We start from the raw sequence: 262,976 nt of genomic DNA, 5'->3' as shown, positions 1-262,976 counted from the left end.
TATTGACTGCCTATAAACTCTAATGTCCCAATACTCCATTCCTGGTAATGTAGGGGAGGGTAAACTTCTAGTTAGGAAGTGGTTAAAAAACAAAAATAAAACAGGACTCTCTGGGTGACATGATGAAGCCTTCCATCAGAGCTATACACCAGGAAACTCCTTGATGTATGCCTGACAGAAAGTTTAGACATGATGTGAATAGAGCCTTTATTTAGCTAAACTATAAGTTAGTGCAGCATATGTATTCACTTCTAGCAAAACTGCCCCCCGTTGCGGCATCTCGCTGTTTAGGAGGCATCGGTTTAAAGAGCCCCTCCTTACCCTAGGTTGCAACTGCCATACAGCCCCTGGTCTGGTTTCTTGATTTGTCTAAGATGAGTCCCTGCTGTGATGAAACAAATCTTCCGGAGGAACAGAAGTTACGGTCTTGTTGCAGTTCTACGAGGACTCGCTTTGCAGTTCTCATAGGACTGAACGGAGGAAGTGACTTCCGGTTCAAAACGAAGTTCTGTCTGATTCTGCTAGTGACAATGGGGGTCACATGGGACAACAGATGGGACCAGGTCTCTTTAACTGCCCTAGTAGGTAGGAAAGTAGAAATGTGTGCTGTACAGCGTCTGCCAATAACTGAAAAGCACTGCGTGGGCTTAAGTGGAGTTATGGTTATTTCAACAGATCCAGGCATACAACAGTATCAAAATAGAATGGTATAGTCGGATTTTCTTTTTAATACGGAGTTGACAAAAATAAATTGCAGCATGCCCCAATGATTGCCATACACTATCCAACCAAAAGTAATTGGACACTTGAGAAAATCTAAAGTAGTTATTTCCATATGTGTTACTACTTAGTGGGGCTCATGTGGCCCCAATGCCATCAGATACTCTCTGCGGTATACTTTCTACTAATGTCTGATACACTTCAGCTGATATTGTCCTCCATCCTGCAAAGATGGACGCTGTGCATATTTCATGACCAGACCATTTTACTTTGTTTCAAAGATGTTTAGGACGGACTCTGTGCAGCCGCTCCAATCGTGGAACACCCATTTCCTCAAACCAACGTAATAGTGTTGGATTTGTGACAAGGCGTGTTGGCTTGTTGGAAGTATGGCCGACCATTCCCAGAGTATTACCACATTGTCAGCAGCACATTATTGTCTAGAATGTCAGAGTACACCTCCATGTTCATGGTTCTTGTCACTACAACCAACGGACCAAGACCATGCCACGTAACACATCCCCAGATCATAATAGAATCTCTGCCGTACTAAACTGTTGGCAGAAAGTATTCCCCATCATCCTCCACATCCAGGGACCTCCATCTGATGTGAAGATAGTGTAGTGCGATTCATCACTCTGTAGCACGGTCTCCCATTGCTCAACTGTCCCAAGAATGACACTCCTTGCATTGTAGACGGGCTAATGCATCTTTGAGAAAATTTGGCAGATGTTTGCAGGATAAATGGAGGGAAATACCAGCTGAAGTGTATCAGACATTAGTAGAAAGTACACCATGGAGAATATCTGATGTTATTAGGGCTAAAGGAGCCCCACTAAGTAGTAACATGGGGAAAAAAATACTACTAGTGATTCCTGCTCAGGTGTCCAATTACTTTTGGTAGGTAGTGTGCATCAGGCCGTGTTTGCCTCCAATTTCAATACTTATAAAGAATTTTTTTTAATTAAACCCATTTAAAAATTATAATTTTACTTCACAGAAAGGGGAGGAAAGGGCCTTGTTGCCTGTTGAATGGTCATCTGACTTTCTACAAAATGGCGGCCCTTGCTGTGCCTTTGTGAAATCAATGGTCCTTGATAGAAATTGCTATACACAGGGCCCTGTAAATGACGGATGCTATTAATATGGTGACCAGCAGAGGGCGCCGACACCTCACATCTTGTATAATGTAACTTTCGGAATAGAAATCTGTTCAGGTATACTACATTCCCCCATCTCCCCCGCATGGATACCTTTTATTACGCATACAATACATACAAAATGTACTACTTGTTGGCTAACTTGTAGGGGTATATGCTGTATGATCATATGGATGAAACCCTGAACTCATCGAAACTGCACACTGTCTCCTCCTCATCTGGATAGCAGAGCAGCAAGTGCATTAAGGTCTCATTAGCATTCGACAAGGCTGAGACCTGACTGTACTGCCTCCTTTGTCTTCCAGATCTATGGCATCCAATTCACAGTTTAGTGGGCTGTCTTAAAGAAAAACTGAAGCAACTGATTATGAATAGAATAACACCCCCCCCCCCCCCCAAAAAAAAAAAAAAAATATAAAAAAAATAATAAATATATTATACACCTAAATTGTGCTGCTTTTTTTGCACTAAAATCCTTACAAAAGATGGCTGGTTCCACCATGTGCTCACCGCCTCTGGTGCTTTTAAAGTGCTGTGGTCACCTGGGTGGGGGGTAGTCAATGCTGTCTGCAGGATATTGACACACAGTATGACCTCCCAGTCTTTCCCTGTAACTGTAGTAGGCAGAAATGTGGTACCTTGTCTCTCCCAATGATAATAGCCTGCTACTGCTTTTCTGGTTTCCCTGGAAATAGACAGATAGTGCTACCTCCCTGCCTCTTCCCATAAATTATGTAAGTACACTTCCAGTCTCGCTCTGTAAATAATGCATGTACAGGTGTAGCACAGATGGCACTGCTACCCTGTTTCTCCTTAAAAATTATATAGGCACAGATAGTACTGCCTTCCTCTTCTTAAAAAAAGATGTAGGTACAGCTAGGTGGTAGTACTAACTTATGTTAAAGTACCTTTACACAGGGTGACTGCCGGGTGTCATCTCACAGACTATTGCTCCTGCGCTCACACAGAATGGATTCACTACAAGCAGGCAGATGTTCATAGATGAGAAACTGCCTGTTTACACGGGTCAATAGCTCTAAAAACTAAGCCACTCGCAACAAGTGAGCAACTTCTTGTTCAGTGCCTTGTCGGCAATTGCATGTATACAGGATAACTGATGCCCAAATAGGTTGTTTCCAGCAATTATTTGGCCAATGGTCACACTATGTAAATACTTTTATATAGGTACAAGTAGTTCCGCCTCCCTGTTTCTCCCTATAAATGTAGGTACAGAAAGTAGATAATACTGCTTCCCTGTCAATGATGTAGATACAGCTACCGGTAATACTGAATCCTTGCCTCGCCCAATAAATGATGTAGGCACAGATCATATCCACACTCTCTCTAAGTAAATTACAGATAGTACTGCTTCACCCTCTGCCCAATGCAGGTGTACAGATAGTACTACCTCCCTGGCTCTCCCAACAAATGATGTAGGTATACAGTACTGTATCACCTATTCTTATGATAGAAGTTGTAGAATTTACTATATACAATGTGACTGTATATAAACATGTCACTGTGCTGTCAGGATGATACCCCATTCCCTGAAAATAAGACCTAACCTAAAAATAAGCCCTAGCATGATTTTTCAGGATTTTTGAGGATGCTTGAACTATAAGCCCTACTCCTAAATTAAGCCCTAGTTAGTCAATGAAAAAAGTAAATGTAAATAGTGTCCAGGCAGCTATACATGTAAAAAAAAAAGTTAAATCTTGTGGAGCAAAAATTAATAGACTTATTTTTGTGGAAAGAGGGTAATGGAATATGCATATCTTTGCCTACGGACTGAAAGAACAGTGACACGTTAATGTCTTAGAAACCTTTGAGAATCCACAATACGCGGAAGGTATCCAGAATGTTACGAGATCCAGCTTGCTGCAGATTATTGCTCAAATGCAATAGAAGAGATTTGTATTTTGGACCCCCCACCACCACCCAACCCAAACAACACTCCAGGATGCTATATATTAGTTAAAAGATGAATGGTGTTATAAATGTACTCCTGCGTCCCAGGCAGAAGGAAAGCTGTACCCATCATCCTAGCTAATGTTATGCGAAAGAGAATTTATATAATGGCATATAGTTCAGTGAGAGCACTCAGCCTCAGGGTCCCATGTCCACGGGCGGGTCTGATTCCGCATGTGGGGGCCCACAGCAGTATCTGATCGTGCCTATCTCTCTGGGTCTTCACTGCAGATGTGTGCAGAACTACCGGCCGGCGCACAAGGGCAGTAGACATTTTTTCTTTAAATCTCCTGCTTTCCCGTGGAATCCGCGTCCCGTCCGCAATTCAATTGGGGATGGGCCGCAGATAGTACAGCTCCCATTGACTTCAATTGAAGTCATCCGCTCCCGAAGCAAAATGGAGCATGCTGCAATTTGTTTTCTGAAACAAAAGGTCCGCAAAACAAATCTGCATGCTTTAATTCAGTTGCTGACGCCCATCTCTTCCTATGGGCGGCTTGAACTGCGGATCGTCCTGCAATTCAAATTTGCCCATGGACCTTGGGCTTTACACTATTGTACAAGTAGGTCATTCTGATTTCTTATGTGGCTTGGAAGATTATGGACCTCAAAGATGTTGGAAACAAGGTGTGATTGGCTTCTCTAGAACCACTATTACAAGGGGAAACACATGCTGAGGTGCTGCTACCAATCCCTATGTGAATCCTCATAACAAGCAGTTCCGAGGCCGTCATTGTATGTAGGTGACTGGTACTTTATGATTTCTGTATATAAGGAGATGTGTAATGATTAACTGTGCAGAGCAATCTCCTATCTTGTGCAAACATGAGCATCAGGTACTTAAATGGGACTCCATCTGTAGTACCATGCTGGGCCACTGTGTGATGTATGGAGCAGTCTGCTTATGGCAACAAAGTAGCTCCGTACAGTTAGAACACCAGCCTTGACAATCAGAAATCAGTTGGTGGCACAGGTGGTAGATCCCCAAAGGTCAGCTAATGATGACCTATCCTGAGGATACAACTTATTTACATAATAGGCAAAATGTTACCATTTTATTTCCAATTTAAACGATATCCTACCAAAAGTATTTGCACCCCCCTACCCATAGAATGGATCATTTTTTATTAGCATATCACGTATCCTAAACCCTACCACAAAGGATGTAGACCCTTGGAGATGTCAGCCATAGTTTGTGACGGGAACTGCACGGTATTGTTTAGGCTGCTGCACACAAGCCGTCCATCGTGAAGCACAATGCACAGGACCATCTATAATGGGGCAAGGAGCGTAGTCATTGGACAGTTGAGCAATAGAAGAACGTTCTATGGAGTGACAAATCACACTGCTCCATCTTCACATCAGATGGAGGCACTTAGGTGTGGAGGATGATGGGGAACGGCTTCTGCCTGAGTGTGTTGTGCCAACAGTGAAGTACGGCGGAGGTTTCATTATGGTTGGGGATGTGGCATGGCCTCGGTCCAACAACCATGAACACAGGTGAACCCTGGCATTCTAGACAATAATGTGCTGCTGACAATGTGGTAATACTCTGGGAATGGTCGGCCATACTTCCAACAAGACAACGCGCCTTGTCACAAATCCACCACTGTTTTATGTTGGTTTGAGTTCAGGTCCCAACCTGAACTCTACTGAACATCTTTAAGATTAACTGGAACATTGTCAGGAAATATGCACAGCGTCAATCTTCTTTCAGAGGACTCACTAGACATTTGCAGGATGAATGGAGGGAAATGCCAGTTGAAGTGTATCAGATGTTAATAGAAAGTATATCCGATGACAAGGCCAAAGGAGCCCGCCTAAGTGGTATTTGATTCTTGCTCAGGTGTCCCAATTACTTTTAGTAGGATAGGGTAAATGTCTTCCAACAATTCCATATTTTGCAGCAGTTCACATTTTTTTCTCAGGGATTATCCCTTCATTCTGATCTTCCTGGTTCACTAGTATGAGTGGCAGAAATGTGGAAGCGGTAATGAGAATTTCAGCAAATAATACTTTAGACATCTATTAAATTCATAGAAAGCAGGTGGCGCTCTTGTGGGCACTGCCACACGACCTCCACCACAGCTCCCGTAGGCCCCATCATACAGGAATATCATGGTTTTAAATGTCAAATTTGCCTATTGATAAGGAGCGAGGAATGTCTGCGAAGTTGGTATGCCATTCAGGAGTTAGTAAACCTGGGGGAAGCTGTAAGGGCGGTAATACTGGGTGTCACCATGGTTTCCTAGGAACAGATAAACCACATAACTGCTTAACAGAATTTGTAATAACGTCACAGAAGTGGGCGACTCAGACTTATATTCATGTAGTGAACGGAAGCAGCGACAATCATGTAATTGGCTACCTGAATGACTTCCAACGTGTCCTGGTCATCGGTGCTAGACTAGCCGTGGCCGGGATGTCACTGCCAGCATTGTGGGGTTTTTACGATTGTAGCGGTGTGGAGAGTATACAGAGGATGGCGCAATTGGGGAAAAACATACAACGGAAAATGATAATATGGATGAAAAAAAAAAATTCATTGCCGAAAGGGGTCAGAGGAGGGTGTCAATAGCAGGCGCTGCATAGTCAAGGACATTGCAGCTGAATACAACACTGCTGCTAAACTAACAGCACAGATGACAGCAAAAGACCAGCACCATTGTGTCTAAGGCCGGTGTCACACGGGTGTAAGTGCGTTTACGCAATAGCTTTGTGTATTTGTACTTGTATCAGTGAGTATATGGCAGCTCTCTGGGATTTAACATATGTGTAGTTTCAGATCAACATTCTAAGTATCAGAACGACTGAAATAAAATAGGAAACCCTTTCTAATTCTGTAGCGTAAAGAACTATTAAAAAGAAAAAAAAACTTTTTTTTTACTTTTTGTACACGTTACCTCTAACGAAGAAAAAAAAAATCTAAATAAAAGGTATTTAAAAATTGCCATAAAACCTATTTTGGTAGGCCAAGAAATCAAAAACAAAATTAGAGCCGTTAACCCACCGTTTCCACAAAATCGCTAAAAAGTGTCTGGTGATTTAGAACCAAATCGTGCTGGTCATTAAAGGGTTAAGCGAGTCCTTATATAAGGAAACCTAGCATGGAACTCCCCTTTAAACTGATGTACCTGCTGTGCCAAATGTTACACCATCTCTCTATAATAGCAATGGCTGTGGAATTCCCTACACAGTGTGTCGCTGGGGCTGAGACATCACATGTCGTCAGTGCATGAAAACAACATCACACGAGGGACGAGCGGAGGACGTCTCCATCCATCGCAGCTTCCCTTCAGGAGGGGGACATGCAGCAGAGCCCTCCGGAGACTTGTCAAGGTGACTACGCTGCAGTCAATCACTGCGCCGCACTATTCGCTTTTCTCATTGTTCCATCTCCAGAGCACATGTCGGCCTCAGCAGGGATTCCCAGGAACATGTCCAGCTGCCGCCGCCGGTGACACCGTGCCTTCTTCCGTAAGCTCTGTGTCTGGGAACCCTCATGCATCTTTATCCTCTAGAGGTAGGTGATGTTTCCCTGGGCTCTGTGCCAAAACGGTCCTCATTTGCATCCAGCATATGTAGATTTCCCTTGTTTGCACCTAATGACAGCTGCCAGAGATTCGTCATGCTGGGTGATTGTCAGTTGGGATGCGGCCACAATTGGGTGGGAACCATGAGGTCCAGTTGTTAACTTGCACCCCTGCCCCTCTCTGTGCTGCCTCTTTGGTGGGAAGATAATACCATGTGGACGTAGATGGGAGCTTCATTAGACTGAAGCACTAGAAACATATGGATGTATAGAAAGCTCCTCTCATGGTCTGGAAATGTATTGGTTGTGATTAAAATTATTCGCTAGCCGTTAACGATGAGATGAGAATTTCCTGCAGTCAAAGTGATTTCTACCCTTCTTCTGATTGTTGCAAAATACCTTTGGATGTATGATATATTCAGGCAGACATAAATAATGACTCTATCATACGTCTACATGCAGTCGGGCACCTGGACAACCCTTTCCCATATATCCTATTAGCAATCATAAAGGGGAACCTCAGTCGAGACGCCCCCATCCATTAGCCAGATGAATAAGCTGCTGCAAAGAGCGTCTCCTGCTCAAGCAGACCCGGCAAGACCATGTGCTGAATGGCCGTCTGCTCATTTGAAGAAGTACCCTTGTTTGCACCTAATGCCAGCTGCCAGAGATTTGTCTGCTGGGTGATTGTTAGTTGGGATGCAGCCACAATCGGTGGAACCATACTATATACTCCCAACAGCGCCCCCGCAGGAAAGATAAATATCCAACATCAGTCTCTTCCAGCAATCACATCTGATTGTTGCGGTAGCTTCATCCCGCTGTGATCAATGGGATATCCTTACATCGAGGCTGACTTTTATATGTGATGGGCTCATCTGGAAACTTCTTTCTAGACGCCCGATTGGGTCATATGGACATCGTAGATGAAGGTTTCAAACTTATGGACAACTCTATTCGCTGGAGTAAAGAGCTCCTGTACTGACATTTGGCATGACATCACAGAAGACTATATCCCCCACTGAGCTAGAATAGAGAGCCGCTTTGTATGAACGCCTGGCTGTCTACAGCTTCCCCCAATCAAAATCATCTGTTTCCCCGGGAGGAAGCGGGAGCAAGACCTGATTGCTGCGGTAGCTTCATTCTGAATGGGGTTGTTTCTGATGAGACAACCCTTTTTAAAGGGGTTATACCAAAATGACATTTTATCCCCTGTACATAGGATAGGTGATAAAGGTTTGATCAGTGGGGATTTCACCACTGACTACCCCACCAATCCCAAGAACAGAGGTCCTATTTCCCTGTCGTCCTCTCTGCAGGCTCGTTGCACCCCCCACAGTGAGGAGGAGATTGACTGAAGCGAAGGCTGCGCATTCGCAGTGCTGCTCCATTCTTTTTAATGGGATTGCCTGAGATAGCCGAGTACAAAAGCTTGGCCATGTCCATCAACCCCACTGAAATGAATAGTGTTGGCCACACATGCTAGTCCACAACTCCATTCACTCTAAAGTCACTGCAGCAGGGAGCCTCAAGCCTGCAGTGACAGAAGAGAGACCTAGGACCATCGATCGGTCAGGGTCCCAGCAGTGAGACTCCCACCGATCATACTTTTGTTGCTTCTGGTACAACCCCTTTATCTACAAGGTCATTCAGCGCCAACACCCAGGTTGGGGCCAGCTTCCTATAGCAATTGCCAGGTTGGCTTGGATCTATGAAGGTATTGGTCCAGTTGGACCACCCCAAGGTAAACCTTGTTGGAGTGGTCATCAATAACCAATTAATATTGATTATAGGTGCCCTTCCAAACAGTGAATTCAGGTAATAGCTGTCCCGTGTACACACGTCACGGATATGGCACTGAGCGAGAAATTGATCACTTGTCGGAGTTGCTTGGTTTTTAGCAGAGTGGAGTCGTATAAAGAAAGTTGTTTGTCTTTGAACGACTGCCTATTTGCAGTGAATGGAGGCGGCGACTGGAGCGATCTCTGGCAAGCTCCGCCTCCATTCTGTAAATGACTGTCGCTTACATATGAAAGCAAAGGAGTGATAGTCAGTGGGACAGCTGTTGGGCGCTTACGAGCCCGACAGCCATTCTGTGTAAAGGGACCCTATGGCTAGGGCAGCAAGATTCTGATTGGCTGCTACGCGTAATATTCCCTTGCACCACCCATAATATAAACAGGCCCGTATGATGTGGGTTTCTGGCACCAACGCGTTTTATGCTATGGGCAAGGATACACAGGTGATTTTTAGCGATGTTCTGCTACACAATATAATTCCATAACCCGTAACAACGATTTGTAACTAATTATTTCCAGTGAGGGATTTGTAATCACAGTAACGTGTAATGATCATCTACAGCTGCCCCGCGTTACAGTGTAATCTCTTCACATCAGCGTTGGGCAATTACTCCCACCCATAGAGTATAATGGGATTGAAATTAATCAGCTGTCCCAAGAGGTGTTTTCTGAATAAACGTTTAAAGAATACCTGCACTTTCACATTCGGAATACTTTTGCGCCGTCGCCCGTTTTCGGCTCCTACGGGCAGCTGAAGACGGCCATATATAGCGCTTAGGACTATATGGGGTCATCTTCAGCCTCCGCAAGGCATGGAGCAGTAAAGGTACTGTTTGAATAGAATATACTGGAAGTGTTTTTTTTATTTTACAAGAGGGAGAAATAATCCCATAGACTGACTTGTATCAGCTTGGGTTTAATTGCCATTTTCATAAGATGTTAAGAAATGATATGGACTGTATAATTCGGGGAGGGCACCCAAAGACTTGTTTTTGATAGTTGACTGGTTGAATCCTGGGTGGAAGCTGGGGATGATGACTTTCTTATAGTGCAGCACCATGCAGTATTCTCCATTTAGGCCCATGTCAGGGGTTATAGCTGTATAATGGTTTGATCTAGACCATAAACAGGGGTTTTCCGGTTTTATATACACACTGATCAGCCATAACATTATTTGGTGACAATGGAGCCGGTCAGGGGTGAGATATATTAGGCAGCAAATGATTAGTCAGTTTACGTGTTGGAAGCAGGAAAAATGTGCAAATGTAAAGATCTGAGCAGCTGTGACAAGGTAAAAAATGTGATGTGTAGGCGACTGGGTCAGAGCATCTGGAAAACAGCAGGTCTTGTAGGGTGGTTAATACCTACCAAAATTTGTACAGCAAAGGGCAACAGGAGAAAGGGTCATCATGGGCACCCAAGGCTCATTAATGCACATGGAGATGGAAGGTGCCTATCTGCTCTGATTCAACAAAAGAGTTGCTGTAGGAGAAAATGCTGAAAACTTTAATGCTGGCCACCCCCTTTCGAGGCCTTGAGCAGTCTGTACCTTGAGGGGTACAGAGCTGTTTTGGCAAGGCACATGGGACCTACACAAGTAGTTTTGCAAGCCAAGTTCCCACTGAAGTGAATAGGAACTTTGCCTGTAATACCAAGCCAGGCCACTGCACTTGGAATGGAGCTGTCTGCTTTCTACAGAAATCAGATAAGTGCACAAGCACACTGGCTCGGAAAACAACTGATCAGCAGAAGCCGTGGACAGCAGAGCCCCGTCAATCTATTATTGATAGAGTATCCTGGGAATAGACCCATCAATAGTTTGCAACTGCACAACCCTTTTTAAGATAAAAAAGGCTTAAAAAGAATGCCAGTGGCTGCTTATATACCTACATATAGTTTGAGAAGGGGGTTCAGAAATTAATCTTTTTTTTTCATTACCAGAATTTGCTTGGCCATTGACAATAATGTAGACTCTTAAGAAAGCCCTTAGGTCCCAGTGTACAAATTAGGCCATCAATAGCATAAAACTCCATCATGTTATCAATATCTGCAAATAGCCTATAAAATGCCCAACTAGACATGCAATTTTGATTGGCCAAAACAACTAAGTGAAAGGGAGCCGTTTTATTTTTGCCACAAACTAGCACTGTGGCTAGACTTTTCTTGGGGTGCTGATGCAACCACTTGCTTATTTTGATGATATCTCATAGATGCCCTGATAAAAAGGGCAACACATTACCTTTAGCAAGCAATAAGCCTTTGTACAGTATTTTAGAGGTTGTTTCATGCCATATCCGGGCATGGGGACTTTATAGAGGGGAGTTCCCTGACCCCTATGAGCCAGAATCAAGAGTCACTCTGAACAACTGGTTCATATCATGGTGGAGTCGGGCCAGTCTGAATGCCCACTGTGTAATACTACATTTCTTCTGACCAGCCATGGATTTCCCAGGCAAAATCAGCCCCTTCCCAAAGCTGCCACCCTGGAGCCCTCATTCTGAAAGAGAGACAACCACTTTAAACTGTTTTCTTTGATAGGTCTATTCTTTGTACCAGGACACCGTGGTTTCACGTTACTGATTACTCCATCCACTAATTATATCTTGGCTTGGCACAGTTGTGTTCTAGTTCTTAAACTTGTCTCTGGGCCTCACCACCAGCGTATGTGTTCTGGATCCTATCCAGAGTAGAGGTATAATAAGAATGAATGCCTGGGGCCCAATGTAGACACATGGAGCAGACATTCCTTTTTTAACTCGGTGATATAATACGTTTTGAGCTATGGGTTGGCTCTTATAATTCTTAGTTTACACAGATGAGAAGTACTTATAAAGCTCTTAGAATACTTAAGTATCTGGATAAATCTGAAGAACCGGAGGACTTTGGTGTCCATGTAAAACTCAAAAGTGCCCTGCAGAATTTATTAAAGCCTATCTCCACTGAATAATATCACATTTACTTCTCACGTTTCTCTTCTCGAGAACCTCTTCCTCAAGATGCCTACAGGCTAAAAGACTTCAGGTTCAGAGAATCTGTAGATGCCCTAAGCTTTGATAGTTGGACTTGTGGTTACACAAAAGCTAGAGGTCGGTTAAGCTCAATCTAAGGTCTACTATGGAAATGTTGAACGCACAGAGCTTGTATGCTGGTACATTGTGTTACGACAGTTCCATATTACCGCATAGGTTTCACTGGGGCAGAATTAGTATAATTAGAATATTAGTATTAAACAGCCCTTCATAGTATAGACAGTAATTAAAACAAAATGTTATTGATCTAGTTAAAAAATAGGGCTTTGGAAACAAATAGATACCACGTTATCCCGATATTTGATAGTCAACGACTAGAAGAAATGATAATTGAGGAGGTAGCGTGAATACCTGGACATACATGCAACATAGAAACAAAAATTTAAGAATAAGAAAGTAGGTAATGTCCCCTCCAAACCAGCAAGAACTTGGTAGTCACATATGAGCCCGAGATGCTCTGTAGCGTGTTGGTATGGGGAGGTTGAGGTTCCCTAGTTATAGGGTTGATATTGAAGCCCTACCTGGACCGAAAGTCCAGCTGCCCCTTTTTGATCAGGCAGAAGTGGCCAAGGTGTGGGCACAGGAGTCTAGCCTATATACCAGTAGAGAAAGACCTGCATCGATTTAGTATTTTCAGTAGTTCAAATAGTTAGTTTGAGTTTTAGTTGGTTCCCCTTATTGTTATTGGTTCACTATAGTTTGATCTTGTTGGTTAGTTGGTTCAACGCGTTTTCCTGGGGGTAACAGTTCATCAGGAACCTTCATGAGCATCTTTAAGGGGTTCTGACATGAAAAAAAAAATTTTTACTCGCCTTGCCTGACCAGGACCAATCGCCAGGCATGTCCCCCTCCATCCGGCATCATCTTCTGTGGTTTCTAGAAGCAGAGCAGGAGCGGTCAAAATGACCGCTTCCTGCTCTGCTCCGTCCGTCAGCCACTTCCGAGGTGAACAGACAGGCGCCACGTCACAAGCAGTGCTTGCTGTGGGCGGCCCGTCCGTCCTGGCTGAACTCCAAGATTCTGCGCGTGCGCAGTGTCAGAGGGCACCTCTTCACTGCGTATGCGCGCAATCCCGGAGGAGGGATACAGAGGTGCTTTCAGCTAGTAACCACTAGGCTCTCTATACTAGTAACACAAGGGTGCAATAACTCTGCCTAGCAAAAATCCACTACCAAGTGTCACCGGTAACCAGTCCGTTCTTTATGCTATTGTAGAGACAGGTGTAATAAGCTGACCGCGGACAACCAGGTCCTGTCAAAGAGACTGTATTAAATAACAAGAAATGCTTTCAGCTACTGACCACTGAGCTCTCTATACTAATAGCAAATGGGTGTAATAACCCTACCTATCGTAAATACACTATTTTTTTAACTATATCAATAAAATTTAGCTCTAATACTGTCTATAGTGTGAAGGCATACTACCACATACCTCCGAACATGAGAAGCCATACGAGCTGATCACTACGTGGCTTCATTTTAAAAATGGATTATCTTGTGAGACAATTCATTAAAGGATCTGTAATGATCTGTATACACTAAAGGACCACTGCATTAAGAACAGCTGACACGTGATATCGTGCGATCAGTAATACATGATGGTCGTGTCACAGTCTGCTCTCAGATAATGTGCTGACCTCTCCTCTGCGCAGAAGACTACTTTTGGCAGTCATGGGTAAACGTGGTGACTTGAGTGACTTTGGCCGCAGGCAGCTCGTTTATGTCCGGAGGTGTTGTGCCAGTATTTCTGAAACAGTTACACTTGTTGGCTGTTCCAGAACCAAAGTATGAAGAGTGTATCAAGACTGGTTGAACCATGGACAGACCTCCGACAGATCACACAGCGGCACGCCACGTGTGGCTGATCCTAGAGGTGAGCATCAGGTGGCATGTTTGGTATCTCAGCAAGGATGTGCCACAGTGAACCAACTGACCCAGCAGTACAACAGCAGGGAAGTTAGGCAAATATCCACAAGGACCACGTTGCGTACCTTGCATCAACTGAGGTTCAGTAGTCGAAGGCCGAGAAGAGCGCCACTGATGACCCAGTGTCAATGTACCTTTGACACATGACAGAAGGTCATCTGGAGTGCCAAGTGTCGTTTCCTGCTGAACCATATGGACAACTAGGTCCACATCTGGCATAAATAGAATTAAGCCGTATCTGATTGGTGCACTGCTAGGGTTCCACAGGCCGGTGACAGTCATGTCATGGTCTGCGGAGTGTTTTCCTAGCATGACCTAGGACTGTTGGTCATCATACCACAATCCTTGAATGGTGAACGCTACAGAGCTCCTCTGATTGTCTGCACCCATATCTTCAGGAAGTCTTCCCCAACCACAGTGCCATCTTTCCACAGAACATTCCATGTTATTGATCTTGGTTCACTAAGAAGTGGTTGGAGGAATACAACAATGAATTCTCCATACTGCCTTGGCCTCCAAACTCACCAGATTGTAACCTCATTGAACATGTTTGGGATCTGCTGGAAAGGGCTGCAAGATTTGCTTCCCCTCAGCCGCAAAACATGCAGCAACTGATAGTTGTGGCAGCGGGCAAGGGTCGAGTTGAGTATAGAAGATTTTCGCCACCTTGCGGAATCTATTCCCCACCTTCTAAAAGCTGTGATTGCTCAGTATGTAATGCCTACATGAAAATTTTAGCAAATGGATGTACAGTGAGGACACAGATTTTGATAGCTGCTTTATTATAGATCCGTAAAACGCAGATTCCGTAATACAACTATATGCGTAAACCCTAAGGCCTCTTTCACAAGGGCGGCAGCGATATCGCATTAGCGTTATGTGCGATATCACTGCGGTTTCTCGCGGTGCTATCACGATTTTGTGCCGCTTATCAACCAACGAACGAGTGTTCGCTCATCCATCGGCTGTACAATGTTGATCTTCAACGGTAGTGGAGGGAGTGATTGCCGGCCACATGGGGGTACCTTCAACCCTCATGTGGTGAAGAGATGGAGGAAAAAGAGAGGTTTCCTGAGTGTCCCAATGGCAGGAGCCAATAACAAGTGAGGAGAAAGAGAGAGAGTGAGTGTGTAGCAAGAGTCTGATCATCGTGCAGAGGTACTGTTCTCAGCTTTTGATCTGTGGCGAGTCAATCCCTTCCCCCTTCCAGGAGTGGTCCCGGACAGATAACTAGGACTGTCGGGTCGGTGTCATCCTGAGTCTTCCTTCCAGGAGTGGTCCCGTACAAATATCAAGATTGTAGGGCCAGCGTCATCCTGAGTTTATCCCAGATCTTCTTGTTAATGTGTGACCTGCATTGGTGTATCATTATACGTGTGTACCCTGCTTTCAGTTAACTACAGAAAAGTTTGCCAGGCTCTGACCGTTCTCAGGGACTGAGGTACTTAATCATTATTTCATGTCTGGACTCTATTCTTTACTGCTGACGGCTCATACTGGTGGAAAAGGAACAATGGCGTCACGAGTGACAACCCTGCTATCTATTTATAATAATAATAATAATCTTTATTTGTATAGCGCCAACATATTCCGCAGCGCTTACATAGACAGGGGGAATACAGAAAGACAAAAAGTACAAAAATTACAGAACCACGGTTACAATCGTAATCAGTTGGTGGAAACAATAGGGAAGGGTCCTGCTCCAACGAGCTTACATACTACAAGTAATGGGGGGATACAAAAGGTAAAGGGCTGGAGATGTGCACGGTTTGGCGGGGTGGAGAGTGAGGGATTCTATACACAAACAATGGTCAGATGTTTGGCCGTGTGACGGCAGAATCGGTATGACTGCAGGGGCAGTTTATGACAGCTAGCAGGGATTGCAGTCAATAGGTCAGGGAGCATGTTATCAGGTGGCATACAGAGGAGTCGGTTTAGGGTATGCGGTATGCCTCCCTGAAAAGGTGCGTTTTTAGAGCACGCCTGAAGTTTTTCGAGTCCTGGATTGCCCGGGTATCCTTTGGTAGTGCGTTCCAGAGGGCTGGTGCTGCTCTGGAGAAATCCTGGAGGCGGGAGTGAGAAGTTCGAATTAGAGGGGTGTGCAGTCTAGTTTCGTTTGCCGAGCGGAGAGCCCGGGCTGGGCGATGGATTGAGATGAGGGAGGCAATATAGGGGGGCGCTGCACTGTGGAGGGCTTTGTGGATTAGGGTAGTAAGTTTAAATTGAATTCTGTATTTAACGGGCAGCCAGTGCAGTGACTGGCACAGGGCAGAGGCGTCCGAGTAGCGGCTGGACAGGAATATGAGCCGGGCTGCGGCATTCAGGATGGATTGGAGAGGGTAGAGTCTGGTGCAGGGGAGGCCGATCAGCAATGAGTTGCAATAATCGAGTCGTGAGTGGATGAGGGCAACAACAAGTGTTTTCAGCGTGTCTATGGTGAGAAAAGAGCGGATTCTTGCGATATTCTTGAGGTGCAGCTGACATGTTCGGGCGAGAGATTGGATGTATGGGGTAAATGAGAGACCGGAGTCGAATATGACCCCAAGGCAGCGGGCATGCTGTTTGGGAGTTATGGTGGTGCCACACACTGAGATGGAGATGTCAGGATGAGGTCGGTTTGTGGAGGGTGGAAATACCAGTAAGTCAGTTTTAGAGAGGTTTAGTTTTAGGTAGAGAGAGGACATAGTGTTGGAGACAGCAGACAGACAGTTGGTGATGTTTTGGAGGAGAGGTGCAGAGATGTCACGGGAAGAGGTGTATAGCTGGGTGTCGTCAGCGTAGAGGTGGTATTGGAGGCCAAAGCTCCTGATGGTTTGTCCAACAGGGGCTGTGTAAATAGAGAAAAGGAGGGGGCCGAGGACTGAGCCTTGGGGGACCCCAACAGCAAGGGGAAGAGGAGGGGAGGTAGAGCCAGCAAAGGAGACACTGAAGTAGCGGTCAGATAGGTAGGAGGAGAACCAGGAGAGGGCAGTGTCCTTTAGGCCGATGGAGCGAAGCATACTGAGAAGGAGTTTATGGTCGACAGTGTCAAATGCTGCGGAGAGGTCGAGGAGGATCAGTAGGGAATAGTCGCCCCTCGATTTGGCTGTCAGTAGGTCGTTTGATACCCTTGTAAGGGCAGTTTCTGTCGAGTGTTGGGGTCGGAAGCCAGACTGTAGGGGGTCGAGGAGAGAGTTCTCTGATAGATAGCTTACAAGCGATGGGTAAACCAGCCGTTCAAGTAGTTTGGAGATAAAGGGGAGGTTTGAGATGGGTCGGTAATTGGCAACATCAGTCGCGTCAAGAGTCGGCTTCTTTAGCAGTGGGGATATGATGGCGTGTTTGAAAGAAGAGGGAAAGATGCCAGAGGTCAGAGAGAGGTTGAATATAGTGGTGAGATGGGAGATGACCACTGGGGAGAGAGATCGGAGGAGGTGTGAGGGGAGAGGGTCGCTAGCGCAGGTGGTGGGGCGAGCAGACAAGAGCAGTTTGGAGACTTCTTCCTCTGTCGCTGGTCTGAGTACAGACAGTGAGCAGGAGCTAGATGCAGTGCTGACAAGACTAGGGTCAGGGCTAGTCTGGGATTGGGAAGTTATTTCCTGACGGATGTCATCAATTTTCTTTTTGAAATAGGCAGCCAGCTCTACAGCACTGAGATCCGTCACAGGGGGCTGTAGTTTAGGGCCGAGAAGGGAGTGAAAAGTATCAAAGAGCCGTTTAGGGTTGTGGGATAATGAGGAGACGAGAGAGGTGAAATAGACTTGTTTGGCGTGATGGAGGGCGAGGTTGTAGGTTCTGAGCATGAATTTGTAGTGGAGAAAGTCTGCGGATGTTTGCGATTTCCTCCACAGCCGTTCAGCACTTCTCGAGCACCGCCGGATGAAGCGCGTTTGAGGCGTGAGCCAGGGTTGCCGTGGTCTACATCTAAATGTTTATTGGCCATCTCTATGCTAGGGGTGTCCAGAAGAGGCCTAGTGGCACTCGGGCTGAGGTTGCGTGTAGCCCTCCAGTAAGGAGCCTAGTAAGTGCCACTGTGACTGCTTTGCCCTCCCAGCTCCTCTGCCTTGGGTACTGAATGGACCATCCAGGTCACCACATGTTCATGCCTGATCATCAGCCCATGAAAAGGGCCTGTTTAATGGTCACATTCGGTCCACCCATTGCCATGCACTTCATACACTTCTATGTAAAGAGGAAGGGTAGCTACCTGACATCAATAGCGCCACTATCTGGTAGCAAATGAACATGAGTGGTCGGGGTCTGCTGGCATCTGTACCACAATAGCATCTGCTGAAAAAAACAAAAGCAAGTAATGTTTAAGGCCGATTTATCAAACAAACAGCCGTTAGAATATCATGCCATAATAAATATAGAATTAGAACCCCAAAGGTATCGGATGTTTGTATCCTGCACCTGAGTATAAATCTGGCCTCTGCTTTCCAGGGTATACATCATCCTCACAATTAATTTCCCTGGAGGTACTTCTGTTCTAGCTGCACTTGAATCTGGTGTTAATAACACAACTGCTGTGACTTCCCTCAATAATCGGCGCATAATAAGGTTTTTGTTGTTGGCTTTTTATTTTATTTTTTTATAATTTTATGCCATTCTTTGGAGGAAAAATTATTTTTCGTTGCTTTCTCTCCTCGAGAGCCTGACTGCATACGGTTGAGGGAAATCGGAATAATGATGGGTAGATCCTGCCTGCCAGTCTGAATCGAGTCCTACCCAGTCTGCTCTGGCTTTAATCGCCTCCCCTTCATTAAAAAGTCTGGCCGAGTACCAGGGCAAGTGGGGACACCTCTCCTCCTCCCCCTCCCCATAGCGTCCTTGAGAGACTGCAGCTATATAAACATAGGAAGGTTGAATAGCAGCCTGTGTGGGATTGTCAGCGGCAATGCAGTGTAATAGAAGATCCAGAAAACACAACTGTGGGGCCAGGGGCGATCGCAGAAGGTTACAGCCCCGTCCGGTGGGGACCAGATGCCCCTTGCAACATGCAAAAAAGCAGTGTGAAGGTGCAGCCACTTGTCGTGCTAATTGCACATTGATGGAAACGTACAAGATGGGGCGATCTTATTACTATAAAGCATATTACATAGACCCTGTACATCATGGAGGCAAAACATAGGGGATGTTACAGATGTCGATTGCTCTTAACGGGACCTAATGTCCGCAGGGAATGCTGATTCTTCTGAGCAAAACATATCCTTGTCAGTTGGCTCTTAACCAATTCTTTTAGTTTTCCCTCGAGATAAGTGGCGTCAGAGGTGTCTGGTGAATGCGTACCCTTCCTGTCTCCACCTAAAGTCAGCAGCTGTTAATATTATGCTCACATATATACAAATGTTACTGGGGGATTTCAGCAGAAGCTGGAGTCACGGTAGGGACCCCAATGCTGGTGGGTCCATAGGGCTGCAGTTCCATTATGGGGGTGTTGTGGGTACACAAGGACTTATCAGTATGAACACTTGTTATATTGTATATCCACTGAATGGACACCATCTGGTACTATGTTGGACTTCCTTTGGCGTTCGGAACCGCAGAAATTCCTCGTAACATTGATTCTAATAGCTGTTGTAGCCCATCTGTGCTAAGGAATGACGAGTTTTGTGTTCGGACATGTTGGCTGGAGTACCAGCATTGTATTCGGCTACAGTTTGCTTGACTGTACAGCGGCTGTATGTCAGAACGATTCCCAACATCCTCCTCCGACCCCTTTTGAGGATGAGTTGTTTACGTGCACAGGATCTCCTTTCACTGGATGTATTTCCTTGATCATATTCTCTGTATACTCTCCACCCCGCTGCATGAGAAAACCCCAAGTGAAATCCTGGCCCCGGCTAATCCAGCACCGATGACCAGCCCACGTAGGAAGTCGCTTAGATTGCTGTAATGTGGATTCAAACTGAAACTGATTCATGGAAGACTTGTCACATGATTTCATGCTGCACTCCGGGGTCACGGGATAATTTCCATGTAGGTAGGCTTGAATCGTGAGAGGGTCGGGGTCTCTAAGGGTGGGTTTACACGAGACAACTATTGTCCAAATGGTCGCTCGATAAAGAAAATGTGCCATTTGTTCTGTGTAAACAAAGTCACAAATCGAGTGACGAGTGAGAATTAAAGGGGTTGTCCCGCGGCAGCAAGTGGGTCTATACACTTCTGTATGGCCATATTAATGCACTTTGTAATGTACATTGTGCATTAATTATGAGCCATACAGAAGTTATAAGAAGTTTTTCACTTACCTGCTCCGTTGCTAGCGTCCTCGTTCCCATGGAGCCGACTAATTTTCGCCGTCTAATGGCCAAATTAGCCGCGCTTGCGCAGTCCGGGTCTTCTTCTGTTCTCAATGGGGCTCCGTGTAGCTCCGCCCCGTCACGTGCCGATTCCAGCCAATCAGGAGGCTGGAATCGGCAATGGACCGCACAGAAGCCCTGCGGTCCACGGAGAGAGAAGATCCCGGCGGCCATCTTCAGCAGGTAAGTAAGAAGTCACCGGAGCGCGGGGATTCAGGTAAGCACTCTCCGGTGTTCTTTTTTAACCCCTGCATCGGGGTTGTCTCGCGCCGAACGGGGGGGGTTGAAAAAAAAAAAAAACCCGTTTCGGCGCGGGATAACCCCTTTAAATTAGTAGTTGCTTTGTTTCAGCTCACCTAAAAATAGTCTCTGATTGATGAACTATCATCTGGTGAAAGCAGGTAATCGTTTGTCTTCCAACGACTAGCCAATAGCTTTGCAGAGAAGGTCAACATGCTCCTGTGTTTACGTATACAGTCATTCGTATGCTCTAGCAACTACGGTTTTTCGAGTGCCCAATCAACGATAGTTGTCCAATGTAAAGCCACCCTAATAAAGGCTATTTGATGTAGAAAGAGAGAAAATCGCAACACTATGCTGCGCCGCAATGTTTAACTTAAAGGGGTTGTCTGGTTAGCCGACAACATGGTTGCTATAGCGGTAGTTGTCCTAAAATAAAGAAAAGAGTAGTAGTTCCCCCTGCTCAGCTGCAGGAATCCAGCACCGTTGTCCCACCACCCTCCAAATGATTGCTGTAGTAGATTCAATCACAGGAAGTCACCTGATCGCTGCAGCTCCTCCATTTTGAACTCCTGGCATCATGGCGCCACGGATGTGAGCGCTGATTCCAGGAGAACGACCTTTGACTGGCTGCAACGGTTTGTTGACTTTCTGTGATGTCATCTTCTACAACGATCACCGAGAGCATGGTGGGACAACGCCGCTGGATCCCCACAGCTGAGGATGGATGAGTATTGCTCTGTGTCTTATTTTAAGACAGTTACAGCTATAGTAGCAATGTTGTCCTGTAACCGGACAACTCCTGTAAAGGAGGTCAGTTGAGGGCGACGTTTTGCACTGACCGCAAAAATTCACATGGTGAGAATTCTTGCGATAGTCACACAATATTTTTTTCCTATACAATCGTTTGAGTGATCTGCATGATAATTGTTAGGTGAGCAGCAAATAATGTCTCATTTAGACGGGACGACGGTTGTCCAAATGTCGGCACGAGTGCTGACGTCACCGTTAAGGTCATTAGCGCTCGTGCAGAGCGTTTAGACAGGCAGAGCTCACTGCTGGACCGCGGGTTTCTCGCGCAATGCTTCACCTTCTATGTGAAGCACTGAGAGGGGAGCGTTTACATGCAACGACAAGCCCGCGATCAAGCAATTGTTTTTAACGCTGCCTGAGAGTCAGCGATAACTAGAAGTGAACGAATAGTAAACTTTTTTGCGCATTTACACTGCATGATTATCGCTCAGTTTTGTTCGTCTGAACAACTTTTGAGCGATAATCGTCTTGCGTAAATGGCCCTTGAGTGTTCACTGATACATGATTAGATTGCTGCTGGTTGGATCATCGCCATTCGTGTGCTGCAAATCCTTTCGTGTAAACAGGCGTTGTAACAATTTGCTGAATAAACAGCAGTGGTAGAAGGGTGACTAGCGGTGCGGTTAGGATCCAGTGAACGATCAAAACGACCCAACTATTTTTACGTGTAAAAGCACGCCAAGCCAACTACGTACCATCGCTATATCCCCGCTGGTTGCACACCCGTTCCAATTTATCTTGTCGTGTAAGTCGCTGGGCAGTGAACCGCTATGATCTTCTCTCTCATCCGATTACAGGTCACTCCAGTCTTCTAGTCTTTAACCTGTCATTATTGATCACAGAGGACAATAGACCTCAACAATGATACGAACGGCTCTTTTATAAGCTTTGTATTTTGGGTTTTATGGTCCTATAAAACAAAAGAGGTGGAAGCCTATAAAAAGGATGAATGTCCAAGAATGCAGTCATGAGCAGGATGTGGGCCCGCTGTGGGCGAGGTTAGCATTTCCATAAACTATATATATAGGTGCACACACATGTAATACATACATACATACAATAGGATTCAGAGACAATCCTACATCTCTATTATGGCAGTTGTGGCTATTGCTGTAGACTGATGCATGCTTCTAACGCACCCTTTCCTCAACATTGTTTCTCCCAAAGTCACTTATTTTCCTACCAATGATCTGCTAGAGAGTCAACACCGTTTATCTCCATTCCCACAGAGGATTAAAGAAACCCTGTCTCCCTAGATACAGCGAACGGGGAAGGTTGTCATGGCAACACATAACTGAGCAGTGTCCTTGTCTTTACCGGACATATGCTGCAAGAGAATGGCTTGTTACTGCATGATGCCAACAAGACTGTGTATGACAGCCCCACGTATGGTTACTGTCACTGGAGCGTTGGGCGCAATCAGCTGCCAACGCTGGAGGTCATGCATGAAGGTGGAGACAGTCCAGACTACTGGTCTGCGAGCTGAACAGTAAATGGCAAGAATTAGAAAAGATTATGGTGCCCTTTCTTACAGATCCGCGATTGGTTAAAACCTCAGTGATTTGTGTGTCTATATCTGCATTAGGGCTCATTCATACAGGCATATGCAATTTCAGTATGTGAAAAACGCAGTTTTTTTATGTGTACAGTATGTGCGTCTTCAGCCTGGGTTTTTTTCTTTACGTCTGTTACATCCGTGTTCACTGTGTTTGTCACGCGTGCAAAAGAAAAATGAACAAGCCCTTAGGTAGCTCACATGGCGTTTTCCCTGCCAGGGGTTAATGCCCAACTTGCTGATGGAAAATGGGCACTCGATAACTAAAAAAAGATCATGATATTTTGTTTTTCAGCGTCCTATAACATGGTTTGATCTAAGGGTGCAAAAAGTGGCGATTAATGAAATTGGTGCTCGTTACTTGGTCTTCACACAGGCAGACTCAGAATGTATATAACCGTATGTCCTCCATACATTTCATCATGGTCAGCAGCACATCCCCTCGTTCACAAGGGGAGGTGTGCTGTCAACAATAGTTTTTCAGGCGTTGAACAAGCAGTTGCTCATTTGTTGGCTGATTGGGTGCAGCTTCACATGGCCCTATGGTCGGGCACACATATGTTCCTACAAATGTTCCAGCCCGATCATTGGGTCGTCTAAAAGGCAGCGGCGTAACCTTAAGCTCTTGGAAACAATATACAAGGGCCCTGAACCACCATACCACTTGTAGTACTAGTTTTCATTAACATTGGGAAAGGGGCCACTGCGCACCCAAGCTTTGCACCCTGCCTTCTAGTTACAAAGCAAAATAAAGGTGTTTCCAACATACAAGGAACCATTTCTACAGCTTTTATAAAGCACTCAAGTTTTCAATTAAAGGAGTTCTCTGGTATGGACAATTCCTTCTTGTTAGAAGGGTCTCTTGATAATATGCTCCTTACAGTGTCCTCCTGCTGGGAACCTCAGAAATAATTTGGCAGTAAGTGTTCAATTTCCCTGCAGCACCCCCACTGGGGAAATTAAGTATTACATAGGACCGATTTACATCAATGGGTTGTCTGTGTAATGCAGGACAGGACAGGAGAGACACTCTTTATAACCACTCTGGCCAAGAGCGTAAAGCTCCTATCGAAAACATGAAAATTTAGCTGTGTAGACTTTGAAAGATACCTTGAATGGTTCTGGTATTTCAATCTCTCATAAGAAGTTTACAGGAGTATCTGACAGCATGAGACACACCTGGCAAATTGGGCAAAATTCTTCTTAGGCAAATGAATGCCACCCAAAGCCGCTCCTGAAAAGCTTTTAGGCAGGATAGCTATTAACTTCTGTCAGGAGAAGAAAATGTCAGCAAAACATTGGATGTGCCCCTTATGTCAGTGTTCCACCTCCTGAACCTCAATTCAGTTGGGGCCTCTGTAGGGGAGATTGAGTGTTGGGACATTAGATTTTCCGTGGCCATACACGGTAGACAGAAGTAGATGGATGGTTGAACTACCGTTGAAAGAATGATGTTCCAGTGGACACATTTTAGTCGATATTGACCATCACAGTCCTTCAAACTGTCCATACACGTTCAATGACACCATCGATGGACGAAAGATCTTTCATTTGACTAGCAGACGAACATTTTAGACATGACTGTATCGTTTCCAGGCGATGACTTTCATCGGTCGGCTGCAACGAGTGTTCATTGTTAAAGGCTACGGAAACCTTTGTGCATGAAAAAATCAAAACACACATATCTTACTAAGTCTCTGCAGAAAAAAATTATGTCCTTATCTGTTTTTTGGCATTGAGTTTTCCTTGTGATTCATTAAGAAAGCATCATACTTGGTTTGCAGGCTCTCCTACATTTCGGTTTATGGCTGGGGAGCGTTCCCAGCACTGATCAGCTGGTCTCTCATATGAATACAAGCTCAGCTCCCTATTCTTTCTCCTCTTTCAGAGGTTGTGTAGCATGCTCAATACATCCACTCAATACTACACAGCTATCTCTCATCTTATTTATGAGTAGCTGTTGGTCCCGTTCCCCCTCCCTATTGCTAAGAGCAAAAAATTCACCTGGAGTGAACTACAACCCTCTGAAATAGTACTTTTTTCTGCTCTCTGTACTCCTGAACACTTCCATCATCCACCGGCATTGCCATATAGCCCTCTGTAAGAGTAGCTTTCTCTGCTCTTCTCCTCCACCCCCTGGCACTGTCATGCAGGCCTCTGTAATAGCTCAGTGGAAAGGCAGTGAATGTAATTTCACAACAGCTAGGGGAGGAGCCGTCAACAAACTGACAGAATTAGTGAAGATTTCAGTCCTCCAGTCCGCAGTGCCTTGGAAAACGTAAAACAATACAAGCATTAAATTAAAAAAAATCAAACAATCAGAAATTCTTAATGAAAACCAATTAAAAAGGGCTTAATTTCCAAAAACTCATTGATTTAAAAAAATAAGAGTGCAAAAGCCTTTACATTTCACTCGACAAAATAGTTTTGGTTGGCATCATTAATATTCATCCCCTTTCCTAATGGTATAGGCAGTTTAAGAGTTTTCCTCGTTGGTAAACCAGCTGTATTTTTTGGTATGATGATGACCTGCTGACTCTCTGTGGCAGACATAAGATTAAGGCTTGTGACTTGCTATGCTCAGAGGCGACTCTGTATAAATAGACCCTGCTGGGGTATTTGCACCTGCTAAAATATATCTGTCTGGAACTGCTGAGTGAAGGACTCATCATGACTGCGAACACAACCCTCCCTACAAATGATAGTAGCTGCTGATCTCTGGAGCAATTATTCTACCTACAACCCTTTGCTGCTAAAAATTCTATTCTGTCACCCGCCACGGGTTGCAGCCCCAGCTTCATTTGACGCCTGAATGCCAAAAGTTAGACAATTACCTTTATAGAAATCCGGAATGGCTAATTTGTCTACTTAAGGAAGGACTTCCAGCTCCTATATCAATGCTCAATTAAGTTGCTATTCTAGGAAAGCCTGGTAACAACCCCTATGGGAGCTATAAGGGTCCTCTGCCGTTTCTTGCTTTACTGACACACTACGTCAGGAGCTCAGCGGGATGACTGGGGCTGTGATGAAAGAAGATGCGGGGACACAGTTGTTGTGACATTTAGAGGGAACGCACTATAGAAGTGTGAATTAAAGCTACCAGGCACACAGCACCCGTATCAGTGCATCGCAGAGCAAGGTACACAGCAAATACCCAGCGCCACATTTGGCAGCGCAGCAGAGGTCATGCACTTGGAGGCAGCGGATGGTTCCATTTCTGTAATCTGCTTCTCGCTGTTGAACAAATCATTGTGTTTGGTGAAAGTATTTGTCCTGCATCGGGCGCTTGTTTTGCTTTATGTAACACCAAGTACATTGCCTCCATTTTCTGTGCTTTTTGTACTCTCTTTACTACTTAGGACTTTTTGTTTTGGAATGTGATGGCATGAAGACCTACTGAGCCTGTCCCTAAAATTATATTACTGCTAACAGTAGGATCATCATCTTCTTGATGCCAATTTACACTGAACGGACACTTTGTTAGAGACCCCCATCTAGTATCATGCTCAGGGGTGTAACTAAAGGCTCAGGGGCCCTGATGCAAAAGGTGAGCAGGGCCCCTCCTCTATCTGTACCCGTACCCATACCCATACCTAAACCATGCTGCACAGAGGCATAACTTGAAGCTTCTGGGCCCCAATGCAAAACCTGTAACAGGGCCCCCAACTATAATGCTTTATTCATAGTACAGGGCTCCCTATATGGAGAAGAGAGGCCTTATGGGCCCCCTAAGGCTCCTGGGCCCGGGGGCAACTGCATCCCCTGCATCCTCTATAGTTACACCCCTGATCATGCTTTGTCCTTTGTCCTTCAGAACTGTTGTATTTTGTCGTGGTGTAGATTCCACTTAGTGATTAATTGTTCTATAGGAATATCGGCCCCTGTAGTTGCTGCGGATTTGATGGAGGTGCTGACATATTCTGTACAGCTGACAGTATGTGGGTCATCTATTCATGCTGCTTGTGCCAAATTCTGACTCCCATCAGCAACAGAAATCTGGATTCATCTGACCAGGAGATGTTTTTGCATTGCTCAGTGATCTAAATTTTCTTCTCTTTTGCCCCTGGAGTCTCGCCTTTCTCTTAAACAGCAATTGTCCTGGAATTGGTCATCTCTTATTATAGCCCATCCGTGCTAAGGAACGATGAGTTGTGTGTTGGGACACTGAAGCACCAGAACTGTATTTGACCGCGTTGCGTGACTGTGCAAGCTCCTGTTTGTCAACACATCATTTCGGTAACAAGTTCTGTCCACAGGATCTCCTTTCGTTGGATGTTTGTCATTGATCACGTCATTCTCTCTATACTCCTCATACAACACGAGATAGTTATTAGTGTATCTTGACACCACCGAATGTGGTGGGTGTAGCTAAGTGTTAGGGAGCTTGACAGCAATGTTACACCCCCAGTGTCCGATATGCTTACCCCTCATCTGCTGTGTGTTCTGCTGGCCTTCACAGACTGTTTCCCGGTGGCTGCAGAGAGTAAGGGCAACTCCTGTTCTCGCCCTCTCCCCTCAGCTCCAGCTGTCTCCCCTTCCTGCAGTGGATTCGACTCCTCCTCCTTACAGGTGCGGCACCCGCACTGTCAAATCCGCTGCTGCTGTATGCCCTCGGCTCCTGCTGTAACCCCCGGCACAGTGTCATCGGCTGCATCTCTCTCCCCTTAGTCCTGCCTCCTGCAGTGTCCCCTTAGGTGAGGCGGCCAGCAAACTCACAGCTAGCGTCCCTGTGCTCCGTCCCTTGCATCGTTGCTGTGATGGGTGCTGGACGGCAGCTAAGTCCTGTTCCATCCAGCCCGCCGCCTCTGTGCTCTGTCACGGGCGTGGCAATCTGCCTTCCACAGAAGCTCCTGCTGCCGCAGTCCTCAGGACAGCACTTCGTGGAACAAACACACCCCCAGCCAATCCTAAGTTGGGGGCGTTTACACTTTTTGACAGTGCAGTATTATGTCGCTAAACCTAACTTCCGGTGGCGACATAATACACTAATACCCACAAGATAACTCCACGCAGTGACATTCTGGTCACTGTAGTCTAGCACCGATGACCCAGCTCCGTTGGAAATCGCTCGGATTTGGATTTACCAATCTAATGTGGATTCACACTGAAACTGATCCACGGAAAACTTGTCATGTGATTTGCACAATTGTGAATGGGCCGGTGTCTCTAACACAGTGGCAGTTTAATGTAAATGCAGCCTTTACCATGTATTATATTCCGATGCTAGTAATAGTGCTGGGAATTCGGCAGCTGAGGTATTAAATTGTCACATGAAAGTCCTAGCACGTAAAGCTTTACGAAACGCCTCGGATATAATCAGCTTTTGTCGTTTAAATTGAACTAATACTAGATTTTGCCTGATATACATGTAAGGCAGAGCCGTGTGCACAAAGGCTGGATGAAGGACCTGTAGCTATGTATTCTCTGTGCCTCCATACAACATGTCCATTATTTTAGGAATGTGTGCAATGCAATATGGCTCCTTTTATTTTCTTGCATTATTTATAAGAAACCTTCCAGAAGAAATCCTTAAGGCTCCCATGCCCGTGCATGGATGCCCCTACTCTTCTTCGGTATGGCTCTGCTTTTATGCAGCTGCTTATGGAGTTTTTCTTGCGGGATTCCATAGGAATTTAACAGAAAAAATGGCGGCATATTCATTTACCCGGGCTGAGAACCGGGCCGTTGTAAGGAGCAGAACTCGACAAAGCATTCACTGCTGTTCACACAAGGCAAATGATTGGCTTTCTGTGCATAAGTGATCAGTAATACGATTGCTTGTCTCTACAGAGCTGTCATGGTGGGCTGTACATCACACAGCGAGATGTACCGTTGACCACCGAGCATATTTATGCTTACAAAGCGAGCTGATCCCTTGCACATTTACATGGGCAAATGTTTGTGCCCAATAATTGCCCCATCTTACTGCACCTTAAGGCCAGGCTCACACAACCGGATCGGATTCTGCAAGCAGGAGGCCCGCAGTCGGCCACTGACCGTGTGTACGGGACGAACCTGTATTGAGTATGGCCGCCTAGGTTCGCAGGGAATCACGCACATTACATTTTTATTTTTTTTCCCTTTTGTTTGCATTTTCCACACCGTCGCTTAGCGATGAAACAATGTTAATTACTTATAGGCTCTGGGTCAATGAAATCGATGGAGGCCATCTGCGCGGAGTCCATGGCAAAATAGATCATGTTGCAATTTTTCTTCCTCGCGCGGAAGAGGCAATTTGTATCCGAGAGTGTGAACGAAAAATCGTAAATGCATGCCTTTCAATGCCTGCGTTTTACCGCAGATCATCCCTGCGGATGGCGATCGCAGAATTCGCAATACAAATCTGCCCGTATGAGCCCGGCCTAACTCTGTACACACAATTCAACGTGGCCTGTACTCCAGCACATGGAGGCCATATGGATCCACATTAAGGAACCACACAGCTGCTGTGTTCATGTTTCGGCGTATGTTTCCGCTTTTAATAAAATATGCATAGAAACATAGTGATCGGTCGTAACACTAAAACCACCTGGCCGTTATACAGCCCCAATTCCAAAAAAGCTGGGACGCTGTGTAAAATATAATTAAATGTAAAGAAAAAAAAAATGCAATGATTTGGGAATCTCATATTGCCATATCATATTCCCAATAGAACACATCAGAAGGTGGGGGATATTTTTCCGTTTCATTTTAAAAAATTACCTCCTTTAGAGGACGTTCACACGTAGCGGAAGAATCCACAGCAAATTCCATAGCATTTCCGCATAAAGCGTCAAATCTGCATATTCGGTGTGGATTCAGACCAGGAATCGGCTACATATGTGACCTCAGCAACTACAGCGCTCCCCCTCACCTCCTAATACATCGCGCCCCGTCACATATCACCCGGCAGCCTCTAGTGAGGGCTAAGCTGCTGCTCGGGGGGTGCCATTTCCAAATCCGATGTCACACGGGCGTAATCACATTAGTGCAATGGGTGCTTCGTATTTGCACGCACATGTCTGTGTTTTACGGTGCTTTTTGCACGTGCAAATAGTGCGCACTTCTGCACGCAAAAAAACTTACAACCAAGCTTCTACTCATTGAAATGGGAAATTACATTAATTATTTCAATTTGTGCTATTTTTGTGCACAAATGTGTTGGAAAATAGAGCATGCTGTGTTTTTTCTTTCTTGCACGAACAATTGAATTACGCAGGTAAAATACGCTTATGTAAACGAACCCAGTGAAATCAATGGGATGTATTTACTCAGTACTGCGCGCTTAAAACGCTGCACAAATACGTTTACATGAATCCAGCCCACATACCGCATCCATCACAACCCACCTGCGGCCCAGACCTTCCACCAATAGGAAGAATGTGGTGCATTATGAAATGAAAATCCGGCAACGACGCCCCAGGACTGCTGAGCAGCGAGAATCCTACATCGGACAAGAATGGGACAAGGTTCCTCTCCCCGAGCTCCAGCAACCATTCTCTTTACTTCCAAGACTGTTGTAGAAAGCAGAGGGGACGCTACACAATGGTAGACATGGCCCAACTTTTGTGAGATGTGTTGCTGCCATCAGTCTCTAAATGAGTTAATTTTTTCTAATGAACTAGAACAATCTCCCCCCCCCCCCCCCCCCCCTCTGATATGTTCCACTGAGAATAACAAATGGTTATAGATTTCCAAATCATTGCATGCTTTTTTTTTTTTTACATTTCTTTAAATTTTACGCAGCGTCCAACTTTTTTGGAATTGGAGTCATAGTACACTACACGCCTATATAGAGCGAGCCGCAATGTCCGGGGAGTCGTGACACTTTTATGTCATTGCCAGCAGGGACTATTCCAGCAATTTGTTCTCCAGTCACTCTTCTGTCAGCCTTCACTTCGCACACACATCAGTCAGCCTTGGGCGGCCATGACACTGTCACCGGTTGTCCTTCCTTGGACCACTGTATAGCAGGAACACCTGCCGTTTTGGAGATGCTCTGATCCAGTCATCTTGCCGTCACAATAAGGGCCATGTCAAGACTCGCTCAGACCCCATTCATACGGGCGCAATTTCTGTCCGTATTCAGTATGTAAAAAATACAGCAGCATGTCGTATTGTGGTGCAGATACACGGCCCCAAATCAGCCGGTAAACTCCATGGGTGCATTAAATAAATGCAGCAAACACACATCGACATCTGTGTTCACTGCGTTTCTTCTTTTGTGCACGCCGTGTTCTGTTGGCTGTGACAAAACGGATATCATTTGGGCCTTCTTGTGCGTTTTAAAATCAGATGCAACGCGGACGTAATAAAAACCTGCACATGTGCCGCAAAAATGCATTTAACACGCACATGAAAACGCTGTATTTTTTTACGGACCGAAATAGCATACGCTCCTAGGAGTCCGCCATTACACTTATCCGTTTTTTCTGCGTCCAATACAACTTCAAAAACTGACTACTTATTTGCTGCCCAATACATCCCACTACAGACAAGCGACATTGTCACAACATGATCCATATTATTAACCTCGCCTGTAAGTATTTACCGTTCCGGCTGATCGTATACACTGTAACATTTCTATGTAGGCCAAATAAGTGCCTTTTAAACTTCCATATCTGTTCTATGTCACACAGGGCAATTATTGTTAAGAACCCTCCATACTGTCAGGACCCGAGCAATACTTGTCTAACGGGAACACAGCGCCCTGAATGAACTCCTTGGAGAAGGGCTATTTCTTTTGTCTTGAACAGGAAGCACTTGAAGGCAGACACCTGGCATTGTGCATCCACTGTTCTCCCGAGATCCAGATTTCCTGCAGCACCCTATAACGGATAGGGGGCTGTTCAAACCAGAAGTCAGTGCTACAAATACAGTAACAGGCCTTTTACACGAGCCGATGATCAGGGGCAAGAATGTTTGACCATGTGAAGGTGCTGATGAAGGAGCAGTCACTCGCTCCTCAGGTGTTCCTCATTTTTGGCAGCACAACTCCTCATACAAAAGGGGAATGTGCTGCCAACAACTACGAAACAGTATGTGGGATGAACGATCATACGATTGATCATTCATCCCCATACTGTCTTTGAATCGGACTGTGTGACGGCCAGACAAACAAGCGCCGATCTCATAGATCCTAACTGTCCATTTACCTCCCCCCACATAGAAGTGAAGGGTAAAATGGGTGAAGAAGTATCCTTGCAGTGACGAGAAGAGGGGGACACAGGACCCTGTTCTCAGGATCAGTGGGGGCCTCGGCAGTGGTAGATATGGATAGCTGATAAGTCTATTTTGGTACAACCCCTTTAATCCAACATGCTTTGCAGCCACGGCCTCTGACTATCACAACCTCTCTTTTGTTCATGCTCCCCCTCGTACCAGCTGTCTTTCGATTTGGCTCCCGGCACTTGGAATGTGTCCAGTGGGTGATCCCCTCGATTGTCGATCAAATCTGACATTTGCCATTGACAGTGAGTGGTGAGGACCGCGCACTTGACACATTTCAAGTGCTGGAAGCCGAGCCTAAGAATAGCCCATATGGAGGAATGGGGGCGAGTATGAACAAAAGATAGACATCATTGGAGGCATCGGGGCAGTGGTTGCAAGTCTATGCAACCGGCCATGCTTCCACAAAGTCATGACAGGTTCTCTTTAAAGGGGTTGTCTCATGAAGCCAACCCCTTTGGTAATAGAAGTCGATTGGCGTGGGGGCACGTCTGGCCAAACATGTCCTCTGCAGGGGAAATGTAGCATTACATGGTTAGTTAGTTATCTCGCTTGGACGACGAGGGTCCGTAGCGCCGATCCAGAATGACCACAACCAAGAGCATTGTTCCATTCGGTGTTTATTTTGGAGGAGGTACCATTGCCTATCTGTTGCACCCACGAGTGCCGTGGATGACCAGGGGGCCTCCGCCATCCGGCAGGGGGTCGTCTCTCGATTTTCCTAGCAATTGCTGTGGTTAGAGCACCGTGGGCCGGAACAGCTTCTCACAAGTGTGCAACATGACCAAAAAGTGCAAGTCGTCTCCTTGTTATTGTTTTTGTGATTGACTCAAAGCCCGTGCAAGCCTGTATCTTGCTGTTTCTAATGAAGTCAAACCAACGGACACGGAGAATCTGGCATTGGCATCGCATGTGAAAGGACTCCAGACGCTCGGTGTTATGCGACAGCAAGGTCCAAGTCTCTGAGCCATACAATAATATTGGCATAACGCAGGTCTGGTAGAATCGAATCTTAGTCCTGAGTGTTATGTTCTGCCTCCGCCAGAGTTTATCCAGGGACCCCCAGCGCTATTCTCCGCAGGATGTCTGGAAGCACCCTCCCATCTGTGTGATGAACGCTTGCGAGGTACACGAACTCACTGACAGCATCAACTCTCTGTCCGTTTACGTCTAGGTCCGGAGGGATTGCGTCGGCTCCTAGATTCTGCAGCTAGTTTCAGCATTACATGACAGGTATTCAAATGGAATTCCACATGCATGGACAGCTTGGGTTCACTAAAATGTTCTATAGAATAGCCTTTTGGGTGTAAACTCACTTCATTTCTTTACAAAAAAAAATAAAATAATGGTTGACAAAAAGAAAAGTGAAAAAAAAACCAAAACATGCCCAACTAAATACACAAGGGTGAACGCAGCCTGACCTCTGGCTTTTTACGATTGTCATTCGCTGCGTTGGCCTCGGATTTAATCCTGTGATATGACACACAATGGATGTCTAAATTCTGCAGGCTTCAAACGGCAAAAGGAAAGAGGAAAAAAAAAGGCAATTTTCAAGGACACTACCAACCACAATGCGTTCACAAAGAGGAACTGAAAGGAGTTTCTCCCTTGGCGAATACTCAATGTAATCAAGCAAGAAAGCGCAGTATTTATATATAATGTGACAGGAGAACAGGAGCGCCCAAGGCTGCAACCTCACAGCGTTCGGCTCCGTTCTGATCTCATCCCAGGTAAACTCCGAGGGAAAACTAATTATTTTATGTACGGCGGAATCATATAATGCAATCACAACTCTTCACAATGCAGAGTTAGAGGAAAGACTAAAATAAAGCCGGTCCGCATCATCAAGTTTGCTTGTAGGACTCTACTGACAATCTAATGTCTATTTTACAAAACTAAAAAAAAATCCAAAAATTGATTTGAAGGGATTGTTTCAGGTTGACAACTTTGCTTCTAGTTGTACAGGATCAGAAAAACATAGCTGGTTTCTTTCAAAACCAGCGCCACACCTGTCTATGGCTGTGTCTGGTATTGCACTTCAGTGTATCAATTATATGCACTGAATAGTCACTTAATTAGGGACCCCATCCCTTTCACAACTAGAACTGCCCTGTATGGAAACTCTCCCCGTGACCCCGGAGTGCAGCATAAAATCATGTGACAAGTTTTCTGTGGATCAGTTTCAGCGTGAATCCACATTAGATGGGAAAATCCAACGATCTGAGCGACTTCCAACGAGGCCGGGTCATCAGTGTTGGACTAGCCGGGCTGGGATGTCACTGCCAACTGCTTGGGGTTTTCTCGTGTAATGGTGTGGAGAGTATACAGAGAATGGTGTGATCAAGAAAGACTATCCGGTGAAAGGGAATGTTGTGGATATCAAAAACTCATTCCAGAAAGGGGTCAGAGGAGGATGTCAAGAATTGTTCAGACTGTGCACACTCAAGAAAATCGCAACCACATGCAACACCTGTCCGAATCTACAACTCATCCTTTAGTACGGACGGGCTGTACCAACAGATGACCAGTTCCAGTGCCAAACAGTAAGGTGAAGCTTCAGTGGGCAAAAACATTCAAAAATTGTATCACTGAGCAGTGGGAAACCATCCCCTGGGTATATAAATCCAGATTTGTGCTGATGGGAGGGGCAGAATTTGGCGCAAGCATCATGAATCCAAGACTCTTTGCCGTAGGCTGGTGGAGGTGATATAATAGTGAGGGGAAGGTTTCCTTGGAACACCCTAATACCTGTGGATGGCGCCATAACGAATCGCTGCAGTTGTGAAGGTCAAAGGAGCTCCAATGCACTACTAGATGATCGACTCTAATGAAGTAGCCACTGAATGTATGGAAGTCCGTTGAATATTACAGTATGTACGTTTACTAATACACAGTTGGAATTCGCATAACATCATGTACAAACAGCAGATTTCTATAGAACAATGGATGTCACGCTGTTCTAGAGAGAAATGTCAGATAAAACCAGAATAAGAGCCGGAGAATGTCCCCGCGCGGTGTCCCCTGAGCCGAGGCTTCCTGTGTGCTTAAAGCCTATTGTCACTAACTGTGTGCCTGACTGGAATACACATTGACAGCGCTGACAGACTAATTCCCAGCCTGCAATCTCACCTCCAGGGCCGAAATGTACTGATAGCGAAGGCGAATGCAAAGACGCAACGTCTTATTTATTTCGTCTCTGCTGTGTTGGTGGGGAATATTTGCTGCTTGATAAATATGGATGAGGAGGGATGAAAGGACGGGGGTCCGCAGCGTTGCTTTGTCTAGCTGCAGATGTTACACTTCTCTTAATGCCGTGTGATGACTGGATAGGAAGCGCTACAAATGTCAATAAATGCTACATGACAGGAGGAGCGTTCTTCTATTGTTCGCTTGTCAAATATTCTGTTCGGAGGGATCTGTTTCTGGGAAAGCTGGGTGACAACTGATATGTCGCACGCCGTTACAGGTTCCCCCTTGGGATGTCATTTAATACTCTGGCGGTATATTGACATGCGGCAGGTTTGTTGTAAAGGTTCCTGCCAATTAATATCAGTGTCATTCATCTAAATGAGTTGTTTCTGCGGTAAGCACGTGATTTCTGAAAGCCTCATTCAGAACGGAAGGGTTGCAGAAAAGTCTACAAGTCTGCCGCGTGTGAATCTATTCAGAGGTGGCCGTAAACGTTAGACGTGTGCTGGTTGAATTCGCCCGTTTCGATGGGTCTAGCTGATCATCTAATGTGCATGGTAGCCAACAACTGTCCCCCGATGGCAGAGAGTGCGGAACGTAAAGATGGGGCAGATGGATTTCAACTGCCTGATCCTTTTGTTCTCAGGAGATGAGCAGCTGCCAGATGTCTGGCAGCGCTTTTCTCTTCTTCATCCAAAGAGAACACATTCACATCTGGCTGAACCAAGCATGCCTGTAAATGGGGGTGTAAGAATATTCAGCCAACAGCTATGTAATGTATATGGGTAGCCTAATGCTAAATCCACACACAGTTTTTGGTGCAGTTCTACTAGGTTGATTTTAAGCCAATGACTTCTGCATCCATGGCTCGCTATGGCTTGGAGAAAAAAACTGCAGGTGTGAATCCAGCCTAAGAGTACTGAACAACTAGGAGTGCATCACTGTGTAAAACTGGGTCGATTTACTGGGTTATCAAAAAAGTTACCCTGGTATATGGCGGATCAATGGTGGGTTGTGTTGGACCTCAAAAATTACCTGGGAAAGCGGACTATCCTACCAAAAGTAATCGGACAGCTGAGCAAGAATTAAAACTAATTTCCATTAGGGGGCCTTAATGACATCAGATACTCTGCGTGGCATATTTTCTATTAACATCTAATACACTTCAGCTGGTATTTCCCTCCATTCATCCTGCAAACACCTGGCATGTTCTCTTAAAGAAGATGGATGCTCTTCATATTTCCTGACCTATAGTTCCAGTTCATCCCAAAGCTGTTCAGTAAGGTTCAGGTCGGGCCTCTGTGCAGCCGGTCCAATCATGGAACATCCACGTCCTCAAACCAATGTAAAACAGCGTTGGATGTGTGACAAGGCAGGTTGTCTTGTTGGAAGTATGGCCGACCATTCCCAGAGTATTACCACATTGTCAGCAGCACATTATTGTTTACAATATCAGGGTACACCTCCATGATCATGGTTCTTGTCACTACAACCAACAGACCGAGACCATGCCACGTAACACATCCCCATCTATAACGGAACCTTGGCTGCACTTAAAGGGGTATTTTGAAGACTGCGCAAAATTTCCCTAACGTTTCCACTTATTCCAAAAGTTCATCTAAATCGTCTAACTGAGCTCAAATACTTTTTTTCCCCAACCTGCGCTACCGCTGCTTTCCAGCCAGCTTTAGATTTGCACATTTTTATTTAAAATGGCTGCTGGGAGTGCAAAAACTACATCTCCCAAAAATGCCCCGTTGCCAGTTACTAATGAATTTGTATACACAACAAACGGCGTTGTCATTACAGAGTTTGAAGGCACAGAGTATGCCTGACCAGTAAAACTGTGGATCATACAAGTCAGAACCATTGGATACAAATGGAGAAGTGGGGTGGGTGGGGGCACAGGTAAAGTAATATCCCTGCACCTTTAAATTAAGTCAGAATATGATATTGCAAAATTACGTTATCGCCTTATGAAGCATATAACTTTCACTTTGACACACTCTGGCAAAAAGTGTTCCCCAGGCATTATCCACACCCAGGTACATCCATCTGGTGTGAAGATGGAATAGCGTTGTTCGTGACTCCATAGAACATTCTTCCATTGCTCAACTGTCCAATGGTGACGCTCCTTGCACCCTTGTAGACGGGGCAATGCCTCTTCTTTTGAGAGAACTTGATAAGACATTTGCAGGATGAGTGGATGGAAATGCCAGCTGAAGAGTGTCAAAAGTTAGTAGAAAGTATGCCACGGCGAGTATCCTATGTCATTAGGGCCAAAAGTAGCCCCACTAAGTAGTAACATATGCAACTACAGTAAATACTATTTTTGATTTTTGCTCAGGTGTCTAATTACTTTTGAGAGGACAGTGTATTTAAAGGCATTACCCCATCTACACTCTTAGGCCTCGTTCACAAGACTGTTTTTACGCAGTTAATTTAGCCATGATAAAAAAATGGCGACCATGTGAAGCATCCAATGCAATCATTCACATTGGCGATTATTAGTCACATTAAAACATACGGCCGGCGAAGATAGGACATTGGCAATGTTTTGACGTGGCCGGAAAAGATAGGTCTTGCCCTATCTTTCAGCCACGATCAGCTGGCGACTTCCATAGGCTTCTATGGGAGCTGCTGGCAAAGGGATGGAGAGGGAGTTTAGCAGCGGCCAGCACTGCTAAACCATGTCAGCTGGCTCCATTTAACTAAAAGAAGCCATGCTGAGCATTTATGTGGGCCAGAGGAATTCTGGACTGCAGCATATATACGCCGTACCCGGCCGTGTGAGTGGGCGAGAAAATGCGAGATTTAGCTGAGCCCTCCTCTTGTTCATGCGACTTTTGGATGCGATGCGGCTGGCATAAGACTGCAGTGCCCATGTGAACAAGGCCTTAGGCTGGAATCACACGTCATTATTGCTGTTTTTTTAGCCAACGCCGGGAGTAGATTCAGAAGGAAAGGGAAACATAAAAGAAGGTCTTATACTTTTCCTTCCTGCTGAAACCTCTTCTGGCTTTGGTTCAGAAAACTGCATTGATCTGTCATGTTCTCAAAAACCTGCAGCTGTCGATACCAGTTCCTCAGCGCCGCTGCACTGACCCAGTTCTTTTTTTTCCCCACTAGTCTTTCCCAATGTCCTGATATCAGAGCCATTTGTTTCCATGCCTCAAAAACCAAAAGGAGACTGAATACCTGAAGTGGGCAGACACTGGCAGTCGGATACCAGGGGGAGTGTGCCTTCCATCTTCCATACTCTCCAATCAGTGGGAACATTGCCACAGCGGCTACTGGAACGTGAACTTGTGAGATCTAGGCTCTGTCACAAGATCACGCTCAGGGTGGACATTTGGTCAGACACTTCTGAGTCCCTCTCCTCTGTTCCGGCTCATCAGGGTAGGCGGGCAGGCTGGCATATTGGCATTCTCCTCTCCTCTGGTTCCTAGTGGGAGTGGGTGGGGGCATGCAGGCAGCTTGGCATCCTTCTTTCCTTTGCTCCATCTCCTTCCTCTATGCCCCTACGGCTCCGCTGTGTTGGACCGCCGGGGTGTCCAGGCCGTCCTCCACTGTTTTGACAACATAGTGTGTGATCTTGTGACAGCAGCTAGATCTCACTATCACACCCCAATAGCTGGACTTGAATGGGACATGCAAAGTATCGTGTCTGTACAAATTGGACAGAACATGGACGGCGTACATGTGCTGTCAGATGCGACTTATGCCAGAGGTTCTCGGGTGCAACTTGCAATATAGCCATGTGAATCCAGCCTAAGCCCTAAAAATGGAAAACCCATCTGAATGAGAAGTGTACCTATGTTCTGTGTTTAGACCCGGCACTCAATACAAATTGCCAATGCAAAAATTGTCTATTGGCATTGTGGACCAAAGGGCTCCAAAATAACGGGTCTTCACCATATACCCCAGTGCCGAGTGGGATGAAGCTCATGTATTCCCATTCATGCTTCATATTACGGAGTCGGGAAGACGGGTATAGTTTTTAAGTGCAGGAATTGTCTAGTAGATGTGAGGAGTCTTAAAATGCCACACAATACTCTTCTGGGAAATTTGCTATGCAGATAGGAGATGGTACAATGCCTCTGGAGCGCCACCTATTAGTAGGTAGCTCTCCTACAAGTCAATGCCAGACCTTTAAACAAGCCTAGTAACATGACTGGGAATATAAGCCAAAACATGAGTCTTCTCCAGAAGGAAACCATAAACCATACACAAACAGACGGCTTTGGTGTTTTGCCCTCGTCACTGTACAGGATAGGTGATAACTACGATATCGGTGGGGATCCGACTGTTGGGAGCCCCACTGATAACGAGAATGGGAGTCATGAAAGTCCCCAAATGGATGGACCAACAACTGAGCATGCGAACACCACCCTTTTCAATGGACCTACAGGAGATAGTCAAGTTCAAATGCTTATCTATCTTAGTCAGTCCCGTTGAAATGAATGGATCGGAGAAGCACATGCATGACCATCGCTCTGTTCATTTAGGGACTTTCAGGAACTCCGTTCTCAAGCAGTCAGAACCCCAACTATTAGTTACTTAGCACTTATCCTTTGGATGAGGGATAACTTAATTTTGTGCGACAACCCCTTTAAGAGTAGTCTTCATATATACTTTATCTTTAAGAAGTATTCAAATTAAAGGGGACATTTACTATAGATGACCTGTCCTCAGGATAGGTTATCAATAGTTGATCAGCGGGGGTCTACCACTTAGCATTCCCACCAATCAGCTGATCATCTGACCTGCTGTTAGCGCAGCTGAGCTAGACAGCCACACTGGGGTTGGAACTGGAAGTATAATAGTAGGCATCGCCCCCAATAAAATCTATGGGAGCAATGTCTTCTGTTATACTTTTGGCTCCAAGATCAATGTGGATATCCAGCTCAGCTGCACTGACATCGAGGTAGAGGATCAGCTACCCAGTGGGGATCCCAAGAGTATCCTGAGGATAGTTCATCAGTAGTGAATGCTCTGAAAACCCCTTTAAAGACATGTATCTCCTTATGCACAGAATAGGAGATACATATCTGATCGCCAGGGGCCTTACTGTTGGGATGCCATTGGTTCTGACATCTGCGCTCCCTGAAAGCCCCATGTGAATGAACCAGTGATGCACATTCATAGCCATTGCTCCATTCATTTCTATGGGGTGGAGGGAGATTGGTGCACTTGGCAATCTTTCTCTGTTCCGTAGAAGTGAGCGGAGCTGTGGTCATAGATACACACCCATACTTGTTCATGGAATGACTAGTGGCAAGCGAGAGGACTTTTCGCTCAGTGCCGTTGGGGGCTGTATTTACATGGGGCCGTCAGACAAAGTCACTCAACTGAGCGATTATTTGGGTGACTATTGGCCATTGTAAAGGTATCTTAAGACACTGCTAGTTTGAAGAACTTGATTGAAAACAGTAACTCAAGTGCTCATGATGTATACACCCGCAGCAGTCATATCACGCTTCTTTTGTTACGATTTACCAGGGTTGTAGCAAAACTGGAGCTTTTTGTCAGGATTCTGCAAAAACTGTTACATTACTGCGATGTATGAACAGACCTTTACACTTGGTGACTGGCAAGTTAGGGAGAAAAGGTTGGAAAGGTAAAGAAAAAGTGACTTTTCCATAGAGGGCAAAGTCGAAGCTGAGCGCAAGGTATTGCAGGGCCTCCTGAGGACTGGGAGTCACAGAACTTGGGACGGCTCCAAGCACAGCGATCCTATTTTCCAGCTGGCAGAGTTCCCAAATACGGTTTAGAAGAGCAGCGGCGCTCTACCCACCCTCAGTCTTGTACCTCATCGGGCTTCATTCTGGAGCTCAATGTTAATCTGCTATGAAAGCATTACAACACACAATGTTTGTGCCTTTTCACTGAAACCTTCATGGTTAGAAAAAGGACAATATTTGTTTAAATGCCTGCAGACGGGTTGGAACAGAGAATGACCGCAATCACCGCAGGGGGCGATGAGGATCCAGTCCATGGCTGTAATGTAAAACAAGTATTAGGTCCCACGTCGCAGAGGTTTGGCCAATTTCCCAATAATTTCCAGAGCCCCAGATTTGACAGATCTAGTTGCAATCTGGAGACCGATGTAAAATCTACCACTTTTGCGGGCATGTATACTACGGAGAGAGCTCCACAGCCGGATGTGTACATACTACACTGCTCAACACAATTAAAGGGCCTGTCTGGGCGTGGACATTGTTTTAAAATTGGCTGGAAGTGTGTTAAAACAAAAAAAGCAGCCGACTTACCTGTTTGTTCCCCCGGCGATCCAGTGCTACAGCCCCTGCGGTCCTACCCATCTTTGTTTACCAATGGCTACCGTTGTAGCCTATCAGAGTCCCGAAACAGGATTACGGCTCGTTCACATCGGTGTCGGAGGTTCTGTTCAAAATGCAAAAAAAAAAGCAGCACGCAGCGCTATTTTTCTTCAATAATATGCCAGACATCATGATGGAAATCCAAAGAACTTCATTGTGGTCAATGGCATCTGTTGGTGTCTGGCATATGCTGTATCCTGCCCTGCATTGGAGGGAACCTGTTACCACGTACATACTGTCCGAACCACAGGCGGCGTGATCTTGGGACGGGCAACCACTTTACAGCTGTGTATGATTTATTCTCAAACACCAAAACATACAGAATGGGGCTTGGAGTCACGGGACTAGAGACGAGCGAGCATACTCGCTATGGGCAATTACTCGATCGAGCATTGCCCTTAGCGAGTACCTGCCCGCTCGAAAGAAAAGGTTCGGTTGTTGGCGGCGGGCAGGGAGCTGCGGGGGAGAGCGGGGAGGAACGGAGGGGAGATCTCTCTCTCCCTCTTTCCCCACCGCTCCCCCCTGCTCACTGCCGCAACTCACCTGTCACCCGTGCCGGCAGCCGAACCTTTTCTCTCGAACAGGCAGGTACTCGCTAAGGACAATGCTCGATCGAGTAATTGCCCTTAGCGAGTATGCTCGCTCGTCTCTAGTCTGGACATGGAACGACTATTGGTCAAAAAATTTAAATCGCCAGATTTGAACGATAATTGGTCAATATAAATGAAGACAGCGATCAAACGATGAGCGATAATTCGTTCGCTTAGCATTCGTTTCCTGCAAGCACGAAAATCATTGTTGGCTTGTTCGCTAATCATTTGGGTTAAAGACTGATCGTTCAGTCGTTCTGGTTCGCTGGTACTGCGAATGTGAACGATTTGTGAGCAAATCTGCCTGTATAAACAGGCTGCACGAGCGGACTCTGATATTGTTCACGCTACAAAAAAAAAAATAGTTCTATGTAAAAGCCCCCTCACCTAGACTAGGAGATCTCTCCCTGCCTGTGTATAGAGATCAGTCCGTCTAGGTGATCTGGACAGGAAGAATGCGATGGATCCCCACCCAGTGACTCCCGGAGGACTGTCATAGTATACTTTTTCGGAGATAACAAGCAGTCATGCAGGTTTTACGATTGTAACTTCTGTTTTTAAGGTTTTTTTTCCTTTAAATTCATTCCACTAACTATTTTGCAATCCAGACTTCTACTCTATTCTTGCGCCTGCAGACTCTGTATAATTACTATACGTTGGCATATAAGCTGTACGGGTTTTCTTTATAAGACTTTGGAACCCATATTTTAAAAAAAAAAACAAAAACTTTTGGAATAAAAGAAATGTATGCCTATTCTGAAACGCCATAGCGTGTCAGGGTTTGTTCACATGTAATGGGTTTTGGTGCGGATCCACTCCAAAATCTGCAGCAATTTTTTTGCTGCCAATTTTGGTGCAGAATTTGCTGCGAATCTGCTGCTGACATCACCCTAGGAGTCAGTCAGGACTCGATGCCTTACCTTCACCTTACCGCAGAGTTCACCCTTCAAAGGAGTGAAGAGGGCTATGGATCTGCATCAAAATATGCACCAATAGTGCGAATATTCCACTGCAGAAAAGCCAAACCAATTTCATTTAGAGTGAATACAACATACATGACTGCGATGTTACTGCCTGTCCAAAGTTCAGGCTGCCCGTGGTTCGACCAGCATGAACCTGATTGATGGCTTATCCTCAGGATAGGTTATCAATAGTTTACTGGCAGGGGTCCACCGCTCAGGATCCCCACCAATCAGCTGATCACCGGATGTGCTGTCAGTGCTGCAAGCAAATAGCGCTGTCCATATTTCCGCAGCCCGGGTTGGTACTGCAGGCGCAGCTGCCGTTGAATTCAATGAGAGCGGCGCCTATAGTGCCAACCTGGGCTACTGCAATATAGACAGAACTATCAACTTCCAGCACTATTGGCATTGACAACAGGCGCCTGCTGTCCACTATTGATGGCCTATCTTGAGGATAGATCATCAATAGTAAAAATCCTGAACAACTAGTTTAACCACTTCCCGCTGCAGGGCGTAAGTTTACGTCCTGGCAGCCTGGTACTTCCCGCAACAGGGCGTAAACTTACGTCCTGGAGATAGCGCGGGATCACATATGATCCAGCGCTATCCCGCAGCGGGAGCCGGCTGTCAGTCACAGCCGGCGTCCCGCTGCAACAGCGGGGGGGCATCGGAGTTGCGCCCCCGCTGTTAACCCCTTCCCTGCCGCGATCTAAGTAGATGTCATCGCGAGAGCCCGGCCTGTCACCATGGCAACAGGATGCCAGACACTGGCGTCCTGTATTGCCTATGCCTAGGATCGCTGTATAAGCGATAAGGCATGGGAGAGCAGTAGCTCTGCCATGCCTTATAACAGCGATCATCAGGGCAGTGGTTAAAGTCCCTCAGAGGGACACAAACAGTGTAAAAAAAACTAAGATTAAAAAAATGAATTAAAAAAAATGTAAAAAAAAAGAGTAAAAAAAAACATTTTTTTATGCTTTTTCTCAGATTAGCATAAAAAAAGGTAAAAGAAATATAAAATCCCACATATTTGGTATTGTCGCGTCCGTAACGACGCGTACAATAAGTTGCACATGCTTTTGACTGTGCACGGAAAAAAACGCTAAAAAAAACGCTAAAAAACTGAGGCAAAATGCTAATTCTTAGCATTTTGCCTCACTAAAAACGCAATAAAAGTGATCAAAAAAGCCATATGTACCCCAAAATGGTACCAATAAAATCTACAGCTTGTCTCGCAAAAAATAAGCCCTCATAGAGTGCCGTACATCAAAAAATAAAAAAGATACAGGACTTTGAATGCAGCGATTTCGAAAAAAAAATTTCCAAGAAAAAGGGTTTTTATTGCAGAAAAGTGGGAAAACCTAAAAAAAATGTAAGAATTTTGGTATCGTTGTAACCGTACCGACCCGCAGAAAAAATGGAATGTCTCATTTATGCTGCATGATTAACGCTGTAAAAAAAAAATAAAAAAATCTATGGCAGAATTGATGCGTTTTCTCTCCCTGCTATCATTAAAAAAAAAAAGTTTTACAATATAGTCTATGTACCGAAAAGTGGCACCGAGAAAAACTACAGTTCGCCACGCAAAAAACAAGCCCTCATACGGCCGCGTTGACGGAAAAATAAAAAAGTTATGACTTTTGATAAACGGAGAAGAAAATCCGCCAAAAATTGTTGCGTCCTTAAGCTCAAAATAGGCCATGTCATGAAGGGGTTAATTTCATTGCTCTGCTACTACGATGAAGCAGATGAACGTAAAGTTGTAACACCATGCAAACACGGATGTGAAAGAGCCTTTAGAAAAGGGATCTCCTTCATTCCTGGTATTGCAATTTAGCTGCAATACCAGAAACATCCTGTGGAGAGAGTGGCGCTGTTTCTAGCGGGGGGGGGGGGGGGAGAGAAAAAAAAAAAAAGAGTAGATGCCACTGTTTTTACACAACACCAAACCTGTGACTGTAACCCTGCTGAACAATCTACCGCGGTAGAGAGTGTTGGAGGAATAAACTTTGTATACCCGTGGCTCTCCAGCTGCGGCTAGACTACAATTCCCAGCATGCCTGCGGCCGCAGGTTAGGGTGCGCTTGTCTGAGCTTGTGTTCCTTATCCGGCGAGGTATTTTCTCCTTGCAGCCGATTAGCAAGAGCGAGCAGCCGCCTGGAATAAAGCGGAGATGTATTTGCATAACTTGAAATGAGCGCTGTATTTGTGTTTACTCAGGACACGCTGTGTGTAATTTACTAAAAGATCTCAGCGTTTCCCGAGGTCTTCGCTAATAAGAAACCGTAGCGACTCCTCTCTGTAGAACACTTCCATGTTCACACTGTGATTATCTGTATTAAAATATTAATGACTTGCTGTTCCACAACTAAACATCGACCTGCCAAGAGGAGCTCATTAGTGGCGAGTGTCAGTCTCTGGCGCGTCGCCGCCACGCACTGCGCTGTCTGACTTACCTTCCATGCCTGTTATGTTCAGCCACAAAAGAGCCCTTGTCTTCGTTAAGTTGCTTCTATTGACATGCGGGGCTTAAGACACCTGCGATGGCGTTCCTTCCAGCAGGGAGTCTATTATACACGATTAAGGGGGGTTGTAGCAAGATTAGGGGTTATCATCTATCCATAGAATAGGAGATAACTTGCCGATTGTGGGGATCTCACTACTGAGCCCCCCACCGATCTCCAGAATGGGGGTCCCCTGTCCTCCTTAGTGCGGGGCTACTGAACCCCCTGCAGTGAGGAGCAGACTGGAGCGCTGGTCACTTTTAATGGGGCTGCAAGATAGCTGAGCAGTAAGCGCTCAAGTATTTCTGTCAGCCCCATTATAGTGAATGGAGCGCTGACCGTACATGCTCGTCCGGCACTCCCTTAATGTTGACGTCACTGCGGGGTCAGAAAAGACCCTCACACTGACAGGCAGACCGGGACATGGGAGATCAGATAGGAGACTCCCACCGATCAGCAAGTTATTCTCTATCCTTACTTGTAATCTTGGTACAGCCCCTTCAATGAAGACTGGCGCATTTTATATTATGGCGGCCTCCCTGCTCCAAACTCTCCTAAGAATATGCTATCTCAGGAAATACTCCATTAAATCAGCAAGTCCCTATGAATAGAAGTCATTAAAGGGGGTTTATTATCTTATAAAGTGTTGCCAAAACTTTATGATTGTGAGCATCTGACCTCTGAGACCCCCCCATCGCTCCCGAGGGTGAAGGGGCCTCAGTGCTGATTTACCATTGGGTCCTATCACAGTAATTATTGGGCAGCGGACAAAACTATAATGGGTGCGTTGCTGCATCACCACTGAAGCCCCTTCTCTCAGGATCAGCGGGGGTCTTAGAAGTCACCTAAAAAGCCTCCTAAAGAAATATGGACCAGCCCAAAGAAAAACGCTTAGGGAGAGCTTTAATAAGACAAATGGTTCAAACAGCCGATCCCCTTCAGAGCATGAGGCCCCTAATACAAGGACTCCCAACTAAGGTGCCCCGGGGTGCCGTGGGAAAGAGAGCGAACGAAACGGTGAGTGTGAATGAGAGAGAGCGCAAGTTAAAAGGAGAGTGAGAGTGAAAAGGAAAGAGAGCAGGAGAGCAATAAGAGAGAGAGCAAAAAAGAGCAAAAAGGAGAGAGAAAAAGAAAGAAGGCGAGCAAAATGGAGAGAGCGAGAAACCGAGCAAAAAGGAGAGAGAAAAAAAAAGAAGGCGAGCAAAAAGGAGAGAGCGAGAAACCGAGCAAAAAGGAGAGAGAAAAAGAAAGAAGGCGAGCAAAAAGGAGAGAGCGAGAAAGAGAGCAAAAAGGAGAGAGCGAGAAAGAGAGCAAAAAGGAGAGAGCGAGAAAGAGAGCAAAAAGGAGAGAGAGAGCGAGAAAGAGAGCAAAAAAGGAGAGCGAAAAAGAGAGCAAAAAAGGAGAGAGAGAGAAAAAGAGCAAAAAGGAGCAAGAAAAAGAGCAAAAAGGAGAGAGCAAGAAAAAGAGCAAAAAGGAGAGAGGGGGGGAAAGAAAGCAAGAAAGAGAGCAAAAAGGAGAGAGCGAGAGAGAAAGAAAGCAATAAGGAGAGAGCGAGAGAGAAAGAAAGCAACAAGGAGAGAGTGAGAGAGAAAGAAAGCAATAGGGAGAGAGCGAGAGAGAAAGAGAGCAATAGGGAGAGAGCGAGAGAGAAAGAGAGCAATAGGGAGAGAGCGAAAGAGAGCAATAGGGAGAGAGCGAGAGAGAAAGATAGCAATAGGGAGAGAGCGAGAAAGAGAGCAAAAAGGAGAGAGCGAGAAAGAGAGCAAAAAGGAGAGAGCGAGAAAGAGAGCAAAAAGGAGAGAGCGAGAAAGAGAGCAAAAAGGAGAGAGCGAGAAAGAGAGCAAAAAGGAGAGAGCGAGAAAGAGAGCAAAAAGGAAAGAGCGAGAAAGAGAGCAAAATGGAGAGGACGAGAAAGAGAGCAAAATGGAGAGGGCAAGAAAGAGAGGAAACAGGAGAGGGCAAGAAAGAGAGTAAAGAGGAGAGGGTGAGAAAAAGAGCAAAAAGGAGAGGGGAGAAAGAGAGCAAAAAGGAAAGAGCGAGAAAGAGAGCAAAAAGGAAAGAGCGAGAAAGAGAGCAAAAAGGAAAGAGCGAGAAAGAGAGCAAAAAGGAAAGAGCGAGAAAGAGAGCAAAAAGGAAAGAGCGAGAAAGAGAGCAAAATGGAGAGGGCGAGAAAGAGAGGAAACAGGAGAGGGCGAGAAAGAGAGCAAAGAGGAGAGGGCGAGAAAGAGAGCAAAAAGGAGAGGGCGAGAAAGAGAGCAAAAAGGAGAGGGGAGAAAGAGAGCAAAAAGGAGAGGGGAGAAAGAGAGCAAAAAGGAGAGGGGAGAAAGAGAGCAAAAAGGAGAGAGCGAGAAAAAGAGCAAAAAGGAGAGAGCGAGAAAAAGAGCAAAAAGGAGAGAGCGAGAAAAAGAGCAAAAAGGAGAGAGCGAGAAAAAGAGCAAAAAGGAGAGAGCGAGAAAAAGAGCAAAAAGGAGAGAGCGAGAAAAAGAGCAAAAAGGAGAGAGCGAGAAAAAGAGCAAAAAGGAGAGAGCGAGAAAAAGAGCAAAAAGGAGAGAGCGAGAAAAAGAGCAAAAAGGAGAGAGAAAAAGAAAGAAGGCGAGCAAAAAGGAGAGCGAGAAAGAGAGCAAAAAGGAGAGAGAAAAAGAAAGAAGGCGAGCAAAAAGGAGAGAGCGAGAAAGAGAGCAAGAAAAAGAGCAAAAAGGAGAGAGAGGGGGAGGAGAAAGCAAGAAAGAGCAAAAAGGAGAAAGCGAGAGAGAAAAAGAGCAAAAAGGAGAAAGTGAGAAAGAGAGCAAAAAGGAGAGAGCGAGAGAAAGAGAGCAAAAAGGAGACGGCAAGAAAGAGAGCAAAAATGAGAGAGAAAAAGAAAGGCGGCGAGCAAAGAGGAGAGCGACAGGGAGAGACAAGAGAGCAAAAATGAGAGAGCGAGTGTGTGGGAGATAGAATGAAAAAAAGAAGAAGTAAGAGAGAGAAGGTGAGTGTTTTTGGGTCGGTGTCTATCAGCATGGCACATCTTGACTCGGCAATCTTTGCCCACTTTTCCTTGCAAAAGCGCTCCAAATCTGTCAGGTGGCGAGGGCATCTCATGTGTAACGCCCTCTTCCGGTCACCCACAGATCTTCAATGGGATTCAGGTCTGGGCTCCAGCCAGGCCATTCCAAAACTTCGATCATCTTCTGGTGAAGCCATTCTTGTGGTGATTTGGCGGTCTGCTTTGCTCGTTGTGCTGAAAGGTGAAATTCTCCTTCATCTTTTTAGCAGAAGCCTGAAGGTTTTGTACCAAAATGGGCTGATATTTGGGACTGTTGATAATTGTGTCACTACCGTGTATGATGGGCTATTCTCTGAGTAGGGCTATGGGGGGGGGGGGGGGGGGACGGTTTATGACAGCGCTCCACCTGACATTGTGTATGACCACTATTTCAATTTACGTGAAAATGACTGCGGTTCGGACCTTCCGCTCGTCTGTTCGCAGCGCTTGACCACATTGTACCAGAACATGGAACCAAACAGAAACTATGGTTGCTGAAGCGCCTCGATAATCTCGCTCTAAGGCCCCTCTCACACACAGCGTCCGCAAAGCGCTGCGTTTTAACTGCCGGTTTTGGACAGAGGTTGTTGCGTCGGGCAGCGGTTTTTAACGCACCCCATCATTGTGATGGGCGATGAGGTGTCTTAAAAAGCGTGAAAACGCAGCGCAATAGAGCAGACGGCGTGCGAAACGCCGCGATTGAGCCCGTCTGCGAGGCCCCATTAAAATCAATGAGTGATATACCCGCGGTAAACAGCGCACGCGTGGAGTGGCCTTCGTAGAGGCCCTTTTACATGGTCACAGTTCGTTCCCAATCACCGCCCTGTGTTCCTCCGCCCAGCCATGGGACAACACGGGATAAAACGCCCGTTTATTGTTCACAGCAGCTTTTACGTGGGCACGAAAATCATTGTTTGTCGGCGACGTATCCCTCGTGGCGATGCAACGAACCCCCGCACAATAGCTGCGACAGGAATGAGCGAATGACGTTAGTCCCGTTTATACAGCAGATATGTCGTTGGCTCGCTAAAACGAGAATTCGTTCATTCGCGGTATAAGTAGAAGGACTGAACGGGCGCCGTTTAAACGAACGAGCCAATGATGATTTTTATGCCTGAATTAAGTGGTCGGCGAATGAAAAGTGAGCGATTATCGCGCCTCGTTGGCCGCGCTTAGACTGACGATTCATTCACTAGAACGATGGTTTTGAATGATACGTTCCGCGTAGAAGGGCCGTTACTAACGAGCGCCTTCCATTGGCGCTATCACCGATCCGCGCTCGTTACCCGTAATAATACATGGCGCCGCGACCGGCTATAAGAGAACGTGGAATAGGGGCGTGTGCAAAACTCTTGCCTCAAGTGGATAGAAAAAAATATATATAAGACTCTCTTCTGTCATAGTGCTATTATTTGTCTGGGACGAACATCATGGCCGCCACTCCGGCTTCCACAGGCCGACAGACGCAGACATATTCTCCTCACGTTCAGTCACACTATGCGCCTGACATGAAGCCTCTCCTGTTTACCTGCTCCGGGCTGCGCCGCCGAGTCTCCTCCGTGCAGACCCGGTTGCTAAGCGGCGGTTACTAGGGCGGCCATTTTGGAAAGTGGTTGGAGACCGAGGAGCGGAAGTGCCGGTCCGCGCGGCCTCCTCTTCCGGAGGGAGATTTTTGTGGAGGAAATGGCGCCGGAGGATCTGTTGTCCGTGTCTCCAGTGCAGCCTCTGTCAGACTGAGGGGCTCCGAGGCCGCAGCCATATGTCCCCGCAGTGCACTTTATATACATGAGGTGAGTGTGCCCGGGAGCCCCAGCCCGCCACACCCGCGTCCTGCAGCGGGCCACCTACCCGGCTGCATGCACCTATACACCCGGCACACCCGCGTCCTGCAGCGGGCCACCTACCCGGCTGCATGCAGCTATACACCCGGCACACCCGCGTCCTGCAGCGGGCCACCTACCCGGCTGCATCCACCTATACACCCGGCACACCCGCGTCCTGCAGCGGGCCACCTACCCGGCTGCATGCACCTATACACCCGGCACACCCGCGTCCTGCAGCGGGCTACCTACCCGACTGCATGCACCTATACACCCGCGTCCTGCAGCGGGCCACCTACCCGGCTGCATGCACCTATACACCCGGCACACCCCCGTCCTGCACCGGGCCACCTACCCGGCTGCATGCACCTATACACCCGGCACACCCGCGTCCTGCAGCGGGCCACCTACCCGGCTGCATCCACCTATACACCCGCGTCCTGAGAGGGCCACCTACCTGGCTGCATGCACTTATACACCCGGCACACCCGCGTCCTGAGAGGGCCACCTACCCGGCTGCATGCACCTATACACCCGCGTCCTGCAGCGGGTCACCTACCTGGCTGCATGCATCTATGCATCCACGTCCTGCAGCAGGCCACCTACCCAGCTGCATGCACCTATCCACCGACACACCCGCATCCTGCAGCGGGCCACCTAACCGGCTGCATGCACCTATCCACAGGCAAACCTGCGTCCTGAGCGGGCCACCAACCAGCTGCATGCACCTATACACCCGCGTCCCGAGCGGGCCACCTACTTGGCTGCATGCACCTATACACCCGCGTCCCGAGCGGGCCACCTACTTGGCTGCATGCACCTATACACCCGCGTCCCGAGCGGGCCACCTACTTGGCTGCATGCACCTATACACCCGCGTCCCGAGCGGGCCACCTACTTGGCTGCATGCACCTATACACCCGCGTCCCGAGCGGGCCACCTACTTGGCTGCATGCACCTATACACCCGCGTCCCGAGCGGGCCACCTACTTGGCTGCATGCACCTATACACCCGCGTCCCGAGCGGGCCACCTACTTGGCTGCATGCACCTATACACCCGCGTCCCGAGCGGGCCACCTACTTGGCTGCATGCACCTATACACCCGCGTCCCGAGCGGGCCTCCTACTTGGCTGCATGCACTTATACACCCGCGTCCCGAGCGGGCCACCTACTTGGCTGCATGCACTTATACACCCGCGTCCCGAGCGGGCCACCTACTTGGCTGCATGCACTTATACACCCGCGTCCCGAGCGGGCCACCTACTTGGCTGCATGCACTTATACACCCGCGTCCCGAGCGGGCCACCTACTTGGCTGCATGCACTTATACACCCGCGTCCCGAGCGGGCCACCTACTTGGCTGCATGCACCTATACACCCGGCACACTCGCGTCCTGAGCGGGCCACCTACCCGGCTGCATGCACCTATACACCCGGTACACCCGCGTCCTGCAGCCGGCCACCTATCTGTCTGCATGCACCTATACACACCCCTGTATCTGCATGTATATGTGTGCTCATATACACTCGTCACACCTGCGTCCTACGCCCCCTGTATGTGCCCGTATACACCCGTACAAGCTCTATATGTGCACTTACCGTATATGTGTGCCCATATATACACATGCAAGTGCTATGTGCACCTATACACCCTCCTGTATTTGGATGTATATCTGTGTCCATCTACACCCGCATCGGGCCACCTACATGGCTGCATGCACCTATACACCCTCCTGTATGTGCTCGTATACACCCTCTGTATCTGCACACTTACACCCGTCACACCCGTGTCCTGCACCTATTCCTCCCCCCTTGTACGTGCACATACCGTATATGTGTGCCCGTATACACCTGGTATGTGCTGACATGCAAGTAATATATAGACACAAATACACAAAGTATATAGCTGGGAAGATACTCTCCCATATAAGCATGTGTAGGTATATGCATATATACACCCACCCTTACCTATATACACCCTATATGTGCACACCTGCAAGTACTAGATTTGCACCTAAATACACATATAGGTGTGCATGTATATACCCTCTGCTATATGTGTATTTAAGTGCAAATATAGTATGTGCATGTGTCTATATGTACATATGTGTATATGTGCACATCCATATGTGTATCTGGGTGCATATATAGGGTGTATACATGTAGGGGAGGGTATATATTTGTGAATCTACTTAAAAACACATACAATATATAGATGTGCACATTTAAACCCACTCCTACATGTATACATGCTATGTATGCACACAAGTATATAAACACTCAGATACATAGATACACGTATGTACGCACCCTATATGCGCACACATGCAAGTACTATGCATTTAAATAGACATAGAGGTGTGAATGTGTATACCCCCTCCTATATTTGTACACAGAAGGATATGCACTCGTATGCAGGTCTACACCCCATAGGATTACATGTGCACATATATACACCCTTCTACCTACATGTAAGTACACCCACTCTTACATGTAAACCCTATATGTGCACACATGCAACTACTGTATATGCCCCTATTTACGTATACTTCCATATTTGCATGCTGGGGTATATACGCATATAAACAATGTATATCGCCTGTCTAGAAGGTACATTAATCAATGCAGTTGCGCTAATTTCCTCGTGTGATTGCATGTGACTAGCTGGGACCTTGCACATAATCCGTATTCACGAGCGCTGTATCCGCACTCACATATAGGGCGAATGCCCACGAGCGGATTTCTACCATATTCCCCGCGCATGAATTCCGCAGCTATTTGGTTCTATTGAACCTGATGGCTTCCTGCCAACGCTCACACACGGAATCCTGCAGCGGGAAATAAATGGCGGCATGTTCTATTTGCCGTGGATTTACGCCACGGGAGGTCTCTGTTAATATAGCATTAATGGAGACCGTGGAAATCCGCCTGGAATTCCACGATCAGCAGCGGGCACTTCGTTGTTTATATCGCGGTACACCCGCGGGTGTATCCGGCGACGCTCGTGGGCACGAGCCCTTACAGTAATGAAGGCACACATTTAACCCTGCGCTGCCAGCTGCTTGTTAGGTGGGCCCGGCTCTATAGTCTGTATCCTCCCGTCGCGTTATATATATATTTCCCACTGAGCCTGCAGATGCTTAGTAACCCGTGTGGTACTACAGCTCCCAGCACTCCCTGTGTATCGTCCTATGTCTGGCACATCGCGCCGTCTTGTATAATGTCCGCAGCGCCGATGCGTTATATCATCCCAGGACTAATATAGCTTTTAATTACAGAGAATTGGAAGCTGCAGCGACCAAAGACATTGAAGGAAGTCCGAGGAGGTAAGTGTCTCTAATGTTGTCAGGCGTGACGCTCATTCCTCGGCGGTGAGTCAGCGCCGGCATTTGTTGTGCGCGCCTCCAGCCATCATTAACTAGCTCAGTGCTGGGAGGAGGGACATCCAGCCAAACTGTTACCTTTTACTGCTACATTGTTGTTGTGTTGCAGATGTTTATCAATATTGTCAGACATTCCGGTAAATATTATCGTTGTTCCAGTGTTTGTATCGCTGCTGTCCGCACCCCAGCTATTGTAAGGACCCATTCGCACGGCGTGAATTCTGTCCGTACTCAGGCTATATTTTTCTTACTGACCATGGGCCGCACACGGACTTATTTTTTTTTTAATGGACCGACGCTACTTGTTTTTTGTCGTTTACACACAGCGTGTCCCGTTTTGATTGGTATTCACGGACCAAAAGTGCCTATTCAGGTCTATGAATACGCAAAGTAAAAAAGCAGCGAATACGCATCGGCATCTGTGTTAAGGCCGCGCTCACACACCGCTCTTTGCAGCGTTTACCGCAGCATTTCACATACCGCACTTAATGCTGTAAAGCACCGCCATTGATTTCAATGGGGCTTCGCCGGCTAGCATGTATAACAAATGATGTCTGCTCTGCTTTTTAGCGCACCTCATCGCCCCTCGTAATGATGGGGTGCATTAAAGAGGCTGTCAGACATGTTTAAAAATGGGTTAAAATACTGCGTTTGAAGCGACGCACATGTGAGGGCAGCCTTAACTGTATTTGGGGTTTATTTGCACACGTGAAAAACGAATGTAACATGGTAATAAAAGACGTACACAGCAAAACACATGTAACACGCAGTGAAAATGGTGCGTCTTTATAGGCTAAAATTGCGTAGAGCTGTGCGAGTACACCCGACTCACCAGGGGCTTTCCTGGAGTCAGAGCTGCTATAGTAGCGCTGCATAACCTGCAATACTTACCTTTCAGTTTGCTGGTTCGTGCGGCCATTACCAAAAGGTGAGCGCCCAACTTTCTAGTGTCTGTGGTTGTGCAATGATGTAACGGCAAGGGATTTGTCATCGTGTAGATGGTGATGTCACTCGGACAGCTGGGTGACAACCCATAATAGCATTGTGATGGTGACCGGTAGTTGTCACCCGGCTTTGCTGGAAATAAGTAGAACGTATGCGAGGAGCGTTGTAATAGTTTAACAAGATAGGAAATGGAAATACTATGTGTGTGTGTATACGCACGCACGCGTGTGTGTATGTGTATATGTAATATATATATATATATATATATATATATATATATATATATATATATATATATATATATATATATATATATATATAATTTGTGTGTTATCTCCTCTGTGTGGTGTTTGTATGGGGCCTTAGATGTACAGCGATGCCTCCTCAGAACAGCCTGAAGATTACTTACACGTTTTCTGCTGTAAATAAGCTGCGAGTTTTGTTCCCATGGTAACGCCGGCTTATCGTACGTACTAATTACACCCAACTGTCCCTGTCATTACTCTTTTTGGTGTCCTGATGTACAGAGAGCTCTCCAAATTATCCAGAACAGCAGGTGAATGAGGCTGCCCCCTGTGACTAGTGGATCAGAGGGGTAATGCTCTGCAGGGAACGCATGGCGGAGCTGTCATTGTAAATGGAGCCTCTGCGGAATGCATCACGGACCCCGCTAAGCCTGCGGCGGCACGGCAAGTTTAGTCGCGGTGTCATAGTCTAACATCATATGGGATTTATCAGTGTGGGCACATTGTGACCTGATGCAACCACAATTAGGCTGATCGTTATGCCTTTTACACGACCCAAGGACCAGGTAGACGGACCATTGGGGAATATAAAAGGGACTTGGGGCTCGTTCACATCTGCATTTTGATTTCTGTTTTGAGCAGATCGTTTTTTATTTTTTTAATGGAATGGATAGCAAAATAACATTCAAGTGGAAAACGTGGTTTCCGTCTTTAAATCTGGTAGACAGATCCATTAAAATAGTGAACAGTTTTTGTTTTTGCTTCCGTTTGCAAGCTTTTTAACATTTCTATTTGGTCTTTCTATTCGTTAAATGGACATAAAACGGAAACCTTTCTGTTTGTTTCTATCACCCAGTGGCTATAATGTCTCTCCCCCTCCCCTACAGGAACAATAGTGCAGCAGTCTGCGCTACTATTTCTCCTTAAAATGGAAATCAAACAGAGCAGGACTGAACGGAGTATAAATGAAGCTCTGAAGATCCCATTGAAATTAGATAATCCCCCCCCCCCCACATTCCATTTTGCAGCTCCTATCATGGAGACAATGTGAGCGAGCCCTTAAAGGGGTTGTCTCGCGAAACCAAGTGGGTCTATACACTTCCGTATGGCCATATTAATGCACTTTGTAATGTGCATTAAATATGAGCCATACAGAAGTTATTCACTTACCTGCTCCGTTGCTAGCGTCCTCGTCTCCATGGTTCCGTCTAAATTCGCTGGCAGCTTGCTTTTTTAGACGCGCTTGCGCAGTCCGGTCTTCTCCATTCAGCACGAGCCGCTTCAGTGTGCTCCCCGCTACAGCTCTTCTGCGCATGCGCAGACGAGCTGTCACTGCTCGGGAGCGCGCTGGAGCGGCCATTCTGTACCATCCTCTGTTAGAGGAAGGTGCAGAAACTGGAGCTGCCCAGCGGAGAAGCCCAGCCCAGCCCAGCAGCCCCGAGAAGCCTCCCAGGTAAGTGATTTGTCCGGGGGGGGGGGGGGCTGTCGCTGCGCCGGGGGGGGGGGGGGGGGGCTGTCGCTGCGCCGGGGGGGGGGGGGGCTGCCGCTGCGCCGGGGGGGCTGTCGCTGCGATGGGGGGGGCTGCCGCTAGGCCGGGGGAACTAGCGCTGGGCTCCGGAACCTAGCGCTGGGCTCCGGGGCCTTCACCTGGGCTGAGGGTCTAGCGCTGGGGAGCCGGGGGCTAGCGCCGGTTACCTGCTGTCTGGTCGGCGGCTGCGGGGCGTCTGGTCGGCGGCTGCGGGGCGTCTGGTCGGCGGCTGCGGGGCGTCTGGTCGGCAGCTGCGATGCGTCCGGTTGCCATGGAGACACAGCTGGCGGCGTCTCGGGAGCGCGCACGTCGGGCTGCAGCGAGCGACGGGGAAAGAGCCGGCGGCCATCTTGAGGAAACTTATATAAGTTGCTGAAACGCTGGAACGGTAAGTACGAACCAGCTAGAAATGTCATTTACAGGGGGGCTTAGTAATGTGTGTTTAATGGGGGGGACTGGGCAAAAAAAAAATTTAACTGCTTCCTCGAGACATCTCCTTTAAATAAAGGACCCTGAGCCCAGGTAATCTGGGAGATCTGCTCCAGGTAATGATAAAGCCGTAGACATGCAGGGCCGGTGCCTAATATGGCTTGCCGGCAGACACTGGCGCAGGAAATAAGCGTGTGCGCGGCGCGGCTGGCGCTCCGTTTACATTTAGGTTTCTTTTTAATTACCTTTGGAGCAGCACCGCATTTTCCTGTTTTGCACTCCACTTATGTAATTAATGTTTGCTTCTGTCTGGTGAAATGTAGAAGTGACACCTTGCATTGTATGCATTTGTTTGTGTGGTTAGCTAGTGATTACCGTCCTTTGTACTCCTGGGAATGCACGGGCATGGTATACATACCGTATTAGCATATTTATGGACTCCTGCAGCCTTCCACCTTCCCTATTTGTGTTGAGGCATTGCAAAGTAAAGACATGGAAATGAGATGAGAGTCCCCGTTCTTAATCACCCCCCCTCCCCCCCTCGCAGCGCGTACGGACTGCGCAGCAGACACAGGCATAAAATATTCAACGTCGCAAAGAAGAAAGGAAAGTGAAAGTTGATCCGATATGGAGAGGCATATTTGCAAAATAATTTATTCATGGTCTCCGTCAAAGAGAGATCCTTGTGCATTAAAGATACAAATGTGTATAAATGTGGATTTTACAAATAGAGGCGAATGGATGTACAAAGTCTCTCCGCTCCGGAGGAGATGCCGGGGGTTGTCATGTTACAAAAAAATCCGACACAGACGAATCATTTCAGATTTATTGCCACCTTCGATGTGACCCGTTATCTGTACAATGCCAGGGTGCAAAAATGATAATTTAATGTAGTAGCATAAGTGTTCACACCCTCTTATGATGTGGTTGTGTTCAGAATCAGACCCTCACAAGCCGTATTCTACATATACAAATCGCATCGTGTTCTATTTTCCTGCATATTTATACAGAATACTTTGATGTACCCTTTGGCTATAAGACCGCATGTAGTGTTTTTGGGTGGGTGCGTTTCAGCATGGCACATCTTGACTTGACAGTCTTTGCCCACTCTTCCGTGCAAAAGCTGTCCAAATCTGTCAGACTGTAAGGGCATCTCGTGTGTAGCGCCCTCTTCAGGTCACCCACCGATCTGCAATTGGATTCAGGTCTGGGATCTGGCTGGGCCATTCCAAAACTTCGATCATCTTCTGGTGAAGCCATTCTTGCGGTGATTTGGAGGGATGCTTTGGGTCGTCCTCACGCTGAAAGGTTAAATTCCTCTTCAGTTTTTTAGCCGAGGCCGTAAGGTTTTGTGCCAAAATGGATTGATATTTGGAACTATTAATAATTCACTCTGCCCTGACTAAAGCTCCAGTTCCACCAGCAGAAAATCATCCCAAAAGCACAATGCTGCCCCTACCATCCTCACTGCGGGTTGGGGGTCTTCTGGTGATGTGCAGTGTTGGCTTTGTGCCAAACATACTTTTGGATTAATGACCAGAAAGTTCCCCCCTGGCGTCATCCGAGCAGAACACGTTCTCCCACAGACTTCTGGCAGACTTGATGGAAGTTTTGGCAGAACATAGCCGGCTTGGTTGTTTTTGTTTGTTAGAAAAGGCTTCTTCATCTTGCCCCCGACCCCACAGCCCAGACATATGAAGAATACGGGCGATGGTTGTCACATGCACCACACAACCAGGACTTGCCGGAAACTCCTGCAGCCCCTTTAGTGTTGCTGTGGGCCTCTTGGAAGCCTCATGGAACAATTTTCTTCTTGACTTCTTGTACATTTTTGAGGGACGTCCCCTTGTCCTGATGGATACCTTTAATAATCGGATCCCTTTGATGTATTGACGGTCTAAGAGAAATCCTCCTTGAAGAGCTGATCTTTATATGGGGGAAATCGGAATCCCTGTAAATAACAGCAGCGGAGTGCTGACTACTTTTAACATGACAAAAACCTAGTATTTTAACGGCTTTGTAGACTTTTTATATCCACTGTAAATAAAATGCAACCCCAGTGATCCCCGGTGTAACCCAGCAGTATGTATGTACACATGTGGTGATACTTTAGTGCAGTTTCTCTACAATCTCACCCCTATTAGTATTATCGAGTAGATAAGACTCAAGGACAGAGCTGTTTGCTTTTCTGCAGAAAGTGAAGACATGGATATCTCCAATGCAAATAACTTGATATCTGGTATCGGTGCTGGAAGATAGAAGCAACCCCCGGTCACCGTCCTGCATTGTCAGCGTATACCGAGTATATATACCTCTGTAAAGCTGGCCCATACACATTAGCTTAACGAACCCCTCAATCATCCACTGTGTATGGCGGTCTACCGACTGCATCAATGGCAGAGATTGGCCAGTTGGATCTCCAATGCTTTTGTTGTTGGGAACTAAGCTGATACTAGAGGGTCTGAGAGCGGCTCGGGGTCCTTTTACACGGAACGGTAATGATCGCGGGAATCCGAACGATAATTGTGTTGTGTAAAAGCTGCCAGCAAGTAAATGACGAATTATAAACAATCTGCTTATTATTGATCAGTTTAGGCAGGGAGAAAACTGAACGACATTGGGTCTTTGTATGTACCCGCCAATCGTCCCATGTAAGAAGGCCCTTTAAGGAGTTGTCATCAATAGTTGATTGGGGTCCACCGCTCAGCACCCCCCACTATTCAGCTGTTTATGCAGATGGCGCTGTCAACATTGTAGCAGTCTGGCTTGATACTGTAGGCACAGCTCGTTGAATTCGGTGGGAGCTGCTCACTGACAGCAGGCGATCAGCTGGGATCCTGAGTAGCGGGACCCTCACGATCAACTACCGATGCCCTGTCCTGTGGATAGATCAGCAAGACTATGGAGAACCCCTATAAGGACAGATTGAAATGAACAAGCATTTCTCAGAACGGTAAAGCAGGCAGCGATCAGCAGGGGAATGAGCAAGCACTTGTCCGCCGGCTGACTGCATATTTTTGTGCAGTGTGGCAATGTAATTTCCGGCAGCACACCTCCATGTGTGAACGGGGCAGTATGCTGCCGGCCGCCATGAAAATGATCACTCGTCGGAAATAGTCTGAATCGGCCCGTGTAAAAGACTAAAGATGTACGAGCGAGGATCTCTGTGATCGGCACTCATCAGACTCCTGTATCCGGCCACGTCAAAGGGCATCGGCTGTTCAAAATGTCTGGCCAACTTAAAGCCCAACATGGCAGATTAGAAGGGGGTATGTAGCAGTGAGCCCAGGGTAATAGCACTTCTATGGGCACACGTTAGGACCACTAGAATATGTTCTCTATATGCATGGATTCCCTTAGGCACGGAGTTGTCAGCACAGATTTTGGGTGGGCCACTCCAGTACCGGAAACATCCAAGTTGCCAAATTACCAGCAAACCGGGCACTGAGCCAGGATGCATTTAATAAGGGGACTGGGTAAAATGAGTTGATGCCAATTGTGCTCTAATTGCCCCCAGTCTGAGATGCAGCCTACGGGTGATGGAGGATTTGTTTCCACAAGCTTCACGCTGTTCTGTTACGACTCTTGTGCTTTTGTGACTTTGCTTATTGTTATGGATGTGCTGGATGCTTCTGCTTCCTGACTGCTCTTTTTTAGCAAGTGATCCCCCTGGGGGGGCTGAGAGGTGACCCATGGGCATTATTACTGGGTGACAGCTTGGAAATGGAATGAGCTGCAGCCCTCGCAGGGCAGACCCCGCTCCTGTGTGGTCACATGACTCCTAAAACGCATTTCATCCCAAACCTTTATCCCCGGATAGTGCAGACAAAAGTTGCACAGGCCGGCGCCTGTCATGGCCGAGCCGTGCGTACAACTGCTGTCAGCATTTAGGGCTCTATTTATATTGGGTGTTTTGTATTGGCGTGTAACGGCTCTGTTAGGGTCCTCTATGTTTAACCCTTTCCAATCCAATTTGTATCCTGGTTTTCCTAGGGGGCTTACTCTTTCTGCTGTTATAGAACAGCGCTATATGCTGGCTAAAGCCAGTACTGCATGAGGTGACACGTTGGATAGGCTCCGACAGCAGAGAGGCTGGCAATATACAGTAAGAGAACCCCGATGGACGTCTTCCAACATCGGAGCTGTACAGCCTTAAATCATAATGTCTTCAGACGTCAGACAGTGGATTGGAAAGGGTTAACCCTTTGCACCACTTGCGACTTCAGGCACCTTTACACTGAGCAGCTATCGCTCTGATAATCGCTTAGAAAAGTCGTTGAAGCGTACAAATGACATCGTTCAATTGCTGTTTGCCGAGATATCGTTCTTAGAGGGGAGTGCCATGCAAATTGATTGGGGGGGGGTGTTAAGCTGAAACGCATTGACTATCAACTTTTGGCTAGTCACTCTGTCGGTGACCATGTTGGCTATAGTTGAATTTGCTCTTGAGTGGTTATTCGCTGTAAAGGTACCTCTTGCAGGAGTATTTAGGATGGGATTTGTTTATGTTCTCCTCACAGGTCTGTAGTGCAATAAGATAACACTTCTGGCATATGTTAGAACTCTGCATTATGATGTTACTTCATTATTCCTCCTGGTAATGTGAGTTAATTGACAACGGGCCTATTTCCTGTTGGCCCAACGCAATGTGCCACTGTCCAATGGGCTGCTATTTCACGCAGAGTCTCTCGGGTGCAAAACGCTGATTGCGGCTGCCGCGTGGACTCGTAGTGATTGTACTGGCGAGGTGTCGGCTGCAATCGGCATTTCTCCTCCTACACTTTGCCGTGGAAAGACGCGATTCATCTTTCTAAATGGTACTTAAAGCTTGTTTGTCTGTCTGTTCATTCATTTCCAGGAGGAATAATAGAGACACAAGTTCTGAGAAAAAAAGGTGGTTATGTGTTACTGGCTGAGCTGCTCGTTTACGGGTTGGTTCAGAAGTAACACATTTTGTAGCATAAATTTCTGCAACTGACAATCCTCTCCGCTTATGAATGGGGTTGGTGTAAACTGGGCACATGATCTCTACAAGCTGGTCTACAGAATGGGACTGCACTAATTTCCGCAATGAATCAGACGCTGAGAATGTACGCTAAGGGTTAATGCACATGGGGGGGGATTATTCCTCCGCAAATCCACAGTAAAATTTGCATGTGTAATATTCAGATTATGTGAGTGTGACATCTGCAGTGTAAATTCACACTGCCGGTTAATATCCGTTCGGAGAACTTCTGCGCCGTATGGACGGGACTTGTTTATCCGTACGGCTGGTACTGGAATCCACTATGGAGTGTCCATGTGCAAGCCTGTCCAAAGCATGCACCACAGCCGCAGTACGGAGGCTCTTGCCCTGAGGATGCCTTCACACATGATGGATTTACTGTGGATTTCCCGCACTGGAGAAATCCAATGCAGATCTGCGCTGTTCGGTGTGGATTTCTCCACTTTCGAAAATCCACAGGAATTCCATGACGTGTGACTATTAACCCTTTCCAATCCACTGTCTGACGTCTGAAGACATTATGATTTAAGGCTGTACAGCTCCGATGCTCGAAGACATCCGTCGGGGTTCTCTTACTGTCTATTGCCAACGTGTCACCTCATGCAGTACTGGCTTTAGCCAGCAGATAGCGCCGTTGTATAACGGCAGAAAAAGAGTAAGCCCCCTAGGAAAACCAGGATACAAATTGGATTGGAAAGGGTTAAGGCTATGTTCTGACGGTAGACGCTATGTCTATTTTTTCGGCACAGATCCTACCTCTAAATCGTCAGCTAAGCCATGTAGTTCTGCTGTGGTCTTGCCCTTTTTTTATTGCCCCGGTTCTGCACACAGACTAAGGCCCCCTGCCCACAGCCGAGGCGGAATATCACTAGTGATATTCCGCTGCAGGGGAGCACTGACTGGTCTCACTGCGGGGAATCGTGGAATGCCGCGATTTGAATCCCGTGACTGGAGAATCACTATGATTCTCCGCTCGTGGATGTTGGGCTGCGCTTTCCATAGTTATCCTATGTAAAGTGCATCATACGAGGTCCACGGGCAATTTATTGCCACGGATCTCACGATGACAACTCGCCCGTGGACAGCCAGCCTTAGACTTAACATGTTACTCCTTTGGAAATCCGCGTGCAGAAAAAAATCATTCCCATGCACACTGAACATGATGGGATGCAAATGCCATATCAAGTCCGCAGCAAATTTCCACCATGTGAACTTTTAACTTAAGTTTACAAGTGTCAGATTTGCAGCAGTGGAAACTAGTGGGTGGCAGTTAAAGGGGTCTTACATGGATGTCCCCACCCAGGTCACCATGTTGTACGGTGCGACTGGGGCATGGCAGCACATCTTAAGGGTCTTAGTCGCGGCCTCTGAATGTCTTTTCATAGCGGCAGTGTACTCATGCATGTGTGCAAATGTCAAGTCTCTGGAAAACCCCAGGCTTCTTGCCAGGCGGACATAATGCCAGCTTTAGAGCACATTCATACAGCTAGAATGCCCGCTGAAGGGTCACTGTGATTGAAGTGCCATATTAGCTGTTCATGTGGACGGTAATAACCTTGTATATTATCACCTGTTTAGTAAACCATTATCAATCCAATGTTATATCTGCTACCTCCTTCTTTAGACCCGTCCAGAAATGTGAGAGATGCCCCCTTATAGGACCGGATCTAGTTTTGTGTATACTTTCCCATGAAACAACAATTCTGGAGCATCTTTATTCTTCATTGCACTATTCCTCCGTTATACCTCCTGGAAATATATTACTAAATCGACAAGTGGGTGTTACCAGATGGAGGCATGTCCCTACATAGTCTGACCTTGTCCAATCAGTGCTGACTATCGAGTGCCCCCCCCCTGTGACCAGGAGTGGTAATACCCGGTTGTCCATTCATTTCTAGGAGGAATAACGAGGACGGCACAATGCAGGCTTCTAATTAGTATGATTTTGAATGTTTACATCCACATATAAAACCGCATCAACGTGCGCTCCGTGTGAGCCTACCTCAGGGTTAGGTCACAGATTCCATGAACCAGACAAGTCCAGGATGATAACAGTCTTTTGTTAAACCAAAAATATACCATTTTGAGTGTTATTTAATAGGGTGGAAACGTGAAATGTCGTTTGTAATGTGGGAACTGCTCTTGAAATTCCTCGCTGTTATCAGCCCGTTATCTATTTCTAGATGTTGTTGCTAATGAGCACATTTCACTCCGGGTTTATTAAGCACTGACAGTGCGACCCTTGGACTCTTATCTGTGCCTGGCATAGCAAACAAACCCCAAAACCCATTTAATGAAGGACAGAGAAAATGTATCCGCGTACGGGCTGCTGACACGGGACTGTTACCGCGCAAAATTCCTTCAAACAAAACGCGATAATCGTTACGTTAAAATGTAAAGCGTGGTTTACTACTCGTTTACTATTAGTTTGTCCTGCACTTTCAACCAGCATAAAAATCATCGCAGATTTTTCGCTTCATCGAAACACTTCCCGCTCAGCGCTTCATATAGAAGGTGAGGCGCTGAGCGAAAAATCGCGATCCAGCGGTGATCTGCCTGTGTAAGCACTCTGCATGAGAGCTAACGACCTTAGCGGTGACGTCTGCGCTCTCGCAGTTGTTTACCCGACTGTCGCCCCCGGTAAATGAAGCATAACTGTCTGACGTTTGACAAGTGTTGGATGGGGGCCATCCATGGAGGAAGAAGACTGACTTCCATTTGGAGATGATGCAGAGAAGGTAGAAATAGGAGCGATCTGCTGGAGCCCTGCACTCTGATAACACACCTTAGTTTTTATATGAAGGGGTACCGCGGGTTTTATATTTACGGGTTTCATTAGAACTTGTGAAAGAAATTGCGTTCCATTAAATGATTTCTGGGGCAAAGTACAACGACTCACAGGGGCGCCAGATGCCCCAGGTCAGTCACACAAATGTGTAGACTCCATGTGATGCTGCATACAGTGAATGACCGCTTCATTAGACAACACCGGCCCTTTCGTGATTGGGGCTTCCCTGTATGGAAATTATTCCTGTGACCAGCATCTACTTCTCTGTGGAACGGAGAGCAGCATAAAATCAGGTGACAAGTTTTCTGTGGATCAGTTTCAGTGTGAATCCACATTACATGGGAAAGTCCAGTGGGTACTGGTATATGTTGACGCCACCGGAAACATGGGGTTTGACAGGGCTCCCATGGAGGAACGCCCCTGTCACACCCCTAGCTTTGGATTGGTGCAAGAATTGAAGGTCCTGGAAGGTGGCCGCGCATGGACTGGCTTAAACTCACTGTCCTCTGCCACTGTAGCCTACCTGCAGCAGGGAGTGACTGTTCCCCCAGCACTGTATGGGCTCCCTGCTGTGGTGCTCTGCTGGCGGCGTCTGTCACACTGTTTTGTGGCCTCCCTGCTGTCCTCTGGCGTTACTCAGCGGCTGATGTCGGCAGTGCGTCAGTGTTCCCCCTGCGCTCTATGGGCTCCCAGATCTCTGCCTCCTACTGGGGTGTGCTACAGCGGTGGCCGGCTTTCAGTCAGTGTTACACAGCGCTTTCACCTCCATGCTGCAGCGCTGGCAGGGAAGGCGCCTGACGCCGCTGTGGTGTCCCTGCTAACGCCCCCCTTCTCTCTGGGGTGAATGAAGCGCTGGCCGGGAATGTGCTTCATGATGCTGGGGCTGCCTGCCTACAGCTGGGGCCGCGGTATGAACGCCTTCTGGCCAGCTGGAAAGGACCTTGCAGCTGGGGCTTACTGGGCTACCAGGACCTCCAGTCAATCCAGCTCTGCAGCCAATCACTTACAGGGGGCGTCACCCCTCTGTCAATCCGGACTCCACCGGTACTTCCTGGTGGAGTCAAGATACATTAGTACCAATCCAGTGATCTGAGTGACTTTCAATGGGGTCTGGCCATCTGTGCTGGACTAGCCGGAGCCTGGATGTCACTGCCAGCCCTGTGGGGGTTTCTCCTGCAGCGGTGTGTGGAGTATACAGAGAATTGTGATTCGAAGAAAAACATTCAGCAGAAGGGGATCTTGTCAATGGAAACTGCTTATCCCTTAAAGGTGTCAGGAGGATGTTGGGAATCTAGCTGATAAACAGGTGCTGCACAGCCGGGAAAACTGAAGCCAAATACAACACTGGGGATCCAACTAATGTGTCTGAAAGCACAGCTCCCCATTCCCTAGCACGGATGGGCTAGAACAGCGGGCAACCAGTCCCAGCGCCATTGTGTAAAAGAGAAATAAAGAAGACTCCAGTGGGCAATAGAGCGCAGTGTAGCGTACATGGGTATAACCCGTTCTCTGTTACTCACCTCATATTAGTTGCAGTGCAAAAAACAAGGCAGTATATGTTAAAAATTGTAAAACGCGTGGTCGCTGAGTGATTGTCACCACTGGATTATGTGATGAAAGGACCTACAACATCTTCCCTCAGACTTCATGTGGCTCTTCCAGATTTGGATCAGGAGTCTTTGCTCCTCAGGATTAGTAATTCAGACATGTTGTGGCCTTTTTGCCCCATAATGTTGGATCTTGCTGCCTAGCTGGTTGTATAGAGACTGACAGCGGGGAGCGGAGCGCTTCTGGGACTTTGATCCCGACATGAGACGACTATTACCACACAGTGGTGAAGCAGGAGCTGAAAGTCACAGGTCAAATGGCGATGATAGTAAATTGTGTGTTTTTCTTTCTGTGCATGTGCCTATGGGTTTAGATTAGGTCAGATGATTTGTTCTGCTAAACACCGGGTTTTGTCGCTCGGTAGGAGATGCATTTTTAGGAACTTGAATTCAGATAAGACTCCAGGTTCCTGAAGATCAAAGAGTGCCATCGTAGCGGGTGACAGCAGTTCTGTACTGAAGAGCCGGCTGTGTGTAAATACATCTAACACGGTGGCAAAGATCAAGTAGCGGCATCAAAAAGCCTTCACTGAAAACTAAACGGAAGCTATGTTTTTTTTCTTTTTCATTTCAGTTGACAGAAAGGAGTGCGGCATTCCCAAGCCTTCCGTGAGGCCCTCTTAATATCTGCATAAAAATACACAGTTGTTTATAGCAACTGCATAAAAAAATGCAAGTTTTTTTTGGTGCACAATTTGATCAAAATATGTGGGCCCATCTGACACGTCTTGGCAAACTTTAATGCAGTTATTAAGTACTGAAGCATGTGTGTTACTGTAGCGACTACTGAACAACTTCTCACGCAGTACGTTTTCGGGTGTCGTGTTTACACGGGCCAACAGTTGCCCAAAATGGTTAATTAGGCCGAATGCACATGGCCGGGTCGGAATCCGCATGCGGGATCCTGCAGCGGAATCCAACCCTGTGCCCGGCCTGTGACCCCCGTGTACCTGTCCGAATCTATAATGCGGATGTGCCATCGCCAGCCGATGGCGTGGATTCCACGGTCTGTCTGCAGTGTCAGCTGCAGACGGGCCATGGATCGGATGGTTGCCATTGACCTCAATGGAAGCCATCCGCACGGAATCCGTGCTGAAATAGAACATGCTGCGATTTTCCCTCCGCGAGCTGAAAATTGCAACGGATTTCCGATAGTGGGCATGGAAAAGCAATTTTCAATAACGTGTTATGGGCAGTAATTGCTATGAAATCTGGAGGCAGACGCCTTAGAGCGATTATTTAAGCAACTAGCAGCCCATGTAAAAGCACCCACACCCATTAACAGGTCTGTTATTCTTCCTGGAAATGTTTAAATGGGTTGGGTGCTACAGTTCCCCTGGTCAGCAGAGAACTTCCCCGTCAGCCCTTATTGGACACTATCAAATGGTGTAGGGAACGCGTTGGCAAAATCAACAGTAATCCTCAGTTTATTCATACATTTTCAAGAGGCATAACAGAGGAACAAGGGCGTTGTCAGCCATCTGATGGCGGACTCCAATGCAATCTCTATGGATGGCTGCGGGATTCTGATACAAACCGTCTCGGCCTGCGAACTACACAGTAATTCCTCTCTAACCGCGCAGCATTTACAGCAAGTGGTTAAATGCGACTATTTAGACAGATCTGCCTGGAACGGCGAAACAATTGTCTTATTGTAGTGGTCCAGAGACCAGGCAATAATGAAGGCGAGGGAATTATCAAAGGGCACGCTTAATCTTTCTACAATTTGGGTTTTGGAGCCTGGCAATTTAGAGGCGCTGGTAATTAAGGAGGAACGGTCTCCTATGAGCGCTCCGCTGTGTAATGAAGATGTTTTCTCTTTATTATTAATTGTAAACTAAGTAGAAGAGGGCCTTATTATGCCCCTGGTCCGCGGTACAGAGAAGTGCAGGCCCCAGCATTATTCCAGCCGCGTCTCTTGTGTAGATCTATCAGGAGCGCCATCACAGGAGGGGAAGCACTAATTTGGGTGAATCCTGCCCTGACATTTGTTTTGTTTTGCCAGAGTAAAGGAAAAACAGGCAATTGTTAGCACTTGGCAGAGACCTTCCTCCGAGATCATTTTGCTGCATTGATAAACATAAGGCTTTCCATGTAATACCAGGACGGCTCCAGTTGGCTAAGATGTTCATATGTCCCAATAGGACTTATGGACAGGCGCTGTCCTCATGAGAGAGCCCCTTTAAAGGGAATCTTTCAGCTACTTTGAGCCTCATAAGCTAAGTTTATGGACTTGAAAGTAGCTGACACGCTGAGTCCGGGGATGTAAGTTTTTAATACTTGTCTTCCCCGTCATTCCCCTGTTGGATCTCAAACCCGCCAATGCATTTCGACGGACTACATAGGCATCTGCTATATTGTCCCCTCGTTCTATGCTCACAAATATGTAGTTCAGTGGTGGGTTTAAAGCCGACACTTGGTGAATGGCAGGGAAGGTAAGTGGGAAAACTTACATCCCCGGACTCAGCGGGTCAGCTACTGTGAGCCCTTTAGCTTAGCTTAGATGGCTCAAAGTAGCTGACTGTAGCTTTAAATGGGCCAGTCCCACAGGGATAACCCCCTATCCTTATGACCTGTTTAGACATAGGGATGACGTAGGGGGGGGGGTTCTGCTAAAGAGCCCCATCTATGACCCAGAATAGATTTCCCCTGTAGTGACCTCCGTGAGGGACGTCCGTTGCTGATCGTTGCTTTCACTCTTTCTAGCATCACAACAGCTTAAAGCAGTCACATTCTCTTTTAAGGATGCGCTCACACGTAGCGGATTTTCAGCAGTGGAAATTCCGCCTTAAAATTCAGACCATTAGTGTGGATTGTGACGAGGAACCACAGCACACTTTACTCAAATGATGGGTGACGTCTGCTGTAGATCCGCACCAATGGTGCAGAATTTGATGTGGATTGTGGAGCAGATTTTTTCACTTTGGAAAATCCACTCCAAATCCATTCTGATTGATGCACCCTAAATGTGGTTTTCTTAACCCCCCTAACAGTTTTAGACAACCTGTGTTTGTTCTGAGAGAATAGAGCATGTTCTACTTCAACCAGCTATAGCTTTGATTCTATCAGGGCTATAGATGTGTTTGGTGTCATTTAAAATCTAAGATTCTTGTCCGTAGCCCTTAGTGAACCGGAGCTACAGCCGTTAAAAGTTTAACTGGAAATGCTACATTTACAGCTGTCTGTTTCAGTCAGTGTACAAGAGTACAGAGCAGAGGGGAACGGGAGACCAGCTCAGCACAGAAATGGGAGAATCACAGATCTTATCTCTGTTCCAGGGGAGGGGTGACATGAAGTTTTGTTCATGTTATCGCATCCCCTCCATCTCATCACTCAGAGAGCATATCTGCTCTCTGATTGTCACACATGGGGTTTTTTCCCAGTGAAAAGGACTTGTTCATCTAATCACTCCCCTACATTTTTAACCTAACAGATGCTGCAGTCATTGCAGACTGGGACATCTAAATGTTTTTACAGGAAAAAAAATTAAACCCTTTTTACCTTACACAAGCCTTTAAATATTAAAAAAAGACTACACAATTGGTATAATCACTTCCGTAACAACCCATACTATAAAATATTACATTTATCCAGCATGGTAAATTCTATTTAAAAAAAAAAAAAAAAAAGGTTTATGATCTCACTTCCTTGAAACAGGAAATATAATTAAAAAGTCATACCTCAAAATGATACCAATTAAAAACTACAAATTGTTCCACAAAAAACAGGCAGGAACAGCTCTGTATACGTTCCGGTCCTGGAATGTGGCCCCACATGTGTTTTTGTAAAAAAAATAAAAAAATTTTTAAGTGTTTCTATATTGTACAAAAGTGATAAAACATCTATAAATCTGGTGTTGTCATAATCGTACTAACCCGTAGAATACTGGTAACAAAATATTTATGCCACGCGGTGAATGCCATAGAAATCACAAATTACTATGGTAATATTGCAGTGTTTTTTTTTCCCATTGCCCCCAGTAAAAAAAAAAGGGGCGTTAATCTATACATTATATGTACCTGGATTTGGTTCCTTTAACAACTAGAACTTGTCCCACAAAAAACAAGTACTGCTATACCCACAAAAAAATTAAAAATCTGTGACCTCTGGAACACGAAAGGGGAAACAATTTACTGGCTCTTATGGCTAAAATTAGTTCTATCACTAAGGGATTGAGAATGCACTTCAGGCGACAGAGTTCTGCGCCAAATGTATTCACATGAGACATAAATTCAAAATCTACAATAAAAAAAAATTTTCGGGAGCCTTTTTTTAATTCTAACATGACTGTTGGGTTAATGACAAAGCCCCTCCAAAGTCGGCAGTAAGTTGTGCATTGTACGTTTTGCTGGTCTGACTGTCTTGTGTGCAGTTTGTGACACTTGTGTTTGCTTTAGGAGTACAGCGCCGGAGGAGGAAGTACAGTTAATGGAAGAAAAGAAAAACCGAAAGAACGATAAGAGAAGAAAGGAAGCCTCCTCTAAAAAGGTAACGTGCTTCTGCCCCCACCTCCAGCATCCATACAAGCAATTGTCTGTCAGCCGAGTCCGCCGGCTCGCCCATTGATTCTTTCTAATCATAGACTGCAAATGTTACTAATATTTCTATTTACAGTCCGCATTGCTGCCCAGTACACACGACAGCAGTCACTAGACGGCAATGATTTATTTCCTCCTTGACTGCACAGATGATAACAATGGAAATGTCTGGAAAATTGCAAAGTGTTTTCAAACAATCTACCATTAGTGGTTCAAAAATGAATTTCATATGAATGCACCTTTTCAGTGTCTAACCCCCTGAAATGATCACAGCACTTTGAGACAGCTTATGTTACTATGATAGTCCATGTGATCACTAGCAAAGGTGCAAATTACTTTAAATTATGGTTTTCTGCTGAAAAATAACTATAAAATGCTGGCCCACTAGGGGGTCTCATTTCCTCCAAATTTGCTGCCTGTTATGTGAAGTGCATGAAAAAACCCAGGAAGTGGAGGATGTGTTGTCACATACTGCCCATAGAAGTCTATAGATGAGAGGGTGAGAGAAGCAGAGACACTCCCATAGACATCATGCTGCAGCAGCTAATGAAAGCAATTTACTGCTTTACAGGTACTGGAATCACATCTTCACTGCTCAGTACTGCTGTACACTGTCTTCCATGTCGCTAGTAACTGTATGCTACAGAGGTTTAGCGGACAGAATCTTTAGTTTTTCCTATGTACAGTTTGTGGAGACATCATAGCAGCTATTCTACACCCATCGGCTCAGAGAGAACTTGAGAATGACATATACAGCCTGCTGATGGGAAAACTGGTGACCTTGCAGGATACAAGTCATATGAGCAGATAGTGTTCCTCATGTACACATACACCTGTATGCCTTATGGAAATAAATGTATAGTCATAATTTTATGACATTATATTGGTACATTTGCATATAAAATGCAGATAACTATTAGGGTTTATCTTGGATATGCACAAACATGCGTTATTTCTGTACATCAGTGGAGTCCTTTAGTAGGCCCTAGACTGGCCATAGAAAAATTATCATACCTAGCAACCCTGATACAGAAGCTTGCAAGCAAGTGACAAATGGGGCCCTTTATCTCGCCACCTTAATTGGCATTCACGGTGTTAATTACGGTGAACACATGCCCATAATAAAGTCTGCTGGCTCGAGTACTACTGCGGTATTGTAGCTAGATGCCACCGAAAGCTAGGGGTTTGACAGGGCTTCCATGTAGGAACGCCCCTCTCACACCCCTAGCTCCCGATTGGGTGAATGGCGCAAGGTCCTGCAAGTTGGGCATCAAGATACAATACTAGACATACACCCCGGCCGCGTTCCCAATACTGTCCTCCCCCATGCTGCTGCTCTCGGGAATGTGCGCGCCTCACCGGCTCTTACATGTGGGGACCGGCAGCTCTCTCAGCTGGCTTCTCACACACTGCATCACGAGCTGCACGGAAGCTAGCAGCAGTGACGTGGCGAGCGGCGGCTATCTGTGCTGCCTTGCATCAGGAGCCAGATCACCGACAGAAGGGCCGGTAGAGGGAGTGGAAGTGGGACGGTACAGCCGCCGCGGAATGAAGAGCAGCAGCGGGGAGGCCCGGGAGCCTTGGAGAGGGGCTGGGACTGCAGGGAGGCCAGGGAGCCTTGGAGAGGGGCCAGGAGCCGGGACTGCGGGGAGGCCAGGGAGCCTTGGAGAGGGGCCAGGAGCCGGGACTGCGGGGAGGCCAGGGAGCCTTGGAGAGGGGCCAGGAGCCGGGACTGCGGGGAGGCCAGGGAGCCTTGGAGAGGGGCCAGGAGCCGGGACTGCGGGGAGCCTTGGAGAGGGGCCAGGAGCCGGGACTGTAGAACTATACTGGCCTGCCAGCGGGAATCAAGAGCGGCAGCATAGGGTCGCCCAAGAAATGGTAGCCTCGGGAAGGAATGTGAACGGCCGGTGAGCCTGTCAGACTGGCATCAACCAGGAGCTTATATCGGGGACTGGAGCCAGGACATGAGAATTATAGTGGCCTGCCAGGACCTGCAGGGGAGCCATCTCTGTAGCCAATTGGCTTCAGGGGGCGTCACCGGGCTGCCACTCTTGCCTCCACCAGGACTTCGTGGTGGCATCAAGATACGTTAATACCTACAACTGCTATCAGCAACACAAAGGCAGGACGAGGGAATGTTCTCATGGCAAGTGTCTGTCAATAGTTCGTACTATGGTGACAAAGTGGTTAAAGGGGTTGTCCAGGGAGGCTTAATACTTACACAGACCCGCAAAGTCGTAAGCTTCACTCTCATCCTGGTTTCAACACCAGGTTACATGGTATGGCCTCTGTACCTTCATCGAGAGAGCGTACGCTTAGGCACCTCTTAATAAGTAAACCAGTCCTTCTGTCTCTGTACCAGCTGCAACAGGCAAGGGGGCTGGCTTAGTTATTCAAATGATCCCAGCAGCCAGCACCCTTAATGACGGGAATAGAAGGGTCATACTATGTGATCCGATGTCGGAATAGGGACAGAAATGGAGATTACAACGCATTGGGTCTGTGTGAGTATTTGGCCTTCTTTTGACAACCCCTTTTAGTATTCTAAGGCAGGGGTCCCCAACTCCAGTCCTCAGGGACCACCAACAGGTCATGTTTTCAGGATATCCTATAGTAAGAACCTCTGTGGCAATGTCTGAAGCACCGACAATAATTACATCACCTGTGCAACACTGAGGAAATCCTGAAAACATGACCTGTTGGCGGTCCCTGAGGACTGGAGTTGGAGAACACTGTTCTAAGGCAATACTGTATAGGCCTAAATATCCCTGGGCCTTGCAAACATTACAAGTTATTCATCATTATTATTTTCTGTTTCAGGTCTCTGATCAAAAAAACAAAGGTAAGCTGTGTCTTCACTATCCACCGCATAATTGGCTGCAATGCAATTTATTGTTCTAGTTGGAGACGCAGGGTGGCTTTTGGACACAGGATAACATTTTGTATACATAATCCATATAAAAGACTTGAGAAGTCTGTACCGAGTTGCAGTAGGTTTATAGCACATTATAACACACAGCTGCATTCACAATTCTGCCATTTGCTGTGACCACTCCATATTCTCTGCTTGTATGAATGGATTGTGCAGGGTTAAATAAAGATGAATGATTTTCTTCCAAAAACCATACCACTTCTGTCCACAGGCTGTGTCTGGTATTGCAGTTCAGCCCTATGTTCTGTAGTGGAGTTGAGCTGACTCCACCAGCAGAATGGCGAGTACAGCTGTGAAATATGATGCAGGATATATAACTCATGATCAGTAAATAATGTATGTACACTGTGATTCCACCAGCAGAATAGTGAGTGCAGCTCTGGAGTATAATACAGGGTGTAACTCAGGGTCAGTACAGGATAAGTAATGTATGTACACAGTGACTCCACCTGCAGAATAGTGAGTGCAGCTCTAGAGTATAATACAGAATGTAACTCAGGATCAGTACAGGATGAGTAATGTATGTACACAGTGACTCCACCAGCAGAATAGTGAGTGCAGCTCTGGAGTATAATACAAGATGTAACTCAGGATCAGTACAGGATAAGTAATGTATGTACACAGTGACTCCACCAGCAGAATAGTGAGTGCAGCTCTGGAGTATAATACAGGATGTAACTCAGGATCAGTACAGGATAAGTAATGTATGTATACAGTAACTCCACCAGCAGAATAGGGAGTGCAGCTCTGGAGGATAATACAGGATGTATAAGATAATTAGGCCCTCTGCACACGGGCAGAAATTCTGCGGCGAGATTTCCCGCAGAATTTCCGCCCCTGGACGTCTGCATAGGATTGCATTGCAAAATGCAATCCTATGCAGGCGGCCGTGATTTGTCCGCGTGAAAATGCATAGCATTTGCAAATATACTCTTGTGGATTCTGTCTACTGAACATCCTTTAGAAGAATGAACAAGATTTTCATGTTTTGCTTTTTTTTATATAATCATTATTAATAAATTCTTTATATTTCTATGATGTGTGTAATCTAATTCCATAGTAATGGATGTTAAACACCCAATTATCCTACTGGGTGGTTGCAGTAGCTGAATGATCTGGGTTGTGTGTTTACGGCCTCTACTGTTATTACTTGTAGCCTAGCACGCGGCTTACACGGTTTCACTTTCCATGAAAAGCTTTAGCCTGTGGGTAAAATTGTATCGCAGATGACAGATTGGTAATAGTTACACTAAGGGCCTGTAATAAATCAGAGCCGTGCCTGATTGTGTAATACCTTGTAGTATCCCGTTACACTGTTGGAAGAGGTAATCGATAATGGAAAGTAATGTCCGTTGTAGTGCAGTTTTGTGTTGACTATGTATGTACATGCGTCGGCTCCCACCCCGCTTGTTGCGGCTCCAGTAAAGCACTTGCATGTTTTGCTATTCCTGCAGATCTTTGTGTAGTACAGTTATCGCTACACGTCTGTTTATCCTTGATAGAACCATATGATCTCCTTGGTGAACTGTCCCTGTTACATTGAAGCGGCTGCGCTATCTGCAGGCAGCCTGTCCTACAGCAGACTGATGGAGAATTTATTGATTGTAAGCCCCTGCTCCCTCTGGACTTACCACACCGGTTGGCGGTCCTATGCTGTGATTGGCAGGCTTCGCTTTTTAAGTGTTCTGTCAATTATTGGGATCACCCACTTGACTCGAATGTCCAAAGGTAGCCGGGATTAAATCAATATGTTTCAAGTTGTGCTGAATCTTTTTTCATTAGACTATAAATCATATGTAGCCCACTGCCCGAGGATCGAAACACGCTCAATGTGACAGCTTTCCTTGTAACTACTCTGGGAAGTTTGACAACTGATACAAAAGCATCATCTGTGGCAATCCGCTCTGATCTGAAAAAAGTAGAAAAAGTGGGGCACAAATGGTGTTAAGAGGAAAGATAAGCTGGGCGTCTATACACGGGCTGACGTCAGCTCTTTAGAGGAGTGCGGATCAGTGAGAATGGCGCAAATTTTAAAAGGGCTTTACACAGGCTGCTGCTGGCCATGTGGGGCATGAGCGATCATTAGTACGTTGGCTTATCTCCAAGCCAGTATCATTGTTGCCAGCACATCCACTGTTCACATAGGAAATGTGCTGCCAAAAACTACTTAATTTTTTTTCTTTCTGCAGTGTAAATGGCCCAATCAACCAGCAAATGAGCGTTTGCCCATTCATCAGCTAAGTGGGGGCACATTTACAAGGCCCCAATGATAGGGCAAATTAATGTTTGTGCTGCATCGTTGACTCATATTAAAGGGTCTTAAAGGGGTTTTCTGGGACTTGTACTATTGATGACCTATCCTATAGCGCTGTCTGTATTGCAGTGGCCTGGATTGGTATTGCAGGCACAGCTCATCTCTTCTGTTGCTATGGGGATGCTTTTCCTACCCGCAGTGACGTCAGGTTGAATGCAGCAATGGCAGCATTTGCTTGACTGCCAATCCATTCATTTCAGTGAGGCTGACGAAAATAGCTGAGCCCTTTTATTGAAAATGAATAGAGCGGCACTGTGCATGGGCAACCAGCTCTCCATTTACACTCCACTGCAGGGGGTACAGTGAACACACAGTAGGGGGGGCACAGCACCCCTGTTTTTAGGATTGGTACAGGCCTCGGTGGTGAGATCATACTCATCACCCATCTTAGTACAGCCCCTTGAAGGGTCCTTTTAGATGGGACAAGCCCTAATATAAGATGCGCTTGTTTATATGGGTTTCACACAGGCCAATACAACTGTATAGCGATTAAATGTTCTTTAATAATTGTTGGCCCTCCAAACGTTTTCACTGTCGTCAGCGGTACATCCAGTTTTCGGTAGCATAAAAGATGCAAGTTGCGGGCTAATGAGCGTTCGCTTGTCAACTCATCACGGGGAAATCATCAGGAACGAAGGTTTGTGTAAACGCTCATTCAGCCAATTATCTGCCCGCGTAAAAGGCTCTTAATTCCTGAGGTCCATCGTGCTTTTCCTGTAAGTTTGTGTGCAGGACTCTTGCAGCCTCCTCGGGGAGGGAAGTTTCTGGTTGTGTCAGCCTTTTGTTAATGGAGTGAAGAAGCGCTTGTTGGCCGCGGTCCTGCTGTACTTCAGCTTGGAGGGAGTTTGATTTGTTGCTGACCGAGTAAATGTGCCTTATGCAGATAAATGTCTGTAGAGGATGTTGCTGCCATAATGTGCTTCCACTCTTACAGCTCGGTTTCCCTTGGATATATGAGATGTGAGTGCTGTAATCCCAGGAAGCCATAGCAGAGACTTGTCTTGTGAAGTCCAAGCCCTCGCTATGTATCAGCAATTGGTGTGTGATGACTGCTAGAAGTGACTGAACGACAACCCATTAAATGACCTGCACACAAGTGCGACTTATTGCAACCGCTCCGCTTTCACGGCTACAGGGTGTAGAACAGAAAATAGAGTTCATTGACCCCCTATGAAAAGCCGTGGTACGCTTAACGGCATATGAATGGAGCAGTGGCAAAGCATGCATCCTACTGCCTCCCCTCCACGGTACTGCTGGAGATTGCCAGTGGGGTGCGCTCCGTTATTGTCTTGGGCAGTTCCATAGAGGTGAAGGAAGTTGCAGCACGGCTACTTGGCTGCACACAAAACCGGGGAATATGGGACCCAGATTCTCATAAGTAGGGTTCCAGCCATTGGGACACTCGGCCATCAGATGCTTATCCACTATTCTGTGGGTAGGAGATAAGTTGAAAACTTTGGGCAACACCTTTAACAAGGACCTGTCATGTCTACCTTTTATATGGGACGACTATTGGCTGAATAATCACTCAAAAGAGTAAATTCAAACGATAGTCGTGCATTGTAAACATGGCCACCGGCAGGGTGGCGCGCTAACCAAGAACAGCCGCTGGTTGTCAGAAGTTGTCAGGCGTAAAGTCACAGTCCTTCCTATTTCAACAACTTGCTTACAGATTTCCTAGAGCCCCCCCCTCTAAGAACGAGATCTCGCAAACGACTAATAAGCAATCGTCACCATGTAAAAGCAAAGGACTTTTCTGATTGAGCGTCTGAACGATGCTTTGTGTAAAGGGACCTTAAACCATCCTATTCTCCATGAAAGAATTCTGGGGCAAAGAAAAGTGCGTTGTGCTGTGCCTTCTGAAAACGTATGAATAAGTTGACAACTGGGTATTACCATTCCTCTTCTCCAAGAGGTATCAACGCTGATTGGACAGTTTCAAACTAGATACAATCCCAAGTGGTAACACCTATTTGTCAATTTATTCATAGATTTCCAGGAGGGATAACAGAGGAACAGTACAACTCACGAAGATTTTTAATGGGGAATACAATATATACAATTCTTTCCCAAAACACACGTCAGGACAGCAGACCGCTCCTCTTTAATCGCTCAATCTGGCTATTAGTAAGTGCGTACACAGTTGTGCGATCCTCGGTGGCCAGCGTAGCGAGTCCTGTGGGTATACGTATGTTCCTAGGTAGGCATTCAGTCACCAGCACACTTATTAACATGATCGCGTGACTTCCTTCATAAATGCTTATACCACTTGTTAGGTGCGTGTCCCTCGTGCCGCTCTCCCCATAGAAGTTACAGCGGATAGCCGGATACTCTCTACGTTAACTTTTTTTTATTTTTTTTTTTATAAATGTTTTTATCAACCAAGTCGGGACATACACCCAACAATGCAATAATATCAGACATTATTAGCATTTTCACTGTCCGGAGTCTGCACCGAGATCCATCATATAACATAAGCCATCTGTGACTGTCCATTAGCAGATAAAAATAGGGACATCATCCCAACTTACATTTTTCCAATAACGGAAAAAGAAAAAACAAAAAAGAAAAAAAGACAAAAACAAGATCTAGACCTGCTATGGCTACAAAGTTATACATCGTCTCTTCTTCCAGTTTAATATTTACTTGCCAAGCGAACCTATTATTATTGCACCTATTTGTCTAAAACAGACTCTCGGCCTATGTATCGGAGACCTGCCAAAGAATACGGAGGGCCCCCCCCCCCCCAATGGCAGCAGCCAAGTGCATTCACACTTGGATAATGTGTTACTGCTTCATTCATCTGAATGGGTTTTGCAGAAATCCATGTGCCGGCCGCCACAACTACCCCATTCAGATGAAAGAAATGGATCTTTAGTCAAACTCCTGCAACAAACGCTGTGCAGAAAGCCCCGACTACGCCTCCACGCCAATGTATCACTCCCTCCATCCTGCTTGTTGCCATCCTGGCTATTGCTTCTCTAGAAAATCTGTTTAAATTCCTCAGTGACCGTCCTGCAACACTGCGGTCCGAACAACCCAGACGGCTTCTGGAATGTTCCGAGCTCGCTGCCCGATACTGTAACATTCGGCAGGCGACAACAACATAAGGGGCAGTTAGGAAATCGCGTTGTGATGCACCAACCTCTCGTTTTCTTGCCTCACAACGGAATGGCGCAATTAGCTTTTCCTTCCTACACTTCATTTTGTAACCTTAATATAAAAAAGAAATCAAAACATCCGGTCCAAAACAGAAAAGGGGGAACTTCAGCAGGTAAATATAAAGTCATGTACTCTAGTACCCCGGCCCTCTCTAATTCTTGTGATCCAGTCCTGGGTATCAGCAGCTGCCATCTTGCTCCCTCTTTTGCGTGTATGGATGCATGATGTCAGAACTTGGCGTGAATGTGGGTAACACATTTCCGCAAGAGCAATGATTTTCACCCGCTGGCCCTCTGTGGAAGTCGTAGGCTGCATGTCCACGGGCGTGATTCCACAGTGCTGCCACGGCATCCACGAGCGGAGAATCATAACGATTCTCTGCTCGCAGGATTCAAATCGCAGCATACTGTGATTTGCCGCGATTCCCCGTAGTGAGCTTATCTGTCAGATAGGCTCAGTGTGGAGACACCGTCAGCTGTCTCCTGCTCCCTGGCGGCAGCTCCTGCGGTGGATCTCCCTTGGGCAGGCAGCTGTAGGCACCAGCTAATCTTAAGATGGCTTTACAGGGACAACTATCGCCCAAAAGTTTGCCCAATAGAGCGAATGTATGTAACGATTGTTTTTTTTTTGTTTTTTTTTTAAACGCCTCCACCAACTGAGTGACGAGCGAGAATTAGTGTATTTAGTCTCTTCCTTTCCGCATGCCTGAAGATAGCCGCTGGTTGATTCTCGCCTAGTGTAAATGGGTATTATCGTTGCCTATCTGCGCTTGTTCAACGTGCGCCTTCCACCGAATGTGTATTGGCTCCTGCTGCCTTCTGAAACATTTGCTCTCCCACTTAAAACTCATTGGTTCCCAAAAATACATGCAAGTGATCCGTGACTGACAAGTCCCTGCTGGTCTTTAAAAGAACACTCGCTGGTGCCATCTCTGGATGGTGTTGGTCGTGCAAGAGACAACAGTAAGTGTTCACTCAAAGACCGCTCGCATGCATTGAAGTGTGTTCAGTGGACTCGCAGCCAATGAGTGTGCGCTGGGGGAGGCATCATAAGTTCAAGTACACGCCAACCAAAGAACGCCATGCCCCGTAACTAGTCGACAAACAGTATTTCTGCCCGTGTAAATGGTCCCAACAATTCATTGCGAGGGTGAACAATCTGTAAAAGCGCACAAACAGACCTTTGGACACTTTAGGAACGATCTCAGAGCCTTATTCAGGCGATAATTGTCCTGTTTAAAGTCACGGACATCAACCTCATTATTCACAGAATGGGGGATAAATGTATGGTCGCTGGGACCCTCGGGGATCGTGAGAATGACGCATGCAGAGTTCCCATACTTAATGGTGCGGGGAAGCCTTTGGGTGACGACTGCTCCTTTCACTCTATGGAGCTAGCAAAGCAGCGTGGTTGGCGATTGCCCTCAGTCCCATAGAAGTGCATGGAGCCGTGGTTGTGCATGTTCACCACCTCTCTATGCAGGATAAGGGTGCAAGTAACATCTGGGGATGTCTCGGACTTGCAGCTTGTCTGCTGAAAACCCACATGTGGATTGGCCTCATTCAGTGGGTTGTGAACTGACACTAAGGTACGGTTTTTGTTTTTAGCCGAAGCCAAAAGTGGATTCAGCAGGAAGGAGAAGTAGAAGTCTTCCTCTAATACTTCATTTGCTTTGGAATCCACTCCTGGCTTGGCTTTAAAAAATAGGAAAAAACTCCAAAACCTGTGTGTCTGATGTCAGCCTAGAGGAGTTGTTGGGGGTTGGTAACGTCCTTGTCTTGCTTTTGCAGCTAGTAGGACTTTCAACCTAGGGATGTTTAAGTGGTTTACATGTCGCCTATATAGCGCTGCCCACAGTTCGGAGGGGACAGGAACTTTGCAGAATTTACAAAAAATAGGGGTGTGGCTTGTTAGGAAGGGGGCGTGGCTGCCCCGAACCAACATATATATACTCTGCGCCAAGAATTTACGTAAGTTATACCAGATATCGACGTCGGCTCCTAGCGTACAAAGCAGTCGACATACGCCTAATATGTAAAGACGCGTGCAGCCCTTCAGATATTAAACACATGCAGACGGAGATAAGACAGCGTGTGACGCGCCGGTGGTTATCTACCCACAATTCCCCAATGTGTCTATTCACGTGGACAATTTTTTTTCTTTATTTTTTTCGTTGACGACTGGTCTATGTAAGGAGAGGGAAAAAACGCAATGAGCCATTCTCTGACCAGAATTGCCCATTCAAGTCAATGGGTGCGTTTAAAAACGAGCGGGAAGCTCTTGCAAGCCGTAAATGTACTGTTGTTTTTTTCATGCACCTGTTGACTTCAATGGGAGTTTTAAATTGCCACATTCCCTTTTTTTTTTTTTTTTTTTTTTGGGACACGTGTGAAAAACAGACAACTCGCACTTTAAAACTGCAAGAAGTGAAGAAAAATTGATGTAAACTGCACGTACACTGGGGCAAAATTGGTCACTTTCTCACTGACTGACACTGCACTGGCCCGTGTGAAAATAGTTTTAAAGGTGTTATGCAAAATTAGAAAAATGTCATCTTTCTCCCCAAAACAGCTCCTCTCCTGTCCCCAAGTTGTGACTGGTATTGCAGCTGCCTTCCTTTCACTTTATTGAAGTTGAGCTGCAATACCAGATAAAAGCAGTGGATGGGGGTGGCGCTGTTTCTGAAATCCATGCTCAGCAAATCCTGGACACCCCCTATTAAGCAACATTACTATTTATGCTTCAGATCTCTGGACTAGAAATAAAACACTTCCTTCACTTCAAGACCGAGCGTCCTATGACGAGTACACAGCGGTAGTAAAACGGTTAAATGCTTGTCCACCGAGGAGCCGCTGGTTAATTGCCTGCTGGCATTTTTCTGGAGCAGTCAGAGAATTATCTCCATCGCTTGCAGCCTCTCTAGCTGCTATCTGCTTGACTGGCTGCTTTGGCTGCCACGGGGTTAAGTTTTCCCTGCGGTCTGCGGGGAATGGCTATGAACCGCTCGCCGTGCATGACAATGGACGCCTTTAGCCCGGCTGTTCAGTTCTGGCTTCAGTGAGTTAATCGCCTGGCGTTCACTGAAGCTATTTTGCAGAGCGGCTCGCTGGGACGAGGACTGCAGACATTTTTTTTTTTTTCAGCCTAATTTCTAGTGCGGCAGCTTGTGCGTGCGGCGGGCTTCCTGCGCGCGCCCTTCAGCGGTCCCCGGGAGCCAGGAGCGTGCTGCGGTCCGCCTGCATCTTCCTGCCGGAGCTGTTTTTACCAGCAGTATTAATGCTCAGACAGCTGCCGTTATTTATTAGAAGGGAGGGAGAAGTTGTCCGAACGGGCCCCTCCGTCAGGAGGAGTTGGCAAACAGGGCTTTCACAGGAGTAAAATGACACCATGCTTCTCCTCCATTTTCTCATGAAATCTGCAGAGTGGGAAAGCAACAGGAGTTGGAAACGTCTTTCCTTGGATCGCCGCGGTTTAATTGGCGTCTCGCAGGCTCCCCTTTTGGATTTCCGTCAGGTTTGTGTCCGTCGCTGCCTTTCCCTCGTCTCGTCTCCGTGTTTTGTTTTGGTTGTTTGTTTTGCATCGTGCGATTGTGCAGTAAGAACGAACGCAGAAATGCCGTTCACAAAAGCCCTTTGGCAAGACGCAAACAAAGCGCCAGAATGAGCGAAGGCAGACGCTGCAAGCAATGTGCATCAGAGGCGGCTGCTGCCAGCGCTGTGCTAATGTCTGGAGGCGTCATTCTAACAAGGGGGGACTTGGCAGCCGGGAAGCTGCAGCTCTTAACAAAGGCGTTATAGTGCGCCGGTCCTTGCGAGGAGCTGTACTTTTCCTTGCAGTTTGCTTAAGGTGAAGCGCTGCTGGCAGGTCCTGCAGGGAGCTGCTGCTTGTGAAGGGGTGCCAGCTGCTACGTTCTGCTGGTGTCTGTAGATCTATGTGTCTCCACGTCCGATGGCGGAGCTTTTAGGTGGTTTGTTTTTGCAGGGTACTGAGGTTTACGTGCAGATAAATGGCTCCCAGCGATCGGACAGTAGGGAGTGATGCTGCGCCGTCGCCGCTGCTGCTTTAGATAAGTTTTCTTCTGCATGCCTCTCCGGTGACTCATAATTGGCTGGAAATGGAAACGCGACGATACGGCTCGAATTAGCTGCTAGTCATTCAGCGTCTTTACAGAGCTTGGTGTTTACCTACAGCCCCACATGGGAATAGGACTCCCAGCATGCTCTTCATTAGAACAGTAGTCTGTAACTTGCTGGGAGTTGTAGTCTGGCAACCGATTTTCAGATCACCGGATTGGAGCATCAGTATAAAGGGCAGTGGCTGATGACTTGTGGCAGGTTCAGTCAATCATTTGGGCTGGCCGTGTACTATCCAGCTTTCTCAGAAGCCCTACGCTGCATGTCCTACTCTCATCCATGAGGATAGGAGACGTAGGGATTTTTTTTTGCGCATGGACCATTCGTTGGCGTGACGGAACCGCTATGTGAATGACCCAGTTGGCTATTATGGGTCTGAGTGCTGTCCGTGGCATACACAGACCACACAACGGGCCGAAAGCCAGGACCATGTGAATAGGCCCTTAGGCCTTAATTCAGACCAGCATGCCCCGATTTGAATCCATGTCTGTATGTCATCCATATACATTGCTTTCTGCTGCTTTTTTTATGCACCTATTGACTTGAATGGGAGACCGCCGACCAGACTAGGACATGCCACAATTCTCCTTAGGCTTGTCACATTTGGTTTCTGGGTTATGAGCGAGCGCAGCAGCGGCCGGTTACGTTGCCAAACTTATCGGGCGTTGGCTTGTATTTAAAGAGCCACCAATCATCCTGCAGCAGGAGGAACGGAGTGCTTGTATCCAGCAGCTGCAACACCCCAGAAGTAGGTGCCGGCTGTCTTGGTTTAGGGGTTTTGGACACCCAGCTTTCCCTTTTTGTTTTTTTTGTTATTGAAGGAAGTTCGTAACGGCGCGGTGTTGTGTTACCAAAAATAAAATCGGTGCCGTTTTAAATACTGTTGTGGAAAAAGCCGTAGGCGTTACGGGAGCGAATACTGTTATTGTTTAACAGAGAAATTTGTGGAAACGGGCTCAGGATTTCCAATCCAGACTGAATATTTTAGCGTAAATTGCACTTTCGTTCTGCGTCTGACTTATTGATGGTCTGTCAGTACAACCTCTTCCCCGAGTCGTCATTTCTGAGATCTGCAGTCGGCTGTGAAATTGCTCCTGTGGCACAGAGGTGACGGGTGCGAGTGATTAGCTGTGGAGGGGCTATAGGTTCCTGCATGCAGCACCCCGGGCAGATCACTGCCATTGTTTGTGCGGCCGGCCGCTTGGTGTTTTGCTGCAGTGGTTTTTCAGGAACTTGTATAATAAACACTAAGCCGTGTGTGTGTGTGTGTGTGTGTGTGTGTGTGTATGTATATATAATATATATATATATCCATTTCACGACTAAGTATATTGTGTGTAATGGTGATCGTTTTTTAATAAATACAGATGGTCTATTAGTGATATGTATTTGTGTGAGACAATATCCTATTAAGGCCTCCTTTACACGACCGTATGCCTAAAGCGCTGCGTGTATTACACACCGGTTTATAGCAGTGAGTGCACTGCGCATGAAAGTGTCATGCGGAGTGCAACTTTTTTTTTTCTTCGCCGCTCTGTCTCATAGGGTTTGTGTAGCATCATTGCCCATACACCATGTATTGTGTATGAATAGCGGTGCATGCGCTACCCATAGTAAAGAAGGGGGCTCGCACCGCGTTATACGCTCTAAAATAGAGCATACTGCGTTCTTTCACGCGCGTACTTACAGGCCGTGTTTACACGCTAATGTGAACAAATCAATGAAAGTCCATGTACTTCCATTGACTCCACCTCTTGTCATGTGGTTGCGCATCGTTTTTACATGAGCAGATGATCCCAAATGTTTGTGCACCCCATCTTCTGGCCATGTGACATGTTGCCAGTCGCCTCACAAATGAACAGACGCTGGTTGGTCCGGTGATTTGCATTTTTCAGGATGTACCAAAAATGTATCAGCAGCACCTTCCCTTTGTAAGCGATGAACGTGTGAAGGCCAGTAAAACAAGTTTCTTAGCTTGCTGATTACACACAACGGGAATGGCGCCATTCTTGTTTGCCCGAGTGAATGAGTTGAAGATGTCACCAGCTCATTCACACTCATGCAGCCCGTTTAGACAGGCAGATCATCGTTGAGAATCACGAACTTCTCATTCAGTGTTTCACAACAATTATCGTTTACTTTCATTGGTTTGGACGAATTTTTGGAATGGTAATCGTTCCCATCCTAACTTGCGGTGTTTATAGTTTAGGTAACATAGAATCCGGGGAGCCCCTTTTCATACTTGCCCGGTCCCCGTTTCCTGCAATGTCCCCCTGTGAAGATGGCATGCAGACGGGCAAGGATGACTCTTCAGAAGGCTGTGCACACACTCCCATTCATCTCTATAGGAGCATGTGCGTACAGCTTTCTGAAGAATCATGCATGCTGTGTGTGCACTGATTTGGCCAGGGGACACTACAGGAATGGGGTATGAGGCACGGCTCCCTGGACTCAGTCACCTAAACTACAAGCACCATAACTTAGTTTATGGAACTTAGAGTTGGTTACCAATTTCCTTTGAGGCCCCTTTACATGGAATATCGACAGTAAATGAGTGCTGATCTTGATCGGCGCTCTTTTATCAGTCATATCCTCATCCCCCATTTATTTTAATCACTGTCTGCAGCACATCCCCCATTCACATTGGGGATGGGGGGGGGGGGGTGCTGCCAGAAGTGATCAGCTGATGAACAAGCATTTGGCAGCCAATGGCTAAGTTTTGCACATTCACCAAACGTAGAGTAAAAATGAAATGTGTTGTCAGAAGCCGATTCACAGAGGGTACAGCTACTTATTTGAAGTGCTATATGGGAATACATAAGGGGTTGGGGCCGCACAGGCTCACATACCTGGTTGATGCGATTGTACATCTAATCAGCTGAAGTCATTGCAGTCTTTGTACAATATGATGGCTAATGATTGTCCCTTCCTCTTCTGCTCACCATACAGTGCCAGAACAAATACTAAGCCAGCCTCAGCCTGTCAACGGGAACAGTGGCATTTCCACCGTAACCAGCATTCAGAATAATAATGCCAAGCGGCCCACAGCACTCACTCCGCAGCAGCAGCAACTGGTGTCACGTTATCCTCCCCGTGAAGTACCACCGCGATTCCGACTCCAGGAACAGAAGCCTCTTGTGAAGCGTGGGCAACAGATTCCCGGCATAGCTGCCAGCCTGGGTTTAGCCACTAAAGTATTAAACCAAGAGTCAGAAAGCCGCACTGTAGTGTGTCAGGAGCGCACATCAACTGAAAATCAACCAGGTAATTATCCCACGTTAAACTAGATTTACCTTATTCCATCTGTCTCGGTTTCCCACTGCCTGTCGAAAAACTTTGACGTAGTGTTATGTGATGAGCAGCAGAAGGACTGGGATGGAGTTCAGGAGGTTTGAATATTAGATAGCCGTCCATTTTTATGTTCTTGGATGTGGCTTCACAAGAGTAAAAGGAGTTGCCCCGTTGAAAAGTATTGATGGCCTATCTGCAGGATAAGCTATCAATAGTAGATCATTGAGAGTCTGCTCTCCGGGACACCCTCTGATCAGCTGTTAGCCGGGTTTGTGCGCTTATGCGCTCTGCTGTTTTTTGTCCGAAACAGACAGCTCCATTCCTCCTGCAGTGGCCAGGTGTGGTGGTATTGCAGACAAAGTCTCCATTCACTTCAATGGGGAGCTGTGCCTATAATACCAAATCTGGCCACTGTAGTGGGAATGGAGCTGTTTGCTTCCTGCAAAAATCAGCTGTGATGAACTGCTGATCAGAGGGGTTCCCAGGTAGCAGACCTTTGCTGATCTATTCTCTAATATTACAGAAACGGTACTAGTCGGCTGCGCTAGATTTTTCCGTCCAAAAGAAAACGGACAAAAGCTAGCCTTACGTTGTATCTTTTATTTCCTCTGTTTGGGACATCCCATTTTTTTCCCTTCCTCGCATGTCTGGAAGGAAACTAGGAAAAAAATTCCCTGTCACCAATGAGTTAAAAGGATTGTCCAGTATGGGCAACCCCTTGTTTTTATTGATGTGTTTTGCTTTTAACTGCTAAGACTTTGCATTTACACGAGACACAACAACCCAAGAAGCACTTAAATAATATATAGGCTCCCAGCCTGCCATGTAATGTAATTGGTGTAAAGCCGAAATAAATGGCATCTCCTCTCCTGGAAATGCTTTTTATCTCAATGCATGAGATTGGATCCAGATTGGCTTCAGAAAATAACTCCCCTTCCGCTGGTTACATATGATACAAAACCGTTCCACGAGATCACAAACTGCTTAAGGCCGCCCGCTCATGGGCGGTACGTTATAATGCAAGCGTATTTCTTCCACGGGAGTGCACTTTAGTAACCGTGATTTTCTGCGATGAACCTGTTGTAAAAGGTTAATCGCGGTGTATTTCCGCTCGTGTAAATCGGGCTACGCCTTCCATAGTTATCCTATGGAAAGCATTTCATGCGTCCCCCGCGTGCGGATTATTGTCACGGAGATCACAATGAAGAATCACCTGTGGACAGGAGGCCTTACTATTTCCGGGTTGCCCGATATCTTATTTTCATGTCTGTTGCTTTCTCCAATGCGGTTGCACATTAATAATTACCATCTCCGGTCTGTCAGGGCTCATTCACATGGTATATTTGTGCTGCGTATTATTAAATCCCCTTTGATTTGCACTGGGGTATCTAAATGAGTGTATTATTCACACAACGTTCACATTACACACCAGAATACCCCATTGAAGTCAATGGGAATACGCAAATAATTAGTCAATACGCATGTTACATATGTATTTACTAGAGATGAGCGAGCATACTCGGTACGGCGATTTTACTCGAGAGAGCATTGCCCTTTTCGAGTACCTGCTGGCTCGTCCCTGAAGATTCGGGGGGGCCGCGGGGTGGAGAGAGAGCTCTCTCTCCCTTCCGATCCCCTCCACAACCCCCCGCTGTCCTCCCCCCCCCCCCCCCCACGAATCTTCAGGGACGGGCCAGCAGTTACTCGAAAAAGGCGATGCTCTCGAGTAAATCGCCTTAGAGTATGCCCGTTCATCTCTAGTATTTACTGTGGTTTTTTTTTTTTTTTTTTGGCGCAGGTAAAAACAAACATACATCCAGGGCTATATGCACACAGAATATGCAGTGTTTTGGCACATGAATACGCTGGCTATTCATGGACTGAAAGCTACATACATCCATGTGAATGAGCCCCATGAGGAGATTGGCACACTTTGGCATGCCACCTCCTCCCCATTTCATCATGATTATCAGGCGTTTCAGGGTTTTTTGTAAATTAAACCTTTAAACTACAAGGGGAAGTGTACAATTTTCTATTTAGAGGGGGGGTTATTAGGACAGGTTTCTGCCATCCTGCAGAGTTTGGTTACAGCTGGTCCTGAAGTGTACGGTAGCAGCGGCCACTCCTCCACTCACTTTAATGGGACCACCAGGGATAGCATCACTTCTTCATTCATTTAAGTGGGACCAGCAGAGATGGCACCACAAATACTTCATTTAATGGGACCACCGTGGATGGCCGGCTTGGCTGTCTTTGGCATTACCATTGAAGGGAATGAAGCGGTGCTCACAGCTATTCACTTGAATGGGACTGAGCTGCTGAGAACTGCAATGCCAATGGACCCCCATCAATCTGACACTGATTTCCTATGTTAGAATGCGTTCACACGTAGGAGATCCACTCCACGCTAAAATCAACACCATTTGGTGTCGACGCTGTTTATGATGCAGATCCCCAGCAGATTTCACAATCCACATTAAAATACGTGTCAATGTTGTGGAATTTAATGTAGATTTTGGTGCGGGCTTTCCACTGCGGAAAATGCACACCAATTCCGCTACATGTCCACATTACCTTTACAGGTGCCGCTACACCGTCTATAACCCTCAGCTGACACTAATGCCCCATTTACAACAAGCGTACAAGTGAGTGATGTCGCCGCTCGTTCGCGCTCCTGCAGAATGTTTAGACATTCTATGTGGAACACCGAGAAGTGAGCGAACCAGCAATGATTTGTATGCAGGCTGAAACCGAGCGACGAGCAAAAAGCAAACTAATAGTACACAATGGCTTTACGTTGGGATTTTAGTTTGTTTGAACTAATTTGGCACTGCCATTACCGTGCACACTCGGCATGTGGTGGGAACTCCGGCAGTGACTTATCTGCCATGGGGTGGGGGAGTCGGCACAACCTTGTAGACATAAGCTAGTCAGTTGACTTTGGTGTTGTGTATGTGTACCTATGTGTGCGTTCACACATTGCGGAATTTCTGAAGCAAAACTGCAGGTTAGAATTGCAGTACTGTTACCGCAGAGAATCTGCAGGGTGAGCAGGATTTGTTTTAATTCCACTCACTTTAATAGTAAATGTTTCCGCAATGTGTAAACAGGTTGCCCCTTGAAAACAAGCGATCCCTATGCTATAGGGGATGACTTGCTTATTAATGGTGGTCTAACTGCCAGGAACCCCACCTATCCTAAGATTGGCGATCTGCAGTGAAGGCTGCTTTGGCTGTACATGGGACTGCTGGACATAGCAGAGTTCAACTACTTGACTATTTCCAATCCCACTGAAATGAATGGAGAAGCGGTCCACAGGAGCAACTGCTGCTCTCCTATTGCAAGACCCTTGGGTATTCTATTCTCAGGCTTCTTGTGGGTCCCAGCAGTTGGACCCTGCTATCATCTAGTCATCCCTTAGCCCTTGGAAAACTTGTTTTTGTGCAACAGCTCCTCCTAGTATAGACCATCCGTATTGAAGACTTTGAAACCCTGTTTAACTAAGAGCAACAAGATATTTGGCCAAAAGCAATTTTTAATGTGGTTTTCCCGCTTAGGATGTTGATTCCCTGTCCATAGGATAAGATATAAATGTCTGATTACTGGGGGTCTGACCGCTGGAATACCCAGTGATCCCAAAATCAGTGCAACCCAAATGCCCCTTAGGGATGTATCGGGGGTATGTATGACTTAACTTCTGTAGGGCAGAAGATGATTGCTGAGCGCATCGATATCCATCAGACTAATTTCACACGAGTGAGTGCGATATCAGGCTGTGAAACTCTGCTTGATATCGCGCTCGCCAAGTCCCTGCGGATGCAAGGTGTTTTTTGTTAAAACCACCTTGCATCACTTTGGAGGATCGCAGAGTGCTTCCCATTCAATGGCTAAACCTCGCACCTAGCACACGGTGCAATGCTTTGATAGCCCGTTGAAAACAATGGGCGATACGAGGGCGTGCCCAAAGATGGGACATCCCACAATTCTTTCCCAGCATTGCCCCGCTCGTGTGTGACCCCATTCAGAAGAACGGGGTTCGCAGTCGTGCAAGATTTGTGCGTCTTGCAACGCACAAATCTTGCGTGATTTTCTAGAAATTAATAGAGCAAACCCATGGATTGCTGAGGGTCCCAGCAGTCAGACAATTCCCTATTCTGTACCCCCTTTTATTCCTCCTTCATTCTTGGGGTAACATACTATTTGGTAATGTGCTCGCTACTATAGACTTCCACCGCAAAAAACCTTGGGTCAGGTAAGTGGAATCCAGCGCTCAGTAGTTCATCCGGAAATTGCCTTGTGTTTTACCCTGCAGACGGAGCCTCTCCCAGTCTGCCGCTGCCTGTCATGTTTGGTAAGCGACCTGGTAATTGTATAGGCGGCTGCTGCCTCCGCTGTAATGTGATCCGCAGCTCACCGTCTCATTAGGACTGACAGTCGTCGTATCACTCGGGCAGATTGGATAAAGAAATAATGTTTTGTTTAATTTCTTGCTTTCCCGTAGGCATGCCTCCCATTCGGGATTTGGTGAGCCACTCCCCTAATCAGCTAGGTGAAATTTTATTTTTTTTTTAAGCCTAATATTTTTTGTGCGCTTCTCTCCTTGTGGTTACATTGCTGCTTGCAGTCCTTGTGCCCCGTGTGCTAGCAGCCCTCCCGCTTACCGCTGCCTGTGGCTTGTCAACTGCTTGCATGCTTCTGGATGCATTGGTGCACTACTTGCGGTTCAGGTGTCGCTCTTGTACATGAATGCACAATTATTTTTATGATATATGTTTGATTTAATTTTTTTTGCCATAAAGGAGCGCATCTAATGCTAACACTGAAATGTTAGTGTTAAAGGGATTGTCTGCTGTGGGCAATGTGTTTGCTTGAAAGGCTCTTCTGGATCACACGGCTTTATCATTCTAGTCAAAATTTGCAATTTGTCCTTTTAGGATCTGTTTGTGACCTCCGTACAATTATCTCTGCATGCGTTCAGATCCCGCAGTCGTCCTGTGCATTTTCCACCTGCATGCTAACACCTGACAATGCATTAGTTGGGAGTTCTTGACATACCTAGGCAGAGAAGATACAAGAACCACCGACCAGAACTTATCCTAGATTCTCCTAGTCCTGCCACCGGCGGAATCGCTGCACACATTCTGCATTACGTGGGCTACCTTCACACGGATGCGTGCGATATCTGGTTAAGGAACACACATGCTTGTCAACGTGTGTTACTCACGGATGCAAAATGGTTTTAATGCAAAAATACCTTCACATCGTTTCTCTGACATTCCGATCCACGGGCACTTATTTCACGTGCGGCGGAGGGTTGGCAAGTACTTCCCATTGATTCCAGTGGGCAACATCACATCACACGGGTGCACATTGCATAGCACACAATTTTTTGGATTGTCCCATTGGAAACGATGGACAACGTCTTCCCAGGGGTGCAAAAGCATAGGACATGCAGCAGGTTTTTTTTTTTACCACTATGGGGTTCACGCTGACAGCACAAACCATGTGGAGGGGCTTTTAAAAATCTCCTTCACATAATGCTGAAAATTTCTGCAATGAATCTGCGACATTGTTTAAAAATGCAGCATATTCCAAATCCACAACATGCCTATGTATGCTGTAGATTTAGTCCTTCACATGGGCGACCACGCATCGCTACGAGAAAATCGCAGCAATATCGAATCGCTGGTTCGTGCGATATAGCTGCGTCTACTCGCGGCCATACCGCGATTTTGTAGCACTACAAAGTCACATGACTTTGTAGCACCACATGCAAGGCTTTTCGGGGGAGGATTGAAATATAAGCCCTTCCCCGAAAATAATCTGTAGCGCTGGTTGTGATTGGCTAAGTGTCAGCCAATCACAGCCAGCGCTTCCAGGATGGTGGGGATTTTTGAATCCCCGGCCAGAAGAGGAGATGATGATCAATGCCGGAGACACAGGGAGAAGCTGCGGCCGGGCTGACAGCGCGGGAGAGGTGATGTATTTGTTTTATTTTCCCTGCAGCTAGGGCTTTGATTATAGCTTTGACAGTAGCATTTCCTACTATCAAAGTTGCATCGCACAAAAACCACGTTTCATGCGATGCAACAGAGGAAGGCTCCATAGGGAAAAATGGGGTACAAAACCTCGCAAGTCGCGGGCATATCGCCGGACCCCTGAGGTTTTTGCGCCGGGTTGTTGCATGCTACAAAACATCACGTGTGTGAAGGAACCCAAAGGAAAGCACGGGCTTTTACATACATGCGATTTGTAGCCCGTGTGAAGGAGGCCTTATGCTTGGCATTTAACTCTTGAAATACAGGTTATTGGTTTTACATGTGCGCTGGGGATTCTCTTGAACGGAGCAGGAAAGGAGAATCCCTGCGGCCAATCGGCTCTGTCTGGACAAAACTGAACAGCGCCAGACGGACTCCATTTACTATAATGGGTTCTGCCTGCTGCAGGCAGCACTTTTTTCGGCTGGACGTGACATGTACCCTCCGGACGGAGGTTCCGACAAACAAGTGAAACCAGCTTTAAATTCTACAACAGATCCACAATTAAAAAACATGGACGAATCTGCACCATTTGGATTCGGATTTGGCTAGTGTGGATTTACAGCGTATTGGCTGCAGGGTTTCCGCTACTGCAAGGCCACAGCGAATACGCCACGTATGAAGGCACCCCTAGGGAGAATTGTATGTTTCATTATCTAGTTTTAATTAGTGAACAAGAAAATGTAGGTGATACACTGCCTGTTTTAGTTTAGATTTAAAATTAATCTACATAAAAAGTACAGTATCTTTGTAAATACAACGCTGTATTATACCTCAGAGCTGCAATCGTAGTTCTACTGGTCATCATTGGAAACTTATCAGAAACAGCCTTAGCAATCTTTATTTTCTTGCACTGGCTCCAGTTCTGTTGAGGGTGAAATCCTCCACTATCTGGGCGTTATCCTGATGATACAGCACTGGTTCACCGGGACCCTTTTACACGGAGCGGTTAGCGTTCAAAAAAACCATTGGATCGTGTGAAACTGAACGATATTCAGTATAGACACACGGCTAACGACTACACAAGCAGCGATCATTTATTTGCTTATCATTCTTTTGATACAGATATATAAATCGCCATTCGGAAGTCGTTCCATGTGAAAAGCGATCGTCAGTCGTTCCGGTTCCCTGGAGCGACCTCTGGAAAGACCAACGAGCGAACGCCAAAAAAAACTTACATTATCTGCTTGTGTGAACTGGTGGCATTTTAAACCAAACGATTGTCATTGTTCACTCAATCCAACAGATTTCTCGTTCCCGTGGAAATGGCCATTAGGGGGGTGTAAATGGACATTAGGGGGGTGTAAATGGCCATTAGGGGGGTGTAAATGGCCATTAGGGGGTTGTGTACATGTTGCTAATTTGCTGCAGATTTTGGTGCGGGTCTTGCAGCAGATTTCACTTTCAGCTTAATTCAAATTGAAAGGGTGAAATCTGCGACCAAATCAGTGACGTGTGAACGCAACAAAAACCTCATTCATCCCTTTTTATTGCACATTTGGCTTTTCTTTTATTGTGTCATTTATCATTTTTTTGTGTGTTTGCATCATCTTGACAACCAAACGTGACCAGAGTGCGGTAATTCAAGTTCCCGGGAAAGTTCATTGGCTTTGTGAGTGTTTGTGAGTATATTATGACTGCGGTTATCTGCAGTCGGACCTGTTTGTACAAGTCTGGTTTAGGAGTTGGGCATGCATTTCATCTCATGGATACCTTCAGTTTGTGGTTCAGCAGTTCCTCCTAAGCGGTTTCTTGGTCATTTCCTCAGTTTGCTCTCAGCAGTTACTTCCTAGGCAACATCTAAAGACACCTAAGATACGGTCAAGGGTTGTTTTTTCAGTAAATTGAGGCAGCCTTTCTACCTTGCCTTAAAGGGGAAAGTAGAAAAAATGCCCGCTTCCCCTTTTTATGGAAATGAAGCCCCCCCGTAACCCATGGGCTGTGTAGTGCAGCATAGCTCAGAGCCACTCAGGGGTTTTTCCCAGACTTTAGCTATCGATGACCTATTCTCAAGATGGTTCAACAATATTTGGGGGATCTGACTCTGAGCCTTGCTGATCAGCTAATTGAAGAGGCCACAAGTTGTCAAATTTTTGGAAGTAGGGTTTAACTCAAATTTTACGACTTTTTCACTGTTGTACGCCTTTCACTTTGCTTTTCCGAATTGTATAAAAAAGATGGCGAGTTTGAGCGAAGTGAGATTTTTAGACCGGTTTTTAAGAAATGTGATTTCTTAAAGTCGCAAAATTAGTTGCAATCTCAGTGCAGTAACTGGGTGGCTTCAGAAATGATCCACGTTTGTATACTCATTTAAAGATGAGCCTTATTTATCATTCGCATGCAACATTTTATAAATTTGTTGCAAATAATGGCAGCGTGGCCTCCAGCAAAGCTGGCGCAAAAAAAACAAAACACAACACATGATAAATTCCCGCCTTGGTGCGTTTGCATGTTTCCTCTGTGCATGCGCTGTTCCCGATATCCAGAGATAACAAGTGGCTTGTTGACGTAGGAGACGTTGTCCATGTTGGTCAAAGCAAGAGGACGGCTGAGGATGAATGCAGCTGGTAGCTCCAGATACGCCCACTGGACTGTTGAGTTAAAGGGGTTGTCCAGTTGATGGACAGCATTGCCCCAAGACCTCAAACTGTGTTAAAGGGGTTGTCTCGTGAAAGCAAGTGGGGTTATACACTTCTGTATGGCCATATTAATGCACTTTGTAATATACATCGTGCATTAAATATGAGCCATACAGAACTTATTCACTTACCTTCCCTGCGCTGGCGTCCCCGTCTCCATGGCTCCGTCTAACTTCAGCGTCTAATCGCCCGATTAGACGCGCTTGCGCAGAAGGGTCTTCTGCCTTCGGCTCGGTCCGGCAGCAGCGGTGTTCTGGCTCCGCCCCTTCTACGCGTCACCGTGTAGCTCCGCCCCATCACGTGTGCCGATTCCAGCCAATCAGGAGGCTGCCGAACCGAGCCGAAGGCAGAAGACCCTTCTGCGCAAGCGCGTCTAATCGGGCGATTAGACGCTGAAGTTAGACGGAGCCATGGAGACGGGGATGCCAGCGCAGGGAAGGTAAGTGAATAACTTCTGTATGGCTCATATTTAATGCACGATGTATATTACAAAGTGCATTAATATGGCCATACAGAAGTGCTTAACCCCACTTGCTTTCGCGAGAGACAACCCCTTTAAAATAAAAAAAGGGCAATACTTGCCCATCTTCGAACACTGGAATCCAACTGTAGCTCTGCCATTCTCCTAGTGTTTTTCTGTGAAGGATGATGGCACAGGAAGTTACCTGACTACTGCAGCCAATCGGAGTCTGTAGCCTCACTGTCAGTTTTCTGGCATCAGCACTCACATCCTAGGCGCCATGATACCAGAAGTTCAGAACAGTGACTCTGCAGCCTCTGATTGGCTGCAGCAGTCAGGTGACTTCCTGTGACCTAATCTCCACAGGAAACACCGGAAGGACGGCAACGCTGGATCCCCATGTCAGAGGACAGGTAAGTATTGTTCTTCTGGATCCCCATGTCAGACGGGTAAGTACTGTTCTTTTTATTTTATAGCACAGCTGGTGGTATAGCGGCAATGTTGTCTGGTTACCAGACATCCCCTTTAATGAGCATCTACCATGGGACATAACTAAACAAATATGTTAGTTGTACCGCTACGTTGGGCATTATTGGTTATTCGTAATGGGGATTCCAAAAACCTGGTGGGAAAGGTTTGGTAGAAGTTATCCTGGTGAGCGGGTTCCTTTAAGTACACTTGAAAGACGTTGGACAAACGAGTGAAATAATGCGGATCTCTGGAGATCAGATGGGGAGTGTGGAAAGAGAAAAAATACAAGAAAAAGCTAAATATCCAGGACCTTGTATAGACAGTAATTGCAGTAGCCGTTGGATATGTGGTGAAGGGTTAAATCCCGCCTGATGGCTGCCTCTCTGGATGATTCGCCGTCCCTCGCCTGCGTCACCGCTGCTGTTTACAATATGGGGTTATTTTTACCCGATGATTTAGTGCCGCTGGAATCTGTGTTTTGTTACATGAATAGCTGGCGACGGCAGTTTAAGACCTGTTGCTAGGAGCTTTTTGGATGTTTTTGTAGGTACGCATTCAGACTTTCAGGATTGTTCCAGAGAAATAAAGTCCCCCTCCCCCGCCTTTTTCTTTTTTTTTTTTGCTTTCTTTTTATGAATTTCGGCAGAACAGATGTGTGAAGTAAAATCCCCCCCACCCCCCCCCCCCCCTTCACGTCTCGTCAGTCAGGGTTGTGTTTTTCAGGGTTTTTACTTTTAATTGTGACTAAAGTTTGGTTATCTTTGTACTCTGTTGCCCGCTCCGCCTTGCTCCTCTATCAGCGGCTTGAAGGCTTATGTAAAAAGCTTTACCCCACAGTCAGATATTTTTATACACGGCTCGTGTATTTGCTTTGTTTTTGTTCTTTTACATGCAATGTTGTGTACTTTTATAACAAAGCCTAATTCAACCCAGACGTCCCAGTGCAATGCTCTATTCTGACCGTCCAGCTTCTATATGAGGGCGCTGTGACACAGTCCTTCTACTGCTGGTATTCACTGGTCTTGTTTCCAGTACTGATAAGATAGTCAAAGGGCTTGTCTACCTCTTCAAGCGACCCTTCGAGCCTGGACCAACAAAGGGGGCCAAACCGCTTCTCTGACCAGCTTTGCATTAGTACGCATTAGTTAGTTAAACTGCGATCGGTTGTTGAACTCTGTTTAAGGAGAAGGCATTCCAACAACACTTTGTAGGATTTACAGAACCAAGTTCACTTGATATGCGGTCAAAGGTTGAACCTAGATGAGATGTATCGCTCACGGCGATTGGTGACTGTAGTCAGGTGACCTGGCCTAGCATTCATAACAATAGTAATAACATGGCTGCTACCAGCGGCAACTATTGGTGTAATTTCACCACTCAGGGAAAGGCGATCAGCCGAGTCCGCCATCTTGGATTTTGGCTGCTCAACGAAGTTCAACTAGTTTTTTGATCTGCCAAAATCAAGGGATCAAATTGAATCTAGTTTTGAACCCCGATCACCGGCTAGACAGGGTTGGTGAAACGTTTTTCTACTTGATCTTGGATCAAAACTTTGGTGCAACGAGCCCTAAGGTACTACCTGCTACTCTGACTTGTGTGGGCAGCACTGGTTAATCAAAGTAGGTGTATGGTGTCTTAGACTACCAATGCACAGTGCTCATCAAGTAGTCAGAGAAGCCGTGCAGCCATCTTTATTTGTACTGGACTGGAGGGTCACTTTAACTATTGATGATCTAGCTTCAGGATATATCGGGTGATTGTGAGGATCCACTGCTCAGGGCCCCAGTGATCCACTGCTCAGGGCCCCAGTGATCCACTGCTCAGGGCCCCAGTGATCCACTGCTCAGGGCCCCAGTGATCCACTGCTCAGGGCCCCAGTGATCCACTGCTCAGGGCCCCAGTGATCCACTGCTCAGGGCCCCAGTGATCCACTGCTCAGGGCCCCAGTGATCCACTGCTCAGGGCCCCAGTGATCCACTGCTCAGGGCCCCAGTGATCCACTGCTCAGGGCCCCAGTGATCCTCTGTTCTCTGGGTGGCTGTCAGTATGTACAGAGCAGTGCAGCGGCCCAGGTTGGTATTGCATTGAATTCAATGGGAAGCAGACCTGCCATACCAACCTGGGCCCACTGCTGTATACATAGTTGTCTGCATACTGCGCCTTACACACTGACAGCTGCCTGGAGAACAGGTGATCCGTGAGGGTCTCAAGTGACGAACCCCCTCCCCCCAAATCAATTATTTATGACCTATCCTGAATGAAGATAGGTCATCAATAGTTGAGTAGATAACTCCTTTAGGCCACATTTAAATGGCCATGTACGGGATGTGCCTGCTGTGCATGCGGACGGAATATTCAGGGTGTCATTAGGACGATTGCAGCACATTCTGCTTGAGATAAGGCCATCATTCACATTGCCTGTAATGAGAAAAAAATCATGGTTAGCATGAGAACAAATAGTTTAAAAATAAAGCACACCGTTGTTTTTCTGGTGAAATTCTCTGCCAGTTTGATATATCGCACCCCTACCTTCCATTGGAAGCTGAATTCAAGATGGCAGCATTCAAAATGGACGTCATGTTGCTGACATGGCCTAACGAGGCTTCCCTCTTTCTGTGCAGCTTTCATGCAAAATTGCATCACTGTCTTCAAACAGTTTTTTCTATATGGGTCTTGACAGAGTTTTGAGACTCTGTATACCCATGAGAATGGGCCCTTAAAGTGTAGGTCCTGAGGGGTGTTGAGATTTTATTCTTGATGATTGTCATGCATCGGCCTCTTAAAGAGGGTCACTAAGGATTTTTTTTGTTCCTGAAACTGCACCCCCCTATCCATGGGTTGTGTCCGGTATTGCTGCTCATGCACTTTCAGGTTAAAAGGACCGAGCTGCAATACCAGATCCGGTGCGGCGTTGTGTCTGGAAAACGCAGACCCTTTTCCCCTCTAATCCTGGACCCCTTTAAGGCCTGTACAGGGCATAACACAGGGATGTAATTTTGCCTGATGTGAACAGAATGCAAGTTCCTTTAACTGAAAACATCTTCATTTTTGGCCTCCACACTCACATGGCTACCAATAATGTCTATTGAACCCCATTGACTTATAATGTGGTCTGTTGGGTTTTGCTGAGGAATCCAATATTTTGACATGAAAAATACTTTCTTGCAGCATATTTTTAGATTACACTTATAGCATATCCTTAGGACCAGTGGAGGTCCAAACTCTGGCACCCAACTAATCCTGAGAGTGAAGGGGGTATAGCGCTGAATCGTCTGTGTTCCCTCTACAGTGATGCCCAGGCTTCCATCTATGCAAGGGGCTGCATCTATGGCGCTGTGGGTGGCCAGAGTACTGGTAAATAGTGAAGGGCTAGCAGGGCTAAACAATTGCTGCATTCCCTTCTTTCTTGGGATAGGTGGGGGGTCCCAGAGGTTGGTCGCCCACTGAACATAAGGCGATGGCACATCCTTGCTATATATATACACCACCACTTGATAAGACGTGAAGAACCCTTTAATCCGTTTTTTTATACAATACCAATACAATGATGCCTTATGTTCTCTGTGCCAAGCAGCCGAAGCAGTCAAGGAGCATCAGTCGGCATTAAATCTCTTCAGAAAAGCACTACCTGACTGGGCAGGTGCCACCATACTCCTATCGGGGCGCGATTACATACCTCCATTACATATGCAGTTCTGAAGTGGTGATCTGGCTACCATGCTTGCTTTTCTGCTTTTGTAAATTGCACCAAAGTCATATTTTGTTTTTGTTTTTTCGATGGTCATGAATCCGTTTTTAATGCATTATTGTCAACTGAGAATAATTGGTGTAATGTGATGGATGTAAATGACCGCATCAAAACCAATGAAAATGCATTTACAGCGCCTGTACTGATGCCTGCACTTTCTGCTTCTGTTTTCCCAGATATCAATCACGGTAGTCTAGGATCTCACTATGAAAGTTCACACTGGGGATCAGTCTCTTCCAACGGCGATTCAGGCACAAATTGGGATAAGGTTATTGTAGACGGCACAGACAAAGAAGCGTGGCCCTCTATCACAGGAAGCAGCCCAGAATTAGCGTCAGAATGTATGGATATTGAATCCACCACAAACTGTGGGCTGGAAAAAAGCCACATCGTGCCATTTGGAGACACCGTAGGGGAAATGGATACCGTCAGGAATGGCATTGGGCACAGTTCTCAAAGCAAGCTTTTGGTCAGCAGCAACAGCAATAATGCAGGCAATGGAAGTATTAATGGGCCTTGGGGTGTATCTCATGGACCCATGATAAGCACATGCCAAGATGGCCCCGAAAGCAAATCAGACAGTAGGCACAACAGGATTAACGCTTGGGGCACCGTCAACAATTCAGTGAACGGAGTTCTGAATCCAAGCACTTTGAACATGAATGGTAACCACGGTGCCTGGCCTGTTTTGGACAGCAATGGACATACCCATAAAGGGTCTAATAATTCTGGCACAAATGTTCCAAGTAGTACTATAGGTCAGGTGTCTAACAATCGGAGTATTAACCCTAAGGTGGGAAGCTCTAACCCAGGCTCCTGGGGAAACCTTCAGGAGAATGGCGATTGTGAACTCAATGGTACACGGAAGGCTTCTTATAGTGGACAACCTCAAAACCTTAACACTGAAATGACTGGACCAAATAACACTACTAACTTTATGACCTCTAGTTTACCAAACTCTGCTGGTTTAATGCAGACAAATGAACTGCCTCATTCTACAGGGCATGGGGCATGGAGTGTGGGCAGCATGAATCATTCTCCACTTCACACCCCTTCAGTTACAAATGGCACTTCCATTCCTCACCTTAGCAATGGCGAGGAAACAAACGGCGGATCATACGGTACTACATGGGGTACCTCCGGCTCAAACTACTCCGGAGACAAAAGTTCAGTCCCTAAAGGGCAAGCTAATGGCGACACTGTGAATTCGACAATAATGCAGCCGGGTATGAATGGGCCCAACGGCCCGAACTATAAAATCAACGGGAATAAAGGAGGATTATGGGAGTCAGGGACTGTAAACTCCCAAAATATGCATTGGGGAAGCGAAAGCGGAGGGACTTCTGGCGGAAGTCACAGAGGATGGGGAAACCCAGCACAAAACACTGGCACTAATAATATAGCAAATGGAGATTGGAACAAACCTAATAATAATCAGCATTCCAATGAGGGGGAAAATTCTGAAAACGGCAGAAAAGCATCAAACACCTGGAACTCTGCTGAGGATGAGAATGCAGGGCAAAATCCAACAGGGTCTAGGGGCAATGAGACTAGTAATGTATGGGCCAAAAGTACAGGGGAAAGTGAAGGTAGCGTAGACAGCACTGGAAGCCAGAGCGATCAGGGGCTTCGGCCTGTAGACAGAAGGAAAGTGGACCAACAAACATTACTCCAAAGTATTGTAAATAAAGGTGACCTGGACCCTCGGGTCTTGTGCAACACTGGCTGGGGACAGATTCCTATTAAACAGAACACTGCCTGGGACATTGAAGCTGCTTCGCCTCGGAGCGATAGAAAGACTGACAATGGAACAGAAGCTTGGGGGGCCTCTGTGTCAAAGACTTCTAACTCAGGGGGATGGGTGGAGAAACCCAACCCTAATAGCAATGATACCTCATCAGTATCTGGGTGGGGAGATCCAAAGCCTGCTACAGGGTGGGGTGATGCCAAAGGCTCAGTAAGCCAAGGGGATTGGGGGGATCAATTTGCTGCTACTACTGGAACGGTCAAGAGCAATCAATCATGGGGGAATGGTAAGGAGGACAAATCCACTTGGAACGACGCACAAAAGGTCAAACAAGGTTGGGGTGGGCATAATAATGATGGTTGGGGAGAAAATTCTAAAAGTAATCATTGGGGTGCAACAAAGTCTAGTTCTAGCAGTGACAGTGACAAATCTGGCTCTGGATGGGGAGATACAAGATCTAACTCTTGGGGTAGCGTGAATGCCAATAACCATTCCGGTTGGGCCGAAGCCTCTAAAGCAAACTCAAGCCAGGGATGGGCAGAGCAAGCCAAGTTAACCCAAGGAGGTGGAGATGCTTCCAAATGTGGTCCATCTCAAATGGAGAGCGATCATCCTCTGCAATCAAATAACTCCTCAGAATGGGGGAAGAAGCCAGAAACTGGGTCATGGGGTGGTCAGTCAGCCAACAATAAACCATCAGGCTGGATAGGTGGACCCATGTCGACTCCAGCAAAAGAGGAGGAGCCAACTGGTTGGGAAGAACCTTCTCCAGAGTCCATTCGACGCAAAATGGAAATAGATGATGGAACTGCTGCCTGGGGAGATCCAAATCAGTACAAATACAAGAATGTGAACATGTGGGATAAAAATACATCTAATACGGCCACCAGTGGGGCAGAACACCAACCCCAAGTTCACCATCCACCCCAAGTTCACCATCCACCCCAAGTTCACCATCCACCCCAAGTGCACCATCCACCCCAAGTGCATCATCTGCCCCCACCCACAAGTGCAGTGCCAAACAAGGAGAGCAGCGGTGGCTCTGGTAAGTAGAAGTATAACTTCATGCAGTTGTTATAGCTGAGAAGTAAAATTCCTTTTTTTCTGGAAAATCGTGTCTGCTTATTTACATTCAAACTTCTATTTACCATGAACTTGAAGCTGTCGTTTATTTTAGGTTGGGGAGATACGTGGTCAGACCCGACGGCTGCTGCTGTGGATAATGGTACAGCAGCATGGGGTAAACCAATGGAAACTAGTGGCGGCTGGGGGGAACAAAATCCAGACGTAAACTCATCTGGTTGGAGCCATACTCCCATTGGTCATCAGGTTCCAAGCAAACCCGGTATGTACTTTTACAGATTTTCTATTCTTGCAATGCATAAAAATAGCATGCTTACTGATTTGATGTACACATGGAAACCAGTGCTGTCCGTGTTTGCATCGCTTGTATCATTGTCTGATCTCCAGTTTTGTCAGACATTTGATGAATCTACTTGGAAATACTTGGAAGTGTCTGCTGATGTAATTCATTGCATTGTATTTGTGCTATTCCTAAACAGCAATTTTTTTATTTTTTATTAATGCCTTTTAGGTCCCAAATCTATGCAAGATAGTGGCTGGTGTGGAGATGAAATGACTGGGACTGGGGGCCGTCACAGCGGATGGGATGAAGATGATGTGGAAATAGGAATGTGGAACAGCAATCCCTCACAGGATACCAACTGGCCGCCATATATGAAGAAAATGCCTTCAAAGGTTAGTGCAAAGCTTTACCTGGCTTGTTCTGGTCCGAAAGTCTGTATAGATTAGTTTGTTAAAGGGGTTTGCTTAGACTAAAATATTTATGATCAGTTCTCGGGGTGGGGGGGTGGGGGTGTCATCAACATTAGATTAGTGGGGGTCTGCTGCCAACGGGCAAGCGCTGCTGCCTTTTCACTGCATACCAGGCACAACATGTTTTATTTCATAGCAGCTTCTTTTCAATCGAATGGGATTGAGCTGCACATTGGCCACGTCATGACGGACCACAATGTCACTGGCCTAAGGGGAAGCCTTTTCAAGTAGCTTATCGCCAAGGTCTTGGATGGCCGATCCACATTGATTAAATATTGATTAGCTATCTTGAGGATAGATCGTTAGTATTTCATTCCTGTAAAGCACCTCTAACATATATCCATACTCCAAGTCATCGATATAGATGTAGATTGAAGAGCTTTTTCTGGCTAGTTCCAGCCACCAGTAGGGGAGGCTAACTGCATACGTTTCGTGCATTGAACTCAATCGATCAGTATGCGGTCAGCTCCTAAACTCCTCCTAATGGTGGTTGCAGAAGCTTAAAATGATTCGCGTTCATGAACAAGGCCACTTTAACCACAGCGCAAATGGTTCATCTGTATGAGGCCTCCTAGCAGTACCAGGCCCTCTGTCGAAGCACAAGACCGTTGTGGCCAATCGCTTGTCTCGATACCCATTGAGGCCAGTGATTGGCTGCAGAGGTCACATGCTTAGGTGGGCACATGACTGCTCGATCCAGGGGTGATCAAAGAATATGGGGAAGTCTGCAGCCTGCTGGGCCTGGATTAGTTGAGTATGAGCATTTTATTTTTGCCACAAAAACGTTTGAGGGCGTGAAGGGGGTCATGGACCCACTGGGGTATTAAAATAGCGCTGTTTATGCTGATTTTGTAGCTTATCTCCATTCTGAGTGTTTTCCATTCTGTCTGAAACCATTTAGAACACACAGATAATTTCATTTTAATTCTTCCCAGGGAAATATGAAAAATGGGAATAAACAGGACGACGGCTGGATGAACCCATTTGTTAAGCAGTTCAATAACATGGGGTTTTCAGTAAGTTGCATTTTAAATTGCAAATTTGACATTTCATACTGTACAACTTGTATCCTGACACATGCACTCTTTCTTTCAGAGAGAGTCGCCAGATGACGCTTCACAGAGCAATAAAATGGATATTTCTGGAGGTGTGTAACGAATAAAAGGATTTTTGAAGTTTTTGCTTTTGCTGTCAGATAAGCTGGCCGCTTAATATATACCTGTACTAGTCCCGTAAAGGGCTTTTATCAGATTAGAAAAACAGTAGCTGTCTTCCAAAAACTGTGCAAACACCCGTCCATGGACACTGCCTGGAACAGAAGCTCAGCTCCATTTGAGCACCTGAGCTGCAGTACCACACACAATACATAGACAAGGGTGGAGCTGTTTCTGAAAGGCAGTAGCCATGTTTTTCTAAATTATTGTGCTTACCTCCGAAAGAAAATCAGTCAGATGAATTGAACTGATTTACAGCCACAAATATTTCTACAACAAATCTGTGTGAGAATATAGCCAAGGGCCTGTTCGGGGCCTCCGGTGAAGTCCCATTCAAAAATCATGAATCAAATAGCTTATTCTGAGAAAATGTAGGAGGACATAACAGAAACCAGATGGACCCCCATTATAGTCAGTGGGCTCCCTTTTGGCAACCGTTGGTTTCATTATAGGATTGATCTGTTCCCTGCGGGTAATTCATTTTTGTGCTCCCAGGACGGAACAGAAAATCAGAAAACTGCAGGTGTAAGCGGAGCCTAAAGCCCCATTTACCCTGAAAGATGATCGCTCAAACGACAGCTCCGAGAACAGCAGCTGCTTTGTATATGCATGCAAACAGCTGCTTTGTTCTCAGAGCTTTCAACTGGAATCCCGCTGAGAAGTCCGAGCGCGATACCAGCTGAAAGAATGGTATCAGAGGTATCCCGCAGAGAACTCGGCGTACGGCCCTGATGAGGCTCATCGCTGATTTTTAGCTTGCTAAAAGTCAGCGATGAACAAATAGTGCATGAAGAGTGCACTATGGGCGCGTGTTTAGACGCAACGGTTATCGCTCAAAACATGGCTTTTGAGCGAATCGTTGTCTAAATGGGCTTTAACACTTCGATTCTGAAAGATCCCGCACACAAGCTTTTGTCATAGGCAAATATGCTGCGTTTCACAGTGTCAATTGTGAATGTTGCATATAGGACCCGAAGCACAACTTGCTATGACGCTGATATGTAAACTCTGCTAGGAGACCTTGATTTCTTACATTTATATAAGCCTAGGACACTTATTTTGCACTTTAAGCCTTTTGTTTTGTGTGTGGTTTTCCCCTGTTAGTGTAATATTTTTGTAGACTGTTGATGCTACCTTGATATCTTGGTATATTATACCTTGAAGCGGTTGTCCGACTTACATTTTTATTGTAAAAACAACTCCCCATAACATAAAATAACAAATCGGCTAATACTCTCCCCTCTTGGTTCCCTGTGACAGATCCGGGTCTCCGTTCTGATGTATTGTTTACAGGCTGCAGCAGCCTGTGTATTGGATGTCACCGTCTGCTGCAGCCTGTGAACAATTGATCAGAGTGGGAACACACAGCTAGTTGGGAGAGGTGACTATTAGCTTGTTGTAAAATCATCTTCCCCATGACATATAATAAATATGTTGGCCAGCCTCTTTAATATGACTTGATATGTCAGTGTATGCCACGGTTACCGGTTGTCAGTAATGTAACCTTTCAGACATTTGTGCTTTCAGGGTTATTACCAGACAAAAGAATGGATCTGGATAAATCAGGCCTTGGGGATTACAGCCGGGTGATTGGGAAAGGCCCTGGACCTCGGCACCTTTCCAAAGAGTCTTCCATGGATCATAATCCTTACTTTGATAAGGTTAGTGCTCATATCATTGCTGCCTTAGACAGTGACTGCCTACCTCCACAAGGTGCAGGGATTGTAGATATCAGATGGCCTCTATTCCATGCTATATGCATCACTAGATTACACTTTATGTGCTTGTTACCTCTAGTCCCTTTAACCTGTAGTCGTAGGATGGTGTTCAAAGGTCCCTTGTCTGTCCTCCTCTAGCCCATAACCTGGTCTTAAGCCCTGTTGATTGCCCTTGTCACTGCATTTTAGATTAAAGCGCCCTTGTTGTAATTGTCGCTCCATACTTAATTACACATACTTGCTTTGCCACTTGCACTAACTTCCATTGTTTTCTGCTTTTCTCCTTGCTGTCTTTATGCTACCTTCCTCTGTGCTTTTGCCTCGGGATCCTGAAATCATTTTGCCTTCACATCCCTCTCTTCTGGTCTGCATACCAATTTCCCTATTACACCCCTTCATCAGGATGGCATTGTAGCAGAAGAGACACAAAATCTGCAGTTTATTGCCAATCAGAACATGAAGCTTCCCCCTATAAATAATGCACTACCTACTCAATCCCTCGGCTCCTTCCCAGGGCTGACAGTGCCAAATGTCAGTTCTGTTAGACAGGTGAGTCTGTCGAGCTCCTTATAACTCCGCAAGTCCTTCTAGCACCAAGCATCGCACGGGGGAGTATAGGGACAGTGGTTTTTCTTTTTTATTTGCTGGAAAATCTGCAGAGAATATTCTTGAGATGGATGCATCTGTTACCATGTGGCTTGTATCTCACATTCTGTGTCCCTTCATGGTGCAATCCAATCTCAAAGCTTAAAGGGGTTGTCCTGCGATGGCAAGTGGGGTTAAGCACTTCTGTATGGCCATATTAATGCACTTTGTAATATACATCGTGCATTAAATATTGGCCATACAGAAGTTATACACTTACCCCCTCCGATGCTGGCGTCCCCGTCTCCATGGCGCCGACCGAAGCCTTCTTCTCCCTGGATTAGACGCGCTTGCGCAGTCTGCCCTCTTCTGTTCGGCTCCGGCGTGCTTTCGCCGCAGAGGTCTCCTGCGCATGCGCAGAAGACCTGTGCGGCGCGAGCACGCCGGAGCGGCCCCTTCAGCGCAAGCGCGTCTAATCCAGGGAGAAGAAGGCTTCGGTCGGCGCCATGGAGAACAGGGAATCACTGCAATGGGTAGCTGTTATTTTGAAGGAGTTCATGGGCGCCCACTGAGGTGTTTTTCGTTTTTCTTTATTTAAATTGTGCTTCATTTAACTCTTTACGTTCCTTGCATTGTCAGTGCAGGCATAGTAAGCACTTGCTCAATTGTTGAGTGTCCCAGTGAGGAGCTGCTCAATTAATCCCACTACCCGCATAAACAAAAAGTTGCTTTAAAAAAAAAAAAGTTATTGAACCGTTTTATTTTTTATTTACAGAATGGCAATCCCAATATGTATGGTATTGGCAATGCAGCACAAGCTCGGGGCACACAGCAGCCTCAATCGCTGAACTCATCTCAGCCTAATCTCCGTGCGCAAGTGCCTCCTAATATTATGCCCCCTCAGGTACGTCTAAGTGCTGCAGGAACTTTACACTTGTTCCAAAACATTGAACACCAATGAATGCTAAAATGTCCTTGTGGGGGCTTACCTTTTTCTTCATGTTGTATGTTCATTTCCTTAGGTTCCTCCCTCCTTACTGAAGTATCCACCTAACAATACGGGCCTGAATCCTTTGTTTGGTCCCCAGCAAGTAGCTATGTTGAACCAACTTTCACAACTTACCCAACTTTCCCAGCTCTCTCAAATCTCCCAGCTACAAGTGAGTGACACATTTTAAGACTCTTTAGAAGTCCACCTTGTAGATATTTAAGAATGTGATCTTTGATAGTAAATGTGGCTCAGCCAAGTGCATATGGGTGGTCAGCAGGAAGAGCCAGCCATCAGCTGGATGTTCATCGCTATGTGGCTACCTTAAGTCTTTGTAGCTGCCATAGACAACGTAATGTTTGCCTGTCTCTACTAAGTGCCCATACTGTACTTGTTTCATTCTGAACATATACATTTTAACTGGTTTAGTATATGTGTTAGTGGGACTGAGGACCGTCATCTGCAGCACACGTATTTTTCCTGTGATTGTATTAAGTACATCGGAAGCTGCTACGTTGTTAAGGTGTCTGATGACTGGTGATAATGGTTGGATTCACACTGTGTAATGTTTGCCCAGTAGATGCATTCACCAGAGATTTTTATCATAGTTTTTCCTTACATAAAGAGTAATATAAGACTATAATCTACGCTCAGTTGTTTACACAATTCACCAAAGCACATCCAGCTTTCAGGTGCATTTGGCTTGAGCACAGATCATTGGTGTAATTGAGACTCCAGAGATTTAGTCCAACAATTAGTTGCAGTGTATTCTTTAAATATCTTTCCACCTTTTCACAGCGATTACTGGCTCAGCAACAGAAAGTGCAGAACCAGAGGGGAGGAATGCCCCCAGGAGGGCGCCAACAGCAGGAACAGCAGGTATGAAAAGCACTACTGATTTAGTATGTTAGGAGCTCACAGGTCTTAAAGACTGTTGAAACATTTGTGCATGAAAATTCAATACACATGTTTCTTGCGAAGACCCTGCAGGAAAAAATGATGCACGCACTTGACTTTTTGCATTGAGTTTTCCTTCTCATGCATTTAAGCTTCATAATTGGTTTGCAGGCTTTCCAGCATTCAAGTTTCTGTCTGGGGGCATTGCCAGCCCTGATCAACTCCTCTCATGAATGCACACAAGCTCAGCTCCCCTCCCCTCTCCTCTTTCAGGGGCTGTGTAGCAGTGATGGTGAACCTTTCAGAGACCGAGTGTCCAAACAGCAACCCAAAACCCACTTAACGCAAAGTGCCAACACAGCGGAGGGCGATGCTTATTACAACGTATGATTTTAACCCTGTCATTCTAAAAAGGGCAGAGCTATTTCACAATGGACAGTGTGCAGATTTTTTTGACCGCTTATTACGTTAATTGACCCCTGTTTACATTAGTTGTATAATTTGGACACCCCCTCTAAGCCTTGCCTGCAGCAGAGCTGCTATGATCGCTCTGTCAGGTAGAGGGTAGAGTGACGGGGCATCGGTGGGGAATGCCCCCCAACCCCCCCCCCCCCCCCCCCCTCCTCCACCCAGCTGCTTAGATGCTGCTGTCAGTGTTGAACGCTGCATCAAAGCACTTAAATGGCTACACTCACTGCCGGCGGCTGTCAGAAACAGCTGAGAGCCACCATGTATGAAGGCAGCTTGACTCAAGCCCACGTCATGCACTCTCTTGTGACCTATGACAGATATAACTTTCATGGGTAATTAAGGGGTTAAATGAACACTAATCGACTTGTCATATTGCTTATAACAGGATCTTTATTGTTTATATGTAGTCTTTCACTTCTCTAAGATGTTCCAGCATATGAAACAGTTTTTTTTTTTTCCTGAAGACGACTCCTTTCCATATTCTTTACTAGGGCATATATTTTGAGGACCTCCTCAAAGTGTAAAGCCGTTAAAAAACAAAGAGCAGCTATGACAGACCGCATGCATCCATGTATTATGTGATCTGCTGTTAGCATGGACAACCTGTTATACTACATTACCCCCCAATTCTCATAATTTTCACCTTTGCACCCTTTATATGCAGTGACTTATGGATGAAATCTTTTTATTTTAAGGCCCGCTCCCTTGGAATGCAGCAGCAGCAGTCTCGCCAACTCGATCCCAATCTCCTGATGAAACAAGCAATGCCTCCTTCACAGCAGCAAATGCTTCACCAGCCTCCTGTGAAGTCTTTCCTAGACAATGTTCTCCCCCATTCAACCCCAGAACTTCCAAAAGTTCCTTCACCCATCAGTGCTTTCAATGGCTTTTCATTAGGTGAGTTATTTTGCCTTTCTGCATTGTGTTCCGGGTGTTACTTCATCGTTATGGCGCCTGTATTTATTTACTGAGGAGCATTTGCAGATTTAAAAAAATTTTTTTTTAACTTCCTATTGTCTCTAGGCTTGAACTCGAATGTAAATATGGAACTTGGGGGAATGAAGGAACCTCAATCCCGCCTGAGGAAGTGGACTACAGTCGATAACATGTCTCCTAATAATTCACTGGACCAGAACTCCAGTAAACATGGTAATGCACATCCAGCTGATCGCTGTGCATGTAAATGAATGGGCAATTTATATTACAAAGTTATGTTCTGCATATGATGATTTTTGTTCCTATTTATAGTGATACTTCAGTCAAATGTGTCGCTATGTTGGGTACTAAAGATGTTTTATTGTCTAACAGGTGCTATTTCAAGTGGTTTTAGGCTTGATGATTCTCCATTTGGTTCTTATGACTTCATGAACAGCAGTAACTCTCCATCCAGCCCTCCAGGATCTATAGGGGATGGCTGGCCCAGTGCCAAATCGCCAAATGGCTCCAGCAGTGTCAATTGGCCACCAGGTGAGTTAGTCTGGTATTATGCAGCTTTGAACAGGTCAATGAACCATTAGCAGTTGTTATCAGAGGATGTTGAAGGAGTTCTCTGGGACTTTGAAGGAGTCATTCAGTACTGATAATTTTTTGAAGTTGCTCAGGATGTTGGAAAAATGCACGTCACCTTGCCTAACCTGATCCCCCCCACAGCTCCTGTTCTCGGTCCTCGCAGCTCTTGCTGCAGCAGCAGTGACATTCTGATCATGGGGAGTGACCACTGCACTTAATCGTTGCTCAAAGGAAACCAGTGATTGGCTGCAGCAGTCATATGGCCCTAGCGTCAATGAGGTCATTACTACAACGGGGTCCAGGTATTGGGGTGATGTGAGCATATTGTCTTTTTCCACTACCTTGAGCAAGTTTCAAAGAAATTTTTGAAGCTGAATCCTGCCACAGGAAGGAACACTGCAGTGCCAGGGCGCCTCCCCACGCTAGGCCCGGTGCATAGCACACAAGGAGGGGGCTGCTGTGAAAAGCTGCATCGCTTCAAAGCCAGCGGCTGTGGAAATAACAGGAGGCCAGCATAAAAAAGAACTGCGCCCACAGCCATTTTACATTTTTATTTAGCCTCCATAGAGGACTTGAATTTACAATCATTTGAGCACTCATGGCATATAACGCAATACTATAGTATTGCATTACATGTCAGAACATGGTATAATGCAATAGTATATACTATAGTATTGCATTATACCATGTTCTGACAGGCAACCACAAGCCGCAAACATGGCTTGACAGGCATTCAGTCATGGGGGCCTCCAGAAGGCCCTCGGCTACCATGACAACGGAACTTCACGATCTCCTCATACCATGATGATTGTGTATTGCTTGTATAGCTGATGTATTACTGCACCCCAGTGGGTGTAAGAAGAGCCTGTTCACAGCACTATATTAATGTATCTGTTTGCCATAAAATTTCTGATGTCTTTTGTTTTAGAGTTTCGCCCTGGTGAGCCATGGAAAGGATATCCAAACATAGACCCAGAAACTGACCCCTATGTCACTCCTGGCAGTGTCATCAATAATCTGTCAATTAGTACTGTGCGGGGTGTTGACCACCTCAGGGACAGAAATAGTGGTAGGTGCCCTACAGTTTCTTCACACTGTGTCGTCGCTGCCAGCACCGACTAACGTGTCATTGAGAGATTGCGCTTGACTATTGCAGGGTCATCCTCATCTCTGAACACCACGCTGCCTTCAAATAGTGCCTGGTCATCCATTCGTGCCTCCAACTACAACGTCTCCCACAGCAGTACCGCACAAAGCACTTCAGGTATGACTAGTGAAGAACCAGTTAAAGGAAATGTAATTAAAACCAGATAGTGAAACAATTTCCATTCTTCTAAACTGATTTTATTTTGATGGTAGATTATTTTATTTTAATTATTTGTCTGTACATGACTGGGGTCTGCAAGCTTGCCCTTGCTGTAGAAAAATGCTTTACAGCTGCATCACGGGCCATTCAGACAATGGACAGGAACTGACCCATTGACTTTTATGGGAGAGTGTTCCAGGCATCCTTTTTGACATCTGCATGGCGGGGGGAAGAGGTGTGCTGTGATCACCTTTCGTGGGTTACGGGAGTGTAGAAAAGTGAGTAAACACTGATTTGTTGTTTTACGCATGGGGGAACCAGTGACAGGGTTTCCTTAACTGGGAAAACCTCTTTAACCTAAAAATCCTATTTATTCAATAGGTAATTTTCTGATGACACATTCCCTTTAAGCTTGCCACACACAAGATGCCTGTTTTGGACGACCGGCAGGGAGATTGGCTGCTGCCGGCCACTTGGTGGCAACTTCTTTTCCTAAGAAGTTAAGCATCCTAATGTTGAAATCCAACTGCCCAATCCTCCTCATGTCCGACATCTGCTGTCACGAGGCTCCATACACATTTGATAGTTGTGCAACATTATTGGCATGTTCGACCGATTATACAACTTATATGTATGGACCGGTTTAGTCTAACTAAATTCATATATGTACTGAATAACCTCATTTTCTTTGTTGCTCACAGTTAGAAATAGTGATCCCAAACCAACGTGGTCTCCTGGTTCTGTCAACAACACCTCCCTGGCTCACGAACTGTGGAAAGTCCCTTTGCCATCTAAAAACATCAGTGCTCCGTCCAGGCCTCCCCCAGGGCTTACTGGTCAGAAGCCGCCTTTATCTGCCTGGGATAACGGCTCCCTGCGCCTAGGTAGTGGGTGGGGAACTTCTGATTCCAGATACACACCAGGTAAGAACTTGATTCTGGTTGGTATGTCTTGTTTACTTCAGCTTAGTAGTTACCCGGTTCAGGACTAAGCCATTATCCTCTGTGAATGACCTGGCATAGCTTCATTGTTTCCTCAAAGCACCCAGTGCTGCTAAAACATATTTTGAAGTTGTCCCCTGCTCTGATTTTAATATAGGGTATATAAAGTGTTGGCTCCTCGGGGGCGGGACTATAGCTGTAGTTTGGCAAGTCATTTATTTTTTTTCTTACATTTTTAATATACATATTAGCCCCAGTTATAGGTGGAAAACTGCTTTCTAACTGCGAAGCAGATCTTGGTCTGCTAAGGCCCTACAGCTTCCATTCACCATGGTATTGCCAGGTCAGCAGTGTATTATTTAGAACCGTGTCTTCTGCACCCAATTACTTGGTCTGTGACGGGATGGTGAGCAGGGTGTGTATCGTTTCTAAATAAAATATTGTTCAACTTTTAATATTTCTCTGCCTTTTAGGTTCCACTTGGAGTGATAATAGCTCAGGGAGAATAACAAATTGGCTAGTTCTGAAAAACCTAACACCTCAAGTGAGTACTGACATCTTCTGATCCTTTGCATTCATGCATAACAAATTTATTCCTTTTCCTCTACTCACTTCCTGGCACTTTTCTTCAGATTGATGGCTCCACCCTGCGTACCCTGTGCATGCAGCATGGGCCTCTGATTACATTCCATCTGAACCTGCCCCATGGTACTGCTCTGGTCCGTTACAGTTCCAAGGAAGAGGTAGTAAAGGCACAAAAGTCTCTGCACATGTAAGTAGCACGTCTTCTGTCTTTAGGGCGGCTTTACATGGGCCAATAGTTTTATTTTTTTTCTGGTGGCCACTTGATTGCTGTTCTAGCCGATGGCCTTCTATGCTGCTTGGAGAAAGGTAAGCAGAGCGGACAAGAGAAATAGTGACATGGCATCTTTCTAACATGCCTTTGATTCTACTTATTGCTGAAGGGTCACAGCAGTTGATATGTTACCAATATCTGCTAAGACAACCTCTTTTAGATGATGCTTTGCAAATGGTAGAGACTATTCCTAGCTGCAGGGATGGTGGGTTACATAATGCTCAGGGCGTTTGAACGTATTTTTTTTTCCTTCCCGTCACCCATAGAGCTGCAATATATTTTGCAGTGCCATACACAGACTTATTAATTCAGCTTATTTCCTTTCCCTCCCTCTGCAGGTGTGTTTTAGGGAACACTACTATCCTTGCCGAGTTCGCTAGTGAAGAGGAGATAAGTCGTTTCTTTGCACAAGGCCAGTCAATGACCCCTTCACCGGGCTGGCAGTCCCTGGGCTCTGGCCATTCCCGGCTAGGTTCTCTGGATAGCCCTCACAGCATCTCGAATCGCGGAGATATCAATCACTGGAACAGCCCAAGTGCTTCTGGCTCCAGCTCTGGAGATCTTCATGGCACTTCTTTGTGGGGCACCCCAAACTATTCCACAAGCTTATGGGGTAACCCAAGCAGCGAGAACAGGGGTCTGAGTAGTCCATCACCTGTCAGTGCTTTCCTACCTGTCGATCACTTAAACGGAGAGCCCATGTAGCCTAAGTCACCCATGACCTCAGATGATTGTTACTGATCAGCCCTGGCTGGACTTGTATGTGTGAAACCTCTGCAGGCTGCACTGTGGTAGCTCTTCTGCACACTTCCCGCTTTTTTCTTTTAGCCCACAACATATCAGTTTGAAATACTTGAATCATGCAGGCCAATATTATAATGTGAATAGAAAAAAAAATCTATATTTACACTTCCACAATAGTGCTATTGATACTATAACTGCGTCTAATGAGCTGTTTGTTGATTCCGAATTCCAGTTTTATATATTTTTTTTTCCAATGTCCAACCCCAGTTTGTACGTCTGAGCTCGGTATCTTACCCATCTGCCCTATTGTCTTCCCCATTTCCTCTGTTGCACTGAACGGTGTATCAGAATTTCGTGTTTCGTTTTTTTTTACCTTGTAATGATCAGAAACGGCTCAAGTGTAACTGTTTACTCTAGCGTGTACTTAAGACAACACATAAGTGATTTAATTGCTTGTTATTTCTAAGATGCCTTGATTATACCTACCTAATTGTGGTATTACAAACTCGTTTTAACTGCCTTTCAGCTCCCGAGGGACGCACAGTCGTCCATTGCAGAGCAATGCGATTACGACTGGCGCCTCCAGCGCTGAAGGGGGTTGAAAAGAACTGACGGTTATAACTTAGTTTTTAAGAAGTTAGAAGAAGAAAAACAAAGAATTGCACCAGGTTTTCATGACTAAAACCTAATAGAATTTAGCTCTACGGTTTTAATAAAAAAAAGAAAAAAAAACCTATATATAACGTTAAAAATGCAAAAAAAATAAAAAAGGACAAAACAATAAAAAAAAAAAAGTGGCCACAGCTGTGACATACACCCTACGTGTGCCAGTAGGGGGCAGCACTTTCAAAGGCTTTGCATTTTGATTTCGAGGTGCCTTACTGGGAACCTCTTGTTTACATTTTTATTTTATTTTTTCCCCCGTTGGGAGGGTCATTATCGTTATTTTGGGAGGGTCGGACTTTTTATTTTTTTCTTTCATGTTTACTCTTCCATTAGTTTAAAGAAAAAAAATATAAAAAATGAGAAAATATGCTGAAGATGCTTTTATCTCTGGGAGTCAAATTGTGTTTGTGTGTGCGTGCGTGCGTTTTTTAATTTCCTTTGAATTTTTTTTTTTTTTTACTTTTTAAATTTTTTTAAAAAGAAATTATCCTAAATGGGGGGGAAAACATTGTGGCTCTCAGGAATAAGATAGGTAAGAGTTCCTTCTCCCCCATGTAACAAAAAAAAATCACTAGAAGAATGCAAAATTTCAATATTTTAATTTTTTTTTATTTTGTTACGCACTAACCGTGCTAATTTCTCAAAGACTTTTTCCTCTCTGCCAAAAACAATCCCCCTTTACCCCCAACTCTTTACAGCTTCTGAAAGCCAACATAAAGAGATCGTTTTGCTTTGATGTGGTGTCTTTTTTTTTTTTCTTTTTTTTTCTTTTTAGTGAGTAGTCTGGAGATTTTGCTGATTATAACGATCTTCTTTTTTAAATGTTTAATGATATGGCTCAGTGTCTTCGCTTGTGACAGTGTTTTAATAATGTTTTTGCTATGTTTTATTTTCCCCGCCGATTATTTAGTAACTATGCACATTTTATGCACATTGTAACCAAGTACTGGGCTGATCGATTTATTGTGTGTTGTACAAAAGAGAAAAAAAAAAGGAAAAAAAATTTTTTTATGTTTAGGTGTAAATGATTGCAAATACTTAAAAATTGCAAAAAGGAACAAGTTACATAATATGTTGTTGCCATAAATGGTATTCTGCTTGTTTGGTCAAAGAATGAAAAAAAGAGAAAACTGAACAAGGATAAAAAAAAAAATAGATATATATATAGAGAAGTGTAAATCCTGACCTTTGACTCTTCCACCGCACGTTATAGTGGGGAACAGGGGTTACCAGCAGTTACTTTCCTGCCTCTTCTCCCTAGGTGTTTTTTTTTTTTTTTTTCATTTCTCCAGTGGAGGTCCAGCAAAGGTTGCTCCGGTCCTGCCCACAAAGCCCAGGAGTGCATCAATACTTGGATTGCTGGGTCCAAAGTAAACCTATGTTGTGCGTCTCATATTAGTGGATGATGCGGCATGTAAGTCAGTTCTGGGTTTTTTTGTGTGTTTTTTTTGTTTTGTTTTTTTTTTTTGTACCCAAAGTGCAGTCCATTTACTATTATGACAGTCGCCAAATAATTTATGCACCCAAGTGTTACTGTATAAATAGTGACAATAACAAAGTCAATTAGGTAGCAATTTGGACAGCTGATATACATATTCTGCAGCAATTCCTTAGAAATGCTACACAAAAGCTGTTGGACTTCGTTCACATCAGTGTCTGGGCTCTGTACGGAGCTTCTGTTACTGAATTCCCTCAGCGTACTTGCACTTTCACCTTTTGGAGCGCTCCTGCTCCGTCAGCTGTTTTAAGCTTCTTCCGGAAGCTGAAAATGGCCCATATAGCACTAGATTGGGTTGGGCCATCTTCAGCTGCCAGAAGGCGCTGTAAACGGCCAACGGAGCAGGAGCGCTCCAAATGGGAAAGGGCAAGTACTCTGTCCGGTTACTGGACAGCATTTCAGCGGTTGCTTGAATTGGCTTAAAATAACAGAGCTGTACTCAGCCGCTGGGATTCGGCGATGCCTCAGCATCTGCCCCATGATTGTTGTGAAAGATGACGTCAGTGGAAGTCAGGTGACTACTGCTGATGTCATCTTTCAGAACAATCAGCAGGCGGACAACGGGAAAACAACCCTGGATCCACATGGCTGAGGACGGGTGAGTACAGTTAAGTTTATTTTAAGCCAGTTCCTGCTATGTTTGGTACCTGGGCAACCCCTGTAAAACCCCAGACAAAATAGAGCAACATGCTGCACTATTTCTGCTGGGAAATTGTCAGGTAGCGTAATGGAAGCCAAACTGACCACCTAATGAGTGGGGTCAGTACAACGTTGTTCATTTCCATCGTAAGGCCATTTTAATGCTATAATAGAGCAGGAAACCAAAAAAAAAAACCAGCGTTGATGTGAATGAGTTTTTAGCACTCGTGTTTTTGACGTTTTCCAGGTTATCCAGGACTAAACTATTTGACCCATTGTCAAGATTGGCAGGGGTCTGTCGCTTGGGTTCCCTGCCGATCAGCTGTCTGAAGAGGCCTCTTTCAGGCCATTGACATCACTTTCATCGGTCACATGGCCTAAGAGCAGCCCGGTCCTGTGCAAGTGAATGGGATTGAGCTGCTGTACAATGTAAGATGCTGTGCCCTGTTATGGACTGAAGCAGCCACAGCGCTCGAGCGCCGCTGTCTCTGCAATCAGTTGGCTGAAAAGGACTGGTTGAGTGCTGTGGCCTCTTCTCCTTGGTCACATGGCCTGAGCAGCTCAGTCACATTCAAGTGAATGGGATATAGCTATTATACTAGACACAGACGCATTAAAATGTTACAGTTCTGCGCCTGGTATGCCGTGAAGTCATCGTGGTGGTTACCTGAGTGCTGCAGCTACATCAGACAGCTGGTTGGCGTGAGCCCAAGACCGCCACCTATTGGTAATGATTACCTATGCTGAGGGTAGATCACCAATATCTTGGTCCCAAAAAAAACGCCATTAACTGTTGGGCTGCACTTGGACCTGCTGACTCGGCCTAGCAATTATTGGTAAAATGTGAGCGCTAGCGCTTGTGCAATAGCCCCCTTAGGGTGATATCACTGTGATTGTTCATTATGAACCAAAAGGTTGATTAGATGAGAAAAATATGACTACTTTCTGAAACTGCTCCTTTCATTCGAACGGGACTGAACTGTAATACCAGACACCGCCTCAGGACGAGTGTGATGCTGTTTCAGAAAGTAGTCATGCTTTCCTAATCTCTTATATTCCCTTTAAACTTCCCTAAATTCTATTCAGTCCAGAAAATAGCTGCCTCTGCTACGTGTATATGTACGGGTGTAGCAAACGTTAACTTGACCATTTAACTCCTCCTAACTACAATGCAGTAAGCAGAGTTGGCCCAATGTGTCTGTCAAGTTCACAATCGCTACATCTGTATATGTACATTTATGCACCTTATGCCAAGCATCTGCCAGGAATAGAAAACCACTAGTTTGAGCCCTGACAACAGCATATGTTTATACCCCCACCCGTCGGTGGGCACAATACATATCCAGCCACTGCTGGTGGGGATGATAGGAGCAAGATTTACTGTGGGTTCTAAAAGTAATACTTGGGACAACCAAAGCCAGTTTTATAGATCTTATTTTTAGTTTTTTGTGTTTTTTTTTAATTTTTTTTTGTTATGAAAGAGAAATAATCTAACACATGGTGCATTAATATTCCAACCGATTCCAGGTTTTATACCCACAGAACTGGCGCAGCTTCGTTTCCCAACTATTTGCAAAAAAAAAAAAAAAGCGGAAAAAAACCTCGCAGCCCGTTACACTCTGCACACATTGCCATTTGCTCATTGCCTTGACTCTGATTGTTTTGTGTCAGATGATACAAAATCAAACTTGTGGCTTTTTAACTGTTTACAAATAGAAAATGATTGTACATTTTACAATTTTTTTTGTTTTGATGAAGTTTGAGATTAGTGAACCATGTACTTCTCGCTGCTTAGCCTTGGATAGATGGTTTGTGTTTTTATATATTTTTGTTTTTTTTCTTTTTGCAGTCCGATTTAATAGAAACCATTACATATGGGTCGGACTATTTTTTTTTTTTTTTTTTTCTTGTGGTGTGAAATGTGTTGCATAATCAGAGGAGAAGTGTAATATTCGTAATGTACGAGGCAAACACTTCAGCGTTTGTTCCTGGTATATAAAACATATAGCCTTAGTTTTATCTGGGAAAACCTTTTAAAGTGACCCCATACCTCCCCGGTAGCGCAGGCAGCCATTTATGCGGTATGTGCGGTTTCCCCACTGAGCTATCGCGATGCACAATAGAAACCGCCACATGACAGTTGGCCTCTGCTACATCTGTTAGATGGCTGCCACCGCTGCCAGAGACGGTCTGCTTTAAAGAGGACTCAGCCAGAATATGTTTCTAACTGTACTATCCTGCACTAAACTTGTAACTTGAAAAAAATATATATATATACAGGACACAGCCGCTTGGAAATGACATTTGATATTAACACTTGAGTATGCTTTTTACCGCCTTTATACCTCAGTTAAAGAACAACCCAGCAGTGACTAAATAGCATTGTATTTTCTTTGTATCTAGCACATTTGTCTTGCATTTCTCCCCCTTCCCTGGTGCTTTTACTAGCACAATGGTGTTTTTGTATTGTGTAGCTAGACAACGTTGGTTTAACCTGCCAATGAGTGCGCTGTGATCCTCGTACGGTAGTCATTTCAATCCGCCTTCTGTATTTCAATAAGACAAACACTTTATCTGTAACTTATTACAAACAGTACTGTAGTGAATCCTGGCCCTACTCTTACTGAAGGTGGGGGGAGGGGAGAGGGACGGTACCCTGCATGGTATTACTACACAATGTATTGCAGGGTCCATCGTCTCGCCCGCTCCCCACCCGATGAATTAAAAGGACTAATGTGTCGGGAGGCCTCTAATAAAGATGTATTTTCTGGTCTCGCACACTTTCTGGGGGCTTCATTATTAAGTAACAATAACTTTAAAAAAAAACCATGAAAGGAAAAAACATGTAAAAAAAATAAAAAGAAAAAAAACAACCAAAGCTAGCTTTGTGACACTTCCCAGGAGAAGGTATAAAGTATCTCAATGTTTAGCTGCCCTCCAAACACTTGAATGGAGCGATTCTTTTACAGCATCTTATTGTATTGTTCAAATGCTTGAATGCTTCCTGTTTTTATTTTTGTTTTATGAAGCTTGTTATGTAATAAATAAAGTACGTTTGCTCTTAATAAGTCCACGCGTGGTCGTCTCTTGTGTCCCGCTGAGAGTTCTAGGGGTCCCAGTTGGTATTATAAGCACATTATTTCCTTGAAGGGATAAAGAAGTGGACTTTGATATTCACAGTGGCCCTATAGTAATTTTGCCCATTCGCAGTAGTCCCAGTATTAATAGTGCCCCCCAATAGTAATGGTGCCCCCTGTACCTTCAGCTGGGCACCAACCCCACCAGGAAGTACTTTTACCTCAACTCTGTAGCTGTGGTCCAGCCACTACTAATCAGCGGCAGACAGGAGCTTCAGAGTGAAGGTAAGGAACTTCCTGTAGGGTTGGTGCTCCTAGTAATCAGTCACAACACAAAAGCACTGTGCCTGATCATGATGGAAGTGGTCAGCAGGGTCTGGTGCAGCTGGACCCTCCTGACATCAGATCAGAAGACACACCCTTTTTTAGCAAGATTGTTTTCATGCTAAAAAGTGTGTTTTTAGGTCTGAACAATACAAACCTGTGTTTGGGAATCTATGGACTCGTGCTTCACCATGGGTGACTTGTTCCATTACATACCATATTACTGGGACATTCTCCCCCTTCTCAGGGATAATACGCTACCTCGCAGAGACAGTACATGAAGTAGGTATGTAGTTGTTGCCATGTAGGTTCCATGCACACAGCAGTTTTTCTTTAAGTCCTACCCCTAAAAAATTACAACTGATCAATAAATTGCAGTGGATCCCCAACCCATTACAACCAACCACTTTCACATTTGGGCACATTCCTGTCACAGATACTGATGATGGTCACACAGTTCCTGTCACACAGATATAATAGAGGAGATTGCAGCTTGTCCTCCTGATTTATATATAATCTCAACCATATTTAGATGAATATAGAAGGTAATGATAATTAAACTCTTCCACCAGAAGGCAAAAATGGTATAGCCTCAGCTAATGACTTGCTGATGCACATGACATAGATCTGAAGTTGAAAGTAACAAAAAAAAAATCTCACACTGAAGGTTTTGCCTGGTAAGCATCAGATGGGGGGCTGCACTGCACAGAAGTGGCTGGAATACACAGATGAGGCCTCTTAGAGTGTGACAGCTAATTAGGTAAGGGGGTTTTGTAATTGAGCGGTGGCTGAGCTTGAACACGACCGCTTCATTCATCTCTGTGGGACTGTCAAAGGGAAGCCAAGTGCAGCACAACTTTTCAATAGTTGTAAACAACCCCTTTCCCAGTATAAAAACATTGGAGCCATGTGACCTGTCATGTTACCACAACTCGTGGCCATTGTTGTTCCTGTGGATGCCTTACCTAAAATACAATATTATTGGACCAAGAGTCCCGGCGTAAGAAGCCACGTCACCTGCGCTGTCCCCATCACATTGTCCGAGATCAATAACCGGCACTCACTCGCCTATTGAGCAACACTTTATTATTGGTAATACGTTAAGTGGTTTATCTGCTGCAAGAATCAATCTGCAAGACGGTAGTAGATGAAGTCATCAGACGGCCATGATGTGATGTGTGAGTCCAGAGCGGTGTCTATGGAGGTTGAGATGGGAGGTTCTGCAATCACATGGGATGATGTACGCCACAAAGAAGTGCTACACGGGGTATATAGTTTGTGTATGGTCAGCCTTGTGAACTTGTAGCGCTGACCAGTTCTGTAAGGAGCCGCTCCGTTTATAGTATGTATACTCATACAATGCAGGCACTGCCATGAGTGTCCTTGATAATGCGCTGGTCACTAGCCCTTATAGGTGCTCCTATCAGGATGCCAACAGCTATGCGGTCCAGCTTCTCTCTGTGTTCACCAGCTCCATCCCTTCAAAGTAGGAATGAGGTCTGCGGGCGTGAAACTGGAAGAAGAAAAAAACACTACAGTCTGCAGCGTTTCCTAATAAATGATGCAAGACTTCACATTTGTATTTATTACCAATCCTAAAGGCAGTTGTCTTAACTGGGCAACCTCTGCGTATACGCCCAATGGGCATTGTAGAATGGTGAAGGTTGTATCGTATACTTGCCATTTTGCTGCATAGGGCTCAAGCCATGTTGGAAAAATGTGACCGCTCAACCACAGCTGGGCTGCTTTTGGGAATATGGACAACCTCCTTAAATAAAAACATGGCACCAATACTGTTTTTTTTGTTTTTTTTAAGCTCCTGTCTGTTTCAATATTCATTTGAATGGAACTGAGCTGCAATACCATACACAGCCTATGGTGAAGGGTGGTGCTATTTCTGGAAGAAAACGGAAATGTCTTTATCTCGTACATCCCCTTAAGGATGCAGCCATTTTTTTGCTTCACTTTGTTGTCTCCTCTCCATTTTTAAGTTGTAACTTTGATTTTTTTTCTGTTGCCTTAGCTGTCTGAAGGCTTGTTTATTGCAGGACGAGTTCTATTTTTCAATGCACCATATAATGTAATTAAAAGCACAAGTGGAGTGAAATGGGGAAAGTGCAATTGCGCCATCTTTGGGGTGGGGGGGGGTCTTATTTTTACAGTGTGCACACTGCAGCAAAAATTACATAACACTTCTGTGGGGCAGTAGAATGTATGATAATGGAATAAAAAAAAAAACTTCCAAAATCTTTTTTGACACCACCTTACCATTTTCTTTTTTTAGGACTTGATTAATATGTTACATTAATAGATTAGATTAAAGGGGGTTTGACAGTAAGAAGGAAAAAAACACAATACTTGGCTATTCCTACCCCGTCAGTCATCTTACCGCATCTTCTCCTGGCTCCAGCTGGACGGATCCTCCTATTCCTGATTTGGAGCGTCCAATTTCGTCAGTCTCTTTCCAGAAGGTCGGTGTACGATATGTCACTAGTGACGTAGCGTTCACCACCTAGCAGGGAATGCCGGGCCATTGCAGAGACTGCACATGCGCAGTCTCAGCAATAGCGCGGCATACAAGTCAGCATTGCATGCTAGACAATGATCGCCATGTCACTAGTGGTGTGGCATATGTTGACCAGCAGGAAAAATAATGCCGGCAATGTACACTTCGTCGCTGGAAGAAGAATCGGCCAGCTGGATGTGATGTGACCCAGGGGACTGGAGGAGCCAGGAGAAGATGCGGTAAGAAGACCGATTGGGGAGGAAGAGGCAAGTTAATTTTTTTTTTTATTTATTTTTTCTTAATGACAAACCTCTTTAACAGATGTTGCAATACCAAATGTTTTGGGTTTTTCCTTTGTTTTGATTTTTTATTCATATGGGAAAAGTTTTTGTTTTTTTACTTTTATTCTTTACTTTTTTACAATTTTTTCCACTTTGTTTTTACTTTGGAGACTTGAGCTTGCGATCATTAAGTCACTAATATACTGCAATACTTGCAGCATTAAGTATTTCTGTTGGCACTGTAGTAAGGCGTGCCACATACAAGTCTTAATAAACAGAAATACTTTGCACTCTGAGGCCATTCAGAAGACTCCTGGCTGCCATGACAGCTGGTGTACCTCGTGATCACAGCACAGGGAGCCAATTGGGCCATTTAAAGGGTTAACGGCTGCATTCGGTATGAACACCGTTCACAGCCGTTACGGTCTAGTATCAGCTATCAAACACATCCAACACCGCTCATGACCCAGACACTGTTTTGGAGTGCCATATTAACCCAGCGCCTCTAGGATGTACATATATGTCCTGGGATGTGAAGGGGTTAAATAAAAATATAATCCAATATGGATGCTTTTATCCAGAAATCGCACCAATCTTATCATTCACTTGTGACTGATATTGCAGTATTCACTTGAATGGAACTAACCTGCAATACCATACCTAGCCTATGGATAAGGGTGGTGCTGTTTCTGGAAGAAAGGGGCCATGGTTATCTAATCTCATAATCCCCTATTGATGGATGAAAGTATATGTATAAGAGAATTCTCCTGTTTCCAGAGCCGCAGTCACAGATATGCAGCACCATATTTTGAGGTAGAACTGTATTATGCCTAGTGCAAAGCCTGAGAGGGCGGAGGATGACACAGATGATGTCTGCTGCTGTTTGTATCCCGGCATCATGCTGCACTGGCCATTACACATCAGACCCTGATAATCAAGGCGCTTTGAGTTAAAAAAAAATGTCCGTGTTGCCCTGTGATTGCTATGGCCGGTTTTGTTACTTTACTGTTGGAGCCATAAATAGTTGTTTTCTTGGGGCATGGTCACTTTTGCCCATTATGGCATCTGATAAACTGGCACGTACCGGAGACTGCAGGGACAGCTGGTGCAGGATGGGGAAGGGAGTCCAGTGGATAGGTTCCATAGGCCAGCTGCACACTGACACATCACTAGCTTTCCCGGAGTCGATCATCAAGTCGTTGACGCTGCTGCAACTTGTCTCCAGCCTGGAAGACAGGAACGGTGTGCGAAGTTACCAAGAGAACAACATGGGTCCAGAGCCTAAGGGGCACTCCAACCAGAATAAACCTTATATCGAAACCGGGAGGAACTCACATTTTTAAGATGTTGGGTGAGATGCAAATTTTTTAGTCAAGATCCAAAATCTTGGTGAAAGCAAATCTTAACCCTTTCCAATCCACTGTCTGACGTCTAAAGACATTCTGATTGAAGGCTGTACAGCTCTGATGTCGGAAGACATCCGGCGGGGTATTCTTACTGTAGATTACTGGCCGCTCTGTTGTCGGGGGCCTCTCCAGCATGTCACATACCACAGTACTGGCTCTAGCCAGCAGATGGCGCCATTGTGTAATGGCAGAAAGAGAAAGCCCCCTAGGAAACCATGAATCCAAAATTGGATTGCAAAGGGTTAAAAGGGCCTTCCCGATAATAACCTTTATCATATGATAGGTGCGAAATGCTAGATTATTGGTAGTCTCACAACTAGCACGCTGGTCGAGATGGCCGCGGGTGTATGGAGCCAGGTCCAAACATTGTGCAGAAACGGATAAATGAGAATCTGATGCTGGTGAGCAGGGATGGAGACCCCTCATTCTAGCAATTGGTTGGGACCCCAACACACAACCCCCCTGATCTAGGAAAAGCCTCACTTTTCCTTATACAGAGCTTTAACCCCTTAGTGACGGAGCTTTTTTGCGATTTTCCATTTTCGTTTTTTCCTCCTCCCCTTTAAAAAATCATAACTCCTTTATTTATCCATCGACGTCGCTGCATGCGGTCTTTTTGCGGGATGAGTTGCATTTTTCAATGGTGCTATTTATTGTACCATATAATGTACTAAAAAACTTTTTTAAAATTCTAAGCGGAGAGAAATGGAAGAAAAAAACGGCATTCCACCATTTTTCGGTGCGTCCTGTTTCTACGGCACACAAACTGCAACAAAAACAACATAACTTTATTCTACGGATCAGTACGATTGCTACGGTACCAAACTTGTATAGTTGTTTTTTTTTTGCTGCACTACTTGTATTTTTTTAAGATACTTAATTTTTTTAAAATTGTTTTTCTGTGTCCATTTTCTGTGCACAATAACTTTTATTTTTCTACCGACATAGTTGAATGAGGGCTTATTTTGTGCGGTACGTCCTGTCCTTTCCGTTGGTACTATTTTCGCATACAATTGACTTTTTGATCGCTTTTTATTACATTTTTTCTCAGAGATAGTGTGACCAAAAAAGTGCATTTCGGGCGTTCTTTATTTTTTTTTCGGACCATGTGTGGGGTAAATAATATATTACTTTGATAGATCGGACTTTTATGGACGCAGTGATACCAAACACGTAATTTAGTTTATCATTTTGATTTTTTTTATTGCAAATATGGCAAAAGGTTGGGTTTTTTTTACTTGTATTACTTTTTTTAAAAATAATTACTAAAACTTTATTGATCTTATTTTTACACTTTCTTTTGGTCCTCCTAGAGCAGGGGTCCCCAACCACCGGGCCGCTGACCGGGGCCGGGCCGTTGGGTGGTTAGCGCCGGTCCGCGGCACCGCCCGGAACTTTTGCTCTAAACACAAGGCCCGCGGGCCGAATCCAGCCCGCTGCCTTGTGCTATGTGGCCCGCGGCGTACCGACGCCGCTCACCACTGAAGCGATTACCAGTGGGGGCGCCGCAGCTCCCCGCTGGTAATCGCGCTGATCCCGGCGCACACACTGACGTCTGTGCAACCAGATTCCCCTCCCCGAGTCCCCTGCTCATTAGTTCCGCAGGAGAGGACTCGGGGAGAAAGCGTTCCAGGCTGCACACTGACGTCAGGGCAAGCAGAGAGAGAGCGACAGCAGGGAGGAGGTAAGTATATGGGTAGGGGGGCTGCCTATTACTGGGGAGGGGAGGGGGGGCTGGGCTGGTTATTACTGGGGGGTGGGGGCTAGTTATTACTGGGGGTGGGGGCTACTTATTACAGGGGAAGGGGCTGCCTATTACTGGGGGGGCTGGTTATTTCGGGGGGGGGGGCTTATTACTAGGGGGAGGGGCTGCTTATTACTGGGGGGGCTACTTATTACAGGGGAAGGGGCTGCTTATTACTGGGGGGGCTGGTTATCACTGGGGGGGGGCTACTTATTACAGGGGAAGGGGGTGCCTATTACTGGGGGGGCTGCCTATTACAGGGGGGGTCTGCTTATTACGGGGGAGGGGGGCTGGTTATTACTGGGGGGGTGGGGGCTGCTTATTACTGGGGGGGGACCTGCTTATTACTAGGGGGGCTGCGTATTACTGGGGGGCTACTTATTACAAGGGAAGGGGCTGCCTATTACGGGGGGGACCTGCTTATTACTGGGGTGGGGACCTGCTTATTACAGGGGGAGAGGCTGCTAATTACTGAGGGATGGGGGCTGTCTATTACTGGGGGGGGGGGAGATAAATTATATGCTGCCCTATGTGTGTGCTGGGGGGGGGGGGGGATAGATTATATACTGCCCTATGTGTGTACTGCCAGGACATTCTAAATGTCATTAAATAAGAATGCACTAAACTCCAACCCCCTTCGTAACCCCGCCCCCTATAACCAAAGCCCCGCCCAACCCTGCCAGGCCTTGTAAAAATGGTCTTGCTTGAAGCCGGTCCCTGGTGCCAAAAAGGTTGGGGACCCCTGTCCTAGAGGACCACAACCAGCGATGCTTTGATCGCTCCTGCAGTATAACATAAGCTATAGCAGGGATAGCTTGATAGGCAGTCTGCTAAGGCAGCCCTGGGGCCTTTTGGAAGGCCCCCGGCTGCCATCACACCTGCACGGCTCCCCCGATCTCCCCGCAGGGGGAACATACGGGACCCCCGAACATCGTTTGGGAGATTTAAAGAGTTAATAGCCGCGATCGGCCGAACAGCCGATTGCGGCTATTGCTCGCGGGTGTCAGCTGTAATAAACAGCTGGCACCTGCGCAATATGGAGGGAGATAGCGGTGCTATCTTCCTCAATACACATCCTGCAACAGCAGAACATAAAAACACTATAGGGACGTCACTAAGGGGTTTACTCGCCCCGCATACATAGTGATTTAAACTATAAGGCCTATGGTTTTCACGTCTGGCGGCTGCCCAGGGATTCGCACATCCAATTCTGCATAAACACCCACTGCAGAACTCTGAGGCTCAAGAGTTCTACCTGAGATTAACATGTGTGAACATGCGCTAACATTCTGGCTGCCTGCAGCCATCACTAGAGGGAGCTACTGTATCCATGTGTAGCAGTTTGCAGTAGCTCCCTCTAGTGGTGACAGCAGGTAAGTAGCACATTATCTGCAGGGAATTTGGTATCTGTATTCAAAAAGGGTGGAAATTACATTAGGGCTGTAATGTGGACACAGTTTTGTTGGTATCTGTATTATGACTCCAGTACCTTTTCTACTTCTCTTATACAGTCATGTTTCCATAAACAATCCCGTGGATTTCATACTAGGACGCTACAGCTATGGCTTCTGCCACAGCTGGAACAGGAAATCCCAGGTTTCATCCTCCAACAGGATAGAACCCACTCCGCCCCAATGAAGTCAGAAGTGAGCTCAATAGGCGACTACCAAATAGACGGATTGGCCGTGCAGGTGGTGACAATGGTGAACGTCTCCCTTGGACTCCACTTTCCCCAGACCTCACACCTTGTGATTTGTATCTTTGGGGGAGAATGGAGGTGGGGGTGTTAGTGTCTACACCACCCCCCCCTTACCACCGACCATGCATGATCTGTGGCATCCCGAAATTAAATGAGTAATTGTAGCGGTCGGTCGTGATGTATAGCAGGAACTACTGGCTCTATATGACAAAGGGGTCACACTGATCACCTCTGATGGGGAAAATATTTTTGATGTTGTGCAACAAAACCTCTTGAGTTCCTGTTTCCATTTATAGCAACTTTCTGTATCGGAGTGTCATTAAACGTGAGGCATGAGGGGTTCAAACCGGGAATAAAAAAAATATATATATATAACACATATATATTATACACACAGCCAGATCTGCCCTAGTTTCCTGCCTGTTAAGCACGGGCCGCAGTCATCCACTGCTCAGAAATATATGATGTGGAGCACAGAACGCTGCGTCAGCCATCCTAACCAGACACTGCGCCCGAGAATGATTGCTGCCCACTCACGATGTCACACAATGCATTCTTGGTATCCGCTTATCCTACAAGTCCAGTTAATGACACGGACAGACAATTAATGTTTATGTCCATCTTTGCAAAAAATCATTTTTACTGCTTGAAAACATCTAAAATAAAATAAAAAATGTCAAGCAATATTGCCAACAGTCTTGATTGAAAATCTACCGTACTGCGTGCACAGTTCCAGTGCAGACCTATGTGTCTCCATGGTTACAGACTACAAGTAACTTTGTGTGCAGCTCCTGTATTCACACTCCCTCCCATCTATCCCCCATATTTCTTTCTAAAATACATGTAGTAGGGACTTTTGCTTTGCAACACTGGGGTCCCACGTTGGAAACCCACCAATGGCAACATCTGCATGTAGTTTATATGTATGTGACGGTTTCCTCCCGCACTTCTCATACATCCTGATTGTAGTTCTAAGGGGAATGATGGCCATGTCGGCTTTAGTGCATAGTGGGATAATAGGAGCAATCTTCCTCTTGGACCAATAGTCCGAGATCGAAAAATTGCAGCATGTCCTATTTTGGGGAAATTCTTGTTCAATAAACGCCCATTATTTGCTATGGCAGTGACAAAAAAGTATTGCTCTCGTATGCCGTGTGATGCGTTTTTTTCTACCATTTTAACTATATGAACCACATGTGATTTTTTTTTTCATGCATGTGAAACATACATGTACATCGATGAGAATCATGTATTTTAATGCCAAAATGCATCGTACACGCATGAAAATCACAGAACAATTGCTGGTAAACGCTGCAGGTCAGATTTTACCCTGGTAACATATGGCAATGCTAGTGATCTCTGTGTGACTGCTGCCCCCTGGTGTCTAACACTGGGATTACATGTGCAATTAAAAATGCTCCTCACATCTCAGCCTCCTGTGAGTGAGAACAGGGGTATTAGGGTATGTTCGCATGGTGGTAGTTACAGTAGCAGCAAAGTGGATAAGATTTTCAAAATCCCGTTTATGTGCTGCCGGAAAAAATCTGCTGTGGTGATTGACATGTGGTACGGAATTTAAATCTGCAGAATTTCAATTATAATACCAGATTTTCGGTGCAGAGTCCAGCTCTTCGGATAAATGGATGAATTCTGTGCAGAATTTCACGTCGAAAACTGCATCAAAATCCACAGCAAATGGGCAGCGGATGTACTGCAGACACTCTGGAGCAAATCTGGCCCATGTGGACATACCCGTAGGGCCCTTTTGCATGGGAACGGTCATCGCTTAGTCAATGGAGGTAGAACCCTCTGGGGGTCATTCGCTAAAACCACCTCCATTCACAGTAAACAGGCAGTCGTTCATAGATGAATGACTGCCCGACTACACGGGCCGATCGTCATTCAGTTTTCACACGCAAAAACAATGACAAACGATAATCAAGCCAATTTTCATTCGCCATTCAGTTGCTGAATGCATTTACACTGAACTATTATCGGCCCGTGTAAAAGCGCCCATAGGGATTAATGCTGTCGCACTTGCATTTTAATCCATTTAATGTTAATCCAAAAGTGTCTCCTTGGTGTAACTTCTTAGTGTATCACATATGTGACTTCCACAGAAGGTGGCACTGTATAGTGTATCACATATGTGACTGTCCACAGAAGGTGGCACTGTATAGTGTATCATATATGTGACTGTCCACAGAAGGTGGCACTGTACAGTCTATCATATATGTGACGGTCCACAGAAGGTGGCACTGTACAGCGTATCATATATGTGACGGTCCACAGAAGGTGGCACTGTACAGCGTATCATATATGCGACTGTCCACAGAAGGTGGCACTGTACAGTGTATCATACATGTGATGGTCCACAGCGGGTGGCACTGTACAGTGTATCATACATGTGATGGTCCACAGAAGGTGGCACTGTACAGTGTATCATATGTGACGGTTCACATAGGGTGGCACTGTACAGTTTATCATATATGTGACAGACCACAGAGGGTGGCACTGTACAGTGTATTATATATGTAACAGTCTACGAAAGGTGGCACTGTACAGTGCATCATATATGTGACGGTCCACAGAGGGTGGCACTGTACAGTATCATATATGTAACAGTCTACGAAAGGTGGCACTGTACAGTGCATCATATATGTGACGGTCCACAGAGGGTGGCACTGTACAGTGTATTATATGTAACAGTCTATGAAAGGTGGCACTGTACAGTGCATCATATATGTGACGGTCCACAGAGGGTGGCACTGTACAGTGTATCATATATGTAACAGTCTACGGAAGGTGGCACTGTACAGTGCATCATATATGTGACGGTCCACAGAGGGTGGCACTGTACAGTGTATCATATGTAACAGTCTACGAAAGGTGGCACTGTACAGTGCATCATATATGTGACGGTCCACAGAGGGTGGCACTGTACAGTGTATCATATATGTAACAGTCTACGGAAGGTGGCACTGTACAGTGCATCATATATATGACATTCTACGGAAGGTGGCACTGTACAGTGTATCATATATGTGACGTTCTATAGAGGGTGGCACTGTACAGTGTATCATATATGTGACGGTCAACAGAAGGTGGCACTGGTGCATTGTACTAAAGCCATGCCAGTCCCTGAGTGTAATAGAGCTAATGTGTGTAGTGATGACTTCCCAGCAGGCCACATAATGGAGAAGAGTCCAGATCAACCGGTTCTCGTACAACTGGTGTTTTCTATAGTAACACATGAAGTCTGCACTTTTCTGCCACAATTCACAGAGTTAATCCCTCAGCATAGTGTAACGGGGGCTGCGCTCAAAGTGAACAACTCGCCATTGTCTATGGTCTATCCTGGGGCACTTCAATAACGCTGCGGTTAAAGGGCCGGTGAACCTACAGGTATAGCTGCTATATGAGTATGCCAGGTCTCAGCAGCAGAGATATGTGCTATTAAAGCCATCATAGGTGGCGGGGATCAATAAAGAAACCTGAAATGGCTGATAACGGGAAACAATAGAGTTCAACTGCACAAAAAAACATTAGATTTAACCCCTTACGGATATCCCCCATTTTTGGTTTCTCCTCCCAACTTTCAAAAAATCAGTACTCTTATTTTTCCATCAACGCAACTTTCTGAGGGCTTGTTTTTAGCGGGATGAATTGTATTTTTCAATGCTGCCATTTAATGTATCATATCTACAGAAAAACCTTAAAAGTGGAGAAAAACTACACCATCTTATTGAGGGAGAGGGTCTTGTTTCTACGGTGTACACACTGCAGCGACAATGACATGATAGCTCGATTCTCTGGGTCAGCACGATTACTGCAATACCACATTTAGAGAGTTAGTTTTTTTGCTGCACTACTTTTGAAAAATAAAATTTCTTTAAAAAATAGTTTTCTGTCACCATCTGAGTTAATAGGGTGGTGTGGGACATCCTATTTTATACTCGTGTCATTTCGAGAATGTTTAACTATTAGGGCTTATTCAGACGACCGTATATCGGCTGGGTTTTCACGATGGCCGATATACGGTGTCCCTCCCTGCAGGGGGAGGAGGCTGGAAGAGTCGGGAGCAGTGCTCTGAGCTCCCACCTCCTCTCTATCTCCTCTCCACCCCATCTCCGCCCCTCGGCACTATCTGCAATGTGAGGGGGCAGGACGGGGGCGGAGCTATGTTATGAGACTTACCTCCGCCTTCATCCCGCCCCCTCCCATTGCAAATAGTGGCGCGGGGCAGAGAGGGGGCGGGAGCTCAGTGCACTGCTTTCGGCTCTTCCAGCCTCCTTCCCCTGCAGAGAGGGACACCGTATATCAGCCGGGCGTGAAAACCCAGCAGATATATGGTCGTCTGAATAAGCCCTTAGATCGATTTTTATGAATTATTCCTTGGAGACAGATTGACCAAAAAGTACAATTCTGGTACTATGTATTTTTTTTTCCTGACAGCTTCCATCGTGCAGGATAAATAATTTTGATATGATTTTGACAGATCAGACTTTTGGGACAAAGGGATAGCAAATATTTTTTTAGTATTATAAATATGAGAAAAGGGTTTTTTATAACTTTTAATATCCTTGATTTTTTACAATAATAAAATCTTCTTTTCACTCATTTTTACTTTTTTTTACCCCTCTACGTAAATTGAACTTGCAGTCATTTGATCGCTTTTACCATATGCTACAAAACTTTAGTATATGGTGTTTTAGCCAGCAATGTACGAAGATGTGCCACAGGCAAAAAATACCTGGCACTGGGGCTCTTCAGAACGCTCTCAGCTACCACGACACCCACACAGGACCTCGCAAGCTCATTGTGGGAGGCTCATTTAGGACCTCTGATCACCAATTGGGCCCTTTAAATGGTGCTGTCAGAATTGGCAGCGAAATTTAAAGAGTCATCAGCCACAAGCGGCAGCCGTTGTGGCATGGTGTCAGCTGTCAAAGGCAGCTTACATCGGTCATGTGTAGAGCGGACTCAGCTTCCGAGCCCTGGTCATATTAACCTTGCACAACTAGGACATACATATACATCCTGGGGTGTGAAGGGGCTCATGTTTTTGAATGACACACTTTTAGAACATGTCAATCAAACATGCTATAATCTGGAGTCCCTTAAATGTACCCCCTTCCTGAGTACATTGTTGGCCCATTCTTCACTAAAACCAAGGAATAAGATCCCGATACTGGGACCCTTGGCCTCTAGGGAAAAATTGCAGTTAGCTATACATTTCTCCTACAGTGGCCACTAAAGGTGAAATGTAGTATTACATGAATGGATGACCATGTAATATATGCATGGGCTGGATCTGCCAAGGCAAAGCATCTTCCCCTACGACATCCATATGCTCTAATAGGCCGATTTCAGAAGAGCATATTCACCTCCATATTTAGTCCATGTTTTATGGACTGTCATACGGAGCTATTGCAAATCTATGTATCGATTAACAGGGCTGCATTTTTCACGACCGATTTTTAGAAACGCAGCCTGACCTATTTTTTTCCATTTTGTCTCCATATTGGTATTATTTTCTGTTGGGCAAATACGGATCCGTATGTGTCCAGTAGGAAAAAAACCTCAAAGTAAATATGGAGGCAAACTCTGATGAGATACGGTTGTAATGTCCCGTGTAACACGTGTGTAACATGGGTCCGTATTACGGATGTGTCACAATATGCCCATAGGGTATATGGGGAGGAGTATTATTCATGACATGGTCCATTTAAGTCATAAGACCAATGTACTTTCTCATTGCAATAAATCTATCAGCCATCCTCTATGTCACCTTGTCACAAGACAAGGCCTGAAGGGCTCCACAGCCGCGCACGGTCCGAGGCGTCGCACGCTGAGCGCTAATTGATTTGTTTGCTTCCATGAGCAATCAGACACTCTTCCTGATTCCATGATGTCTGTTTAATGGAGCACAGGATGGAAAAACACAGCAGGGAAATGAACCTTTAATTAAGCAGCAAGAAATCACAGCACTCCATTAAAGCAACCTCTGCCAGGGACGCATTGCAGAGGCCAGGGACACCACCGCCGCCCCTCCCCCTCCGGAAAAAAAACGGGTCTCTTCATTATTCCTAATTGTCCGCGTGTGCTGCTAATAGGTGAAGTGCGTAGGTGACACCACGGCGTGACCGTACAGAACAAGTCTGCTGAGCAGGGATTGATTGAGTGCTCTACAGAGGCTAATTGATTGCATCACACAGGGCCCCATGGCAGGCGGCAGTCTGGATCCGTGTTCGCTACTTGTAGAACTATATGGAGTCATTAATACAGCGGCAGGTGTAATAGGCCATAAGGCTCATTCACATCTGCACTGGAGGCTCAACTCAGAGCCGGGCATACGATCCTGGATGAAATAGCGCAGCTTGCTGCACTACTATGTCCAGTAAACTAGATAAAAGTTGAATTGTCCCCATTCTAGTCAATGAGGTTTATCCGGCACTGTATGTCCAGCATGTGCCGGATCCAGCACTTCCGTTTTTTCCATTGTTCGACTCCTCAGAAGAGCCCTTAGTTAGAGGAGCGCGTCCGATTTCACTCCGCAAAAAAATGACCAATTGTAATCGCATATGCGCTGCATCTGTCCGTTTTTTATTTCTGCGTGTTATCCGGATGTCATCTATTTTTATCGCATGCGAAAAAACATTTTTTTCTATGCCTGGCAACTATCACACACGGATGTCAATCCATCTGCTCTCCATTTTTTTCACACAACCATTGACTTGCATGAACGACCAGAATAGGACAAGTTTGTTTCACGCTGACTATAGTCTAAAACAAGGCATGACTGTACTGGGTCTATTTCCAACACGGACAAGAATTCGCCTGCGTGAATAAGCCCTTACGCTACGCCTCCACATTTAGGCACCTGAGAGTTTGTGAGCGCTCTCACTTTTTCCCGATGAGGTATTAAGTCCCAAGAACTCCAACTCTCTACCACTTGTTCCCCTGTAGGGCTAACGTTAAAGGTGGACTAATAATTGAATTTTACCGTGACTTACAACCAACCAAATGTCCCTATGATGCCCTCCCTAGCCTACAGCTTAGGGCTTCATTCACACGGGCGTATATCGGCCACATTTTCACTCCCGCCCGATATACGCTGCCCGTCTAATGCAGTGGTTTACAATGCATCAGTTCAGATGGGCGTATTCCCGTGGCATAAAAGCAGCCGGCTGGCCAGGATAGCGCATAGGAGTGCTTTTACGTTAGCCAGGAATGATAGTTCAAGAGCTAAACTGTCTCCCCTGCCCGATGGCAATCCGGGCTCGACGTATATGCGCCGGGCCCGGGCGGTCTGAACGGGCACACATATGGCAGATTTGTGCGCCATTAACGTGACTTTTAGTCGCACTGTGGTCATGACCAAAAATCGCTACGCTCATGTGAAAGAACCCTAAGGCTTCATTCACACGAGCGTATATCAGCCGCGCTTTCACGCCCAACCGATATACGCTGCCCATCTGATGCATTGGTTCAGGGCTCTTTCACACAAGCGTAGTGATTTTTGGTCGGCCATGTCATGACCACAGCACTCCTGAAAATCGCCATTTGTGCACCATTCAAAACAGCCCGGTCTGGCGCATATACGCCGAGCCCGGATTGACGTTGGGCAGAGAGAGACAGTTTAGCTTCTCTAAACTGCCTCCACCCTTCTGCCCCCCTCGACGGCTCTCGGCAAGGTAAAGGGGTGGGAGCCAGTGTGCTAAGCTCCCACCCCCTCTCGGCTGCCAGCAATGGGAGGGGGCGCAAAGGGGAAGGCAGTTTAGCAGAGCTACACTGTCTCCCCCCACCCAACTGCATTCTAGGTTCGGTGTGTATGTGCTAGATCTGGGCTGTCTGTTCACACCCTTTTCGGTCCTGCTGTGCTAAACTGGCTCCCTCATTCCGCCGCCTCTCGGCAAAGGGACGGGGTGGGAGCTAGTGTGCTAAGCTCCCACCCCTTCTTCACCCCTTGTTGGCGGCCAGCAATGGGAGGGGGCAGGGGATGGGGGGCTGAGCAACTACCTCTCGCCCTGTCCTGCCCCCTCCTATTGCAAACAGCTGGCAAGGGGCGGAGAGGAGGAGGGAAAGGGATGGAAGTTTAGCAGACTCCCTCCCACCTCCCTTCTCCGGCAGCTCCCATAGGCGTCTATGGGAGCCACCGCCGTATTCTGCCGTGGGAATACACCCATCAGAACTGATGCATTGTAAACCAATGCATCAGATGGGCAGCGTATATCGGCCGGCCGTGAAAGCGTGGCCGATATACGCTCGTGTGAATGAAGCCTTAAGGTGTGTTTACAGGTTGCTGATTTGTTGCGGATCTGCAGTAGATTTCGCTTTTTTTGAATTCAATGAAAGGGTAAAATCTGCTGCAGAACCACAACAAATCAGCAACAAATGAATGATCCTTACTGACCAAACGGCACAAGCAGTTGTAGGTTTGTTGTATCGTAAAGTTATGTAACTTTCACCTATACGTTTCATGTCCTCTTTTTTGCGATCTTTGCTTGCTGTCAGTGAATGGGAACAGCCTTGATTACACCTGAAAATCTGTACAGAGCTTCAGCTTTATCCAATCCTCTGTAAACACATCAGTAGCAGCAATCTCTATACTGTGCTGGTATTTGCTACAATGTATCAGTTAGGCTAAGTGCATATTCGCATCACACAGCACACGGGACCAGTTCATGTGCCCGCGGAGGCAGCACGTTCACATGCATTGGCATGCCCTGTTCCTCGTCCATAAAACAGATGGGAATCAGACATGCCATAAGTTTCTTCACACAGACGATCAGTCCGTGCGGAAAAAGGTCCACGTTTAAGGCTTCATAGTCGTATAATGGGGCCACGTGCCGTCCGTGGCCCCAAATACTCTAGTGGGCCTAAAGTCGCTTTTACATGCGCTACAAAATCGTGCAATTTTCCAGCGATACAACGGCGCTACAAAATGCAGGTTTGTAAAGAAAAATAAAAATGTGGCATGCTCACTGTCTGCAATGTGCTATTTTTTATCTCCCATGTTTCCGTATGGAACCTCCTGGTTTATCGCATCGCATGAACATTAGAACGATTTTATCGCATGTGCCAGTGATGTGATATTATTCTAAAAAAAAAAAGCATAGTTTATGCTCCAAAATGGCGGGAACAAAGCTGCGATCTTGCCAAGATTTCGTAGCAATGATATCGCTGTCAACCGTGTGAAATCACGTGATTTTCCCACGATACGATAGCGTGAGAAAACCTAAGTTTGTTAAACCCATGCTTTCCAATAGCTTCCTTCATATTAGCGATGTTTTTACTGATGCGATGTCGCAAGAAAAAAAAATGGCGGCATGCTCTATCTTTCTGCGATGTGCTATTTCCCTATGGAAACTCCTTGTCTATCGCATCGCAAAGCACGAACATTGCGATGCAATGCGTTTTTAAAATTAGAAAGTCCTATTGACCTTCGCAATAAAAAAAATTGCGCAATTCTATCGTGGGGAGCAGCGATGCAATGCGAGATTATTCTCAAGAAAAAACACCGCTGACGCTGAAAGATCGCTGGAACAAAGCGGCGATATCGCGATCGCCTGTGTGAAACTGGCCGTAGCATTGTGTAGACTGGATGCAGTTGTAGCAAACCTTCTCCTGTGAGACATAATATGGTTTTCAGCTTCAAGATATAAACAAGAATATTCTAACATTCTACTGACAGCAAGCAGAGATCTTGAAAATGATGAATATCTGAATCACAAAGACTATTAGAAAGCAGCAGAACTATATATTTCGGTCAGACTGGACCGACCCCCATTAACCCCAGCGAGGACAACGGCGACGGGATGCGCTGCTGGCGTTGTGTCGCGTGCGGAGAGGACTACACGTGTCGGCGCAGTGTGAAGCCTCCACACTCTAATTGATCTGTCCTCCCCTTGGTAATGTTACCCTCAGCATCCTCCCTGCAGCAGTGCAGACAGACCGGCGTAACCATGACAACAGCTCAGCCAATCACAGCCCTGCATTCCCTCACGTTCCAAATACCTTCACGGCTAAGGTAATGGGGTCTCCGAGCTGTTCCAGGATTTATGTAACCCCTGCAGTGCTGGAGCGCTGGGAAAGATGCAATCAAATACCAGCAGGAAGAGGAGCGAACGGCTGATTACGTATTCACGGCACATCCACACGACTATAGACAGACATGCAAATCACCCGCGCTGTCTGGCACTACCACCCAACTCTTTTTAACCCTTCAGTGCCAGTTGGAGGATGGGTCTCAATGCAAAGCGGCTTTCAAACGCGCAAATTTTAACTTCCTAATTGATCCGCGATTTGCGGACTGTAATACGGAGCTTAAATGCATCCAATTACGCGGCTGTATAGTTTTACGAACGTTTATTTTAAAGCGCAGTGTGATATATTTTGCCCCTGTATCAATATTACTTTCTATTGGGTAAATATGGATCAGTTGCTAATGGCCCCCAAATACACGGCGTGATTATACAGCAGTGATCAGGACGCAGCCGCACGGAGAGGGTTGATTACGGATTTTCCATTTATGGTAGCGGTTTCTGTAATGCGGTTGATGCCTGGTGCGCATTTTAAATCTGCGGCACGTGAAATTGTCATTTAACCGTTTTCTATTACTTGTCAAGAATATGCGCTGCCCTTTACGCTACTGAAAAACTGCATTATTAGCACACAAAGGCGAGGGGAATTGGGCAAAGGGTCATGGAAAAAGGGAAATGACACAAGGCCCAGACTGGTTGCTATGGAAACATGTCCGAAAAATTGCAAGCTTTGAGATTGCATTTGTCAGGAATTAATTCCATAGCAACCAGTCTTTGTCAGACCATTTAAAGGGATTCTGTCATCAGGTTCATGCTGCCCGAACCATAAGGAGAAGAGAGGCGGGACGGGGATGCCTGTTGCCCCGTGAGCATAGCATGGCCCGCCCCCTTGACGCCGAACTCCAACTTAACCCTTTGCAATCCAATTGTGGATTCAGGGTTTCCTAGGGGGCTTTCTCTTTCTGCCATTATACAATGGCGCCATCTGCTGGCTAGAGCCAGTACTGCGGTATGGGACATGCTGGAGAGGCCCCCTGACAACAGAGCCGCCACTAATCTACAGTAGGAATACCCTGCCAGACGTCGTCCAACATCGGAGCTGTACAGCCTTCAATCAGAATGTCTTCAGACGTCAGACAGTGGATTGGAAAGGGTTAAAAGTACCTTTAATATGAAACACTGCAGTGTTTCAGAATAAAGCACACACAGGAGCAACAGGCTTCCCTGTCCCGGGTTCATGCTGCCCATGGTTTGGGTAGCATGAACCTGATAATAGAATCCCATTAAGACTACAGTTTGGGGTACATACAAGGGCAGGAAAAGGGCACAGGTGCTTGGCACTGCAGTGCCCAAACCAGGCTCTTTCTCTCTCAGGCTGCAGGAGGAGGTAATCCTCCACTCTGACAGTCTGGTTGCTAGGGACCCACTGCCTAACAACAGAATTCTTCACAATGGTCTGTCTGGCATCGTATATCTGGCAACCAGTCTGTCTCCAATTACTCAGGTCTTCAGCCAGGGTGATGACATAAAGGGGCGAGAAGTCTTGGTTGGACATAAGCCTTCTTATTGCCATATTACAATTATTCATCCTGCGTTTCTGCAACTATAACTTGTATCTCCCAAAACCCGATTTGCAAGGCATTTAATCTGCACCCCTAATCCATACGGAAATGCCCACCTTGGGTACATTAGTATAAGCCACTTCCCTTTTGAGGTAGGTTGACAATCCTGAAAAAAACGGTATGGTTAGGAGGTGAGTGTAACGATTGAAGATCATTATGGTAATCGCCTTAGTGCTATCTCCAAGCAGCGTCCATTACCTGGGCGGAGGCCGGGCAGGCTGCTGGGGCTGGTTGGTTTGGGAGCTGCTCCGAGCACCGTCCTGACAACCGCACACGCAGCTCCCCAGAGCCTGCAGGGGGAAGACCTCTTCAGAGCTGCTAAATGCCGGGTTATCCAGGGAGTTGAGTGACGCCGAGGCTGTCAGCCATGTTTGCGAAGGACACCAGAAATGCGTGGGAACATCATCAAAGCGACTGAACCTCCTGTAACTAAGAGTAAGCGGAAGCGACAATTAACATCAACATGGAATATGCAGCAACCCTGGGACATGGCCGTCCAAGGACAACCAATATATCAAAATGTCTCCATTTTATACATTTTCCATCTTGTCTTGGCAGTGTCTTATCTCCAGGTCAAGATATCATGAAGCAAAAATGGTCTCATGACAATTGCATGAAACCCTATTAAATAATTGCCAATATCAACTGTCCTCTCTTGTTACCATGGCAACAGATACCCGGGCCGCTGCCGTCTTTCCTCTTGCAACCTGAGCAAGCGTCTATGGCTTTACCAGCCAGCAGGAGGCAAGCAGGGAACATGAGATCCAAGGACAGGACCCAAGCTGCTGCATGCAAGCCTGTCGGTAGGACCGGCGGGTCTACTGTATAAGTGTGTGTAGTAGCAGTCCTGCGCCCACTACTCCATAGAAGTACAAAAGCGAGAGGGAAGGAGTCGTTAGCTCATATATTATTTGCTTGTATTCCCCAAGTAATAACAAGTCTGAAGCTTCTTTTCCTAGAACTCCCCATTGTGCTGCCCTTCTCTTAATCCTCTTGAAAATGTATGAATAAATTGGCAACTGGGCGTTACCATTCCTCTAGTCAAGAGGGTGTGTCAGTAATTGCGTAGTGTAAGGCGTCTTCACAAATGGTGGAAATTCTGCAGCATTTACAGTACAAGCCAAGTGGAAGAGATGGAAAAGAAAAATCTTTATACGGTGCGGAACTTTTTCGCAACGAATCCGCAACGTTTTTCAAACATGTCAGATTCTAAAACTGCGGCGCGTCTATTTACACTGTAGATTTCAACCCTGAAATACAAGAGTTAAATTCACAGCATTTCCGCAAGTAAATCCCTTGAAAAATCCACACTATTTAGGCGCGCCTTTGGCCACTGCGCACTTACTGCGGGTTTTCCGTTGTGGAATGCGCTCATTGATGACACTGTGTGAAGGCGGACTTAGGGCTTATTCGCACTTCTGTATACTGTCCACGTACAGCCGTGTTTACAGCAGGCTGCCACTTCCGCATCACCTGACCAGTGGACGCTACTCTCGCTACAGGCCGTCAGGAGAAAGGCTGCGTTGAATTGGGAAGCGCTGTATCTGCTATTAGCCGCAGATATGCGCTGATTTTGAGTCCATATCCGCAGCAATGGGGCTAATTTTGATTCTGTTCTGAATGCCTTGTTTAAGTACGCTAAGGGCCCCTTCACACTGGCGATTGAGATATCGCTGCTAGAATATCACGGCAAAAATTGAGTCTCTGCTCACGCAATTTTTGAGCAGCTGCGATGCTTTTTCCTGAGAATAATCTCGCATCGCTGCTGCCCGTGGTTTTCTCCTGCGATTTTATTGCGCAAAAGACAGCAGGAGTTTCTAATGTTAAAACCGCATTACGTAAGAATCGCAAGTTTGTGCTCTGCGATGCGATAAATTGGAGGCTCCATAGGGAACATGGGCAAGAGGAAAAAAAAAAAAAGTCACAAAACGCATGCTGCAATTTGTTTCCCGCCACATCGCAAGAGTGAAAAACATCGCAAATAGAAATGAGACGATTGAAAATCCTTGGCTTCCTAATTTTGCGTTTTCACTCACTCTCGCTTCGCTCAACATCGCGTGATTTTCTCACAAGTGTGAAGGCGCCCTAAAGGATCTTTTACACTGCGTGATTATCGTGCGAGTAATCATTAGATGAAACGGCCTGCGCAATAATTGTTAGGTGTAATCTCACGCAGCGAGCAAACGATTGTTAGATTTTTCGTGCGGACCTTAAAATCATCGTTCGTCTGCCGCCAATCCTTGAGTGTAAGCAGGCAACGTGATGATTTGCTGAATAGACGGCAGAAGGGGTGACTAGCAGCGTGGGTATGATCCAATGAACAATCAAACCTACCCAATTATTGCGCAAATGAATGAAATATATGATCGCCACTTCACCGCTCGCCACATGTTCGTTCCAATTTATTTTGTTTTATAAAAGGTCTTCTGCGCAGATACGTCCTGATAACAAGGGGAATGGGAACAAATAGTTGGCAATGTGTATATTTCCAGAAGGAATAACAGAGGAACAGCACCGTACACAGATCCCTGTATAACAGGCGCACAGCACAGCTACATTCATTAGGACCGACGTTACATAGTCTACCATATTTGTCAGCACACGATACGCCTAATATATGAAGAGGTGCACGGCTCCTCCATGTGCCTACAGAAAAACCTACGCCAGCTAGGGTACCATTTACGCTAGTTTCTGGTGTAAATTATGCATAGATATGTCCCTATTAGAGATGAGCGAACGTGTTCTTAACGAACACTTACGCACCCGGACACTGGCTTTGCCGAGGACTTCCGTGTCCGCGCGTAAAGCTTCGGGGGGCGCCGGGGGGCGGGGAGAGGCGCGGCGGCGAGGGCGGCAGCAGCGGGGAACAGGGGGGAGCCCTCTCTCTCTCCCTCTCCCCCCCACTCCCCGCCGCACCCCCCCGCGCTGCCACGGCGACCCCCGGACTTTTTTCGCCCGAGCACGGAATTGCTCGCAAAGTTCGGTGTTCGGGCGAAAAGGGGCGGAGCCGAACACGTTCGCTCATCTCTAGTCCCTATCAAAAAGTTGCAAAATTTTTTCACCAAATTCTGAAACAGTTTTTACACCAAAAAACTAATTCTAAATCTCCCCAGAGTCCTTACAAGTGCGCACTACATACCATAGCTATAGGCTTCTCTTACATAGTATGATAGGCTGCAAAAGGACATAGTCCATCTAGTTCAGCCTATTACCCCCCATGTTAATGCAGAGGAAGGCAAAAAGCCCCAATGTGGTAGAGGCCAATTTTCCTCATTTAAGGGGGGAAAAAAAAATTCCTTCCCAACTCCAAGCTGACAATCGGAATAATCCCCTGATCACCGACCCTTCTGAAGTGACTAAAACATGTAATATTATTACACTCAAGAAAGGCATCCAGGCCCCCCTTGTACTCTTTTAGAGAGTTTGCCATAACTACGTCCTCAGGGGGAGAGCTCCACAGTCTCACTGCTCTTACAGTAAAGAACCCCTTCTATGTCAGTGTAGAAACCTTCTTTCCTCTAGATGTAGAGGGCTCCCCCTTGTTACAGTCACAGTTCTGGGTGTAAATAAATTATGAGAGAGATCTCTGCATTGTCCTCTGATATATAATACATAGTTATTAGGTCTCCCCTCAGCCATCTTTTTTATAAACTACATAATCTCAATTTTGATCACCTCTCTGGTTATTGTAGTCCGCCTATTCTGTTTATTACTTTAGTTGCCCACCGTCTTACTCACTCAGGCTCTGATATGTCCTTCCTGAGTACCGGTGCCCAAAACTGTCCACAATATTCACTGTGTGGTCTGACCAGTGACTTGTAAAGAGGAAGAACAATGTTCTCGTCATGTGCCCCTAGACCTCTTTTGATGCACCCTATGATCCTATTTGCCTTGGCAGCAGCTGCCTGACACTGGTTGCTCCAGTTAAGCTTACAGTTAACTACAATCCCCAAGCCCTTTTCCATGTCAGTGTTCCCCAGTGGTTTCCCATTTAGTGTATAATGGTGACACGTATTTCCTCTGCCCATGTGCAGAACCTTACATTTATCAGGGTTAAACCTCATTTGCCACTTTTCCGCCCCCAACTTATCCAGATCCTGTTGTAACCACCTTGCATCCCCTCTTGTGTTAATTACGTTACAGTTTTGTATCATCTGCAGGTAGGGATATATTACTGGGCAATCCTTCTACTGATGATGAAAACACCACAAGTCACATCGCTTTACCTGCTTTGAGTCTGAGCCACCTTCTGCTGCAGGATCTGTGTCTGAAATCTTCGGACCAGGATGAAAACAGCGGCCGCAGCACAGATGATTATGCAAAACACGACGGCGCAGGCAATGGCGGCGAGGCGGTGATGAGTCATTCTGTAGTCACAGGTTTGTCCCATGTACCAAAAATCTCTGCCAATTGGGCACCTGATGGGGTCAGGACAGAATCCATGGTGACTGACAGCAAACTTATCCAACTGCAACTGTTAACAACTGAGCAAACAATCATCCTGTAGCTGCTGAAGAACTAGAAGTCTCAGCAGACATGACCAGCCGAGGATTGCTGGATCTTGTAGGTGGAGCGACATTGGACACTATTCTTTTCTGAAATTACAACATTAAAGTGAATTTCTGGTTTTATGTAAATAATTCAGTGTATCATGAAACGTATGCATGCTCCGTGTTTCGGTTCATTCTTATCTCTGCTTGCTGTCAGTGAACATTATTGTGTACAAAGAGTGAACACAGCCTGTGTCAGTAGGACATAATCTGGATGGTTTTCAGCTTCCACATGTAAGCAAGAATGCTTACGTTCACTGTCAGCAAGCAGAGATCCTGACAATGCCAAGAAGCTGAAACACAACGTATATTAGAAAGTAGCAGAACTCTTCATTATACAATGATTGACATGAGACTGGATGACTCCTAGGCTTCCTCTGCACTACTGCGGCTACCATGGCATATGGGCATATAAGCAGAACTACTCACTGGCACTCAGGGTCCTGCCCTTTCCGGTGGATGCAGATGCCATTGTTGTGGCAGAAGATACTGTGACAAGGTGACAAACAGAGGGCACTAAGCTTTCGCAGAGGCACACATTGGAAACTCCGAGGGCAAGCGAACCAGTCTGTACACGGGTCGGCATGGTTGTCTGTGAAGAAGAATTAATCAGGAGTGAGATAGATGATACTCTTCTCTTCTCATCACATCCTGGCACCAGGGATCAGGATGCCAAATATGATCCACCAGGGGTACTAAGCTACTGGACACCAGGGACTGGGATATTACACCACGGGACACCAGGGACTAGAATATTATACCACTGAACACCAGAGACAGGTATATTACACCACAGGACACCAGGGACTGAAACATTACACCATGGGACACCAGATAGGAACAATACACAACAGGAACTAGAACATTACACCATGGGACACCAAGGACTAGAATATTACACCACAGGACACCAGGGACTGGAATATTACATCACTGAACACCAGAGACAAGAACATTACACTACAGGACACAAAGTGCTAGAATAATACACCACTGGACATCAGGGACTTGAATATTACACCGCTGGACACCAGGAATTAGAATATTATGCCACTGGACACTAGAGACTGGAATATTACGCCACTGGGCAACAGGGACTGGAATATAACTCATCCTGAGACATCAGAGGCGAGAATATTGAGCCACAGGACACCAGGGTCTGTGATAGCAAACTGGACACCAGAGACAGGAATATTATACAACTGGTTACCAAGGAATGTAATATTACACCAGTGGACAGTAGCAACTAGACTATTACACCACTGGACACCAGGGACTGGAATATTACACCACTGGACACCAGGGACTGGAATATTACACCACTGGATACCAGGGACTGCAGTACTAGACCAGTGGACGCTAGGGAGAAAGGTATTAAAATAGCGGACTCTAAGGAACACTTCAAGGAAGTCAACAGCCAACAGGGCATGGGATATTATACCACTGGACAATATGGACTGAGCAACTTTTTTTCTTGCACACCAGGGACATTTAACCACTGAAAGTAAGGAGCATTTAACCACTGGTCTGCAGGGACTGGAGCACCCAGACAGCGGACACAAAGGACTGGAGAAATAAAGACCCATGACACAGAAACTGGAGCACCATAACACTGCGTAACATAGACTGGGCACTAATCCACTGCAAATCAGTAGACTGACAGTACCAAAGCACTCGACTTACAAGATACCAGTGATGGAGCTTTGGGGCAGTAAGAAAACCACTAGACTCTATGCGTCAGGACTGAAATGACTGCTTACTAGGCACTGCAGCAGGTCGTGATTTGAGGATATCCTATAGTGAGAACACCTGTGGTAATGTCTGAGGCACCGACAATAATCACCTGTGCAATACCATGGAAATTCCAAAAGCCTGAACTGCTGGGAGTCACGAGGACTGGAGCATTAAACAACTGGACCAGAAACGTGGGCACTAAATTAGTGGACACCAGGAACGTGGTAACTGAACCACTAGATACCAGGAACTGAGCCACCAGCTAGGACCTTCACTTTACTGGTTAACCCCTCACTTTGGCCTGAACACCGGCCAACAGTCTACTATAGACATCATTTATATCTATTGCGGCTTTACAGAAATAGCGACAGCACACGCCTGGTGTCAATAAATGCCAAAGGACATCAAATGTGCTCAAATATGATGGGTATCGGAACACGGGCATTTATAGAAGAAGCTATGAGCAGTGGGAGGCCCAGATCATAAGACGGGTCATTGGGTGATAGTTATAACAGGAAGAAAAGATTTCCTTTCAGGGTCCTACGTAACCAGAGAACAGGCCAAAATGGCAATCATCTTTAATGCTGCAGTACGTAATGGTCTTACCAGGGGGCTTCTCACCTGTCAGGGTTGTGTTATACATTCTATAGGCTAAGAGTTTCTCCGAGGACCCGAAAAGCACGGATGGATCAGAGAGGACAAGTTCCTGCACAGCAGACATCAGGCTCCCTGGGCGCACGCTGAACAGCACTTTGTATTCCAAGGCAGTGCCAGCCACCCTGAAACGACAAGCGGAAGCTATTGCCAGGACGCCTGAAAGGCAGATTTACTAACTGCATTAAAAATATCCTGCAAGACTTAAGGGACAAAAACCTATTCTGCATCCAGCATACCAAGCATGGCTATACAGTACATAATGGGCACAGAGGAGCACAAGGCAGGTGCGATGGCTCTATGATGCTGTGACTGGAGCCACAGCTTGACCACTGGAGATTTCTCAAGTCGGAGCTGAGAGCCAGGAAGCCTTTAATTGCAAAAGGGTTGTCTGCATGTTATCAGTTTTTACCTAAGGTCTTCTTCTGCGGTGAACCTATATGAAACTGTGTAGCTTGGAGAGGCGGTATATTATACAGCAAACAAAAGTCCTGAGACTACTTCTGTACAAGTAGCAATATATATTTAAACAGTGGTCCCCCCCAAATAGGAAGTCAGGTTTTTACTAGGCACTAACAATATCACTCATAGGAAGCTGTGCACATATATGTTCCATGGTGCTGTGTTACATGGTGACGGTCGGTCTATACTAGACGCAGCCAGTGGCATAGCTATAGCAGTTGCAGGGGTCACAGTTGCAACCGGGCCCCTAAGCTAGCATGGGCCAAAGGTTCCCCATTTTCCACTGTGACAGCCACAGCTGTTATCACTGATTCCCCCGTGGCCCCAGCCCTGAACCACAACTCAGACTCTGGACCTTGGTCGAAATTCACAGTGACTTCTTCACAGTCACTTTCACTACTGCTGTCTCAGTGGCTGACTCCTCCTCCGGCTCATCCTGCACTGAGAACAGGAGACTAGGGGAGGAGTCAGACGCTCAGACAGCAGCAGCACAAGGGACTGTGAAGAAGTCGCTGTGAGTTTAGACAGTCCCAGAGTCTGAGTTGTGGTGAAGGCCAAGGCGAACTATAACTGTTTGGGGGGCACATGGGGGAACACGCTGCACTCTAAGTGATGCAACAGATGAACATTGCATTTCAATGTGGGAATGGCAAAGGGAGGCGCTGTAACTCTGTAGGGGGCACCGACGGTGCATTAACTATGTGGAGGACACAGAAGAGTCCATGGTAACTGCACAGGAGTCACAGAAGGTGCACTGTAACTGGAGGGGTCATGGAGCGGCATGCTGTAACTGTAGGGGACAAGAAGGGGCCCACTGTAATTGTAGGGGGAACAGAAGGGTGCATAGTAGGGAGCAAGAAAGGGGAGAACTGTAATTTTGTGGAGGTCACAGAGGTGCACACTATAAGGGTGTGTGGTGTGCACATGGTGGTACTATAAAGGTGTGGAGGTTGCAGAGAGAGGTAATATTAGTATGGGGCACTGAAAGTAGGTGTAGCGTCAGGATAGGAAGTGTGTAGAGCTGAGTGGTGTCTGGAAGTCATCATGGCGGTCAGCAAGAAGACAAAAATGGACAACACCGATTAAAGAAGGTGATCTGTGATCACTGGGGGTAACTGCACTGTAATCACGATCAGTGTGTAGAGCTGGTATCTGACTATTATATGATGAATGCATTACTTAGAGGTATACTAGTGCTGAGCCGCTGTTACAAATGTTTTCTAACAGGTATGGTGTCTATGATTTTTTTTCTTTCTTGGTGACGGGTGCGACATGCGTTTCAGAGCTTGCGCCCTTAACATTTTAAAACTCCAGCAACAACCCTCACAACTAGTTTTGCATCAATTGGTCACTTAAGACAGTGTTCCCCAACTCCAGTCCTCAGGGACCACCAACAGGTCATGTTTTCAGGATTTCCTCAGTATTGCACAGGTGATGTAATTATTGTCAGTGCCTCGGACATTACCACAGGTGTTCTTACTATAGGATATCCTGAAAACATGACCTGTTGGTGGTCCCTGAGGACTGGAGTTGGGGACCTCTGACTTAAGAGACCCAGTGATGCAGCGGAACGTTTTGGGCAGACATGAAGAATGGTAGGGAGTAGGAGGGCCCAAGCTGAACCTCTTCCACCGGGGCTCATGGGTCTTTAGCTACAAACCTGGACACAACACAACATCCTATCCACCTACTAACAAGGACCGTGTCCCTGCTGTGGTCCCATCACTCACGTCACATTCAGGATCTCAATCCTATCAAATCCCGGGGAAGACTTGTAAGCAGAAGTCAACTAAAAGAAAATACAAAAAAAAAATCAGGACATGGTTTATATGAGCCATCAGACTGCTGCCATGCGGAGACACTGACCTCTTGTAGGAGAAGTGGTTTGCAGGAGTCCAGCTGTTCGCATGCGGCGTGATGGGTCATGTTCATTTTGTAGGTGACATTAATGCTTTGCACTAATGAAGGGGAGTGAGATTGAGCATTATTATATTAGGGAAGGATACACAGCAAAGAAAAAAAGTATTGACATTTTTGTAAAGTAGGTGAGCGGCTTTCAACTGTACAGTATCCTACTTGTAGATTCTGGCATTGATATCAGCATAATAACGGGTTAAAAAAAGCGATTTCTTGTTCAGCCCATTATATTTACGCATCCCAGTTCATCCAGAAGAAGGTAAAATCGGAAACCAGTGCTTTCGAAAAGTTGTAAAAAAATAACTTCTTCTCTAGACATCATTAGTTAATGCAGCGGACTGGCATTGAGTGCTATCATTTACACTAAATGCCCACTTTATTAGAGTCACTGAATTTACATTAGATGGGAAAATCCGTTGCGGAAATGGGTCAGAGGAGGACGTCAGGAATCGTTCTGACAAACAGGTGCTGCACAGTCAAGCAAATTATACCCAAATACAACAATGGTGCTCCAACTAATGTGTCTGGGCTATAACAGCAGACAACCAGTTCCAGCACCACTGTGTGTAAAACAGAAAAACGAGGCTCCAATGGGAAAAAATGATCAAAAATGGAATCACTGAGCAATGAAAAAACATCTCCTGGTCAGATGAATCCAGATTTCTGTTGAAGCGTGATGAGGAGAGGTCAGATTTGGGCATAAGCAGCAATGAACTCTTCATGTCAGGTGTTAACAGTTCAGGTAGGCAGAGTGGAGTAATGGTGCGGAGAATGTTGGCACACCCTATGTCCTCTGATATCTGTGGATGGTTACCACTATGAATTGCTGAAGTTTGGAAGACCAAAGGAGGTCAAATGTGCTACTAGATGGGGTCTTTAATAAAGTGGTCATTCAGTGTAGTTTATTATCAGTAATTACACATAAATCCTTCCCCATTATTGAGTCACCTGTGATTCATTCAGAGACAGATACATTGAGAAAATAATTGCAACAAAATGATGGACAGATTTAGATACAAGATCGGTCTTGCACTACGTATAATGGACTGATAGATAAATTAATGCCTGTCAATTTCTGTATATACCAGACTAAGATTATTATATACAATGTATAGAGCCTAGATCCTAGTCTCAAATAGGTCCTAGATTCCTTGTGAGACCTGGCATGGGTATGATCTGTTCAAGGAACAAGGTAGGTAAAGCAAGAGTTTATTGGCCCCACATAACCTGAAATTGTAGGCTTAATTCATATCAATATTGGAGGCTCCATTCTGAGCCTCCATCGCTAATTTCTGCGGAAATCACAGAAAAATTGTGTAGCAAGCAGTGCTATTCTGTCCAGAAAATGCCAGACTACATAACGGCACTAGAGATGAGCGAGCATACTCGCCAAGGGCAATTGCTCGAGCGAGCATTGCCCTTAGCGAGTACCTGCCCGCTCGAGAGAAAAGGTTCAGTTGCCGGCGCAGGTTACAGGTGAGTTGCGGCAGTGAGCAGGGGGAGCGGGGGGAGGGGGGGGGAGAGGGAGAGAGAGATCGCCCCTCCGTTCCTCCCCGCTCTCCCCTGCCGCTCCCTGCCCGCCGCCGGCAGCTGAACCTTTTCTCTCGAGCGGGCAGGTACTCGCTAAGGGCAATGCTCGCTCGAGCAATTGCCCTTAGCGAGTATGCTCGCTCATCACTAAACGGCACATATCATTACGAAAGGGACCTGCCTGGCGCCTTTCAGGTCTGGCATGTGCTAGATCTGACACTTCCGCTTTTGCCGTTGTTCATCCCCTAGGAAAGAGCCAAACAACAGAAAAGGACAGCACACATGTGAACGAGCCCTAACGTTTTACTTACCAAGCTAAATCGAATTTCTGTATTTTGCTTCATGATCTAGTATAATAATGTCTCAAGTCTTTGCTCTTTTGATACTCTGGATTTTATAAACCTTAAGACATCAGCAGAAAATCTACCTTGATATCTTTATGAGTGATCTTTCTTTCTGAAAAGGTCAATCAGAAAATGCAGCTTCTAGAATTTGACTCAAGACAAACGAAGAAGAAAACAACAGATAAAATCTATCAAGACAAAGGCGTTATTCTACCCTGGACAGTAATAGTTCATGACTGACCTTTAAAGACTGGCTGTTGCTCGTCTACAATGAAGATTCGGTCTCTTCCAGGCTGCACTGACATCATCTCACCAAGGGTTTGGGTGGTGAACATGTTGGATTGCGGTGATGTTACCGACTTCGACTCAGTAGGGGAACTTTTCACTGTTGTAAGTCCATTGGCACGGTCTCTTTCTGAAGTATGGCTTCTTGTGGGGTTAAATATTGGCACATCCGAAGACAATGTTGGTCCTGAGTCCCATCTACTATCTTTATGTTCATGCTCACTAGTTAATGATGGGCTAAATACTTTAGTCCAAGGTTGTGTAGTGGTGTGTGTTGTAACGTGGTCATCACTTATACTTGGCATACTCGATACTGAGGTTACTCGTTCTTTTGCCGTTTGTATGCCAGGCTGTTCTGTAGTTGTAAGCTCTGATGTAGACTTTGTGATGTTCTGAGGATATGTCTGAGTTGCCAGATCTGGTAGTGCTTGTGTTGACTTGAAGTGTCCTCCGTGAGTTGACGATATGTGAAGATAGGGTGTAATTGGGTTTAGATGAATCTTAGAGGTTGGTTCAGTTTGCATGGTTGATTTTGTTTCATCCCCATCATATCCCATTGTAGTGGTTTGGTTAAATGGTTCAGTTTTTGGTGTGATTGATTCTGTCTCGTTATTTTTCAGTGTCCCACGAGGAGTGGTTGACATTCTTCTAGGCTTGCTAGTTGTCTGTGTTGTGCCCTTTATGATATGTTGTGATTGTGTTGGCAGTTCTGTATAGCTTTCTGTGGTCATTTCTTTATGTACAGGTGATTTTGAGTTGCTATTGGTTTTGTTTGGTTCAGTTTGCAATGGTGATACTGTTTGAGTCTTTGCAACCCAACCAGTTGTAGTCTTTGTGATTGACTCTGTTTGTGTGACTGAGTACACTTGGTTCCTTGTGGTTGACTCTGCTTGAGTAGTTGGTTCTGTCTCTTTTGTTGCTGGTTCTGTCTGCATCCAACTCATTGGATCTGTAATAGTAATAGGGGTGGATGATTCTGCGTTGACCTTTGTAAATGGACCAGTTTGTGTGGTTGATCGAACCCTGTTTAAGGTCAAATCTGTTTGTGTCAATGATTCGGTGTGGCTATGTGTTATTGGTTTGGTCCTACTATGTGGAGATGTTCTATGCTCCTTGTACTGATTATTTGTGGATAGTTCTGTCTGCGTTTCTTTGAAGTCTCTCAATGTTACATGGTCTGGTGGACTGTGTGTGGTCAATGGAGGTTCTGTTACTTTATATAGATGAGGGTGAGTATCTGTAATTGAACTGGAGGTTAGAAGTGGTTCAGTGGATGATCCTATCTTGACCTTTGTAGACTGTGTCTCTGTGGACAGACCTGAATAGGTCCATGTGGACTGATTAGGAGAGCTATGTGTAGTTAGATCTGGGTGATTTTGTGTAGGTTCCCATGGTCCGGTCTGTTCAAGTAATTTAGGCTGGGACCATGTGGTTAACTCTACCTCAGTAGTTATTTTCTGACTGCTGTTTACTGTGACCTCAGTCTTTTTATGAGTGGTCGACTGTGAAGTTAGCCTTGGCTGAGTTTGGGTAGTAAGTTTCATCTGAAACCCTTTGGTTGTATTATATGTGGTTGATTGTGTGGATAGATGTTTCTGTGTTACTGGTTTAATGGTTATGTTTTGGTATAGACTTGGTAGGCTCTCCTCTTCCAAACCCTGGAGCTTGTATGGACCTGTTTTATTGTCAGTTATGAGCGGTTCATAAAGTGTTGTGAACACTTGTTGGTTCTGCGTTGTTAGATGACTTATAGTAGTTGGGTTCTGTAAGTTTTCAGTAGTCAATTTTGGTTCTGCTATTGTGAAAAGTTTCCAAGGACCTGATGTGGTTGCTTCAGGTTCAGAAAAGTTATTTCTTAGGTGGGACAAATCACCTGTATTTGATCCATTCTTAATGGCTGCTTGACCTTTATAGAAGCTTGTGTTTGCTCCTTGGTGTGGTGATTGGCTTGTATGCACCTGTTTGCCTACCTGAACTAAGGGGACTTGAGCAGAACTTATCTGATGTTGCATCCAGTGCTCATTATGTTCATGCGGATGAGTGAAGTTGTGTAAATGCCTAAGATGGTGTCTATTAGTACCACTTAACCTTCCAGGTGATGTTACTGTATGTTGCAACACGGTGTTATCAGATTGTTTATGTCCACCCAATGAGGAGTGCTTATGGTGTCTATGACTATGAGTCTGGTTGCGATGACTGTGTCCACCTGTTGTCAATTCTGTCCGAGTCCGGTACTGCTGCTCCACGTTGTTGTTTGCTTGTATTATTGACTGGACTGTTGTCCATACTTGAGTCTGGACCTGCGTAACTTCCCCCATACCAGAATGACTCTTTGGAAGGCTTTGTGTACCAGAAGTTCTTTCGGTCCCATTGACCATTGTCCCTATCTCTACAGGCTCAGTAGGACTGACTCGACTCATTTTGTCTCTTTCTAAATGAATTGTCCCATCTTGACCCGGTTCAGGAAGTTCTGCTGTGTCTCTTAAGTTTTGCTTTGTATAGTTATAGATCACATTTGTATCGGGTACCCTTACAGTTATTTTAGAGTTCAACTCTTGCATTACTTCGGATTGTCGTGCTCCTGGCAAATCTATTCCTTTCAAAAGCCCGGGTGTTAATAAGTCTTTATCGATTTGATGTACCATGGACATATTTTCTGCTCTCCACATATGCTCTGATGTGTTCAGAGAGTTCAGTTTATGTAACACGGACTTCTTCCCATGTACAAAACTGGAATTTGGAAAAGAGTGAGTGATATGGTTGATATTATCTGTAACCGACTGAGATCTATTGTTTATTACAGCACTAAGCAAGACGGAGGTGCCATTTGCTCTATCTTTTAGTTGTTCCAAAGGGAGTTGTTTTACTCTATCGACTGCTGGTGACACGTCCTTCTGGCCAAGTTTTAAGCTGTTTCTTAATGCTGTTACAGCTCTGTGGGATTTGGCCAACTCTGTTACACCAGTACTAACATTTGAGTAATGGAAATGTCCCATTCCTGGCCTTATTGTAACATTCTTATGATGGATGTGTAATGGGTTCTGATACCTGGCAGACGGGTTTCTCATTGTAGTCTTCATCATACTTTTAAGCTTGCTAGGAGGGGTTGGCACTTTCTTGATGATAGGTTTCCTTATAGAGGACTCCCTCTGTTGATGGTTCTTGGCAGTAACAGGCATTTTGGTTGGATGCCAATGAGTAATGTTTTGTGTGGAGCTTATATCCTTGTGGGTGGAAGTTTTATGCTTCCAACTGGTTGTGTTAATTATTCCTTGTACTGCTTGGGTATCGTCAGTCATTGTAGAAGTATTGATTGTTGGAGGATTAAGTATTTTGCCATGTTTGGAACCTGGGGAACGCACAGGAGTTTTTTTGGATGGCGTACGGGATCCTAATAGTTTTCGCGGAGTGGTCTGAGTGGTCACAGCCGTGGTAAACTGAGACCCCGAAGTGGTTGTTGTGAAAGTTTCAACTTCATATGTATCACTGGTAAAAAGCTCTAGAAGGTATAAAAAGAAAGGATGTCATTTAAAGGTAAAGGACACCATATATTTTGGTTATTCACCGGTGCTGAAAACAAGACGCAGTTCTTTGTGACAACTCTATTCAGGACAACACGTTTGGGTGTCGGACTGACACCTTCATCGAGTCCATTCAAGTCTTGATTAAAGTTGTTATACCACACAGGGTCAGGTCTAAATACCCTTATTTTTATCTCTTCTCCTTCACATGATGTTATACATGGCCATGTTATTTGTGCACTATATAGTGGCATTATTTATGTTTACAGTATGGCAGTATTAGTAATGTGTACAGTATGACAGCATTATCTATGTACACTTTGCAATGACAGCTTCTACTAACTAGTATGTATGTGCACATTGCATTCACATTACTAAATCTGCGTCAAATATAGTACTGGATCAAAAACCGGAGTAGTTGATCACACAATGCACAACAAGGTTTTATCCCAATATTTGCAACACTCATCAGTATTTCATACAATATTACATAAATGTTTTTGCATCATCTCATTTCCTCCTTGCTAATTGCAAAAACAGAATTTGGCTTTTTATTGCAGGGGTTGTTCAAGAGTCAAGTAGCACAGACATAGTGTCTTTGTGAGATAATTTACATTTTCTCCCCACTCGTTCTTCCAAGCTATATTTAATCCACTCATTCAGTCATAATAGGTATTAAGCATCTGTAAAATGTTTGGCGCAAAATACCCATGTAAGTTAGTCAGGTACGGAGAAAGTGCTGCAAAGTAAGAATGCTTTCAAAACTAGAAGTGTTAATAGTTTATTTTTGTCAATTAATAAAATGCAAAGTGACTGAACAAGAGAAATGTAAATCACATCAATATTTGCTGTGATCACCCTTTACCTTCACAACAGCAATAGCTCTTCTAGGTACACTTGCACACAGTTTTTGGAGGAACTTGGCAAGGAGGATGTTCTGTAGATGTCGGCTTGCTCAAATCCTTCTGTCTCTCCATGTAATCCCAGACAGACTGGATGATGATGAGATCAGGGCTCTGTGGGCCATATCATCACTTCCAGGACTCCTTGTTCTTCTTTACACTGAAGATAGTTCTCAATGACATTGGCTGGATGTTTAGGGTGGTATTCTTGCTGCAGACTAAATTTGCAGCCAATCAGACATCTCCCTGATTATATTATACAATGGATTAGTATCTGCCTGTACTTCTCAGCATTGAGAACATCATTAAGGCCCGTTTCACACGGGCTACAAAATCGCAAGATTTTGTAGCAATGCGACATCCCTACCAAAGTAATAATAATAATCTTTATTTATATAGCGCCAACATATTCCACAGCGCTGACAATACAGGGGAAATAACACAAGACAATGGTTACATGAAGTAATCAATTAATGGAAACAGTAGGGGTGAGGGTCCTGCTCCAACGAGCTTACATACTACAAGTAATGGGGTGATACAGAAGGTAAAGGGCTGGAGATGTGCACAGTATGGTGAGGTGGAGAGTCTATACACATAGACAATGGTCAGGCTGTATAGTTGTGGAATCAGGATGACTGCAGGTGCCGGTTGATTACGGCAAGCGGGGATTGCAATCTGTGGGACAGGGAGCATATTACCAAGCGGACTACCAAGGGGTTTGGTTTAGGAGATATGGTATGCCTCCCTGAAGAGGTGCGTTTTTAGATCACGCCTGAAGTTTAGTGTGTCGGTGATTGGCCGGATGTTTTTTGGAAGCACGTTCCAGAGGACAGCTGCTGTTCTGGAGAAGTCTTGGAGGCAGGAATGAGAAGTTCGAATTAAAGGGGCACTCAGTCTGATTTCATTAGCAGAGCGGAGGGTGCGGGCTGGGTGGTGAATTGAGATGAGGGAAGCAATGTAGGGCCGTGCAGTGCTGTGGATGAGGGTAGTGAGTTTAAAATGTATTCTTTATTTGACGGGCAGCCAGTGCAGTGATCAGCACAGGGCAGAGCCGTCCGAGTAGCGACTGGACAGGAAGATGAGCCTGGCTGCCGCATTCAGGATGGATTGGAGAGGGTAGAGTCTGGAGCAGAGGAGGCCGATCAGCAGCGAGTTGCAATAATCGAGCCGAGAGTGGATGAGGGCAACAATAAGCGTTTTTAGCGTGTTCACAGAGAGAAAAGGGCGTATTCTAGCGATGTTCTTGAGGTGCAGCTGACAGGTTCGGGCAAGAGATTGGATGTAGGAGTGAAGGAGAGATCGGAGTCGAGTATAAACCCAAGGCAGTGGTTGTGCTGTCTGGGAGTTATGGTGGCGCCACACACTGAGATGGAGATGTCAGGGTGAGGGCGGTTAGTAGAGGGCAGAAACACTAGTAAGTCAGTTTTAGAGAGGTTTAGAGAGAGGACTTAGTGTTGGACACAGCAGACAGACAGTCGGTGGCGTTCTGGAGGAATGTTGCTGTGATGTCCCGGGAGGAGGTGTATAGCTGGGTATCATCAGCATAGATATGGTACTGGAAACCAAATCTCTTGATGGTCCGTCCAATGGGGGCTGTGTAGATGGAGAAGAGGAGGGGGCGGAGGACCGAGCCCTGGGGGACCCCAACAGCAAGGGGAAGAGGAGGGGAGGTAGAGCCAGCAAAGCAGACACTGAAAGAGCGGTCGGATAGGTAGGAGGAGAACCAGGAGAGGGCAGTGTCCTTTAGTCCAATGGAGCGAAGCATAGTGAGGAGAAGTTTGTGGTCGACAGTATCGAATGCTGCAGAGAGGTCGAGGAGGATCAGTGGGGAGTAGTCGCCCCTCGATTTGGCAGTCTGGAAGTCGTTTGATACTTTAGTCAGGGCGGTTTATGTTGAGTGTAGGGGGCGGAAGCCGGACTGTAGGGGGTCTAGAAGAGTTTTTCGAGAGACAGCTTATAAGGAAAGAGTAAACCAGGCGTTCTAGTAGTTTGGAGATGAAGGGGAGGTTTGAGATGGGTAGTTGGCAGCATCGGTCGAGTCAAGAGTCTGTTTCTTTAGCAGTGGGGAAATGATAGCATGTTTGAATGAGGAGGGGAAAATGCCAGAAGTCAGAGAAAGATTGAATATAGTGGTGAGTTGGGAGATGATCACCAGGGACAAGGAACGCAGGAGGTGTGAGGGAAGAGGGTCGCTAGCGCAGGTGGTGGGGCAAGCAGAGGAGAGCAGTCTGGAGACTTCTTCCTCTGTCGTTGGTCTAAGTACAGAGCGTGAAGAGGAGCTAGATGCAGTACTGACGACACTAGGGTCGGGGCTAATCTGGGAATGGGAGTTTATTTCCTGCCGTATATCATCAATTTTCTTTTTGAAGAAAGCAGCCAGCTCTTCAGCACTGAGATCTGTCACGGGGGGCTGCAGTTTTGGTCTGAGAAGGCAGTGGAAAGTGTCAGAGTCTTTTAGGGTTATGGGATAGTGAGGAGACGAGAGAGGTTAAGTAGACTTGTTTGGCATGGTGGAGGGCAAGGTTGCATGTTCTGAGCATGAATTTAAAGTGGAGAAGGTCTGCAGGCTTTTGATACTTCCTCCACAGCCGTTCAGCACACCTAGAGCACCGACGGATGAATCGCGTTTGAGGCGTGAGCCAGAGTTGCCGTGGTCTGTATCGGATGGCTTGGGTTATGGTGGGCGCCGCTTCATCCAATGCATGTTTGAGAGTGGTGTTGTAATGTGCGGCAGCCAGGTTGGGGCAGGAAAGGAGAGAGATAGGGGACAGAAAAAACTGTAGAGACTCAGCAACATTTTTGGTGTGAACGGCCTGAAGGTTCCTGTACGTACGGGAGGTAGGAGGGTCTGGAGAAATGTTAGGGAGCTTGACAGAGAAAGAGAGGAGGTTATGGTCTGAGAGCGGAAGAGGGGAGTAAGTGAAGTGGGAAGCAGAGCAGAGATGGAAGAAGACCAGATCCAGAGTATTGCCATCCCTGTGAGTGGGAGAGGCTGTGAGTTGTAAGAGACCAAGGGAGGAGGTGAGCGATAGAAGCTGAGAGGCAGATGGGGAGATGGGGTCATTAGTGGGGATGTTGAAATCTCCTAGGATGAGGGTTGGGATTTCGCAAGAGAGGAAATGGGGGAGCCAGGCAGCAAAGTGGTCCAGAAACAGGCGAGGAGCACCTGGGGGGCGGTGGATAACTGCTACTCGCATGGACAGCTGATGGAAAAGCCATAGGGCATGTACCCCGAATGATGGGAAGGTGAGTGGGGGTACTGGGGGGGATGACCTGGAAGGTGTATTGTGGGGAGAGGAGCTCATCTACTCCTCCCCCCTGCCTGTCTTCCGGTCTTGGGGTATGGGAGAACTGCAGGCCATTGTAAGACAATGCAGCAAGGAAGGCTGTGTCAGATTGCTGTATCCATGTTTCTGTTAGAGCTAGCAGGTTTAGGGATTTAGCAATGAAAAAGTCATAGATGGTGGGGAGTTTGTTGCATGCTGACTGGCAATTCCAGAAAGCACATTGAAAGGAAACCGGGGAGGATATGTACGGACTAGTGGTTGGACTAGAAGGGTGTCTCAGTGGGGCAGGTGAGGAGTAATAGTTAGGGGCACTAGAGGGTGGGCCAGGATTGGGAGAAATGTCCCCTGCTGCTAGTAGCAGCAGGATAGCGAGGGTGAGCAGGTGGTTAGGGGATTTATGAAGGCGATAGCATGTATGTGAAGCTGATGGTTTCCAATGGGTTCTTTCAGGTTACAAAACATCTCTCATGTAAAACGACCCATTGAAAAACATGGGCTTCACATACATGCGTTTGTAGCAACGTCGCTCATCTGCTGTTTCCTTGAAGGACCACTGTGTCTACAGTCTTAAACATTGCCCATTTCTTTGCGCTTCTTCAAAACAGCTTGAGTAGCACATCTTGAGACCTCCGTTTGTTCTGAAATCTTTGCCTAGGAGAGACCTTGCTGCTGCAGTATAATTACCTTGTATCTTGTTGCTGTACTCTGACTATAGTATATGACCTGTGACATGAAACTGTCTTCCACAGCCTCACCTTCCTAGCACAGTTTGGCTGTTCTTCGCCCACTTTTAAGCTTCCTACAGCTGTTTCTGTTTCACTTAATACCCCTGTTTCAACCTACATATGAAAATGATGATCATTATCACCTATTTGGTATAATTGGTCAATCATACCTGACAATAATCCTACAAAATCACCAACTGCGTGCGAGTGTGCCTAGAAGAAGTGATGCTGTTGTGAAGGTAAAGGGTCGTCGCACCAAATATTAATGTGATTTACATTTCTCTTTCTTTCAGTCACTTTGCATTTTCTTATTTGACAAAAATAAAATATTAACACTTCTATTCTTGAAAGAATTCTTACTTTGCAGCACTTTTTCCACAGCTGCCTAAAATGTTTGCACAGTACTGTATCTAACATACTTAGGTTGCACCAAATATTTTATGACACATTTTGGTAACAATGGCACATTTATGGATATGGAAAGTTATTTAGGATCAGCATGTCCCGACATAAACATTATTTGCCCTATTCACCCCACTAATCCTGGCTCATTTATATGGAACAGTATCAGCAAAGAATGCTATATATGATCTCCTTAGTTTACAGGAGTGGTCAGGGCATGCTGGGAGTCATAAATTCATAATATCTGGAAAGTCACAAGTTGCAGACTGCTGGTCTACTATATTGTGAGAAGCAACACTCCATTGAAAAATACAGTACACCTCCAAATAGGCCCAGTGCACACGGGCGTCCGCTTCCGGATTCTGCAGCAAATACTGCCCATAGACATGCTATGCAAAATCGCTCTTGCATGTCCACGAGCAGAAATGCCCTATCCAGCATGGATTCCGTGCAGACGGCTTCCATTGAAGTAAATGGAAGCCACCCGTTCTACGGCCCTTTCCACAATGACATTCGCTAGGTGATGACACGGGAAAAGCAGCCAGTTTAAAAAAAAAAATTGTACTGTGTATGTCCAATGGATCACCATGCGGACCATCTGCAGTACAGAAGAAAAGAAGAAAAAGTAGGTACGCACGAACGCCGGACGCAGACAGGGTCTGATTCCACTGCAGGATTCTGCATGCAGAATCTGACCCGCCTGTGTGCATTCAGCCTCATATATGGAGATAAACTGCCATATATAACCTGAAAAGACCAGATTAAGGTGGACACCCACTTGCATTTTTCTTGCACGTTTTTTTCATGCGATATAGCTGTGTTTTTTTTAACACGATTGTCAATGGGACTTTATAATGTTAAAAACGTATCGCACAAAAACTGCAAAGCACAAACTTGCAATGCGTTTTTAACATTAGGAAGTCCCATTGACAATCGCGTAAAAAACCGCAGCATATCGCGTAAAAAAAAAACACGCAAGAAAAACGCAAGGGGTGTCTACCCTAAAGGTCATGTCCACCATTGCAACATGCTTTATTGCTCCATTGCAACTAAAATAAGGCATGATGAAAATTTACAAATACGTTTGATTAAAAATGTCCTACCACTTTAGGTCTACAGCTCCAATGCAGACCTAAGTGTCACCATGGCTACAGACTACAAATAAAGCTTGTGTAGTCTGATCCTGCAGTCATATTCCTGCCCATTTTTTACAGTTAGTAGGATAGCAAGAAGTATAAAGGGGTTTTATAGTCTGTATCCATGGAGACACATATTTAAAGTAGTTTTCTGGGAAAATTGGAGTGAAACCACCTATTACACTTCCTGCTCCGACCCCAATGATGATGTCGGGCTGGGCGGTCAGCTGATCCTTGGCGATCAACTATTGATAGCCTATCCTGAGCTTATATCATCAATAGTATTTGCCCAGAACAGCCCTTTAAGGAACAGTCTGAGCAAGGCCCAGTACTGGGATGTGGTGCATTAGGATGGGAGAGTATCGATAGAGGAAACAGAAGGAGATAATGTTCACTAGACAAAGGATATCACTAATAAACAAGGATGCATTCAATGATGTTGTGGTTTGGGCTCTGGTTTGGCCAGACCATGAGCAGATCTCTGGATGATAAGTACAGATTGATCTTCACAGCTTGACTGATGTTCTTAGATAAAGTTAATTACTTTGCATGTCCTCTGTGATGTCCAGAGAGCTTAAATGTAGACTCATCAGTCCATAAAACCTAGATTGACGCTGACAGTTCTGATGTGCTGCTGAAAATCTTATTTTTACCTATTGATTCTTCTCAGTTGCAGCTTTTTACAGCTACACATGGGAGCACTGGGTGGTTGGCACTATTATGGGGGACACTGTATGGCTGGCACTGTTAGGGGAGCACTGTGTAGCTGGCATTATTATAGGGGCACTGTATGGCTGGCACTATTAGGGGAGCACTGTGTGGCTGGCGCTATTATGGGGGGCACTGTATGACTGGCACTATTATGGGGGGCACTGTGTAGCTGTCACTATTATGGGAGCACTGTATGGCTGGCACTATTAGGGGAGCACTGTGTGGCTGGCACTATTATGGGGGCACTGTATGGCTGGCACTATTATGGGGGCACTGTATGGCTGGCACTATTATGGGGGGGAACTGTGTAGCTGTCACTATTATGGGAGCACTGTGTGGCTGGCACTATTGTGGAGACACTATAAGGCTGGCACTATTATGGGCAGCACTGTTTGGTTGGCACTATTACAGGAGTACTGTGTGGCTGGCACTATTATGGGGGCACTGTGTAGCTGGAATTATTATAGGGGCACTGTATGGCTGGCACTATTAGGGGAGCACTGTGTTTTATATAGTACTGGTCTCATAGAGGGAGGAGACGCATTACGGACCTCCTCAGGCTCCAGGTCAGGGTGCGACTGCATGTGTGTGTCGCAGGAGATTGTATAGTGCAGTGATGGCAAACCTTTTAGAGACAGAGTGCCCAAACTGCAACCCAAAACCCACTTATTTATCGCAAAGTGCCAACATGTCAGGGGGCGGGGCTTATCATGACGTATGATTTTTACCCCCGTTGTTCTAAAAAGGAAAAGGTCGCTTCAAAATAGACAGAGTGCAGATTTTGACTGCTTTTTGGATGCGGAAATTCTGCTGAATGTCCGCAGCGGAAATTTCTGTAGCAAATTCTGCAGTATTTCCGCATTCCAAAAAGCAGTCAAAATCTGCACGCTGTCTATTTTGAAACAGCCCTGTCCATTCCCGCCACATGTAAACATACCCCAGCGGAAATAGTGACATTCCCCAGAGCAGCCCCTGCGGTAATTGTGACATCCCCCAGAGCAGTATAATAGTGACATCCCTCAGAGCAGCCCCCAGTATAATAGTGACATCCATCAGAGCGGCCCCCAGCAGTGACAGTGCCCTCCTGAGACCCATATACTTACCCCCTCCTCCTCGTGGAAGCTCCGCTGTTCCTCTGCCCGGCGCGCCACCAGCAGCGCTGATCACAGGTGCACACTGTGCTGTCAGTGTGTTGCCAAATGCCTCCCTCTCCTGCTCTTGCGGAAGCTAAGAGGAGATGTCAGGGGAGGGGAAGGCGGATTCCAACTACACACTGACATCACAGTGTGTGCATGGATCAGCACCGCTAGCAGCGCAGTGAGTGCTGGTATTCACTACTAACGTGGTGAGTGACCGGCGGCAGCGTGTGCCAGCATGGCGGGCTCTGCATGCCGCCTCTGGCACGCATGTCATAGGTTTGCCACCATTGGTATAGTGATACAAGTTCAGGATACGATACAGCAGACGGAGTTGCAAAAATATGCAATTTCTATTTATGAACTAAATAATGCGAGAGAATAATAGTAAAATGACAAATAAACAGTTAAACTTTTATCATAAATTCCCTAACTACAGCTAAGTCTTGAAAAGAAATGCTACCAGGTGAATCACACACAATAACGGTAATGCCTTTCAAAGGTCAGAAACAATATTTTGCAAAGAACAGTTTTCTAGGAAATTCACTATATAAAACAAGTTTAGAAAGTCCCTCCTATAAAGGTTTGTGTCACTTGAATAATAACTTGGTTCGTATGTGTGAGCGAAGATAATTTGCTACAATCCTATTCCATTGACTACAATACCCTACTGTGCAACATGGCTGTTGTCTAGTTAGTGAAGTCCTCAGTGGTGTGCACACCTACAGCTGACTGAGGCCGACCTCACTTATGGTTTGTAGCATGGGAGTAGTAACTGCAACCGACTCAGGCTAGTCTGAAGTCGGGTGTGTTCCTCAACCATGGTCTCTAAATGTCCTTGCCGCTATTCAGCCTATTGCACCAATCCATTTCTCGTCACATAGTATATCATCTCCAGACATCTTGTGGTTGCTGCCCTCTTTTTTAACTTTGGTTACCTGCAGGCGTCGTTTCTATATAACACACTGTATACTTCAAGCAATCGCTTGCCCCCCAGTATATCACTCCTCCAGGGGCACCTGCTTAGCAGCACTCTCAGCTTACTATCTTAGTCCCACTACTCTCCTGCAGGCTATCGCATCCCAACATATTCCTGTGCTCACAGTCAAGTCCCTGCTGCATTGCCTGTAATGCAGCAGAAATTGTCTTTTATATAGTGCACTTGCAGGGCATCTGAAAAGTTCAAGCAGGGGGGCAGAGCTTCCATTAGGCAGCTCTGTACAGATTTCTCCTCCCGTTTCCCACCTGGTCGAGTCACATGGCCAGAGGGGGTGTGGCTTAGCATGACCACCAGGCCACTGCTTTCTGTAAGGGGGCAGCGCTTTCTCCTTACACGCGCATAAATGACATGTGACCACTGAGATCAGTGATTGGCTGTAGCAGTCACATGAACTACGAACAGCACATGACTGCTGCATGAGCTTCCTGGACCTTTTTTGGGGGGGGGGGATTTAAAAAATTTTTTTTACACTATACCCTGCTTTCTGCTAAATTTTGAAAAAAGCCAGAAAAGCCCTTTAAGTCAACGACACTTGTAGGAACAACTTTAATTGGAGGGACATCGTTTGGAAGGATGGCAATGTTAAAGTGGCAGTAGGGTGCACAAAAGTGGAGAAATTAAATGTTGTTAGATTTGTTAGATTACCCTGTAATGTTAATAAATTATATGAATGGACCCATTTAAGCAGTAATGAAGAAAGACATCGTTTTTTGAGCGCCCATACTCGATACCATTGTCAATGACTACTACTCAAGTATTTGGTTTACTACCAACCTAAAGAATTTGCTGCAAGGAGAGGAAGCTGTGTTGTATGACCTGCGCCAGTCAGACAGGAAGCCAGAAGTGATATCCAAGGCTGTGCTTTATAGGACACAGGAGGACGCAGTAATTGGTCTGCCCATTTTTCATTTTCTACTTTCCTTGACAGCATTTCAAAGATGCCTCGGAGAAACAGAAGACCTCTGACTGTGTGGGCATCTAATGACCTTTATTAAGGAAGCCATAACAATTTGGCAAGTAGAGGATACAGAGGAGAATGTGTGGCCTGCTGTAGAAGGACAGATCACTCACAGAGAGCCCACACTCCTGGACATGTTTTCGCATTGAGGACATTGTAAGTGAAAGTTTGATGACTTCTCAAGCTGATGTGAATACGGAGCGGAGCTGGCGAGTGAGAGGTTGGAGCATCCTGTCCTTCTGTTTCCTGAGGCCGGAAAATATTCCTGTTGTCTGTTTCCGCAGATCCCCCTGGATACAGGACCGTGACCTTATCTGCCGGAAAGCCTGTCCCGATAAAGCGGAGAAGCCAACAAAGGGGGGTGTAAGAGGCACAGATTACCAAGGGGACGGCAATTCCCTCTACAGGAACCACTTGGTGATCGCGATTTTGTGATTTGCAGATAAACTAGTAAAAATATTCCCTGATTGCCAAAGTAATTCACACCCTGAAATGTCGGGTTGGAAATACTTTTTAAAGTGTTTTTGACTTGTTTTGCATATTTTGTAAACCATACAGCAATGACTTTCATAGCTTTCTCTTCAGAGAGCTATGTTGGGTGCTCTAATTAGGCCAACAGAGCTCAATAGTCCACTAGTGTCACTGTTCTCTTGCCGTGTTGCATCGGGACCAGGGTGGGTTACGCCATCAACCCCGGGCCATGTGATCCACACGCTAGCACATGCTCAGTACTTCTGAGTACTGCTTAGTACTTCCCCACAGGTGTGAGGATGGACTGGTCGGCTGGGAGGCGTGTGTCTCAGCTGGCCAATGACCTCCTGTCTGTATACATTTATTCCGGATCCTCCTCGTGGAGGACGCCGGTTATACTTCTGGTCCAAAGGTGTTTCTGATTAAGTTGGTGGCTTCTGCCCTGCTCCACTGTCAGATAAAACTGCTTGGTGCAAAGGATCTATTGGGGTTTTGTGACTAAATCTCCTGACTAAATTGCCATTTTTGCATTGTTATTTCATCTGGTTCATTGCATGCTTGTTTCTATCTATACCGTATTCTTTGTTACTTTCTGTAGCAAATATTGTCCCTGTTTTCCAACTAAGGAGAGTCAGGACCACCCAGGTTTCTGATGTGGGGTCTCCTTCATCAGGGAGAGTGCTCCACTTTTAGGTAGGGTCCCACTGAATTAGTAGTTAGGGTCAATTTTCCCATTTGAAAACAACCTTGCATCCCTGCCGCGGTCCCCACTTTTGGTTTCGTATCAATATTTTGCGTTCTCCGCATTAGTATATTGAGTCTATATCTGTCCTTTAGGACACCTAATTACGTCTTATCCAGATGAAGTGTTTCATGTCCAGTTTGGAAGTCACACCCAGGAACTGGTTTTGGGGTACCGAGGCTTTTTTTTGTCACTGTAGCTGTTACCATTGTGGCACATATCAATTAAAATGGCTAATCAGTCTAATGAGTTCCAGGTGAGTTCTTTTTCCAGCAGAATTACACAGAGTATCATGCATCTCCTAGCATATTGCGTGCGCATCCCCATTGACTTCTATGGGGACCTTTGGTGTACATTTGCACACAAAAATAGAGCAAGAGCAAAAAAAGGAAATGAGAACAAACCCATTGAAGTCAATTAATTCTAATCTCCGCGTATTGCGTGTGTAAATTTTGTACACGCAAATACGCCCATGTGATGCTGGCTTTACAGTTATGCTTCTGCATCAGAGACAACCCCTTTCAAAAATTGTCTGCCACAGTGATCAGCTGATGGTTCCTGGTCCTGCCCGCTCCTGGCATCACCCGGTAATCAGTTGGTCTTGAAGGGGAAGCCATGGCCAGCCAAGAATTTTCCCTACATTGGCCGCTTATAGCAGTTATAACGGCTGTCCTAAGAGGCTGCAGTGGACACGTGTTTTGGTGTTTATGCCACGTGTTATGTGTCATGCTTGTCCTAAGATGTTCTAGTTATAGTCTATAGGGAATCATTAAACAACAATGCTGGAATTTACACATCTGCTGCATCTTGGCTTACATGACGAGTACACACACAGAGCTGAAATACCAAACTTACAGGCCAAAGAAAATGAGAACACTGTTTATTATCCATGCACCCCAAATAGAAGAAATAGGAGAACTTCAAGGCTCCGACATCTTGTGACAATCCTAGCTTTTTTCCATCTATGGGTAGAGAGTAAGTTGGCGGCTTCCACTCCGCAAATTCAAAGTGGAGGGAAACTAAGCACTAAACCTGTTGTGAGAAGTCTGATCACATATGAGCCCCATCAGTGGCGCTAAGGAGAGCTTTTATAGCGAAAGAGATTGATGATCAATCACAAGGATCGGCCATCAGTATGACAATCCCAGCAATCTCAGATTGGTAGGGGTGCAAGTCGTTGCCCCCGCCCCACCCACCCGCCGAGCAGCTGATTGAAGATAGTGGGGCAGGAGTTGTGGGGTCTTCCCCGTTCACTTTACAAGGTGCGGCTGTATGGAACAGTGTAAACAATAAAGGTGCCGAAGAGACCACCCAAGTACCCCGGCCTGGTCACACAACTGATCATGGGGGTGGCGAGAGTCGGTCCCTATACAATCTGATATTGATGACCTATAGTAAGGACAGATATTAATATTGTGATTCTGAAGACCCTTTTAACTACTTTTATTCCCACTCCTAAAGCAACACTGACTGCCATAGTGGTAGTAGTTCTCATAGAATGCTCTGGTCCCCAGAGTGCCAATCTCGTAATGCTCTACTTATAGTAGTGCCCACAGTACCAGGCTCACGAAAGGAAGCCATGTATCCTAAAAGTCAGGATGCCAACCTTATAGTAGTCCCAAATTGCCAGCCTCATAGTAATGGATATCAGGCCAACATCATGGTAGGCCTCATAGTTCAAGCCTCGTAGAAATTCCCGCAATACCACTTTCATGGTAGTCTTTATAGTGCCAGCTTCATAGTATTCTCCCAGTAATGAGCATAATTCCAGACACCCTCGTAGTAAAGGATATCGTGCCAACATCATGGTAGCCCCCATTGTTTCAGCCTCATAAAATTTCCCTTAATGACAGTTTCATGGTAGTCCCTACAGTGCCAGCTTCATAGCCATGATGCCAGACATGCCCACACAGTTCTATCTTCTCTAAAGATAGTATGCCGAACAAAATGCTGCCCACTTGCATTCAGAGAAGGTGTGCCAGATGGGGTGAAGGTCTCCTCTCATGGATGGCGCACCCATGTTTGGAGTCATCACATTATGGAAAATATACATATATGGTCGTCCAATTCTTCTTCCAGCAAACGTTTGGTTCAGAATTCCTTCTTTTCTGGAACTGGCCAAGAATAATCCTAGATCTTGGTTATTGGGGAAACCATCAGTCTGAGTCATGCAGGTATGATACGTGGCATCTATGGACCACCAGCATTTATAGTCCCATTTCTCCAAAAACCAATAGGTTTGAGGCTCCCCCAACCCCTTCCCCTGGCCCAGACCCTCAGTGATCAGCTGTAATCTGTAGCAGCTTGTGTTCAATTCCCCTGCAGCGCCCCCACAGGGGACATTAAGTATGACACAGTGATTTGAGGCTCTTCTGTGCCAGTTCTGCATATTTGCACCGCAGTATAAAGATATTTTTGGTTTCAACGTCACTTTAAGTCATTGACAAAGCTAACAGTCAGTAGATGATGGGAAGGAAAATTAGATGGAGTCAGCTGAAACCCTAATCCTATTCCGACCATAACACTTAATTACCGGCAGATCTGTGCAGCCATCATCGCTAAGCAAGCCATTTTGAGTTTATCCCGTTAAGTGCCTACAGTCACCATAAGTGGGATATCAGAGAGCGGCAGAGCCGGAATTAAACTGATAGGGGCAGGAGAATCTAATATGACGAGCCATGAAATATAAGGATGTACTTACAGGAGCAGTAACTGTCTTGTAAGGATACAGCTTAGAAAACTAGAACATGGACACATACACTATATATTCAAAAGTATGTGCACCCGCTTTCGAATAATGGGTTTTAGCCATAACTATTGCTAAATACATGCCACCTCCATAGACTAACAGGTTGCTGATGAAGAGCAATGACTTTAGGGTGGCACTGTCCTAAGATGATATCTTGGAAATCGGTCACCCAGCTTTCCTAGGAACACATATAACTAAGAAATGGCTTGGATACAATTATACAAACCCTCAGCTATGAGAAGTATTAGGTCTGTTCAGGCTTAAATAAGAATGATCTATTTCATTGAAGGCAAGCAGAGCTCTTGAAAATGGGGAAGAAATTACAGAATTTACTATTTATATAAAACGAGATGACTCCTTTAATTTCTCCAGTGTTTCTACTTTTATAGCACCTAGTAAGGGATACCCTACCAAACATATCCTAAACACTGGGGTGCAAGTCTGTGGCTCCCTCAAATGACCACATAAAATATACGTGCGCAATGAGCAGACAATAGAACCCATTGGGTTCGTCCTCATTAACGGTTTTTGTGCGCATGCACAAAAAAGTAGGTCCTGCTCTGTCTTTCTGCGTATTGCGCAGCAAAGGCCACCATAGAAGTCTATGGGAGGTGCACAAATACGCACTCAATGTGCGCACAAAGGCGCAATATGCTGCATAATTTTGTGAAAAAAGGATCACATCTGGACCTCATTAGGCTAAAAGGCCTTTTAAACCACGGGAGGCATATTTCACATGTGCGTGTGAACTGGCCCTGCGTGCGGAAAAAAGCCCAGTACTATGTGCAGACACGAGTGCAAATCTACCCCATCAACCTTGTTCATAGCGCAAATACATTGCGCTGAGGTGAGCAAGCCACCCTAAATATCAAAGATCTGGGGCAAAATTGATCAAATGTGCCAGGATGGCATCACAAAAGTACAGATATCGATCAATGAGTGAAGTGGGTTTATTGACAGAAGGGTAATAAATAGAGATGAGCGGACCTACTCGTTTCGAGTAATTACTCGATCGAGCACCGCGATTTTCGAGTACTTCAGTACTCGGGTGCAAAGATTCGGGGGGCGCCGGGGGGAGGCGTGACAGAGCGGGGAGTAGCAGCGGGGAGCAGGGGGGAGCCCTCTCTCTCTCCTTCTCCCCCCCACTCCCCGCTGCAACCCCCCACTCACCCACGGGGCCCCCCGAATCTTTTTGCCCGAGTACGGAAGTACTCGAAAATGGCGGTAGTCGGGCGAAAAAGGGGCGTGGCCAAGTAGGCTCGCTCATCTCTAGTAATAAACCTCGTGTGTCAACACTGTTCGAAAAGAGAAAGCGACTTTTGTGCCTATAGTAACCAATGATCGTCCATATTTGATTTCTGATTGGTTGTGATGGGTAACATGGACGCTTCATATCCAATATACGTATCTTATACATTTCTCTGATTGACCGGTCGGCTGCTCATGGCCAAGTCACAGGTTGCATCTAGATCTTCAGGTTTTGAGGACCACCTATTTCCCCTAATGCCTTATGGGCTAATAGAAGAATTCCAATGAAAGTCATAGCCTACCATTGTATATACAAGGTGGCCCATTGTACACACACCCCATATTGGTTATCTATGCCCTTTGTTAAAATCGGAATTAATTTTATGGCGGCAATATTTAGTACTTTATTGTCTCAGTAGTCGCACGATAGCTAAAGTCACCATGTGGCCATCAGAAGAGTCAAATAAAACGGTGAAGGCACGCTTGACTTTCGAGCACCACAAGACCATTCGGAAATGGCATCTGAAATTTGACAATGTGTGTGAAGCATACGGTGGCCACGGAACAGTTTCCCTGAACCACACTCTTATGAAAGAGGACTAAAAAAAAAATTGTTGTTGCCCATAGCAACCAATCATACATAAGAAATGAAGGCTGCTCTGTGATTGGTTGCTATGAGCAACAAAGACTGATTTTCTTTTCGACAGCTTTAATAAGTGAATGGTGGCCGTGGCCGCCCTGTACAATAACAATGGCAACGTGAGCTTGAAACAACATCGGACAAGCATACGCATTTGTGATAACTTGGAAATCTATGGCACCGTGTGTCTCGATGAGATTCTGCTGCGATGTTGGATAGAACAAAGAGGTGCTGCTGAATTTCCTCCTGGCTCTCCTGGCTTAACACCCCTCAACTTCTACGGGCTCATTCACACAGGCTTATTTAGTTTCTGCCCACGAATACATAGATATATATAGTCCGCTTGTGCTGCTAGTTAATTGCCACTTGTCAGTTTATTGCTATCCCACTGCTATATACTACCGTGTGTTCCCTGAAAATAAGCCCTACCCTGATTTGGGCTGTTTTCGGGGAGGCTTGAAATATAAGCCCTACCCCAAAATAACCCCTAGCTAGACTACACAAAAAAAATCAATACATTACCTAGCAGGTGCGGTCCGGGTCGCTCCCGCTGGTCTCTGAAGTTCCATAGCTCCGCCGCGTGTCCTGCGCTCCTCGGACGCCAACAGAACATCGTTTTTTGGTTGCAGGGTTCATAAATCCCATCCCCAGGAAGCAATGGCTCTGATTGGTTTAGCGAGCGCTACTCTCAGCCAATCAATGCAGCACTCGCAGAAGCAATGCAACAGCTGTGATTGGTTCAGCGAGTGCTGCTCTTAGTCAATCCCAGCCATCGCGTTGGTTCAGCAAGCACTGCATTGATTGGCTGAGAACAGCATTGGCTAAACCAATCAGAGCCATCATTCCTGGAGAAGGAATTTATGAATCCCACAACCAGCAAGTAGAGTTTTGTCAGCAGCCGAACAGTGCAGGATGCGCGGCGGAGCTACGGAACCTTGGAGACCAGCGGGAGGGACCCGGACCACGCCGGCTAGGTAAGTAAAATAAGCCATTCCCCGAAAATAAGACCTAGTGCCCTTTTGGGGGGGCAAAAATTAATATAGGACAGGGTCTTAGTTTTGTGGAAACATGGTAGTTCATTGCCAAATCCCAACTCATTTCTATTCATCAGTCATTGTCATATACAGTACTGTGCAAAAGTGTTAGACAGGTGAGGAAAAAATGCTTCAAAGAATTTTTTCAAAAAATGAAGGAGTCTGGCTCCGAACTTATTCTGTAGCAGGACAACCACCCCAAACATACAGTCAATGTCATTATCAACCATCATCAGTGTAAAAAAGAACAAGGAGTCCTGAAAGTGATGATACAGCCCCACAAAGCCCGTCTCATCATCATCCAGTCTGTCTGGGATCACATGAAGAGACAGAAGCGCCCGACATCCGCAGTAGATCTGGGGTTAGTTCTCCAAGATGTTTGGAACATCCTCTCTGCCGAGTTCCTTCAAAAACTGTGTGCGAGTGTACCTAGAAGAACTGATGCTGTTTTGAAGACAAAAGGCGGTCACAGCAAACCTTGATGTGATTTACATTTCTCTACTGTTCAGTCACTTTGCATTTTGTTTGCCAAAAATCTGTTGACTATTTTTGAAAGTGTTCTTACTTTGCAGCATTGCCCATATGCCAGTGCCTTGGTCTGTGCCAGTTCATTTCTATACACCAGACACCAGTTCATTGCCTTATATGATTTCAGTGCCATATACAAGCTCATTCTATGAACCAGCTCATTGTTATACACCAGTTCACTATCATATGCCAGTTCCTTTGTCATGTGCCACTTCATCACCAGACAACAACCAGGCTACCAACCAACTAACTACAACCACTACTATCCGCCGCCAATCACTGAGCTTCCCAAAGACATCATGGATGACATTTACTGATAAAGCGCTCTATCCAGGCGCAGGAAGAACGATGTCATGTACAATTAAACAGTCTAGATACAACAACACCCCCTCAACTGGCTTCAGTACTAAGAACGGAGCAGTGTGTATCCAGCGGAAGGGAGCCATGCACAGTAAATGAACAATACATCCTATGTGAGCCGACACACGACTGGGGGCTGTCGAATGGGATAAGGGGAGCAGGTTGTCATATATATATATATATATCTATAGGCGTACGTATTGGTTTGTAACTATATGTAAATGTTCATATATGGGCTTCGGCACTGTCGTATTATGGCTCCATGCAACTTCCGAGTTGTAGTATGGCACTCATAGAAGTCTATGGGGTCACACTGTATCTTCTTACATGTTCTCCCCGTGTTTGTGTAGGTTTCTCTAGGGAACTCCGGTTTCCCTTTCACACTCCAAAAACATACATATAGGTGTATATAGACTGTGAGCCCAATGGGGACAGAACCCAATACCATGTGATGTAAAGTGCTGCGTAATATGTATGCACTATAGAAATAAGGGTGATTATTATATAGGGTTTTTTCATATGGACATAAACAGAAAATAAATGTTGGCATGTTCCATCCGCGGATCCGTATTATGTGCGGACCTATATATCTCTGTTACACAGCGCTGCATGGAGGCACCATATAGCAGCATATATTTTATGATGCGCATGAGTGATATTCACATATATAATATCCATGAATATACATACAGAAGTCAATCATATGCAAACAAATGCACACATATCTAAGACATACATGAGTATTTATAGAAACGATATATAATATATAGCTATATACCTACCATATGGCACAGTCATACATATGAAAGCAGTGTACAGACGTACTATTATGCACACTCATACTATTTGGAAGTTATTTATACGCAGTGTATACAGATATCTAAGTATATATCCAAACATATACACATATTTATGACATATATATAACATATCCACTACAATACGACACTGACATACATAGAACACCGTGTACACTCAGACTATATGGAAGTCACTCATATGCAAACAGTGTATACACATATCTATCAATATGTAACATAGTATATATCCAAACATATACACATCTATATATACACATTAGTATGTATAGACATGATGTATACATATATAACACCCACTATAATACATATGAACACTGTACACTCAAGCTATAAGGAAGTCACTCATATGCAAACTGTGTATACACATATCGAAGTATAAATCCAAACATATACACATATTTATACATACAGGAGTATTTATAGATATTACGTATACATATATAACATATCCACCTCAATATGACACAGACATACATATGAACATAGTGTGCACACATGCTATGTGGAAGTCACTCATATGCAAACAGAGTATACACATATCTAACATAGTATATATCCAAACATACACACATATCTATATTAATATGTATAGACATGATGTATACATATATAACATATCCACCATAATACATAGGAACACAGTGTGCACACATACTCTGTGTGGAAGTCAAGTATATGCAGTGTATACACACGTCTAGCTCAATTTAGATACAAACATACACATAATCTATACATGAATATTCATAGAGATAGTATATACATATATCATATATGTATCTTTATCTACTATGTGACACAGTCATACATATGAAAACAGTGTACACACACTATACATACATATATACATACATACACTAGACAGAAATCTGCAAGCAGTATGAAACGTAAAAATAAGCAACATATTTGCAAAAAGTGCAGCACACATCCAGTAATATACCTGCCAGTAGCATGCAACAGCTGCTACATACATAGCCCATGTGTGCCAGGCAGCATTACATGTGGGCATGGTACAGACTGCAGTATACAGGATGCAGCTGAAGATACGGAGTATGTAAAATGTGTGTGATCCATATTCATGGAGTGGGGGCTGTGCACTGATACACTGGATCTCTAGGTATATATATATATTGTACAGCTGGTATATGCCCATGACCTTGCCCACCCCCTGATTTTTTTTCCCATTAGTACTCACCGGCCCCTGGAAGCAGCAAAAGCAGCAGAAGGAAGCGGATCATCCTGGGGCCATGGAGCTGTGATGCAGGGTGATGCCAAGCTGGGGTTTGTGTTCACTGCCAGGCGTGGAGGGCACAAGGATGCAGCTCAGAACCCCCAATACACTGCCCCCCTGCACCCCACGACTGCTGCTGATGCTGCTAGAGCCCCACTCTGCTCCCCCTGTGTGATGTGGGGGGCACGGCCGCCAGGAGGCGGTGCAGAGCAGCAGCACATGTTCAGGTCACCCTGCTCTGCTCACTCACTCTCATCTAGTGGATGTGTGTGCTGCTGTCACTTGTAGCTCTCCTCCCCCTGCATCACATAGCAGTGTCACCCCCCACAGGCTGCATATCACACCCCCAGCTGCTACACACACTCTGCGTTTAATAGGAACCTTATGGATTGTCTTCAGCCCTTATTATAGACCTCAGAGGAGGGAGGATTCCTGCAAGTCTATAATGTTGCTTTTTTTTTTTTTTGCATGACTGTATATGGTAAAATATTGCAGAATCCAGTGGTGTGCAACAGATGGCAGGGAGGGGGTTAATGTGTATCCTCAAATCCTTTATTAGGAACCGCTTTGTCTATTGCTTCCTCCAAGACGTCTGGAGACATGAAAGTGGATCCATGTGATTACAAAGGGCTTTCTAGTTTATCCCACTGGCCTTCCAATGTATCCGGAAGAGATTTATGATGGCCTGTCCACCGCCAACAACTATATCCATCAGTCCCTCCATGCAAGGATCAATCATGCCAACAATTTTATTACACCTGTTGTACCCAGTGCAAAAACAATGGCATTTAACACATGACAGCTACAATGTAGTGCAATGCTCTAAATCGGCTTATCACGAAGAGACAGTAATATTAACCCTTTAATGCCACAGAACGTAAGTTTACGTCCTGAAGTGAGCCCACTCCATTCCGCAGCGGGAGCTGGCTGTGACTGACAGCTAGCCTCCCGCTGCAACAGTGGGGATCGGTGAGAACACCGATGCCCACTGTTGAGCCCTCAGGCTGCCTGTCCATGGGCATATTTTCATTGCGTTCCCCGCGGCGATAATCCGGCCGTGGGGAACGCAGTGAACGCATTTAAAGCGCGGCTCCCCTGTCCACGAGCGGAGAATCATAGCGATTCTGGCTGGCAAATCGCGGCATGCCGTGATCCTCTGCGGTGAGCCTATCTGTCAGATAGGCTCAGTGTGGAGAACCGTCAGCTGGCTCCTGCTCCCCGGCGGCAGCCCGTGGACAGGCAGCCTTACATGCTGCAATCAGTGTGATGTCATCGGCTCTCCGTTATGTAATCGCGGAGGGCCAATGGGTTGCCACTGCAATCAGATGCCAGACACTGGTGTTCCAGGTCTGCCATGGGCTATAATCGCTATTGTGAGCAATAATGCATTGCAGTACAGAAGTACTGCACTGCATTATCATAGCAATCAGAGCTTTTCTGGTTCAAGTTCCCTACCTACAGGGACTTAAAAAATGCAAAATAAATAAATAAAAATAGTGTAGAAAAAATATATAATAAAACATTAAAAAACCTCACATATTTGGTATCATTGTAGTCATAATAAATTGAACACACAGGCAAAAACTGTAAAAAAAAAACTGACAAACTAAAAAACAGAGGCAAAATGCTTACTTTGTTCCTTCTTGCCTCCCATGCAATAGAAATGATCAAAAAAGGTGTATGTACTCCAAAATGGTACTAATAAAAACTACAGCTCCTCACGCAAACAACAAGCCCTCATAAAGCTATGTCCATGGAAAAATAAAATAGTTCTGAGACTTTAAATGCAGCAATAGAGAAAAAAAACCCCTATTTTTATTGTGCAATAGTGGAACAACCTAAAAAATCATTTTGGTATTGTCGTAATCATACCGACCCGCAGAGAAAATGTATCATCTCATTTATGTTGTATGATTAAGGGCTCATTTACACGGGTGTAGCGGTTTGCAGTCGGCAATATCACGGCCATAGCGTGACCAAAAATCGGGTGAATGGGCGCTAAAAATGTGCAGTTTGTGCGCCCGTTCAGACGGCCCAGGTCTGGCGCATATACGCCGAGCCCAGATTTCCCTTGGGCGGGGGGAGACAGCTTAGCTTTGCTGAACTACCTTCCCCTTTCTGCCGACTCTTACCAAGGCAAGAGTGCACAGCGGGAGCTAGTTGCTAAGCACCCACCCCCTCCCATTGCAAACAGCTGGCAAGGGGCGGAAAGGAGGAGGGAAGTGGGTGGGAGTTTAGCAGACACACTGCTAGACTCCTTACCCCACCCCTTCTCCGCCAGCTACCATAGGCTCCCATAGGAGTCTATGCAGCCACAGTTCCTGAACTATCTTTCCTGGCTGGCGTAGTACGGCCATCTGAACTGATGCGTTGTAAACCAATGCATTAGATGGGCAGCGTATATTGGCAGGCCGTGAAAGCGCAACCTATATACGCTCGTGTGAGTGAAGCCTTATACTGTAAAAAAAAACTGTGGAGTTGAGGTGTGTTTTCTCTCTGCACTTCAAAAAATGGATAAAAGTTGTACAATATATTATATGTACACAAAAATGGTACCAATAATACCTACAGTTTGCCAGGCAAAAAACAAACCTTCATATGGCCATTTCTATGAAAATCCCCCCAAAGTCGTTGTGTCCTTAAGGGGCTAAAGGCGTATGACCAAGATAGACTTTTATCACTTATCTATAGAATAGGTGATAAAAGTCTGGACAGTGGGGGTCTCACCACTGAGGCCCCCACTGACCCAGAGAATTTGGGTTCCACTTCCCTGGTCCTCCTCACTGTGGGCTTATGGCATGTCCCCCGCAGTGAGAAGACTTGAATGGAGCCGAGACCGTACATGTGCAGTGCATTCATTTCAATGGGGCCGATGGTGATAGCTGAACGCCTTGCACTTGGCTATTGCCGTCAGCCCCCCTTAAAATAAATGTAGCAGTGGCCATGTATGAGTGGCCAGTGCTCCATTTAATCTGACATCAACGTGGGTGGAAGAAGCAACACGGGATCCCCGTTCTCAAGATCAGTGGGGTCTCAGCGGTGAGACCCCGCTGCTCAACTTTCAGCACTTACCCGGTGGATAGGTGATAAATGTCTGTCTTAGTACAACCTCTTTAACCCTTTCCAGTCCACTGTCTGACATCTTAAGACATTATGATTTAAGGCTGCACAGCTCCAATGTTGGAAGACATCCCTAGGGGTTCTCTTACTGTATATTGCCAGCCTCTCTGCTGTCGGAGCCCATCCAACGTGTTACCTCATGCAGTACTGGCTTTAGCCAGCAGATAGCGCCATTGTATAGTGAGAGAAAAAGAGTAAGCTCCCTAGGAAAACCAGGATACTAATTGGATTGGAAAGGGTTAATGATTGCTACAGGCGGTATGAGGGGGCGGTAACAGATTTGAAGTTTGGAATCTCGACAAAAAATGGTTTTCAATTAGACTTCTGCTGATATATACTTTGTGCATCTGGAGACCATAAACAAGCAGGCTATAGATAGATCTTATCACAACATTATTTATCTTCTAATTAGGGCTAGGATACGCACAGCTCCATGAGAAGAGTAGCTTTATTATAATGCCTATCCAAGGAGTCTGATTCATTTAGGATACCCAATACCTGCATTGGGCACGGGATGTCTGGAGTAATACCCAATGGGTTAGGGTTACTTTACACAGGACCGATAGCCATTCAGTTAATGGAGGCGGAGTGCGTCGGGGATCTCTTTTGGCCACCGGCGTCCATTCACTATGAACAGGCAGTCATTTAGATGACAACTGCCTGTTTACACTGAGCAATGGCCTAAGCTCGGCTTCACACAGGCGTAAGTGCACTAACGCGATGGGCGGTGCATTTTTGCACGTATCTATGTGTGTTTTACTGCATTCTTTGCCTCTGCATGCTTGCATTGATTTCAATGGGCAATTAAGTTAAATTAGTCTATTATGTGCTATATTCGCGTGCAATATGCACGAAAACAGAACAAGCTAAGTATTTTTTTTTGCGCAAATTACACTCGTGAACAAACCCATTGAAATGTATGGGTTTTGTTCACTGCATATTGCGCGCAATAGCGTTCGTGTGAATAAGCCCTATGGTGGAATCTACACGGGCGAGTGCGATAGAGAAAATCTGACCAATATTGCGCAGTTTTAAGGCTTCTGCAACGCGTTTCTACATGAAAACGTGCGTTTTGCATCCCTTTACATACGTCTTTCACGCACGTGAAAAAAAAATTATATTGTTCTAGTAGCTGAAATGGAAAAAATGCACCGTCTCGCTTGCCATGTGAGTGCAATGTGATTTTTTTTCACACAATCATAGGAAATAATGAGTGATTCTTGCAAACTAGGACATGCTACGATTTTTCGATCTAGCGCTATTGATGCGATAGAAATATCGCTCATGTTAATACACCGGTGAAAATAATGGGTTCTTTGCACATGAGTTCTGTGTGCCTCGAAAGTGCGCAGAACGTGAGCGTGAATATCGCCAGTGTAATTACAGCCACTAGATCTGTCCTGATCCTACGGCCGGTGTCACACGAGCGGATTACATACGATGATGCTGTGAATTCGGCGCACTCACTTGTAATACGCTCATTTAAAAATAAGCAAAGGGCGCATTCATACAAACGATATTCTCGCACGAATATGAAATTCATTCTTTTGAATGGATTCATTTACACGAGTAAAATCGGCGCAGGTTGTATCTCGGAACGCCTCGCCCATTGTTTTCAATGAGACCCTAAAAGCCATCGCATGGTACTTGCATGCTGTGCGATGTACATGCGAATGCGGTTTCCCTTGAAGTCATCCCTTCATATGTGTGAAACACGCGTGTGCGGATCACAATTTCACAGAAGCGATGGGATTTTTGATTAAAAACGCTTTGCATCGTCGTGAAAATTGCATATTGTCAAGCGCTCTATCAGGCCGAGTTCCGCGTCCCGATATCGCGCTTGCCTGTTGTGAATGTGCTGGGAGTTGTAGTATGTCAGTGCTCTTCAATCTATCATATGGCAATCTCTGTGTATTTTTTCAGACAGCGGGGAAGGGGTTAACTCTTGAGAGCCCCCCCTCCTCCTTCCCCTTCTAGTCTTGAGATGAAAGGAGTTTTTCTTTACACAGAAGGAACAGGTTGAAGATAAGCATTGCCCAGGCTATATATAGGCGCCTCTCGGTGGTCCACCGGTGTAGGTGGGTTAGTAGGTAAACTCGGCATCTGTCAGCGCAAGCAGCTTAACCCGTATTACATTTTGGGGACCGTGGCGACAATATTTAATGCAACAAATGCCACACTGGGAAAATATAATGGCCCCTGCGGCTCACATCCAGCGAGCATGCTCTGGTTACCATGGCAACAGCTACTACTATGGGGGAAGTCGATTAAAATGGAAGCTAAGGGGAGAAATACCTGGATAACGGCCGCATTTAACAGCTAACGATAATAAAACAGCCCTGAAAAGCAAAAAAAAAAAGTCGCGATCAGCACCTGGCCGACCAAATCCTGATAACATACGGCCATCCACAAAAGTGTAAATACAGGGAGAGGACTTCCCTTCAAGAGCAATTACTGTCACCTCCTGATTGGCTGAGACAAGCGGGCACTGCCCCGGGGGAAAGCAGGATCAGCGCTGCCCCATGGTGGGTTTGTGTTGTGCTGACTGAAACATGGCAGCCAACTCCACCCTGGAGTCAGCCAAGCACATTAGGCCTCATTTAGCAAAACGGTTGTCCATAGCAACCAATCAGAGGCCAGTTTTAATTCTGCTCTGGAACAATGAAAGCTGCAATGTGATTGGTTGCTATGAGCAAAATGGCCTGTCTCTCTGCTCAACACTTGTGGTGAATGATGCCCATTGTGTGGCACACTACCAATAAATAGGCTGTGGTATCGAGACGGGGTTTACCAGCACATTTCTCAATGTCTTTGTGGACAAGTAGACTTGTTGCCCATGGCAACCAATCAGCGCTCAGCTTACATCTCAAAAACTGCTGTGGGAAAATGAAACCTGCCCTGCGATTGGTTGCTGTGGACAACCCGCCCTGTCTACATTTCTAATATTTTTGGTAACTTACATCTAGTGCTTTAAGGAAGCCTGTCGGGTTATTTTGGTATATAAACCCGTCGGACATCATGAGCAATAAAAAAAAGTACAATTTTTTACCTCACCACATGCTGCCAGCCAGAGATATAGCCCCATAAGGGCTACCCAGGCTAATGAGCGTCAGACCATCGGATGCGCGGTTCACCTTTCCAGATGGTCCAGGCTCTTTCCCCCCATCTTGCACAAAAAACTCCCCTTTTTTGACATTTCCAGCAGCACCATATTTTCTATAAAATATGGCGCGCCGCGCAGTGCAGAAAGGTGGCGCAGACGTGCTGGACTGAATGACATCACATGCGCCATTCTATCACCAAGGCGCACTGTACCTAGAACGCATGACGTCTGCAGCGGCCATAGACAAAAATAACCTGAGAGACTTCCTTTAAGGGGGTTCTACAGAATAAGAAAGACATGGTCGCCTTGTTCCAGAAAAAGCGCCACACCTGTCCGCAGGTTGGGTGTGGTATTACAACTCAGCTCAACTGAAGCGAATGTAGCTGAGCTCCTATACTCCGCACAACCTGTGGTGGCATTTTTCGAAGGCAGCAACCATGTTTTTTTTTACTACCCCTTTAATATTGTTCCAATGTTCAACTTCTTTCCGCCTTTCATGGAATATTCTTCCGTGTTCACCGCCATTTAGGGCTTGCCATCACGGTTTCTTTCATAAATGTGGGTGGGGGGCGGGGGGCACAGCATGCCACGGTATTTTTATCCAGAAGGAAGCCATGACCGCACCAATTATAGCGAACGGGTCTCCAGTGTTTGATAGATCCGGCGCGCCGCTTTCTGTCGTTCTTTTGTTCCGTGACAGAACTGAACGGGAATTTTAAACGGAAATGTATACTCAGCCTTTAATAGGAGACGGCAGCAGTGCCACCATATTTGTTCAAGAGCTTAGTAATAGCATTTTCTATTGACAGCCAAGTGATGACAAAGTGACCATCAGTTTCTGAGAAGCATCCATTTGGCTGCACTTGCTTTCATTGCGATGGCAAAAATGGCAGCCACAGGAAAAACAATGACAGAATGTATCTGTAAGGGCTTATTCACACAGGCGACAATTTTGCACGACTTTGGTGCAAGTCGAGACGCACAAAACGATCAGAAATATGAACTTTATTCTTTAGAATAGACTCATTCACATGAGCGATAAAAATAATCGCACTATGTTCTATGTTTGGGCGGTCCCTCCGAACGCTTCGCCCCTTGTTTTCAATGGGACCTTAAAAGACATTGCATGACACTCACCATGGAAATCAATGAGAAATACTTGCAATCCTCCGATACACGTGAAACACACGCCTGAAGATCGCAATTTTACATGATTTGTGGCATTCGCGCAGAAGATCCGCAGTTCAAGCCACCCATAGAGAAAAATGGGCATGCGTACCTGGACAAAGCATGCTGATTTGTTTTGCGGATCTTTGGTTGTGGAAAACAAATTGCAGCATGCTTAATTTTACCGTGGATTGCGTGCAGACAGCTTCCACTGACACTGCGGACGGGCTACAGATTCCGCGGGAAGGCAGACGTTAAAAGGAAAACTGTACTGCGCATGTGTGCCGACCAGCACTACCACAGTACATAAAAAAAGGTGACCTGGACAAGTACGTGCGGTCGCCAGCAGGGTCGGACTCCGCTGCGTGCTCCCCGGGGACATGAGGCCTATAGGCCAGCTTCACACTGGCGTGTTTGTACGCACAATAGGCAGAGAATAGAACCCATTGATTTCAAGGGGTTTAATCACATTTCCGTATTTTGTGCACGCATTTCGGTCACGCAGAAATAGAACAGGTTATATTTTTCTGAAAAAAGTCAATTGGGGTACATAAATGCAAGATGCTTAAAACTTCTGGAAAAAGAATACATCTGGAACTCAAGACGAATTAGCCATTTCAATGGGGGCATCTATGTGTCCCGTGCGCAAATCGACATTCCCTGCGGGCAGAAAAAGTACAGGATACGCCAATACATACGCAAAAAAGCTGTGTTCAGTGTGCAAATATGTTGTACTGAGTCACACGGTTTTATGAAGCTGGCCTAGGTGAAAAAAAAAAATAGAACGATCATACAGACTATCGCTACCTAGTGTGCATCAGGAAGTCAGAGAAGCGGTGCGGCCATCTTTGTCCAGGACAGCAGGGTCAGTTTAAGGGACAGTTAAATGAAGCAGTATCAATCACCCATAATCAATGCCAGATTAACAGCGATGAGGCTTTATATTAATATCTTCCATATACCGGAGAACAAACAGGAAGGGACAAGTCTTTGGTTTATGGTTGTGAGCGATCAGCGGTTTTCCTCGCTTTCAATACTATGTGGAAATGCATCTCCACAAAAACCAATACAGAACGGGCATGAAGGCGCTAATGTAATAGTGGCACCAGCAGTGAGATAATCAAGTCTAGCACATCCAGGGGAGGTGGTGTAACACCGCCATGTATGGGTACGAGTACCAGCGCCGTAGTGTTTACATCAGGCTGCACAGCAGAAACTTACAACATGCAAGGAATGAAAACCAATATCCCGGGTCCACTCCAGCTAGAAATTAATAAGGCCAACCTCACTGTATTAACCCCTTGTTAAAGGGTACAATTTCCGTGGCAGAGGAATCAAGAGAACTAATTACTATATGCCTTCACTTAGTTGACTCCCTAAAACAGGGGTCCCCAACTCCAGTCCTCAGGGACCGCCAACAGGTCATGTTTTCAGGATTTCCTCAGTGTTGCACAGGTGATGTAATTATTATCAGTCCTCAGACATTGCCGGCGGTGTTCTTACCATAGGAGATCCTGAAAACATGACCTGTTGGTGGTCCCTGAGGACTGGAGTTGGGGACCTCTGCCCTAAAACATAACTTTTAACCCTTTCCAATCCAATTTGTATCCTGGTTTTCCTAGGGGGGCTTACTCTTTTTCTGCCATTATACAACAGCCCTATCTGCTGGCTAAAGCCAGTACTGCATGAGGTCACACGTTGGATAGGCTCCGACCGCAGAGAGGCTGGCAATATACAGTAAGAGAACCCCGACGGCCGTCTTCCAACATCGGAGCTGTACAGCCTTAAATCATAATGTCCTAAGATGTCAGACAGTGAGTTGAAAAGGGTTAAAAAAAATAGACTAAAACAGAAGGCTTATTAAGGACAAAACAAACTATTGATTTAAATGAAAATTACTAAAGGAAGGAAGATTATGTCCCTCAATCAAGTACTTAGTGATTCCTACTAGGCTTTATCCCTTTAATTCAATAGAGGAACCTAAAATGTAGCCTATAAGACACCTCCTTATAGATATCCCATCCGGCCACCACTATATAGACTGCAGGTCCCTTTTTATTTTATCTGAGGACAATGTCCTAACCGTATTTTCTACACCTTGATTTTTATGTATATTCAAGATTTGGGGAGGGGGGTGTTGGTGCACCAACTATCACATCACAACGAGAGCTTTTATATGTTTCATTACACATCTCCTAGAGGAATAGCATAAGTGAGCGGATATACTCAGGTTAGATGACGCTTTCCCATAAGAGACTTCTCAACAAATGACTGAATCAGTATCCGCAATTAGTCAGGTACGTAGTCAGTTGAGACATAGAACTTTGGATACTAAATTATATAACTCCTGTAGGTCAATTGTTTTTCAATCAGAAATGTTTGGGTTCTCATGGAAGACATTTTTTCTTGGTTCTTACTGTTACACGCTGGAGATCTCTTGTGTATTCCAGATACTTCCATTGCAGTTCTTTTTTATTTTAAACTTTCACATCAATCCCATGATGCATCAGCACAGTATTAGCTAGAGGCTGTATGATTGTTGCTCACCTGGGGGACAGTTTAAAGCTACCTTCCAAGTCTCGACAAAGATAGTAGAAGCACCTGACACACACACTGCATTAGTAGTCTAAGGATGGCTGCACATGACTGGGTTGTATTCTGCATGCGTGAGCCCACAGCAGAATCAGACTCTGACCAGCAGACATCCACACCTACCAGAACTTTTTCTGTACTGCGGATGGTCTGCACGGCGAGCCGACAGACATGTGCAGCAGGTTTTTTTTTTTTTTTTTTTTTATAAATCTCTGCTTTTCCCATGTCAGCACTAGGTGATGATGCAGGTACCCACGATCTTTCCACAATGTCATTGCAGAAGGGCCGCGAGTCGGAAGCCTTCTATTGACTATAATAGTAAATAACCTAGAAAATAATCCCCTAAATAATCTGCAGACCATAAGTATACAGTCAGGAGGCTGAGCTATGATCTCCTCTCTTACAACTGTGATCATCCATAACTATGACAAGAGTGTCCATGTGCCCTATAGGCAGTTTCTGTGCTAGGATTCACCCAGCAGCATAAGGCGTTTGTGACACAGGCACTGTCTGCCTGCAGTGTAGCCACGTGCATAGCTTGCGGCTACACTGCTCTAAAGATAGCATGAATGGGCTATTTCTAACTTTTTTGAAATAGCCCATTCACACGATCTGAGATGCATGGAGCGTACTTTCCTGTTCCCATAGAAATGTATGGAAAGCACACAGCAAAGATAGGACAGGTCCTATCTTTGCACACATCTCAGAGCTGACATGCGAGTTTCCACTCGCATGTCCTATCTTTGTTAGATGCACGGATTCCGCACATCTAACAATCGTCCATGTGAGCGCTTCTATAGGAACCTATTGATTCCTATAGAAGCACATTATGTGTGACCTGTTATGCGTGCGGAGAGCACCCGTGTAAATGAGGCATAACAGACACAGAAACTGACTAGTTTCACATAACACAAACCCAAGTACATCTGAGATCACATGACCATCTGATGAGATAGTGGCCAGGAGTTTCGCATAGAAAGAAATAGCTAACCAAGATAACACTAGCCCACATATATACACTGGGGGTATCACTACATAATGAATGCATGAATTAAAAAATCTAGGGAGTGGCCCTTCCAACTACAATACTGGACATACGCTCATTGTAGAACATAGAGCAGATTTATTAAAAAGCTTGTTACAAGTGTCAGACTTAAGCAAAAATTTGTTGCCATTGATAGAGCTATGGATGCGTTCACACGGTCTGCAGCAAACTGGCTAAGTACTTTGTTGCAGATCTGCCGAAGATGTCACCCCTTCAATTTAACCTCAAAATACACAGCAAATCGGCAACAAATGGTGCAGACTGTGCTGTGGAAAATCTGCAGCAAACCAGCTACATGCGAACCCACCCTATTAAAAGGCATACCGTCGGCTGTCATAAAGCTAGAAAATCAAGTCTATGCCTGTTAAGAAATATAATTTACATGGTTTTCAGTCTTTAGCAATAATAAAGGTCAGAAACCCCACCCACTTTACTTAGCTAAATTAAAGGGCATGCAAATTTTTGCACAAATATGGCACACACCAAAATGTGCGATTTTTTTCCCACCACAAACCGGCACAATCATTTGATAAATTGCCTATGTGTATTGTCAGGACAAGATCAAGCCAAAACCTGGACATTTGCACCAAGAAATTATGTCCATAAACGGTTCATTCACATCTGCTTCACTGGCTCTGCATAAAATTTGACAAAAATAGAGTAAGGGCTTATTCAGACGACTGTATATCAGCAGCATATTCACGTCGGCCGATATATGGCCTCTCTCTCTGCAGGGGGAGGAGGCTGGAAGAGCTGGGAGCAGTGCTCTGAGCTCCCGCCCCCTCTCTACTATTTGCAATGATGAGGAGGCGTTACAGGGGCAGGGCTAAGTTTCAGGAATTAGCTCCACCCCCATCCCACCTCCCCTCACTGCAAATAGTGCAGAGGGGTGGAGAGTTGGCGGGAGATCAGAGCACTGCTCCCGGCTCTTCCAGCCTCCTCCCCCTGCAGAGAGAGACGCCGTATATCGGCTCGGCGTGAAAACCCGGCCGATATACGGTCGTCTGAATAAGCCCTAAAAAGTATGCAACCAACCCACAGCCTTGCTACTCTAAGCACTCCTTTGCACCATTTAACCCTGCAGATACAGCAGTCAATGCTGCACATGGAATCTAAGTGTCTTTACAGGAATTTTTTTAAAGTAAGCCTTTTTCCCCCCCTTACACCAGATTTTAAATATTAAAGCTAAAAAACCTATACAATTGTTATCACCACATCGTAACAACCTGTATGATAAGATATTTATACCACATTGCGGATTCTGTAAAAAAATAAGTTCCAAAATACAACGGTGAAATCACGTTTTTTCTCTACCCCAAAACAAAAACTTTATTGAATACATTATATGTACCTGAAGTTGGTTCCTATAAAAACTAGAATGTGTTCTGCAAAATACAAGGTCTCATACGGTTACACTGATGGGCGAATAAAAGCCATGACCGCAGGAAAACACGGCAAATGACTGACTGGTTCTTGAGGCTAAAATTTGTTAGTGGACTCAAATGTATTTTTAAACCCTCAATGACCCAAGTTCTGCACCAAATCTATTGACAGGAATCAAATTCAAAAAGCTACAAAATAAATTACAAACATTTTCGGGAGGGTTTTTCTAAATTTGACTGTTGGAGGCTTAAAATATACCCATTCCGCAGCTTATTGACTTTTCCCACCAAGGGGACATTTAGTTTGGTCACCATTATATTTACTAAACGGCCTTTTTACACTGGCAGATTCTGTCCAACAACAAATGCCCATTGTGGTTTTGAAAGTCAAGTCAACCTCGTGCGTTTGACAATCTCCCCGTCCCACAGAAGTGAATGAAGAATGCGCACCACCGCTCTACTCCCACAAGGAAATTTGGGTACACCATCAGGATCACTGGGGTTTCACCAGTCAACTTTCAGCAATCAGACATTTAGCCCTCATCCAACGGATAGGAAATAAATGTCTAATGGGAAGATCCTTAACGATTCCCTTGTAAAAAGGCCTTTTTAGGCCAAAACGTAGCTTACCTTTTTTAAGACCATGGAATAATAAAGTTAGTTTTTTTTAATGAATTTTATGCATGCAGCCCCACTTTCTACTGCTTCTGGGATTGACTATTGAGTCCTGAGGCGCAGACTCACTGTTAAGTGGCTTGCATTTTTCCACCTCACCCCTGGTGGGTCCGGATTGAGTGCTGCTGGACACTTATTTGGAACAAGGAGACTGTGTATGAGATGAACTGAATTTTATGTCACAATCTTTATTTGAAATATGGCCTACAGTAATGACAGATGACAGTAAAGTAGTTTGTGTTTTTTTTTTTCTCCTTTACATTTATTAAAGGCCAACACATTCGGACAGTTTAAATACAGGATCCTGGAAGAAGTGGTGACAGCAGCCACGGTGCCACAGCATGCAGGCGACGGCACAGCACGCCCAGCCCAGCTACCTGCAGGAGAAAACACAACTGTAAGAAGGAACGTGAAGCAGTACAGAAAAGGGCTCATTCACATATACATAGAGATGAAAGTTATATGAAGGAGGTAAGCAGTCTAGAACTAAAGCTCTCCGCAATGTGACTGTAGGTACTGTATGTCACCGAGAGGACTGCTCAAGACGTGTCTAGTTCAGAATCCGTACAGCAGGCCAGACCTGCAGTTTTGGAGAACTGTTGAGTGGTCTCTAATATTACTATTCAGGGGGCATTTAGAGGCACTCTTACTATTTTTGAGAGCATCAATACTGTTAAAGGGGTATTTGGTATTACTACTATTCAGGATCACAATTACTATAAAGGGGGGCACCATTTCTATTAAGAGCGCACTATTTAGAGTACTCTGGGCATTACTATTAATTGGGCACTATAAGCTTTTAAAGGGACATAACAGTAGGTATTATTACTATGCAAGGGCTCAAAAGGGGTATTATTCCTATGTGGGAACATAAAAGGGGTCTGGAAGAAATCTTTATGGTGGTCTGGACCGAATAGAAAATATGGAAAAGTAAACTACACAGAGGTTGTCATCTGAGAGAGTTATTAAATATAACTGTACTGAAATTCCTTTATATGGTCTGTAGACATTACCTCTACATGGTCACTGTATGGTAGGGATATTGGGCTATTACTATTATTAGGAAGTGCTTCTAAGTTGTTGGGAGTCCTGTAGGCCTACATTCGGGCCAGGACTCATGTGGAAATCCCCAAATACTACGCTTGACCGGGAAAATAGCCTGAGAAGGAATATAGTTATTGGATGTGGTGCTGTATTTTTGCTAAGGACTTGGTTTTGGTACCATACATATGTTGTGACATTGGTTCCGGCACTGTATTTATATTATGAACTTCGCTCTGGTGCTGCATTTATGGAATGAGCTTGGTTCTGGCACTGTATTTACACACAGCTTGGTTCTGGTGCACAAGTATATACTGAGGTCAATTCTGGTGCCATATTTATGTTAAATAGGTTGCAGGCAGAAACTGCAGCTGCCTATATGCTGCCAATCTACATCCACCGGCCAGTAATTTGTGCTGCCATTGGTTACAGCAGGTAAGTATGGTTGGGCTATGTGCGTCCATTCGCACAGTGCCAGAATCTTAACAAACCAGAAATATGGAGAAAACAATAAGACAAATTTAGATCAGTGAGAACAGCACTCATGTATCAGACTATTAGGGCAGCTTCACGTAGCGAGTAATTGCTGTGGGCGTTCTGCAACGGAAAACCTGCAGTAAATACGAGGTTCACACCTAAATGGCGCGGATTTACTTCCAGATTCCTTCTATTTCAAGGTTAGAAATCCACAGCATAAAAGACACATACAGCGGAATTAGAATCCACAGAGTCTTAAAAAAAATGCTGCCTATTCATGGCGGAAATGTTCCTCTGCATGTGAAAGATTTTTGAATTCTCCTCCACATCGCTTGTACTGTAACGCTGGCGAATTCCACAGCATTTCCAGCCCGTGAGAAGGCAGCCTAGGATTCATTCAAATCCCATACAGCTGACATCGCCCCATTAGCCGATGGGCATTTGCCCGTTCGTTGACTAATAGTCTGTCATTTTATATGGCCCAGAGATCAGTGAACATCCTTGCCTAATAATCAGGTAGTGTAAAAGGCGCTTAAATGAAGAACCTCTTACCATTCCTCCACCCAAGAAGGGGGCAAATCAGACTGAATGCCTTAAGGGAACAGTTTAGCATGATCCCTGACAATGAAAGTATGCGAGAAAAGCCAGGAGAACCTCATTGTTATTCTGACTTTGCCTGCAGACAGGCTAAGTGTCAAGCGCAGTCACAGGAAGCTCAACACCCAGTGGCCAAGAATCAAGGCCAAGGGCCAGACTACAAAATACATCTGTTTTCTCAAGAGCTTGACTACTTCAGTTTTGTCCAAAAATTGATATCTTATGACCTCATCATAAACTAATGATTTTTTTTTTATGCATAATTGAGAGGAGGAAGTAGTTTCTTGGTCCACTTGGCCATCCACACCTTTTACTAATCAAAACAGGTAGTGCAATAAAATGTACAAATCAGGAGGAGAAGTTGTATAGATGTGAAGACTAGTGAGGATTCTACACGGAATGGCCACTTTATTGGAGACCCCAGCCCTTTCCCGATTGGCGCTTCTCTGTATAGAATGCACTAGGATTTTTTTTCCCTTGAGTTCGTGTTCAGTCAGTAAAAAAAAAAAAAAAAAAAAAAAATACTGTAAAAATATGGACATAAAATATGCCTGTGTGAGTTGGCCCTTACACATCTGAAGGCACAACTTATCATCCCTTAAAACAGATGGGCTATAATAGCAGAAGACCCGTTCCTGCGCCATTGTGTAGCAAGCAAAAGAGCACAAACATTGGATGACTGATCAGTGGCAAAACATCCCCTGGTTAGATGAACCCAGATTTCTGTTGTTAAGTGGTCAGAATTTGACACAAGCAGCTTGAATCGATGACCCCTTCCTGTCAGCTGTACAGAACACGTCAGCACCGCCATCTAATCTGCAGCTCTACAAGAAGCTTCCTGTCCGCAGGGGCCGATATTCCTGCAGAAACCTAGTGGAATCTACGCCATGACTGGCCAAAGGAGGTCCAACGCGCTACTAGATGGGGTTCTCTAATAAAGTGACCATTCCGTGTACACGATTATGTGCCCGCTGCGATCAGACGCAGATCAGGTGACTGGCGAAAAGCTGCGACGGCTATACTTACAACGAACGGAGGAACTGATACATGTACTTCACTCATACACATCCTTTTTATCTGCAATGTAATCTACAATCTCCTGTGGGGTCATCAGCTTCTCGCCATCGACATCAGGAATCTCAAAGCCTGCAAGTAACGAGATGGAGTAATTAGACATATGATATACGGTATAGTGATGGGAGACGGACCCATTTATCTTCAGACTTCTGGAACAGATTTTTGATTTCCACTATTTTCACCTACATCGGGATGAAAGCAGTCTGTGCTGCCGCCCCGCACGTGCGTTTACCGATGCTTGCGCTCAATCTGGTATCCTAGCAACCCGAGTAGGTGGCGGGAGGAGAGATCACAGCAGGCAGAGAAGACATGTCACCGCGCCGGAGACTGTCCTAGTGACACACATAATTAAAGGCAAGCGTTCCTGAATGGAATCCACAATGCAGCAGAAGGGCAGAGATGTGCAGCGGGACCAAAGACACGGCTCCTGGCTAAACTGTGTGAAGACCATGTTATAGACGTCCACTGGTCATGAGGAGGGGGTCCCCCCAAAAATACCCCCCCATGTCATCTATATATCATAAGAGGGCTGTGATTGGTACCATAGGACAAGTGTTAACCCTTAGGTGTTGCTCTACTTCTCCAGCCATAGACCGGATGCCCCAGTGATTTGCGCTTCTGCACAAAGACGCCAGACATCCACAATTATCAATGCTAACCCAAAACGGAAACCTTGCTATGTTACGCAATTTTAAACTGAAGGCTGGGTACTATACAGGAAAGCTACCGTCCTTTTATAGAAAAACACAGGCGCATTTCATTTCGGATGGTTTATTGCAAATTATAACCTTTAAGATGATGAAAGGGAACCAAAGTATCTGACAGGGAGTGCGGCCCCTCCATAACACACAGTAATATTTGGTATTCCCATCACGTACCCGTGCGAGCAAAACCGAGCAGCTGCAGACATTTAAAAGATGTCAGGTGCTCGCCACCTAGTGGCAAGACAGAGTAATGGCACCAATTTAAAATAAGTGTTACTGGTTAATGAGGACCTATAGAGCAGAATGCACTTTATGCATAGAGACTGTTCAAGAAAAAAAAAGTGTTTGACAGTCAAACCAAACAAATGCTGACATTTCAAGGGAACGCAGGACAGCAGATTGGGATTGGTGCCTTTTGGACAATTTTTATCCATAAGGTGTCACAAGTGTTTGTCATCATCAAGACCATTTCTCTTGGGCAGCTGTATGTAAATGGAAGCTGGAGCAATGCCTCTACTGCGCCAACTATTGGAAGGCAGCATTCCTGCAAGTCAATGTCAGACCTTTTAACAGGCCTTGTAACGATGACTGGGATTATAAACCACAGTCGGAGTCTTCTCCAGAAGGAAAAGAGAACCGTTTACAGACACAGGTTTGGGAGAAGGTTTCCCCCTCATCAGTGTACAGTAGGCTTCTGGTTGGGATGCCTATGAAGTGGGTCCAGGAGGGCATCATTACTCCTTAAGGACAGCACCTAGATGTGCTAGGAGACTTATAAGGCCACACATGCTCCTCTGGGAAATGTATGCAGATGGGAAGATGGAACAATACATCTGCAGCGCCACCTAATGGAAGGCACCATTTCTGCAAGTCAAGTTAATTGCTTAACAAGCCTTATAACTGACTGGGAATATAAGCTAAAACCAGAATCTTCTCCAGCAGTGATGCCCCTCATCAGTGTTAAAGACCATAACTAGTAGGAATTCTACCTAATAGGTGGTGCTGCAGAGGCATTGTTCTATGTCCCCATTTGTATACAATGTTTCCCAGAGGAGCATGCACGACCTTACAGGTCTCAGTTACACCCTACATAGGATCAAGTGTGCCAGTTTTAAGCAAGTGATGCCAGTCAGCTTGTAGAAATGCTAACTAAACAAGCATGGCTTTCCAAAGGAACTTTCATAGAATGGAAACAAGGGGGTAGTAACCATACCCCAAACATATGCCCTGCGGGGAAATCTGGAAGTAGGGGAAGTTGTGGTATCCCACGGTGGACCTCCACCACAGGAGCCGATGCCCGGGAGCAGGAGCCGGCAGACAAATCTCCGCCAGTCAGCCTGACAGATAGGCTAACCGTAGAGAATCGCTGCAATTCGCAGCATGCTGCGAATTGCCGTCCGTGAGCGGAGAATCGCAATGATTCTCCGCTCGTGGACAGGGGGCCGGAGCTTTCCATAGCAATGCTATGGAAAGCTTAAGGCTGCGTGATTCGCCGGCAATTTACCGACGGCGAAATCACATCCATGGACATGAGGGAAGAAACATTGCTATTATATTCACAGTCTGCAGGCTTCAGGGAGAAGAGATTAAAGGGGTTTTCCAGTTAAATACTATTGATGACCTATCAGGAAAGGTCATAGATAGTTGATCGGACGGGGTCCACCGGTCAGGACCCAGACCGATCAGCTGTGCGTGCGAATGCTGTCAGCGCCGCAATAACCCAGAGGTCGGATTGGAAGCCTCCGCGCCAATCTCCCTTATATTTGCCGGCGATGGAACTGTAGGCACTGAAGTCAATGGGAGCCGTGCCTGCAGTTACCAGCACCAGACACTACACAGGAGGTTGGTGCAGAGGTTTACACACGGACCTATATTTGGTTGAGGACAGTAGGTCTTTATATTTCTATACAGTGCTGAATTGTGAATACAGCTCTGCATTTACAAACTGAGTTGTCTGCTTATGGCATGAAATTTCAGAAACGTCCTACACTCCGAGTAACAGCGGTAGGAATTGCTAAATGGCTTCAGTACTGCCTTCAGACAAGTATCTCAGCTCTGCATGTGGTCTGTTTTGCAGACCGTAAAACAGATCGAAATGTAAGTCTATATAGCCATTCACAGCGCTGTATTTTTAATGCCCACTTTAAAAAAAAAAAAAAAAAAAAAGGTAGTATGACTTACTTGGTCTGTTTTTGCCTCCGTATTAGTATGGTTTATACAGATCCATATTTATCCAGTAGAAAATAAAATATGCGGAGGACTAATACTGATGACGTATGGCTGTAATGCCCCCTGTAACATCTGCATTACGGGCAGGCTACAATACACTCACCTGAGAGCTGACTCAAGCAGAGTTCACACGTGTTAGAATTGTGCCAGAAAATCCGTTTTTGGAGCAGAAAAACTGGAGTTAGGAGTTTCCATTTTTCCCCATTGCTTTTAATGGGTTTTTAAAAAACAAAACAAATTGCCATCAGTTCCTCCTGTTCCAGGAAAGAAAAAACGGTGCAATCTGCAGCGCCATTTGTTCTAGTTTTTTAAAATTGGCTTTTTTTTAGCCCACTGAAAACAATGAGTGGAAAAAGGGAAACATTTTATTAGGTTTTCTGCTCAAAAGATGGAAGAGACAGTTGTGCTGGGAAGTTGTATGCAGGTGTGAATAAGCCCCCTCTCCCCATCTCTGGGTACCGGCATAAAACTACAGCATCCATAGCTGCCAGAGATGGCAGCAGCTGTGTCTTCTGCACGTATGCAGGTACAGGAGCTCTACGGACACCCCATAGCGGAGATGAATACCTTCGGAGCCTGCAGCTTCCAGGGAGAGTGGTGTCCTCTACTGTGCAGGGACACTATGGAAGCCCTCTCTGCGCCGAGGGCTTGGAGACAGCCACTGCCATAAATGGGTGCCGTAGCCTGTTCACATTGGTACCCACAGATACAGGGGGGGCGTCTCCATGCAGGGTATGATGAGCAGTAATGCAATTCAGAGGTTTTCCATGAAATTCCATGGCTGTGTATGGCTTTTCCCTAACGTATGCAGAAGGCAGACAACCGCTCAAGAGACTCCTAATAAGCTAACACTGTTGCACAGATTACCGATAGGAACCCGTACTAACATCTATGGCGGGTTTACAAAAAGGTAAAAAAAATAAAATGTTATAATAACTCAATGATAGCAATATTCAGCAACAATTTCTTACCAAACTCATCCTCCATTGCCATTATGATCTCAACTTGGTCCAAACTATCCAGTCCAAGGTCTTTCATGAAGTGCGAGTTGATTGATAGCTGCAAGGGAAGAGGCAACAATCAGTATTTTTAATTAACGAAGCAGTTGGATCCCCGCTGATCAGACATTGATGGCTTGTCCTAGGAATCAATGGATTGTCCAAGATACCCCTCTAAGTGAAATGCACCGAACTTACGAACACGCGCCATTTCTAATTTTATCAGTTGCGTCTAATATTTAATGCGCTCCCAGTCTTTGAGCTGCCGTGTGTACATGAAGAATAACCCTGTATCTGGTCATTATATCACTTGTATCCTGCATTTATCACCACTGTTCTCTGCAGGCCAAAACCCTATTTTCAGATTTCTCTGGTGACGTCTATGCCCATCTCTCTTCCTCCTTCCCATAAGAAGCACGTGGTCTCACCCTCACTCACCCTCGCCCACATCCTGTGATCCGTGAGGGATTTTACTTGTCCACATTTGTAGTCAGTAAGCGAGCGGCTGGCTTTTTAAGAGGGATTTTTCAGCACAAAATGGTCATCTAGGTAAATAATGCGATTTCTACTTTTTCTAGTTAGCACATTGGTTATCATAGTAACATAGATGATCTCAGACTGCAGTGACCGTGTAACTGCCTTACATTATGTTGTGCCCCCTGCCATGTTAGAAACCTTTCTGGGATTAAACAATGACGTCTCCCCATTCATTGAAAGCAAACAGATCTTGATTGATACACAATGAATTAGTTTTAATTTCTGAAATTCGAAAACTACGCTTTTTAGCAAGGTGACTATAATACGCAGAAGTCCAGGACGCATACATGGACTATATTGTAGGCACCCAGTATATACCAAAAGAATATCCTTTTATCACTGGGCTGGCACACTTTTGTTCTCCCTATACAGAAGAGATAATGACGGATATGTTCACATATGGCAGAAATGCTGCCGATTTTCCGTTGCATTTCTGCATCAAAAACGATCAAAATCAGCTGCGGATGCCCAGCAAATTTCATCCGGAGCATCTGTAGCCACTAGTTAGACCAAGAAATGCTGTAGATTTTGCCAGAGAATATCCGTAGAATTTTCACGAAGTGTGACTATACGAAAAAACCACCAACATGTACACTACTGCGTGGTACTGCGAGTCAACGTCCAACATACATTGGAGGCATACACTGGGAAATAGTCCTGACGTGGGGCTGGGCAATTAAACAGGTTGTGCCAAGATTGCAAGTTACCCCCTAAACACAGGATGACCTGCTGATCAGTGGGGGTCTCACAGTTTGAGATCAAATCCCCTGTCTCCCTCTGCCTGTCACCATGGAGGCTGCTTTTTCTGCCCCCTCGCCATTGACATCAGAATGAACGGTGCGCTGGCCGAGCATGAGTGGTCAGAGCTCCATTCATTTCAATGGGGCAGACAGAAATATCCAAATACTTGGCACTGCCATCTCCTACTAAAAGTGAATGGAGCGTTAGTGTGACCAGCGTTCAATTCAGTCTGCTCTCCACTGTGGGGTGCAGTAGCCCTGAGGTGAGGAGGATTAGACCCTTGTTCAAAAATCAACGGGGTTCTCAGAGGTGACACCCCTACCGATCAGTTAGTTATCTCCTATTATGTGGATAGGGGAAAATTTGTAAACTAGGTACAACCCCTTTGACCAAACGCGTTCACCATTTCAGTGCCCCACAATTCAGAGTTTTGCTAGAAATTGTATAGCCTATTTCAGCTATGATCCCATGGGTGGGCCTAAGATCATGCATGGTAGTGGGTGCTGTAGGAAGAAGCAGTGAAGTAGGGGGCTGCTAAACTCATTTTATGTGCAGAGCAGTTTAGCAGCCTCTTACACTAATCCACTGACTGCTGTAGCCAAGCGGCGGTGCTGAAGGCAGTGATGCTCCTCCGTAGTAATGTAGGCGATCAGACTGGCTCACTAGAGGATCCTCCGATGGGCCCTGGGCAGTGGTGTGCCCACAGGAGCAGACCACCATGCATCTGCTGTGCCTCTTTGCACTCCATATGTTCATGTGTTGCCGCCCCGATGCAGAAGTTACTGACCGAAACTCAGATCATAGGTCGCCATGATGGTCCGAGGATTGGTCAGCACACCAACAGTCAGACCAGGACACATTTCCGTATTACAGACACAGAAATGCAGCAATATGCTAGTCTGGAACTGGCTTATGGGTGTATTTATGAAGTAGTGTTCTCCACAGTCATAGACCATGTGGCAAAATTGCACGCGTTTCATTGCTAATTGCTACGGGTTTGTAACGTGGCCGTGTGTGCTGCATGGTTCTTACAGGTTAAAAATTATATGTGTTTTTTTTTAATACAATTGTTTTATGTGTAAAAACCCGCAATGAACAACCATCACATATGTAGCTTTCACACTGGGTTTTTATAACCACGCAGCACACTGCCCATACATCTGGTGATGAAGTGAAAGTCCAGGTAAAAATATCCAGTTAATTAATACATTCGAGAACCTCGCTATTAGAAGTGGAAAGAAAAAACAAAGACAAAGAATTCATAAGGAAAGTAGAGGAGTAAGAGACACCGATCACAAACTAAAATTTTTATACAAATGCACAGAGCATGGGAAACAAACCAGGAGAATCGGAGCTCCTAACACAGGAAGAGAAATATAAATGTCACAGGCATCACAGATTTGGTGTAATAATACACATGATTGGAATACAAGGCTTGAAGGATGCAACTAATTGATAAGAAACAGACCTAAAAAAGGGGAGGAGGCATTGTATTTATGTTAGGAAAGCATCATCTCCACAGAGATTCAAGCTTCAGAGCATGGGAGTTCTGTAGAAATGGTTTGGCTAAGAATACAAGGAGAGAACAACAGAAAGGACACCATTGTGGCATTTACTATAGGCCACCTGGACAAGCAGAAGATAGTGATGAACTCTTTCTACACCAGATGGCTAAGCTCTCACAAAAGCATGACAGAGATCATGGGAGATTTTACCTATCCAGACATTTGTTGGGAATCTCTCAGGTAAAAGTAATGGATCCAACAAATTCTTATCTGCTCTTGCTTACAACTTTATCTTCCAAAGGGTAGAAGAGAAAACAAGGGGATCTGCTATCTTGGACCTACTTCTTACCAACCGGGAGGAAATGGTTGAGGAAGTAAGGGTGGCTGGGACCTTAGGAGGCAGTGATCATGATATCCTTGAATTTGGGATAAAAAGGAGGAAGACCTGAGAAAACTCAGACCTCAAGGTTGGATTTCAGAAAGGCAGATTTCAATGAACTCAGAAAGAAGGTAGGAAGAATCCAATGGTGGGATGTTCTTAAGGACAGGAATGTCCAACAAGATTGGGAAATGTTGCGAAATGAGATTCTCAAAGCACAATCGTTAACAATCCCTAGAAGTAGGAAAAATGGGAAGCATTTAAAGAGACCAGGATGGATGAACACAGAACTTGCACACATGTTAAAAACAAAGAAAAATATGTTTATCAAATGGAAAAAGGGGGAAATAGCTAAAGAAGAATATAATGTGGTCTGCAGAAACTGTTAGGGCAAGTGTCTCAAAAGCTAATAATGAATTGAGGCTTGCAAAAGCAATAAAAAGGATTTTGGGCATATGTCAAAAGAAAAGTCAAAGATGCTATTGGATGCTTACAAGATAAAAATGGTGAACTGGTTAAGAATGATGTTCAGAAGGCCAAACTTTTAAATTCCTATTTTGTACCAGTTTTCTCTCAGAAAGTAGATGGAACATCAACTGCTCTTCCCTGTGTTATTGGGGGAATAAAAGAATGCAGGCTATCTGTAAGCGGAGAGATGGTGAGGGAACACTCAGCTAACTTACATGAATTCAAGTCTCAAGGTCCAGATGAATTACATCCTAGGATACTAAAGGAAGCAGCAGAGGTAATTGCTGAACCACTCACCATAATCTGTGAAAATTCTAGGAGAACAGGAGAAGTCCCAGAAGATTGGCAAAGGCAAATGTTGTCCCTATCTTCAAAAAAAGGGAAGAAGGTGGATCCAGGAAACTACAGGCCTGTGACCCTGACTTCTACACCAGGAAAGATCTTTGAACAAATTATTAAACAGCATGTATGCAAGTACTTGGATATACATGGAGTTATTAACCAGAGCCAGCATGGGTTTGTAACAAACAAGTCATGCCAGACGAATCTAATTTCCTTGTATGACAATTACTGACTTGGTTGATTAGGGAAAAGCGGTGGATATAGTATATCTTGACTTTAGTAAAGCAAGTGACAAAGTATCTCATACTATACTTATTGAAAAAATGACCAAATATGGGATCGACAAGGCAACTGTTAGGTGGATTCACAACTGGCTGAGTGATCGTACTCAAAGAGTGGTCATAAATGGCTGCATCAAGAATGTATCAAGTGGGGTACCACAAGGCTCTGTCCTGGGCCCAGTGTTGTTCAACGTTTTTATAAATGATCTGGAAAAGGGAATTGATGGGAAACTGATCAAATTTACCGACAACATAAAGCTAGGAGGGATAGCTAACACTAGGGAAGAGAGTATTCAAAAAGATCTAGAAAAGCTTGCACACTGGGTGGTGACTAACAGAATGGTATTTAACAAGGAGAAATGCAAAGTCCTACATCTGGGCAAGAAAAATGAAGGAAGCACAGAATGGGAGGAATTGAGCTAAGCAGCAGCACATATGATAAAGACTTGGGTATACTAATAGATCATAGACTGAACATGAGTCAGCAATGTGATGCTGCAGCCAAAAAGGCAAACATTTCTTGGATGTATTAAGAGAAGCATAGAGTCTAGATCACATGAGGTAGTTATCCCCCTCTACTCTTAGACTTCATCTGGAATACTGTGTCCAGTTCTTGGCACCCCATTAAAAAAAACCAAAAAAAAAACCAAAACAAACTGGAGCAAGTTGGTGAGCGGTCTGCAAATCATGTCCTATGAGGAACGGTTAAAGGATCTGGGAATGTTTAGCTTGCAAAAAAAGAAGGCTGAGAGGAGTCTTAATAGCAGTCCACAAATATCTGAAGGGCTGTCACAGTGCAGAGGGATCAGCCCTATTGTCATCTGCACAAGGAAAGACTAGAAGCAATGGGATGAAACTAAAAGGGAGGAAACACAAATTACATATTAGACAGTGAGGGGGATCAATGAGTGGAACAGGTTACCACGGGAGGTGGTGAGTTCTCCTTTAATGGAAGTGTTCAAACAAAAGCTGGACAGACATATGTCTGGGATGATGTAGTGAATCCTGCACTGAGCAGGCGGTTGGACCCGATGACCCTGGAGGTCCCTTCCAACATTCTAGGATTCTATGATCTGACAAGTGGGGCAGGATGTTCTGCAATAAGGGATGCTCCCCTTGTAAAATTTATATATCGGGATGGGGCCCATTTTATAACAATATATTGTGGAATTGCTCTGTAATTCCAGACATATTAATTATCAATTGCCCCTTTTTAAAAGTGAAGGTGATGCCAAGTGTAACCCCGGGGTGCAATCCCTTGTGGCAGTTTCTGGTGCGAATTTTGATGGCGTTTTGCAGCAAGTTTCACCCTTTCAATTGAAGAGGTGACTTCTGCTGTGGATCTGCACCAAAGTCTTTTGACTCAGCAGAAAGTCCAACCCAAATCCGCTTCACATGAATCTACCTTAACCCCTTAAGGCCAGGCTGTTTTGTACCTAAAGGACCAGACACTTTTTAGGGATTTTACCCATGTGGTGATTTTACTGCCCTATTTTTTTCCTTCGGCTACCACAATTATTTTTGCTGCATTTTTTTCCCATGACATATAGGGCTATTTAAAAAAAATCTTTTTCACTGCCTTTTTTTCTGTTTTTTAGTTTGATTGGGGGTGAAAGGCTATAAAAATGATTAACATTCTTTTTTAAAATTAGTATATTTACTCTAAAATAAAGTATGGGAACGGGTTCTTTTTGTTTTGGACGTTTTGATATACAATATGCATGGTGTTGGATTACAGGGCGCATACAGCAACGGTTTGGGGGTCATTTCCTTTTTTATGTATTTATTTTTATTTTATTTTGTAATTTTTACTTATTTATGTAACTATTTTTTTTACCATCTATGACCCCCATGACATCATATAAAAAAACAAAAACACCCACACTTTTTTTTTTACTGTAGCCGGGGCATCCATAAGAGCCGGAGTTACAGGGAAAACAACCCCTTGTAGTGACAATAGCCAGTGGCAGAGCTGATCAGAGTCTGCTAGGACCCTGCAGCTCTGCTACAACAGGGGGAGCTGGTGGTCACAGCGCTATGTACCTGGGAAAGATGAAGGCAGAAGCTTTAATCTCATGGTGTACTTTTACTATCCGCTAGGATTAAAGTCCAGGACCAAGAGCCGTAAATTTACAGAGCTTAGTCCATTTAGGCTGAGTATTTAAACGATGGGTGTTGCATTTTTGCACACTCCTATGCGTATTTTACTGAATTTGCGTAAATGCGCAAAAAACTAGAGCACGCTACGTATTTTTTCGCACAAACCAAATTCCTTATGTGAATGAACCCGATGAAGTCAACGGGTTCTATTCACTGCGTATTGAGCGCGCCAATGGTTGTGCAAATATGTCCATGGGACACAGGCTTAAGACACTTCTGATAATCACACAGTATGGAACAGCTGCACACGCAACTCCCTTCTGTCGGAGAATTGTCAGTAGTTTTTTGTTGTTTTTTCAACTTTTTGATCTCATTTTCTTTACTCAAATAATCTTTTAAAAAAAAAAAAAAGTTTTTTTCCCCCCCTGACTAAATTGCTCATCCCTACAGGCGAACAGCGGGGTGTGAACAGACCCCAAGCCCAACGCCATCAAGGTCACAGCATTAACAATTGGGAACATACCTTTTCTGGGTCAACTTTATCGTACAACTTCATTACATATAAAACTCTTTCGGAGATCCCATCCAGAGTGAGCGGAGGGGGGCCGCTGTACTGGCGACACGGCTGATATAAGGAGCCAGAGACCTGCGGAAACAGAGCACAGAGGGTTAACAGGAATAACAGCCAATCAAAAAAAAAATCATATTATATATAAATATAATCTTTTGCTCCGCCTACTTCCTCCAGAGGAGGGCTCAGTCGGAACAAAAATTGATTTTTTTCTGCCATCTTTTGACTCCCTGCAGCTTTATTTTTCTGTACGGAGGGCGACGTGAAGGTTCTGACCTATAAACACAACTCTTAGATTAAGTAAGGTCCCCTAGATGCACATTTCTTTGCAGTTGTGTCCCGGCCTGTCTGCAAGTCCTTTTCGACCCCCCCTCACGGCTCCCACTGATACTGCGAGGTCAGGTGACAGACATGCAGCGACGCCGGGACACTCATGGACAATTCCTTTAAAAAGGGGTTGTACCAAGTTATCCAAAGGATAGGGGGGTGGCTTTATGATCTTGGGGGTCCGGCCGCTGGAACCTCCGATGATCTCAAGAAGGGGGGTCCGTTCGGTCCCTGAATGAGTGGAGGTGCAATGCTGCTGCAGTCACTTCAATGGCGGCAGCGCAGTTGCCATACTGTTCTAGTCTCCAGCACTGTCACTGCAGTGAATGCACCAGCCCCCGTTCTCTGTGGGGGTCTCAGCGGTTACCCCCTACCCTGTGGATGAGTACTAACTTTAAATACTTGCATTGCTATGTCTGCGGCGGTCTCCAGGGGGCAGCACATCACCAGAACCTGCTCAAGTCAGGAGAGGGCATCCCGTGTCACCACCTGTCGCGACATACGGCGACAGCACGTGACTACACGTGCTTCGGCAGGCACACATCCCCCTCTCCCGCAGGTGACCGGTGACCCCTGACCGGCCTTCCGTAGAGGCTGCCGTACCTGTGAGGCGAGGACCGAGGCGGCGGCTGCAGCTCTGACCAGGGACGAGCGCGGCCTGCAGGCGGAGGTGCTCAGTGCAGGCAGGCGGCGGCGGGGCAGGGGGCGCAGCGCCGAGCGGACACACACACAGAGGACACGGGACGCCATGGCTGACAGCGCCTACCCACACTGCACCGCGGCGCGCAGAGGAACAGAGCGACTTCCGGCTGGTGGGCTAGAGGGGCCTGTAACCATAGAGACGGGCCAGGAAGGGATAGAAGGGCCTTACGGCGGGAACCAAGGGCAAGGCGCGAACCGGACGTAATAATGAGGCTTTGTGCAAGGCGGAGTATAGGATTCGTGATGCCTGACCGACTACACAGAACGAGCATGGACTTCTATGTCCAGCGTAAGAGTCGCGCCGCCATCTTGTTATACCCGCGCCATCATGGTACACCCAGTGAGGACGGAGGGGAAGGTCACGGGGTGTCATTGAGGTGGTCACGTGGCCACAGTATCAGGCTTGTGAGACTGTCTCATGATAAAAAATACCCCGCTGCTTGATGTGAATTATAATTATTTACAATGGAATAATTCTCAGAGTGGCACTGGATGGCGCCAGCTTCAGGTTTATATGGGGTCCTTTATAGGTCTTGCTGTTCCCCTAGAGTCATTTACAGGCCCCTCAATGCACCACAAGTAATCAGTAAGGACCTGCTGTGCACCCTTAGTCATTTATGGGCCCCTTGGTGCACCCTTGTAATTAATAAAGGCTCGTTGCACCACTTTAGTCATTTATAGGCCCCTCAATGCACCCTGAATAATTAATAATGACCTGCTGTGCCCCTTGAGTCTTTTATAAGCCCCTCGGTGCAGTCTGAGTAATCAGTAAGGACAGTCTGTTCCCCCCCCCCCCCCCCGAGTCACTTTTAGGCCCCTCAGTGCACCTATAGTAATCAATAAGGACCTGCTGTGCCCGCTTAGTAATTTATAGACCCCTCGGTGCATCCCAGTAATTAATAGGGACCCATTGTGCCCCCTCAGTCATTTATAGGTCCCTCATTGGGCCCTGTTTAGTCACTTACTCAGGGTGCATTGGGGGGGGGGGGGGGGGGGCTGTAACAGTAAGGCTGCATTCAGACGAACGTATATCGGCTCGGTTTTCACGCCGAGCCGATATACGTTGTCTTCGTGTGCAGGGGGAGGAGGATGGAAGAGCCAGGAGCAGGAACTGAGCTCCCGCCCCCTCTCTGCCCCTCTGCACTATTTGCAATGGGGAGAGGCAGGATGGGGCTAATTCTCGGAACTTAGCCCCCCGCCTCCTTTCATTGCAAATAGTGCAGAGGGGCGGAGAGGGGGCGGGAGCTCAGTTCCTGCTCCTGGCTCTTCCATCCCCCCTCCCCCCCCCCCCCCGCAGATGAGGACGACGTGTATCGGCTCGGCGTGAAAACCGAGCTGATATACGTTCGTGTGAATCCAGCCCATAAGGGTTTTTCTAGGATTAAACTATTGATAACTTATCTTCAGGATAGGTCATCAATAGCTGATTGATGGAGGTTCACCACTCGGGACCTATGCTGATCAGCTGAAGAAGCTGGTGATCTGATGAGCATTGCAGACTACTCTCAGGCATGTGATGTCACGTTCATTGGTCACATGGCCTGAGACCAGCTCAGTCTCATTCAAGTGAAGGGGATTGAGCTGCTATACCAGGCACAGCTGCTATGCAATATACAGTGCTGTGCCTGGTATGGACTTAAAGGGGTGGTCTCGCGAAACAAAGTGGGGTTATACACTTCCGTATGGCCATATTAATGCACTTTGTAATATACATTGTGCATTAAATATGAGCCATACAGAAGTTATTCACTTACCTGCTCCGTTGCTGGCGTCCTCGTCTCCATGGTTCCGTCTAAATTCGCCGGCAGCTTGCTTTTTTAGACGCGCTTGCGCAGTCCGGTCTTCTCCTCTCAGCACGAGCCGCTTCAGTGTGCTCCCCGCTACAGCTCTTCTGCGCATGCGCAGACGAGCTGTCACTGCTCGGGAGCGCGCTGGAGCGGCCATTCTGTACCTTCCTCTGTTAGAGGAAGGTGCAGAGCTGCCGAGCTGTCCGGAGAAGCCGCCCAGCTGTCCTGGTAAGTGATGGGCCGGGGGGGGCTGCCGCTGCGCCGGGCTGCGTCGGGGGGGGGGGCTGCCGCTGTGATGGGGGAACTAGCGCTAGGCCGGGGGGGGCTGTCGCTGCGCCGGGGGGGGCTGCCGCTGTGATGGGGGAACTAGCGCTAGGCCGGGGGGGGCTGCCGCTGTGATGGGGGAACTAGCGCTAGGCCGGGGGGGCTGCCGCTGTGATGGGGGAACTAGCGCTAGGCCGGGGGGGGCTGTCGCTGCGCCGGGGGGGCTGCTGCTGTGATGGGGGGGGGGGGGGGGGGGGGCTGCGCCGGTTACCTTCTGCCTGGCGGTGGGTGACTGGTCGGCGGCTGCGGGGCGTCCGGTCGGCGGCTGCTTGGCGTCCGGTTGCCATGGAGACACAGCTGGCAGCGCCTCGGGAGCGCGCACGTCGGGCTGCAGCGAGCGACGGGGAAAGAGCCGGCGGCCATCTTGGGGAAACTTTTATAAGTTGCTGGAACGGTAAGTAGAAACCAGCTAGGAAAGTAATTTACAGGGGTAATTAGTAATGTATGTTTAATTAGGGGGACTGGGCAAAAAAAAAAAATCACTGCTTCCTCGAGACATCTCCTTTAAGCGGCTGCGGTGCTCAGCTGAGTGCCGCTGTCATGTCAGTCAGCTGATCAGTGGGCATTAACGAGCACTGATCCACTTAGAGGGGCTGTCCTACAAAAATAACATACCTACAGGATAACTATTTAATCATTGGCAATCTGACTGCAGGGACCCACACCAATCATGCACAGGGGTTTCAAGTGCCCCAAATGAAGTAGCGGTCATGTGTGCACTACTGCTCCATTCATCTGCTGACATCTGGGACACTTCTGACAAGTTCTCTTTATTGGACAATGGCGTTAATTATTGATAGGATTCCTATGCTGCTCAGAGTTGGGATCAGTAGGCCCGCAGTCAGATAAATGCAGCTGGCATATGCCAAACTGTCACCAGCCTAAAAAAGACAAGTCCACTTTACATATCCTTAGTTTTATTGTAAAAGAAAAAGTATATATGTGCCAAGATAATAGAAATCCTATGAAATTCTTGTTTTTACACAAACATGCAAATATATATAACTCTCTCTCTATATATAACTTTATATATAAAATAGAACCAACATATAGTAGTACATCAATGCTATAAAACCACTTAGTAGTCCTTTAGTGAAATGTTGTTTTACCACTGTACTCAACTTAAAAAGGGGCCGTTTGGGGCGAGTACAACTTTTCCGATGCAGTGGTGTTGGCACCTCCAACACAAGGTCACATAGTATAGATCTCCCCCTCCCAGGATCTCTAACATCACAGAGGGTTGGGTTTATTACTTTTACACATGGGGGACCTGATTCTCCTAACACGTCCCCACCTTAATGTAGCAGCAGCAATTCCACAAGCAGCAACATAAGACGTCTTCATGCCTCCTCTACTTTGTGAGACTAGACTGTTCGGTGCTCCACTACCTTATGCCATTGATCACTGGCATGAAGCAAGGAGGGGAAGTTATTCTGTATACTGGTCAGTCTCTCCCTGTAAAACAATCCTGAGGGAGGAAGGATTTCAATTGCCTAAAAAGACACTCAATGTGATTTTTTTTTTAACCAGTGTATCAACCACAACTGATTAAAATAAGAAGCAGAGATCTGAAACATCACTATTTCCCTGAGGAACATCTGAGGAAAAAAATACTTAAAAGGGAAAGTCCAGTGAAGATGGTCTTCTGATATGGGATAGATGGTAAGATCATATCTCCAATCACCGCTGACAATCCTATAGAAGGGATTGTTCCCCAACCTCTGGCTTTCCAGCTCCTACTCTCATTAGGTCAGGGCATGCTGAGAGTTGTAGTTCTACAGTCGCAGGTTAGGAACTCTGCTATAGCAGCTCAAACCTGTTACTGGGAATGTAGGAACATTCTCATTGCACAATACTGACTCTTTGTTGGATCTTGTGTCAGATTCTCGGTAACAGTGCCAAAGGGTTTTGACATATGAAGATTCCTAAATGGATTTCAACAGCAAGACGTCCGTCTTAGGGCTTTTACCCACTAGCGGTTTTTTTTTAACGTTGCGATATCGCTGCGTTTTTTTTTTTTTCAATGGGACTTTCTAATGTTAGAAAAAAAAATCACATCGCACAAAAATCGCAAGTTTGTACTTTTGCGATTTTTGTGTGATGCAATTTTAACATTAGAAAGTCCCATTGGAAAAAAACGCAGCGTTAAAAAAACCATTAGTGGGTAGAAGCCCCTAGTATTTCAAATTCCCACAGGAAATACACAAGTCAATGGATGGCGGTCAAGATCCTTGGGTTCAAATCAGTTCTCCCTCGATATCCTCTTCAGACGTAACGTCTCCATGTGTTGCAGTAACTTCAGTCGGTATATTCAAAAACGCAGATGGTTCCATCGTTTCGTCCAGCAAGCAAACAGGAATCCCTGTTCCCCCATCGTACCAGACACCAGGGTCTATCCGAGTCTGCAGGGAGCACCGCAGAGCAATGGCTTCTGGAGAGATCCCAGAGTACGATGCTTCCACAAGACAATACAGCAGCCGCTCCTTCTTTCTTCACATCACCTTCCAGATATCTAAATATGCACAAGCAGAAGGGGTTACTATCTGGAGGATGGATCTTAGTAGAGGTGGGCTCCTCAACAGGACTCTCATTTAGGCCCAATGTCCACGGGCAGATTTGATTTGCGAAATCTGCTCGGGTCAACCGCACGAAAGATCCGCAATTCAAAGTGCCCATAGGGAAGCGTTCACATCCGCATCTGAATTGAGGCATGCAGTTTAGATTTGCAAATAGTTTGGCGCGGAAAACAAATCGCAGCATGCTCCATTGCAGGGAGTACGGGCTCAATAGATGTCAATGGGTGCGGACGATCCGCAGTGCATCCGAAAATACAAATGCGGATGCACTGTGGATTTGAAGGTTAAAATCAATTGAGGTGGGCAAAAGCATGGGAGGTGGGGTTGCGGATTTTTTTTTCTGCGCAGATGCTCCGCAGTGCATCTGCGCAGAAAAATCATTACATTCGTGATCTCCCACAAATAATTTCCGCAGGTCTCCCGCTGCGGAAATCCGCATGTGGAATCCGATCCGCCCGTGGACATGAAGCTGTTTTAAAGTGGAGATCAGCTGCAAAGAGCCTCATCTCTCCCTGGAGGACCCATCCTAACCGCATTAGGCCATTTTTAGACACTTGTATTTTGCAGACCGTAATACGGAGCAAATTTAAATATGTGTATCTATTCACATGACAATATTTTTCATGACTGTTTTTCAAAACGCGTCATGACTTTTTTTTTTGTTTCTGACGCCGTGTTGCTATTCTTTTCTATTGGGTGAAGGCATATCAGTATTTGTGCAGTAGAAAATAAAATCTACAGAGACAAATCCTGATGACATCCAGTTGTAACGTCATCTCTAACCTTCCATAATATGGATCTGAATTACGGACAGGTTACAATTTGCTAGTCTCAAACCGGCCTTAGACAGATAGCCCATTCATTTCAATGAGAGCAGTGTGATGCTTCACCTCCCCTGTGGTGGCGTTGGGCCCTTGCTGCCAGGGATCCCTGCAGGTGACAGCTGAGAGTCTCAACAATGGGACACCCTGTGAGCAGCTTGTTACTGGGAACTCTTCTAAAGAGCCATTTACACAGGAAGATTCGTTCAGTGTAAAAGGGCCCTTACATAAAGGGATTGTCCAAAGTGAAGGACCCCTTTAATGAAAAGAATTGGCTTATTTTAGACTGTCTTCTTACCTATTACCAAGTCCCTCGGGTATGGTGTAGGCCATAATAAAAGCACTTGCTCCTCCCTGGGGATTGGTGGCGATCAGTTTGAATATGCAGCTACCAGTGATCTCACAAGGTTTGCTGAACAAGCTGCCGACGACTAAAAACAACACCCCCTGCAATGGAAATGAAGAAGAGACAGACCTTAAACAGCTAATAAAAGATACATATTGATACATTTAAATTTATTTTTGTGTTTTCCTTAAAGGGATTGTCCAGTTATCGGACAACATCCCTTTATTAGGGCTGTCTGAGCTGTACTTGCCCCTCTGCCGCCGCCCTTTTGTTGTGAAAGTAGCCATCACCGGAAGTCAGGAGATGCTGCAGCGTCACGTTCCTGAACTCGTGGCATCATGGTACTCAGGATGAGAGCGCCATGATGGCAGGAGAGTTAACGCTGCAGTAGTCACCTGACTTCTAGCGACAACCGCTGTCACAACAAACATGTGGCGGCGTGGTAAGTACAGCTCTGTTCATCATTTTACTACAGGCGGACCTATTAGTGTGATGTTGTCAGTACCCTGGAAAAAAAACAGGCTAATTTATAGCAGATTTCAAATTTTACCAGATATACGGCCGACCCCTTTAACCTAGACATATTTACTACATCTTTGCTGATAAAATAATTGCAACTGAAAGATTTAAAAAGGGTTTTCGGAGATTAAAAAAAAAGTTAAAGGGGTTGTCTCGAGGAAGCAGTGAATTTTTTTTTTTGCCCAGTCCCCCCCCATTAAGCATACATTACTAAGCCCCCCTGTAAATGACATTTCTAGCTGGTTCGTACTTACCGTTCCAGCGTTTCAGCAACTTATATAAGTTTCCCCAAGATGGCCGCCGGCTCTTTTCCCGTCGCTCGCTGCAGCCCGACGTGCGCGCTCCCGAGACGCTGCCAGCTGTGTCTCCATGGCAACCAGACGCCCCGCAGCCGCCAACCAGACGCCCCGCAGCCGCCGACCGGACCCACCGCAGCCGCCGACCAGTCACCCACCGCCAGGCAGCAGGTAACCGGCGCAGCCCCCCCCCCCCCCCATCACAGCGGCAGCCCCCCCGGCGCAGCGACAGCCCCCCCCGGCCCAGCGCTAGTTCCCCCGGCCTAGCGCTACTTCCCCCGGCGCAGCGACAGCCCCCCCCATCGCGACAGCCCCCCCATCGCAGCGACAGCCCCCCCCGGCGCGACAGCCCCCCCCGGCCCAGCGCTAGTTCCCCCGGCCTAGCAACAGCCCCCCCCGGCCCAGCGCTAGTTCCCCCGGCCCAGCGCTACTTCCCCCGGCCCAGCGACAGCCCCCCCCCATCGCAGCGACAGCCCCCCCATCGCAGCGACAGCCCCCCCATCGCAGCGACAGCCCGGCGCAGCGGCAGCCCCCCCGGCGCAGCGACAGCCCCCCCCGGCCCAGCGCTAGTTCCCCCGGCCTAGCGCTACTTCCCCCGGCGCAGCGACAGCCCCCCCCCATCGCAGCGACAGCCCCCCCATCGCAGCAACAGCCCCCCCATCGCAGCGACAGCCCCCCCCGGCCCAGCGCTAGTTCCCCCGGCCTAGCAACAGCCCCCCCCGGCCCAGCGCTAGTTCCCCCGGCCCAGCGCTACTTCCCCCGGCCCAGCGCCAGCCCCCCCCATCGCAGCGACAGCCCCCCCCATCGCAGCGACAGCCCCCCCCCATCGCAGCGACAGCCCCCCCATCGCAGCGACAGCCCGGCGCAGCGGCAGCCCCCCCCCGGCCCATCACTTACCAGGACAGCTGGACGGCGGGACAGCTGGGCGGCTTCTCCGGCAGCTCGGCAGCTCTGCACCTTCCTCTAACAGAGGAAGGTACAGAATGGCCGCTCCAGCGCGCTCCCGAGCAGTGACAGCTCGTCTGCGCATGCGCAGAAGAGCTGTAGCGGGGAGCACACTGAAGCGGCTCGTGCTGAATGGAGAAGACCGGACTGCGCAAGCGCGTCTAAAAAAGCAAGCTGCCAGCGAATTTAGACGGAACCATGGAGACGAGGACGCTAGCAACGGAGCAGGTAAGTGGAATAACTTCTGTATGGCTCATATTTAATGCACGATGTATATTACAAAGTGCATTAATATGGCCATACGGAAGTGTATAACCCCACTTGGTTTCGCGAGACCACCCCTTTAAGCTGCTCATGCCCAAAATTAGGATCGTATACTCACCCATCCCAGATCCTCGCAACTCCAGTGCCGCACCTCTGTTCTACCCGCAGCAAGAGATCGCAGGCCACAGCGGTTAAAGATGTTGTACCACAACTGGCTTTTATTACCCATCCATGGGATAGGTAATAAAAGTTTGATCGGTGGGGGTCTCATTGCTGAGACTGCCACTGATCTTGAGAATGGGGGATCCCTTGTTCCCCTCTTCTCATCACTGCAGGCTCACTGCACCCCCCACAGTGAGGAGGAGAGGGAGAGGAGTAGCAGTCACACATGCGCAGTACCGATCCATTAATTTTCAGAGGGACTGCTGGAGAGAGCAAAGCGCTTACACTTGGCCACTTCTGTCAGCCCCATTGAAACGCATGATGTGGCGCTGCATGTGCACGAACGACAAGAAGAACCTTGCTGATTGGCTGCAGCAGCCTGTGATGTTCTGCTGAGAGGCCGACTCTGCAGCTTGTAAACAGGGTGCTAACGGGGAGAACGGAGCTGCGGTGCTGGGGTTGCAGAGACCTGGGATGGAGGAGTAAAAGATTTTTTACTATTTTTGGTCATGGACAGATTACAAATATATAAAATTGTGTAGTCCATTATGTAGTGTTCACCAACCTGTGCCTCTCCAGCTACTGTAAACTACAACTCCCAGCAGGCCCTCAGAGCCACAGGCAGGTTGAAGAACACTGGTGTAGTGCACATTTCAGTAGCATGTTACCAGCTTATACTGGCTTAGCCTGCAGGTGGCGCTCTTTGGCAATATATAAGAAAGACTACAGTCACATCAGAAAAACTGCACACAGACGGATCCTGGTGATTATAATGGGGTCCATCCAGCCTCCCTCTAGACCACTGATAGTTTTGGACGGACCGGTAGCGGAGGCTCTGAATGGAGCCTCTAGCACAGATGTGAGCATAGCCCAAGTGCTAAACACCACAGTATAGTTCGAGCATATGATCTAGGCAGCCTACTGGTAGCGGTAAAATCAAGGGTTACTCAATGGAGATCTAGTCTTAATGTAACACTGATTTAGTTACACCGGGTTGTCCATTAAAGGGGTTGTCCTGCGGCAGCAAGTGGGTCTATACACTTCTGTATGGCCATATTAATGCACTTTGTAATGTACATTGTGCATTAATTATGAGCCATACAGAAGTTATAAAAAGTTTTATACTTACCTGCTCCGTTGCTAGCGTCCTCGTCTCCATGGTTTCGGACTAATTTTCGGCCTCTGATGGCCAAATTAGCCGCGCTTGCGCAGTCCGGGTCTTCTGCTTTCTTCAATGGAGCCTCTCGTGCAGGATGCCGGCTCCGTGTAGCTCCGCCCCGTCACGTGCCGATTCCAGCCAATCAGGAGGCTGGAATCGGCAATGGACCGCACAGAAGAGCTGCGGTCCACGGAGGAAGAGGATCCCGGCGGCCATCTTCACCGGTAAGTATAGAAGTCACCGGAGCGCGGGGATTCAGGTAAGCGCTCCGGTAAGCTTTCTTTAGGTCCCTGCATCGGGGTTGTCTCGCGCCGAACGGGGGGGGGGGGGGGGGGGGGGTTGAAAAAAAAAAAAACCCGTTTCGGCGCGGGACAACCCCTTTAAGTTTTCTTTTTTCACTTGTAGAAAAAAAAAAATCTAGAAGAGGATTAGAAGAAAAAATTATAAAAGGAGTAGTTCTCACCGAGTCAGATGTTGCACTTATACGTGTGAGGTCCGAGCAATGGTTCCCAATGTAAAATGTACTCAAGAGGTGTCCGGTCACTGAATTCCTGCATCATACAACAAGAACATCACTATAAACACAGTGTACACTATATGGTCAGGCTGGTGTCGTAGTATTAAAGGGGTTTTCCCATTAACTAAAATTACACCACAACCACTCTGTTCTTCCTGGTTGCTTCTGACCAGGACATGTGACACCTGCAGCCAATCACTGTCTGTAGAAGGTCACTGCTGTGGCCAGTGATTGGCTGCAGCAGTCACATGTCCTGGTCAGCAGCAATCAGGAAGGACAGAGTGGTTGTGGTGTAATTTTAGATAGTGGAAAAACCCCTTTAAGATTCAATGGAGGAAATTTCTCATGGTCCGGTACCAGACAGTAAGGAAATCTCTATAAAGAAGCTAAAGCGTAGGGGAACCAAGATAACCTCAGATCATTAGGCGTCCCGTATCAAGACATTTAATAGTATGACAATGCTTCTATTTCCAGCTGCTGTGGTGCTGGATTATTGGAAAATCTGATCTACACCATCCTACCAAAAGTAATTGGACACCTGAGCAAGAAACAAATGCAGTATTTATTTCCATTTGTTAATAATTAGTGGGGCTCCTTTGGCCCTAAGGACATTGGATACTCTCTGTGCCATGCTTTCTACTAACATCTGATACACTTCAGCTGGTATTTCCCTCCATTCATCCTGCAAACGTCTGGTGAGATCTCTTAAAAATAACAGATACTGTTCATATGTTCTGACCCGACGTTCCAGTTCATCCCAAAGATGTTCATTAGGGTTCAGGTCGGACTCTGTGCAGTCAGTCCAATTGTGGAACATCCATGTCCTCAAACAAACATAAAACAGCATTGGATTTATAACAAGCGTGTTGCCTTGTTGGAAGTATGGCCGACCATTCCCAGAGTATTACCACATTGTCAGCAGCACATTATTGTCCAGAATGTCAGGGTACACCTCTGTGTTCATGGTTCTTGTCACTACAACCAATGGACCGAGCCCATACCGTGTAACACATCCCCAGACCGTAACAGAACCCCCGCCGTACTTACCTGTTGGCACAACACACTCGGGCAGAAGCTGTTCACCATCATCCTCCACACCCAGGTACCTCCATCTTTAATGCAAACCAACACCAAATATTGACAGCAGCACTTGCAAAAAACCCCCTCAAAAATAGGGGGATAGCCAAACAAAAGGGAAACTGCACGCTCAAAAATGGCTTTGGACTTTCCATCCACAAATGTATAGAAATCTTCTATTGCAGAGCAGCAACCAGAGTGAAGAAAAATGAATATACTCACATCCCAAAAGGACATGTTCTTTATTGAATCTGCCTAAAACTTTTTAAGTGGATTCAATAAAGAACATGTCCTTTTAGGATGTGAGTATATTCATTTTTCTTCACCCCGGATACTGCTCTGCAATTGACGATTTCTATACACCCAGGTACCTCCATCTGATGTGAAGATGGAGCAGTGCGATTCGTCACTCCATAGAACGTTCTTCCATTGCTCAACTGTCCAATGACGACGCTCCTTGCACAATTATAGATGGGCCGATGCATTTTCCAAATTGAATTGTGATTCACGAACCCCCCTTTTATATGAAGGATCCTATGAACTTTTAGGATTTGAAGCCCTAGATTGTCTCATTAATAAGGTCCATAAAAAGGGTTAAAGTCCATATGAGAAAATAACAAGAGCAGAGCCAGAGACTAAACCCAAAGTAAGTAATATCACTTGTGACCTTGATTCTGCAGCCACTAAATAAATAGAATTTATTGGTGACCTATATTCTAACCGGATCTTGATTAAACTTGTGATGATAGATTGACAGCAATATGTGGGTACTGGTGTAATAAACCCATATCATCTCTGATAGTTAAATATTTGATTTCCACAACGGCACACAGTAAGTACAGTAGTTTTTTATTATATTAAATTAAATATTTTTTATTTAGATTCTCATCACTTTTCTTATTTAACAAAAACAAATAAAAAACAAAACAAAAAGCTTTGCAACCCTCCCCTTCCTCGAGCCTCTCTCGTGTATCCAATATGTAGATCGTCCAAATACAGCACATTTAAAAGTTTAAGGTCAGGACTAGAGATGAGCGAGCACGCTCGGATAAGTCAGTTACTCGAGCGAGCCTCGCTCTTCTCGAGTAACTGCATTCTTGTCCGAGCAGGCTCGGGGGGGGTCGGCGGGGGGCTCTCTCTCTCCCCCGCTACCCCCTGCCGCCACCCCGGAGCACACTCGGACAAGAATGCAGTTACTCGAGAAGAGCGAGGCTCGGGGGTCGGCAGGGGGCTCACTCTTACCCCCTGACGCCACCCCGGAACACGCTTAGACAAGAATGCAGTTACTCAAGAAGAGCGAGGCTCGCTCGAGTAACTGACTTATCCGAGCGTGCTCGCTCATCTCTAGTCAGGACCGAACGTCCACTCCTGACCACAATGAGGAGCCAGAAGGAGGAACAATAGGAGGCAGCGCTCCCATCAGGGGCATACATAGAACTCATGGAGACCCATAAGGAAACTTGGAGTTGCTCCTCGTCCCCCAAGTTTGAAAAAAAATTCTATACGTGTTCTATTAGACAACATTGACAACAAGGCGGGCTGAGATACAGAGGCTCAGCCCTAGCATACCTCTAAATATTGCAGTCACCATATAATAGTCAGACACCAGCTCTACACAGGGATAGTGTTTACAGCCAAGTTACCTCCAGTAATTAGCCATGGCTGGGGCCGCTTCTAGGGCTTCTCCCACTGGCCAGTCTCTTTCAAAGCAATTTTTAATAGTGAGAAAACCCCTTTAATGCAAGAAATTTCTCTTAGTCCAGTACCAGACAGTTAAGAAGTTTCTATGTAGAAGCTAAAGCACGGGGGAAACAAGACTACAACCTCAGATATTGGACGTCCTGTATCAAGCCATCTAATAGTATGACAAAGCTTCCATTTCCAACTGTTGCGGTGTCTGATTATTGGGAAATCCGATCTAAACCTGAGCAAAAATCAAAGAGAGTATTTATTTCCATATGTTACTACTTAGTGGGGCTCCTTTGGCCCTAATGACAGCAGATACTTTCTACTAATAACTAATACAGGTCAGCTGGCATTGCCTTCCATTCATCCTGCAAATGTCTGGCAAATTCTAAAGGAAGCATAAGCCCATTTACAAGGAGCGTTATCATTGAGCAATGGAAGAACATTCTATGAAGTGATAACTCGCACTACTCCATCTTCACATCAGACGTACCTGGGTGTGGAGGAGCCTGGGGAATGCCTTTTACCCGAGTGTGTTGGGCCAACAGTTAAATACGGCAGAGGTTCTGCTATGGTCTGCGAATGTGTTACGTGGCATGGTCTCAATTGGTTGTAGTGGCAAGAACCATGAACACGGAGGTGAACCCTGACATTCTAGACAATAATGTGCTGCTGACAATGTGGTAATACTCTGGGAATGGTCGGACATACTTCCAACAAGACAATGTGCTTTGTCACACATCCAACGTTGTTTTCAATTGGTTTGAGTATATGGATGTTCCATGATTGAACTGGTCTGCACAGAGTCCGACCTGAACCCTACTGAACATCTTTGGGATGGCCTAGAATGTCAGATCAGGAAATATGAGCAGCATCCATCTTCTTTGAGAGAACTCATCAGACATTTGCAGGATGAATGGAGGGAAATACCAGCTGAAGTGTATGAGATGTTAGCAGAAAGTATACCATGGAGAGTATCCAATGTCATTAGTGTCAAAGGCAGCCCCACTAAGTATTAACATATGTAATAACTACTACTTTTGATTCTTGCTTAAATGTCCAGTTACCTTTGGTAGGATACTGTACATTTACTTACTAGACTCTTCACGGAGATATGGGCTCCCAGGCAATGGGACAAACTTGCATGGCTGCTAAAATAGAGCAGTATACCTTTATAATGTATAATATGCACAGATGTCATGATGCTGGCGCTGTGTCTGGGAGTTTGTGCAAACACAAAGCCGAACCCTGGATGCAAAAAAGGCTTAATGACGTTATATATCCTTTTCTACTTTTTAATATGCACCAATGAAATGGATAAAAAGTATGATGATCCCTACCACCAACCATATAACTTGGTCCTGCAACACATGCTTCCAAGCAAGACCTGTTTCATTTGACCAGAAACTGTCAAATTCGGTGATGTCCACATTTGTATTGAAGGTTTGTGTGTGGTCTACATTACAGATCTATATACTGTGTTTCCCTGAAAATAAGACCCTGTCTTATATTAATTTTTGCCTCAAAGGAGGCACTAGGTCTTATTCTCGGGGATGTCGTCTTATACTTACCAAACAGGCTCAGTCCAGATCCCCTCTGATGCTATACGGAGCTCCGACGCACTTCTTGCAGTCCTCAGCCACCCAAATAAGATCACTTCCTGGTTACAGGACTCATAAATCCCACCTCCAGGAAGCAACGGCTCTGATTGGTTCTTGAGCGATGCTCAGCCAAGTAATGCAGCGGTCGATGAACCAATGCGATGGCTGTGATTGGATCATTGAGGGCTGCATTGATTGGTTCTTGAACTACTGCTCAGCCAATCGCAGCCATCGCATCGTGGAGACAGGATTTATGAAATGGCTGAGCTGCGGGATTGATTGGCCAATTCATGAATCATGCCTACACAACGAGATTCAGCCCCTTCACTCACTGCAGTGGGGCCGGATGTTGGCATTGGGGTCGGAGCTGGAAGTGCAATAGAAGGTATTGATTTCAGTAGGAGCTATACCTTCTATTGCACTTGCGGCTCTGACCCCAATGCAGATGGAGCCGTCAACATCCGTCCTGCTGCAGTGAGTGCGAGGGCTGAGATCAGCTGATCACTGGAGGTCCCAAGTGGTGGACTCCTGCCAATCAACTACTGATGACCAATCCTGAGGATAGATCATCAATACTGTGAGATATTAAATGCCCACAAAACCCCTTTAAGTGGATTTTTGGAACAGCTGGTGCAAGATTAGTGCAATCTTACTATATTTTTAATTTTTGGTGTAAACACCTGACTCACCAGAGAACTAGATTGTTGTCCACAGTAAATCCAACCAATGCCTCTCTCTCGCCATCCACTTCAGAGAAGGCCACAACGCTGTCTTTAGGGGCCACTAGGGTATGTGAACCAGTCACGCTGCAAAAAGATAGATCCATAGTATACATCACTGCCTAACCCCTGGAAAAGTCCCATCATCCATGATAAATGGATATTTCTCTGTATACTTTCATATGACGGTCTCACAGTCCAGAACATTTGCTAAAGGGAACCCTGTCACCAGCTGACACCAATGGCACAGTGCGCTCCAATCCCAGCCACTCTTCCTTTAAGTGATGGGTGACGTGTTCTATGTCATTCAGAATCCCATTGACATCTCCGCCATGGATCAACGCATGTAAAGAAGAACCAATTGACTCTGCCAACCACAGGACTAAACAATCTGCGCACACGCCAGTCTGTGTAGCAGTGCAGACTTGGACGTAACTGTGGAGGACGTAGAAGAAGATGTCATCCAAGTCATACATCACTCAAAAGTCACAATGGTCAGAGAGTGGAGTGCACTATGGTCAGCAGATATAATGCAGGTCCACCCAACAGGCAGTCCAGGCTTAATTCAGATACAGCATGGGAATAATTAAACCTCAATTCTCCAAGGTATGAGGACATTAGCCACTATAACACCAGCACTTCCGGAATGCCCCGTAACAGATTATTCCATAGTTGCCATTGGTGTCACCAGCTCCAAGTAGGTGACAGGTTCCCTTTAGTCCAGATGTCATTACTGGATTAAAACATTTTTATGTACCGACTTCCAGGCTGAACAATGCAAAAGTAAACTTATGCCAGTCTTATGTTATGACATTACCTGCCATCTGCTGATAGCTGCCACAGCTCCACCACCTGACTGTCTCTTCCTCCACTGCTGCAGACCACACGGTGCCAGGAAAGACCCTGGGCAGTCCTGGTGTGCCCACGTTTAACCAACTGCTTTTCCCAAGTATGCAGCTCTGGATGTAAAGACAGGACCCTGTGCAAAGTACGGGCAGTTGTGATCAAAATGACAGAAAGAACAGGATCCAGATCAGAAGCCATATGTACTGAGCAGCTGTGGACTGTGGCTCATAGGAAGAGAGCCCCGAAAGCAGAAGATTCCCCTCTAGGACATGTATAATACAGCCAAACATGAAACAACCCCTGTAAAGGGATATTCTCATCCCACAAAGTGATATCACTAAGATATGCCATCACTTTATTTAGAATAAAGGGGCTGCAGTGCTGGTTTACTGCTGGTACCTTTACTGTTTATCCCTGCATGGCAGCGCCCCGCCCCCCCGAATGGCTGTGATTTATCGAGCGCTGGCTCTGAATGTCTGGCGCTCGATCCAATCACAGCAATTGCTTGCTGCAGGCGGGGTATTCAAAGCTGCGTTACCAAGAAGAAAACCTCAATCACACCAGAGGACACAGCAGCCTGCCGCTGTTCCGGGGAGACCAGTGCAAGGTACCAAGACGTCGGCGGCTTGGTGAGTATTATCACCTTTTGTAGCTAGTGCTTATTTTTGGGGGAGGGCTTATATTTAAAAGAAACCCCCCTCCCGAAAATCAGGGTAGGGCTTATTTTCGGGGAAACCTGGTAGCGATCACACACAATGGCAGAGCTGGGCGCCTGTATGTTATCTTGTTATCATGACAACCCGTCGGGCCTCCGCGATTACACTGTGGGGGTCTGATGACGTCACAGAAGGAGTGCCCTCCCTCGGTCAACCCTTTACATGCCGCGATCTACATAGATCGCGGCATGTATGGAGTTAACATTGGGGGTCGCGGTCCTTACGTACCCCCACTGTTGCAGCGGGAGGCCGGCTATCGGTAACAGCTGGTTCCCACTGCTGGATGACGCGGGCTCTTTTCTGATCCTGCGCCACCCCCATGACGTAAGGTTACATCATGTTGCGTTGAGTACTACTCTGCCATGTCGTAACTAGAGATGAGCGAACGTGCTCGGCCCCGCCCCTTTTTCGACCGAATACCGCGATTTTCGAGTACTTCCGTACTCGGGCGAAAAAATTCGGGGGGCGCCGTGGCGGCGCGGGGGGTTGCGGCGGGGAGTGGGGGGGAGAGGGAGAGAGAGAGGGCTCCCCCCTGTTCCCCGCTGCTACCCCCCGCACCGCCGCGCCTCTCCCCGCCCCCCGAATCTTTACGCGCGAGTACTGAAGTACTCGAAAATGGCGGTACTCGGGTGCGTAAGTACTCATTACGAGTACGTTCGCTCATCTCTAGTCGTAACTTTACATCATATGGCGTTAAGGGGTTAATTACTAGTTTCATATTGCACACCAGTGCAGTATTATCTTTGCACAGATAGATGCACCATAGATTGGCCAAGAATTAAAGATCTGCATTAAAACAATTCAATATATACACGGCAATGCCGATCTGCCAAATGTCAAGACTATACTGTTCTGATTTAGCTGCACTTCTGTTCTAACACCTACAGGTGGCACTACCGCACCTTATCACCGTCAATGAAGTATACTTTCATGGTTGTAGTTAGAACATGTCCCTCATATGTATTTAATCACCCATGTTCTTCTCCTTACCAGATTTCAATGATTTCTAGATTACCAAGAGCGACGCACACCATGTTCTTCTCTTGGAACAACGGCAGAATTTGGATAACTGACAACTACAAAAAGAACATAACACACGACAATATCCATATGAGTGAAAGCTGAAGCACATGTACTGACAGGACCGACTGCCATCCACTTACCTCTGTGAAATTCCATGTGTGAACGCATCTCCATTCGCAAACGTCTTGGGGTCTCCAAAGACAAATAGAGTATTCACTGGCTGATACAATACAGAGATCCATACCACCAGAGGACTCCCACCAAACAGAGCACAGATCTACAAGGCATCCTCCACCGCAGGCATCCTGCAATAAGATCAGGGAGAGTATAAAACGGACGCTTTATTAGAGACCCCCATCAAGTAGTGTTGGACCTCCTTTAGCCTTCAGAAAAGCAGTCCAACCAAATGTGTCAGAGGAGCTGCTCGTCTGCTGTTCTAGCCCATCCATGCTTAGTAGGAGCAGCAGTGTTGTATTGGTCTGCAATTTATGTGACTGTGCAGAACTTATTAAATCAGAATTCTTGATATCCTCCTTTGACCCCTTTTTTTCAACAAGTTGTTTCTGTCCACAGGATACCCTTTCAATTGATACTTTTCTTCGATCACACCATCCTCCGTATACTCTCCTAGTTGCTGTATGAGAAAACCCCACAAGGTTGGCAGTGACATCCTGGCCCCAGGTAGTCTAGCACCGATGACCGGGCCTCGTTGGAAGTTGCTCGCATCGCTGGATTTTCCCATCAAAAGACCCATTTACACTGACAGTTTGAGTGACAGTTTTGAGCGATCATCTTTGCATACTTTATAGTAGCTAATTAGCTACTATAGAATATGCAAGCGGAGCAGGACAGGTCAGAGGCCGCTAATAGAATACAACTGTTCTGCATAAGCAAACAGCTGTAGTGTTCTCCGCTCTGACTGCCAGTGTCCCCCCCTCTGAGAATGTTATCAGTGCAGCCAGCTGATAACAGCCTGCTCCACTGATAAAAGCTGATCGCTCAGTTCTAGCACGCTGGAATTCAGCGATCAGCGACTCATGGACGAAAACTGTACGATGCCCTGCATTTAGAACGAGAATCGCTCAAAAGACGGCTTTGAGTTATTTTTGAGCGATTCTCATTGTGTCTAAAAGGGCCTTAATGTGGATTCACGGAAAACTTATGTGATTTTATGCTGCACTTTGGGGTCACGGGGAGAATTTCAACACAGGGAAGCTCTAATTGGAAAAGAACCAGAGTTTTTAATAAGGTGGTCATTCAGTGTAGATAAAATAGACAAAAGTAATAACAGCCATGCTCAAAATGTAGACAAGTACGGACCTTAATTTCGGAGACAAAACGTAGACGATCTCCCTTCGTATTACATTGATCAGATCGGTTTACATTTGCCTAAAAAGAATAAATCATGTTGTTAGAGAAGAAGGAAATCCTGTAACGTGTGTTAAGGGAGGGTTCACACATCGCCAGTTTATGCCAATTTTATTGCAAATCTGTGAACGCACCGCAAGTATCAAAACAAGTTCATCTTGATTACAAAACAAGAAGAAGTGCTAAAACAAGACTGTAGTACTACAAAAACAGGTGTAACAACAGCCCTGGGTAATAACAGGCTACATAAGGCTATGAAGACATGACATCACAGGTTAGATAGGGGAATGTGGTCATGCCTCACCCCCAGTAACAACTGATGGACGATTAAGAAATGTACCTCATGCTCCTGATGACTACTGGGTTTCTTCTTTGCGCACGCCGCTGGAGTGACATCCCCTGATGGAGGTAGTAGCGATTCACTATACTGCTCAGTACATGTTTTGTCCTGCGTGGCCATTTTAACCTCATTTTTCATCTCATCTGGAAGGCATCCCATTGCTCTTCTGAACGTCTGCTGGTGACAAGGAGTAGGATAGTTGCCGTGCGGTGATGAAAATATAGCAGGGGTTGAACCCAACATAGGGAAGCCGGGTGTACACCCTGAGGATACATACTCCGCTTGAGTATCTAGAGGGGCAGAACACATGGAGATTGACAGGAGGCCACTGGATGTCACTTCTTCTGTAGGAGACAGGACGTTGGGTGGTGACTTTGTCTCCACAGATCCTACAGTTGTGCTTGAGCTAAGAAAACCTTCTCGTAGAGTCTCCACAATATGACTGGGCTCAGGATCGGGCAGTCCAACAGAAGCTGGTGGGACAAGCTTGGACGCTTCTGCACCAGAATCAGTGTGTTCCCATTGAAGGGCATCAGATTGGGCTTGGGTAAAGGAATGGTTGACTGGAGAACGAGGCACATGGGTCTCATCATTTTCTTTGGAGAGCAAGAGATGAAATTCTTCTGAAGTCTCCCTAGTAGGGAAAGTCTGGTCCTGAGGAGATGCTGGTACATCGTCACCCAAAGTGGCTTGGTCGCGGTCAAGAAATGGTCCATCATCTGGGCAGCACTTGCTGGGTGTCAGTTTTGGCATTTTCTGAGATGTATCAGTATAGGCTTCTGCCGCTCCATGTAGCAGTGCTGAGCTGTCACCAGCTGGATGTGCCGAGTTGTCAATACTATGTAGGCTTTCATTGGTTAGCTTTGGGTCAAAAGTCTCTAGATGACTTATTGATTTCAGCTTTTCGAGTTTAAGGACCCCAAAGTCTTCATCAGGCAAATGGAAATCTGTAATGTCTAAATGGTGAAGCAGATTTTGTGACTTGTGTCCACCGCTGAAAAGATGGAAGGTCAAACCTTCAGGGAAAAAAGGGAGAGAAACACCAGGAAAAGGTGTAAACATCTCAGTACATTTATTCTGCCTACACTAATCATCAACTATTTATTGCTTTTTTTGTCTTCCTCTGGATCAACATTGGGGGGAGGGTAATAGCCTGAAAGGGATGGACATTTGTCTTTTTTTGGCCTATCTTACTATGTAGCTACTTTTGTAATTACAGATCCTGATTTATAGCCTGTATAAGACTCCAGAGCTGTAATCATTATTCTGTTGGTTGTTAATGGAAACAGTCAGCAAGTTTGCCAACAGACACCTCATCTTAGCCGAGCTAAGACTATAACATGTAATATTGTAATGCTTAAGAAAGGCATCCTGGCCCCTCAAACTCTTTATTGAATTTGCCACGTCCTCCGGCAGAGTTCCATAGTCTCACCGCTCTTACAGTAAAGAACCCCCTTCTATGTCGGTGTGAAAATCTTTCCTGTAGATGTAGAGGGCGCCCCCTTGTTACAGTCACAGTCCTGGGTATAAACAGATAATGGAAGAAATCTCTGTATTGTCCCCTGATATATTTATACATAGTCATTAGGTCTCCCCTAAACAGTTTTTTTCTATACTACATAACCCCAATTTTCATAACCTCTCTAGGTATTGTAGTCCGCCCATTCTGTTTACTACTTTAGCTGCCGACCTTCGAACCCGCTTAAAGGGGTTCTGTCATTAAAAACAAAAAATTTTATACTTACCTATTGCTCCCCAGGCAGCCTGCTTACCTCTTCTTCTTATCCCAAATCTTCTCCTGGAGCCGCTTGTCAATTCGGTCACGTGACCTCCAGCACCCGATTTTCTTCCATCCGGTCAAAAAGCGTACACTGCCTACCTTCCGCTTCCTTCAGGTCAATGTACGCATACGTCACTAGTGACGTGTGCGTACATTGTCTTGTGAGGAAGCGCGGAATGAAGGTAGCCGCATGAGACAACGGCACGACTGCGCACGCGCGAGACAGCGGCACACGACTGCGCACGCGCGAGACAGCGGGACACGACTGCGCACGCGCGAGTCTGCGGCGCGCTCGCCTGGGAGCACTTTACACGTGAACACTCTCTGCCAATAGAAATGTATCCCTGACACTGTTGTCAGGCAGAATATATTTCTATTAGCCAATGGAAATGCAAGCTTCTGCATATAAGCATATATATATTTTATTTATATAAATATATATATATATATATATATATATATATAAAAATAAAAGTATATATATAAAAAGCATATATGCATATATATATATATATATATATATATATATATATTTATATGCATATATATGCTATCTGTATCTGTCTACCCGTCTGTCTATCCGTCTGTATTTATCCGTCTATCCGTCTGTATTTATCCGTCTATCCGTCTGTATTTATCCGTCTACATTTATCTCTCTATGCATCTGTATTTATCCATCTATCCGTCTGTAATTATCCGTCTGCATTTATCCGTCTGCGTCTGCCCGTCTATCCATCCGCGTCTATTCATCTATATGTTTATGTGTATATACACACATATATCTATCTAGCTTTATTTGTCTGTGTGTGTGTATATGGCGGTTTCAGGCGAATGTAATTTTCTTCCCTTATGCGGCCATGATTGTCACGGCCGTATATTGGGACAAAACTAAGCCTATGATTACTGTGGTTTCTCTCTCGTTAATACTTGACCGAGAAAATATAGGACCTCCCCTATGAATACTATGTGCGTGAAAGATCAGGCGGCCGCCATATTCCCACCATTTATTTTGTTTCTTACAGTTGCTCCTACAGCGGTGTGTGTGTTTGTTTGTTTGTATGTATGTATGTGTGTATGTATGTGTATATATTTTACACACATACACACATCGCAATGCATTGTTCTTACAAGGCGCACTGCACTGGCAGACACACTCGCATATTTGCCATGCGAGATATTGGTTTGAGTTTCTCGGGCTGATATAGTGCTCACTTGTGTAAAATCAGCCACAGAGAATGAATTTAACATCACCAAAGACATAAAGCTATACATTGCCCTCTATTGTCAGCATGCTGTTATCCTGACCCTCAAGTGTCAATGCATAATGCATCCCAAGTGGCAGCGTGCCCACCCATATCACGTCTTGTATCCAAGCTAGAGGCGATACAACAGGGTCCTAGAACCTCCATGCCCGTCCGTTTCGCATTTTGAATCCAAGCTTGAGGCTGTACAACAGGGTACTAGAATCTCCATGTCCACCCGTATCACATCTTGTATCCAAGCTAGAGGTGGTACAACGGGATACTAGAGCCTCCATGCCTGCCTGTATCACATCTTGTATCGAAGCTAGAGTTGGTACAACGGGATACTAGAGCCACCATGCCCGCCTGTATCACATCTTGTATCCAAGCTAGAGGTAGTAAACAGGGTACTAGAGTATCCATGCCCGCCCATATCACATCTTGTATCCAAGCTAGAGGTGGCCCAACAGGGTCCTAGAGCCTCCATGCTCCCTGTATCACATCTTGTATCTAAGCTACAGGTGGTACAACAGGGTACTAGAGCCTGCATGCCCCCCCTATATCACATCTTGTATCCAAGCTAGAGGCGGTACAACAGGGTACTAGAGCCTGCATGCCCCCTGTATCACATCTTGTATCCAAGCTAGAGGCGGTACAACAGGGTACTAGAGCCTGCATGCCCCCTGTATCACATCTTGTATCCAAGCTAGAGGCGGTACAACAGGACATACATATATACATACAATAAGACCAGCTTTATACAGATGTAAGTGCAGTTGCGCACACTTTTGTGCACTTTTTTCTTTTGTGCACTTTTTTGTCTCTCTGAGGGCAGCCGCACATGGGTGTAAGCGTGGAACGTACATGTCCTATGCAGTGTGTAGATATATTACTATACATATTATATGTGTGTGTGTGTATGTATGTATATATATATATATATATATATATATATATACATACACACACACACACACACATACATACATACATATATCTATACACACACATCTTGATACATATACGCATAGATAAATGTATATATACATACACTCATACAATACATTGCATGGGGAATATTCCTGTTTTTACCATGTGGAGTGACTACTGTGAGTGATTTTTATGAGTGACTGCTATGAGTGACTGCTATGAGTGACTACAGTGAGTGGCTACTGTGAGATTGCAGGGAAGATCTGGAGGCCCTTGGGAAACTCTGGGTGTTCAGAGACCCAGGGAGAAACACTAGCAGATTTTGGTAGACTGCAGGCAGGACTATTCACTGCACTGGATGGGCGGAAGTAGCTTTGTGAGGGCGGAAGTGGTCAGCACAGCAAGGGGTGCTGGGAGATGACCTCCTAGCAGGAGGGGCTGAAGATGTAAACAGAGCATGGAGGTGAAAAATGGAGCCTAGGTAAGTACTACTTCTGAAAAAAACGTTTTATATGTGTTATTTACCACAGGTTGTGCCAGCGGGGCAGATTTACTGGAGAAAAAAAATACAGATTGTAATGACAGAACCCCTTTAAGCTCTGATATGTCCACAATATTCCATGTGTGCTCTGACCAGTGACTTGTAAAGAGGAAGAACAATGTTCTCGTCATGTGCCCCTAGACCTCTTTTGATGCACCCCATGATCCTATTTGACTTGGCAGCAGCTGCCTGACACTGGTTGCTCCAGTTAAGCTTACTGTTAACTTGTCACTTTTCTGCCAAAGACCTCAACTTATCCAGATCCATTTGCCACCACATTCTGTCCTCTCTTGGGTCAATCACTCTACATAGTTTTGTATCATCTGCAAATATTGCTAGTTAATTGTGCAATCCTTCCAGCAGGTCATTAATAAATATATTAAAAAGAAAAGGGCCCAATACGGCCCCCTGTGGTACCCTACTAGTGACTGTGACCCAATCAGAGTATGTACCATTTATAACCACGCTCTGCTTTCTATCACTGACCAGTTACTTACCCACCTACATACATTCTCACCCAGACCAAGCATACTCATCTTATATACCAGCCTTTTATGGGCTCAGTATCAAACTATTTGATCCAATAAGGCTCATACACAAGATACAATGACTCTCCCCGATCCAGCCTAGAACTTACCTCCACGTAGAAGGGGATCAGATTGGTTAAAAAAGTTTATTAACATTAATTTGGATATTTCTTTAGTCCCACTAAAGACGTCACTAATGTGATTGATTGCTTTTATAATATTTTAGTATAATGGTGGAGGGTGGGGGCACTTTTTTGATGTTCGAGCTAGAAACTACCCAAAGTATAACACAGGATCAGTACGGTATGTACACAGTGACTCCACCAGCAGAATAGTGAGTGCAGCTCTGGAGTATAATACAGGATTTAACTCAGGATCAGTACAGGATAAGTAATATAATGTATGTACACAGTGACTCCACCAGCAGAATAGTGAGTGCAGCTCTGGAGTATAATGCAGGATGTAATTAGGGATCAGTACAGGATAAGTAATGTATGTACACAGTGACTCTACCAGCAGAATAGTGAGTGCAGCTTTGGAGTATAATACAGAATGTAACTCAGGATCAGTATAGGATAAGTAATGTATGTACATAGTGACCCCTCCAGCAGAATAGTGAGTGCAGCTCTGGAGTATAATACAGGCTGTAACTCAGGATCAGTATAGGATAATAATTAGAGATGAGCGAGCGTACTCGGAAAAGCACTACTCGCTCGAGTAATTTGCTTTATCCGAGTATCGCTGTGCTCGTCCCTGAAGATTGAGGTGCCGGCACGGAGCGGGGAGCTGCAGGGGAGAGCGGGGAGGAACGGAGGGGAGATCTCTCTCTCCCTCTCTCCCGCCCGCTCTCCCCTACTTCAGGGACGAGCACAGCGATACTCGGATAAAGCAAATTACTCGAGCGAGTAGTGCTTTTCCGAGTACGCTCGCTCATCTCTAATAATAATGTATGTACACAGTGACTCCACCAGCAGAATAGTGAGCGCAGCTTTGGAGTATAATACAGGATGTAGCTCAGGATCAGTACAGGATAAGTAATGTATGTACACAGTGACTCCACCAGCAGAATAGTGAGTGCAGCTCTGGAGTATAATATAGGATGTAACTCAGGATTAGTACAGGATAAGTAATGTATGTACACAGTGACTCCACCAGCAGAATAGTGAGTGCAGCTTTGGAGTATAATACAGGATGTAACTCGGGATCAGTACAGGATAAGTAATGTATGTTACAGTGATTCCACCAGCAGAATAGTGAGTGCAGCTCTGGAGTATAATACAGGATGTAACTCAGGATCAGTACAGGATAAGTAATGTATGTACACAGTGACTCCACCAGCAGAATAGTGAGTGCAGCTCTGGAGTATAATACAGAATGTAACTCAGGATCAGTACAGGATAAGTAATGTATGTTACAGTGATTCCACCTGCAGAATAGTGAGTGCAGCTCTGTGGTATAATACAGGATGTAACTCAGGATCAGTACAGAATAAAGTTATGTCATGCACCTTTTCATGTAGACAGAGACCCTATAGTTCAGCCCACACCTACCTGGTTTACTCATTTCTGTTGAAGTCCTGAGGTTATAGAAGTGTCTCTGAAACTTTTCTGTATCACTAGTGGAAGCAGATATGCCAAGGTGTCCATCATGCAGTTTTCTTAAGCTGTTCACTTTCCTTCCTTCAGATGGCAGGCTCACAGCTTCCACTTTCTTTAAATCCTCTTTCATTTGTGGATTTTCTACACAAGTTTCGTTGTTTAGTTCTTTCTTCTCACAAGCTCCTGTGCCATCTCGGGAACCACCTGCTATCGGGCTCATGTCAGAACTAAATTCTAGCTGCTTGGCAATATTGTTGAGACTAGAAGACCCGGATGCAGGAGATGTTTTCTTAGGTCGTCCTCGTCTGGGTTTTGTGGTGCTGTGAGTGGATGTGCATAAAGGAGTGCTGCTGGCCTGCAGTGAAGAAGCTGAGGGGGTGCTCACCCGACGTGGCCTACCTCTTGCCCCTTTTCTGCCTGTGCCCAGGTGGCTGTTGATTACCGCCTCAAGGTCTACTTTTCTTTGGAAGCTGGTCATACGGCGGGTTGTTCGAATATAATATTCCACTGGGAATAAAAGCCCATCCACCAATGTGCAAGATTCAAGTGGGCTACGCTGTTCCTCCATAGCAGAGGGTTCTCCATGCTGCTTAACAGTTTCCACTGAAGGGTTCTCAGGGCAAGAAGTAGACTTTGAAGAACTCTTCACAACCTGAGGTATAGAAGGGGGATCAAGGGTGGCATCCGATGTCAAATCCTGAGGTGTTCCCCCAATAACCTGTGTTATGGAGGGTAACGGATCGCCCGACAGGTTCTGATGTCTATGGTTTCTATTACAATGTGCTGGTTCTTTACCTGTCTGCACAGTGTTATATGTGCTACGATCTTGAGAATGACCTGTGGCCACCTCCTGAGACTGTCCAGTATCTAGTGTAATAGTCTTCTCCTCCGGGTATATACATTCTATATACTCTGAAGGCGGCTTTACAGAGGTGGGAACAGCCTCCTTGAGGCACTTCTTAAACAAGGGTGACGAGGGAGTATTTGAGGTCTCCACGTTATTGCACTGCTTCACAAGATCATTCACGCCAAGGCCATTTCTACGCTCATTAGACTCTTGTATACGTCTTGTATTCTCTGAAACAGAATCGTAAGCAGTTTCAGTTATCTTTAGGGCTTCTTCCATAAGGCACCGTGATGAGCATCTTGTACTACTTTCAGCCTCCTTAATACTATGCGGTCCTTCAAGACTATTTACAATACTATAGACCTGGATGGAATCTGGGCAGGATCGCTTTGCAGACCTGTTTAATCTCAGCCGGCTCCTCTTGCATTGGTTTGGGTCAGGCGGCCGGCTCCTTTCAGTCTTGCTTGCTGCGCTTGGTTCCTGACTGCTACTTTCACTTCCAGAACGCGACGGTGACCTCTTATGTCCACTGAGGATTTCTGGATCCAAGTTAAAGCTAACCGATGGCTTCCTCTCCTTGTCTGTTGATAGGGTGTTGACGCTTTGTGCTGACTCGGGGATTTCTCCAGAAGCATTATTGGTGGCAGAGAGAGGACCTAGAAAACAGATTCAAGTTGTTTCAGGCAAAATTTACAAAGTATAGGGATTTTTCAATGCTATATAAATAGAGCTTCGTAACTACATAACGAAAACACCCAATTTTGTAATGTACATTGTGTTTCTATTTCTCAGCATTTTCAAGATCTCTGCTTGTCGTGAGTGAATAGAAACACTTGTTTACTTCTAGAGGCTAAAACCCCCACCTAGTTCTACATGTATAACTGAAGATTTGTAGCAATGTACCAGTGAAGGTAGGAGCTAAGACCCTGAAGTCAAGGAAAAGTGAGAGGCTCCTTTAAGTTACAACATCTGTTATACAAGCCAGGAGGACCTGTGGTCAGGCAATGGTCATGTGCCATATGCATCTAGTGAGCACTCTTTAAAAAAAAAAAAAAAAAACTGAGTTCAGATGGTGCGACTTCTGATTGGCTGCAGTAGTCACCTGACGTCCGCTGCAAACACAAACCGGGAGAGCAGCGAGAGCCATTGCACTGCTTACCGAGGGAAGAAGAAAGGAGAGTATTGCTTCTTTCGTTGTTTTAAGTCATGTCACATGTTTATTTTCTAAGTGGGACAACCCCTTTAACTTACATGGAAACGTGCCTAGACTGAAGAGTTTTATAAATCCTCAGCAGGGTGAACACCATTAGGCCAGGATGGACTTTCACCCTCTGGATGTAAACAATTTAGTCTAAATTCACTGACAGCTCACTCACATGCAGTGATCTTGAAAACTGTGATGAGCGGATACACAAAGTATATCACAAAGTTGCAGAACTTTTCATTACTTTTTCTTTGAAGAGCTTCTCTGAAGAAAACACATTTTTTCATCAATAGTTGATCAGTAGGGGCCGCTGCTCGGGACCCCCAGAAATCAGCTGACCTCAGCCCCCACACTTACTGTACCGGGTTGGATGTTGACAGCTCTGCTCTCATTGTGGTCTGAGCCAGAAGTGTAAATCAATAGGAGTTATACCTTCTATTGCACCTCTGACTCCAACCTCAATGCAACGAGAGCTGTCAATGTCCGGCCAGCTGCAATGAGTGTGGAGGCAGAGATCAACTGATTGCCGGGGTCCCAAGTAACCAATCAATCCTAAAGATAGGTCATCAATACTACATTGGGTTAAATGCCTGAAATATCCCTTTATACATGTTTTCAGATTGTATGGCGTTATAATCCATCTAATTTGAAGCCTTAGCCTCTATATTGTTTTCCATCAGGGATCACTAACCTGTTAGCACGGACACACTGCCTTGTTGGGACAGATCCTGACTTAACAACCGGTTCTGCTCTTCTATAGTCTTCTTGATGTGTGTTTTCACTCTCTCAGCTCTCTGGGATCTCTATAGGGAGAAAGAAAAAAATCTGAATTCCTTATACTGAAGTCTCCTAAGCCCTTTTACATGGAACGATTATGGTTTGAACGAGCGATAGTGAACGATAATTGCTCAGTCTAAACGCAGTGGACGATAAATTGTTCGTCGGTCAGTTTTTGAAAGGCATAAAAATCATTGTTGGCTCGTTCACTTATCGTTCCATTTAAATCGCACTCGTTCAGTCCCTCTCAGTCACTTATACAGCGAATGTGAATGATTTCTCACTTGAACGAGCCAACGTTGCATCTGCCTGTATAAGCAGGCTGGCCGAGCGAACTTTGACATCATTCGCTCGTTCAAATGAGAAATCGTCTCGCCTAAACGGACCCTAACAGAGTTTCTGTCCCCATGATTGTTTGCTTGTGTTCAGCAGTATCAGTGCTTACCTCTAAACGGTGAACCGTCTTCCTGTATTCTTTTTTCAGTAAGGCAAGTCTTTCCTTCAGCTGGAAAAGGCAAAAAGAATATACAGTACAGTATAATGTTAGTAGCTCAAATGCTAAGAAGCACAGAAAGACTGCGAGAGGCTCCAGGGAACATGCAATGAGGGATACCCTCCTTTTAGGGGAGTGGTAAATCTGCGTGTTTGCTTATGACTTTGCTGAAGGTCGGATCCGTAGGGGGAGCGGAGAATACTCACCTCCGTCCTCCGCAATGTCCTGTTGCGTTCTCGTCCTCCAGGACCTGAGGCCGGTGTTCTGTGCATGCATGCCAGACGTCATTACGTCACACGCAATGCGCAGAAGCCTGGGAGGCCAGGGAATTTTTCTAAAACCCTGTTCAGTAGCCGAGAGCAAGGAGTTGTCACTGGGAACTGTTGTATGTGTTTAATGGTCACATGATTGCTGTTATCCAATGGATAACAGTGATCATGTAAAAGTTTTTTTTAAAAAGTGTAAAAAAAAAGGGGAAAAAATTGTTTGTTACATCTCCATGAGGGGAGATGAAATTATGTACCCAAGGACCCCAGATTTATCCGTGGACCTTACCGCAGCTTCTGCACACGCGCCAGTCGCCGAAATGGCGGATGCATGCGAAAAAGCAGCGAATTGCCGTGGTAATTTAAAATCTCCCTGCTCTTGGCTACCAAATGTAGCCAAGAGCCTGTAGATTTCACGGGGGCCCGCGGTACGCGGTCCTTAATCACATGATCACCATTATCCAATGGAAAATGGCGATCATGTAAAAGTAAAACAAAGTTAAAGTTTCACCTCCTGTCACAGATTTTATCCGTGAGGGGAGGTGAAATTACTTACCTAAGGGCTCCGGCGGAATCCTTATCCACGGACCTTTCCCCAGCTTCGGCACATGCGCATATTGCCAAAATGGTGGACGCAAGCGCAGAAGCTGGGGAGGGCCGGGAAGTTTAAAATATTCTTGTTCCTGGCTACTAAAGGTAGCGGAGAGCCTGAAGCTGCTTTACCGAGGGCCGTGGTAAGCGGTCTCCAGTCTCGTGATCGCCATTATCCATCACGTAAAAGTAAAAAATAGTTAAAGTTTGAGGCCCCGTTGTGCATACAGAAAGAAGATTAGGGCCACAATGGGTATGTCTCTGAACACAGGGCAAACAGGAGTATCTATTTTGGGGTGAAAGTCTTCATTCCTATGTGTGCTGTACAAAAAAGCTGTTTTTAAAATGACACGATTGCCCAAAACATGAAAATTTAAATTTTTTCCTTCTACTTTACTTTGATTTATTCAAAACCTGGGGGGTTAAAATATGCAATACACCCCTAGATTAATTCGTTAAGGGGTCTAGTTTTCAAAATGGGATCATTTGTTGGGGTTCTCTGTCGTTTTGGCCACTCAAGGGCTCTACAAGCGGGCAATGGGGCCTAAAACACCTTCAAGCAAAAGGTCTGTTCTGGAAGTAACCGGCTGCTTCTTTCGTTTTGGGCCCCGTTGTGCATACAGACATATTAGGGCCACAATAGATATGATTCAGAACACAAGACAAACAGGGGTATCCATTTTGGGGTGTAAATCCTCTTTTTCATGTGCACTTTAAAATGACATATTTCCAAAAATATGACATTTTATTTTTTCTCCTCTAACTTGCATTAACTCCTGACAAGAAACTGTGGGGTCAAAATACTCATGCCCCCCTCAGTGAATATATTAAAATGTCTGTTTTTTAAAATAGGGTCATTTGTGGGGATATCTATCATTCTTACACCTATGACCCTTTGCAATCTCGGCTTGATGCAAGAAAACAAAATGTTCGTCAAAATGTTAATAATTAATGTTAAATTTGTACGTCTCCTACATGGTTAAAAAAACTAACATTTTTCAAATGTGCGTCCAGAATAAAGTAAACAGATAGAAATATAAATCTCATCAAAAATTTGTACAGTAGGTTTGCAAATATTTGAGATATTGCACTTGAAAATGTGAAAAAAAAAATTATTTTTTCAAAATGTTCCCAAATTTTGGCAATTTTAATAAATATACATAAATTCTATCGATCTATTTTTACCACCTACATGAAGTCCAATATGTGGCGAAAAAACAATGTCAGAATCACTTGGATATGCAAAACCTTTACGGAGTTATTCTATGTTACAGTGACACATGTCAGATATCCAAAATTTGGCCTGGTCATTAAGGCGCAAATAGGCTTGGTCACTAAGGGGTTAAAGCCATGAGGAATTAGGGATGAGGTGATAACGAACTATTTTCCTGGGACCAAGAATCCACGAGAAATGAGGGAAGGAGGAATGTGGAAAAGATGGGGAGGGTGAAAGGTAAGAGGGGATTGGTCAACAAGAAATGAGAACTATTCTAATCATGCTGAACATAATTATAGTAACAACTGTCATTTTAGTTGATGGTACAAACAAATTGTCAAATTGTGGGGTGTTGTATCACAACAGTGCTGAAGAGGAAAACATTATAAGCTGTGATCAGAAGTTAAAGAAGAGACTCCGAGGGAAAGAGAAAAGAGAAGATTAAGGTCAGAGGAAGAAACAGGATGAAAGAAGGAAGAGGGAGGGAGGGAGGAAGAAGAAGAAGAATAAGAGAAACGAAGAAAGGGGGAAGCAAGTCAGGGATGCTACAGGTGGGAATTCGGGAAAGTAAGTTGGTGAGAACATAGCAAGACCTGTGATACTTATAGTAACTCTGTTAAATGTTTACAACAGCAATAAAACCTATTCGAGCTTCAGAAGACTAACGATCGCACTTCCGCATATATATAAACTTCCCTCACAGGATGGCCCAGGTGTTGCTCCTCCGGGATGGGTCTGCGTCTCCCCTTTTCTCCTGCCACCAGGAGGGACCCCGCAACCAGACAGTAGTGGGGTCCCAAGAGCACCTCGGTCTCTGGGGATGGAAGCTTTATGTCTGCCCCCGCAGCCACATCACAAGCCCCTGTTGGTCCGGTGATCAGAAAGGCTGCGCTCCGGGCCACAGCACAGCTTTCACCGCTCTCCACCAGCGGCTTAGTAGGTCTGCAATGGGGAGAGGGGAGCAGGCAGCAGTGGATACGGCCGCTGTCCAGCCCGCGGATGAGTGGGCCATGCTAGCCCTTAAGAAGCTGCAGGCCACAGTAGCGGCCTTTTAGACGGATAAACTCCTCTGCCCTCTAGCGCAGGGGAAACTCGTGCCATTGGCACAAGGAAAGTATGGAGTCCAGGGAAAGCCGGATGAGGGGGATTATGAAAATTTGCAGCGGGGGCGCCCGGCGTGTGTGTCTATTCAGGCTAGAGATTAGGCCACACCTTCTCCTTCCGAAGACAATTGCTGTTTAATGGGTTAAGATAACTTTCTGTGTCCCGTTATCATAATCAAGCTAAAAATTTTTACCCTCTGTATGTCTGCATTACCAAACCAGGCTGCTTCTAGTTGTGTCCGCAGTGATAGCTGGGGCAATATCAGCGGGGATCCTGGGAGGCGGGATAGGTCATCACTAGTAAAGTCCTGGACAACCCATTTAAAAGGATTGTCCATGTAAACTCTCCTGCCAAATCTGACATCAAGTGTGGAAAAATGCAACTGCACTCTGAACAGTCGGGTTGCCAAGGCATCCATCTGATGCCAAACTAGTGTCGTACACTCTTCCTATTCTAATTAATGGGACCTATGCACAGCACTCACTGGGTATTGGACAAGTGCCATAGCAAATGTATTGCCCAGCACGGTGCGTGCATGTGTCTATCCACACCCAATATCTGATCGAGCAGTAAAGTATGCCTGGACAATCCCTTTAAGGCTACTTCCACACTTGCGCTGGGGAATCTGCTTTCCTGCACTGTTCATGGAACAGAAAAGGGATATCCCCATGGCCAAACGGACCCCATTGACAATAATGGGACTAGAGATGAGCGAACGTACTCGGTAAGGGCGATTTCGCAATCGAGGACCGCGATTTTCGAGTACTTCACTACTCGGGTGAAAAGTACTGGGGTGTACTGTGGCGCGGGGGGTTGCAGAGGGGAGTGGGGGGTAGCAGCGGGGAACAGGGGGGAGCCCTTTCTCTCTCCCTCTCCCCCCCACTCCCCGCTGCAACTCCACGCTCACCCACAGCGCCCCCGAGTACTTTTCACCCGAGTAGTGAAGTACTCGAAAATTGCGGTGCTCGATTGCGAAATCGGCCTTACCGAGTACGTTCGCTCATCTCTAAATGGGACCCATCGGCTTTCTGCCCAGCTCTCGGATAGAATAAAAAGCGCTGCACGCTGCGCTGCTTCTTCCAGTATTTTCAGCCGGATCTGCAATGGAACCTCCGACTGGAGGATCCGACGCGGATGTGAAACCTCCCTAAGAAGTAAATGCAAGCATTATATAAGGTAAGCTTGAGTACCTTTGCCTTTTCTTCTGAAGTGAGATGTGTCTCCGGCGCACTCTCCATGTCCTGCTGGAAGAGTAAAGCAAGAGGAGGCATCAGAGATGTCACCTACAATCAGACGGGGAGATATTACCCTGAGGCCCGCAGTCAGGCCCATCATGGCCCCACGTCAGCACTAAGTAGAGGTAACCTTCCAGGAATAGTCAATGTAAATTGCGCACAACAGTCGCCGTCAAGTATTTGGCTTTTTATAGGAGTGCAGGTATAGTCCATTGCGACTGTCATGTTGGATCTCCATTGGCCTGCGCACTGTGATGGCAGACATCACTAACGCCATAACCATCATGTGCCAACACTGAACGTGTCTATAGCTATAGGATAACGCAACATTAGACGGGTAGATATTCCCTGCTGGCTCCATCGTATTCCTCAATACAAAACCACAACGTGCAGCGGTACGTTACACGATGGTGTTCAACATACGTAGGCTTACTCTTAGCAATGAGTGTTGTCCAGCAGACCCGCAGTGCGGTCGTGTGCCCCCATTATCACACTCCAGACTTCCTTTAACGTTATACCTAAGATCCGCAAGTCTTCGCACCTTGGTGTGTCTATCAGTTGTCACATCAATGGTGTCCCCGCGCAGTTCATCACCAGTGATGTAGTAGCTAACAAAGTTTCTTGGATCTTGTGCGTAACATCAGCGGAAGACCAGTGACTCTGACAATGTGGCCACGTGACCGCACTGCGGATCTGCGCAGACTCGCGTTTCAGATTGCGCTATAATGTACTGCTATGCCATTACATCCTACTGCAGGAGCGATCACAGCATCCCATGTACTTGTCACCTCTGAGGACCCCCCCCCCCCCCAAAAAAGAAAGTGAACATTAAGTTTAAAAAAGTTTTACTAATTAGTAAAGAAAAGAAAATAATAAAAGTCTTTAAAAAAAGACCTTTCTGCCGTGTTTCCAATAAAAGAATCAAAATCCTAAAACATATTTGGTATTGCTGCATCCGATCTATCAAAGTGACATATTATTACCGCGCACCGTGACATTCTGACATGGTCAGGAAAAAAAAAAAGAATGTCACAATTGCGCTTTTTTGGTCACCCAGTCTCCAAGAAAAAATGTAATAAAAAGCGATCATACATTGTATGTACTCCAAAATGGAACTACAGGATGTCCCACACAGAATGAGACGTTGCCTAACTAGGTTGACAAAAAAATTTTAAAAAGTTATGGCGGTTAGAAGATGGCGGCAGAAAATAATTAAAAAAAATTAAACATCTTTGAAAAAAGAAAAGTAGTACAGCAAAAAACAAGAAAACACCACAGAAATTTGGGATTGTAGTAATTGCACTGACCCATAGAATAAAGTTACCAGGTCATATTTGGTGCAGTGTGTATGTCGTAGAAACAAGACGCACTCAAAGGTGGCGGAATTTCGCCTTCAGAGAGCTACGACGAGGGATAAATAAAAGTGTTATAATTTTTTATTTTTTTTTTACAGAGGGAAGTGGGGTGTGAGGGGGACCGAAAATGGAAAAAAAGAAAAAGAAAAAAAGGACTGTATACTTAAAGGGGTTGTCCCACGCCGAAAGGTTTTTTTTTTTTTTTCCATAGCCCCCCCGTTCGGCGCAAGACAAACCCGATGCAGGGGTAACAAAAAAAACCGTCCAGTACTTACCCGAGTCCCCGCGCTCCCGCGACTTCTTACTTACCTTAGTAAGATGGCTGCCGGGATCTTCACCCACGATGCACCGCGGGTCTTCTCCCATGGTGCACCGTGGGCTCTGTGCGCTCCATTGCCGATTCCAGCCTCCTGATTGGCTGGAATCGGCACACGTGACGGGGCGGAGCTACAAGGAGCAGCTCTCCGGCACCAGCAGCCCCATTCGGAAGGGAGAAGACCGGACTGCGCAAGCGCGTCTAATCGGGAGATTAGACGCTGAAATTAGACGGCACCATGGAGACGAGGACGCCAGCAACGGAACAGGTAAGTGGAATAACTTCTGTATGGCTCATAATTAATGCACGATGTACATTACAAAGTGCATTAATATGGCCATACAGAAGTGTATAACCCCACTTGCTTTCGCGGGACAACCCCTTTAAGGGGTTATTGGCCAAACCTCTTTAACCCCTTAGCACCACAGGATGTATATGTACATATAGGTTTACACAGCCGCTGTTAGTGATCTTTGAAGCTGACACCTGACCGCAACAGCCATAATCAGTGTTTAAATGCCATGATCGGTATCCAGGGGTCCCAAATAGCCCCCTGCAATGAGATTAAGGCCAGCGTCACACAAGCGTAAGCGTATTTGCGCCCCGTTAAGGCGCATCAGGGGTTGCGGTTTTTATGCGCGTTATTACTGTACTTTTTGCATGCACAGAAAAACCACAGCTATGATCCCATGCATTGAAATGTCTCATTACTTTCAGATGTTCTATTTCCCTGTGCAAGAAAATGGTACATGCTGTGCATTTATTTGTGCAACAGAAGTGCACACGCAAAATAAGCGCATGTGAAAGAACTTATTGAAATTAATGGGTTCTATTCACTGCGTATTGTGAACGCAAATATTCCAGTATGACACCAGCCTAAGAGGCGCTGTTCTGATGTTATGGCACCTTATGAAGTTCCCCAGGGCCATCATGTATTTCTGTCTACTAAGACAGGCCTGTCTTCATAGAATCCCTGCAGAAGTACCATATACCGCAATACTGAAGTATTGCGGTATATGGTATAAGCGATCAAATAATCACAAGTTTAAGGCCACGGTCACTCATGGCGTCGGCAAAGCATAGCAGTTTCACGTTTTGCTGCCGTTTTTAAACATAGGTTACTGCGTTCACAGTGCTTTTTAACGCACCCATCACTGTGATGGGTGATGAGGTTCGTTAAAAAGCACGAAAACTTGTCAAAATAGAGCAGACAGCTCTCCAAAACACCCCGCTTGACCACAGGTCTGCAAGGCCCTATTGAAACCAATGAGAGCGTTGTACTGCGATTACCGCGGCGTTCAAAACACCACCCTCACACACGCCTCTTTACCGCGATTAGCGCAATCTGCTGTGCGCCGCACTAACTGCGATACAATGCCACTATTGATTCCAATGGGGCCACGTGACATGCGCTCAAACGCAGTGTTTCTAACACCACAATTTTCGAGTGCAATTTGTCCTATTTTCACGTTTTAGCACTTTTTATGCACAATAATGGGGGGCGTTAAGAAGCAGTCAGACATTGTGACGTGCGCTCAAAATCGCGGCAAACATGGCGTGATTTCAAGGAGTGTTTTCTGAACACGTGTGAGAGCGGCCTTATGGAGACTACAAGAAGGTAAAAGTGAATAACAATTTGGTGCTTGTGGGTTATCGGCCACCACCTATTTAATACATACCCCCATGCCGTGTTTATACCACCTGAATAATAATATACATATTTATGTTTTGGAGAAATAAGGAGTTTATGAATAGTGGTTTTCATACAAATGTATCGGTGAAACATTTTTTAAAATTAGTTAAAGAGGTTGTCTCGCGAAAGCAAGTGGGGTTATACACTTCTGTATGGCCATATTAATGCACTTTGTAATATACATCGTGCATTAAATATGAGCCATACAGAAGTTATTCACTTACCTTCCCTGCGCTGGCGTCCCCGTCTCCATGGCTCCGTCTAACTTCAGCGTCTAATCGCCCGATTAGACGCGCTTGCGCAGAAGGGTCTTCTGCCTTCGGGTCTGTCCGGCAGCAGCGGCGTTCTGGCTCCGCCCCTTCTATGCATCATTGCGTAGCTCCGCCCCGTCACGTGTGCCGATTCCAGCCTCCTGATTGGCTGGAATCGGCACACGGGGCGGAGCTACGCGATGCCGCGTAGAAGGGGCGGAGCCAGAACGCAGCTCGTGCCAGACCAAGCCGAAGGCAGAAGACCCTTCTGTGCAAGCGCGTCTAATCGAGCGATTAGACGCTGAAGTTAGACGGAGCCATGGAGACAGGGACGCCAGCGCAGGGAAGGTAAGTGAATAACTTCTGTATGGCTCATATTTAATGCACGATGTATATTACAAAGTGCATTAATATGGCCATACAGAAGTGCTTAACCCCACTTGCTTTCGCGAGACAACCCCTTTAAGAGTGGCAACAGATAACCCACAAGTACCACACGGGTAGGCCTCATGTCCACGGGCGGATAACTGCTGTGGAATCCGGGGCTGGAGTTCCCTTCCGGATCCCGCATCAATAACCCTCCATAGCATGCCATGGCAAAGGGATTTTTCATGTCCACGAGCGGAAATTAATTGTGATTTCTACACGTGGATGGAAAAAAATAAAAATCGCAGCACGCTTTATTTTCCTGCGGTTCCCGCACGGATGGCTTCCATTGGAGTCAATCAAAGCCTTCCAACCTGTGGCACAGTCACAATTGTCATTCCAGGCGGGCCGCGGATTCTGCAGGAAGAGCAGGAGTTTAAAAAACAATCTGTACTCTGCATGTCCAACAGCGAGCTGCGCGGACCATCCGCAGTACAGAGAAGCCAGAAGAAGACAGGTCCGCCTGCACATACAGATACGCAGGGTCACCCGCCGCAGTAAGAGCCAGATTTCCTGTGGGATTCTGCAGGTGGAATCCGGACCTGCTGTCTGCATCAGTGTTACTAAGTGTTTTTAAAAACAAAACATTGCCCCATAGTTAATATAAAAAATTAAAAAAAAAAGTGTTTTCACTGCTTCTGTCAAAGTTCAAACTACTAAAGTACCACATTATTATTAATATTATTATTAACGCAGTAAACATCAGAAGAAAAAAAAACAGATTGATGCCAGAATTGCGCTTATTTGGTTAGCCCATCTCCAAGAAAAAAAATTGTAAATAAATACTTATATGACCTCCAAAAATGGTACCAATCGTACAAGAGGTTGTCCTCCCTGAAACGGGCCCTCGCTCAACCCCATAAACGGAAAGAATAAAAAAAATAGAAAAAACATTAGAATGTTAGCGCTGAATTTTTTTAAAGATTTTATTTTTTAAAACTAGTGTAACAAAAAAAATCTACATTTTGCATCTCAGTAATCGTACCGAGCCACAGACTAAGGAGCTGCAGCGCCCCCCGTAAAGACAAACGCCGCCCCTGGAATGCCAGAATTGCATTTTTTCCCCCCATTTCACACCACTTAGAAATGTTGGTAAGTTTTTCAGTCCATCATACACTACATTAATAAATGTAACTCATTGTAAACCAGCTGCCGGGACAGGGGAAAAGTTAGGATTGTTTTTTAAAGTTGGGAGGAGAAACCAAAAGTAGAGAAGAAAAAAAAAATTTGGACGTCTGGTGATTGCGGGGGAAAAAAAAAACATTTCCCCAGAAAACTCGTTAAAGCCTTGTTTTATACTATTCTAACACTGCAGTCTATATCCACCTCCATGCACGTACACGGGCGGCCGCCATCACCCTCTGCGTCCTCCTCCGCACGGGGCAGGTCACATGACCGCGTCATGTGATCCGGGGGCAGGGCGGAAGTGACGTCACGCCGGCGAAGGAGCCATGGAGCTGAGCGAGCTGCTGTATAATAAGTCGGAGTATATAGAGACTGTGAGTGACTACAGGACGGCGTGCTGCACGTATCACCCGCCGTATCAGATATACGGACGCTGCCATATCTGTATATATTGCATGCTTCCATAGACCCCAGTGGGGAGGTCTGGGTGGAGTCATCCTTTAAAGGGCTATTGCTCTATGATTGGGGAGGCTGAGAGGTGGACGGGCCCCCTTCACACGAGCATATGCGTATTGCGTGCACATTTGCGCACCCCATTGACTTCTATGGGGACCTTTAGTGTGCACGGTCGAAATGTGCAGGAAACATCCGTGTCTGTGTAGGGGCCCATTGAAATCAATGCGTTCTATTGTGTGCATGAACACTCCCGTGTGCGGGGCCTCAGTGTGACACGTCTCCACCTCTACGTTCCCGCCGCGGCTGCGCAGGGATGCCAGGACCGTCTGTGATGGTTTCCTAGATAACATAGCGCAGCGGGCTGCAGTCTGTCGGCCGGGATCTTGGTGGAGACGGGTGACGGAGGCTGAATGTAACCTGCAATGCTGATGTGGGCACAAGGGGGCGTAACACTACATTATAGGGGTTACCCCAAATTCTACAGATAACCCATGTTAGGGAGGGTCCGGTGTCCCGGTATTCTGTCACTGCAGGTTAATCCAGGGATTAGTCTGTCTGCCATTATAGAGTCGGGAAGAGATTTCCCCCCCCAAATGGGCTAATTGGCTTCTGCCTCTTGGGGGTTTTGCCTTCCTCTGGATCAACAAGAGGGGTGGAAACAGGCTGAACTAGATGGACATTGTCTCCCTTCAGCCTAACATACTATGTTACTATGCTTGTCCCAGCCGCAGTGATGGCAGGCGGAGGGGAGCGCTGGTGAAGTGTGTGCAGGCTCCATTACATCCAGTTCAGTGGGGCTGATGGCCGGGCGCTGCTACCCCGCTGTCTCCGGCAGTCCCAGTGAAAGGGAATGGAGCGTCACCCTGCGTGCGTAACCAGCACGCCATTCAGTCTCCATGCTGCGACTGCCCACAGTGAGGGGGAGGGGGGATACCGGACCCCGTTCTTGGAATCAGCAGTTAGACCCCCGCGTTAATAAAGTTATCCTTTAGCCCGTCTCTCTTCTTGATTTTCAATTTTAATCTCAATTTTCTACTTTTTTTCATTTTTGGTGCTAAAAATACCAAGTTTTTTTTTTTTTTTTTTTAAACATAACAGGAATCTCCCACACAGCAGATCCAAAATATAGTATATACCGAACTGAACAAGCTTGACTGGGACCTCCCGGCCCCCCCTCCCCCATGTACTATGCACACCCCCCCCGCAGTCCTCCCAGCTCCCCATGTACTATGCACACACCCCGCAGTCCTCCCAGCCCCCATGTACTATGCACACACCCCGCAGTCCTCCCAGCCCCCCATGTACTATGCACACATCCCGCAGTCCTCCCAGCCCCCATGTACTATGCACACACCCCGCAGTCCTCCCAGCCCCCCATGTACTATGCACACACCCCGCAGTCCTCCCAGCCCCCCATGTACTATGCACACACCCCGCAGTCCTCCCAGCCCCCCATGTACTATGCACACACCCCGCAGTCCTTCCAGCCCCCCATGTACTATGCACACACCCCGCAGTCCTCCCAGCCCCCCATGTACTATGCACACACCCCGCAGTCCTCCCAGCCCCCCATGTACTATGCACACACCCCGCAGTCCTCCCAGCCCCCCATGTACTATGCACACACCCCGCAGTCCTCCCAGCCCCTCATGTACTATGCACACACCCAACAGTCCTCCCAGCCCCTCATGTACTATGCACACACCTCACAGTCCTCCCAGCCCCTCATGTACTATGCACACACCTCACAGTCCTCCCAGAACCCCATGTACTATGCACACACCCCGCAGTCCTCCCAGTCCCCCATGTAATATGCACACACCGCGCAGTCCTCCCAGCCCCCCTATATACTATGCACACCCCCCAGTCATCCCAGCCCCCCATATTCTATGCACACATAGCCGCAGCCCCCCTCAATGTACTACGCACACACCCTGCAGTCCTCCCAGCCCCCCTATATACTTTGCAACCCCCCCAGTCATCTAAGCCCCCCATATACTATGCACACACCCCGCAGGCATCCCAGCCCCCCATGTAATATGCACACACCCTGCAATCCTCCCAGCCCCCCATATTCTATGCACACATACCCGCAGTCTGCCCCCAATGTACTATGCACACACCCTGCAATCATTACAGCCCCCCATGTACTATGCACACACCCTGCAGTCCTGCCAGACCCCTATATATTATGCAACACCCCTTCATTCTAGCCCCCTATGTACTATGCACACATCCCGCAGTCGTCCCAGCTCCCCATATTCTATGCACGTACCCCATGGTCCTCCCAGCCCCCTATGTACTATGCACACACCCTGCAATCCTCCCAACCCCCCATATTCTATGCACATACCCCATGGTCCTCCCAGCCCCCCATGTAATACAGTCGTGTGCTCAAGTCCTTACAAGCAGCAGTCGCTGCCACACATTTCCCGCAGTTGTCCGCACAGTCTGTGGATGGGCTGTAGACTGTCGTGATTCATCCCAGTGAGTTAGAGAACTGCTTATCTTACAGTTCCCTAAAGGCCCATTTACACGGAGCAAAGATCGCTCAAACGACAGTTCTAGTGACAGCTTTAAGCGATCATTTTGCATAAATGATTAAGTAGCTACTCAGGTACTTAATAGCTTATTAGCGTGCAAATGAAGCCTTAACTGAATGCAGTTAATAGTCCGAGGGCTCTTATCTCCATTCAGCTCCTTTGTTCTCCCTCGGGAAACAATGCTATCAGCACTTCCTACGGAGAACTCAGCGTTTGGTCCTGATAAGACCGCAGGACGATTTTTAGACTGGCTTGAATTTAAGGATCAGCTAGCAGTGCACGAAAAGGCCGCACGTTTAGATGCAACGATTATCGCTCAATAGATGGCTTTTGAGTGATCATCACTCCGTGTAAATGGGCCTTTACATTGTAAGCAGCATGTGGCGGAGCTCTCCAACCTTTGTGCCTTCTAGCTTTAAAAAACACCAACTCCCAGCATAGTTGTACGGACATGGTTGTACTTTCCTATCTACAGACAAACTGCCTTCAGTGCAATTCCCTCATATTATAGATATGTGAAACTTGGCACTAGTTCACATTTATAAAGCGAGTCCAATAAAATTCCTGTGTGTTCTGTCCTCAGGCCTCCGGAAATAAAGTGAGCCGGCAGTCTGTATTGTGCGGAAGCCAGAATATCGTCCTCAATGGCAAGGTGAGTAGTATATATCCTACGTACCGTCCCCTCCAGGACAAACCGAGAACTGGACTGACACCGTGCTCTAATGCCAGTCTGCTGGGGCTTTTCTGTGAACTCTTCATGGACACAGCTAGCACGGCTGTCGACACACACTGCTCGGACCTCCAGGCCTCAGTTAAAGGGGTTGTCCCGCGAAAGCAAGTGGGTCTATACACTTCTGTATGGCCATATTAATGCACTTTGTAATATACATTGTGCATTAATTATGAGCCATACAGAAGTTATTCACTTACCTGTTCCGTTGCTGGCGTCCCCGTCTCCATGGTGGCGTCTAATTTTCAGCGTCTAATCTCCCGATTAGACGCGCTTGCGTTGGAATCGGCAATGGAACGCACAGAAGACCTGCGGTCCACCGAGGGTGAAGATCCCGGCGGCCATCTTCACAAGGTAAGTAAGAAGTCACCGGAGCTCGGGGATTCGGGTAAGTACTACCCGTTTTTTTTTTTTATCCCTGCATCGGGTTTGTCTCGCGCCGAACGGGGGGGCTATTGAAAAAAAAAAAACCCGTTTCGGCGCGGGACAACCCCTTTAATCCTGGAGGCTACTGGTTCGCTGAACCTGTGTTACCGACCATCAGGATGATCTCAGTCCTGTCCTGGATTGTTAACGGCATCTTCCCGTACCAGAAAAGACGTGTGATTAGTGTTTTCCATACCGCATAATTTAGCATAAGAACTTTATTAATACTCAACATGACTTTATCCATAACTCAAAAATGGTTGCAGGTATTGGAAACATGACTGCGCTGTCAGTTTCTGCTCAAACTTTATCCCATGACCCCCCTTCCATTGAAGTTTCTTGTGCTGAATCCAAGATGGATGAACGTTTTTCCCACCCATTTAAAGTTCTTCAAAGTTTACTACTTGTATCTTATTTCTTTCAAAAGATGTTCCAGGTGGCCCTGACTTTTGAATCACGCTGTACGAGGAAATTTCGTTAAGCTGGTATCCAGTAATCTAGAAATTCTGATGATCTTTCGTTTCTAATTTTATATTCTTTTTTATGAGTAGTAATCCAGAACTTCTAGTAATCCAGCACCTATGGACTCCCCCGACTTGTAATAGGTTCCATCCTGATATGCTGCCACACGCAGCGTTATTTTCTTCCACTAATTGTGACAGTTCCTGTGACGAAGGCTCTTTTACGGAACCACTGAGACAGATGTGAACACATCCTAAGGGCTTCTTTACACGTGCGTATATCGGCCGACGTTTTTACGGCTGGCCGATATACGCTTCCATATAAGCAGTTGCCTCCCCCTTACTGGCTCTGTCTCTCTCCTCCACTTTAGCGTTTGCAATGGGAGGGGGAGGGATGGGGGCGGAACTAACTGTCCCGCCCACTCCCATTGCTGGCTGTGGACAAGGAGGGGGCTGGAGGTTAGCCCCGTCCCTGTCCTACCTACTCCCATTGCAAACCACTCGGAAGGGAGGAGAGAGGCAGGAACTGCTCAGACGGAAGCGTATATCGTCCGGCCGTGAAAACGCTGTCTCCACTTGCAGCAGAAGGTAGTCATGCGATCTTCAGATTCGCTACATGTTCTATTTGTTGCAGATTTTCACCCAAAAATTCCTTCATTGTAATGCAATGAGTGATGTCTGTGGTGAAGATCTGGAAGCAGATTTACCCCGCGATGTGTGATCATACCCTTTGGTGTGTCTGCAAACACATTTAGAGAAGAACGTAAAAATAAGATGCAAAGAATAAATGAAAAGTACTGAAAACTAATGTGAGAAAAAGCAAGAGCGACACAACACTAAGGCCTCCTGCACACGACAGAGTCGGATCCTGCATGCGGGATCCCGCAACAGGATCTGGCCGGTGATCCCACTTACATTGTCCGGGTTCTACAGGAGCGCTGGCCAGTGCAGCGGTGCATTACAGAGAAAGCCGCGCCATCAATAGGCGATGACGCAGATCCCACGACTCTTCTGCAATGCTCACTGCAGAAGGACCGCAGGATGGAAAACTGCACAGAATGGAACATGCTGCATCTTTTCCTGCCACGAGTGGAAATTTTTCGCTTGTGTACAGGAAGCAGTGGTTCTCAATAGAAATCCATTAACGGTATTTGCTGCGGAATCCGGGGACAGCCGCCAGCCCTGGATTCCGCAAATCAAATCCAACCTTCTGCAAGAGCCCTAAAACCTTTTTACTTTCAGAATGTGGTGAGGTAGAAACGCTGCATCCTGAAGAATAAGGCCTCATGTCCGCGGCACGTGTGGATGTTTTATGCAGATTTCCGCAGCGAATGCACTGCGAGTCATCGTTAAATTGATTTTTTTTTATTGCTTGCGAGAGATTGTGTGTTTTTTTTCCACGTAGATGTACGCAGATGCACTGTGGATTCGTTTTTGGAACTTTTAAAGTTTTGTTTTTGACGCTTTAAAATAGGGATCAAGGTTGATTACAACTTCTAACTAGATACACTATTGGTACATTTACACGAGACAACTGTCTTCTAAACAACTGCACGGACGGGTGATGTTACCGCTAGTTGTTCGCGCTCGTGCAGAGTGTTTAGACTGGCAGATCAACTCTGACTTCTCGCTCAGCACTTCCCACTCTATGTGAAGTACCGAGCGGGGAGCGTTTACCCATTTTTATGGTGGTTGAAAATAAGCGACAAACAAAAAGTAAACAAATAGTGCACAATGCATTTAGATGTAACGATTATGGCACATTTCCGTTTTTGCTGACTGTTTCCAATGATAACCAGTAGAATTATACATTCAGTTCTGGCTGAAACTCGGGATCAAAACAACAGTGATGTGGCTTGGGGGCATCTAAGGGGCTGAGCATGGTATGAGGAGTCGGTCATACTTTTTAATCTGTTGCATCATGCGTCGCCGTCTCAGGCCCTTCAATAACCATAATGCAGAATATGCCTTCCTCATTAAAGTATATCTGCAAGCATCCCTGCAGCAACATACCAGCCACGCTGACATTTGGACAGACCATACATATCTATCCCACTGCTCAGCCCGCCTCAGGAGCCTCGAATTCTGCTTTTAAACTTCCATGTGCCATATATAAATTACGGTAGACTGCTCCAATGGGTGGTTCATTGCTGGATAGTGTTGCTGGGCATTCTGCAGCGAGTGATCGTCAATCTCTCCCCCCAGCTCTTGACTGGTGTCATACTTCATCCACCAATCAAGATCCAGGGAAGGAGTTGATGAGCACTTACTGAAGAGAACCCAAGACCACTTTCCAACAACGAACTGCCCATTACACCAGTCTACCATTACTTACACATGGCCTGTGGAAGTTTGAAAACTGGATTTCAAGGCTCCTGATGCAGGCTGAGCAGCGGGGAGGTATGTGCAACCTGTCCTCCATATCAGTGTTCACAGCCATGCTACCGAAGTGCGAAGAGATATAATCCAGCTGGATGGATCCTTTTTCTTCGCAGATCACATGCACATAAGGCTGTTTGTTAAGGGCCCTTTACATGGGACGATAAGTTAAGATAGATCATCAATAGTTGATCAGCCGGGGTCCATCGCTCAGGACTCTGACCGATCAGCTGAGTGGGCGCATGCTATCAGCACCGCAAATACACAGAGGTCGGAGCAGAAGTAGTTGAAATCAACTCGAGCTGTGCCTGCAGTTACAAGCGCCGGCCACTACACAAAGCTCGGCGCGGAGACTTCCACTACTTCCGCTCCGACCTCTGTGTATTTGCGCCGCTGACAGCATGCGCCCGCACAGCTGATTGGCTGGGGTCCTGGGCTGATCTCCTTTTAAGTAGATGGGATTTGAGTACTGATCACAGTGTTTAGACTAGAATAACTATTCCAACTTTTTATTCTTTATTTCCCCACTGCAGACGATAGTGATGAATGACTGTATTATCAGAGGAGACCTGGCGAATGTTCGAGTGGGACGACACTGCGTCATCAAAAGCCGAAGCGTGATCAGACCACCGTTCAAGAAGTTCAGCAAAGGGTGAGACAGATATAATGCAAATCCTATGTCCCGCTGCCGCGTAACGTTCAGAAGTCCGGCAATTAGTTCTTCATTCTTGTAGCGTGAGGCTCAGACCACAAGGCAGGATTGCCTGTCAGGAGACCTCGGTGCTTTCCTATGGAGGAAAAAGTCCTAACACATGACACAGACCGCTATGGAACTTTCCATTATACAATGGGTACACTTTAAAGGAAATAATCTGTAAATGCTGTGTGCCTGCCAGTGTATGGGCATAAAATGTATACATGAAATACAAAGGATTCACTACAAGGCTACCTGCACATGGGGGGTATTCGCTGTAGATCACCCGCAGTGTCTTGCAGATTTCACCCTAAGCATTGCAAAGGGTAAACTCTGCAATGAAAAGAATTGACATTCTGCTGATCTAGAAATCTATACCGCAGGTCAATTTACATGCAGAAAGTATTTCTTAAAATCTCATCTACTTTGCTAGTATTCTATAACACAGGTATTTCTGACACGGACACGCATGCAGTTTTAGCTCAGTTCAAAGGGAAAAATCCACTTCAAGAAGCTTCATTTTTTCCACACTCTAATTTCAAATCCATGTCGTCTATACTGCACTGCAGATTCCGTATCACCGAAGGAACCAATAGGATTGGTGCAGATTCCCATTTAAATGAATGGGCCACTTTTGGCCAAGAACTTCATCTCGGATTCCACACAAATTCTGCATCAAATCCACTGCAGTGTGAACATGACTTTAACCCCTTAAGGACACGGCCTATTTTGGCGTTAAGGCCCAAACGATTTTTGGTATTTTTTTCATCTCCATTTTTCAAAAGCCATAACTTTTTTATTTTTCCGTCGACGCGGCCGTATGAGGGCTTGTTTTTTGCGTGGCGAACTGTAGTTTTTATCGGTACCATTTTTGGTTACATAGACTATATTGTCCAATGTTAAGGTAGCAGGATAGAAAAAATGTCCCCTGTGCTCAGAAACCCACGGGAATCCGAATTATTATATATTTTAATCTGCAACGCGTTTCGGCAGTCTCTGCTGCCTTTCTCAAGCATAAAATTCACAAAATAAAACTTCTTCTGTCTCTATAAATAGAAGAAATGTGCACTTATATTGTCAGGGACGCCGGTATCAGTGCCATCTTGGAGTCACGTGATCGGGAAGAGACCTGGTCATGTGACTTGCCACGTCATTAAGGTCCTGTGTCACTACACAGTATTTGCAAAGGAATGGAAATTCAAATAGACTATATTGTAAAACTTTTATTATTTTTTTTTTATGATCGCAGGGAGAGAAAACGCATCAATTCTGCCATAGAGTTTTGGTTTTTTTTTTTTTTAAAGCGTTAATTATGCAGCATAAGAGAAAAGAGCGCTCCCTAAGGAGAAAAGAGCGTTTCTGAATTATGCAGCATAAATGACACACTACATTTTTTTCTTTTGGTCGGTACGGTTACAACGATACCAACATTCTTATATTTTTTTTAGGTTTTTCCACTTTTCCATAATAAAAACCCTTTTTTTGGAAATAATTTTTTTTTCTAAACTCACTGCATTCAAAGTCCTATAACTTTTTTATTTTTCCATGGACGGAGCTCTATGAGGGCTTATTTTTTGCGAGCCGAGCTGTAGTTTTTATTGGTACCATTTTGGGTACACGCGTTTTTTTAAATCACTTTTATTGCGTTTTTTTTTGGGAGGCAAAATGCAAAAAAAAATTTTAAGCGTATTCAATGTATTGTACGCGTCGTTACGGACACGTCAAAGCACAACGTGGGATTTTTAATTTTTTTATGCTAATATGAGAAAAAGCATAAAAAAAGGGATTTTTAACATTTTTTTTTTTTTACATTTTTATTTTTTGTACTTTATTTTGCTCTTGCTTTTACACAATTTGTGTCCGTCTAAGGGACTTTTACTGCAGGACTGAAGATCGCTACGATAAGGCATGGCAGGACTTCTCTCGTGCCATGTCTTATCGCTTACTGTAGGGATCACAGGCTATGGCAATACAGGACGACGGTATCTGGCGTCCTGTTGCCATAGCAACCAGCCGGGTTCTCACGATGTTATCGCAACAGCCGGCTGGAGTCACAGAGGGAGCGCACTCCCTCTGTGAACCCTTTCCCTGCCGTGATCTACTTAGATCGCGGCACTGAAGGGGTTAACAGCGGGGGGGTGGGGGGGGGTTCCGATGCCCCCCACTGTCGCAGCGGTAGGCCGGCTACTAGTGACAGCCGGCTCCTGCTGCGGGATAGCGCAAGATCTGCTGTAATCTCGCGCTATCCCCATGACGTAAGGGTACGTCATTTTGCGGGAAGTACCCCACTCCCATGACGTACCCTTACATCATGGGGCGGGAAAGGGTTAAAGGGGGTTTTCCAAGACCCCACAAAATTTAGTTAAAGCCAGTGAATGAGTTAAAATAATAAGGATAACATGCCTGTTCATACTGCTCAAGTGCTACTGCACCCCATTGGTCTTTGTTTCTGGTGTTGTAGCAGTGACCTCACCGACTACTCACATGACCACTGCAGCCAATCACTGGCTTCAGTGGTCATATGAGTCAGTCATGTCATCACTAGTACATTAAACTAGTTGCAGTGATGACGTGCCAGACACCCCACTTCACAACTGTAGCCATTCGCTGGTCTCAGTAGTCATATGCGTAGTTGGTGATGCCATCACTTCAGAATGAATAGGTGAGTTATGCTTGTTTTATTTTTCTAACACAATCCCTGGCTTTAACTAACTTTATGGGGGTCTCAGAAGACCCCTTTTAAGGAGCAACTTTTTTCATTCTGAATATGACTCCCATCATGCATCCCTAAGTATCTGCACTCTGCCCGCGCTATTCACTGCCATACTGTCCCCTATGAACTGGCACAAGTTATGGGCTGTCTGACTGGACTTGTATAAGTGTTTGTATAATCTCGTGACTTGCTGGTAGTTAACAGACCATTACTGCCCACTACCCATTAAGTGTACTATCCCTGTATTCCCGTTACACGCTGTTATACTCAGCGTTCTCAAATTGTCCCTAATTGCGGCTCCAGCTTTTATCTTTTCAGTTTGTACTGTTCATTGATAGTGAAAGAACTCGCCACTTCGCTAAACTCCAATTATCACAATCACATTGGGAGATAATTGGGTCTTCGTTATAAAAGCTCCCACATAATTAGACCAGGGGCCAGAAATATACACGTGCTTCGGCTAAGGGTAACACATAACTTTCGCACACGTGGTGGCACAGAGGACACTTTGGTTCATAGTCCATTTGGAGCATTATGAGAAATGTGGTTCAGGATGGCAGGGTGGCGACTCAATGTCTTTTGCTCCCACAGGGTGGCATTTTTCCCATTACACATCGGAGACCATGTCTTTATAGAAGAGGACTGCGTGGTGAATGCGGCACAGATAGGCTCCTACGTGCACATAGGGAAGAACTGCGTCATTGTAAGTATCACAAATGGAAGCTGGTTTACTAAAACTCCTTGAAGACCAGACATTTTTCATTTTTTTTATCCCTGAATTTCAGGATCCGTAACCTTTTTTATTTTTTCGTTTTTCTTTTTTTTTTTTGGTGCAGACCAGTGATGTTATAGTAGGTAACATGATTGCAGTCTCACTTTTATGGCTGGCGCATCGGTCCCCAACCAGCGACTGAAGAGCCACAGATATAGGGATCTATTGGGGAAAGCTGCCACAGAACTTTACAGGAAATACTGCATTTAACGTCTGCGTTTGATATCTGAAAAAGTTCCGTTTGGGGTTTCTCAATCTTTATAAGATTCTTGTGTACACAGGGCCGGCGATGTGTCTTGAAGGACTGCTGCAAAATACTGGACAATACTGTTTTACCCCCTGAAACGGTGGTCCCACCATTTACGGTGTTTGCCGGCTGCCCTGGTAAGTTGGTTGAGAAGTTCGTAGAGGTGGAGACGTAGAATGAGAATGAAGGCTCTTTTACATGGCTCAGTAATTGGCCAAATGAACGTTCATAAGAATGTTCTTTCCCAATTATTGCTCCATGTAAACGAGGCAGCGATCAGCCGACAAACAAGCAAACGCTCATTTGTCGTTTTATCAGATCTTTTATGTGAGCCATAACAATTGTTTTTGTCAGCAGCACATCTCACATTTTTAATGGAGATATTAAATGAAATATATTTTAAACGTCGGTATTAATATGATTTCCTCCATTACATGATGCACCTAATACTTGAAGAGGCACTCAGTTCCTCCATGCGCCCATACAGAAATCTACGCCAGGTCCAACTTGGTGTACATTTCTGGTATAATTTATGCTAGTTTCTGGCTTAAATCATACATAAATCTGATGGTCTGGGACTGCCACGCCCCCTCCTGAGCCAAGTCACGAACTCAAAAAACTGTGATTCAGAACCTGTCCAAAGGATGAGTATGTCATCGATATATCTTATCCAAGACAAGATATACGTGGACCAGGCACAGTTCTCGGTGGAGAAGACACATTTCTCCTCCCACCAGCCCAGGAGCAAGTTGGCATACGTGGGGGCACATGGCGTCCCCATCGCGGTGCCCCTGAGCTGGTGGAAGAACTTCCTGTTAAACAGGAAATAGTTATGTGTCAACACGAATTCTAATAGTTGTAGAATAAATTCGTTTTGAGCCTGATACATCATCCCTCTCTGAGATAGGAAGTGAGTAACAGCTCGTAATCCCACTTGATGGGGGATTGAGCTGTAAAGTGCCTCGACATCGAGACTTGCCACCCATGTATCCGAACTGACTGTGATTCCTTCAATTTGACGAAGGACGTCCATCGTATTCTGTGCGAATGATGGAAGTGCTGAGACAAATGGTCTCAGCATACGGTCCAGATAAACACTGGAATTCTGGGTGATATTGTCAATGCCGGATACGATCGGACGTCCTTTCAATGGGCTAGTGCCCTTGTGAATTTTAGGTAAAGCGTAGAAAACTGCTATTCTCGGAGTTACTGGGGTCATAAATTTGAATTCTGTATCACTGATGCACTTCAATTCTTTACCCCCAAGTAGAATTTTATTAAGGGCTGTTTGGAAGGCATTAGTTGGATCTTCTTTAAGTGTGGCATATGTAGATCCATCACTCAGGAGATCCATACACATTTGGATATACTTGCTCCTGTCTAATACGACTACATTACCCCCTTTGTCGGATTGTTTAATCACCAAACTTTCGTTACTTTCAAGATCCCTTAGGGCTGACTTTTCGAGTCTTGTCATATTTAGAGCTTTACTGTGTTCTGGCCTGATTTTTTTCAGGTCTCTTAACACCAATTTTTCAAATAAGTCCAGTTCTGGACAATTAATGGCTGGTGGGTTGGTTTTATTACGGAGTTTACAATCGGTACTCGCTAGGGGTATAGTCCTCTCATCTTCAAGACTCTGGAGGATTCTGACTGCTGGAATATCAGATTTGTCAATGCCAAGATCCTTGGCTAGTTTCTCATCCTGAATGGAGAAAAATTTCCTCCAGCGCAGTTTTCTAACGAAGAGGGAGATGTCCTTTGCCCAGACGAACGGTTGATAACGGGTCGTCGGGACAAAGGACAGCCCCCTCTTCAGCACTGTAGTTTCTTGACTAGTTAATACGTGTGAGGATAGATTGACAATTTTCATTTCTTCGTCAGCTGGCGAGTTACTAGAAATTGCCTGATTTATCTCAGGCTCCTCAGATAGTGTCAGTAGCTCGGTGGCTGATCTCTGCGCCCCCGTAAAAAATACTGTGAGATAGGGAAGTCTTGAGGTGGTTGTTGGTGTGGTCGTCCCCTGCCTCGACCTTTGTTACGTACTCGATTGGAACGTGAGTAATTTAATGTACGAGATCGAGCAACCTCAGTATCAGACTGTTCCGTTTCTGAGGAACTTGGCTCAGTCCCCGAGTATTTATTTGTACCAAAATAAGCCCGATTTTCTCTAAAGTCTGCCAGATCTCTCATGAACAAAGAATGCTTTCTATCCTTGATATGTTGGGTATACTTTGAGATGTTATCTTGTAAAGTTTTTTCTAGGGTAGAATACTCAGGGTCTGTCAGAAAGATTTTTGATTTTTCTATCAGATCCTCAAGTTGTTTCTGATTTTTAACGAGGGTAATTTTTTCCTCTTCAAGTAAGAGGTTGATGAGTCTGAGTGATGAATCCGGGCTCTGGTACTACCACAATTAAATGAGCCCGTTTAACTTCCACTCTTGCTCTGTTGGGGTCTTTTAGATTCCTGTCCTAGTGGAGTGTTCGTAAACACTCATCGAGTGTCATAATCCAGGTCGCTACGGGTACCACTATTTGTTTCGTGGTCTACCTCACCTGGTTCCTTGTTTTTGTATGTTTGTCAGTGTTGTGCCCTTTCTTCGTTTTTTAATCGTATCTTATTAAAAATTTGAGTTTTAATATAAGTCACGTCTGTGAATTGGGCTTTAAATCTACCTAGTCTGACTTCAACTGCCTACCCTCTGTGAATCCTGTATGGGCACCTTTAGTGCAGTGAAGCAGATGACCAAGAAGTCTGTAATACTGTGCTGTAAGCAGTCCGAACATTTGTATCTCTGATCTTTGGCCTCAGGGTTCTTTTCAGCAGGACGATTGTCGGTGGTGTAAGTGTTCGAGAGTCGTCCCAGCAATAATCACCTCTGTGTAATTCACTGAGCAATAATTCGCTCAGGGAATGGAGGTGGAGCCAGCCGGAGATCATTCCGGATGCCCGCCTCCATTAGTAAACAGGTTGTCATTCGCAGACGAACAGCTTCCTGTTTACACAGGCCGATCGTTATTTAATCTAAATGATAATCGTTCTATGTAGAAGGACCCTTGTTAGCGGTGTCTTACGCACTATAACCTTTCCTACTCCTTTCGTTTCTCTCCCCTCTAGGACTGTTCTCAGGAGAGCTCCCGGAGTGCACACAGGAACTGATGATTGATGTCACCAAGAGTTACTACCAAAAGTTCCTACCTCTGACGCAGATTTAGACAGGAGCTTCTGTCCCTGCAAGCTGGTCGCATTCTTCTTATTTTGTATATGTATATATTAACACATCCTGCATTCCACTGGCCAGGAGGTCCCCTTTCACACTCAGTATTTATTGAAGTCTCTCCTATAGCCTCTTCATGGCAGCAGTCCCGCTTGGCATGGATCATGATGGTTTCCAATCACAAAATCCAGCATTGCCACTAGCTTTCCGATGAAGTACAGCTTAGAACCCTGGTTGACAGGACTTCACTGTCCTTCCATTGCAAGAGGTTAGCACTTGTCGGAAAAATAAATATTTGCCTTCTGTATTGCTGTTCTGTATTATTTCCTTTTTTTTTTTCCAGCCCGACCCAAGTTTTTTAGTCCTAACTTCTTAGCGCGCAAGGACGTTGCAGGAGTGTGGCACTAATATGGCACAGGCTTGGCACCCGAGATCGCTCCATACAGGGCCTGTGTCGGCTATCTTATAACAGCTGACACCCATCTGCAACAGACACAATTGGGTTTCATGGGGATTGCGGATTTTAGCCCTTTAAAAGCTAGTGTCAGTTCTGACAATGCCCCAATCAGCATTTGGTGCTCCCAAACAGCCCCCTCAATGAGATCTCAAGGTGCCATCTGGGTGTCATGGCATCCCAGGGGCTACTGAAGGTCTTGCATTTCTGTCTATTAAGGCTGTGGCAAGTCTTAATAGAATGTTGGGAGAAATACCATACTCTGCAATATTGAGGTATACGCAATTAAATGATCACAAGGTCAATGGGGACTAAAAAAAGATAAAATAAGTGAAATAAGTTTATTATTGTAAAAAATAAAGGCAAAAAAAAAATCAAAACACAACAACAGCATATATTTGGTATCGCTGCTTCCATAAAGGTACAATCTATCAAAATAACACATTATTTATCCTGCACAGGGAATGTCGTCAGAAAAAAATAAACAAAACACAATGACGGCATTGTACTTTCTTCGGTCGTCCCGTCTCCAGCAGAACATTTAATTAAAAGCAATCAATGAGTCGTATGCATTCCAAGACTGTTGCAATAAAAACCGCAGGCCTTTCGCAAAAAAGAACCACGACTCCATCGTGGTAATCTTACTGATCCACAGAATAAAGTTATTGTGTCATTTTTACCGAAGTATGTACAGCGTAAAAAGACGACCCACTTGGCAAAATTAGGTTTGTTTTTTTTCCATTTTACTCCTCTTAGAATTTTCTAAAAGCTTGTCACTGCAGTATATGGTACATTTTAATAGTGCCATTGAAAAATACAACTCGTCACGCAAAAAGAGAGTTAGGATTTTTTTGAAATTGTTGAAAAGAAGCCAAAGATGGGGGACAAAAAGAGCCGCATCCTTAAGGGTTTACACGGGTTATCAAGCCTTTTACAATGGCTGTTCTATCTTTTGCATAGGCCATTAATATTACATTATTGGAGGACCTGTCCCAGGCACCTCTGCAAGACCCAGAACAGCTGCTAGTAAAAGTATGGTGTTCTGAGTACAGTGTCCCAGACTGGTGGAAACATTGAACAGGATTTAGTGCTCGCCCGAGCGCCGTGGGACCCTTACCAATCTAATATTGATGGCCTATCCTAAGGAAAAGGCCAACAGTTTTGAAAGGCTAGATACTAGAGATGAGCGTGCATACTCGCTAAGGGCAATTGCTCAATCAAGCATTGCCCTTAGCGAGTACCTGCCCGCTTGGGAGCAAAGATTCGGCGGGCGGGGGAGAGCGGGGAGGAATGGATAGGAGATCTCGCTCTCCCTCTCTCCTCCCCGCTCCCCCATGCTCATGGCCGCAACTCACCTGTCACCCGGGCCGGCAGCCGAACCTTTTCTCCCGAGCGGGGAGATACTCGCTAAGGACAATGCTCGATCGAGCAATTGTCCTTAGTGAGTATGCTCGCTCATCTGTACTAGATACCCATTCATGAGATATGACTCTATAGGTCCTAACTGTGATAACCTATATAGACATGGCTGATAAGTGATAGCCTTCTCCTGCTCTCCCCCTTCTGTCTTCTGGGCAGATAACATGTTGCTGATCACCATGATTGTCCAATGATGGCGATCAAAGCAGAATTTGTTCACAAAAGACACTTTTCCTGGCAGCTCTTATCTATAATCTTCTTGCACTCCAGCAGTGAACTCTCAGCACCAGAAGGAGAGTTATGGCTATTTTACATGGGACGACCTGTCAGGCACAGATGCCTGACAGGTCGTCCCAGCAATAATCCTTCCAGTGCTTTTACATAGGAACGAGAATCGCCCAGTGAATGGAGGCGGAGGCATATTAAACAGGCAATCGTTTATAAGTGAACCACTGCCTGTTTACCTGGGCCTATCCATCATTCAGTTTTCTGCATGCAGAAACTGAATGACAAATAAGAAGCGAACTAATTCTCGTTCGTCATTCAGTCGGGGAATGCATTCCGTACGAAGACTTTGCCGCAGATCCATCTAAAAATCCTGAAAGAAATAGCGCAAGCCGGACGGACCCCATTATATTCAGGAGGTGATAGGGCAGATCTCTTTGAGCAGCGATTTAATTTCCCTGCTCCCATAATGGAATGGAAACCAATCGATAGTGTGAACCTAGCCGGAGGGGATTCTCTCAGCACAGACCACCGTGGATCAGGCTCCCAATACCCCCTGCAAACAGCAGATATTGCTGGAGTACTCTGCGGTCAGAGTTGCCCATTGGTTACATGTTGAACTTCTCTACGTGCGCTCATTAACGCGGGTAGATGATCACTTACCTAACACCTCTGGCGCAAGTAATCTTACATAATTCTGTGTAGCTATAAGCATGACATGGCAGGCCTTGCCTTACATAATGCTTGTTGCTGGGATGATAGTAGTCAGGCCATTCATAGAAACGTGGTAACACTCCTCATAGCCTCCGTATGTCCAGCTGCCTGGCTCAGCATTCGTAGCATACAAATAACAGCGATTAGTGGCAAGCGATAATTTATGGCTTCCAGTAATGACTTCCCTGTGTGGGTGTATTTTGACTCGGTGACACAATGTCCTTTCTATACTTTGTAAATGTCAGCTTATGTTATACTTTTCCGGACATGGAAATGATTCAGACTGTATTATACAACTATTATTCTCTGCAGACCTGGAACCACACGTGATGTGTAGACAAGGCCGAAAAAGGCAAAGAGATAAGGATATGCTTAGATTTTCCTATCCACAATTCAGGGTTTTTCACCATGCTGGATAGGCAAAAATGGCAAGTTGAAAGCTTCCGGTATGACTCCTGTCTTTCTTGTTGTGGCACACATGCACTGGTCCTGGAAGCTGAGATATAGATTGCATGGTCTGGTTCCCGCACCGTACGATGGTTTATGTTCACAGTGGGAAGCACTGCAGACACCAGTGGTTTTCTTTCCCTTCCAAATAATGGTATGTAGTAGGAACAACAGTTGCACGTGTGTTCTGCCGCTACATTCATTTCAGTGGAAGCATCGCAGATTGCCAAGCTCTTGAAGTCCGTTATCTCCTGTGGTCTCATTAAAGTGATTGGAGCAGAAGAGCATGTGTGACCACTAGAGTTGAGCGAACGTACTCTGCCGAGCTTGATGCTCGTTTGAGTATTAGCGTACTCGATAGTGCTCGTTACTTGAACGAGCATCGAGCCGTTTTCGACCCCGGCCCCAGTTTTTGGCTCCTCCCTGCTGTGACGTGCCTGTTTTGGCCCCGCCCTGACGCAGCGTGCGCGTCAATGGCAAATTTTTTTGTCTGGCAGGCAGGGAGAGAGAGCAAGAGAGACGAACACGAATCAAGGAAAAAACAAAAAACGGCACCCGGTGTGCCACATACAAAAATGCTCGGGTCTCACATTGTAGTCAATGGGCTTCGTTACTCGAGTAGAGCTCTCGAATTTTACGAAAAGCTCGACTTGAATAACGCGGACCTGAGCATTTGGGTGCTTGCTCATCTCTAGCGACCACTGTTCCTTTTATATCTGGACTCACTGGCTCTACGGAAGGCTCAGCGGTTGGACACCCACCCATCTGCAAGTTATCACCTTTAAGGAGCTGATATGTTAATTGGGGAAATTGCTCATTTTAGAGTTACTGAAATAAAAAATAAATAAATCTTGTTATTTGTATAGCGCCAACTTATTCCGCAGCACTTTCAGGTAACTTATTTAATACCCCCCACCAAGCTGGGAACTCAGTTTACCGACCTCGGAAGGCTAAGTCAATCTTGAGCCGGCTCTACCTGAACCATATGGTGATTGAACTTGCAACCTTCAGGTCGTGAGTGAGAGCTTAGGACTGCCTTTCTGCTGCCTTAGCATTCTGCACCACATAGGGCTTGATAGAATATACATTCATATTATTAACCCCTTAACAGCCTGAGGGTTTTAGTCCAAAATGACTAAACAGTTTTTTTGTGATTTGGCGCACCTGGTGGTTTAACAACCTTTTTTTTTCATTACCAAAATAATTTTTGGGTCCTTTTCTTTTATTCAATGACCTAGAGCTTTTGTAATATTTTTTTTTTTATACAAATTTTTTTTCTTTTTATAGTTTTACTAGTTTCTAGACCTCATGCTGCCCAGCTTTTCTGATGACTGTCCTGTTTAATGCATGCGGCACGCATAGATGAAAAATTGCCAGCATGCATGTTCGAAAAAAGACATTCCCGGATGCCCCGTTTGGCATATCAGAGATGTGATGTCTGCTACGTGTTTTTAAGCTGCAAGTCATGCAGCCAACATACTGGAGTTGCCATGAGGCACAAGTCATCAAATCCACTACATGAGTGTTCCAATTAATATATAGTTTAATATCATATGAATTGCCAGCGACACATGGAATAAATGTTTTTGAGATATGCAGAACCGAATAGCACCCCATGTAAATGACCCAAGATACATGAGCCAGGTGACAAAAGGACCAATCTGGTCAGAAAACGGACTAGGTCATAATAGTTGACCCAAAGTTGGGGCTTTCTTTGCTACATTTCTATGACCATTATGGAGAATAGATGGGAAAATAGGATCAATATGCAGAACAGGTGTGTATTTATTAAAGGAGATGTCTCGAGGAAGCAGTTAAATTTTTTTTTTGCCCAGTCCCCCCCATTAAACACACATTACTAAGCCCCCCTGTAAATGACATTTCTAGCTGGTTCGTACTTACCGTTCCAGCGTTTCAGCAACTTATAAAAGTTTTCTCAAGATGGCCGCCGGCTCTTTCCCCGTCGCTCGCTGCAGCCCGACGTGCGCGCTCCCGAGACGCCGCCAGCTGTGTCTCCATGGCAACCGGACGCATCGCAGCCGCCGACCAGACGCCCCGCAGCCGCCGACCAGACGCCCACCGCCAGGCAGCAGGTAACCGGCGCTAGCCCCCGGCTCCCCAGCGCTAGACCCTCAGCCCAGGTGAAGGCCCCGGAGCCCAGCGCTAGGTTCCGGAGCCCAGCGCTAGTTCCCCCGGCCTAGCGACAGCCCCCCCCGGCCTAGCGACAGCCCCCCCATCGCAGCGACAGCCCCCCCCGGCCTAGCGACAGCCCCCCCCCGGCCTAGCGACAGCCCCCCCGGCCTAGCGCTAGTTCCCCCATCACAGCGGCAGCCCCCCCGGCGCAGCGACAGCCCCCCCGGCGCAGCGCTAGTTCCCCCGGCGCAGCGCTAGTTCCCCCCCGACCCATCACTTACCTGGGACGCTTCTCGGGGCTGCTGGGCTGGGCTGGGCTTCTCCGCTGGGCAGCTCCAGTTTCTGCACCTTCCTCTAACAGAGGAAGGTGCAGAATGGCCGCTGCAGCGCGCTCCCGAGCAGTGACAGCTCGTCTGCGCATGCGCAGAAGAGCTGTAGCGGGGAGCACACTGAAGCGGCTCGT

The 262,976-nt window shown here is 45.8% G+C and overlaps 6 protein-coding genes across 12 annotated transcripts; 3 read left to right on the top strand and 3 right to left on the bottom strand.

The window, feature by feature from the left end:
- Nucleotides 1-47,712: 47,712 nt before the first annotated feature.
- On the top strand, nucleotides 47,713-48,729 carry LOC136577935 (uncharacterized). The gene has a single exon (XM_066577852.1). The coding sequence runs from the start codon at nucleotides 47,713-47,715 to the stop codon at nucleotides 48,727-48,729; it is 1,017 nt and encodes a 338-aa protein (XP_066433949.1).
- A 1,779-nt stretch (nucleotides 48,730-50,508) lies between these two features.
- Nucleotides 50,509-121,006, top strand: TNRC6A (trinucleotide repeat containing adaptor 6A). 4 transcript variants are annotated; one of them, XM_066576535.1, is made up of 25 exons: nucleotides 50,509-50,630; nucleotides 53,941-53,988; nucleotides 70,990-71,080; nucleotides 73,951-73,972; nucleotides 86,621-86,935; nucleotides 91,464-91,511; nucleotides 100,495-103,110; nucleotides 103,243-103,410; nucleotides 103,660-103,823; nucleotides 104,837-104,917; nucleotides 104,997-105,048; nucleotides 106,643-106,776; nucleotides 108,194-108,322; nucleotides 108,441-108,578; nucleotides 109,205-109,285; nucleotides 109,577-109,687; nucleotides 110,470-110,671; nucleotides 110,798-110,923; nucleotides 111,083-111,241; nucleotides 112,212-112,352; nucleotides 112,440-112,547; nucleotides 113,291-113,512; nucleotides 114,004-114,074; nucleotides 114,163-114,302; nucleotides 114,725-121,006. In XM_066576535.1, the coding sequence occupies exons 1-25, from the start codon at nucleotides 50,626-50,628 to the stop codon at nucleotides 115,089-115,091; spliced, it is 5,739 nt and encodes a 1,912-aa protein (XP_066432632.1). In that variant the 5' UTR covers nucleotides 50,509-50,625; the 3' UTR covers nucleotides 115,092-121,006. The 4 variants fall into 4 exon arrangements, with proteins under 4 accessions (XP_066432632.1, XP_066432633.1, XP_066432634.1 ...); XM_066576536.1 differs by lacking the exon at nucleotides 91,464-91,511; XM_066576537.1 differs by lacking the exon at nucleotides 109,577-109,687.
- A 1,395-nt stretch (nucleotides 121,007-122,401) lies between these two features.
- Nucleotides 122,402-175,987, bottom strand: LOC136576899 (mucin-4-like). Its single transcript, XM_066576534.1, has 10 exons — nucleotides 175,678-175,987; nucleotides 152,071-155,613; nucleotides 149,905-149,996; nucleotides 149,769-149,827; nucleotides 147,544-147,701; nucleotides 145,618-145,780; nucleotides 144,865-145,056; nucleotides 140,837-141,067; nucleotides 125,206-125,347; nucleotides 122,402-122,847 (listed from the first exon to the last, which is right to left on the bottom strand). Exons 1-10 carry the CDS (start codon nucleotides 175,718-175,720, stop codon nucleotides 122,773-122,775), a joined length of 4,698 nt encoding a protein of 1,565 aa, XP_066432631.1. The 5' UTR covers nucleotides 175,721-175,987; the 3' UTR covers nucleotides 122,402-122,772.
- Nucleotides 175,988-188,965: 12,978 nt separating this feature from the next.
- NDUFAB1 (NADH:ubiquinone oxidoreductase subunit AB1) lies at nucleotides 188,966-204,169 on the bottom strand. Its single transcript, XM_066576533.1, has 5 exons — nucleotides 203,775-204,169; nucleotides 202,797-202,919; nucleotides 195,894-195,981; nucleotides 191,939-192,058; nucleotides 188,966-189,174 (listed from the first exon to the last, which is right to left on the bottom strand). Exons 1-4 carry the CDS (start codon nucleotides 203,919-203,921, stop codon nucleotides 191,967-191,969), a joined length of 450 nt encoding a protein of 149 aa, XP_066432630.1. The 5' UTR covers nucleotides 203,922-204,169; the 3' UTR covers nucleotides 188,966-189,174; nucleotides 191,939-191,966.
- Nucleotides 204,170-208,065: 3,896 nt separating this feature from the next.
- Nucleotides 208,066-242,741, bottom strand: PALB2 (partner and localizer of BRCA2). 4 transcript variants are annotated; one of them, XM_066576529.1, is made up of 14 exons: nucleotides 242,697-242,741; nucleotides 237,271-237,321; nucleotides 232,856-232,915; nucleotides 232,325-232,436; nucleotides 229,535-231,085; nucleotides 222,966-223,981; nucleotides 222,578-222,646; nucleotides 221,398-221,562; nucleotides 221,225-221,310; nucleotides 219,490-219,651; nucleotides 218,643-218,759; nucleotides 213,536-213,623; nucleotides 209,680-209,828; nucleotides 208,066-208,496 (listed from the first exon to the last, which is right to left on the bottom strand). In XM_066576529.1, the coding sequence occupies exons 1-14, from the start codon at nucleotides 242,709-242,711 to the stop codon at nucleotides 208,283-208,285; spliced, it is 3,855 nt and encodes a 1,284-aa protein (XP_066432626.1). In that variant the 5' UTR covers nucleotides 242,712-242,741; the 3' UTR covers nucleotides 208,066-208,282. The 4 variants fall into 4 exon arrangements, with proteins under 4 accessions (XP_066432626.1, XP_066432625.1, XP_066432627.1 ...); XM_066576528.1 differs by having other exon boundaries at nucleotides 237,271-237,324; nucleotides 242,697-242,740; XM_066576530.1 differs by having other exon boundaries at nucleotides 237,271-237,324; nucleotides 242,683-242,703.
- Nucleotides 242,742-242,765: 24 nt separating this feature from the next.
- Nucleotides 242,766-257,428, top strand: DCTN5 (dynactin subunit 5). Its single transcript, XM_066576532.1, has 6 exons — nucleotides 242,766-242,855; nucleotides 246,064-246,132; nucleotides 250,010-250,128; nucleotides 253,475-253,586; nucleotides 253,937-254,039; nucleotides 257,022-257,428. Exons 1-6 carry the CDS (start codon nucleotides 242,808-242,810, stop codon nucleotides 257,117-257,119), a joined length of 549 nt encoding a protein of 182 aa, XP_066432629.1. The 5' UTR covers nucleotides 242,766-242,807; the 3' UTR covers nucleotides 257,120-257,428.
- The last annotated feature ends 5,548 nt before the right edge of the window (nucleotides 257,429-262,976 follow it).

Source organism: Eleutherodactylus coqui, chromosome 8 (genome assembly GCF_035609145.1).
Source record: "Eleutherodactylus coqui strain aEleCoq1 chromosome 8, aEleCoq1.hap1, whole genome shotgun sequence".
NCBI lineage: Eukaryota > Metazoa > Chordata > Amphibia > Anura > Eleutherodactylidae > Eleutherodactylus > Eleutherodactylus coqui.
Note: the sequence above shows the minus strand (reverse complement) of the source record. Positions and strands in the feature narration are given on the sequence as shown.

Coding starts and splice junctions, on each gene's coding strand:
- LOC136577935 (XM_066577852.1), top strand. CDS start 47,713: ATGGAGAGGACGAGAAAGAGAGCAAAATGGAGAGGGCAAGAAAGAGAG.
- TNRC6A (XM_066576535.1), top strand. Junction 53,989..70,989: donor ATTGAAGGAAGTCCGAGGAG/GTAAGTGTCTCT, acceptor TGTTTGCTTTAG/GAGTACAGCGCCGGAGGAGG. Junction 104,918..104,996: donor TCAATAACATGGGGTTTTCA/GTAAGTTGCATT, acceptor TCTTTCTTTCAG/AGAGAGTCGCCAGATGACGC.
- LOC136576899 (XM_066576534.1), bottom strand. CDS start 175,720: ATGATCCGCTTCCTTCTGCTGCTTTTGCTGCTTCCAGGGGCCG. Junction 145,781..147,543: donor GTATAACACAACCCTGACAG/GTGAGAAGCCCC, acceptor TCTTCTTCACAG/ACAACCATGCCGACCCGTGT. Junction 141,068..144,864: donor GTGGCTCAGACTCAAAGCAG/GTAAAGCGATGT, acceptor GCTTACTCTTAG/TTACAGGAGGTTCAGTCGCT.
- NDUFAB1 (XM_066576533.1), bottom strand. CDS start 203,921: ATGGCGTCCCGTGTCCTCTGTGTGTGTGTCCGCTCGGCGCTGCGCCCC. Junction 202,920..203,774: donor CCTCGGTCCTCGCCTCACAG/GTACGGCAGCCT, acceptor CTGTTTCCGCAG/GTCTCTGGCTCCTTATATCA. Junction 195,982..202,796: donor ATAAAGTTGACCCAGAAAAG/GTATGTTCCCAA, acceptor CTTCCCTTGCAG/CTATCAATCAACTCGCACTT.
- PALB2 (XM_066576528.1), bottom strand. Junction 231,086..232,324: donor CAGTGTGTCCGTGCTAACAG/GTTAGTGATCCC, acceptor TCTGTTTTCTAG/GTCCTCTCTCTGCCACCAAT. Junction 213,624..218,642: donor GACAACAATCTAGTTCTCTG/GTGAGTCAGGTG, acceptor TGTATGATGCAG/GAATTCAGTGACCGGACACC.
- DCTN5 (XM_066576532.1), top strand. CDS start 242,808: ATGGAGCTGAGCGAGCTGCTGTATAATAAGTCGGAGTATATAGAGACT. Junction 242,856..246,063: donor AGTCGGAGTATATAGAGACT/GTGAGTGACTAC, acceptor TTCTGTCCTCAG/GCCTCCGGAAATAAAGTGAG. Junction 254,040..257,021: donor GGTGTTTGCCGGCTGCCCTG/GTAAGTTGGTTG, acceptor TCTCCCCTCTAG/GACTGTTCTCAGGAGAGCTC.